The sequence below is a fragment of the Homarus americanus genome, unplaced genomic scaffold, assembly GCF_018991925.1.
Source record: "Homarus americanus isolate GMGI-L3 unplaced genomic scaffold, GMGI_Hamer_2.0 scaffold24523, whole genome shotgun sequence".
Taxonomy (NCBI): Eukaryota; Metazoa; Arthropoda; class Malacostraca; order Decapoda; family Nephropidae; genus Homarus; species Homarus americanus.
In genome coordinates this window covers 2568016-2790808 of record NW_024744357.1, presented here as the reverse complement: position 1 = coordinate 2790808, position 222793 = coordinate 2568016, and the positions used below count along the sequence as shown (strand labels likewise).

The 222793-nt window shown below is 40.0% G+C and overlaps 2 protein-coding genes across 3 annotated transcripts; both read left to right on the top strand.

Annotated features, from left to right (window-relative positions):
- Positions 1-45694: 45694 nt before the first annotated feature.
- Positions 45695-165397, top strand: LOC121877895 (ubiquitin conjugation factor E4 B-like). 2 transcript variants are annotated; one of them, XM_042383841.1, is made up of 26 exons: positions 45695-45802; positions 55410-55499; positions 58407-58509; positions 61860-61951; positions 64634-64741; positions 65763-65910; positions 71026-71150; positions 77802-77883; positions 80972-81102; positions 88331-88489; positions 90668-90871; positions 92896-93084; positions 93293-93413; positions 99350-99495; positions 108352-108447; positions 111849-112111; positions 113684-113801; positions 119561-119675; positions 120345-120471; positions 126506-126590; positions 133542-133651; positions 138160-138305; positions 142259-142386; positions 155040-155214; positions 160002-160148; positions 163278-165397. In XM_042383841.1, the coding sequence occupies exons 1-26, from the start codon at positions 45776-45778 to the stop codon at positions 163343-163345; spliced, it is 3303 nt and encodes a 1100-aa protein (XP_042239775.1). In that variant the 5' UTR covers positions 45695-45775; the 3' UTR covers positions 163346-165397. The 2 variants fall into 2 exon arrangements, with proteins under 2 accessions (XP_042239775.1, XP_042239774.1); XM_042383840.1 differs by having other exon boundaries at positions 58404-58509.
- A 14979-nt stretch (positions 165398-180376) lies between these two features.
- LOC121877699 (CD63 antigen-like) lies at positions 180377-210499 on the top strand. Its single transcript, XM_042383523.1, has 5 exons — positions 180377-180543; positions 194008-194196; positions 198313-198486; positions 201103-201348; positions 210184-210499. The coding sequence occupies exons 1-5, from the start codon at positions 180469-180471 to the stop codon at positions 210247-210249; spliced, it is 750 nt and encodes a 249-aa protein (XP_042239457.1). The 5' UTR covers positions 180377-180468; the 3' UTR covers positions 210250-210499.
- The last annotated feature ends 12294 nt before the right edge of the window (positions 210500-222793 follow it).

The window sequence follows — 222793 nt, the reverse complement described above, 5'->3', positions numbered from 1 at the left end:
CACCAGTATCTCCCCGTCAATACCAGTATCCCACGACAACACCAGTATCCTCCCGTCGACACCAGTATCCTCCCGTCAACACCAGTATCTCCCCGTCAATCCAGTATCTCTCCGTCAACACCAGTATCATCCCGTCAACACCAGTATCCTCCCATCGACACCAGTATCTCTCTGTCAACACCAGTATCTCTCCGTCAACACCAGTATCCCCCGTCAACACCAGTATCCCCCGTCAACACCAGTATCTCCCCGTCAACCCAGAAACCCCTCTAGTTAACTTCCATGTCAATCCCCCCTATCGTACCCCAGAAGATTAGAGGTGGGGGAAGGAAGTTATAGTTCGGAAATTGAAGAAATTTAGGAGGTAAGAGAGGGCGGGCTGACCGCCAAGCTAAGCTAATAGTGTGTTAGGGTTGTGTCATGGGTCAGTTATTGTCTGTCGGTACAGGCACTAGACATCCTACCCTGTCCAATATATGGGTGTTTTAAGGGCCTTATTTCATATTCCGCCGACCCTACTGGCGGATGCTGGTCTAGGGAGGTTGTCTATTGCCTGGCAGTATCGATCGGGGGTGGTAATGGACCTTTTGAGATTTGGTAACTTTTTGGCAACCATGTATGGTTGTTGTCGTTATCTGGTGGGAGTCTTTGAAGGAGTTCTTGCTCTGATCGTTCTATCTTTTGACAGATTCTGCTGGCCAGGGTGTGCAGCTGCTGGTTGATGGCTTTTATTCTCAGGTCTCTATGTATCTCGGCTGTGGTTATGGTGAAGGGGTATCTTTCACCTGTGACGAATCTTAGGGCTTCATTTTGGACCACCTGTTAATTTCTCCAGGTACTTCGAGGAGGGGGATCGGTCTGTAGTTTAGTGGGACGGCGGGGTTCTTTCCTTGTTTTGGTGTTAGGGTAATAATGGCCTCTTTGAATTTAGTTGGACAGTAACCCACGGCCAGGCAAGCATTCATTGTGGTTCTTAGTCTCTCCATGGCCGGGTTGTTTATGTGGCTGAGGATCTCCGTGGTGATGCCTGAATAACCAGGGACTTTATTTTTGGTATTGGAGATGGCTGTGTTGAGTTCTTCCGAGGTGATTGGTTTGGACAGTGGGCTGTCCACTCTCAGATCCTCCCATATGATTTCAGGGGAAGGCTGAGTGCGGTGTGTCTGGCCCCGGAGTTCATCAAGGACGAGCTCCTCGTGGGGACCATCAAATCCCCTATTCTCGTCATTTGTGATTCTGAAGATGTTCCTCCATATGTCTCTGAATATGGGTTCTTTGTCTTGGTCGTCATATATTTTACTTCTTGTGTGGTCAGTTATATATGATGACTCGTTACGGCTGCAACCTTTCAGTCTCTTAACTCGACGCCAAAACTCTCCTGGATCGTTGTATGTATGTGAGAGTTGTTCAACTACTTCGGCCCATTTAAGGTTGCTTTGTTCCAGAGATCTTGTTTTTATTTCCTCCCGTATTCTTCTGTATGTATTGTAGCTTACGATATCCCAACCATGGGTCTCAGCTCTCTGTTGTAGCAATTGGAACTGGTTTGTGAGGGCTATGAGTTCTGGAGTCTGTTGTGGATGTGGGAGAATTCTGTTGCGTTTGAGAGGTGTGGCCTCCTGGTAGGCTGTGCCTATGGCTTCACACCATGTGTTGATTTCTTCTATTTTGTTCACCAGCTAATTGTCTACGGTCTGCAGGATTGTCATGTCCTTGGCCTCAAGTTCGGCTGTAGCTTTTTCGTTGAATAGTTCCCAGTCGGTCTGCTTGGCGATCCTCCGTGGTGGAGCTGGTATAGTTATTGGTGTTGCTGAGATGGTCTTGATTATAGGTAGGTGGTCGCTGGAGGTTACAGGGCCTTGTTCAAAGAGATAGTTGTGGAAGCATCTGCCGTTTGTTATTGCTATATCTGGAGTAGTGGCTGAGTTCCTGCTGTAGAAAGTGGGGAAGTCCGGGCCTATTAGTTGGGCTTTTTTGTCTGTTATGAAGCCAGCGAGGCCTCTTCCAACATTGTTAGTTGTCCTCTTACCATCTAGTAGAGGATGTCTGGCGTTCAAGTCTCCAATGATGTAGGTTGGGTGGTGGTATGATAGGAGTCTGTGGAAGTCCCGTAAGGCAGGTAGTCTCTGTGTGGTGGGAGGTAGGTTGTGGCTATTATGGTTGGTCCTGTGGTCAAGTTGATTTGAACAGCGAGAGTTGTAGAGGTGAAGTCGTCTATGATTCTGTGGTGGACATCTCTTTTTATGGCGATGACCACCCCGTCATTTGGCTCCTCTGATAGATTGGATTTATGGATCCTGTAACTAAATATTTTTAGTTCCTCAGCCACCTTTTGGCCGTGTGAGTTTACGAGTATAATATCTGCGTCAACTTTATTGTATTGGCTGGACAAACTGAATTTATTAGTTCTCCAGTGGAGGGCGTTATGTTGCATTATTTTCACTACCTTACGTAGCGAGTCTATTGTTTCTTGTTTTTGGTTTTGGGGGGATCCCTTGGATTCGTGGTTTGTTCACTGTGCGTCCATTCCTCAATTTTTTTATCATTACAACGGATGACTTTTGGATGCAGTTTGTTAAATCGACCTGTTTTTGTTTAATGGCCTCGTGGATGTCCGCCTCGGAAATGGGGTCGGAGTACTTCCATTTCATCTTGTAATCAATTACTCCTTTAGCGACTTCATCACGTGTACAGTCCTCGTTGATGTGGTCTGGTATGTAGATGCGTAGCTTCAGGTTCTTACCTGATAGATCGCTTGGAGTCTGAGAGACAGGAATCATCTCCGGTGCATTCCTAACCTTCCAGTCAATCCATTCTCCCCCAACCCCAGCCCCGCCCCACCTCACCCGTACCATCCCACCCCACCCCACCCCACCCCACCCTACCGTACCCCACCCCACCCCACCCAGCCCCCCCTCCCCCACCCACCCGCCATCCCACCTACCCCAGCCCACCCCTGCCCACCCCACCATTAACTCCACTATCCTCCTCGTTAACTCGCATCCAATGTCAATATCCATTACTGGTAAACACTGAGTCTCGCCCAGTCAAGTGCAAATAACCAGCGGAGATTATTCATGTCTGCTAAATCTTGTCTCGTCATGAGTGAATGTTTGTTCTTTACTTACGTTCTTTTATTATTATTATTATTATTATTATTATTATTATTATTATTATTGTTGTTGTTTTTATTGTTATTATTATTGTTGTTGTTTTTATTGTTATTATTATTATTATTGTTATTATTATTATTATTGTTATTATTATTATTATTATTATTATTATGGTTGGTGTTATTTGTATATTTTTGTCATCATCTGAAGAGTAGCCCCAATTTCTTTCCCTTAATATTAACCTAACCTAAACTAACCTAACCTTAATATATAATCTAACCTAGCAAAACCTAATCTACAATACATAATACAACCTAAACCTAACCTAACCAAATGTAACCAAACCTAATCTACATTACATAATACAACCTAACCTAACCTAAACGTAACGTAACCTAACCTAATCTAGCCTAACCTAACTCCCCAAGTAGGGTCAGGGTGTTTTAACCATCATGTGAACTATGCTGGGGACGCTATTCTTCAGGTGATCCGGCTTGTGTTATGCTTCACCTTTATTTACAAAGTTTACAATGGAACAGCGGGTCTTGAATGTAACTCAGTGTACAGTACAACTCTTTTACTTTACTCTCGAGTTTACATTATCATCCCCATTATTCATATTCACTAGACAGACAGACAGACAGGCAGACAGACAGACAGACAGACAGACAGACACAGACCTAATATTACACTATACAAGACAACGTAAAAGAGCTGAATACCTTAATAATGATGTACAGTTCAGTTCTATCTACAACAATTCTGACCTCTAGATTGTGACCTTTGACCTACGAGTGACCTTGACCGCAAAATCTTTATCAGGTTCCGATTTTGAAGACTTAAATCTTTCTTTATAAAACTTCAGCGAAAAGTTAAATTACCAAAATGCGCACAATCTTTTTTTTAATATTTTACACACACACACACACACACACACACACACACACACACACACACACACACACACACAGTTTCACGTAAATAAAAAAATAATTGAAATTTACACATTTAATATTAAATAATATTCGCGGTATTAAAAAAATACTATTTTATCTCCGCCACAACGAAAGAAAGTTACCACCTATTTTTTTTTTCGTTATTACTATAGTGGTTCGACGCATCTTTGTGAAGCCTCTGATATGATTCTGTTATAAAGAGTGTCATTGGTGGTGCTAGCAATATGAATCTGTTATCTGTAGTGTGATTGGTGTGGCGTACGATGCTATTTTTGTTACGTACTGTGTGACTGGTGGAGCCTGCAGTGTTATCTGGAGTGTGATTGGTGGGACACGTTATATTGTTTTGTTTGTTGTACTGTGTGATTGGTGAAGCCTGTGGTGTGTTTGTTACCTTCAGTATGATTGGTGGGGCGGAATCTCCTTACGCCATAGAGAATATATATAAAGTATTAAATAATTTTGAAAGTGTTCCCCTATATACAGGACAGTAGGGCTCTAACTTTATGAGTGTATCCCCAGGGACTTGAGCACTGTATCTCCACGCCCCGGGAACCATAAACCAAACGTATTGTACCGTATATACTATTTTGGCTGATCGTTTTATGATAAGTCTTTTTAATATTTAACTACCCTAGGTGAGTTAAATTCATTCCTAAAAATTATTATTCAAGCTTCGCAAAGATTATTACTACTACTAATAATAATAATAGTAATAATAAGCAAACATTACATCAATACACAGCAGTAATAATAATTATACTCTACAGCTCCTACACACCTTAGCACAACACTGACATAAATTCACCCAGCCACTTAGCACTGTTGTGGTCGCTTACACTACAATAACATTAATTTCATTTACCATTAGTTAGCGCCCTCTCACAGTGTTCTCTACCTCGCTTCCTCCAGTCTCTCTCTCTCTCTCCTCATTGCTCTCCTTCCCTCACACCCACACAGTCAACCTCTCCCATGTACCAGAGCTGAAGATGTGTACAACCCTCTGGTAAAACGGACGAATTGGTGTTGTTTCTCACCTGTGCTCTGGGTATGACGGTGGACGAGTATAAAACGGTGGATAAGCTTCTCGTCCACAACAGAGAACACAACTGACGCCTTCTGTTCCTAGATGAACACTTAAACATCTCTACAACAGCTCTTCTGGACCTGCTCCTTACTGACAGGTCTTAAGCCTCCGTGTCTGTTTATATCCAGTCAGCCATGTCCTTCAGCTGACTCACTTGTCTGCACAGCAACAAAAGCTAATTCCCAAACAGCACGCTGGCATTTTACACGCTTGATGTGCCAGAATACATGAGCCCGTCCTGGAGAACGATGATCGAGCGTGACAGCAGTAGACTGTGGCAGTGACGCTTCATGTTAAAACTTGGAGGTAAATCTTTTCATGTTTTGTGTCAGTCATCCATTGTTTATGTCAACTTATTTATATTGTTTAATTATGATGTACGAACGTTGCTCCAATTATTTCCTCATCACCCACAACACCTTCCTCACCACCACCACACCTTCCTCACCACCACACCTTCCTCACCACCACACCTTCCTCACCACCTTCCTCACCATCACAACACCTTCCTCACCACCACAACACCTTTCTCACCACCACACCTTCCTCACCACCACAACACCTTCCTCACCACCACCAAACAATCTTCCCTCACCACCACCACCACACCTTCCCACCACCACCACACCTTCCTCACCACCACAACACCTTCCTCACCACCACCACACCTTCCTCACCACCACCACACCTTCTCACCACCACCCACACCTTTCACCACCACAACACACCTTCCTCACCACCACAACACCTTCCTCACCACCACAACACCTTCCCCACCACCCACCACACCTTCCCCCCACCACACCACACCTTCCCCACCACCACCACACCTCTCCGCACCACCACCACACCTTCCCCCACCACAACCACACCTCTCCCACCACCACCACATCTCTCCCACCACCACCACACCTTCTCACCACCACCACACCTCCTCACCCCCCACCACCACCACACCCTCACCACCACCACACCTCCTCACCACCACCACACCTTCCTCACCACCACACCTTCCTCACCACCACAACCACACCTTCCTCACCACCACCACACCCTTCCGCACCACCACCACACCTCCCCACCACACCACACCTTCCTCAACACCACCACATCTTCCTACCACACCACACCTTTCCTCACCACCACACCTTCTTTCACCACCACCACACCTTCCCCCACCACCACCTCACACCTTCACCTCACCACACTCACCACCACACCTTCCTCACCACCACCACACCTTCCTCACCACCACCACACCTTCCTCACTCCCTCTCCCACGGCAGCTCTCACCCTCCCCCCTCAGTGTTCATGACCTCAACAAATTTTAAAGGCAAAAACAAAAAACAAAAACATATATATCCGGTTCCTGCGGGTAGGGGTGAGGGAGGGGGAGGGAGGGAAGAGAGAGGGGAAGGAGGGAGGGGAGGGGAAGGGAAGGAGGGAGGGAAAGGGAATGGTAGAAGATTGGGAGTGGGGATGGTTATGGGTGATGGAATGGAAGGGGAGTGTGAAGGAAGAGGCAGAGAGGACAAGTAAATACTAGGTTAAGTTAGGTTGGGTTAAGGTGGAGGGAAGGAAGGGATAGGAGTGAGGGGGGGTAAGAAGGAAGAGAGAGGGAGAAGTCTTGAATGAGGGAGGGTGAAGAGTGAAAAGGGAGGAGAGAGAGGAGGCTGAAGGGAGAGAAGGAGGAGAAGAGGTGGAAGAGGAAGAAGAATGGTGAGGAGGAAAGAGATGAAGGTAATCTATGGAGAGAGAGAGAGAGAGAGAGAGAGAGAGAGAGAGAGAGAGAGAGAGAGAGAGAGAGAGAGAGAGAGAGAGAGAGAGAGAGAGAGAGAGAGAGAGTCAATTTACTCCCGTTTCTCACTTAACCTAATAACATGTTAACAAAAATTTCAGCTGGCGATCGACTTTTTTTCCCTCTAAATGTAAAAGATAAATTTCCGTCACTTGGTATCGTGATACTACTTTAGAGGTGATGTTGTTGTCCAGTAACTAAAAGGAACGAACTGCTACTTAACGGAAACGAATACATATGTTAAAAAAGCCACAAAAAAAGCAACACTCAACAAGGACTTTTTATATTACGTCTGTGTTAAATTTTGGCCAAGATTCAGGATACGTCACACACAACTAAAAGATATATACACCTTGCGCTCCTCATCGTATTGTGTATACAGGAAAGAATCCACTCATGGCTGGTCACTGTTGAGGTCTACTATACTACTACTCTACAGTATACATTCCTCTGGTACCCTTTCCACAAATTCATGTTCAATTTCCTATCCCTCAGCACCTCCTATCCCTTAACTCTTATCCCTTACCCCCTAACTGTTACCCCTTATCCCTATCCTTTAACCCCTATTCTTGTCCTTAACCCTACCCCTAATTATACCGCTACCTTTTACCCCTCGCCTTACCCCTGATCCCTACCTTTTACCACTCGCCTTACCCCTGATCCCTACCTTTTACCCTTCGCCTTACCCCTGATCCCTACCTTTTACCCCTCACCTTACCCCTGATCCCTACCTTTACCCACTACCCTTAACCTTATCCCTTACCCCTAACCCTTACCCCTAACCCTTACCCTCACCTTTTAGCCCATGAAAATCTAAAAACCAAATCCTCTTCCTCAGATAAATAAGACTTGAACCATTGCAAAAAATCGCCTTAAGTTACACACAAAATTTCCCCCGTTAATAAAATATGAATCTGGTAAAAGAATTAAGAAAAAATAGAGATGTTTGTATGAGTATAAATTAACTTAAACAATATCTCCCCAAAACATACGTCAGTTAGTGCACCGTAACTCTCCTGTTAAGTAATACCTGTATACGAGTTGCTGGTGACCCTTATTAATTTGGACAGACAGACAACGATCCATTTATATTTATACTACTGCTTGGAGGCCATAACAAGGTATATTGGTTCAGTCTTAAGTAATTAGTTGAAATATCGAGGAAGATGAAAAAAAAAATTGCTTTTTTAGTGATCTCTGACCTTTATGTAATAGTCAAAAAGTTTACAAATCTTTTATTGATAATTTTGTGGATTATAATAAGGTTGAAGGAGTGCTTGTTCTTTGACTCAACATATCACTTGACCCGTTGAGTACGATGACATTGTAATCAACGAGTTTAAGTCACCGTACTCAAGGGGTTAAGTCATCGTACTCGGGAGTAAGTTAGCGTACTCAAGGGGTTAAGTCATCGTACTCGGGAGTAAGTTAGCGTACTCAAGGGGTTAAGTCATCGTACTCAACGGTTAATATTCCATTTTATGGGATTAATCATTGTACTTCAAGCGTTGTCATCGTGATCATGGGATTAAATTAATTATCGAAAATGTAAAAAAAAAAAAACGAGAACGAGTAACGAGGTGAAATAAACTGATCAAGAATTAAAAAGTAACAAACAACTGTTGAGAGTTTATAAGGTGAAAGATGAAGAAATAGAAAGAATAAATGAATGGGAGACAACAAGCTTCTCTCTCTCTCTCTCTCTCTCTCTCTCTCTCTCTCTCTCTTTGATTTTGTTTCTCTCTCTCTTTCTCTAAATGTATATCTTGACCATGGTAGTTTTAATTTTTTTTTGCTTATCTTCAGACTTGCCCCCCACGCGTGTATGGGTGGTGGTAGTGGTGGTGGTGGGGTGATCTGTGTGTCAAGGTGTGAAATAATCGTGTAATAATGGTGAAGTGTCGTACATGTTGAGTGAGATCACCTGTAACAATAAATGAAGATCTATATTAATAATTCATCTCATATTCTATATTATTTATTTACTTTTCTTATTCACTTATTTCTTATTTTTATTTTCCGACTTATTTGATACATCGGTTATTAATTATTTATTTTTTTACGTGTCTTTTTTTTTAATCAGTTCTCAAAATTAACTTCTCACAGCCACGACCAGATACACGTATAAATGTTTTCAAGTCTACAACATAATAGTTCGATCTATAACCTTCATCGCCACTAAGGTCTTTGAGGGAGTGAGATGAGAATTAATACCAATACCCCAAGGTAGACTCCGGGTCTTGATCCACTGTTACCTCCAGTGTAATATTCTTTATATTCTTCGTAAAAGGATAAAATTAAAAATAAAATCTATAATAAGTTTAGAATAAAACCCGTGAAATAAAAAGCACAAAATAACATTTTTTTAATTGGGAGTCAGGCTCAGGCGTGACGTCACACGGGGTAATGGTGAGGAATAACAAGGGGCGACAAGGACCTTCACCAGGGCTGTCAAATGGTGACTTTAAACACCTTTCTTAAAGAGGATCATCCATGGTGTATTTCTGGAAGTTGGAATCGAAAATATGAAATGTTTATAGACAGACAGCCTAAGGAACGATGGACGACCCACCATAACAACAAAACCACATGTGCTAAAACAGTAGTGAGTTAGGCAGCGGTTGTTTTGGTTGACAGCATACATACATAATATTTTACCAGTCACCATTGTAACTGTCGATGATGTTCGTGTTACATTATTAACTACAGGATCGTAGAGCGAACAGCACCACACAAATTAGTACCTGTAAATAATATAATGTGTTATGTATAAATGACAGTTCAAAAACATTGTAATGAATAAAACTAAGGAACATAATTTATATACTGGCTTTACTTTACATAATCTGTCATTTGCCGAATTATGCAAGTCTTTACGTAGTTGTCAAATATCTCCTCTTCATGTGTTTGCGTGTCATTAGTTGTTGCCATCACGGCTACATTAAACAAATCATTGAGGTAGAAAGCACACGGTTGGTCTGGGACGCTGTGGCCAATTGTCATTCTGGGCTGGAACAAATGCGTATTGTTAAAGAACAACTCCCGAAGAAAAGTAATTTCCTAAGTTTCAGGCCTGATATTAGTAGCATTTACTCAGGCGAGAGAAATAAGAAAACATAACCACATTAAAATATATTACGTGTGCTACATAAAACATGGGACCTGGACCTCTGCTGACGTCAGATGAGAGAAAGAGGCAGATAAGATATTTCAGTCTCATCTTTTATAATTGAATAATATTTTTCTGTTTCAAACTCCAGTCGTTACAGATAATTTAATATAATTTTTAAGTACCGTCATCAAAATAATTTTAATCACTTTAAAATTCATAACAAGAGAACTCATTATTGTTATAGGATTTAAACATTGGCCAAATAAATTGTTCCTTGTAGTTTTTGACCAGACTGTACCACTGATTTGTGTCTTTCGAGTTGTTATGCATTTAAGAGAAAAGATTAACAACAACACTGAAAACTTGGGCCTGAATTTAAGTTTAAAATTATGACCAAATTTAACAACAAATACTAACACGAGGCTGCTAGGTGACAGGCGCTGTGCCGGAACTTCTAGTTTTCAATCCAATTTAAAAAAAAAAAGTGTTATGAGTTAATGTTTCTCATGACAATATAGCATAACTATAAGACTGGGAACGTTTGGTCGTCAATTTATAACAGTAACTTTACACTGAAATTATCCTTTAAGTGGTGAATAACAGAGTAAGCTTCTGATATGCATCAGTTAACAGCCACATGTTAAGTGTCGTCAAGTGCAGCTCCTCTAGAAGCTAACTAAATGTAAAGCCAGACTTTTGACGCAGGTAATGGACACACGGGAATCAAACGAATGAACCAACGATCCAAATGCTATAGTCCCTCCCTACACCAGTTGAGCGAAGAGTTAAAAATCTATACAGAATATTCTAAACAGGAGTACAGCTCTGGTATAGGAGAGAAATATAAAGCGACTCGGCTCCAAACATATTTATCTTGAATATTTCTTAATGAACGTTTGTCGACCCAATCTACCTTACCTATTGTATCTATAACTTAATTGGGTAAACGTTTGGAGTCGAAACGTGCGTCATCATCACCACGGGAGGAGAAACTCACTATATAACAACACAAGACATCAACAAAACCTTTTCCCATTATATGAAACAACTGCGACCTGTTATATCACTCCATGGGTACGACCTGTTATATCACTCCATGGGTACGACCTGTTATATCACTCCCTGGGTACGGCCTGTTATATCACTCCATGGGTACGACCTGTTAGTGTCGTCTCTCACATCACAATAATGTGACTCAGATCGATCACCATGGGAGACTGCTGGACCCATATGCTAAGTCACTCTATTTAACCTCTTTATAGACCCGTGTGTTATGACCGTCACAGTACCTTTTAATTGGAACTAAAATGCATAATATTATAGAATTATATAAAGTTTGGTTAGGTTAGTTTTGTGTTGTGTTTTGCTTTGCTTTGCTTTTTTTTTTTTTACTTTGGGGTGTCAAATTATTGTTCCTTAGAAAAACTACTAAACACATATGACATTATTACATTCCAGTATAAAACCTCATAACGTCAATTAAAAGATCATACAAAACAAGTATATGAACACTTTAGAGGACAATGGTGTACTTAGCTATTTAACTCTGGATAAGGCCAGGCGATTTTATTCAGCAGAGATAAACCGTTGTTCTCGAAATGGTTAAGAACACAATGCCAACATCTACTCATATATACATTTGTTTTTATAACTTCAGAACCAAGATGACGTTCAAGATTAAGATTAATCGTGTATCATTAATCTTAAAACCTAAAAAAAATATATATATATATAATCGCATGTGAAACTCATAAATAATTGTAATATTCTGACTTAAATCCGGGTCGTTTTTAGCCCGTGCAACATTACGCTCACGTCACCTTTGTATAGAAATAAAAAGATTTCTAATTTCGCCGCTACTGACAAAACATTCACAATACAATTCCTCTAAAGCGTCGGTAAAGCCTTCAACCTTTCGAGACCATGAGTGTGAGCCTTTGAGTCCGCCCGTCTCAAATGCTTCACACCTCTTCTACATGACTTACAAGACGGTGCTATATTGTCTGCTCGAGAGCGTTCACCGAGGCTCCGGAGCATGTTAATTAAGCTGGTTCAGAAGGATGGTTTCGGGAAGTGTTCAAACGCTCGTTATGCTCGTTCAAAGGATAATACAGGTGCTACTTAAAAGGCTCGTAAAGGATGTTTAATGATGATTCGGTAGCTGTTTCATTTACACGCCAAGTTGGTTAGGAGATTGACTCTAAATTTGTGAATCTCCGCTGCTGATGTGTACTGGAAGCGTAATTCAGACCGCGTCAGAGGATTTGTCAAGACGCTAATTTTTTCTAAGTGGAATTGGTTTCCAGATGACCCAGAAATAGTGTGAGAATGTTCAATACAACAGTGGAGTTCCTATTATCAAGGGGGTTTACAGTGACTCCCGTGTAGGATTACAGGGTCACTCCCATGTTAGTTTACAGAGTGACTCCCATGTTGGTTTACAGAGTGACTCCCATGTTGGTTTACAGAGTGACTCCCATGTTGGTTTACAGAGTGACTCCCATGTTGGTTTACAGAGTCACTCCCATGTTGGTTTACAGAGTGACTCCCATGTTGGTTTACAGGGTCACTCCCATGTAGGTTTACAGAGTGACTCCCATGTAGGTTTACAGGGTCACTCCCATGTTGGTTTACAGGGTCACTCCCATGTAGGTTTACAGGGTCACTCCCATGTAGGTTTACAGAGTGCCTCCCATGTTGGTTTACAGAGTGACTCCCATGTAGGTTTACAGGGTCACTCCCATGTTGGTTTACAGAGTGACTCCCATGTTGGTTTACAGAGTGACTCCCATGTAGGTTTACAGGGTCACTCCCATGTTGATTTACAAGTGGCTCCATGTGGGTTTACAGGTCACTCCCATGTTGGATTTAGGTGACTCCCAGCCAGCCGTTTACAGGGTCACTCCATGTTGATTACAGAGTGACTCCATGTTGGTTTTAGGTGGCTCCCCATGTTGGTTCTACAGAGTGAGCTCCCATGTTGGTTTACAGAGTGACTCCATGTTGGTTCTGAGTGACTCCATGTTGGTTTTACAGAGTGGCTCCCATGTGTGGGTTTTACAGGGTCACTCTCCCATGTTGGATTTACAGAGTGACTCCCATGTGGGTTTAGAGTATTGACTCCCATGTGAGTTTACGGGGTCCTCCCATGTTGTTCTAGGTAACTCATGTTGGTTTACAGGCTGACAGCTCCCATATGCCAGGTTTACAGGTGACTCCCATGTGGGTTTACAGGTCACTCCCATGTTGGTTCTAGAGTGACTCCCAGCCTTGGGTTTGCAAGTGACTCCCCATGTGAGTTTACAGGGGTGCTCCATGTTGGTTACAAGTGACTCCCCATGTTGGTTTACAGAGTGACTCCCATGTAGGTTTACAGAGTGACTCCCGTGTTGGTTTACAGAGTGACTCCCATGTTGGTTTACAGAGTGACTCCCATGTTGGTTTACAGAGTGACTCCCATGTTGGTTTACAGAGTGACTCCCATGTAGGTTTACAGGGTCACTCCCATGTTGGTTTACAGAGTGACTTCCATGTAGGTTTACAGGGTCACTCCCATGTTGGTTTACAGAGTGACTCCCATGTTGGTTTACAGAGTGACTCCCATGTAGGTTTACAGGGTCACTCCCATGTTGGTTTACAGAGTGACTCCCATGTTGGTTTACAGAGTGACTCCCATGTAGGTTTACAGGGTCACTCCCATGTTGGTTTACAGAGTGACTCCCATGTTGGTTTACAGAGTGACTCCCATGTTGGTTTACAGAGTGACTCCCATGTTGGTTTACAGAATACGTTGCCGTTTAATGAAACTAATTTCGTAGTTGCCAGAGAGTTAGAAAAACTAAAAGGATTGAAAAAGACTCAAGAAGGTGATCCGTTTGTCCTGAGGCTTCGATATGATTTCAAAAGATACTTATAGAAGAACAAAATGAGTGGGATCAGGTCATAGGAGAGGAGAGGAAGAGGTCGAGTAGGTATTGACCCAGCGATCTCTCCATCTCTATTATCTTCTCTTGACTTTACATTTCTTTTGTGTTCATTAATAAAAGCTCACGCCTCGATGACTATCCACTGAGTAATGAGTTCGCTATTGATCCTCCTCCTCCTCCTCTGCCCTCGGTTTGTTATTCAGAATTTTTCGGAAACATCCAGAAATTCCTGAATCTAGAAGTGTCGTCATTTAATATGGTTACGTGCACAAGTTTAAATATACGAATATCGTAAATTTTATAACATTGACACTAGTCATGGTAGAATTTAAACTCGATATTTCACTCTTTGTTTTAATATGATGTTGGAAAGTATTTCTTAAGATTTTACGTTGAAGAAAACACCTGGGTGCAGAGATTTTACGTTCCATGCGTCTGTAGGCAAAGTCTCCTCATTTTCTGGTAAAACTGAGAGGTAGACTGGGGCAAACAAAGACAGTGAACTGAACCAGAATGTTATATGAACGTAATCTGGATGGAAATACGAGACGGGTTTGGTCTCTCTCTCTCTCTCTCTCTCTCTCTCTCTCTCTCTCTCTACCTGTACATCTTCATTTTTTTTATTCGGTAATATACGTTCTACCGAATAAACATTTAAAGTAAAAATGGCACCATACTGTAACAAATAATGAATATAATCCAATAGCAGACAACAAGCATAAATGGAAAAAAAATAAGGAAGATAAAGAATAACTTTGTTCTAGGCCTGTTAACTGCTGGGTTAATGAGGCCGGAACATGTATATTATATCGGGTTTTAGTAGCGAAACCCAATTGTCTGTTATCCATTTATTCAGGAACTATCTAGGATACAGTTCCAAGTGTATATCACCGTAACTTATCACTGTAGCTATGAGTGTTAAGAGGAGGACGGAGGCTATGTTAAATAGTCCTGCTTAATACGTCCTGTCGGTGTGAGGGGTTGAGTAACTATGCCGATGAGTAGTGACCTATCGAGGGAGAACGGCTCCCTCGATAGAAGACGGAACCATCCACGATGGCTCTCAATAACGTCTTCCTCTCGTCAAGGATATCAAACTACTGCCCCAAGAGGTGGCCAGAGAGCCGGCTACTTAATGCCTTAGCACAGCACTAAGTGATGCTACTTCCCATGGGCACACCTTATCACGTGCTCTGAACATGCTACCTCATAGCCAGTGGAAAGTTACAGAGGATGATAGAGTATATAAATCAAATGTAATTAACCCATTTATACAATACCTTTGCCAATAAGACAACTTTCCTAATATTTCCTCTGAACAAAAGACAAACACATAAGTTAAGGTGTCACCTCTAAGCATCATTAATTAAATATCCAATGAAATATAATCCTCCAAAACTCCACCTAGTCCTGACACTCACTTAAAGGCCACAAGATAAACCAGACGACATCTTATTATAAAAACCTTAATTTAAAGGAATTTGAAGGCCGGAGTCAGGTTGGTGTTTACCTGAGTTATGGGTCATCTGAAGATTAAGCACCCCAGCTTATTTCATTGAAGATTAACCGATCTAAAGCTAACCTAACCTTATTTAACCTAACCCAGTGTTTCTCAAACTGGGGGCCATGGAAGGCTAGTGTAAGTAGTATATGTTTGGAGGAAATGTGGAAAATCTGATTCAACTTTTATTTGTTACTTTGCCTTGTTATAGGATAATTTTTTTTTTTTTTTTTGTCACTGTGTAATCATAATACCCGTACGGTACAGCTTACACAGTATGGTGCAGCAGCTAGTTTTTCATTTCCAACAGATTCGCTCAGATTGCACTATTCTAGTTCCTATTCAGATGAATTCCTTGATCTCAGAACGATTCTGCTGCCAGAGACTCTACGAAGAAAAATCTCTGACTTCATTCTGGTGCTCAATGTGTCAGTCATATCCAAAAGTTAGTGAGATCGCACTTCGAGTCCTCTTGCCATTTTCTACTACTTATTTAAGTGAATCTGGTTTCTCCACCTTCTTCAAGTAGAGAATAAAAGCCGAAACCTGTTACATGTGGACCCACACATGAGATGTGCTCTATCAGTGACTCAACCTCGAATCAGTCGACTGACAAAGGAAACAATGTCGCCCATCCCATTGAACTGTAACAAAATATGCATTGTGTTTGATGATTGTAAACATTAAAATAAAGGAAGAGAACCAAAACAGTTTATTGTCATCATTATTTGTGAGGGGCTTGGGAGAGAAGTGAAGGGGGCCATGTTGAGAGTTCCTTATGGGGGGATGAAGTGAAAAGGTTTCAGAAACACTGACCTACCCGAACTTAAGGCTGACCTAACAGTTAGGTCAACCTTAAGTATTGGGTTAGGTTTAGCGTTAAGTTAGGTTAGGTCCTAACCTAACTTAACGCTAACCGAACCTAATGCTTACTTGACCTAACCTTATGCTAACAGGTAGTAGGCAGCTGTCAAACAAGGAGGTACTACCGCCTGGGAAGATATTGGAAGCATAATGTGTTGTCTAATGGTAGACCCTGCTGCCATATGGCATCACGAAAATTGTGACCAAGTCCCAGGTTGCTGATCTGACTTTCTGCCTCATTTACACACAATTGCAGAGTCTCAATTGTTTCTCTTACTTGGATAACACAACATACATAATGTATATCGTTTCTCTCTATTGATTTTATTTTATTTTTTATTTATTTATGGTTCGTTATTATTATTATTATTATTATTATTATTATTATTATTATATTTTAATCTTTTATAATTTTTATAATCATTAATTATTATTAATGAGTATATTATAGTTTTATTCTATTTTTATAATTTTTATAATTTTCATTATTTATTATGATTATTATTATTATTATATTATTATTATTATTGTTGTTACTTTTATTGTTATTATTATTATTATTATTATTAATTTTGTTATTATTATTATTATTATTATTATTATTATTATTAATATTATTATTAATATTAATATTTCTGTATTATTATTATTTTTATTGTTATCGTTATTGATTTTGTTATTATTGTTATTATTATTATTATTATTAATAATATTGTTATTATTATTAATATTGTTATTATTATTAATTTTGTTATTTTTATTATTAATTTTTTTATTATTATTATTGATATTATTATTATTATTATTATTATTATTAATAATAATAATATTAATATTAATATTGTTATTAATATTATTATTATTATTATTAATATTGTTATTTTTGTTATTATTATTATTATTATTGTTATTGTTATTATTATTATTGTTGTTGTTGTTGTTGTTGTTGTTATTTTTTTTTTGTATTTTCGTCCCCCGATCTCTGATGTGGGTCAGTGACCTGTGCCCCGTATACAAAAAAAAGATAAATAAATGAAACCCTTAAGATGGTTAATCTCCTGTTGAAATAAGTTGGGGTGTCTAATCTTCAGGTGATCCGAATTATGTGTTGGAAATTTACAGTTTCAGTAATGTAAGAAATTATCTAAGGTTCAAGTGTAGCTAATGTCAGCCCGCCGCCAAAATATAGGTCCCAATGTTTAATAGTTCACCTATTTCACTACGAGGAAATACTGAAGGAATTTAATTAATTTATTTAACCTCTGACCCTAAACTAGTAGTTGGGGATAATTATAATGAAACGGTGAGAGAGTAATTCGGGATATCGAGAACAGAATAAATTAATAAAGAGGGAGTTAAAGGTCGCTCTAGTCTTCCTCCCACCCGGGGGGAGAAGTGAGGGCTGGGGTGCGGGTAGGAGGAGGAAGGAGAAGAGAGTTAGCGACCTCACTTTGGTTCCACAATCCAGGCGATAACCTTAAGATAAATACCAGTAGAAAACATCTTGTAAATGTAGACAAGATACTCGACACAATAGGTCAAGGATTACATTTATTATAAGAACAACAGTTAAATCGGCAACAACAGTTAACGTAAATGACATTGATTAACAATACATAATTAAAATTACGATATCAGCGTTATCGTGGCTATGGTTAGGTTAGGTATCCTCCAAGTTAGCAATGTTCCACTATGTTATCGTCACCCTAAAATAATACCGTCTAATGTACAGTATACGGTCTGCCGCGTACCGTGACACCTTGAACCAGTCACACAAGAGTTCTTAAAGTTGAATTATTTTTTTTCTTGACTGGAGAGGAGAAAATGTCCCGAGGTGAGTTCTCCGTGGACAATAGCAAGCAGACCACAACCTCCATCTCTATGTTGTACTGTAAAAGTCAACTAGATGAAAGTACGAATATTTCTTTATACTTTGACCAGCTTATGAGGGTACAAATTCCTATTTAAAGGTATTCGAGAATTCCGACGTGTTAACAGGTGTAAACAAGGACGCTGTTAACATATTCACCTCACGTTCCACTGTTTGCTGCAGGACTGTGTGGTCACTTTTTGTTCTTGTTTCTTCCTCTTCATTCAGCGCGTGGTGCTCTACTTCTTTCAAGTTTACTGTCTGGGTGTCTGTACTTTAATTACTATGTGTATGGATGTGTATGTTTGCGTATAAGCGTTAGTATGAGTAACTGTGTATGATCTGTGCGTTTGTGTGTCTGTATGTGTGTGTTTATGAGTGGAATTTATCTTGTGTGTGTGTACGTCCACATATCTTGTGTTCGTGTATGTGCATATACGTACAGGGTATGTGTCACTATATATACATGTATCTGAATATACATTGAATGACCTTAAAGAATAATTAGAGTCTTTATTACAACTTCGAGTGAGTGGACTGAAAGGCGAGTGGGCCACCGCTAGTGAGTGGACTGACAGGTGAGTGAGCCACCAGAGTGAGTGGACTGACAGGCGAGTGAGCCACCAGAATGAGTGGACTGATAGGTGAGTGATCCACCAGAGTGAGTGGACTGATAGGTGAGTGATCCACCATAATGAGTGGACTGATAGGTGAGTGAGCCACCAGAGTGAGTGGACTGACAGGTGAGTGAGCCACCAGAGTGGGCAGAGGACGTGGAAGAGCAGGCAGTGAGCCACCATAATGGAGTGGACTGATGGGCGGGTGAGCCACAGAATGGAGTGGACTGACGGGTGAGTCCTGGGGTGGGTAGACTGACAGGTGGTGAGCCACCAGGTGGGCGGAGGACTGACGGGCAGGTGAGCCTGTAATGGGTGTGGACTGATGGGTGGTGGAGCCTGGGTGGGTGGACTGATAGGTGAGTGAGCCACCAGAGTGAGTGGACTGACAGGTGAGTGAGCCACCAGAGTGTGACCCTCAACATTCACACAAGACACTTCCCTGTACCACTGACATTTTAATCTGGTTGGACTGTATGAAGAACCATGACCCACTTCCCCGGGTGTGTCTCTGCCTGGCGCTGTGGCCACTAATACAGGTCAAAGGTCACCTCTAGTGTACAGTAACACAGTAGGTCAAGGTGCACATTTATTATGACAACAACAGCTAACATGACAACAACAGCTAACATGACAACAACAGCTAACGTGATGACAACAGCTAACGTGACGACAACGGCTAACCTGACGACAACAACTAACATGACAACAACAGCTAACATGACAACAACAGCTAACGTGATGACAACAGCTAACGTGACGACAACAACTAACATGACAACAACAGCTAACATGACAACAACAGCTAACATGACAACAACAGCTAACGTGACAACAACAACTAACATGACAACAACAGCTAACATGACAACAACAGCTAACATGACAACAACAGCTAACATGACAACAACAGCTAACGTGATGACAACAGCTAACGTGACGACAACGGCTAACGTGACGACAACAACTAACATGACAACAACAGCTAACATGACAACAACAGCTAACGTGATGACAACAGCTAACGTGATGACAACAGCTAACGTGACGACAACAGCTAACGTGATGACAACAGCTAACGTGACAACAACAGTTAACGTGACAACAACAGCTAACGTGACAATAACAGTTAACGTGTCAACAACAGATAACGTGACAATAACAGTTAACGTGACAACAACAGCTAACGTGACACCAACAGTTAACGTGACAACAACAGAAGTCAACAAGGGGACAACATCTGGTGTTACGTTATACAGGAATCTTAACCTCCGATCTCCGTGTGTGTGTGTGTGTGTGTGTGTGTGACCATCCTCACAGTAATATGGTCTCAAACAGTATACAGGGATGCGGTGGACTAGTGTATATAACGCTCGCCTGCAGTACTGTCCTACCCAGGCACTTCCTGTCGACTTAGCTGTTACTGGGGACCTGGACCTGACTCTCATCGAAGTGAAAGCGATCGTGTTCAGTGTCGACCAGACAGTTTCTTTGTCCACTGAGTGAGGCTTGGTAATCAGTGTTCAGTATACTCACTGTCCCAAAAGGGCAGTGGTATGGATAGTTTACACACACACACACACACACACACACACACACCCACACCCACCCACACACACACACACACACAGTATGTCACGATGAACCAACGTGTCACATCGGTGTTGACCACAGACGATCAAGTATTTACACTAGGCTCCAGAGGACAGACACCGTGGTTACCTTACACCAGTTCACTCTCCTCACAGTCTCTCTTTCCCGCCTTCATCCCCAAGAACAGCATCAACTGTACAATACTACTACTAAATAATAATAATAATAGTGATAAGTAACAATAGTAATAATAATAGTAATAATAATAATAGCAATGATAATAGTAGAAGTAGTAGTAATAATAATAGTAATAATAATAATAGTAATGATAATAGTAGTATTAATAGTAATAATAATAATTTCTACAGTGGGACTTCCGGTGTTTTAATGTGTGATCTTACATAACCTCTTCAGTTATTACTTTAGTTTGGGGGATAATTAACATATTACCTCCATTTACCAATTTAATCGTAGTGACAAAAAAAAATTTTCAGTCGTGCAATTAACAGTATAACATATGTAGGCTCATGGCTCTCAATAAATATAATCAGTCTAGTGAGTTTCATATGAATTTGGGTACAACTTATGTGCTGTTATGCAACTGTGAGTGATAGTTATATTGTCTTATAATGCTCTTCTCTATGCTGTTTCATTTAGATAGATATTTATTCAGCAAAATCGTCATACAACTTCACATTGATTCAACATAGACAGCGTCGGTATACAAACTATGGTAAACAGTCGATTCCACCAAAATAAAATAGTAATTTATAACCTAGAATACAATTATCTGTTGAAGTGTTGGTAATATCGTCTTTTGAACACCTAAAGTGTTGGTAATATCGTCTTTTGAACACCTAAAGTGTTGGTAATATCGTTCTTTGAACACCTAAGCCGTTGGGAATAATGTACTCTTGAACATCTGATAAAGTGTTGGAAATACTGCACTCGTGATCAACACATTAAGTGATCCAAATAATGTTGTTTGTTGTCTTTGTATTTATTCACATCGCCCCGTGCTATGTTGGCAGGCAATAACAGTCAGCTGGCTCAGCGCAGTGAGTGAAAATGTACACGAAAAATCAAGTTCCTCAGCTTATTTGCTCTTCTCAACCCGTCAGTCACCAAAGTCCTCTGACGAAGAAAACAAAACGTTAAGTGATTTACATTTTTGCTCCGAACTGCTTCATAAATCCCCAAAATGAACACAAGAAGAAGATTTATATGGTCGCCAAGAACACTCACTGGACATGGAAATTTATGGTAGCAAGAACGTGAGCGCTAACCCACCCGGGATGAATGGACCGGCGCGCATGTACCCTCCGTCTTCCGTGGTACTGAATATCGAATATATTCCTCCAACCAAGGCGCTTGCAGATACATTTTCCTATGACTCCATGAATTTCTAACGCAGAATTTATAGCCAGGGGTGGAAATACCTCGAGGGGGTTCATCAAGAACATAAGAATGGAGGAAACTGCAGCGGGCCTATTGGCCCATACTGGGCAGTCCCGTTTACACCCAACCCCATTTGCTCATATATCCACCCAACCCATGTTTGAAGCTATCCAGCGTATTCGAGTTATTGATGATGTTTAGTAACTTGTTCCACTCGTCCACTACTCTATTTCCAAACCATTGTTTACCTATTTCGCGCCTAAATCTAAATTTGTCAAATTTAAAATCATTGTTACGAGCTCGCTCCTGGTTGGATAGTTTGAGTACCTCTATAACAGTGGTTCCCAAACTGGGGGCCATGGCCCCCCAGCAAAATTTAGGGGGCCATAAGCTGAGGCTATGTACACATAAAAATCCCAAGCCCCACCACACTAGAACAGCCAGTCAGCAGCTGAGCCAGCCAGAGATATGGATTGGGAGAGGGGGGCCATGGATAAGGATCATATATGAAAAGTGGGTAATGATCAGAAAAAGTTTGGGAACCACTGCTTTATAATGTCCCCTTTGTCTAGCCGACTTCCATTTATACACCTCTATCATATCGCCCCTCACTCTACGTCTCTCGAGGGAGTGCAAATTAAGATGCTTTAACCTGTCTCTGTACTCAAGGTTCCTAATGCCCTGGATTAGTCGTGTTGCTCGTACACTAAGCTATCATCCACACCAACAAAGTCTCTCTAAACTTAAAGAAAACGGACTCGAGTTCTTTCGATGTATCCGCCACCAGTAAAGAGTGCCCGTACTTCGCTATATGTCTTTAAAACATATTTTATGAACAACTCTTCAAGACTGAGCTAAGATATTTAAAAAAAAAATCTAATGTATTCTGGACTCATTTTTCCTTAACCAATCTTATGGTGTGATCGTTTGTAATAATCTTAGATATTATAATTTAGAACACGTGAACATTTAGGGAGGTAACATAATATACTGTATATACGTGTTGTGCGGCAGCTGCGCGAGTAGTTCTGGAACATGAGTGACTGTTGTCCGACACCCACCATTTTACCGGCGCGCGTGCTCAAGTGAACTCTACATTTGATCAAATTTAAAGGTGCCCTACCACTATCGCTACCACTACCACTATCGCTACCACTATCGCTACCACCACCACTATCGCTACCACCACCACTATCGCTACTACTACAGCTACCTTGACCACTATCGCTACTACTACAGCTACCTTGACCACTACCACTAACCCAACCTAACCAAACCTAACCTATCCTACCCTAACCTAACCTAACCTAGCCTAACCTAACCCAACCTAACCTAACCTATCCTATCCTAACCTAACCTAACCTATCCTAACCTAACCTAACCTAACCTAGCCTAACCTTATTCCCCCAAATAGTTTTCGCGTGTTTAATCTTAGGTGAAATAAACTGGGGTGGAGACTCTTCGGGTGATTCCCAGTAGTACATTCTTAAACACCAAAATACACACGTGATGTCGAAAGCTGGTGGCTCGTGGCGAAACACCTTTAAGATAATAATGTAAAGAATAAGTGCCAGTGGGGTCTCGTTCTGCTTGGTAGTTGATAAAAGCCTAAAAAAATGCCCAATATGTTGATGTCAATAATTGGTTAAACGAAAAATACAAATAGCACTTTCAAATTACTGAATCCGTTTTTTCTTTTTTCATTCTCATTAGTCACTGACATACGGTATATTTTAGCCATGATCCATATTTGGCTAAAAACTCACCCAAAGGTAACCTAACCCTCACGAGTTACTCTTTAAGACGAGACGGTAATTAATGTTGTCTGGCTTTGACCTGTAGATGATAACCATTACCTTACGTTGAGGTTCTGTCCTGTAAACAATAAATGTTAATTTGAACTCCAGAAATACAAGGACTGCACCTGTACTCCCATGAGTCTTCACAACAGACTATTTCGTTTACTAACATTTTTCATAATAATTTAAATTTGATACAAAACACTATTTGCATATTCAACAGCTGTAAAAAAGAATCACTCAACTGGAATGGCAGAAAAAAAATATTGATTTGGCCGGAATGTATTGAGCTAATTGCGGAAATAAACTCGTGAATTCGGAAAGGAGGGAACAAACTGAAGTAAACTGAAGTTATATATATATATATATATATATATATATATATATATATATATATATATATATATATATATATATATATATATATATATATATATATATATATATATATATATATATATATATATATAAAAGAATGTCTCACAGGGACACATTCAGATGAGGTGTGGCCCTGCCCTACCCTACCGTTTGCTATGTGACTCAGAAAACTCGTCCGGGTCGGAAATATCCCAGTGGACTACCCTACCCTAGTTTGGTGACAAAAACCTGAGATTTTAACATAATGAAACTATTGTAAAATATTTTGCATTTTCGTGACCGTACGTCTCACTGTGGGCGACTGACCTTGACTAGGTTATGTCAGATTAAGACAATTGCGGTAGTAGGTAGTAGGTAGCTACCAAACAGGGCGGTACTACCGCCTGGGAAGATATTGGAAGCATAATGTGTTGTCTAATGGTAGACCCTGCTGCCATATGGCATCACGAAAATTGTGACCAAGTCCCAGGTTGCTGATCTGACTGTCTCATTTACACACAATTGCAGGGTCTCAATTTTTTCTCTTTCCATTGACAACACAACATACAGTATATCGTTTCTCACTCTCGATCTTTTTTGTTTCTTTTTTTTTATTTCTTTATTATTATTATTATTATTTTTATTATAATTGTTTTTATTGTTATTATTATTGTTATTATTATTATTATTATTATTATTATTATTATTATTATTATTATTATTATTATTATTATTATTATTATTACATTTTCGCCCCCAGGCCCCAATGTGGATCAGTGACCTATGCCCGGGTGGGCTAATCCCAGTAAAAAAAAATTAAAAAATAAAAATAATAGTTTGCTTTTAGTCATTTGGTCAGGCTCATAGTTACGCCACTTTATGTTTGTTATATTATATTAGGTTATGATTAAGATAGGAACGTCCACCAGGATACAGTTCCTGGAAGCATATGTTGTTATACGTTCGCCATCATTTTGTGTGGCTCCACCCTTGGCTCCACCACTAACTACAAGGGACGCGCCGGTGTTGTGGTGCAGCGGGCAGTCTGCTGCACGCGACGCACTGCCACAAAGCGCACCAAACGAATCGTTGCTCGATCCTAAAAAAATTCGTGCCTTTAATAATTTATATCCAAGACTTATGAATCGATTTAATCACATATATCAGAGAGAATTACAGAGGATAGCTTAGTGGTGCAGAGAATAAAAACTTTCCTGCTGGTTCAGTAAGGCGCTGTGTACACCTGCAGAATGTGACTCACTATTAAGACAGGAATATTAAAGAAGGATTTAATAATTTTCTTAAAAAATAATGACACAACTGAATATTGTACAGACTCACGGACGAGGCAGTAGTTCGGCGAGGTGAGCTACCAGCTTGATGTAAGTACAGTACAGTACTGTACGGAGTTGACACATTCTTCAATAGTGTTGTAAGGGCTGCCTGGGGACAACGATACGCCCTCGTGTGAACTGTCGTGTTGCTCGCTTAAGGTTTATGTACCTCTATTTATTCCTCTTTTGAACATTTCTGAGGTTATCGTAACACTTGAACCTCTTCACTTTTATACATGAGACTTGATCTGTCAATCAATCTAATTAAGCTTTGCTTTTTGCCCCGACTTTGTATTCACTGCCTTCATTGTTTGTTTTATGTGTACGGTATATTATGAAAATATGTATAATAGCTGGAGAACTTTGTCCTTTTAGGTTCTGATCTGTGAATGGGACAACTGGCCGCCGCCATCTGGCCGCAGCCCAACTGGCCGCGGGAAACTCGCCGCGGCCGACTGGCCGCCGCGGACTGGGGGTAAACTGCAAACGCCTATTTTTGCGCTCTCAGGTTAGGTTAGGTTAGGTTAGGTTAGGTTAGGTTAGGTTAGGTTGTCAACAAAAAGTTCCATATGGCGGCCAGTCGGCCGCGGCGAGTTTCCCGCGGCCAGTTGGGCTGCGGCCAGCGGCGGCCAGTTGTCCTAGACCCTCATCTGTGGATGGAAAAAGTGATGTTCCGAAACGTCAGATAATTGAATTAAACAACTCAACACCCAGCGCAATGTTTGATTTCCCTGGCGTCATGAATCCCAGGTTCGATTCCTCGCTAGTGAAATTGTGTTTGTATATATTGACATCTACTTCTTATGGACTGTCGTATATATATATATACTCGCCTATATATATATATATATATATTTCGTGTGTAATAAAACACGCGGACTACCATACAATCAACACCTCATCCCGCCGATTCAGACCCCGGCCCTGGCCTATGACTGTGACCGGGAACGCTAACCGCTGGACCACCAGGATACTAATGATCCTAGACTTTGTTGCTATATTTCACACAAAGCCTGTTCAACGAACGACTTTTGTGTGTCTCTTTAAAAGTCTAAAATTTTAGTATCCTGGTGATCAGTGCTTCAATCTAATCTACCCAATAAACCAATCTAACGGAGACCAAATTGAAACACAAAAGTACTAAAATGAATATGACACAATGAGGTTCAGAGTACACTACTGAATATTAGTGATTTTAGAGACGCACCTTTCCTCCCCCACCTCCCTACTTCGGCTCCCGTCAAACGCCAACTGCTTTTGGTTTAACTCTTGAACCTACAAATCCTCAGTTTTTGTGGTTGACTCGAATACTATACATTGGATGACATTCAGCTTCTTTACTATACATTTTCTTGCTGGTATCAAGTCTGGGCAGTAGAGCCTTATGGGGGTGTGTTGATGTAAGTATGCTGAGGTTCCTACCTGTATTTGTCATGCCATCTGGAGAAACACAATGATGAGTGGGTTGGGGGTTATGGGTGAGTGGGGTAGGAGTTGGCATGGTCAGTGAGTGGGTCGCAGGGTCCTCACGCCCTTGAACGTATAGTATAAGGTGCTGCTCGAACAAAAACGTTCCTGATCTGACATAGTGATCGTGCCATGGTTTGTACTTCATCCCCCTTCTCTCTGGAAAACATTTCCAGCTGCCGCTAAGTATTACAATACCTAGGAGGTCTTGTAAATGATGTACAGTAACTGAAGTCAGTGTAAATGTCACACAGAAAATAGGAGTGTCAGGTAGAACATATGTAATATTAGATAGTAAGAGAACAATAGGTAAGAGACACGGCAAATGTTGATGAGAAGATAGCAGATACATAGAACAATGTAGACAAATCACGTACCTCTGGCATGTCGTCCGGGACTTTGCCCATCCATGAGAGCGACAGGATGGAACAGTCGCTCCGAGCATTGGACGTCGATTCCGGGTGCAGATGCATGGAAATAACTCCTGCCACGCCCGCCGCGGCAGATCCTACACCCGCACCCGCACCGGGAGACGGTGGGAGCAGCCTGACGATCAAGCCCACCCGAGTGAAACACTCGGGATGGTAGCAAGAGCGCTCTAAGAGGTGATGGATGGCTCCATGTTGGAACGGCGGGCAAGGTAAGGCGGTGGTGCCCTCATGAGAAGGTTCATGTCACCGTAGATGCGGGATGTAGGGCAACACGACGGGTTTGTTTCACCGTGGTCTGAAGTGTACGGTAATGCACACTGTAGATCCTTGGGACTAAACTCTCCACAGTGTTCTTTTATTTAATATTAAAAAGTGTTCTTGGTCGAGCATTATTCTACAATATCAGTCTGACTTAGTAGTGATAGCAAATAAAATTTTATTTAGTGTACACTCAAATTTGTTATATATCAAATATGAATTAAAAATCGGTAAAGTTCCACAAACAACTTAAACAAATTAATGAAAGAAGTTTTACTAAAGGCCGCTTACCCCAAGGTGAACCTCTCATAATAAAGGAGTTTTTGTGTTGGTGTTCTTACTTTAACCGGAGCTCAGCTTTTTACGCACGCTAAGAGAATCTTTATGTGTAGCATTTATTCTAAGTAAGTACAGCATCCTGTTACAGGGTTTCTCTTATACATAAACAATCCTCGATATTTAAACTCATAAAAACCGAAGAAAGTCATAAGTGTACAACTCGTGGAGAAAAAAATGAACACATACGCGCGCCTCAACACCTCGAGCTGTGGCGACGACGAGAACTAAAGTTTGTAAACAACCACGGCAGTGAGGGCGTTACCGTCGCTCATGTCGTGTTAAGCCTCTGTCGTCCTTCTACCAGCACATTCCTGAACAACACCACGATAGAATGAAGGTCGGTGTTCAACCTAAAGCTCATTATGTGAGTGTCGTCAGTGACCCAAGTATAAAGTCTGCTAATTGTAAAGCCTAGTTAAATACTGTTTAAAGTTACTAAGTTACTCCCTTATATATATATATATATATATATATATATATATATATATATATATATATATATATATATATATATATATATATATATATATATATATATACACACTAGCGGAATCGCCGCCCTCCGGGCGGCTATTTCGCTAGGCCACGGTAGGACGCCACCTTCCGGGAGGCTCCACATTGTCTCACTGTAGTGCATTAAGGTAGACCACATTTTTGGTTTTGCCATTAGCAGCAAGTATGTACAGATTTTTGCCAGTTCCCACTCTGGAGCATCCAACATAGAACTGTCCATGAGAGAAGCAAGGAAACACCAGGTTTAGGCCAACCATCTTTAGGGACTGTCCCTGGCTTTTGTAGATGGTCATGGCAAAGCTCACTTTAACCGGGAACTGAAGTCGCTTGAACTCAAATGGCAGGTCAGTGGTGATGAGAGGTATCCTTGGTATAAAAACGTCCTCTCCTTTAGCTTTTCCTGTCAGTATTGTAGCTTCCAGTACATGTGGCATCATGTTCTTCTTGTGAGCGACTCGTCTCTCATTTTGAGTATGATGTCTCGTTTCTCAAACTCTTGACCGACAATCAGGATGGCTACTTCATCAACTACAGGAGCATTGAATCTTCTTTCATGTTCCCCTTAGGGGTCGTGTCTGATTTGATCCTGACTTTGTACTCGTCAGAAGGCATGTTTTCCAGGGCATTTTTAAATGACTGTACATACGTGTTGCGCTCATGCAGCATTTCTTGGATAGATTGGACAATGTCATGTCTGACACCTTGAATATTGCCACACCTGATAGCACTCTGCTTTTCATGATCTCCCACGAAGTAGATTTGGAGGAACTTTGCCTGCTCACCTTCCAGTGGTAAGAGGGATCCTGCTTTGTGATAGACTTGATCCTGGACTTTGAATGTGGGCATGTATCCGTGCTTACGAACTACTCTGGTAGCTCCAAAGGATATCATCTGGAAGCATGAATTGTACTTCAGTACATTTTCCAAGAAGTATTTTCCAAATTTGGCAGCCATACTTTCCCATGAGAGCAGCACAGTCCAGCAGATTCTCCTTTATACTTCTTTGCACCGCAGTGTTCACATTTCTTATCCATGTTGCCAATGACAACAGAGGGATACTTTTCATATTCTATCTCATTGTCATAGTTAAATGCTGCTCTTACAAGTGGATGCCACTGTGTATTCTTTCTTAGAATTTTGGATCCCGCAGCTCTCTGTCTATTAGCATTCAAACGAATTTCATGCGCTTGATCATTTTCTAGAGAAGGCCTTTCTGCTGTTTGCTATCTGTCAGCATTAAGACGGGATTCCCTTTCCTGGTCTGTTTCCTGTAACCGACTGTCCGCTGTTCGCTCCGGGCGGCTCATCCGCTAGGCCACGGTAGGACGCCACCCTCCGGGAGGCTCTACATTGTCTCACTGTTCAGTCCCCAAAACTTCTTCTTCCATCAATAGTTCATTAACGGTGTATGTAAGTTCCACTACAAAGGTACAGCAAAGTATATTTTTTTAGCATTAAACTGATATTATTTTATTGTCTAATCATCACTACATATAACATCATCCATCATCACTACATATAACACCATCCATCATCACTACATATAACACCATCCATCATCACTACATATAACACCACCCATCATCACTACATATAACACCATCCATCATCACTACATATAACACCATCCATCATCACTACATATAACATCATCCATCATCACTACATATAACACCATCCATCATCATCACTACATATAACACCATCCATCATCACTACAGATCGGTAAAGTAGTTTCCGAGATTCTCGTGCGGACACACATACACACAAACACACACACAGACATACTTCTTTGTTATATATATATATATATATATATATATATATATATATATATATATATATATATATATATATATATATATATATTACCAGTTGTCTAATATTTATAGTAATTCGTTCTTGATATCTTAGATGTACTGAAATAGAAAAATTCAACAGAAAAGTTATCCTAGAAATTCTTTCCGCGACATGTTCGACAAAACTGTGCTGATTACTTGTGTGTTACGTTGTCAATCAGGAGAGTAGAAGTGGATCCCATACTGCCCGTTAAGGTCTCTCATAACGTATAAGACTTTACGAAGAACAATCACATAAATTCTGGTCTTCAGTAGTGATGGAGGCTAACACTGGCTTTGTATAGCGACCTTAACTATGTGAACACCAACATGGACATGTAAACTGAACATACCGTAATTTATTTGTTGTTTAAGAAAACTAGTTTATATTTTTTTTGTCTTGCCGTATCATTTTGTAATGTTAATTGTTGTTCCATTCACGTCATCATTATATACTTAGTCGTTAGGCAAATAGAACAATAGCTGTTGTCAGTGTCCCAGCAGCTAAGTGTCATCATAGCTGCCCCGGGTGTTATCTCCCTATACAACCACCATAATTTACCATGAATCGAGACAATAAAGTTAATTTAACACTAAATATTAATGTTATAAGATAATCAAGACGAGCCGAGTATAAGTGAGTCCAGCTGACTACTTGACTTCGTTGGTTATTGAATGTTCAGCTGACTACAAGTTGACTTTATTATTATTAATCTGAAAGTGCGTCTGATGAACGTGTTGTTATATTATATTATAAGAGATGATTATTCTTTGCTTATATGTTAATTAGTAGTGTAACATTGACAAGTGTGATAATGAAGAGTGAATTATGTTAACTCACTTTCTTCTAAAGCGTTAAATTTAAATCTGATTTTTCTCTTCATGTTATGAGCGTCATTAATAAACTTATTACCTAACGCGATCAACTGATGGCAAGAGTCATAAATCACGCTGTGTTGGTTGAATGATTATGTGGCTAATAAGTTATATCATTAATCATGTAATTTACAATACCCGTTCAAAATTATACCAAGAATAATAATTATAGTTGTATAATAAATAAATAAGAATGTAAAGGTTTTGTAAGTCTCGGTGACGAGTCTCTATACTCCAAGAAACTATACAGTAGTCAGGTGAATCTTGTCTGGTCACCATGTGGAGCGTCTTAGGGTGCGGTGTGGGCCATCATGTTAATGTCACTCCTGTCACCTTTCATGTATTTATCAGTATGTCGTGAACAGTTGCCACCCGTCACCCCTGGTAGTTTTATCTCCCTGACATTCCAGAAGATCAAAGTATGTGTTTTCTCCAAGTAGACATATTGTCAGCTCTTTCACCTCCAAAAATGGGAAATTATCCTAATCGATTTGCTGGGTGATTCTGTACCGAAGATGATTATTTTAGTAAGACTCGCATCACCCTCTCATGGGAAACCTGATGTGCTAAATAACGTCTTTGTTATTTTAATTTATTATAACTCCGTTAATAATTATGTTGGAGAAACGGAAACAAAATATGAAGGAAAAAACTTTGTATCAATCTGAACTTTGTATTTGCTTGCATACAGCCTGGAACGCGTCACGTATTTCACATGTTTTCATTTTAAACGAATCCTGGTCGATATAGAACTATCCAACATATATAAATAATAAATAATATAATATACACGAGTGCGGACAGGGCTACCAGCTGGTAGTTTCCTCATGATAGTTTTGGTAACGAGAGTAAATGGCACCTGGGTTCACCTGCTAGTACATCCATGTGGAGGTGAAAGTCGGGATCCAGACTTCTACTAACCTCCATTTCATTGGCCTTGACCAAGGTCCTGCTGGTGTCCGTACCCGTCCCTGTCTCTTATAAACTTGTAAATAATATTTTTTTTTGGTCATTAACTGCATACCTTGTGTATGTTTGTGTAAACCGAAACTATCCGTCTACAATGCACACAGTACGTTCTCATACGTACCGTTCTTATTAACAATATCCGACTTGCATAACAACATGTACAGCACATGGGAACGTTTGTTTTTTACGCCTGTGTGTATCGCCTTACACATACACACACGTGATGAGTGCACATTCCTCATGTAGTTTCTACACATCTTTATGCACGAAACCATCACATGTACACACCTAAGCGTACATTCTGGTGCATGTATGTATGTCATGTGTACAATATATATCCGTTAATGGACAAGTCCCGGCCCGTGTGTACTACCTCCCGGCCCTCTTGTGAGACGTAAACAAAAACCAGCTCGTCTCAATCACTGACCTTTATACCTATCTTGATGACTCACAAGTGTGTGTGTGTGTGTGTGTGTGTGTGTGTGTGTGTGTGCTTTAGCTAATGTCAATGATTATGGATATAGTTACATTTATAGTTGTCAATGTATATGCATGCGAATGTGTGCAGTTTTAAATACACTAATGTTGACGTTTATATATATATATATATATATATATATATATATATATATATATATATATATATATATATATATATATATATATATATATATATATGTGTGTGCAAGTAAATCACTGTAGGTGCGCGTGATCCAAGTATATGCTGATAACCACAAGAAAATACGAAGTTCCCAAGCGTGTAGAAATATATATTAAGATACGTATGTATATAAGTAAGTATGTTGGTGTGTCGACATGCGTGAAGGCGATCTAAGCTCCTCTGTTGTCATGAATACCAAAGCGAATAATGCAAAATAACAGTCGTGGTGGTGGCAACACTTGACGCACGTACAAGTACTACATTGGTGGTATTGTCGCCCTGGTATATTATTTATTTCTTGCAAACATGAAAACATTCATTATTTCTTTGTTGATCCAGAAAAGGAAAATTTTGGATAACATTCCCGCTGTAGTTTTACAGAAAGTTCCATTTTCCAAAGGCCACTGTTAAGCACTTGCCTCTCTTCGTTATCCGTATTACCACAATAGGTAATTTTATAATTATCATCTGTATCTGGCACATTCAATTACGAAAGAACTATTGTGTAGTAGCTGTACAAGATCAGAGAAACATTTTATTAATCCACTAACTTGTTATTCTTCAAATTAGGGCACAATTCTTCGTTTCTAAGCCACAAACTGATTCACAGGCCAGGCCGATTTTCTCGCAGCGACATTCACCGCTTGAATGTAAAAAAAAACACCAGGAACTAATCAATAAAATTTCATCCGATTAGATTGAAGCACTCTCTCACTTTCGGTATCACTATCGTATGGTGTCACTTTCACTCTAGGTAGGAGTGCGTGTGAGCTCTCACGCTCCACGTCGAGCCACTAGTGCACTGAGTCCTACGTACCACACCAACTCACTTCGATCAATAGACAGCCTAGCGCAGGTCCCAAGGAGAGACGGGCGAAAGGGGCCAGTTGCTCTTATATCATCTTATTTTCACGTGATTCAGGCAAGATTCAGATATGCTGACAGTCGCTCAAGATTCAGAAATTCATTTTGTTAGTTTTGCGTTGGTCGTTTATCGTTTATAACGTACACGCTAAGAGTTTTTTGTGAATTTAGCCATCAGTGACTGAGATGTTCTCAGCTTAGTCCCGGTAAATGGACTTGAACCTCACATGCGCCGCCTTGAGAAGTTTGAAGGCAACGTATCGTTTACCTTTACTGACACTCGTAGCCTAGACACAGGGTGGTGGTTTCCTGCGGTGCTTGTCTTCATTAATTGCAGCTAGAAGTTGGTCTTTGCATTACTAATGCCTTGAAAATAGTTATATATCCTATCTTATTATTGTCTTCTTTAAATTTAACCTATACACGTGGTACTAAACAGGAATATGAAACTCGAGTAGTGATTGAACGATTTACAAACATGTACACCAGTCATACAATGTGGTTACCAGACCGAAACATACACAGTACTGCTTTACACAAGCTAACATCACAATTATAATAAAGTACTAAATATTCTGTCAATTATAGAATCCAACACTATCTCTTAAATAATAATGTTGGGTAGTTGTAGACAATCGAATCTGTTTTACCACGGAGAGAGGGTTCACACCCTCCGTGTGTATGCGCTTTAGGTACCTATTCCTGGCACAGCAGACGACACCCGTTGATACTGTCGTCTGCTGCTCAACCTCACTCGTGCGCGCCAAAAAGATTCGTGTGCAGCGCCAAATTTAAAATTTGCAATTCTTTTCCTGCATTATTTTTTGTTTCATTTATTGTTAAAGTGATATTAAGAATACTTTAGAAATATTAATGCTAGAATAAACGACACCAAACAATACAACGAGGAACAAGTCTTGCGTCATGCGGGTGGGATCTCGTCGTAATATTGATTTGATTACACACCTGAATAATGAGGAGGTAAAGACGGGGGTGAGGTATAACAATACGAGAACCCAACCAACGCCACCACGCCCACTGGCACCTCCACACCATAAAGATACGCCGACTTAGTGAACGAAGTTATAGGCACTGTTGTTCTTGTAAAATATATTGCCCTGTACTTGTGTTTGTACTATACTGTACAACTACTCTTGATTCCGAAGTATTTATGGACATGATAATGTATCAGTCCACTGCTTCGGGTTTACGAATCTCGGGGTTCGTGGCTCAGTAGGAGAGGTGAACAGACTTTAGTAGGTGACTGTACAGTACCTGCATTATAGTTTTTCAATGTCACTGGTAAGTTGTTTGGCAAGAGAAGATCCGTATTTATCATAAGTAGGACCAAAAGACACCAGGAATAAAGTACTCCACTCCTGCTGTCCAATAGTCTACACCCGTGTGTGTTTGTGTGTGTGCGCGCGGGCATATTTGTTCTCGTAAAGTAAATTGCTGTAAATTAGGTTATAGGTGGATGTAAACCGCAAGGGTCTAGTTATTATCGTGTTCAGCTGCTGAGAATGGAGGAGGGCCGGAATCATTATTAAGATCAAAGACGTTACCGAGAACAAATTTCGGCTTAAAAGTCATGTACACTGATACTGTCACGTTCCTTGATAAGAGAGATGAGTTTGAAACATTACTGAAGGTACATCAACCCGATATAGTAGGTGTTGAAGAACTGTTGTACAAGAACAGGAGAATCGACCCGTAGGAATGTGAGTTCAGTATAGACGGATAAGACTCATTTACAAACCTTTGTCAAGCAACTTGCAAGAGGGGTGTGGTTATCTATGCTAGGCAAGACCTTAGAGCCAGTCAGGTGAAGGTACAGGGAGAGGATGTTTTTGAAGAATCAAAGAAGTGTAAAATTTAATTAAAGAGGAGAGACTTGCTTATTGTCGGGTGTATCTACAGATCCCCAAACTGTAACTTATTAAGCAAAAGAAACTTAAGAGCCTTAGAAAACGCAACGGTGCTCAATTCTAGCTACCTTCTTGTCATGGAGGACTTTAACTATGGCGACATCTACTGGATAAATGAAGCCACGCCAAATGACCTGAATTACCCCGCTACTCTTTTTGTTGAAACTCTGAGAGACAATTTTCTATTCCAACATGTTAAAGATCCGACTCATTACAGAGGGGAGCAAACACCCAAGCCACTAGGCTTCATCATAACAAACGAGGAAGGTATGGTTGCTAAGCCGGAACACCTAACCCCTGATGGCACCAGTCACCACGTAACGTTGTCCTTCATTTTGAACTGTTAATTGGTTCATGACAAAACCAGGCCAAGGTTAAAATATTACAAGGGTAATTACGATGGGATGGGGGAGGAGATGAGGGGTATCCACTGGTCTGACTCACTAAGGCATAAGAACGCAGACACTATGCTGAATATCATAACTAGTAAAGTGAACCATTTGATCAAGACCAAGACCAAACTCAGTGCCTCCGGGAATACAAGGAGACCCCTACACTTGAACCAATCGGCAGTCAACAAAGTTAAGAAGAAAACCCAGAAATTAGAGACGTGGGTTAGGTCAAACGATAAGCAGGACAGGAGGATGTATGCAAGAGCCAGGAATCAAGCAAAGTCAGAGTATAGAAGGGTTGGAAAAGAGTTCCAGAGGCTGATTGCAAGTGAGGTCAAGTCAAACCCAAAGGCGTTTTACCGCTACGCAAAGTCGAAATTAAAAACGCGAGTAGGAGTATCGGACCTGAGGCTTGAAGATGGTAGTTACGCACATTCTGACCAAGATAAAGCTGGAGCATTGAACAGCTTCTTTTCCTCGGTGTTTACAAAGGAGGATGCGAACAATCTTCTCAGGTTTGAGGGCAGACAGTTCGACACAGCCTGATCCACAGTGTGTTCTCAGAAGTGTTTATAAGAAATAAATTGTCAAAACTAAAGGTCCATAAGAGTCCAGGCCCTGACATGGTGCATCCCAGAGTGCTAAGAGAGTTGAGCAACGAGCTTGCCGAGCCCCTGAAGATCCTGTTCTGTAAATGTTTGGATGAGCAAAAGGTCCCCAGTGATTTTAAAATGGCTTATGTGAGTCCTATTTTCAAGAAGGGCGATCGTCACTCCACGAATAATTATAGACCAGTGAGCCTGACCAGCACAGTATGTAAAGTACTTGAGAGCATTATAAGCAATGCCATGATGGAACATCTACTACGAAACAACTTTGTAAAGGATTGCCAACACTGTTTTATGCCGGGGCGCTCCTGCTTAACACAATTACTCAAGGTACTGGATGCTTGAACCCAAATTCTGTAACAGGGTGGCAATATCGACAATGTATACCTAGATTTTGCGAAGGTTATCGACAGCGTACCTCATGAAAGGCTAAAAATTAAACTGGAAGGGTACGGGATTCGGGGAAGTGTCCTAGCGTGGATCGGAAATTTTCTCTATGATCGCAAGCAGTGTGTGGTAATTAATGACAAGAAATCGTCTTGTGTACCCGTGAGAAGCGGGGTATCACAGGACAGTGTATTGGGCCCGCTGTTGTTTGTTTGCTTCATAAATGGCATGCCAGAAGCTGTACATTCCTCGAAAAATGTTTGTTGTCGATGTCAAGTTATTTGGGGAAATTAAGAACCAAGCAGACTGCGAAGAGCTGCAGAAAGATTTCTGTGAGCTACAGGAATGGTCGAAGAAATGGCGCCCAAGATTCAATGTCACGAAGTGAAAAGCCCCGTCTGCACTATCAGTTCCCACCTGTGGTGTTCGAGCATGATAACAGTGAATACCCGGAAAATGAACGTGTAGACGCGAGCAACCGAAGCACCATCCCTGAACAAGGTAGTTCATGAGAGAGCGATATATTCGTGCGTGGGCACCTGACACCTTCGGCTACAGCAGTGTGCCAGACGGCAGAAAAGGTCTAGGTTTCACCAGACATTTTAGCTCTATGCCAGATGTTTCGAGTTATGGGTATAGTGGGGTATCATCAGAATGTTCAACCTTATCGAGAAAATGGCCTAAAATTCTCCCGGATTTACCCCGCTATACCTATATTACTGGCTATGATGTGGTACATGATATTGTGGGGTTCAGGTTGTTTGGTTCACACTCAGGATGGGATGGAGAAAGGAAACTCACAATGTGCTCTCTATATACATGTTGTATTGGATGTACAATGCAGCTTGGTGCTGGGAAGGCAGCATGGTTACAAGCGTGATGTAGAGAGAGCTGGTTGGTGAGGACGCTCAGAGAAGGACAGCTTGTGGGTCGCCATGCTCGCCGGCGGGAGAGAGGACCGCCAGGAAGGCGGAGGAGGAGCGAGGGCCGCCAGGCAGCGGCGGAGGAGGAGGTGTTGCTGGCTGCGGCTGTAGGTAGAAAGAGACAGGTCACCACGAGGTCAGGTCTTAAATAGCGGGGGTAGGCGTGGCTTAGTAGTTGACCCCCGCTCCGTGATGTATGGCGGCGCTGGTTGACCTAGACCACGAGGCATACACTGGGGAATTGGTGGGGTCGGCTACTCAGCGACAAACAGCGTTTGTAGGGGAGAAATCCACTACAATATACATGCATAGTCATATGTTCCTGTGATGTATTATTGTTCACCTCGTTAATTGTTGCAGCGATCTACGCATCCACATCAGATCACATTTTGTTTATTTATCATTGACAATCCATATAATTATTTCTTTGACAGTTCAGCTGTACTGACCATAGTCGGACATTTTAGTTAACGTAAAATCAGACGATTCATGTTACCCTCAGTAGTCCGTAAAACATGTAGCTATGCCTTCATTATTGAGTCCCCCATCTGAGGCGCCCGTTTTCTCACCGTTTCAGTACACCTGCCTACTCCGCTTTCTCTCGGGTAGTGCCGAGACTCTAGTATTCCTTAGTATATCATGTCATGTTGAGAGATTTGAAATTGAAAGATAATACCGATGTTGTACAGTAAGTTAGATATGTCTGATTACAGATGAAACATTCAAGATCCTGGTAAATTTTTACTTTAGGACATGAGTCCCTAGCGGTTGACCAATATGTTTTTCCAGTGTATTTTAGTGTTTTAAACAAATCTGACCTTCATTTTCGGTGTAAATTGCTCGTTTTTGCCCCCCCCCCCTCCCTCCCACCCAATCAATAACAGGGAAGAGCCTGCGAAATCGGAGTTTTTGGGTGGGGGGAGAAAACGAAAACGAGTCATCTGACCCAACAAACCCTAACCGCGATGGAACACCTACTACGAAACAACCTTGTAAAGGATTGCCAACACGGTTTTATGCCGGGGCGCTCCTGCTTAACACAATTGCTCAAGGTATTGGATATTTGGACCCATATTCTGGAACGGGGTGGTAATGTCGACAATATTTACCTAGATTTTGCCAAGGCTCTTGACAGTGTACCCCACGAAAGGCTGAAAATCGAAGTGGAAGGGTACGGAATTCGGGGAAATGTCCTAGCGTGGATAGAAGACTTTCTACATGACCGCAAGCAGTGTATGATGGTTGATGGCGCGAAATCATCATCCGTACCTGTCGCAAGCGGGGTGTCACAAGGCAGAGTATTGGGCCCGCCGTTGTTTGTTTGTTTCATAAATGACGTGCCTGACGTTGTACACTCCTCCATACAAGTGTTTGCTGATGGCGCCAATTTGTTTCGGGAAATCAAAAACCAAGCGGAGTGTGAAGAGCTGCAGAAGGACCTATGTGGGCTACAGGAATGGTCGAAGAAATGGCTGCTGAGATTCAATGTCACGAAGTGTAAGAGGATGCACCTGGGGCGTACCAACGGTAAGGAGGCGTATCATATGTCCCAACGGGATGATGAAACTGCACTAGTTGAGACTGTATATGAGAAGGACCTAGGTGTGTATATTGACAATGAACTGAAGTTCTCGGGCCATTGCGAGAGGAAGGTAAATCAGGCAAATAAATTATTGGGTCTTATAAAAAGGTCGTTCAGATATCTAGACGGTCTGTCCCTCGTAACGATCTTCAGGAGAGAAGTGCTTCCCCATCTGGAGTACTGTCACCCCATCTGGTCCCGAGATATGCTAGGGACTGTCAGTTGGTTGAAAATGTTCAAAGGAGGGCCACCAGACTGGTGCCTGCACCTCGGCACCTCAGCTACCCTGAGAGATTGGAGCGCCTGAACATGCCTAGCTTATACTATAGACGGGCAAGGGGGGACCTAGTTGAGGTGTATAAGCATCTCAGAGGGCACTACTCAGTTGAGTGTCCTTACTTGGAACTGCCGGACGCTCGCCCCACAAGGGGTCACAGCTCAAGATTGAAGAAGCCGCAAGTCCAGAAAACTGTGAGGGCAAACTTTTTCGGAGTGAGGGTTGTGAACTCTTGGAACAATCTACCAGAGAGTGTTGTGACGGCACCGAGTGTGAGCTCTTTCAAGACAAGACTTGACCAACACTGGAGCGGGTTCAGGTACATTCAGGAGCCGGTGCATGCCCAGTATTTGTCAACAGTGCGTGACAGAGACGTGACCGATCGCCCGGGCGGCTAACGAGCCGATCAGTGGCGAAGAGGATAAAAGTAAAATAATGAAATAAACACTAAGAAAGGTAAAATATAGAAGATAAAGTAGTAAGCATACTGAAATAATGACTTAGAAAAATTTATACTAAATAATAAACTAAGAAAATTAAAGGTTATATAAGGCAAATAACATAGAAAAATATATAAAGACAGAAAATATAACTAAAGAAAGTAAGAAAGTGACAGAAGTAATAATATAATAACAGAAAAGAGAAATAGAAGTAATAAAAAATTATAGAAAAGAAAATATCTCCTCTTACACATAAATATGAATCAATTAAAGATAAAGATAAAAAAATAAAAATTTTCCCCCTTACACAGCGGCACACATTACATTTGCAGCATATTGTACTGACAGTAACGCAAGAAAATGTAGTATGACTTCTAAAAAGATATGTCCGAGTCCTTATTTCTTTATCATAGGCTTATTTGCCAATTCCACGACGTACACGTATATATATATATATATATATATATATATATATATATATATATATATATATATATAACTTTTTTTTCTATTCCTCCTTTCTGTCTTATTATATTATTTTTTGTTTTATATATTTTTCTATTTATATTATCACTATTTTCTGTGTAAATATCTATCTTTTTTAACCTTCTTTAATTGTCTTAGTTATACAGTATTGTTTCCTTTTAAGTATTTTTCTATGTCTTTGTTTCAGTATACTTATTACTTTGTAGTGGACTTCTCCCCTACAACTGCGTAGCCGCAGCCACCAGCTGCTACCATCTTCCCTAGCAACCAAACTGGCGGCGTCACCAGATGCTGCCGTATCCTAGCAACCGAGCCAAAGACCGGTTACTTCTCGGGTTTTCCCAACATGACTCATAGATGACTCACGGCTGCTGGGTATATAAGCTCTGTCTCTCCATTGAGATTCATTCTGGCCATTCTTCTTGAACAAGCAACACCTCCTCCTCCGCCTGCCTGGCGGTCCTCGCTACCGCCGGCGAGCATGGCGACCCACCAGCTGTCCTTCTCTGAGCGTCCTCACCAACCAGCTCTCTCATTCTGGCCCATCTTCCTGAACACGCAACACCTCCTCCAGCAAGCTCCACGCTGTCCAGCTTTCATTCAACCAGGAGGCCAGCAACAGGCAACATCTTCTCTAACGAAGCTCCTGCACATCTACCTCCTTCAACAAGCTACTCACCGAACGTCTCCACTGAGCAGCTCCTCACCACACTGCACCTCCAGCACCAGACTGTCTATCATATAACTTATATTATACAAGAAAACCACCTTAGAGTTTCCATCCATCCTGAGTGCTAGACCACATTATACCACGAATTCCCACAAGGTCATTGATATCCAGACGGTCCGTCCCTCGTAACGTTCTTCAAGAGTGAAGTGCTTCCCCATCTGGAGTACTGTCACCCCGTCTGGTCCCCGAGATATGCTAGAGACTGTCAGTTGGTTGAAAATATTCAAAGGAGGGCCACCAGACTGGTGCCTGCACTTCGGCACCTCAGCTACCCTGAGAGATTGGAGCGCCTGAACTTGCCTAGCTTATGTAAATAAATAAGTAAATACCATTGCAATACACATAATTGCCAACTAGACATAATCCTGAAAGCTCTGTCCTCTTGTTCAACCTTATTACAGCACAACCCAGGTTGTGCTGCTCCCCAATTATACTTATGTATTTAAATTCCACTCTAATTTATATGTATATGTGTGTGTGTATATGTGTGTGTTTATATATATATATATATATATATATATATATATATATATATATATATATATATATATATATATATATATATATATATATATATATATATATATATATATATATATATATATATGTATATAGGTATGTGTATATGTATATATAATAAATAAAAAAAAAAAAAAAAAAAAAATAAATAAATAAAAAAATATAAGTAATAAATAATAAAATAAATAAATATTGAAGTGATAACCGTGGTAACACTATGAGATGTACTTATTACTACCATGCTGTTGTACTTTTCCAGATGATACTAAATGTTTCATAATACTTCCTTGAGATAAATGTATAGCATATATCAGGTGCCTCAAAGAGAGCTCAGGTTCTCAACTGGCTCAGCCATGTTAATATTGTTATTTTTATCCACTCTGTATCTGTGTTTTTCTGGCTAAATAAACTGTTACAATTCAATTCAATTCAATTACAATTCAATACTACAGACGTTCAAGGGGTGACCTAGTTGAGGTGTATAAGCATCTCAGGGGGCACTACTCAGTTGAGTGTCCTTACTTGGAGCTGGCAGACGCTCGCCCCACAAGGGGTCACAGCTCAAGATTGAAGAAGCCTCAAGTCCAGAAAACTGTGAGGGCAAACTTTTTCGGAGTGAGAGTTGTGAACTCTTGGAACAATCTACCAGAGAGTGTTGTGACGGCACCGAGTGTGAGCTCTTTCAAGACAAGACTTGACCAACACTGGAGCGGGTTCAGGTACATTCAGGAGCCGGTGCATGCACAGTATTTGCCAACAGTGCGTGACAGAGACGTGACTGATCGCCCGGGCGGCTAACGAGCTGATCTTTTGGTGAAGAGGATAAAAGAAAAGGAAAAGTAATCAGAGACGTGACCGATCGTCCAAGCGGCTAACGAGCTGATCAGTGGTGAAGAGGATAATAAAAGTAAGTATAAAAAGTAAACTTACCACCCAGCCCTCATTATTCTAATGTCCTCTCATTCTACGTACCTATTTGCATTTTGTGCTTGTTCATTCCTAATCTTTATTTTTTTGTGTTTAATGTCCAAGGGTTTGTTTTGCTCGGACAGTACAGTACTTGCTAGCTTTCGGTGACACATTGACTACTCGCACTGGAGTGAATGCGCTTGAACCTTTAGGTGACCAGTGGCGGCTCGTGAAAAATAAAATGGAGGGACTGCAAGCCTCACACAACAGTAGGATACACAAATTTGACCTACCTCAGGTATGAGTTGTAGTTGATGTCCACGAATTCCCAGGGCATGGTAGTAGTGTTGGTGGTAGAAGGTGGTGATGAACCAGTATTAATTGAAAATAAAGTCGGCGTGTCTGCATTCTTTACTTCTTCCTTGATCTTATTTTTGCAAATTTCCAACATAGATTCTAAAAGTTCATTCTGTATTGATTTAGATGTTCCTTTAAAAACTGTAGCGGTCTTTAAATGAGCATCTAAGCTAGAATCCAGTTCACAAGCAAAATCAACTAATCCATGAAATACTCCCGGATTCTTAGAGCTCATTGTTTCATCATGTCCTCTAAGAGGGAGTTCAAATTTTCCACAAAATTTTACACAGTTTATGATTTTGGATAACACATCTCTGTTTTTTTTCACCTGTTCATTGTGTTTTGCAACTGAGAGCTTGTATGCTGTGTCAATCTGAGCTGCAATGTTCACTTTACCCAGCAACAATAAATTAATCATGTTATTCATATGTTTGGCTGACTGCTCATGTTTCACTATTTTCTGTGGCAAATGCCTCAAGTCAGTCACACCACTTTTCGTCCATGCCGAGTCTCCACCAAACAATAAGCAGAATAAAGTATTTGCCTCGTCACAACCACAGAGCCATAAACACTCATGTTAAACTGGCCTGTATATTCTTTGTTCCTGCTTGTACTGTTCTGTTCAATGGATAAAACTGGTGTAGGTCTTCCTCTTGCTTTGATTTCAATCTTTTCATTTAATGTCAGCTGGGAAAAGTTGATGTTTTGCAAATACTTCACTCTATTTTCCATCGTCAAAGGGTAATTAAAGAAAGCACGATTTAACCACACCGTCCACACGCAATGTAAACACCAGACTGAGCTGCTTCAAGTGTGGCAGACATGAATCGTACAGCATTGACACCAACTATGAAAGTAACATAAATTTTGGTCTGATTTTAATGAAAATTCACTTAGCAACGTATTGAAAATAATTAAATAACATATAAAATGATATATTTGTTGGTAGTGTATTATTCAGCTGTCTCTCTCTAAAGGAATCATACGCCTAGCAGTGAGTGTCTGGGGGGACTGCAGGAGCCGCCACTGACGATGACTCAACAGGAACTCCCAGGAATCATGTATTGTATCTGTTCATGGTTGTTCAAGGGCAAAATATGATATCAGTGAGAATTAATGTCCCAAACCTCTCCTCACAAGAAGGTTAATAAATAGGGAGTAGAAAAAGTTGGGAATGAAATCTGGGGTGTACTAGATTGAGTTGTACTTGATGGGAGAACATAGGCCTATATTATACTCGCACCAGAAACATTAATGAAATTGTATATTAATGGTCTGCTCCTAATAGGTTAATATACACAAGTGTGGAAAAAATTTATCCAAGCATTAAATCAGTGTGTCTGCCCCAATTTACGTGTTATCCTACGAGGGACGACTAGATAATCCCTTGGCAGATCAGGTTGAGGTATAGTCACACTAGCGTAGCTAGGGGGGGCGGGGGGGGCGGTCCGCCCCGGGCGGCACTTTTGGGGGGCGGCACTTTTGGGTCTGCTCATCACCCATATCTGCAGCTACTGGAGACGTTAATCCATCCCTTTGTATCGGCGGCAAGTTAATCCCCCGCCACACACACAACCTGTAACAACTTCAAACAAGTACGCCAGTGAGCTCATGTGGTGTGGGTCAGGTGTTAGGTCAGACACGACGAGGATTAACTTGCCGCCCATACAAAGGGCAGATGCTGAATTGAGGAGAGAAATGTTTTCTTCGCTGGACAGAGTGATCCAAGAAATAACTTTGAGATTTCAACAGCTTCATGAACTTGCTGAGAAATATGCCTTCCTTACCCCATTGAATCTTTTGGATGATAAATATGAGTGTCAAATAGATCACGATCACGACGACATTGATGAAGAGGAGTTCCTCGTTGAGAGAAAAAGACTTCACCATTTTGTTGCTGTTGCTGCTATAACTATTAAAGACAGAATACAGACGTGGAAAGAAGGCCCCCTTGAACTTTTGCAGTTTATTCAAAAGTATAACCTTGGGAACTCGGTTCCAAATATAGTAATAATGCTGAGGATTTTCGAAACTAAAACTGATCAAGAATTACTTAAGATCTACTATGAGCACCTTGCGGTTGAGAAATCTTGCCATACTGTCTATAGAGCGACAATTGACAGATGAAACAGTTTTTGACAATGTCATTGAAGAAGTTGTCGTTTTTGCTTTTTGTTTAACTGTTACTTATAAAGTTTAAGTATGTTTGGGGTGTATTTTTTGTGGGGGCACGGGGGGGCGGCAAACTCAAGGGCCACCCCGGGCGGCACACACTCTAGCTACGCCACTGCGTATAGAAATAAGAACTAAACATTTCTATACATTCAAGTACGAATCATTACATGTACTTTTAAATTTTACTTCCACAAAAGAATAAGTAACTTAAGTGAGTATAATCCATAAATGAAAATATTTACCCAAATTTAAATACCCCCGCGCCTCTTGACATTATAAAAAAAAAACAAATATAAAAGCCATATTTTAAAACATATTCAGTGTATTATTAATTTTATTTGAAACCCACAATATTAAGTTTATCCCAAAAACCTATAAAAAACTAGGTATTGATTGACATAGAGCGCTTATTGATACTCATTTGTCGTTAACAGCTGTGCGTGACGTCACCGAACAACAGAGTCTCACAACACAGGGTGACTGAGGTGCGTCTCCCCTGACCTGTATCACCCCCAGCTGGCATGGCAGACCAGATCAACCAGGATGAGGTACTGTATTACCTTCTTGTGAATACCCACGAGGAGAAATTGTGTAATAAATATTCATATATGTTATTGGGTAGAAGCCAAATATTATGACGATGCAGAATGTGGCCCCCAAGTGCTTTGTTCTTGTGTTAATAAGTAACTAGTATTAAAGTGGTCTGGAATGTGATAACTATAAGATATAATAGAAATATGTTTAGTATATGTGTTTTCAAATGATTTAAGAATATCATTTACAGTCTTGAATAATTTATGTTGTATATTTAGGTTAATAAGTGTACTCTTAATTAAAATATTTTGAGGCACAACATAGTCAGGTATGAAAGCCACTATCACAAACACTTACACAAGTTCTATATGAAATGGGTAATATTTCACCTGATGGCCACAGCTGAGAGAAATAGTCCATGGGCTGCAAGTCAGTGCACCAGTGGCCCAAGTCTGGTTGGGTAAAAGGGCTTTGAATTAAAAGGAAATATGGGGTAAAATACTCAGAAGAACACCAAATAAATCTTTGAAACCCCTATAAAATGGTTTACAATCGAGGGGGTCAGAAGCGCTATACATGTAGAATAATTTTATTTTATTATTTTTATCTTTCTCCGGTAATTATTCCTTTTAGCACAGCCTTGAAGTTCTTCACGAGATGGTTGAGTTCTGATGTGTTTGGATGTGTTTTGGTTAAATCTGACTTTCTTTTCCATGGGAAATGCAAGTCACCCTTGATCAAAAACGGCTATTTTCCATAAAAAACGATGGTGAGATCTGAGCGAAATAAAGTAAATCCAAATACATCAGAAACCAAACATCTAGACCTCTAATTTTCACTAATTTAACCTACCTTAACCTAACCTCACCTAACCCCTGCGGAGGCAGGCAGTGCGTGACACACCTCACGGCTCGCTGTGGGACAGGAAATGGCGGGTGGAGATTTATTGATCTAATTTCTTAGGCATTTCTCACTTGTGCGATTTTTTTTTAAAGAAGCAAGTTTCCAAGAGGCTTCAAGGGTTGAGGAATGTATATGTGAGGTAGAAATTGACTAAAAGTAAGTGCTTCTATGTGAGTTGAAGATGTACTAAACCGAACAATAACCCTTTCTCCCTCTGTATAAACAGGTGTTGGCAACTTGTAACTATTTACCCTCCTTTTATATAGTGTAGTTTAGGTTAGGTTAGGGCAATGTACAAAATATTAAAATCTGCTGAAAAAAACCTACAACCAGAAAGTGAAGTGAAACCTATGACTCAGTGTAAATAAGCATAGAGGAGGTATCTTAGGGTATTCTTTGTATGATTTGATGGTAAAGGTTTTTTCTTTTTAAGGCAAAGGTGAAGGAGACAGTTAGCAGTAGAAATTATGTATACTAAGAGGAAATATTTTTTCTTTTATATAATTTTTATTTTCTGTCTTTCTGTTTCTCTCTTTTCTGTAATTATATTATTTTAACTTCTATATTTTCTTTGTTTATGTTTTCTAAGTTTACAGTATATATATTTTCTATGTTATTTCTGTCTTATAGAACCTTTAATTTTCTTAGTTATATTATTTAATATATTTTTCTAAGTCTTTATTTCAGTATGCTTACTACTTCATTTTCTATACAGTATTTTACTTTTCTTGCTTGGTGTTTATTTCTTTCAATGTCAGTACAGTGATATCTCCGTTGGCCGGAACAATTGGTGCAGAGCACTTCCGGGAATGACATATTTCCAGGTAACGAGACGACTCTCGATGCAAGAAAAAAAATCCCTCATCCCCGGAATTTTCCGGGTAACGGAAAAATTTTATTGAAATTTCCAGAAAATGAGCTCGATTTTTATCTCTCAAACCTGGAAAAAGTCCCCAATCCCCGGGATTTTCCGGGTGCTGGGAAAATTTGCTCGAAATTTTTCGGAAAATGTGCCCCTTGGAAAATCTCAATTCAAGCTATCGGAGAGTTCCGGGTTTGAGGGATTCCGGCTAATGGAGATATTACTGTATTTTTTCTAATATTATTTTCTTATTTCTTTCAATATTTTTAGTTATACAGTGATCCCTCGGTTAACGAAATTTCGGTTAACGAACTGCCTTCCATAAGAATCTTCAATTCGGTTAACGAACAAATATTCGGTTTACGAATTTCTTACGAACCGACCTCAACATGTTTTCGCTTGCACTGGCCGGGCAACCAGCTTTAGTATTAGTCCGCCAATACATTAATCGGTTCTAGGGCTTAAATTCCTTACTATTTTAGTAAATATCAAGAAGTTTATACTATTCAATAATTTTAAAAGTTAAATATTCAATTTTTTAGTCATTTTAACAATTATTGAACATAATTGAAGGTAAAGTGACTAGTTTAATGCGCGGCATCCAGCCTCTTAACACAGCAAACAGGCGTTAGTCTCTCTCTGTTTTCACTGGAGGTAACATCTTGCTTGAGACTCTCTTCAACTAAACGCTTTTTCTGTGTTTCCAAGCAAATTATTGGTCATTTTGAAATATATTTTACATATTGACAATATATAATGCAGTGCAGTGTTGATTTAAAGAAAATAATCTTGAAATACCAAGAGAACTAAAATTTTATGGGTGAAATGGTGCCATGGGGTGACTTCTCTTCCACCCCAATGCCTTCTCTTCTTCCTTCTCCTCCACCCCCATTCTAATTCCCATCATCATCATCATCATCATCCAGGAGCCTTCTACATACACACCTCAAAGTAAGTGAACTTTTCTACCATTTTTGTTGAATTTAGGAAATTTTCGGTGAGCTGGAACCAATTACCCAAAAACCCATTGAAACAATGGTTTCGGTTAACGAACTTTTCGGTTAACGAACAACCTGCTGGAACGGATTGAGTTCGTTAACCGAGGGACCACTGTATTCTATACTGTACAATGGATTAACCTGGGAAAACCATATTATTCTTTAACAACACTTATTAGTATAAATATTATACCTTCATGGTAGACTGCCACCACCCAGGCTTTTATTAAAATATAACTTGTATAATTAAGGTAGTGTGGTAGGCAAGCTTTTAGGCACCTGTGTTACAGTGTTTATTTTCTGAGAAGCAATTGTTAGAAGGGAAGGAGTGGTGATACCCACAGTTTACTAAATCAATATTTATTAAAATCAAAGTGAATAAGATGACAATTTAAACATACTCAGACAAGAATGGACCACTAGTTCTTACTGTAGAATTAACAAAATTGATCTTCGATTAGCATTCAACATTTAATACCTCCTTAAGGGCACTATATTATTTCTCTGACAATAAAGGTGGTAATTTTACACGCTAGCTAAATAGCACAGACGTTAAGACATTAATTGTAACATCATGTTATTTCTGAATGAACAACATGGAACATGTACCAGCTCTCAGTTGGGAGTACACATTGAGGGTTTACGCACAGCACATACTGTATAACAAACTAATACTGGTGATAACCATATTTATGGCTTCAATACCCAACTGGGACAATTATATTTCTGCTAATTATCCCCACTCATATACAAGAGCACTAATTTGCACATATGATTGAGATTAGTATACCAGGGTTACTCGCTGGTGTTTACTACAACAACTGAAGCATGCTACAGGTAGTTCTGCTATAACGCGATAATTGTGTTCTTGTAAAATATCGTGTTATAGAAAATCGCGTAATAGAAATAACAGGGCTTATGGAGAAAATAGGGTTAGGTGCAGATTACTCGAAATCGAAAAAATTTAGTAGTTAGCCTAACACAAAGGATAGCACAGTCTAAATAAATGTTACATTCATATCTAATAATGAAATCATACAGTAAATGTAACACTTTACCTTGAAAAAATATGAATGTACCTTGATGGGGGAGAAGGGTGATTTTGAGGTTGATAAAATCGAGCTTCTCTTCAAGTGTTATATCCTTTCTTTTACGATCATCACCGGGAATTCTATCACCAGAACGCTTCTTGTTGATATTCTTCTTTACCATATTCACAGTTAATACCACAAAATTGGAGAAATAGTAAGCAAAAATCCCGTTATAGCAAACAAGCGTTCGCGTTATACAAATATCGTTCCTAATTCATAAATCGTGTGAGAGCAAATTCGCGTTATCAAAACACGCGTTATAGCAGAACTCACTGTATTAGCGTCTGTTGGACTCTGACGCACGGCTAGAGAGCTCATACTCCCGGGTGTAGCTCCCAGGGCGCCTTACCCTCTCTGAAGTTAATCTTGCTGAATTAGAGACCTCCTACCTTGGACATCTAACCGGTAGGAAGCTACAACACACTGTGCCTGAGATACGATGGGGGGAGCGTCACAAAAGTTGATATAAAAGTATGAACTCAATTACACACAATCATACGTCTGGCATCAACACAGACGATATTTATGTTACGTTAATTTTTACTTGACACATGAGAATTTCACTGTTAAACACCAACACTGATATTCACAAAATTCGACCGAGTTAAATTTACTTGATATGTCGGGCGTGAGGCAATAGTTACTTACCTGAGATTCGATGGGGAGGCGTCACAACGTGTTGCTCTCCCTCATGCACGCATTTATATACTAGGCTAACTGGCAACTCAGGCATGCCAAATGGGCAAGTCACGCATTGACATACACTTCAATTAAATCGGTTGCTGTACTTTTGGCTATGAAAATCAGTGTCATAAGTCAGATAAATTTCTTACATCTGTTGTTACAATCTAATCAGCGTTTGAGCTTGCCAGGCAATAGTGAAATGGACGTCTAACACAAACTGATAACGTCTTTCTTATGACCTCATCAAAATACAGACCAGGGCCTACTGAGAGCTTGCCGTTAGATCTTGGAGATAATAAGACTGACATATTCCTTTCAGAATATTAATTACTTTCTAAGACATAAAACTGAAAATAATTTCATTTCAACCATCAGATTCTCTGATGGTTGGGAATCAAAATGATCTAACTTAGAAACTCAGGGCATCCCTTAGGACGATGCTAGGGATTCATCACTTCTACTGGCAGACTACTGTAACGCATTTGACAATTTTACTAACAGTAACTACAGTTGAAGCTTTCAACATCACTCACAAGGGCTCTTGAATGTTTCATCTGTAATCAGACATATCTAATTCAATGGAACACAGGTGTGTGATCTCTCTCAATTTCAAATCTCTGAACACTATATGAGGTATTAAGAAATATCAGTCTCTGAGGTACCTGAGAGAAAACAGAGGATTCGGGCGTACTGAAATGGTTAGAAAACGGACGCCTCAACTGGGGGACTCAATAAAGAAGTTACAGCTACATGTTTTATGGGCTATGGAGCATAATATAAGTCGTCTCATTTTACGTTAACTATCATGCACGACTGTGGTCAGTACACTTGCACTAAGCAAGGTTTCTTGTTGGACCACCGAGTACTGTTTTCTCCCTTGAAGACCGTTGCCTTGCATTTCTGCTGCCTCCGAGGTGTTCATCCTGGTCCCAGTCTACAGATCTATGGTCACCGTGTGCGGTGTGTCAAAGAGACCCTCTTCCTGGGTATTATTTTCGACGACAGGCTTACGTGGCAGCCTCAAACAGTAATACAGTATTTTCTCAGTCTGTTGAACTAATTCAGGCCACCCTTCTCCGTTGAATCAAAATTTCTGGTAAATAAAATTTCCGTTATTTTTGCTCAATTTAGCAAACTAGTTCACTAAATCGAGCGTGAATCTGTTAAATTCCATGCCAAATGCGCTGCTTGGCGAGTGGGGTTTGTTTACATCCGCTCGGTCTGTGTCTTGCTGCCACCTCGTGTGTTGTTCACTGCTACCTCTCAGTCTACATCTTTGTCAACTAACTACTGCGCTTAGACATCATGCTGAAAGTCTCTCTTTAGTATCAGAAAGGAAGTGGTGAAGGGGAGAAAGTCAAAAGAGTGTGGCTATCAATTGGAAAAATTTTTGGAAATTATTGAAAATTTTGAAAACAAACACTGAACCCCTTAATTTAAAGTAAGCCATGAATAATTTTTCTATGTACATATCATGTGTCTGAGGTGTCTCTGTAGGTGTGAGCGTATTAATGGAATTAATCTTGATTTAGCCAACTAGTTCACTAAATTGAGTGAAAAATAATGGAAAAAATTAATTCGGTTAAATTGAGAGTACAGTATATCGAATCTCTGTTGGCCGGAAGCCCTCTTAATCGGAAAATAGTTCCCAATGCTGGAGTTTTCTGGAAAATTTCGGCATTGGGGAAAAATTTTCCGGGGGTCCATTTATTTGAAAATTTCCAAGAAATTTTTCCTGTTACAGGGTATCTGGAAGTTTCCAGGGAGGGGGAGACTTTTCCTGGGTTTGAGAGATGAAAATCAGGAGCATTTTTCTGAAATTCCGAGAAAATTTTTCCCGTACCCGGAAAATTCCAGGGCATTTTTCCGCCTTTGAGAGAGGAGTCTCGTTACCCGGAAATCTCTCGTTGCCGGAAGTGTTCAGCACTAATTGTTCCGGCCAATTTACGGGGATTAGGTTCTCAAAATGGCCGTGAATCCGCGAATTATATTTGTTGACGGGGGGGGGTGTTATATTTTACTTGTGTACAAAGAAATGTATATTCCATTTATATGTTTGCCCTTAGGACAATTATTTATTTATTTATTTTACCTGTATTGTATACGTGTGTGTATGTGTGTGTGTGTGTGTGTGTGAAGACACACACATACAAATACATAATAATGGGAAAATCCTCTCACAATTAATCAGAATTTGTTTTTGTTTTTTAATTTTGAGTCTACCGTCACGTCTACTCCGTGCTCTATTAATAACAAAGCATGGACTGGACTTGAGGGTAGACTCGACATTTAAAAAAAATTTTGATTATTTGTGAGAGGATTTTTCCATTATTATTTATTTCTACACACACACACACACACACACACACACACACATAATACTGTACAGGTAAAGGAAATTACTGTCTCGAGAACGAATGGCTCCCTGTCCTGGCCACGAAAATGCCAGCAACTTTAAAACTACCCTTGGACATTCTTGGGTACCGTACATCCAGGGTGTCATCCACGAATAATAGAGAACCGCAAAATATAAATCCGCAAATTATCCGGGCATACTGTATCACTGTATTCATTATCTCAGAGTCTTGCCATTGTACTCTCAAATTATTGAGTCTTGGGTCACACATCGTGGAGTACCAACTCGAGTTAGCAACACAGATGGGATGGTGTCGAAGTAAACAAACTCCTCTCATCCACTTTGCTTTGGGTGCCTGAAGATATCGGGGACTGTTGCGCTGCTGGGAGACTGCTTTGGCCCACCTTTGCATTGGCCACATGCAGCTGACTCGTAGTTTTATAAGGGAGAGGGTGCCCCCTCCCTATTGTGATGACTGCTTGGTCCCATTGACTGTTTGACACCTGGTGGAGTGCCCCAGTCTCAGAGATCTTGTCATAAGGACCTCTCCAGGTGCCAGGGAGAAGGGTCTTACCGTCTCACTTTGGTGCTAGGGGAAGGAGCGGCTAGCGTGGGAGGGGACATCCTTCCTTCGTGGAGGAAGCCGACCTTCTGCACAAGCTTTGAGTTTTATATATTAACGTTTAAATTGTTTTATGACCGTTTAATGCTGTTTACTATCTTTTTTTTTTACTTGGCATTAGTATCTGTTTTTGCCTTCTATGCTTTTAGTTTAATTCGGCAGTATATGACCTAAGCTGTTGCATTGCCAAGGATTTTTTATTTTTTTGCCAGGATTAGCCCACCAGGGCTCAGGTCATTAACCCACATCAGGGCCTGGGGACAAAAATACAATAATGATGAAAATAATTTATGATAATTAGTAAAAAATAATAAAAAATATAACAATTTAAATAAAAATATAATAATACTAATACTAAAGAACCATCAATAATTACAAAAAATATAAAAAAAAGGTCAATGGTGCAAAATGATATATGTATGTTGTGTTGTCAAAGTAAGAGAAACAATTGAAACCCTGCAATTGTGTGTGAATAAGACAAAGTCAGATCAGCAACCTGGGGCTTGGTAACAATTTTTGTGATGCCATATAGCAGCAGGGTCTACCATGAGACAATACATTATGCTTCCAGGCAGTAGTACCTCCCTGTTTGATAGCTGCCTACTACATCAATCAATCCAGTAAAATGTTGGAGCAAATACGTTCAAACTAATGTTTCTTAATATGATGCAAAATACAGTAACTCTAATTTTAATAGTTTTTGAGTTACTGATAAAAAATAGGGAAGATGGTCAGCCTTGGCCGCTGAATGAATTTTTTTCTTGCAAGAATTTTGTCAAAAGTAGTAATGATTGTTGTGGTATCAATTTTGCAAAATTAGAAACAAGTTCTTTAAGGTTGTGTTTTCTGCAATTTCCTGTTCTGTTGACATTCTGGCCAGTCCAACATGCCTCTATTGCAGTGTTGAAGAACAGAAATACTGTAAGCTTTGATAAATTTGAGCTTTGAAACGCTATGCTCCTCACTCACACCAGACTGTTGGTAGAGTCAAGAGAATGCAGAGAGAAATGAGAATGTTGGGACCAATCTGTCAGTTTATATTCATCTACAAAACTGAAGTACAGTACTGTACATCTTATGACCTGTGGCCCTATGAAAGTCACCGTACAATATCCTGCAAGTCACTGCACATATTTCCAGTATCAATATCTTTAGAATATCTGTGTTGCAAAGCTGACTAGTTTCATACAATGTTTCATAGTCTGTTTTGATGTCTTATTTTATAAACTGTGGCTATTGTAGAGGAAACCAAATGTTAATCGACAAGTTCAATTCACTTGTCAGTAAGGAGTCTCTCTCACAACTGAAGAGACTTGCTGACAACAAACATATTATACAGTGCTGTACTGTATATGCTTGAGCCATGACACCATGTTGTTGTGTTTGTGCTGATGACTTAGACACTTCTCTGTGTACAGTCCAATGGCAGGTTACGGTAACTCTTATCACACTTGCAGGTGATGTGCCAATTGTCAAAGCCATTAATGAGCATTGACCCCTTTTGACCATTAGGGAGTGGGAGGGGTGGTAACTTTAATCACAAGAAACTTGGACAGGTTCAGTTAATGACAGATCAAGCTAAATCAGTCACCAATCTCAAAGAATACTTAATTATGAATATCTTCAAGATCTGCCCTATTGTGTCTTATTTGAAGACTTGTTAGTCCTTAGTCCCTCAGTCTGCTTGGATAATTGAGGTGATATACTTCAGGAATCATGTTAGTCACTCCGTGTTGCACCTTCTAGGGATGCTAAGTCTTTCTGGAGGTAGAGTTTCCATGCCTGTCCCGGGCTTGGTAAGCTTGGCTGTCTCCACACGTTTTCAGGATGCCTTTACCAATCTTCCTATATCTTGCATCTTTCCAGGGACTACAGTTTTTAATTTCATTCATCATTCCCTTCTGTGCCTTCCTTTGACCCATTAATATCTCTACCATTATCCCCTCATTCCTAATACACTACAGTAATTTCATATTTCTCTTCTATAGATTTCTGGTATTTATGTCATTGCTCTAGGGTTCCCTCTATTGGGATGATTACTTTTATTGCTCAACTGTGTAATCCTGTCAATTTATGTATAGACTGATACATTCTTTTTCCTTCAGATTAGAAAGAAGCGGTTGGCACGCCTTGGGGCAGGTTCCAGCAACAGCAATAATGGGGACACTTCCCAAATACTTGTTCCGCAGTCCCCGGTAAGAGTGAATTTACGGTAGTTGCTCCTTAATCTTTAGGCACTTCACCAAAGGGAGTTTGATATTTTCTGTCGCTTACCTCTCTTTTCCCAGTTGTGTGGAGAATAGGTAAAGAAAAGAGAAATAAAAAAATACAGTACAGTAGGGTCAGGATATATCGCAAGATAGGGTCCAACTGTGTTCGCTATATACTAAATCGCGATATATAATTACATGTAATCAATGGGGAAAATAGAGTTAGGTTCTGGGGGCCTAAAAAAGTGACTAAACTTGACTTAACCAGTTCATTTTCTTATTAACTAAAGCACCAATGAACACTAGACTCAGGAACAACGGGCTATTTCAATATCAAGGAACACCAGACTCGGCAGCTGACACACCATCCTGGAAACACCAGACTCGGCAGCTGACGCACCATCCTGGGAACACCAGACTCGGCAGCTGACGCACCATCCTGGGACCTCGGCAGCTGACGCACCATCCTGGGAACACCAGACTCGGCAGCTGACGCACCATCCTGGGAACACCAGACTCGGCAGCTGACGCACCATCCTGGGAACACCAGATTCGGCAGCTGACGCACCATCCTGGGAACACCAGATTCGGCAGCAGACGCACCATCCTGGGAACACCAGACTCGGCAGCAGACGCACCATCCTGGGAACACCAGACTCGGCAGCTGACGCACCATCCTGGGAACACCAGACTCGGCAGCTGACGCACCATCCCGGGAACACCAGATTCGGCAGCAGACGCCACACTGCCACCCTCACTTGACAATCCCACACCTACATAAACGAACACCAATAAATTAGTTATAGTATTAAATAATTTCCATTAAGCTTTCCATTATCCTCACTTTACTTTTCATGTCACTAGCAACCCATTTACACTCACCTTAGAAGTCGTAATCTGTGGCAGAGTCGGCTGCTTTTTTGTCACTCACTCAGAAAGACTGAGCGGGCGAGCGTGAATGCTTGAGTGAGCAGCCACGGTGGCGCCTCTGGTGAGCAAATAACGCATTTGTTTGCCATGGTGGTGCATTTGAAATATTTCCTGCCCGATTTCCCTCGTGAAATAAACAAATTTTTTCGCTATACCGGTATATAGGAAATTTTCGATAATTTTGGTAGCCGCGAAAAAAATATCGTCATATAATGTCGCAATATATCCCGACCCTACTGTACAGGTATATATACATGGAAAATGGTATAGGAGACTCATGTTAGAAAAGTGTTGAAAGTGACAAGAAAAGGCTGAAAATGTACAACACTTCAGTATTATTAAGATATTATGTACAGTATAATGTAAATTTATTTAGATAAATTTATTTTACATGCCAAAATTATTAAGATATAATTTACAACACTTAAAATTAGGATTAGATGTATATCAAATAAATGTTGAAATGAGAAATTGATGAAATCTGTTAATTAACTATTTAAAGAGTTCAGAGAACTAGAAAAGTAACATTGTTAAATGGTATGAATGTGAAAGTAGAGAGAAAGATTAAAGCAAGTAGGAAGATGAGGAGTTTTAGGCAGTTTTTTGTAATGAAGTTTGTTCCCTGCAAACATTTTATCTTTCATCTAAGTACACATACATACAGTATAAAAGGAGAATTAGAAAGCATGTGTAAGGTACAATAATAACAATAGACTATTTGTAGCAGGATCAGATCCCTACCTTTAGTTTGCATTACTTAAAACAAAAAAGAGGTGAGTTTACATGCCATAAAAAAATACTGTGGAGAAAAAACCAGGCTGCATTTATGGATTTTCAGATGAGATGTTTGAGTGATCAAATGGCATTATGAGTAGGTGATAAATATTTATAGAGCTACAGGAAATGAAATTGATGCAGTAAAGGCATTGTGTATACAGTGTACACTAGAGGAATAAGGCCTGCTTTAGACAAAATGGAGGATTAAATGAGAGCTTTAAGTTGAAAGTAAGAGTGAGGCAGGGATGTGTGATATCTCTGTGGGTGCTGAACTTATTTATGGATGGAGTGGGAAGGGAAATGATGGCTGGGGTGACTGAGGGAAGTGTGAATTTGGAGCTGGAAGATGGAGTGTGTTCACTGGCAACATGTCTCTGCGAAGATATAATGCTTTTTGTGAAAAGTGAATTGTGTGATAAAAGTATATTGCAAGTAAATTATTTGGAAAAAAGAATATGGAGTAATATGATGGATTTTGGTGACTCATATTGAGCTCATAATTTGAGTAGTAAATGAAATTGTAAATTTATGATAAAGAATGAGTCACTGGATAATGATAAAGATTTCAACTCTTTGGAAGTGATGTTTGTTTAGAATAGTGTGATGGAAAGTGAAACTAGGCTGAGAACAATGGATAGAAGGCAGGTGAATAGGAAGTATCATTAAAGTAGAAAATGTAAACCTGGTCTTGGGATGGAGCAGAATGTTCTTCACTTCAAGCCACATAGAGTAGATGAGTTATATGAAGTTACCAGAATGGAAGGGGTAAGAAATGTTGAAGCGTATGAAGCATTTGGAATGGTTGAGAAAGCACAGGGTGTAAATTGTGCAGTCGTGGTATGGGTTGACCGAGATGGTATGGACTTGTGGGAAGGATTCAAGAGTAAAGATGGTATGGCAGGTGTGTTGGGTAAATGGGGAATGTCTACACCATAGTTGAGAAAGGTGAAACAATACATTAAGGGGAAAATGGGGGGAAGGGATAAGGGGAATAGGAAGACTGAAGATGTGCTGGGATAGGGCAGCCTGAAGGCTTTTTTGTAAGTTAGCCAGGGGGTGAGACATCATCAATAAGAGGAATGCACAGCATACCCAAATTATTATAAAGATACAGTGTACAAGACACCAAAGTTGTTAAAAAGATGTACAGTAAGTTTAACAAGAGTGGGTGGGTCTCTCCAGCAGAGTCTTCAGTTGTCCACGTCTCCACCGGCATCTGCTCTTCTGCCTTCACCCTCCAAGAGGCAGCCACCACCCTCACCACTAGATATTACACCATGTAAGAAAGGTAGGCCAAATATTGTGATTAGTCCAAGAACTGGTGTAGTAAATAGAGTCTGTAGTCACCATTTTTATTTATTTTTTGTAGATCGGAAGAAAGGAATAGTGACTTTTAAATTATCTTTGGCAAATTTACAATTTCTCTTCATCTGTTAATCATCCTTGTTTTACTGTTTTGTTGTTCTTGTCTGTCAACTCCTCCTCCCATATATAGATACAGTATCTCAAGAATGCACCAATAAATTATCTTCTGTTATTGTTTGCTTTGTGATTGTTTAGGAAAGTTAAATATAACAAAGTGCCCTTTGAAGGGTGAAATAACTAGCTACCAATTAATATACATTCAAGTTTATCCCTCCTAATACTGTACAATGATGTGATGTCACGGTTTTCAGTATGATTAGCTCAAATAGCGGCATCTGGCAATTACATCTTAAGGGTGGTAGAGAGTCTGATTTTCCAGCATAACCAGATCCCTTAAGATTCATTACCAAATTGAGTGTTTCTTTTCCCATTTTTTTTACATACAGTAAAATATTTTTTTTTTCTTAAGGAAAATAACCTTATAGCTTACCTTTATATAACTGAAGTGTAGATAAAATTGTTTAGACTGAATCGGCAACAAAATCATCACCAAATTCACTTCTTTTGATCATATATGTTAACTGAATTTTTTCAGTGTTAATACAGTACCAAATAATTTCCATTTAATACCAAATGGATATTTCCTTGCCACATTTGCACAAATTTGGTAATGAAAAACACCAGTGTGGGGTGGGACCTTTGGAGCCTAGAGAGTCGGAATGACTAGTCGGCTGGAGCCACTGGGAGATTTTTTTTTTTTTTTTTTTATACGGGCATTAGCTCACCCAGGCATGGGGAGCGAAAATATAATAATAATAATAATAATAATAATAAACTAATAATAATAAAGAACCAAAAATAAAAAAAAGATCAAGAGTGAGAAATGATATACAGTACAGTACTGTATGTATTTTGTGTTGGCAAAGTAAGAGAAACAATTGAGACCCTTCAATTGTGTTTAAATGAAGTGAGTCAGATCAGCAACCTTTGACTTGGTCACAATTTTCGTGATGCCATATGGCAGCAGGGTCTATCATTAGACAACACATTAGGCTTCCAATATCTTCCCAGGTGGTAGTACCTCCCTGTTTGGTAGCTGCCTACTACCTACAGGGTGATACCAAAAATCTTGCTGCCTAACCTTTTATAGCATTTCTTCTTAGTTTTCCAGGTAAACAGCTTTCAGAAGGGTAGTAAAAGAGCTATACACTGTATCACAGTCCCATCTTTGAAAAAAAGGAGATTTGTGCAGAAAAAAAGATAACCAAGCTGATATGATATAATAACACAAGCCGCCAATAAAACACTTTCTTCTAGGTGTAGAATATTCTGCCTATGAGTTATTTCATAGAAGTTGTTTTACTTTAAAAACAATAAAAAAGATGTTTGTTGCTTTAAAATTATTAATTGATTACCATAATGTTTCATAGAAGTTTAGCCAAGTTTGACTTTCTTCCTGAAATATAGCCTTAGGTAGTGTGTCGCCAGGGATGTAATTACCACAATCAATCAGTCAATCATAAGATTATCAACTGAATATTTTAAAATGTTTAAAGAAATATTTACAATTATATTTACATATATTGCGATACTTTTTCTGACAACTTCGACACTAATTTCATTATTTATAAACACCTTTTATCAAATTATAACACGTTGAGTCTGAACTATGGCTTCCTGGACTACAGTTGTTCAGACTCGAGGTGACTTACTGTATGTTGTGAGCGAATGACTTAATGGTGGCCTGTGCTGTCACACGATGTACCCAATCATGCTGCCATCAATTGAGGTCAGGGGAAACTGCTTTTGCATCAGCTGATTGACTGTCTCCAGTTAATATTTACTTATTAAATCTTTATAGACTTATTTAGTGAAATATACAGTACTAAAAATATTTAATGCTTCACCAAGAAATGAAGCATTAAAGATATATATTACTGTTTCTACCCTTGATGTCACACACAGCCTCAAGTTAAGAAGCCTGAAAATTATCAGAGTTCTGAGCTGTTGTGTAGTAATAATCTACCAGAGAATGTGTTACAGTAAGAGTTATGAACTGTTGTACAATAATAACCTACCAGAGAATGTGTTACAGTAAGAGTTGTGAACTGTTGTACAATAATAACCTACCATAGAATGTTGTTACAGTAAGAGTTGGTAATTGTTGTAATAATGTGCATTAGCACAAATTGTAGTAATGTAGTATGGTTGCCAAATGAAGGCCCATTGCACCTATAATGTTGAAAGTGCATTCCCTTTTTCAAAACATTCAATCACTTTCATTTTTACTGAAATAGATTATCCATGTCTCGTTACTTTTTGGTCCTCGAGCATTTATGTTGATGAAGGTTAATAAAAAAAATCAAGAAACAACCGAGAATAGCCTGTTACTACAGTATGTGTGTGACCCAGGCAACTAGCCAACGGTTGGTGTGATGAAGCCCGACATATTGTGGCTCGTGTTAAACTTTGAATGTTTTTGTGCTAAGTAAACTGTTTCCCTAATTGGTTCCTCATGCTAATTCAAATTTTCTGTTGTATGACCTTGTTTTAGGTGGGGATTACCCGAAGGTTTTCTCTCCAGGCTTAGTTATAAATTTAGTTACAGGGGGTCCCTGACGTATGAATGTCCGACTTACAAACGCCCTCTGATACCAACGAGGTTAAACTTTAAATTTACACTATTTTATTTATCTGATGACTTAGTTTTACTTTCGTTTACTGTATTTTGTAATTTGTTTCTTCTTTTGTCTTTAAATAAGGGATTTTAGATGTATGTAAGGATTTAGACTGTGATATTGTGGGATTTTAAACATTGTTTTGAAAGTACAGTATGCACATAGCATGTGTTCCGACTTACGTACGTCCTCAGGAATGGAACCCGTTTGTAACCTGGGGACCCCCTGAATAAATTTGCATTATGGGTCATTCCCTCACATCCAGTTGATCCTATGTTCAGGTGGTCTGGATAGTCTCCTTTCTTGGAACTAAATTCAGAATGCCAGATTATTCAGAAATTAGATGACTGACAGTGCATGCTGATTAAGCAGGCACAGCTCTAATGAGACCTCCTGCCTCCAGAAGGCAAATGTTGCACCATGTTCCCCTCATGTAGAGTGGATGGTGTGATGGGGAGGGAATGACTTGTTTTGTGAAAGCAACTTGGCTACTCTCTGTTGGAAAATTTCAGAATTAGTTTTCCATTTTTCTACATTGACTAAAATTTTTACTTGCAAAAGCTATTGTATTCTAATTTTGTTGATTTTGTTACAGGTATTGAGCCCATGGAGGTGGACAGCAAAGATGAGCTTACTGCAGATATAGAGAATAGTTCTCACTATCGTAGTGATAATAAAAGGCACAGGGTAAGGAGCTTCTTAGTGTTCTATAAAACAATTAGCATCTAACTCTTTTGGAGTAAGCACCAATTATGAGGTTGAGTTCTACTTAAACATTGGCCAACGTCTCTAGGGATGATGTCCAATATAGATGGATGCTTCGTGTTCCCTGCATTCTAGTTTTCTGTACAATAGGACCTCAGATATCCAGAATGCATGGGGAATTAAGTTTGCCGAATAATATTTTTTTCCTGGTGCTTGAGTTAATCTTATAAGTGTGCATCTCAATCTCAAGATCATCATCATAGTAAATATTATAAAAGGAATAAAAGGACATTTAGTATATTATAAAAGGAATAAAAACACATAGTATATTATAAAAGGACATAGTAAATATATTATAAAAGGGCATGCTGGGTGGATGAGATGATTGTGTTTACACTGGCACAAACATTCATGTAATGGTGGCACCCAGTGTGTTTAGCCAGCATAGAGGATGGAACCACGGGTGAAGCGGTACCAAATTCAAACCTATTTTCTTGATTTTTTAAATGTGATTGGACAAGGCTTACTGGAAATTGACTCCGCCAAAAATATGCTCGTTGCTTGAGAGTTCTGGATAATTAAATGCTGGATATCTGAGGTTATACTGTATATATGGGTGGTTTAGAGAATTCTTACATGCCACTTAAGGGTTAACAGAGTGACTGTTAAGGAAAGTGCAGATATAGACAAAAGTTTGCAACCCACTGCATTCCTTTGGTAAAAAATCCCTTTATTATTCTTATGATAAAAGATCAATTCCTCTAATTAACTCTCTTGGAATCGTCTGAAATTTATTTAATAAGCTCGTCACTCGCTCTGCAGAATGACTAGAAATTGTGGGAAGATATTGTTTTCCCAAGCGCTATTTGTGGCTAAGATACAGTATTTATTTAAATGCTGCTGCCTTATGTAAAAAGGGCTGGGAAATCATTTGAAACCCTCAAAAATAATTTAAAATAATAAATCAAAGCCATTTTGTCGAGTATAATTGAAAAATGAGAGTTTACTGTTGATTCCACTTTGTGCTGTACACATAGCATTACATCAGTCAGTATAAAATGCACATGGCAAGAAAGAGTAAATCATGAGGAAGACAATAATTTAAACAAATAACGGAGTTCCCGACTAAAACATAAAAGTGAGTGGTGGTGAGGTGCGCAGTTGCTGAAATGTTTATATAAAAAATTTTTTGCTGTTTTATTTTTTATTTTATACAGTATATTTTTTTAATCTTTTGAAAGCACAGTACAGCAATATCTCTGTTCACCGGAATCCCCCTTAACCAGAACTCTCCAATAGCCGGAATTAAAATATTCTTGGCTCCAAAAGCCGAAATTTTCTTGAAAAGTCCGGCTTTGGGAACGATTTTCTGAGGGGCACATTTTCTGGAAAATTCCGAGACATTTTTCCTAGTACCCAGAAAATTCTGAGATGGGGGATTTTTTATTTCTTTTTCGAGTTTGAGAGATGAAAATCAGGCTTTTTTTCCAGAAATTCCGAGAAAATTTTTCTGGTACCCAGAAAATTCTGGGGATGCAGGATTTTTTTCCCGCTTTGAGAGATGAAAGCATCATTCCGGAAAATTCTAAGAAAAATTCTGGGGATTGGGGATTACATTCCAGGTTTGAGAGATGAAGTTATGTGCAAATCTTGAACTAACAGAAAATTCCAGGGATGGGGGATTTTTTCCGGCTTTGAGAGAGTCGTCTCGTTACCCAGAAATCAATCATTCCCGGAAGTGCTCTGCACCAATTGTTCCGGATAAAGGAGATTTCACTGTATTTTTTATGATGGATTATTACTGTACACACACAGTACTAAGGAAGAGAAATATACCAGTAGAAGTTTCTGTGACATAAATTGAAATTTTGGCAATAATTTTTACACTTACCACTCAGACGAGGTAGGCCCTGGCTTATGCACGACAATGGCGATGCTATAATGAATCGTATCAAATAAGCACAATAGTCATTATAATTCACCATACCCATGTCATGCCTCTACTGCACAATCACCTGTTATTTTTCCAAGCTTGGCCTATACTGTACATTACGACATGCTTTTGTTTGGTACATGTGACTATTTTGCGTAGTCATTTCACCAACGTCTCATAAATTAAAATATATTTCACCGTTTTATTATAAATATTTCAATACACATCACTTTATCACCTGATACAAATAAATATCGAGGTTGTAACTGATAAATATTTGGAGATAATGTCGACTTGGCCACGTGGCTATTGCACCAATGTCTCAAAAATTAAAAAATATTTCAATATTTCATTATAACTATTTCAATACACACTTACCTCTCGCTTACTGAGCCAGGCACAAAACTAATTTGTCTGGAGGCTGCATGATCTACCGCACATAGAAGGGTTGCCACCGAGCCTTAAAACTTAATTCCATGCAGGAGAGTGGTGTTAAAATTTGAAGTAATTCAACAAAGAGCTTTTAGAGAAAGTGAACTACCGTATACGCCATGGTGGCATGTCTGATTTTGAGGCAAAAGTTTCATTTACGTTAAATCAAAATATCACTTATGAGAGTGATCCCGAGTGTGTGAATGTAATAATTCTGCCAATAATGTATGGGGTACTCTGCGTATTATTTATAATTCTAGTTCTCTCGTTTAATGAATTTGTATTTATTTGATTTACAGAGTGTAAGTACAAGTGAGGTGACTGAGGAGATGATGTGGGCAACACTATCCAATCTTCTTCATTGTTCATGGCAAGGTGTTGATAATATCTGTTCAGTCACTGTTCAGGTAAGGTTTGTGAATTATTACAGTAGGTCTTGGCAATGTTTAGGTAATGAATTTGGGGAACTAAGGATTGAATAAGACCGCCGAACCCCCTATATGGGCATATTTCGGTAAAATACACTTAAAAAACACTTGTCATCTTATAAATTGGTTAATCAATATAAGAAAAATACCAGAAGAATGTACATACAGTACATTCAACTTTCCTTGTAGCATAGTTGGAGAGTTGTCTGGATTGTTAAAGAGCAATATGAAGTGATGAAAGATGTTTAGTTTGAAGCTGCTGCACACAGCCCACAGTGAACAGGAAGTGATGTTGATATACAACACACACTTTTTACCTGAAGGCACTTTTATATCATATTTCTATTTTATAGCTGCTACAAAACACAGTAGGAATATTCTGGCAGCATAAAACTTATTACTATTTTCAAATATACAGTAAAACCTCACAAAGGTGGACTAATTGGGGGGAAGGGGTGTCTGGGATAAGAGGTTGTCCACCTTAGAGCAAATTTTTCCCCAAAATGAGTACAACACCAATGTATCCAATTTTTTCTTAAAGAAATACATGTTTTTTAATCAAAATGAATGAAAAAAAGTAATGTTCAAGAAAGAATGTAAATTTTACTGCTTGTGAAAGTTAAAGTCATGAATGGTAAATTCAGTAAAGGTGATTGAATTATTGTTTTGATATTTTGTGTCCTACAGACCTGCTGCACAGGACATTGGCTCATTAAAGCTTTCTTTACTTAATATGCCATCTCAAATTTCTGCATACTTCTGTGATGCTGTTTTGTCAAACTCAGTGTTTACTTCTGATACTGAAATGAGCTTTTAGTCATTTGTTAATAATCCATTCTCTTTAGCTATATGATTAACCCACCTCAGTATTGTTTTTGCTCATAAGATTAAAGTATCATCATAAATGTAAAATTTAATGATCATTCGTATTAAGTAATGTGTTCTTTGGCCATTTATTTTGTCATTAATTATAGATAGTACTGTATATCTTCCCTAACAGGTAACACCTGGTGCAAAAATGAATGAAGTAATATCACAGGTGTTGATGGACATTACATTACAAATATGTGCTGGTGAGGTGTTGGATGGGTTAGTGGACCCCAACATTAACCTTTCACAGTCACCAGAACTCAGTGCATCGCCTACAGGTAATGCTTTATGTCTTGATGTAGAGGGTAAAAGGAATGAGAGAAGGTAACTTAGATTTTGGTTTAAGATTTTATGTAAAGGGGCTTTAAGGATTCAAAGAAGTTTGTACTGTACTGTACTGTATATATGTTTTGTAGATTTTGAAAATAATTTAAGACAAAACAAAGCAACATGGATTTTTGGGGGAATATGGGCACCAATATGTAATATATGTATGTATTAATATTCCAAGAAATCTTTACTGGCATTATGGTTGGACAGGGAGTTAAGTGATATCTCAACATTATGTGATATCTATTCAGAGCATTCACCCTAAGTCAGGCAGCTCTTGTAATACTGAGCAACTTACCAGGGGTCCTTAAGTCTATCAGATATATAAATTTGCATGAATTCAGTGGTTATCTTGGGGAACAGTGGGGAGTATCTGGTTGGAGATTCAACTATGCAGTTCATTTACTCAGATCACACCCTAATTACGTGGGAAGATTATAATCTAAGCCTCAGGTCACTGCCAATTTCAGGACTTCACTCAAGGGAGGAGGGTTAGAATTAAGGTCCTTTGCTTGTCTCCATGGCCCTAAAATGAAATTTATGAGAGACCTAAACCAGCTCAGCAGAAATGGAAGGTGGTAAACATATGCTTAGAAAACATCTAGCAAGCATAATCCCCAAAGGGCTGTATGTGTTCTAGAGCCAAACATACAGTACTCATATGCTCTCTGGTTTGAGAACCAAGTACTCTCCTGTATATCGCCAAAGCGGAAGTGAAGTTTCTCGATCGTGTGCACTGACTGCACACTTAAGTTTGTGATATCATTAAATTTAATGATTGAATGACAATGTGTCCTCTGAAAGGCAATATAAATTGATAAGTGATCCATAGTCCAGGCAGACTTGCCTAGTATACTATGGATGAGACAGATGGAGCTACTTTGATTTAATTGATTAATAAGACCCAGGTACAGGTACTCCTCGACCACCCGGACATACAACCCCCTCGGTCGGACCAAAATTTTTTCAAATTACGTATTTTCGAGTCCCGATGTTAGTGATTGCACCTTGTACTGACAAAATTTTCGTTTGTAATTCACTTTAAAATGTCTGGCAAGCTTAAAAGTGAGAGTTTTGTGGTGCTGAGAAGAAAAAGAGACACCCATTTTAGATTTTCTATGCATTTTTGCATTTTTGACTTGCGACCAATTCGACTTACGACCCGGATTTGGGTCCCCAACCCCATCATAAGTCGGGGACTGCCCTTATGATAAAACTTGAAACTGTGATACATGCAAGACAACTATCCCTGAAGTGCTAGAAATAGGTGGACACTTAACTTGTACTGTACATAGGGGGTAAATAAAGCAGGTGTGACTGTACTTGTTGCTTCTCAGCTTGGATCTAGATGGATGGTGAATTAGTCCTGGAGTAGTGGTGGATGTATCTGGGTAAAGGTCAACTTTTGCATCTAATGTCCCTCCTTTGAGGCCAGTGGATATAATGGGGAGGTATGGGTGAAAAGGAAATCAGACTCCAGCTGCTAAGGGGTTGAGGCAGGATGAACTATACCATGTATATTCCCTGTACATCATTTTTAAAAAGGGATGCAAATTGGAGTCCTTGAAACATATAAGTTAAATAATTTTTTGTCTGAAGCAGCTTGGATGTTTGGGAGAAAACTGTATTTCTTGCCTTGCACAGCACTGTAATCTTCCCGTTAGCTGGAATCTCCGGTTGGAACTTTCCAATAACCAGAAAATTTTTTGAGTATTCCGGGAAATTCCAGGAAAACTCTCTCCATTCTGGGCATGGGAACGAGTTTCCAAGGATTAAATCATGTGCATTTTCTGGAAAAATTCTGAGAAAATCTCTTCGTTTTAGGAATAGGAAAAAATTTGCCGAGAGTTCCAAGAGATTGCATCATGCTCAGGCACGTCCCCACATGCTGGGCACATGGGTGGGCTAGCTGCTTGGGTAGGTAGGGTTGTGGACCTACACGCTTAGTTCATATTCTATTCTGCTACCATTGTACAACGTTGTTCCCTCACTCTGCTGTTTTTGCATACAATTTGTGTTGTGCAGTACTGTACATTACTGAATTAGGACACAATTGGCCAAGAATACACAGTTAAAGAAGTGTTAAGACATAAAAAGTGATTACAGTAAGGTGTAATCTACTGTACTACAGTAAAGCCTCAAATAATGACGGTAATGTGTCCTCCAATATTGCAGTGTAAGGTGAATCATCGTAGTATTGTGAGTCATTAATTACCATTAAAATAAAGCAATAATAATTAGATGCGTTCCCCAGTGTGACCTTTTTTTATCTTTTGTGTGGCTTTTTACCCTCTTTTCCTCCCAAACAATAAAATTAATGAAAAATGCAAACTATAATCTTTAAATAATGTTTATGAATGCACTTTATACAGTATAAATCAATAATAATGTCAGTTATCCATCTGAAACTGAAGAAAATAACACCCTGGTTGTTGTAGTAGTAAAATTAATGTAAACAAATATGTATGATTTAATTAATGTTATTTAATGTACAGTAAAGGTAACCACTGATGTTAAAGAAAAAAAAAGCGAGATTGATAGTGGAACGCCAACGTACAGTATATGTGCGCCCTCGAGGGAACCGCGTCATTTATCTTGTTAAGAATATCTATAAAAGATTCATTATTGCTTATTACTGAATATGTATTTGATTGAATTGATGTTTATATATGCAAAATGAACAATGCAATTCATTAATAATATGTTGAATATGAAAACACACATGACGAGACGAGTCGGCATTGTTTTCGTTAATGTTTACAACACCAGTGACGATGATTCTACATTAGAAACTGGAATAAAATTATTGTAAAAAAAGAATGTGTGTGTTTTAAGTACAGGTAATGTTATTTAATGTTAATAAATGGAACAATAGAAGTAGCTAACCATTAATGGTAAAGAAAAAACGAAAAGGATTGGGAACACCAACTTAGGTAAGTGCGTACATGTGAAAACATCACCATTTCTCTACATAAGAATATGAAAGCAACACTTATTACTGTTCATATATGTTTTAAATAATACTTACTAATGTAAAACCAAAATTCTACTCACCGATGGTGGTAAAGTCTAAAACATAGGACAGCCAATGAATGTTGTTGTGTGAGTGTTTACTTCGTCATCAGGTTCAAATCTGGCTGAAGCTGTAGCTTTCCATAAAGATGTCATAGCTGTTGCTGAAACTGATTCTGAACCCGAAGCTGCTTATGATGCTGAATTTGATGGTGTAACTGAAGTTGATGGTTTAGGCCTTTGAATAATAAAGCTGTCGAACGAACCTTGCACAGCTGCTTTTTTTTCTCATACATCTTTATGTAGAGGTCATATGCATTTTTCATGTCCCAGTTAATTTTAATGCTTCGTTCTGTTAATGGATCCACTTCAGAAAATATGTTCATTGCTTGCTCCATATAATATCCACAAACCTCTCACCCTTTTCACATCGTTTTAACACATCTAGTTTCTCAGCTAAGCTATAAACTTTCTTTTAACTTTTGAACCAGCACTACCATCACTTGTTCTCTTGCTCATGTTGAATAGGGACGCAACAATGCTGTATGAAACCTGAGAATTTTTTCTACTTTTCCTGTTCGGATGCATGAAAACAAAAGGACCGCCATCTGCGACTGTTTATACTAGTGATGCTGGCGTCCCCACTCACAAGCCCGGCATCCTCCGTGCGCAGGGTTTTTTTTTTTTTTTTTGTGCATATCAGGATTTAGTTATTATTTTTATGAAAATGTAATATTATTTATTTTTTTATTCTATTTTCGTCGTAAATACGAAGAAAATAATGGCATAAATTGAATTGTGTTAAATATGAATCGTTGTTAGTAGAACCGTCGTTATTGGAGGCTTTCCTGTACTGTGCATTCAGTAAGTGTGAAAGTTCTGTACATACATTACTGAACATAGCAGAGTGTATGCCAACTGTGTGTAGAGGTGTATGTATAGTTTACAGTGCTGCATGTACAGTAGCTAAAACAATTATCTGTGCAGGAGGGGGTCGATATGCTCCCAAATTTTACGTGTGACTAGTGACGCCCCTCGTATACCAAAATTTATCGTCCGTGGTCTCGTATTATTTCCCACAGAGTATGCACAGATAGTTGTTTTAGCTACTGTACAATCCCTCCATCATGGAAGGAGAGGAGAGTGACAGTAGATGGTACAGGAAAAAGACAGGCCATCCTGTATCATCATATCACTGTTTGGCTTGCCTGCATCACAAGCCCAAAATGACAGCATCTGCTGGGGAGTACAGTATCATGTACTGTATATAGTAGTGTATTTTGTTTATTTACAATATATTGTATGTGTACAGTGGCGTTTGTGTAAATAAATACAGGTTTGTGTCTGTCCATGCTAGATGCGAAGTTTAGACTCATGGAAAACTCCTTAGTACAGGGTGGAAAATTCCACCGTTTCAGCTGTCATACAGCTCTGTTCACTCCCAGCATCCACAAATGACCTCCATTTGGTGACCCGTATCATATAGATTTTTTTTTAATATATATTTATTTGAACAAACTTTTAGATAAACTATTTGGGATTATTTAAGTAGAAAAATTATATTTCTAACTCGATTAGAACTGATTTTATAGACTGGTATATTTTTGTTTACTTTTGTCATAAAAAATTGAATTTGTATTGTTGAAATATTTATTTAAGGATCATTTATTGTAAAAGTCTTGTAGATAATTTGTTCAGATCATTATGCTGCTACAAAATTAATCTCTCGACCACAATTAGAGCAGATGCTGTAGATATAAATTTATATGTACACTTTTTTGATAGCCTAAAATATTTTCACTGGTGACCGCAGCCAAAATGTTATGGGCGAATGTTTGATCGTGTGAGATGCGTCGTTTAGACTCGGAAAACTTTCCCAAGTACGTCCTCAGAAAAATTCCAAGGACGAGAAAATTTTTCTTAATACTGTACAGTACAGTACCTGGAAATCTCTCATTCCCGGAAGAGCTCCTCGCCAATTATTGCAGCTAATGGGGATATCACTTGTACAGTTCTGTACTGCTGAAATTACATTTTATTTTATTTTTCAGGTAGTAGCAGTACAACAGATTTATCAGAATTAACAAAACCCAGCCAAAGACCAGAAGCCACAGCTCTCCTGTATCTTCTGCAAACTTATGCACGTGCTAACAATGAAGAGAAATCTCATCCTAAGGTAGGTTATAGAATTGCTAATTTTGTATATACAGCTTGCCCTTCAAATTTGTGAATGTTTATTTTGTGGACCTCGATTATTCACGGATGACACCCTGGATGTACCCAAGAATGTCTAAGGGTAGTTTTAAAGTTGCTGGCATTTTTGCGGCCGGGACAAGGAGCCATTCATTCTACAGACAGTAAATTCCTCTACCTGTTTTGTGTGTGTGTGTGCGTGCGTAGGTAAAAGAAATAATTGTCCTAAGGGCAAACACATAAAGGGAATATACATTTCTTTGTACATGAGTAAGAATGTAACCCCCCCGTTAGCAAATTTTATTCACGATTTGGCGATTCACGGCCATTTTGAGAACCTAACCCCTGCGAATTTGAAGAGCATGCTGTATGTATTTATATTTATTAAATTTACAAGGATAAGGGAGAAATGGAATATTCACCCTGAAGTCCCCTATTCAAATATAAAATGGGTTTTTAACCCATCCTTGATCCGTAACAGATTTATGTCCATGATTGGTCTTCTGTGAGCTGCCTATAATGTAGATACACTATATGAGTTTGTATTTTAAAGTTCCCGTGGCATTTGAAATGGCTCAGAATGATTAATATAGGCAAAATATGACACGGCATCCTCTTGAGATGTGGCATGGGTGTGAGGCCTCCCCTTTTTGTAGGCCTCGGTATCATTTTCACAATGCCAAAGCGTTCACCTTACAAAATGATTCCCTAATTTCATAATATCTTTTTTCAGCCATCACCTGAAAAAAAATGTGGTGAATACACACAGAGTGATAGTGACGATGGCAGTGACCAATATCATGATGTAACAAATGAGGTTTTCTTTCCTTTTCTATTATTTATTGCTATTTCTCTTTATTCTTTTCTTAATTCTGTTATGCCTTTTACTTAATCTTAATTATTTTCTATTCTTTGTTCCTTATACTGAAGAGAGGGAGGAGAGGTGAGTGCAGGAGGGGGATGGCAGAAGGAGGATAGTGGTTTGCACCCCCCTTTGTAGTCAAGCCCCACACTGAGGGGAAAGGAGGAGGCCTACAGTCACTACCCACTACATAGCATGAAAGCATTTATGATACAGTTTTTATACCATCAGGTTCATACTCAGTGGGTTGATTGACTGATTAATTTGGGTAATTACATCCCCGGCGACGCAGCAGCTTAGGTCATGTGTCACCGAATTAAAATAAAGGGCTTGAAAGACTAAAATAAAATAATGCAAGTTAATACACAATAAATATCATAGAACTTTCATAAAAACCATTTAAATGTTATCAAATAAAACTCAAAACTTATGTAGAAGGCCGGCTTCTTTCACAAAGGAAAGGACGACCCTTCCCATTGTACCCAAAGAGAGACGGTAAGACTCGTCTCCACTGGGAGAGGTGCTTACAATGAAGTTCTCTGAGACTGGGGCACTCCACCAGGAGGTTTTTCAACAGTCAGTGGGACCAGGCAGTCATCACAATGGGGAGGGGCACCCTCTCCATTAAAAAAAACATGTCGGCCATGTGTGGCCAATGTAGAGGTGGGCCAAAGCAGTCTCCTGGCAGTGACAGTCCCTGATATCCCCAGGCACCCTATGCAGGGTGGATGTTGCAGAGCTCGTTTGCTCGTACGGCATCCCACTTGCATTTCCGACTCGAGCAGATGACGTGTTTATTACTGATTTCATGTCAGAGGCAGGTTGAGGGGAATGATGTGCCACAGGGCGAGAAGCAGCTGCCTTCGCCACAGCATCAGTACGCTCGTTCCTCCTCTTTCCCATATGGGCCAGGAGCTGCTTTCTTGGCCACCGGATGAATACCCAGGTATACTTCCCTGGGGTCACCATTGTCTTTATCTCTGGCATTGACCTCCCCTTGTTGGGGGTGGGGGAGTGAAGTAATTTAGAGTGTGTATGGAAGAAACAAATTCAAATAACTAGCTAGATACTTCCCCTTGCGACCCTGCATCCATACCTGGACCTTCTTCTAGATAATGAATTGCTACATTGCAGCCCTATCAGGTTGGCAAAAGTGGCTCTGGGTCCTGACAAATACCCAAGTATAAGAGCCACAGGAAGCCCACTGGCATGCTCCATGATGCTTCTACCCGCAAGATCTTACCAGGTGTGTTCAAGCATGTTTATTTTGCAAAATATCTGGTTCTCCATACCATGGAAGGCAAGCCTGTAATGGACCTGGACATTTTTGATGTTCACAAGTCAATAGTAACAATTTGTGTTAACTGTGGTAAGGCCCATGAGGGTCAGAAATGTCTGTGTCTGGGCTGCTGTTTTCACTGTAGTGAGGTGCCCCCAGCCTTTTCTTGTGAATGTGACTGGTTTTGAATCGAGAAAGAGATACTAAAGATCCGCTTGAGAGACAAAGTGAGCTTTGCTGAAGCCAGAAGCACAGCACTAAAATATGTCTCAAGGCATGGGAATTCCTATGCACAGGTTCTATCCTGACACAAGGCTTGAACTGTTGCTGTGACACCACCTCAAGAATTATCTCTACCTGTAATGAATTCAGCTCCCACACCTGACTCTATGCCACCAATCCTCAGTCCTCAGACTTCTCTCGTAGTGTCTGAGATCGACATGGATGAGGCAGGCACATCTGCAATTCCTCTTCTTTCCTTCACCTGCCATCCTGATGCTCCAAAAAATGTCAGCAAAATGCTACCAAAGGTCCTCAGAGTCTCTGGAGGTAGACGATCCTCCGTCCAAGGCCTCGATGGTGGAATCGTCAAACTGTTGCGAAGGAAGAGAGACTTCTTGCTAAATTCAGAACCCAATTCTGAGTCCTAGACACTCCAACAGATGTCAGCTCATGCTGGCACTTCCTCCCCAGAGATGCCAACTGATTCTCTTTTGGACGCCTTTGATGAAGAGGCTCCAGATAAAATTGAGCTGGTACTGAGACTCCTGGCACAGGGGTCACCTCTATGAATCTTCCATCTGGGGAGCCATCTCCAGGGGTTAACTCTAGTGTGGGTCCATTGAATGGGTCTATATCTGGGTTGTCTGTAGAAACAAAGGCTCATGCCCACACAAGTTGTCCCCCCCCCTTAACAGGGGAACTGGAGGAGGTGCATGTCTTGGTACACACTCGGTGCATCCTCCAGGCTCCAACACCCAAACTTAAGACTAAGCCTAAATGCCAGTTGGGGGCCGCACACTTGCGTTTCCCTACTTAGATCCCCAATAATCATGGCTACCAAAGTCCGATGGAATTGTTGAGGCTTATGAGCCAATTGGGAGGAGCTCTATTTGCTGCTGAGCAAATTCTCCGGTATATGCATTTGTCTCCAGGAGACAATGTCAGGAGCCTATGATCATGCCCCTCCCAAAGGCTTTATATTCTCTTCAAAATCCAGACCAAACGCATTCCGATCTACAGATCTATGGTCAGCTTGTGCGGTGTGTCACAGAGACCCGCTTCCTGGGTATTATTTTTGACAACCGGGTTACGTGGCAGCCACATATTCGTTAATTCAAAGAGTCTTGCCAGTGTACTCTCAAGTTATTGAGAGACTTGGGGCACACGCCGTGGGGTGTTGACTGCGGAACTCGGCTACACTTTTACCACCTGTTAGTTAGACCCAAACTGGATTATGGGTGTGAGGTGTATTCATTGCACTGAACTCTATTTATCATGCTGGGGTGCGCCTGGTGACCAGTGCCTTTAGGTCCTCACCAATCCCTAAGTCTACTGTTGGATGCTGATGAGCCTTCAACACCAGTATCTCCAGGTCCAGTGCTGTTTTTGCCTACATCACCTTCCGCAGTCTGTAACCAACACCACACACAGCAGCCAACCTGTAGGCTTCTGGGTAAGGGAGGTTATGTGTCTTCTTTGTCTTCCTCCTATTCAGTTATGCCCTATGCTGTTCCCTAGTGCTGCTCAGTGGATTCTCCCTAAAGTTTGTCAGTACAGTACAGGTATTTTAACAAAAGGAAGGTCTTACTCCCTCCCTGTGTTGTTCCTTTTCTTTTTTTAGAACATGCCTTCTCTCACAGAGGCACCACCCTTGTTTACACCGACGGCTCTAAGTCGGATGCAGGGGTGGGTTTTGGGGTGGTCTTTCCCGATTTCTGTCTGGACGGTAGTCTCCCCATTATGGCATCCATTTTTATGACAGAGCTTTTGGGTATATTACTTGCTCTTAAGATTTGTTTTTACCCAACCTCATAGCGATTTTACAATTTCTAGCAATTCTCGTAGTGCTCTCCAGGCCTTACCTCGTGTCTTACCGCCTCATCCACTAGCTATAGATATTTTACAGTGGCTGTTGCTCATCTAATGTTGGGGCCGGAAAGCCAGTTTTTGCCGGATTCCAGTCCATGTGGGAGAAAAGGGGAATGAGCGTGCTGATGCTGTGGCGAAAGCAGCTGCTGCTCTCACTGTGGCACATCATTCCCCTCATCCTGCCTCTGATATAAAGCCAGTAATAAGAGCTGCCATCTGCTCGAGTTGGCAATGCAGGTGAGATGCTGTTGGAGCAAACAAACTCCATTACAACCATCCTGCATTGATCACCCAGGGATATCAAGGAATGTTGTGCCGCCGGGAGACTGCTTTGGCCTGCCTCCATATCAGCCACTCACGACTGACTCGTGGTTTTATAATGGACAGGGCACCCCTTCCCCATTGTGATGATCGCCTGGTCAACTCACAAGAATATCTCAGGAAACTCAACAAAAGAAACAATTGTCATGTTCTAACACCAATTATTTATATCAAACAAATCCAATTCATGTTAAGACTAAATTTTTGGTAGGGGTGATCGATCGGTTAAGGCACGTAAGACGATGCTTTATGAAACAAACCACCGCTAGATCCACTATATGTAACAAATGAGGTTTTCTTTCCCTTTATTTCTATTATTTCTCACAACAGTCTCTCTCCGACTTACGGCGACCCGGACTCACGACGGTCATTGTCGTTATATTATATTAAAATATTTTACATTATTTTCGAGTTCATACGTTTGGTCATAATGTCTAACGACGCCTTACGACAACTTCGTCCGGCACGCTTCCGCATGTGTATGGGCATCCACGTTGTATCCCGCTCAGTGGAGGAGAGACTGTACTGTATTTCTCTTATTTTTAAATTTTTTTCTGTAATTCCTTTTTCTTAATCATAACTCTTCCCTTCTTTGTTCTTTGTACTAGAGAGAGGGAGAGGAGGTGAGTGAGGAAGGCATGTGTCTGAGGGAGGGTTAGCCCCCCCCCCCCTCTTGTGGTCAACCAAAATGAAATAATAATAATTCCTTTAAAACCAGCTAATAATGTAAGTTTGTATACCGCGTGCAAGGGGGATGAGCTGCCATAATTATTGCTATGATAAACATTAAAATCGATACATAACATATCTTGAAAGACAATAGCACATACTTTATGTACAAAAAATAGCTCATTCCACGCTCAAACCATCGTCTGGATGATGCGACCCACTTCAGCCGGGCAGTCAACCAGCTGACTCATAGACGTGTGGCTGCCACTCTACACCGTGTGTATGCCATGACGTCATATCGTGAAGGAGCACAGCCGCGCAGTTATTGCCCACCACCTCCACACACATACACGCCCATGTTCTTAATTTTTCTTAATTTCTAAACCAGATTAAATTATTGTAGTGATTTTCCACAACTTTCATAGTTTCATTACAAGTAGCACTATACACCTAGACCCCGACTTACGACTATGTGGACTTACGACCGTCGGGACTTACGACCGCCTCAGATATAGATAAAAAAATTTTTTTTTTTTTTTTTTTTTTTTTTTTAAATGACACACGCATTTTCTATACCGAAACGTTTCCAGTTAATGTAGTCTCCATGTATAATTAGAAAATTATGGGGGCCCCATGTGCATTCAGCTGACTACATTAAAGGTTAAGTGCTCAGTCACACTGTATCCATTCATCATTATTCATTACTTTTACTGTACTGTATTTCATTGTAGATTTTTTTTTTATCTATGTCGGACTTACGACCATGTTGGACTTACGACCTGGATTTGGGTCCCTAACCCCGTCGTAAGTCGGGGTCTAGGTGTACAAGGCTGACGAGTCAGCAACATAGTTTATAGCCAAGGCCTTGGCTATAATCACCTCCACACACGTTCACTTCTAACACCTACACACACATTCTCTTCATTTTTCTTATTTTATAGTTTTATATTATATTTTCATTATTTCTAAGACACAAATTTGAGAGGTCAACCTGATGAGAAATATAACAAAAAAGTTATCAAGATCATATTATTTATTGTTCTATATACCTGTGTATTTTTTTATTATTTTAATTTTAAGACAAAATAATGGAAGCGAGACTCGATGGGGCTTGTTTTACGAGGAATGAGGATATGAGTTGTGACACTGCTGTTGGTACCTGTCCTTGTCCATGTAACTCCTAAACACAGGTGTCCTCAGATGGCCAAATTTCTTCCAGTAATCATAAAGAACTGGTTTATGGGCATGGGGAATAAATTTGGTGAGCACCTTGTGCACGTACTGGTGATGCTCTCGTACCCAGTAATATAAGAGTTTGAAGCTAAATGTGAATGTAGCACCTGAGACTGAGAGTGTGACAAGGTATAAGAAGTATGATTAAGTGTATATTTATCCCTTATTATCACTTACAGAGAAGCAGCTCCCCTCCCATGTTGACGTTACTGGTGGAAGTACGGCGTCAGTGTGTTGCTCACTCCAGTTTGCTTCTCTCAGGTGGGTGACCCAAGATTGCATTAATTGTATACAGTAGAAGAACTGCAGAGTTGTAAAGTAACTTAATAAATTTACTTGAGTACTGTACTCAAGTAACATTTTTGGGTATTTACTTTTTAAAAAATACTATTTTTTTTTATACTTTTATTTAAGTAACTTACGTATCTCACATATTATAGAAATTAACACAACTCTTTACCTTAACTCTGACAAGATAAACTCATACACTCACTGTATTATGTCAGCGTGTTACCAAATTATACTTTATATAACCAAAAAAATCTGATATTGTGAAAATTTATCTGGTCTAAAAATACTTTTCTCATATAGTACAGTATCAGGGGTAGAAATTCACCATTTTTTCATAGTCGCCAGTGGGACTAATAGATTTGAAAATTTACTAGTCCTTATAAATTTTTACTGGCCCTTAAACAATTTGTCAAGAAACATTAAACATTGGCACTTACCGGGTTTATACAAAGTTCTATTTACTGTGTGACATTTATTTACTAGTAGAAACCATGTTAAATCATAAACCAACACCGGAATAATCACATATTAACTCAATTCATTGCATGGAGCACATATTTGCTGTGTGATATTTATTTAGTAGTAGAAATCATAAACCAACACTGTAATAGCTAAATTAATTGCATGGAGCACATATTTGCTGTGTGATATTTATTTAGTAGTAGAAATCTTAAACCAACACTGTAATAACTAAATTAATTGCATGGAGCACATATTTGCTGTGTGATATTTATTTAGTAGTAGAAATTGTAAACCAACACTAGAATAATCACATATTAACTAAATTAATTTGCATGGAGCACAGATTTTTCATTGCATTTGAACAAGCATTTCCTGTACATACTCCTCGTTCAACTCATTGCTGTCGTCCAGATCTTCCACTGTGCTGCAGCCAGCAGTGTGAGTGTAGCCATCCACACGGCTGGCCCCAGTTGTTAGGAATCTGGCAATGGCTTTGTCCGGATTGAAGTTGCCAACACTCTCTGTTTGCAACTAAACCATCATGGGATCCGTCAGGTGGTCATCAGTGAGAGGACTGCACCAGTCTGGCTTAATGAGTTTAACCTGGCTAAAACTACGTTTAGCATCAGCCGAACTAGCTTGAATGGAAAGCAGTAGGTCAACCAGATGGAGAAATGAGGCACACCGTTCTCCGTATGATTGGTTGATTTTTTGCCAAGACAGTCTTGAAATAAGTGATGTCTTCCTCTTGTAAATGTAACTTTTGAGCACAGTCCATTCATCCTCTACCAAAGTAGGATTCACCTCTGCCTCCATCAGTGTTTTCTCAAGAGCCTGGGCCAACGCTTGCACGGCGCTATCCCCGAAATCTTCATTCCCACTGTACTCTGCAGGCCACAATTTGAAATTTAGAATCCATGCGTTCTGGAGAATCGTACTGGCCATGTCAATAAATCTTTTGTTTAGACTTGAAATCAGTGGTGTCAGCATATCACGCCTTGCAGTCTTGAAAGTGTTGCTTCTACCACTCGGCTTCTTTCCTTGGTCGTGTCACCTTCTATAATCCTTCTCAGGCTGGGTCCTGGCCAAGTCAAATATTTGTTAAGTACATCAACTGCAGTCTGAATTTCATTCACGATAGCAGAAATATTGGTTTAACTATGCTGGAACAGCTCTGATAAGCCCCCAAGGCACCGCACCACATCCAGTAGGAGGTGAAGGTACTGGACTATGTCAACACAAGGAGCAGGTAGTTCTTAGCTTTTCTGGATGAATCCTTGTGGTACACAGGATCATCAGGGTTCTGTATCTGCTGCATGTGGAGTACAACAGCCTTGTAACTCTTCAGTAGATGCTCCAATGCCTGCAGCATATGCCAGAGCCACCTTGTACCACCCACACGTGTTGGAACCAGAAATGGCACCTGACATATGTCATGAGCATGCTTCAACATGCTCCTGTTGAGAGAACTTTTTCATAGAACAGGTATATGCCTAGCAGCAGTAAGTCAACCTTTTTGGCTAGTGGAACATCCTTTACTGCATCCTTGTAAGCAATTTCAATTTTATGTGCAGTGCAATGGATGCCTTCCAACTCCGGTTTCTCTAGATCTGTTCTCAATCGAGCTACTAAACCATTTCTGCACCCATTCATAATGCTGACTCCATCTGTACCAATGCCAACTAGCTTCTGCTTCCAAGTTTCGCCATCGCATGAATTCATCGTAGAGCAAACACATTTCTTGATAGATACAGCATCACCTCTCTCAATATTTTTTACAGCAACAAAGTTTACCTAGCATTAATAGTGTATTCTCTATATGAAGCTCTTATACACATTGAGTGTGGCTTACCACTGTCATCGGTCCACTCACCCATCGGGCGATCCCAGACCAGCAAAATTGTAAAATCTTGTCACCCTTATGATATTTTGGTCACCTCGGGCGACCGGGCATATGTGAATTTCTACCCCTGCAGTATACCGAACAGAGTTCAGTACAGTATTGGATAAATTTTTAAGATTTGTTTTATACTGAAAACTTTCCTATACTAGACCGAACTTGCTGCTCACCAAGGATATCGGTATAGAGAGATAATAGTGTGCAGGTACAGTACATTTATTTTACCTTATTCCTCATTGGAGTTGATAACTGTTGGGAATTAATTTTCAGAGTTGGTAACACCGTTCATAGCATCAGCTGTTGTGTTGGTGGGCACGACCAAGACACGTTGGTGTGAATCTGGTGTCTTGCTATAAATAGTGTCTCAGGCTTTTTTACCAAAAAATTGGGGATCGAACTATATATGAAACCTGCTTATACACAAGTACAGGTATACTGTATACGGTCATTGAATTTTACACAAAGATTTTGTAGCATATTCAATCCCATGTTGACTGTGTGATACCCTGTATCATTATTCTGCTATAAAAAGACCTGTAAGTTTTATTACTTTTATATCCACTTTGTTTAGTCTAAGTGTATAATTGTAACCTACTTTAGTACTTAAAACATTAGAATTGACCCTTTTCAGACTTTGTGTTATGTACAGAATTTATTTTTATTAAGTTTGAAATTTGAATTTTGTGTAATTTACAGGTTATCTAACAAAGTGTGCAGTTCCTGCCCCATCCCTGCTACTCCATCCCCTGCTAACAGAGTCTCTGCCACGTGGGTTCTTGTGTGATCTTATACATCACACCTCAGAAAGTCAAGCTGTATTTACCAAGGTATGGTGTTCCTTGCTGTTGTTAGTGGGATTTAAATTCAGTACTGTACTGTACAGTAAGCTTTATCATCATTATTATCTGGCTTAACACCATCTGTGTGATGGCTTCTTGTAATTGGGGACAACTTATTAGGGTCCCCTTGAGCTCTTTGGCTGGGCTTCTAGGGTTTGTCAAACTTGGTGCTTAATGGACGAGTAGTCGGTCGGAATTTTTTCGTAAGATGGCAGGTTAATGGTTAAATATATCGCTTAAATTCACTATGGTAATAATATTTTTTCATAAATTGCGCCAAAAAGTGTAAAAAATGGAAGGGTTAAAGTTGCTAAAAGGTCACGTGACTGCGAAAAGCCCTGTGATTGGTTGTGATGTCACAGACTGGCTCGAGCCACCGAGAAGGAGCCTGGAGGCAGCCAGCTGTGGTGTATGTGTTGTTACCAGCAGAAATACAGGACTTGTGGCCATAGACAATGTTCAAGGAAAGGACAGAGAGTCGTCGGTGCGTCGTGCCAATGTGCAAGAGTACCGACAAATCCTCACCAGGCAAAATATTCATCACATTACCGAAAGATAAGAAGATAAGAAAGAGATGGTGGTTTGCTGCTCGATGACATTTCCCCATGTTGTGAAGATCATTTTGATGTGAGTACAGTGACCCCTCTGTTAACGAACTCAATCCATTCCAGAAGGTCGTTCGTTAACCGAAAAGTTCGTTAACCGAAACCATTGTTTCAATGGGTTTTTGGGTAATTGGTTCCAGCTCACCGAAAATTTCTTAAATTCAACAAAAATGGTAGAAAAGTTCACTTACTTTGAGGTGTGTATGTAGAAGGCTCCTGGATGATGATGATGATGATGGGAATTAGAATGAGGGTGGAGGAGAAGGAAGAAGAGAAGGCATTGGGGTGGAAGAGAAGTCAGCCCATGGCACCATTTCACCTATAAAACTTTAGCTCTCTTGGTGTAATTCAAGATTATTTTCTTTAAATCAACACTGCACTGCATTATATATTGTCAATATGTAAAATATATTTCAAAAGGACCAATAATTTGCTTGGAAACACAGAAAAAAAGCGTTTAGTTGAAGAGAGTCTCAAGCAAGATGTTACCTCCAGTGAAAACAGAGAGAGACTAACTCCTGTTTGCTGTGTTAAGAGGCTGGATGCCGCGCATTAAACTAGTCACTTTACCTTCAATTATGTTCAATAATTGTTAAAATGACTAAAAAATTGAATATTAAACTTTTAAAATTATTGAATAGTATAAACTTCTTGATATTTACTAAAATAGTAAGGAATTTAAGCCCTAGAACCGATTAATGTATTGGCGGACTGATACTAAAGCTGGTTGCCCGGTCAGTGCAAGCGAAAACATGTTGAGGTCGGTTCGTAAGAACTTCGTTAACCGAATTTTTTTCGTTAACCGAATTGAAGATCCTTATGGAAGGCAGTTCGTTAATCGAAATTTCGTTAACCAAGGTGTTCGTTAAACGAGGGGTCACTGTATTAAGTTGATATACACAGGCATACCTTATTTTTAGGTTAAAATAAATTACTGCTCAAGCATCATCGTGTGTATTTACTTGCTGGCTGCCAAAATGATGCAAAAGACCGATAACTCGAACATGGAAGTTTTCACCACTGTTCTCTATTTCATGTCTGGAAAATATAAGTTTTTGTCATTAATGTCAATATTTAATGTTGTAGAAGGACTACGGTAGGAATGACCATGGCCAGGGGATGGGCTTGAGATGATCACATGGCACATGTAATTTAACATACAGTACTTCATAGCTGGTTGGCGGAGTTCTTGATAATACTCTACTACCATAAAGACATCTACTTTTGGTAAATTTCTTTCATCTGCCTTGATGAACCCTGGATGAACATTATCGTTGTCCAACCTTCTCGGCTGATCGGCTCTGTAAATAAATATTATTAGATAATTATTTGTGCTTTACTGTGCAACGCAGTAATACTATTTTGAATACAGCATATAAATACAGTATAACGTCGATATAACACGAAATAGGTTCCAAGAGAGGTCGCTTTAAACCGAATTCGCACTAAATCGAAGTGTTGTTTCAATGGAATAATTTAGTTTGGTACTTGAGAGAAACACAAAATACTAAAAAAACTGAGTCTACCCAGATGCACCTCAGTCCATCTCCTAGAATAAACAAAACATTGTTTTTTGTAGTCCTATGTTAAAACAAACACTCATAAATCAACACAGCTAAAATTATGGTGTGTGAAATGGTCTGTTTACTGGCTGGGAAGATGGGGGGGGGAGGGTGGGAGGTGATATGTTTGACAGTTGATGCCAAGGTCTAGTGCTTATTTATTTATCTGTCCTTAAGAGTGACTAAGTTTTTCTCTTATAAAATGTCAATGAACTGACCTGGGGGAATATAATTAACATTGCTGGAATTCTTATAAGATTGTGATTAGTTTAAATATGTACATGCTATAGTTTGCATTAGACATACAAATTTTAGTTCTAATTAATTTTATTACAAAGGGCTACATTTTTCATGTATTGTGCAAAATACATGACGTTTATATTCAAATTATTCGCTGTTTTGCAAGGATTCTAGCAATGTAATTTATATTCTCCTAACTTTAGTTTGTGATATTATATAAGATAAAAACTGTAAGCCTATAACCACCAAACCCTGGCTGGGAAGATGGGGGAGAGGGAGGGAGGGGGTGGAGGGGAGGTGACAGTGACTTGTTTGACAGTTGGGGCCGAAGGTCTATTGAAGTATTTATTTGTTTATTTATGTCCTTTAGATTGAGTTTTTGTTTTTTGTTTATAAAATGTCAGAAGTGACCGGGGAGAATATAATTTACATTGCTGGAATTCTTATAAGATGGTGATTAATTTGAATATAATCATGCTATAGTTTGCACTAGACAAAAGTTTTAGTAATCATTTAGTACATTATTTTGAGTACATGTACAGTACAGCTTTGCCCAGAGAAACATTGGGCGCGAAATTTAAAATATGATGCGCCAGATTGACTCGCACAAAATAGGAAAGATTCGCTTTAAATTAAAATATTGTTCTTAATTATGGGTGTTGCTTTAAATCGATAATCTTAAATAAAATCTCTTTAATCGACATTTTACTGTATTGTTAATTACATCAACTAATTCAATGGATATTAGCTGCCCATACTGCAAATTTCATTGTACAGTATAAACATTACAAACAATATTGGTATTATTTTGGTTTTGGTCATCTGGGGAACCTTACAATTCTAACTATGGGATTAAGTACTTTAAACAAAAAGTCACATTATATCTACAGGATTTCTGTCGCAAAACATTTTTCGATCGCATAAGAAAATACAGGTCATAGGTTAGCTTAGGTTAGGTTAGGGTATGATGAGTTATATTATAAGTTATAAGATTAGCTTAACTTACACAGGTAAGGGGGAGGGGGGGGGGAAACTCGAAACTAGTGAGTTCCGATAGAAATGAAGGTCTAAATCATTCATAACACAACGCAAGCCATCAGAAACATAGTCTGCATGTCTTAAGTACAGGGATGACCAAAAGTTAAAATTTACCCATTGTAGCCTACCTCGAATCTATACATCAAAATACTTATGGTATTTAAAGTAAAGATTTACTCATTAATTTATATAAATGATGATATATCCCAGTGGTTCATCAGTGAATCATTAAAACAATAACAGCACTATGTTGTCATGTTAACCTACCATCAGGCATTCTCAAAACAAAGTCCAGACAATGTCATGACTTCTAAATTTACTCGTATCTCCATCTAGTACTGATATACTCTGTAAATGCACTGAAAAAAAAAGAGAAAGTCTACCAGGTAAGAATACATGACAGCTGAGCTGGTATGAACATGGAAGTTTTTTTATGTCCATAAGAACATAAGAATGGAGGAAATTGCATGGGCCTATTGGCCCATACTGGGCAGTCCCATTTACACCCAACCCCTATTGCTCATATTGTATATCCATCCAACCTACGTTTGAAGCAGCTCTTCACGACACATTTCTTCACTTACGAAATGTCCATGACTTTGGCTATAAAAAAAAAACCTTAAAACTTTCCTCAATGTGGCATTTGGGGTCAAAAGAGGCCATCCTTTGTACTACCTCCGACTGCAGCGGTGAGTTTGTTGGAGAGCGTCGTCTGCAGGGAAGGTGGTGATGTCATTGCAAATGGCGGCCCTGTTTCTAGAGAAATAAACTTATCTTGACTATTATAGCAGGACTTTAAGCTTTTATTACAAATTATATATACCGTATCACTACGAATATGGCAGAGTGTATTTCTTGTGTTTACCCAGAACCGTCAACTCGTCCATTTTTATCTTATGATTACAAAAGAACGAAGCAAATTGAAAAAAGTTTAGTAATGTGCCTGAGAACAATATCTGAGGTGAATAGGATGCCAGTACAGATATTAATGAAGGAAAGCCTTATGTAAGCTAGGAAGGCTTTGACCAAGAGCCAACAAGAATTTGCTATAGTGAAGACAACAATAAGAGATGGCATACCTCATCCCCAGTTGTGTTTTTGTCACTGGAGTGGAAAACCTCCACAGTTATGATTTAATTTGACTGTTTACTCACATTTTTATTTTATGAACTGACACGGGTCCTACAAAGAATCTCTTAATGAAATTTTGAGAGTTTTAGTCGACTCATTTTAAATGATCTTTACTTATCAAGGTAAATTTTTTATATGGCACCCTGAGTGGTCTCTACTGTTAATTTCTTTAGTTGCCCTCCCTTCCCTCCCCAGTGGGAGCTGCCTTGCCGCGGTGAGTCCCAGTGATCCGGTGAGCTGTTCCAGAGGGTGCTTGGGCCCCCCTTCCCTTCCTCCTCAGTGGGAGGGGAAGGGTTTCCCTAAATGGGTGGGTCACTAGGGAGGGGCCACACAAAATGGCTCCTATCCTGCTGCTGGTTTTGACACCAGACCGGCAGCATCTTCCCCCGCCCAGACCGCCGGGGCTAGAATACTCGCCCACATTTTTACCATGTGTGGTGGCCCATAATGCTGGGAGACGGTAGTCCCAATGGTTGAGCGACACTGCGCTCTGCAACTCGCAACACGCTTATTTGATCCCCTATTCCAGCTAGATGGGCGACTTGGTTGGGCCTGATCAAATCAATCAGCTGGTCACAATGTGGCTACCGGTAGGGGGCCTGGCACTCCTATGGTCTAGGAACTGTCATCCTGGTCCCCTGGGGTCACCAGGGTCTTATCTCTGGCATTGACCTTCCTTTGTCGGGCTCTGTGGTTGGAGAGTGACACTGATTATCAGCTCGTCAGAGCCAAAATCTCACTTCACATCGCCCCAAAACGGTGAAAACAACAAGCCTCCAGAAGAGGTTTTAACACTATGCATCTGGAGGATCCAGCGGTAGCACATGCTTTCAGAGAGCAGCTCGAATATAGGCTGATAAATAACCCGGCAACAAACAACCCAAATCCCAGTGCCGAATGGGGTATTCTCAACGCTGTCATGACAAAAACCTGCAGAAAAACTCTCAGCCAGATCGAAAGAATGCACCAGGACTGGTTTGATGAAAATGACTTTAATTGACTGGCAGAACAACCCTCAGTTTTGGATCAAAGCTGATACCTCCTACAAGAAGAAAGCGGCGGCCCAGCGGGATTTTGCAATCTAAAGAACGAATGGTTTAAAAATAAAGCATGTGAAACTCAAAACTTGCAGATCACCACAACATGTGTGAATTTTTCAGTTCCACTAAAACATTTTATGGGCCAGTCACTCATGGTGCAGCCCCCCTTCGCTCATCTGATGGTAACTCTTTAATTAAAGACGAAAAAGGCATCCTTCAGCGCTGGAAAGAGCACTACCATTCGCTGCTCAACCGAAACACTGATGTAGATGTCCTGACTACCCAGCAGGTCCCTCAGCACCCAGAACTGACACACCTCAGCTATCCTCCATCCCTGGATGAGGTAGCTACTGCCATCAAACAGATGAAAAATAACAAAGCCCCAGGGCCTTATGGAATCCCAGCCGAGGTGTATAATGCAGGGGGACCTCTGCTTACCAGCTGTCTCCACTCTCTCCTGGAGAATATATGGGAAAAGGACGAAATCCCCCAAGCTCTTAAAGATACCTCCATTGTTAATATTTATAAGAACAAGGGAGACTAGTCAGACTGGCAACTACCATGGGATCTCGCTGCTGTATGTAGGTGGCAAGATTACCTCCCGAATCCTCCTAAACATACTCCTTCTTGAGGCAGAAAACTTCCTTCCAGAATCTCAATGCGGCTTTTGATCATCACGTGGCACCACTCACATGATTTTTGCTGCCCGCCAGATGCAGTAAAATGCAGAGAACAGCGTTGTGACCTGTACATGGCCTTCATTGACCTTACGAAGGCCTTCGACTCGGTCAACAGGGAAGCTCTCTGGCGGACCCTCAGCTGTTTTAGCTGCCCACCAAAATTCATCACCATTGTGAGACAACTCCACAATGGCATGAATGGCAGTGTCTTGTACAATGGCACCCAGCCTGAGTTCTTCCCCATCCAAACGGGGGTTAAACAAGGGTGTGTACTGGCACCAATTCTCTTTTCCATTTTCTTGGCTGCCTTCCCTACTCATGCCAGTGCCAATTTAGCCAGCGGGGTGGACATCGAGTACCGGATGAAGGGTCTTTTCAACATAAGATGACTCCAGGCAAGAACAAAGGTGTCGGCAGCTTCCATTACTGAACTTCAGTATGCAGACGACCTCACCCTTGTCGTTCACACTGAATGCGACTTTAGGAGATCCTGAACACCTACGCAGATGGGTATGCACACTTCGGCCTTAAGGTGAATGTACGTAAGACTCGGATTCTCTTTCAGCCTCTTGAGTCACCTCAGAGCTCACCAACGAAGGTAACATCCTTAATAACTCGTATCATTGTATCATAGCTAGATGATCATCATGCTCGATTCTGAGTGATAGTAAATTGGTGTTAGTGGTAGTTATATTTGGATGATTTTTGTAAAGAAGGACCACCAAAACAAAATATTGTACATCCAAAAACACTGTTTACAGTACGCTGTATGATTGGGTGTGTATTGCTGCTCTTGGGGTGGGGCCACCTTATGTCCCGTGAGACAGTGCTTGTAAGTGAGAAACAAGGTGTAGAACTAATTGTTACTTATGAGTTTTGTAAGGATAGATTTTCTTATAGTGATGTTTCCATCCCTCTAGGTATTTGGACCACTTCTACAGGGTTTAAGTTCAGCCATGAGAAGCTGTAGCGTCACGTCCCGCACATACACCAGAGTCTTTGAATCACTGGATATGCTCACAGAGATTAAGGTCATCAACTCCTCATCCCGACCAATCTGCAGTCTAATGGTCTCCATGGTGAGTTGTGTTATGGTGATGGTAATACTCAGTAAGACTGTTATCAGTCACCTGCATAATGTTTTAACCCATTAAGCATCACTGCTGTTTGAAGATAGTAGGACAGCATTGTCACTGCAGCATCACCACTGTTTATAAATGCTGCTCTATTTATGAATTCCCTTGTTCACTAATGACATCTTATAGCCTAAATAAGTGAAAACAGGACCAGTGGCAACTCTCCCTGGCAGGTGTGGGTGTGTGGTGGGGGGGGGACAGAGCTGGCCTCCCTGCCCTATCCCATATTTATCCCTCCCTTGTTCATTGACACAGACACACTAGCATACCACACAACATATTTATATCATATCTAACTAACAAAAAAAATCATATTGTATCAGTGATGTGAAGTAGAATGTGAAAAGGGACTAATGGATTAATGACAACAAATATTGCTGTCTTGGGTGTGTTGGGGTGAGGGACAGAGCTGTGTGTAGGCCTGCCACACCACAGATTTAGAGCAAGTCAGTCAGAAATGATAAGAAAGTCCACAGTACCAGCTGCACAATGTTTACTGCTACAAACATAGTCATTTTCATTCTGGTCAATATCATAACCAGAGACATTTACTGTTAATACAAAAAAAGCGTAAATATATTTCTAATAAAGTAAATGGTAATTCAGTTGAGTCAGTTATAGATGAGTTTTCTCCAGATAGATTTCCAATGTATGTATGTGTGCAATTTTATGCTTACATGTAGGCTATGTATGAGTCGGACCTTTATCTAACCTGACCCAGTTGCCTAGCCTCCCTGCCTTATCTCATATTTATTCCTCCCTCGTTCACTGTCTCCTTGACACACAAAACTATCATGACACACTACGTAGCTTAGAGGTCTCAACAACTTTTATTCAAGTGTGTTTGCATTACCATATATTTCTTTTGTCTCAAACTTACAAAGAACTTGGTATTGTTTTGGTGACGTAAGGCAGTGTGGTTATTTTTTTTATCAAGTTTTTACATAAATAATTTGTTATATTTTCTTGAGAAGTCAAATAAACCAATAGAAATAAATATAATTAATGTAATCAGGTGGAAAATGACAAAGGTAATCTAATTTATTGAAAGAAAACTAAAATATAGTATTGTTTATGTTCACCCAGGCAGGCCAGACAGTTGGAGACGCAGTGTTGCTGTCACGTGGTCCTTGTTATTCTATATAAAAACATTCGTCATGACAAAATGAATTAGTAAAGCCTTATATTTTTTATTTATTACATTGTTGTCCAGGACTGTGTTGAGTTTGTGAGAAATGAGAGGAAAGAAATAAAATGTTTATGAATGCAAAATAGAGACAAATTATTTTACATTCCTATTTGGCCCAATTGCCTGAGAGACCTGGGGAAAATGGCTGAGACACCCGGTCACATGTAGTGGATGTTTACATGCCCAGAGTGCAAAGTTATGCAATTTGTTTTTGTCTTGACAACAAAATATTCAATTTAAATCCCCCCCCCCCCTAAAGGTCTTGGTGGATGCTTTGTGAGTTGAAAGTTTTCTTTATTCTTCTCTCCATCACCGAAATAGCACGTTTATCTGTTGTTTCAGTTTACTATTTCAGTAAAAAATAAATAAATAAAAATGTTAACCCTTAGGGCCCGGGTGACGTTACAGAACGTCCGCCTATTTTCCTTTTTTTTTTTTTTTTTTGAAAAGTTGATTTTTTTCTATTTAACCCGCTGGGGAGGTACTGCCAGCAGCACCCTAACCTGGGGCTTAAGGGTTAATAATATAGGTAATTCAATTTGATCATGTTTGTTATCCATGAAAATAATTTTCACTCCATTGAACACAGATATCATATGACAAAAAAACTCCAGCCTGTCTTTTGAACATAAAATGACTGCATGTCTTTGTGTGAAATTGCTTTTTCATACACCCTTGGTATTAATGTAGATGTGCAGTAGGCTATAGTACTCACTGTGTTTCAGGATATGAAGTATCAATCTGTGATCTGTGGACAATTGTCATGATGAGGAAAAATTTTACATATTTCTTACTGTCTGAATGGTTGACTGAGTATCCAAGGGTTGGGGTAGTCTGTGAATAATATAAAATGTTTTGAGTGTTAGCAATAACCATAATAATAGCTGACAGTTTAGTATGCAGAATTTAAAAATTTTGGCCCTGTTTTTCAGAGTAACTGGTGTCCAAAAAGTGAATCTCAAACAGTTGGTCGGGAGATTCTCTTTGCCACTCTCCTTGGACCATTCCTCGGGCTCTCACTTTTTGCAGAGGATGATCCCCGTGTGGTGGACAAATTTGTTAAACATCAGAGCAATGGCCGAACAGTACCTGATGGCTTGCAGGATCTAGCGAGAGAACTAGATCACATGCGCACTGTAAGTAACTATTGATCTGCATTGCTTTATCATAAATTATCATAGTAAGTACAGTAAAGGTATTTTAAAGTTAAATAATAAACACTTCCCTAAAATGAAGTGGTTTCTCTTTGTTATTGTACATGAAGGAAGGTGATATATGAGTCTGTGTGTGTGTATATGCAAAGTATCTGAAATACTATGTGGTAACAGAGTTTTTTGAATCTTGATTGGTGGGTTTTCTGTTGACCAAGGGAGGACTGGAGTAATTTTAAAAGGCAGTAGGTCACAGTTGTGTTGTTGATGTGAACTAGTGCTTAGATGATCTCCTGTCCTAGGCGATTGCGGCCAACGCATCACCAAAAACCAAATAGTGTACATTATTAATGGAAACATTACTTTACATTTATCTGATACAGTATTAGTATTGGATAAAGTTTTTATTGTTGAGGTAAACATTGGTGGTAAAGCCAGGTGGCCTTCTGTATAACACTAGCCTTTTTTGTGTCATCGGTGTAGTTAATGATATTTTCTCTTTCACACCAAATTATTTCAAGTGGATGAGATTAGATGCAAAGGTTGTCCCAAAAGGCCCTCAAGAGCTGAAGCTGTCCAGCTATCACTTAATCCTTATTTACGGGGTCCCCTCTGAGCTGAAGAAAATCGTTTGGCGTTAGCCATATAAAATATTAAAAGTGGCGTCTCCATAGCGAAGGGGTTCGTGCACTAATGCTACAGCCCTCCCACCATTTATCGGCCTGTATAGATTTATAAGTTACATTGAAATCCAGGGATTACATTTTCAGGTACAATTGGAGTTGGAGTGTCAAATTGTTATACATTTATATAAGGAAACAAAGGCAAACAACAGTAATGTTAAGAATGTATGAATTAATGGTGCCAGGCAGTAACAGAGGCACTGTTGAACTTGCTGCTAATCTCTTGGTTATCTTTAGTTTATCATGAGTACTTAAACTAACATGCTTTATTTTCCTTATACTTTACCTAGATGCCATTGTAACAGCTTAAGGGACACAGTTGCCCGAGGAGGTGGGAAACATAAACAGAGTTGACGATTGTTTGTGGGAATATTATTTCATTCACTCTAGTAATGATACAATGTTTCTTATTATGTTATCATAGGTAAATGCTTGGTTAATATACAGTAATTTGTTTATCACTACACTAGTACTGTACTTTTGGTGTTTTTTATATAATTTATTATTCGGCGGAAAATTCAGTCAATCGACTTTTCTGGACAGGTGGTCCCTTCTTTTAGTCCGGATCTTCGAGGATTCACTGTATACAGGTTCTGTATACAGGATATAGGTATTCCAAGTCCGAAAATATCCCAAATCCTCTACACCATAGGCCCCAAGCATTTCGGATTAAGATTACCCAACGTGTATTGGAATTAGTTAATTTTACCTCCACTCCTCCCTGTCAAGCGCTATAGTGCGGTGTCCTTCAGGACTCATTTTTCTTAAAACTCAGGTTGAAGCACGACGACCCTCTTCAACGGAAGAGTATGTTTAAAACTCTGATCCCGGAGAAGGAGGCGCGGATGGAAGTACCTCCCCCAGCTATATGCTCTTACACTCACTGCATCGTTTCTTTTTCCCCAAGCCAAGCGCGTTAAGTTAAATGCGCTTAAGCTGCGATACGACTGCATGTATTTCAGTAGGAAATATGGGGTATGTGACCACAGTCCTATAATAAACACCAAGAAACTCCTTTAAGGCACCACTTTTTCTCACTTCAACACGAATTCCATCATTTCAAAACACACTTTAATGAATTATAACTCATCTTGAGTCTGAACAAATGCTTCATGGGCTGCAGTTGTTCAGTGTTGGCGATGGAGCAATAGATGTCGGGTTGTGAATCATGGGTGATCTGTGTAGGAACTGCTGGCCAGTTCTATGCATTTGTGTGTTTGTATATGTGTACACATGTGTGCATAAGTATGTATTCACTGATAGTTTTTAAGTATCCAAGGTGAAAGTTTGAAGTTAAAGCTCAAAATCCAAATTTTTATATTTCAGACAATACTCCACAAACTCTTCCACAGTATTTTGGTAAATACAAATTCCCGGGAACCGGTTCTGTTATATCTCGCCAAAGTTATCCGCTACAATGAGCGCCGTGCACAGATCCACGTGGAGGAACGCCTGGTAGCTGGAGATGGACCCATGATTAATTTGCTTTCTGTGCTCCAACAACTTTGTTTTAAGGTGAGATATATTGAAACATGGAACTTTACTTCAAGATCAACATTTAAAAAAAATAAAAAAATTCATTAAATAACATGAAAGCAATATGGTTTTATTCGTCTTCAAAAATCTTAGTGATAATGCAGCCTATGTAGAATGTTTATGATTTTGGGAAAGGAGGTAGGTTGAAGAAAATAGTTTGGTTTACAGTACTGTATTCTGTTTGCAGGTAAAACTAGATAAGGTGGATCCTTACTACATGGTCCACCCGGACTCTCTGGTGGACGTATCAAAAGACTCCCGCCTGACCTTAACCCAAGACGAGGTGGAGGAATGGGTAAAAAAGCTACGTAAGTGGATGATCTGTACAGTATTTGATTCCAGTAGCGTAACTTGTTTCTTGACACACATTTCAGGATCTTGTATGACTCTTATGCCTGACTTGGTTGACTCAAATCCCACAAAAATGATGGCTGAATTTACCTGAATAATTAGCTAAGAATTCATTTCCACCACATCCATACATCAGTTACGAACTGTTGTTTCATCTGACAATTAAACAGTTTCAACCAGCCACTTGTTGAGAAGTAAGTTCAATTCCTCACCGTATAAAGTACTTCATACGAGATTTCACTACAGCCCTGCAATGTTTTGTTTATCAAACTGCACGGGTGTTGACAGTTACCTAATGCCCCAGTTTGAGGTTTGTTGACATTATGATATGTGGGATCACACAACAAGGAACACCCTATGCTTCACAGACACCCCCATTTCATGTTGTTGAGTTTTTTGTGTCTTAAGATGTTGTAGCTGGTGTAACATGAAAATATAAGTTTTGTGTTAACTTGGTTGTCACTTTCTTACATCCTAAAAAAGAGTCTCTTTTATTTCTCAGCATGCTTACAAACAGAGTTAACTGCTACCATAGAGAAAGTCCAGCACCACGGGATGTAGCTTGTGAAGGAGAAAATTGAGAGTGGAATAGGGATGTACCGATGTATTGGTATCAGTATCGGCCAATTTTTATTTCTTTAATTTTCCTCTCTGGCAGCCCAAACTATCCATTTCCATTATTACACATATGGCAGATCTTACTGTGAGTCAACTGCTCTGGAATGCAACAACCAGTCGTATTTTCTCTCACATAAATTAAATATTTTGGGTCAATAAATGTGTTCTTTCTTAGTTCAATATACAATATTAATAAAAAATGTCCACACTCATTGGAACAGCACATATTTAAAAAAAAAATTGCTATTACAAACTACTGCCCTGAAGCCCCCAACCTCCCGGTGTTTGATGAAAACAAATGGAACCTTTTAGGAAAGCTCTCTACTCTAGTGATAATTTCCACAAGACCACTGTTCAGGTGAGTCAAAGATCATGCACTGTTTCAGAGATAATCCCTAAAGCATCAGCAGATGCTCGGTTTTCTGGGTTAGGCAGTACTTCTCACTGCCATCAAGGTAGAACATATTTCATAGGTATCTTGATGACAACAATCCAATACTGGCAACATGTCTTGATCCAAGATACAAAGATACCAACAAAGAGTGACATCAGCTGTCTTGAGAAGAGGAAGCAAGATATATAAGAAGAGTGTCAGTGCACATTCCAGTGAAACTAAACTGCAGAACCTAGAGTGTCTTGTGCAGTTTGATGACTTTAGTGACTTGGATTTTGATAAGTGCTGAGACCAGCTAGTGAGAGAAGGCAACAGTCTATAGAACTAAAATTAATTCCAAGGAGTTCTTTTAAGATTAAAAAAAAAAGTGTGTAACCACTTTAACTGTCAAGAGCTGAAGTGGACAGATACCAGACATTACAGTTGCAAGCACATGATGGAACCTTTTGATTGGTAGAACACCAATAATAACATACTCCCAACATTAAGTCTTCTTGCTAACAAGCATCTATCCTCTCCACCTTCATTAGTGGAAAGTGAATGATTATTCAACATTGGTGTATACATTCCACTTGGAAGTTATCTTAATGCTCACGCCGGTGAAATACTCATGTTTTTAAACTACAATTTTATTACTGAATACAATTATTGTATGCAACACAAGTTCTTATAACTGTTTGATTGAAACATTTAATTCCATTCTAAGCTTTTGTGTTGAAAGGTAATAGAAAATGTACCTGTGTATTTTATTATAAGCTTTTGTAGTTCAAATACTGGTAGTCTACTACAGGGTATATTGCCAACCTGTGGTGTAATGGTCAGCATGCTCTTCTCCCAAGCAAGCAGACCCAGGTTCAATCTCCGGGCAGGTTGAAACTATGGGCAAGGTTCTATACGTCATTTGCCTCTGTTTACCCAGCAGCAATTGGGGACCTGGATGTTAATCGATTTGCGGATCGTATTCCAGGATAATGGTTAGCCAGTGCAGTTGGCGAGTTGTCCGGTCTTCTCGGACTATTTCTTGACATAAGAACATAAGAAAATAAGGAGTCTGCAATAGGCCGGTTGGCCTGTGCATGGCAGCTCCTGTCGAGAGTTACTACCACTCTCTATCATCCATGAATCTATCCAGCCTCCCTTTGAAACTTTCCAGCGTTCCAGCACTTACTACAAAGTTGCTAAGCTTGTTTCACTCGTCCACCACCCTATTTGTAAACCAGTTCCTTCCTACCTCCCTCCTAAACCTAAACTTATTCAACTTGAATCCGTTGTTCCGAGTCCTATCCTGCTCGGATATTATAAGAACTTTATCTATGTCACCTTTATTGATTCCTTTCACCCACTTGAATACTTCTATCATATCTCCCCGCACTCTTTGTCTTTCTAGGGAATGCAAGTTTAGTTTCTTTAACCTATCCTGATATGGAAGTTTTCTAAGTCCCGGAATCATTTTCGTCATTCTTCGTTGCACCGACTCTAGTGAATTGATATCCATTCTATAATAAGGGCACCAGAACTGAACCGCATAATCGAGGTACGGCCTGACTAGCGCAAGATATAGTTGCAATAAGACCTCTGCACTCTTATTACTTACACTTCTAGATATAAAACCCAATACTCTGTTTGCCTTATTTCGAACATTAACCCCTAGGTCTCTTTTACAAGTCGACTTCTCTAGGTTGATGTTATTAAGGCTGTATACATTGACAGTATTTGTTCTTCCAATATTAAGTACGCTGCACTTGCTGGTGTTGAATTTCATTTGCCATTTTTCAGACCACCCCTGCATTTTCATGAGTCACGTCCATATTAATTCGCTAGAGTACACCCAACACTATACAGGCACAGTTCCAGAAGCTCTCAGTACATGCGGGAGCGTGTTAACTCAGGGTGTGGTTGTTGTGTTGGCGACAGCTTCTAGACCTTAAACAAATTCATGCCTAGGTGGCTCTTGGGCCGGCCATCCTCGGTACAAGAGGGGCAACCATTATTTATTTGTATATTGTTTTCAATAATTACGTACTTTAAATGAAATATTTTATTATAAGCTTTTCTAATTCAAATCCTGGTATTCTATTATATTGATTTCAATAATTAGTTTAAATGGGATGAGATTAGAAAATATCATTTTTATTTTTTTTTCTTCAAAACTTTGCACAATTCATCCTTATGTAAGTTAGTAGAGTAGTAAGGCTACTACTGTCTGTGTTTTAGCTGTATCTCTGTGTCTCGGTTCTCTACATGTGGTTTAAAAAATAAAAACTGCTTATAAATTATATTTAGATTGATATAAATTTCAAAGATCAGAGCTAATGGTACAAGTTTGGCTAACTTGGCTTTGGCATATTTTATTTAAATACTCTGAAAAACTGGAATATTGATTGTTACAGTGGGGTATGCTATAATGAATCTAATTGGTTCTAGAACCTTTTTCGTTATAGCATTCGTTCGTTATAGGATTAATCCGTTCCAGGCCACCAAATACAACCACTTAACACTGAAAAATATAATATAAAATTGTAAAAAAGTGCATAAATATGCATCGAAACCCCTGAAATAAAGAATATCATAATATTAGTAAAAAAAAAAAAAAAAAAAATTAAATAATGTTCGTTGTAGGAGTTTCGTTCGTTATAGCATTCTCAATTTTATAGGTAAAACCGTTCGTTATAGGAATATTCGTAGTAGGATCCGTTCGTTATAGCATACCCCACTGTACATAGTTAGTTATATCAGAAGTGGAAATTCACACTTAGTCATATATATACAGTGGAAATTTTGGAACTAGTTTGTTCATCAATAAATTGGGAAGAATTTTGCCATTTGTGTACAGTATTATTTATACCTACGTAACATGGCACCACATGTGTATTTATTCAATTTCAAATTAAATTTGCTAAGGAAATAATAAAAAATAAATCAAATTATTTTCACTTTTTGCAAAGGAGATCCAAGAGAGTCTTACTGCCTAAGGCCTGGATAGCACAGCGAGAATCTCTAGAATTTGTAAAATTGCTTGAGGGTAAGTAAAATTCCCAAAAGCTGTGCTGTAAAAATAGATGCCATAATACGGGGACTACCATCCTGACAGAAGTCAGGAAAAACTACCCCAAAACTCTCCCCTGCATCTAACTTAGACCTGTCAGTGTAAACAGGGATAGTCCCTCTGTGAGAGAAGGCATGTTCTAAAAAAAGAAAAGGAACAACACAGGGAGGGAGTAAGACCTTCCTTTTGTTAAAATACCTGTACTGTACTGACAAACTTCAGGAAGAATCCACGGAGCAGCACTAGGGAACCGCATAGGGCTTAACTGAACAGGAGGAAGACAAAGACACATAACCTCCCTTACCCAGAAGCCTACAGGTCGTGGGAGGCTTGGCTGCTGTGTGTGGTGTGGGGGACACAGTCTCATCAACTACCCAAGTGTTGGTTACAGATTGCGGAAGGTGATGTAGGCAAAAACAGCACTGGACCTGGAGATACTGGTGTTGAAGGCTCATCAGCATCCAGCAGTAGACTTAGGGATTGGTGAGGACCTAAAGGCACAGTGACTGCTATGCATCACAAGACCTTTTTGCAGACTGTTCCAGTACAGAGTTACGTGACATGCACTGACGGCAATAATGATGACGAAAGTGAAGATGAAAATAATGAAAGTGAGTCTAATGGTAACACAAACAGTGACACTAATGTATCACAACAAGAACATACAGACTGTGAGGAGGTAGAAGTGGACAGTGACGAGACATGCATTGACCTTGATAGTGAAGAAAGTGAGCCTGACCCAACGAATGCTAGTGAAAGTGAGCCTATAACTTAGTCTTATAAAGAAATTGAACTGTTACTGGCATCAATAATCAATGATTTAGTTGACGAAGAATCTGTGTGGCGATTTTTAGAGCGTGCAGAGAAAGACTTTGATCAGTACGTGATTGATTATGACGAGGCCATTTAAGTTATATGCTCTCCTCAGGATTTACGTAACTTCAAGTTGCTACGATCTTCAGGGATAATAAAATGAGGAAACTAAACAAAGTAGGATTGTAATACTATTATTAAAATACTGTTTTTCCCAAAGATTATGCAAACTTTCTCCGCCTTTGAATTCGTATGTTAATTGCAGTACGTTGGGGGGAGGGGAGAGGTTAATGGTGGGGGTATGAGTGTAGTGGTGTTTCCTTATTATTATTATACTTAACAATATTATAAATCTTTGGCTAATAATAGGGACAGAAAGATAAATACTGATAGGGAAATGAGTTTTTTATTATTTAATTTTTGGGGGTTTATGGGGGGGGGGAGACGTGTGCTGTTTTTGGTGATCATTAACTTGTTTTACAGTATTAGCCCACAATAATAAGAAAATTTTGGAGAAAAGCATGATTATTGTTGGTCTGAAGATCAAACAACTGTACATCACTGGTAGTTATTCTCATTCATCTTGCGATAAAATAATAACTATTCACAGTACTAACTTCCAGTTTTCACAGTTCGCTAGGAGAGGGATTGAGCTGCACGATAAAAAGAGAACCCTCTAGCATAAAAAACAACAAAGTTACGGTTGTTTGAAATTCGAAAAACTTTAAACGAGTTTTTCTCGGCTTCACCCCCTTCTAATGCAGAGTGTCTCAAATGTCATGGGTATAATGGCCTGAGGGTGTAGAGCTCAGACTTTACTTTACCAAACAATAACAAGAACTGACTACAAGCTTAATATTTATTTTATTATCAGCGGTCTTGGTGGAATTTTAGGAAATTTACGGCTCAGTGAGTTTATAGAATGTACCTGTATTATTTTTAAAGTGAAGTCACAGTAGATATTTCTGATTTTACTCATCATTCTTTCTATAAATAACTTTCTTATTTTCTTCTTACCACAGGTTCAGGAGAGAATTTTACATTCCAGGAAGTAAATTTTCACAGTCAGTGTTGGTTCCTGACCCTCCATGCGCATCATCTTGGAGTGCTGCCAGTTATGCGCAAATATACCCGCCGGATCCGAGCCATCCGTGACCTCCAAAAGATGGTAGGTGGTTTCTTAATATCGTGTTGCAGGTCCTGGGTACTGTACGTGTGAGCTCCCCAAAAATGGTAGGTGTTCTCTTTACTCCTTATGTAAAGGACAGGACAGCTCCAACACCTTGTTGGAATGCAAGGTTGTTGTAACCTGTAGAAGGCAGTAGATGAATACTACAATAAATACTAAGTAGGATGTCCTATGATTTTTATTTGGATCTGATGTCCAATATGGCCCTTATTGTTGCCATCTTGTTTCTGTTATATCTGAGTTAAAACTCATTTTTTTTTGCTTTAATATAGAAAATATTAGTTGATTACAATGAAACAGTGTATACACTTGCATAAATACCTTGAACAGCTTATTACATAGCGAGTGAGTCATGTACTGTTTACTGATCAGGCAGTCTGGCTCATCATTGGCTAAGATTCTAATTATCCTGAAAGTTTTAATAAGCAGTGGATTATTGTGAATATTAGTGTGTACATTTGTTTACACAACTCATTACAAAATTAGTGAGATTCATGCAATCTAGTTCCTGGTTTGCTAAAATGTTAAATACATTAAAACCTTATTAAACTGCAAACTTTCACGAAACTTACTATGTACACTCGCACCAAAAAGTATCGGTGCAGGGTGAGATCGACGAGTTCCGAAACGATACGTATACACTGTGATATGTTGGGAAGGTTGGTAAGTGTATCCTCATAACCCCCGCCCCGCTCCACTAGGTGTTGCCATATGGCTGACAATCAGGGCTGCCAACATACAGCTGGAACAACTCGCCTTTCCCAATACCTATCGTCACTGGTCTCAAATTGTTCACACTACAGTATGCACCGATGCTTTTTGTTGTGAGTGTACATTTGTATAGATGTCATAAACAGCTGATAAAATGTGGGTGAGATTCATGCATGTTGATTAGGCAATGTGACTCTTGATTGGAAAGAATTGTAAGCACTCTGGAGGCCTATTAAGTTTTAGATTTCAATGAAACTTGGTGTTCACATTTGCTTAGATGCTTGGAAAGGCTTATGCCATAAAGAACAAGATTTATGCATACCGGTACTTGTTATGCATTATGACTCCTCATTCACTGAAAACTTAAGCTCAGTGGAAACCTCATTGAGAAGCGGATTTTCATATAACTTCACTTACGAGTTCTTCTCATGAACCACACTTGATTCTTTGCTTTTGTTTGTTTCCAGTATGCAACATGGCCGATCTGGCAGCCATCTTGGATTTAAGGTACCAAAGTAAAAGTCAATGAATTTCAGTGGAACTTTGGGCATACTGTAGATTTGCTGTGATACCTTGAAAAGCTATTTCATGAGATTCAGTATTAACTTCAAAGACCAATGTGCATGATAATTTTACTATCTCTGGTCCAATTTTGAGCACATTTTACATGATGACTGCTTATGTGATGATAATCACTGTATACATATATCATATGGTTTCTGCATTCTGAATGGTTGACACTGATACTTGACTATTCACTTGACTATTATTCGATTTAGCAATATAAAATTTTTAACATCCTTTCTTGTTTAACATTAGATCAGAATTCGGTTTAGCGATGTTCGACTCACTATGATGGGGGGAAAACCGGGGATGGGGTGGCCTGTGAAATAGCATGTTGCCTTTCTTACATGTATTGAAATTATTAAAGTTGTGGAAAAACCATTACAGTACTCTAATGTGGCTTAAAATATAACACAGTAAGTCCTCGCCTAACGTTGTCCGAGTTAACGATGTTTTGTTATTAGGTCAAAACTATTTCTATCCCAACCAACAAAAAATAAAACATGTAATTTGTTTTTATGTTTTGCAGCCAAGCTTTCTGTGCTTTGGTTTATTCTTGTGCTTTATACAATTACCAAAACTTTGTTTAATGTGTTATACCTTAAAAAAAAAAAAAAAATTATGTGCTGTGCAGCATATACATTAACTAAAGTTGGGCTTTCCCCTTTCTGATGCTTGATTATCTAAAGCTTAGTTTCAAGCATCATAGGTTTGTGGGGTCTCTTGGTGATGGTGGGAGTAGCAGAAGAATCGCTACTATGCTTGGTTACTATTATATACAGATTCACGAAAGGATGACACGAATACCGACGAGTAAAGAGGGAACACTGCACTCGCACCGAACACTGATCAAATGTGGGAGGGTGGGAGTGTGCCTTGAGTAAAAGTGCATTACTGTGCGTCTGCAGAGAAAAATGGCTGCTCCAGGGTTGTTATGATTTAAATCAAATGATTTAAATCACACGATTTAAATCAGAGTAAAAAAATCATGATTTAAATCAAAATGATTTTTTTACTAATAACTGTTTTCTCTTTTTATTCTACATGATTGAAAAGTATATGCAATGCAGCAGGCTAATAACATCAAGATGATTAAAATGCTAAGACCAGGATATGTTCCACCAAATAGACATCAAATTGGAGGGTCTCTTTTGGATCAAGCCTACGATTCAGTGATTAAGAATTATTCAGAAGAACTTAGTGGGAAAACAGTTTGCATGGCCATGGATGGATGGAGTAATGTCCGTAATGAGCCTATAGTATGTATAACTTTAACAGCGGACAACCGTATTTATCTTGTTGACTCTATAGACACAGAATCAAGACACACAGCTGAATATCTGTTGAAATTAGCTGAATGTGCTACAAAAAAGTGTGAAGACAAATTTGGATGCACAGTAAGAAGCTGTGCAACAGATAATGCTGCTAATATGGCAAAAATGAGAAGTGAATTCGGACATGATTAATCCATTATAACACATGGTTGCTCTGCACACCTGTTAAATTTGCTTTCACAAGACCTGCAAATCAAGAACATTAAGGAGCACATTACTGAAATCATTAAGTACTTCAGAAATCATCACATTCCAGGATCTTTGTATAGAAGAGCAGGAGGAACAATGCTAGTAATGCCATCAGGCACACGATGGAACACACTGACAGATTCTATTGAATCTTATTTAAAGAACTGGGAGACCCTTGTCAAAGTGTGCGAAGAAAGTAGTGAAGACATTGATAAGAAAATTGAAAGGAAAGTTAATGATAAGGCATTGAAAAGAACTGCAGAAGACTATTTAGAGAGACTTAAGCCTATTGCTGTGGCATTGTACTGTGTCCAGAGAGAACATACCCTATTAAGTGATGCTGTAGAAATCTGGGTTAAACTGAAAACTGATATTAAGGAGTATTTAACAGATAAGAAGGATATGGATAATTTTGAAAAAAGTATCAAAGTAGCATTGACACCTGCCCATTTTCTAGCTAATGTGATAGATCCAAGGTATCAGGGCAGACATCTGACTCCTGAGCAGCGAGACATTGCAGAACAGTATGTGTGCGAGTCTCTTCCACATTTCCTTTCAACATTAATGTCCTTCCATGGAAGAAGTGCACCATTTAAAGAGGTCTATTTTGGTAAAGATGTTGCAAAATCTCTCTCACCCCTTGCTTGGTGGCAGTATTTTGCCAATGATACGACAGAAAATGTAATGGATGTTCCTAGGCAATTATTTACAGCTGTTGCATCATCAGCAAAGGTTGAGAGAATTTTTTCCACATGGATTTGTACACTCAAAGGTAAAAAATCGCCTAGGACAGGAAAAGGCATCTAAGCTTGTCACAGTATACGTATAAGCATTTCAATGTTCAACTAAGCTACTTTAAATGTTTTGAACTATTTTTGTTGTTTACAGAATGAGAACATTGTGTTGACTTGAAGTTATTACCGGTAATTCTTAAACTTGTTACTAGTATTATTTTTTTTACAAAATGAGATTATTATTCTGTTGACTTGAAGAAGTTAAGTTATTAATTTTTGAAACACTGTAATCCTATAAGAGCATTTATGTTAAATTTCATTATTACGTTTGGATTTGTGCACTCAAATACTGAAATGTAAGATATGTTACCAGTTTTCTTTAATTTTACAAAAAGAATATTATTGTTAAAATCCATTGGTACATCTACTGCATAAATATCTTAATGCCAATTTTCTGTTTATTATCATGAATAAACTTTGGTTGAAAAATACTGTTTATATGGTTGAAAAATACTATTTTAATGCAATTAGTAAAAAAAAATTGAAAAAATCGATTTAAATAAAAAAAATCCGATTTAAATCAAATAAATCGATTGTTTTTTTTGTTTTTTTTTAAATCACGATTTTTTCCAACCCTGGCTCCAGCTCACTCCTAGGCTGCACCTGGCGCACAATTTGAATTATTGATCGGGCCAACATTTGGATAAACGAATATCACCTTCGGATAGCAAAATGAGATACAGTGAAATCCCCGTTAGCCGGAACAATTGGTGCAGAGCACTTCAGGGAGTGAGAGATTTCCGGGTAACGAGACGACTCAAAGCCGGAAAAATATCCCTCATCCCCGGAATTCTCCGGGTAACAAAATTTTTCTCAGAATTTCCAGAAAATGCACCTGATTTTCATCTCTCAAACCTGGAAAAAAAATCCCCCCTCCCCGGAATTTTCCGGGCAACGGAGAAATGTTCTTGGAAGTTCCAGAAATTGCCCATTACATCATCTCTCGAACCCGGAAAAATATCCCCCATCCCCGGAATTTTCCAGGTATCAGGAAAATTTCCTCCGAATTTTCCAGAAAATGTGCCCCTCGGAAAATCATTCCCAAAGTCGGAATTTTCCGGAAAATTCAGGCTTTGGGAACAATTTTCCGAGAAAATTTCAATTCCGGCTAACGGAGATATTACTGTACAAGAATAGAGTACTGTATTAGGATAATCATTCAGATAGCGAGAGATACCTGTAGTGTACTGCTTCCACAGTGCTTGTAATAGGCTTCTTGCTGCTGTAACCAAGTTGGGCTCTTATCATAATGGATTAGCCTACTTTCAAAATCACTGATCATTCTTACACCCTCATTCATAAAATGGGATTTTAGGATTAATCCCCTATATTTAACCAAAGGACATTTTATCAAAGCCTTGATAAGTTGACTCATGTACGAACATTATAGTGTATTGACTGATTAAGTGTTCACTACCAGTATTTGCAGTCATCACCCTCATCATATATTCATCCCTCTCATTCCATGAATTTGGATTTTGCAAACTTTGTTAACTGAATTTATGATGTAAATATACAGTGTTGAGTTACACAAAAGTTTAGGCTTTGTCTTTTACCTAAGAAGTGATGACAAGAGAACAAGGGCTGGCTACACACACACAGTTTTGCTTTCATTTTAACTATGAAGTACATAATTGCACAGTTATACCTGAACTTTGCCTTTGCATCCACACACTACAGTTCACTGGTCAGTTATATATGAAGTACAGCATGATAAGCATAAAGAAGTGCTCCTGGCTATTGTAGCTGTATCTTGTTCTTTAAAACAGAAAAGAGAAAGTAGATGAAGGAGAATGTGTCATAAAAACTAGCTTTTACAGAGAAAGTGATTGTCTCGTTTGAATTTACTAAAGTAAATTGAGTTAAGAGACCGGTGATTGGGGTACAATTACCTTAATATGAAGGAAGAAAACTGTCTGTATCTATTACCCTTAGTTTTTCCTTTGATTGAAAGAAGGGATACCTGCATGTGAGGATCCCTTACTCTCCTACGTGGTTTTAGGCATAGATTGGCGTCTGCTAAGGTAAGGAACACCCAGGTTTAGGGTATATATCTACATCCTTGAAAATTTTTAAATTCTTGCAAATCTCAATGGGCCTTAGAGTAATAAATAAACATCTTGAGTTGTGTGCCATCCACCTCAGCAGGCAATCATGTGACTAGGCTTCGTGTTTCTTGGCAACGAGCCAGTACCTTTGCTTGTCCCACTCTGTGAGAATGTTGTCACATTGTGCAGTCAGTGACGCCGATATGAACTCTATTTTCTTTGATGAGGATGTTCCTCATTATACTGATGAGCCAATGGGAATGGACTACAATTTGAGTGATTCTGATCATGTTGATGACCCTGATTACCCAGATGGTGAAAAGGAGAGAGAGTGATGTGGATGACCCTGACCCCATGCACCCAACTCCATCACCAAGTGCAGGCTCAAGTGGACATGTCGATTCAGATGAAGCAAATGTCAGTGATCCTCAATGAGACCCTTCACAAACAGGACCTTTTCATGGGTGGCCCTTATGGTTGTATTCACCTGTGCACCAGAAAAGGAAACAAGTGAAAAGTAGGCCACCCAGGGGTAATGGGAGACTAGAGTGTCTGTCTCCCGCTTTCACAGCTCCAGTCCAGACAGGCATATGCCCCCCCCTTCCTACAGGGAGAGCCTGCCAATGCTGAACCTCCCTGTATTCTTCCTTGGCAACCCCCATGTCTCTTCCCAGTCCCGCCACACCGCTGCCTGTTTCACCGCGCACGTCGACCGCACCACCCCTCAGGACATCAACAAACACGTGCCCTTGATCGCCGCAGACAAGAACGAGGCTACAGTCGCCGCTCTGATACCAGAGTGCCGGTTGAAGACTGGCTGTGGATTAGTGGTGATGTGATAGTTGTTTTGGTATCACATTAATTGTTTTAATTAAATTCTGGAACTGTTTAAGTGGCAGGGTTTGATGTAAACACTTGGCATTTTTCTTTTATTATCTAATCAGCTATATACACAGATATAATCTGAGAGAATAAATTTTGAATTTTCTCCTGGGAAGTGTTGTGAATAACACCGATTTAACACTTGAGTTAAGTGTCTGGCTTCCCTGTCCAGTGATAGTAGTCTACTGCCTTCTCTGGGTGCCAGAGAGCGAGCCAGTTGTTTGCTAAATCTGCTGACCTGCGCTCGACATTTGAGAGAGTTGCAAGCCAAGTTATCTATCGTGAATAACATGTTGATTCACTTGGTAAATAACTTGGTGAATAAGTTGGTGTTATTCATTTAGGTGAATATTTATATAAAGCACATGTGCTGTTATAGTGATACTTTTGTAACGTCTTTCCACAACTTTGACAACACTTTGCAGACTGACTTGGTGAATAATGACAGCAGAGAAGTAATTTTTTTCCTGCTCTTCTTTATTTTCAACCTCATTCAGTACCTAGAGGACCAGACTAACACATACTATATCTTTTTGTTGGCTGGCATGATGCTGTTGCCCCACTCTCGTCAACACCAATGGATGTTTGTGAAATGTAGTCATTCCTTGCTTTGGTGGTGATGATGGGGTTAGTGAAAAAGAACAGTTACAGGGACTATTGGACAACTGATCCCCTGTATGCCACACCTATCTTCAGCCAGGTAATGTCAGTGAATCACTTTACAAACATTCTACAATCCCTACATTTCTTTGACAACAAAGAAAGATTTCTTACAGGGAACACTTACAAAATGAAAAAAAATCATTGTGTTTGATTACTTGAGGGCCAAGTTCAATGAGTCCTTTTACCCCTTCCAGAAGACCTGCATTGATGAGAGTTTAGTGCTGTGGTGAGGCAATTTATCCTTCAGTCAGTACATACCTTCAAAGTGGCATCTTTTTGGTCTTAAGTTATTCATCCTGTGCTATTATGAAACTGGCTGTATTCAAGATATGTTGCTGTACAGGCCCTCTTCAGTTGTCTGGGAAGATTGTACAGATGTTATTCGAACCTAACCTGGATAAGGGGCACATTCTTTATTTGGATAATTGGTATTCCAGCCCAAGGCTCATTCAGTACCTGCACCAGCACATGACAGGTGTGTGTGTGTGTGGCACTGTCAGGAAAAACAGGAAGTGCATGCCTAAACTGCAGTCTCCCAGTGTTGATGTCCTCCATCAGCAAACTCGGAACATTCTGGCTGTGTGCTAGAGGGCCAAAGAGAAGTGTGATGTCTGTCTGCTCACCACCATCCACGAGCACAAGACGTTCCTCACCCACGTCTACCCCAAGACCAGTATGATGCTCTACAAGCCACGCTGTGTCCCTGACTACACCTCCAACATGCATCTGGTTGACAAGTCTGACAGCATGATCTCCAGTATAGATTGTGCACATAAGACCATGAAAGGGTGCAAAAAAGATTCTTCCATCATTTGGACATCGCCCTTCTAAACGCACACATTCTGTATCGAGTGTAAGACAGGTAAAAACTTAACACTCCACGAATTTTCATTGATTGTGGTAAGGCAGCTTTTGGAGACAAGTGTAGCATGATTTTAGACATCATTACTGTATTTAACTTTTCCATAAAAAAAACAGAAATTAACTTTTTGGTAACCAGAGAGGGGATCTTGGTTTTTTAAATGGAAACCACATAGGAGTTTACAGCTACTGTGAGGTTTCTCACAACAGGAAAAACCTACTGTATAGTGATGTGAAAGAGTGAAATACTGTACTCTACAGTAATGTCAAGGAGTCAGTGTCATTATGAGGGTCACTGCCTGATCAGACTTTCTAGATTCTGTTTGTTTCTTCAAGTCTTTTGGATCTGCTCTTTGCAAGTTGTTAATTTTTTCATCACTGTTTCTCGTCCTGCCTCAGGATCTACCTGTACAGTATGTACAGTATGCTGACAATTTTCTTTGCTCTTTATATCTATAAACACTGTTCTCTTCAATACAGTTCAATAAATTCTTTTATAAAAGCCTTTGAATGATTTCTGAAATATAACATTGTTACGAGTGTGACTTGCCACCACGGAGATTACATATAAACTGGAAAAAAAATTTCACTTGCTTCTATACATTCTGTATTAATCATTCAGCTTTGAAATTTTTAGTTAAATTTTGTCACCAACAGATATCACACGGGTCAAAATTTTGAACTGCATAGGTTTAACTGTGAACTTTTGGCGTACACAGTTGAAAATGAGTGTAAAATTGAGTGTGTGTGTGTACCTGGCTTAAGGCTGATGTGATGCTTTATTTACAGGTTGAGGAGATAGAGAGCACTGAATCTCAGTGGGGAAGCTTACCTGTAGCAGCCAGACAAAGGGAACTACTCAAGAAGTGGAAAATGCAGCTGAAGGTAACCATAAGCCTAACACTGTTGCCACCACTCCTACCACCACCCCTACCACACCACCACCACTGTGTTACCACCCACTCCTATCACCACCACTGTGTTACCACCACCCTACCACCATTACTGTGTTACCACCACCCCTACCACCACCACTGTGTTACCACCACCACTGTGTTACCACCACCACTGTGTTACCACCACCCTACCACCATTACTGTGTTACCACCACCCCTACCACCATTACTGTGTTACCACCACCACTGTGTTACCACCACCCCTACCACCACCACCGTGTTACCACCACCCCCTACCACCACCACTGTGTTGCCACCACCCCTACCACCATTACTGTGTTACCACCACCCCTACCCACCATTACTGTGCTACCACCACCCCTACCACCACCACTGTGTTACCACCACCCTACCACCACCACTGTGTTACCACCACCCCCACCACACCACGGTTGCCACCACCCCTACCACCATTACTGTGTTACCACCACCCCTACCACCATTACTGTGTTACCACCACCCCTACCACCACCACTGTGTTACCACCCACTCCTACCACCACCACTGTGTTACTCTCACCACTGTGTTACCACCACCCTACCACCACCACTGTGTTACCACCAACCCCTACCACCATTACTGTGTTACCACCACCCCTACCACCATTACTGTGTTACCACCACCCCTACCACCACCACTGTGTTACCACCACTCCTACACCATTACTGTCCACCACCACTGTGTACACCACCCCTACCACCACCACTGTGTTACCAACCACCCCTACCACCATTACTGTGTTACCACCACCCCTACCACCATTACTGTGTGTTACCACCACCCCCTACCACCATTACTGTGTTACCACCACTCCTACCACCCACCACTGTGTTACCACCCACTCCTACCACCATTACTGTGTACCACCACCCCTACCACCATTACTGTGTTACCACCATTACTGTGTTACCACCACCCCTACCACCATTACTGTGTTACCACCACCTCTACCACCACCACTGTGTTACCACCACTCCTACCACCACCACTGTGTTACCACCCACTCCTACCACCATTACTGTGTTACCACCACCCTACCACCATTACTGTGTTACCACCAATTCCCTACCACACCACCTCACTGTGTTACCACCACCCCTACCACCACCACTGTGTTACCACCACCCCCACCACCATTACTGTGTTACCACCCAATTCCCTACCACCCACCACTGTGTTACCACCACCCCTACCACCCATACTGTGTTACCACCACCCCTACCACCACATTACTGTGTGCCACCACCCCTACCACACATTACTGTGTTACCACCACTCCCTACCACCCACCACTGTGTTACCCCACCCCTACCACCATTACTGTGTTACCACCACTCCTACCACCACCCACTGTGTGTTACCACCCACCCTTCCACCACCCCTACCACCATTACTGTGTTACCACCACCCCTACCACCATTACTGTGTTACCACCACTCCCTACCACCACCACTGTGTTACCCACCACCCCTACCACCATTACTGTACCACCACCCCACCATCATTACTGTGTTACCACCACCCCTACCACCATTACTGTGTTACCACCACTCCTACCACCATTACTGTGTTACCACCACCCCCACCACCACATTACTACTGTGTTACCACCACCCTCACCACCACTGTGTTCCACCACCACTGTGTTGCCACCACTGTGTTACCCACCACCTACCACCACACTGTGTGCCCTCCTACCACCACCACTGTGTTACCACACCACCCCTACCACCACCACTGTGTTACCCACTACCACCATTACTGTGTTACCCACCACCACCATTACTTGTTTACCCACCACTACCACCATACTGTGTTACCACCACTCCTACCACCACCACATGTTACCACCACCCCTACCACCATTACTGTGTTACCAACACCCCTACACCATTACGTGTTGCCACCTACCACCTACCTGATTGACCACCCTCCTACCACCATTACTGTGTTACCACCACCCCTACCACCATTACTGTGTTACCACCACCACCACCACTGTGTTCCCACCACCCGTTGCCACCACTGCCACCACTACACCACTGTGTTGCCACACTCCTACCACCACTGTGTTACCACCACCCCTACCACCACCACTGTACCACCACCCCTACCACCATTGCTGTTACCACCACACCACATTACTGTGTTACCACCACCCCCACCATTACTGCCTCCCTACCACTGTATTCCCACCACCCCTACCACCATTCACTGTTACCACCATTACTGTGTTCCACCACCCCTACCACCATTACTGTGTTACCACCACTCCTACCACCATTACTGTGTTACCACCCACCACCCTACCACCATTACTGTGTTACCACCACTGTGTTGCCACCACCACTGTGTTGCCCACCACTGTGTTGCCACCACCTACCACACCACTGTGTTGCCACACTCCTACCACCATCCTGTGTTGCCACCTACCACCACCACTGTGTTGCCACTCTACCACCACCACTGTGTTACCACCCTCCTACCACCACCACTGTGTGCCACCACTCCTACCACCACCACTGTGTTACCACCACTCTTACCACCACCACTGTGTTACCACCCTCCTACCACCACCACTGTGTTGCCACCACTCCTACCACCACCACTGTGTTGCCACCACCCCTACCACCATCACTCTGTTGCTACCACTACTACCACCACCACCACTGTGTTACCACCACCACTGTGTTGCCACCACTCCTACCACCATCACTGTGTTGCCACCACCCCTACCACCACCACTGTGTTGTCACCACCCCTACCACCATTACTGTTGCTACCACTACTACCACCATCACTGTGTTGCCACCATTCTACCACCATCACTGTGTTGCCACCATTCTACCACCATCACAGTGTTCCCTGTTACCACCACCACTACTACCACCATCACAGTGTTACCACCACAGTGTTGGCACCACTACTACCACCATCACAGTGATGCCACCACTACTACCACCATGATAGTTGGGCCACCACTATTACCACCACCAGTGTTACCCCTATAGAATGTCTGCCAACAATGTATAATGTTTCTGCTTTTCCCACAGTTGTGTGTGTATGTTGTATGGAATTGCACTACACTATATTGTATATAATTGCTGCTTGTATGTCTGAGGAAGTCCTTAATATGACTTTGCTATCTCCACAAAATTAATTGTATTTTGACAATACTGTTCTGTATGCAGTGTTCTCATTGTTTTGTTTTTTTGTCACATTTCAGTAAAAAATATAAATCCTATTCTGATACCCTCAGTTTCTTATCATTTGCATATTGATGTGATAATTTGAGGACAGGATGATAATTAACTTATTTTACTGATGCAGAAACTCAACAAATCAAAATTGTGTGCTGATGCTGGACTCTTGGATGAAAACTTGTTGGAAAGATGTATACATTTTTATGCCGGAGTGGCTCAGATAATCTTGCGAGCATTAACTGGGGGACCAACCACCTTAGCTCCTTTAGGAGTATCACTTGCCGACACTGCCACAATACTGCCTCTTCCACCTGATTTGCCGGAGCTGTTTGCTGCGCTCCCTGAATGGTACCTGGATGACATGGCCGAATTTCTACTCTTCACACTACAGTAAGTAATGTTTAACCAGTATTTTTAAAGGATCCAATTGGATCAAAAGATGCATGATTCTTGTCGATACACCACACAATTATAGCATGTGGGAGGTCCCTGCCTTTTCTGTTGAAACTCCATTTTGCAGAAGCTCTGTATTAGCATTGGTCCTTTGGGGATGGCCCTTCAGAGAAATCAGGGTTGGCTGATTTAAACTAAAGTTTAAACCATGGGAACTTCGTGTTTTCTTCTTTCCTTGTGGTTATCAGCATATACCTGGATCACGAAGTTCCCAAGCGCTTCGTAATTCACATCTTCAGGGGTGAGTACAGACTAAGGAGAAGTACATAACAAGGTATATATATACAGAGGAGGGTGAGATCAAGTCCACAATGGTCAGGTTATTAGGTAGTGACCCTACTAATCTTCAAAAAGCACCGCAGCAGTCGGTAGTCAGGTCAGAGGGTAAGATGACCCAACTTTCTCACCTGGTTACAAATCTTCTTAATTACAAAATTTTCCAGTTTGTACATAGCATTATTCAAATTCATGTTGACTGATTCGGTATGTTTAATGAGACTGGATTCTATAATGTTCCTTCTGTCAATTGAATTACAAGGTAATATTGAGGAGGCATTATCCCAGTCAATGCAATGCTTATTATCCCTCAAATGAACAAACAGAGCATTGGATTCCTGGCCTGTCCTAACACTATATTTATGTTGTTTAAGTCTAGTTACAAGATCTTTACCTGTCTGGCCTAAGTAAAACATATTACATTCCTTGCAAGGAACCTTATAAATGCAGCCACCTGTATTGTTGGGGGAGCTCTTGATTAACATTTGTTTAACAGTGCATGAGTTTTTAAATGCCACATTGACGTTCCATGTTTTTTAGTTGTAAAGGAATTTGAGTCTGAAGCAAGATGTTACCTCCACTGAAAAGACACAGAGACTGATTCCTGTATGGTGTGTTGACAGGCTGTTAGGCGCTTAAAAACTAGTTTCCCTGTACTTAAATTATGTTAAATAATTGTTAAAATTACTAAAAAATTTAATATAAGACTTTTAAAATTATTGAATAGTACAAACTTCTTGATATTTACGAAAATAAAAGGAATTTAAGCCCTAGAACCAATTACTGTATTGGCGGACTATCACGACAGCTAGTGTGAAGCTGCATGTTGAGGGGCGCTCGTAAGGAATTCGTTAATCGAGGGAATGCTCGTTAACCGAAGTTACGAATCTTATGGAAGGTAATTCGTTAACCGAGGCGCTCGTTAACTGAGGATCACTGTATAGCATAATAGAGAGTTATAAACTTGGTTAAAAATATGGTACTTACTAAAACCAACATAATACTAGTAGTATGTTTTAAACAGTGGTTTTTGTCAACCTTGAGAGATATATATATGAAGATTTGGATATACTGTACAAACATAGAAACCTTTGTCCAAAATGACCTTGATTAATGATAAAAATATACTGTATTACAGTATAATTAAAGATTTGATCCCATCTTTTCATGAATGGAGCATTGGTGCAAATGCTGTACTTGTAGAATTATTATAAAAGTTTCTTGTACCAACAGGTATGTTCCCAAAGTGCCCCTCAAACACCTGGAAGATCCCATCATTACTATGGCCATTGTTCTCCTGTGCTCCCCTTCACACATCAAGAACCCCTACCTCACAGCTAAACTAGTTGAGGTGAGTTGTTCATACATGGCAGTTTTCTCTCAGACGGTAGACATAGTCAAGTATTGTAATGTATTGTTCTAAAATTTTATTGTTGTATATTTGTAGAGTGTCAAGATATTGTAGTGGATTGGGCAACCTATTTTTCTTTGTAAAAAAGTCTTCACTTCACTTCTGTTACCACTCATGTTGAGCAGCCATCTTACAGCTGACTCTGTGTTTTGGGCAGTTCACTGGTTCCATTAACATAAAATAGAGCACTAATTTCAAGAACCTTTTTTCATCAGAAAATTCCAATACTTTTTCTTTAATGCAGTATTGTACTCAGGCATTTTTGCATAGCAAAAAGTATTTACTATTGATCTCAGAATATCTCCTAATTTCAAGTGTACATGGCTTCAAAATGTCTTCTTTTCTTCTTTTTATCCTCTTCACCACTGATCATTTCGTTAGCCGCTTGGGTGATCGGCCATCTTCTCTGTAACGCACTGTTGGCAAGTACTGGGCATGCACCGGCTCCTGAATGTACCTGAACCCGCTCCAGTGTTGGTCAAGTCTTGTCTTAGAAGAGCTCACACTCGGTACCGTCCTGCTTACTTTCTGGCAGATTGTTCCAAGAGTTCACAACCCTCCTCCAAAAAGTTTGCCCTCTCACAGTTTTCTGGACTTGCGGCTTCTTCAATCTTGAGCTGTAACCCCTTGTGGGAGGCGAGGCATCCGCCAGCTCAAGTAGGACACTTTCGACTGAGTAGTGCCCCTTGAGATGCTTTACACCTCAATTAGGCCACCTCTTGCCCGTCTGTAGTATAAAGCTAGGCAAGTTCAGGCGCTCCAATCTCTCCAGGATAGCTGAGGTGCCGAGTGCAGGCACCAGTCTGGTGTCCCTCCTTTTGAACATTTTCAACCAACTGACAATCCTAGCATATCTAGAGAGGACAGGCGGGGTGACAGTACTCCAGATGGGGAAGCACTTCACTCTTGAAGATCATTACGAGGACGGACCGTCTAGATATGAACGACCTTTTAAGACAATAATTTATTTGCCTGATTTACCTTCTTCGCAATGGCCGAGAACTTCAGCTCATTGTCAACATACACACCTAGGTCCTTCTCATTCCAGTCTCAAATAGTGCAGTTTCTTCGTCCGTTGGGACATATGATCACGCCTCTTTACCGTTGAGTACGCCCCAGTGTATCCTCTTACACTTAGTGACATTGAATCTCAGCCGCCATTTCTTGACCATTCACAAAGCCCCAGAGATCCTTCTGCAGCTCTTCACAGTCAGCTTGGTTTCTTGATTTCCCGAAATAACTTGGCATCATGTTAACCATTTGTATGGAGGTGTACAAAAGTCAGGCATGTCATTTATAAGAACAAACAAACAACAGGGCCCAATACACTGTCCTGTGGTACCCGCTTGTAACAGGTATGGATGATGATTTCGTACCCATTAATCACCATGCACTGCTTGCAGTCATGTAGAAAGTCTCTTATCCACGCTAGGACATTTTCCCAAATTCCGTACTTCAGTTTGATTTTCAGCCTTTAAGAGTAGGTACAGTGTCGAAAGCCTTGGCAAAATCTAGGTAAAATATTGTGATGTTACCACCCGTTCAGAATATGGGTCCAAATATCTAATACCTTGAGCAATTGTGTTAGGAGTGACCCAGCATAAAACCGTGTTGGCAATCCTCTACAAGGTTGTTTAAGTAGTAGATGTTCCATTGCGGCATCTCTGATAATACTCTCAAGTACTTTACATACTATGTTAGTGGGTGTGATCGCCCTTCTTGAAGGTAGGACTCACATAAGCCACTTTCAATTCACTGGGGACCTTTTGTTCATCCAGGCATTTTACAACCAGGATCTTCAGGGCTCGGCAAGCTCGTTGAACAACTCTCTTAGCACTCTAGGATGCACCATGTCAGGGCGGGACTCTTATGGACCTTTAGCCTGGACAGTTTATTTCTAATACCCTCTTCTGTAGACACAATGTAGGTCAGTGCTGTGTCGAACCGTCTCTCCTCAAACGCGCAGGAAGGTTAATTGCATCCTCTCTTGTGAACACAGAGAAAAGCTGTTCAATGCCTCAGCTTTATCCTGAATTAGGAATCTGCGTAACTACCATCTTCAAGCCCCTCAGGTCTGATAGTCCTACTCTCATTTTAATTTCGACTTTTGCATAAGCGGTAAAACACTTTAGGTTTGAGAAGCTTGACCTCGCTTAACCAGCCTCTAAAACTCCTTTCAGCCCTTCTACACTCTATCTTTGCTTGGTTTCTGGCTCTTGCATGCATCCTCTGTCTGTTCATTGTTTGACCCAACCCACGTCTTGAATTTCTGGGTTTTCTTCTTAACCTTGTGTCGGCCGCGCATGGTTCATGTGTAGGGATCCTAAATGATTCTAGGGCATTGGGTTTGGTCTTGGGTATATGTTGTCGATCAAAATGGGTCACTTTACAAGTTATGATATTCAGCGTAGTGTCTGCGTTCTTGTGCCTTAATGGAGTGGTAGTTGATACCTCTCATCTCTTCCCTCATCTCGTTGTAATTTCCCTTGTAATATTTGCACCTTGGCCTGGCCTTATCCTCAACTAGGTAGCAGTTAAATCTGAATGACAACACTATATGGTGACTGGTGCCAACTGGGGCAAGATGTTCCCAGTTTGGCCACCATACCACCTCCTCGTTTGTTATGATGAGGTCCTAGTATGGCTTGGGTGTTTGCTCCCCTCTGTAATGTGTCAGGTCTCTAACATGTTGGAACAGAAAATTATCTCTCAGAGTTTTCTACAAAAGAGTAGCAGGGGTTGTTCAGTCATTTTAGGTGAAACTTCGTTTCTCCAGTCGATAATAAGCCATAGTTAAAGTCCCCATGATAAGGAGGTGGCTAGGGTTGAGCATCACTGCATTGTCTATTAAGGCTCTTAAGTTCCTTTGATTTAGTGGGCCACAGTTGGGGAATCTGTGGGCTACCCAGCAATACTAAGTAAGTCCCCTCCTTTTAATTTAATTTTCGCTTGGACTCTTAAAAACATCTCTCCTGTACCTACATACAACCTCTAAGGTCTTGCCTAAGCGTAGATAACCACCCTCTGGGATTTCTTGAGAAGGTTAAGTAAATGAGTCATATCCAGCAATGCTAGACTCATTCCTAAAGGTTGATTCTCCTGTTCTTGTACAACAATTCTAGCTCCTACAATATCTGGTTGGTGTGCCTTCAGTAGTGTTTGAAACTCTCTCTTATCAAGGAGCGTGTCAGTATTAGTGTACACATGACATTCAAATAAATTTGTTCTCATTAACGTCTCTGCTCTTAGTCGTAACTCCATTTCCCCATTCTCAGTAGCTGCAGCATTTGCTAAGTACACTGTATTTTGCAGGGTGTGGTTAGAAATATCTTTGTTTACACGGGCTCGCCTCCTCCTGTCTGGTGGCGGAGCTGGTGCCACCTCCGGGTGGGGGTAGGCGGGTGGAGGTGCTGCTGCCCCTGGCCTGTGTCGGCACACTTGCTCACTACCCTCCCCTGAATATAACCCATGTACACCCGTCCCGACCCTCCTTGACTCCTCCCTCTTCTGCTTCAAGCCTGGGAGGCTTCTTGTGCTGTTCCTCTGCATTACCGTGGAATCTGGGTGAATAGATACACCCGAGATGCCTCGCTCCTTGCTAAGTTTTTTGCCTGTCAGATAACCTCCATTTCCTCCGCTCACTAGTGTGATCCTGAGGCGAGGCTTATCCCCCTGCTTTTCCCAGCCTCCTCACATCCTGAGGGTTGATGGCATCTCAGAACCTCTGTACAAATATTTTGAAACTGCAAAAAAAAAAAGTTGTGTGAGCTCGCTATGCTGCCATGTTCCCCACCCACAATTTCTTGAACCCCCTTTTGATATTCTTGGATCGCCCTTGTTATGGGGCAGTTGGTCGCCACGGCCTCTACAAGTAAGTCTGAGCTACCCCTTTACCAGCATTGTATACTTTGCACAATGGACTTTTGAGTTGCCTCTGTTGTGTTACATGAGTTTATTAGTGAGTTTCCTCTTACAACACAAGCTAATGAGGAGAATGCATTAAAGTGATTGTTTGAATTTTATGTAAAAAGAGAGACAGCAGGTTCCTTAGGCTTGATAGCCCATTAGGGGCAGTGTAAATACAGCTTTCTCAATACAGTACTAAGCCTTCTGTACATCATGGCTAGACTCCATTCTACTGCCTCTAAAGTTAATCACCCACTCTGCAGCTGGGTTGAAAGGGGGTGCCCTACTCAGAGGCCAATTACAGGACTTGCTAGTGACTGTTGGGTAAGAAGGTGAGTACTGTATTCACCTTGCTGCTGCATCCCACAGCTTCTGTTAATTTTAGGAAGAGATTGTGAATTTTTCCTGATGGTTGTGAATGGATATGCAAAGATAAACTTCCATCTGTTGAAGATACGGTATGTTGTGTTTAGGAAAGAAAAGATGACTGCAAAGAGGTCATCAAGTGGAAGTGACCGCAGTAGTGCAAAAAGAAGCCGCAAAGGCATTACATTGGATATAAAACTTGATGTTTTAAGAAGGTATATCATAAATTATTTAATGTACTGTATTGTATGTGTTTATAAATGTTTATTTTCATTCATAAAAGTGCTTGAGTTACTTTTTGGGCGAAAAAAATTCCTTGGGAAGGCATCTCGGTTTAATGGAAGTCAATGGGAAATAGGTTTTTGCATTCGGAATTTCTGTCTGGTCAATTTTCAGGGGCCTTAACCCTTCCATATCACGGGTATGCCTGTACAACCTTTTTCTTCTATATTTTTAATTTCCTTGTTCTTATTTTTTTGCCCCCTACGCCCCGTTGTGGGTCGTTGAACCTGTGCCCAGGTGGGCTAATTCCGTAAAAAAAATAAATAAAATAAATAAATAAATAACCGAGAGGATGATGATGAGAAAGGAAGGAGCTCTGCTGTTTGTTTGTGCAATATCTGCTACTTTTTTTTTTTAAATATTATTTATGATATTTAGTGTTTATTACAGTAGTTTGGAACAGCTTATGCAAATTTTTTAGTCTTTGGTACCAAACTAATTTTATCAATTTAAATCAATTAAACAATAATTTGCAATATAAATTTCATGATGTCTTCTGGTACCTAACCTTTGAGCTCAGATATCACCAGTTCCTGTGATGAATATTGAAACAAAAACTAGAGTCTGTCACACCTATGCTCTTCAGAGTATAGCTGCTGGCAAAAAAAAAATAATAATAATTCAAATATGAAAATTTTGCATCATTTTAATTCAGTCCTATGCATACAAAATGTTGATGGAGCTACTTTTTTTTTTTTTTTTTTTTTTTTGGGCACTCCCTACATCCTTGTGTAGGTGAAGCACAAGCGTTCTAGCGCCCAACAGGAAGCATGCTAAGTTTATGCTTGCCTTTATGTATCATGAGTTAAGGCGTGAAAGTCTGAAGAGTCAAGGGCGTAGAAGCCTGAAGAGTCAATGGTTTATGTCTTCAAGTTATTGGAAGCTCCAACAACTTGTCCTGAATCACAATTCGCAACTTTCGATTTACAGGTACCTACTTTACTGCTAGGTGAACAGGGACAAATGGGGGCTAGGAAGTATGTCAAACAACTTCCACCGGCCGGGAATCATATCCAGCGACATCCCCTCTGCGAAGGCAAGAGCGGTGCCCTCTACCACCAGCACCCCCGTGATGGAGCTACATTATAATTGGATATTTTACCTGGCAGATTCTGTTGCATAATAATTTAATTTTTATCTGGCAGATGCTGTTTATGTTGACACCATCAGTGCAGCAACATGTGGACACCTTACACCAACGTATACTTCATCATCCATTGGCTGTACATCTCCCAGTTGCCCTCATGAAGTTCTACACAAGTGAGCTTTTATTTGATGTTTGTCATTTGTTAGAGGACTTGAGTAAACAATTCCTGAGAAAGGGAAGAATCTGATTTTGGCATTTATGGACCTATAAAGAAATACTACATGATACAGTAAATTGAAAAGTTAACTGGGAAGTATAGGGTAAATGGGGTGGGTGGATGTGTGCTTTTTCACCCCTTTATATATTTTCTTGGCAGGTTTGAAGATTTTATGATTAATGAAAGTACAGTAGTCTGTTTATCAGTAATGTACATATTTTAAGAAATGGGGAATTAAAAAAAAAAAACTTATGAAAAGAACAACACTTGCTTACTGAATACTGTACAGTAGTCTAATAAGATTTGCTATAGGCCTACTGAGAACTAAGACACTTGAGTATGTAAGTAGGTTGTGGCTGATTGGGTGTGGCTGCATTCGTCAGGTTGTTGTTTCTCTCATGTACAATACTTGGATCATAGAATATATGGTCACTGTTCAAACCATAATGTGTAGGTCTGCGTCGTGTGTTTTATTTTCAGTGAGGTGATACTCCTATACCTTATGATGGTAGCCATTGAGTTATGTCACCTGTCAGTTCCTTAAACAAATTATATTTTATTTGCTTTTGTTATATTTTATTTTAATATTGTTCACCTATAATAATTTGCCTGGTATCTCTCACAGTGGTGGAGTCAACAGGAGCAAGCAGTGAATTTTATGATAAATTTACGATACGTTACCATATTAGTGTGATATTCAAGAGCCTGTGGGAAGACAGACGTCATCGAGAAGCTCTTATAACTGAATCCAAGTAAGTGGGTCTTCCTGATATTGGGATTTGATTTTCTTTTATACAGTCAAGATTTGCTTTGTTTTATCAAATTTGTGACTGAATCAGTGTATTGGGCAACTCTTGTACCTGTCATCAAGTTTGGGGTTTCACTTTTTTTTTTTTTACGGGATTAGCCCACCCAGGCACAGGTCACTGACCCTGGCAGGGCCTGGGGAATGTAATAATATCAATAAAGAACCATATAGAAATACAAAATGAAAAAAAAGATTAAGAGTGAGAAACAATATATATGTATGTTGTGCTGTCAGTGGTAAGAGAAACAATTGAGACCCTGCAATTGTGTGTAAATAAGGCAGAAAGTCAGACGAGCAACCTGGGACTTGGCCACAATTTTCGTGACGCCATATGGCAGCAGGGTCTACCAGTAGACAATACGTTATGCTTCCAATATCTTCCCAGGCAGTAGTACCTCCCTGTTTGGTAGCTGCCTACTACCTACACATACTACCTACAGTTAGGTTCCCAGGAACCCTCCACATGTAAAACTAGAAAGCTAGAGATAGGACCTCTGAAACTGTAATCCTACCTAAATGTAATTAAGATAGGTACATAATTTTTCTGTATCATGATGTTACTCTTGATAGAGGGTCCTCCTCTAAGGGTGTGACCCTGACAGAAGAGCCTCCAGGCTGTCCTATCACTACATACCTCCTGTGCCCTTTATATATACCTCTTGTATCTTTCCTTGTTCTGTTCTTAAATAATTGTTCCTCCTTTCCCTTCCAAGATGCAAGGAATGACCCTCTACTCAATGCACTTGCTTCACTGTTGTCTCCTCGTGGATTCTTCTCAGTTGTCCTTAACATATGTGGGCCTTCCTTACCCATACCACCACCCCATGATTACACCTGCCTGCTCTGCCACTCCAGACACCTCAGTAACCTCAGATGTAACTTTTGGGGAACTCATTGCATCAGTTCAAAATTTTAGATCTTATATTTCATTGTTATAAGTTAAGATATTGATATTGAAACAGTTTATTTAACCAGAAAAACACAGATACAGAGTGGATAATAATAACAATATTAACATGGCTGAGCCAGTTGAGAACCTGAGCTCTCTTGAAGGCACCTGATACAGTATACTATACAGTCAGCCCTTAACATACGCGGGGGTTAGGTAACAGAGATACCCGTGAATGTTAAAAATCCGTGTAATATTGCTGCCCCCCCCCCCCTAAAAAATCCCTGGCCCCCCATGTCCTTATTTACCGTATATACCTGTGTGTAGTTCGAGTTTTTAAGACCAAATTATTTGGCAAAAATTGGGGGTCGACCTCTAAACGGGTAATAGTTTCGTTAGGTTGAAAAATATTTACCAGTAACTACCAGTAAACAATGGAAACGACGCACCAACGCACCATCAGCTGTGAGTGTCGGTACAGTCGCCAGGGCAGATCTCTTGCGTCATCATAGCAACCCCAAAGTAGCCAATCCATGGTATGGTATGCACAGGACGATGTAAAACATAAAGTATTCATTTTTTAAAGTTTACTTATAGATACTGTACATAAATTTTTGTTCATTACATTTGAAACATCAATCTTTGTTAATTAAATTTGATACAAAAGAAAACTACGATACCGTATTTTCATTAAAATATTACATCACAAGTATATTTTACCTTAACTGTGACTGAATGAATATATTCTCAGAAATAAATATGGAAATGTAATATTTTGGCTGAAATGACGTACATATTACTGTACAGTGGAAAGTGGGATAAAATTATGAAAACAATGACTTTCGCTTTCTTTCGTTGTTCAAAAGATTTTACCGTAATCGCTTTTCGAATGGTTTTCAGTTAAAAAACTGTTGTACTGTACTCGTACTGTATTACAATAATATTCTATCCTATCATTAGCCTTATAATCCCACAACTGAAAACCATTCGAAAAGCGATTACGGCAACATCTTTTGAACGAAAGAAAGAGAGAGAGTCATTGCTTGCGTCACAATTTTATCCCACTTTCCACTGTAATACGTACATCATTTCAGCAAAAATATTACATTTCTATGTTCTCAGAAATAAATGGTAGTTTTGTTGAAACGTAATGTACAGTATTTAATATTAAAATGCAAAAATAGCTATAAAAACAATTAATACACCCGTAATGTAATGGCTGGCATCTCCACTCGTCCCTGCTCCTGCGTCCAAGGTCACCTCACCACTCCTCCCAACTCGCTCCCTCCGCTCTCTCCTCACCCTCTGCTCCGTCACTACTGCCGACAACAAACACAAATGTTTTGTGAACAACTGCACCTCCACTTCCTATGTACAGTACTTGTACTGAACTCTACTGTGCTGTGCATTTTTACAAACAATAAACATGGCAAGAAAAGCTATTAAAAAAAAGAGATAAGAATTTCACTTTACTGTACCATACCTCTGCTCGGCGACAGGGCGGGGCTCATCGGGCTCATCGTCACTCAATTCCATAACAGGTGGTGAAGTGGGGGCAACTGTGGATTCAGCTGCTTCCTCACTGCCGCCAGCGATTGATGGTGTTGAATCTCTCCTTCGGTAACCAAAGAACATGGTGATGGGGAGTTGTCGTCTCTTTCTTTTCATTTCTTCCATGATGTTTTTGTATGGAACAAAAGCATCATCCATCCCTCGCATGAATTTCAGGGCACGCACCATGGAGGGGTCCATACTATAGGCCAGGTTTTACAGTGCCTCAATCATCCTGGTCATCTCCCCCAACTTCTCCAACGTTATTTCTTGGTGCTCTTCCTCATCCTTTTTCCCTTTCGCTTCCTCTTCCTCTTCCTTGCCTGAGTCTACTAACTCCTGTAGATCCTCCTCGGTCAGCTCAATGTCGTGTTCTTCGATTAACTCCCTAATCTCGTCCTCTGCCATGCCCTGGAAGCCTTCAACAGCCACTTTCCTCGACAGTGCCAGGGTCTTTTTCACCGCCTCTGCAATGGCTTCGTCAGGAGAAAATCCAGTGAAATCTTTCACACATTCAGGCCACAGTGATTTCCAGCAAGCATTCACTGTCTCAGGCTTCACATCCTTGAAAGATTCAGCCACCCAAGATAAGCAGTCGGCAATGTTGAAGTTCTTCTAGTACTGAAGCACATCCAGGTTTTGATCATGGTCTAAGGCTGAGTGCAGTCTGGCCATCACACGTTTACTGTAGTTAGCCTTGAACGTCTTGATAACTCCCTGGTCCATTGGCTGGATAAGTGCAGTGGTGTTGGGTGGAAGGAACAACACCTGTACCTTTTCATGCAGGAAACAATGGTGGAACCAGTTGAGAAACAGGTCGCTCGTTGTCCAGGCCTTCTTATTGTACATCCAGAAAACAGGCAGCAAGCTCATGTCGCGGTGTTTGAATGCACGCGGTTTCTTAGACTTGTATATGAAGCCTGGGCGAATGAGGTGACCCGCAGCATTGCCACAAAATAGCACGGTGCACCTGTCCTTGGCTGCCTTGAATCCTGGTGCACGGCGTTCTTCTTGGGCGATGAAAGTGCACTGTGGCGTCTTTTTCCAGAACGAACCTGTTGGAAAAGAAAATGCTCGTAGTACACTCTGTACTATTATACATACAGTATACGGTATCAAAATTGGTATAAAAATATTACACCACACTGTATGGTAAATCACTACGGAATAAAAATATAAAAGCTACTGTATAAAACTCGGACGCATTTATCCCGTTTTCTCTTACAACACAATACAGTACGTACAGTACAACAGGTATTTGAGCATTTTTAAGGTTAAATGTACAGTAGTAATTTATTGTCTTACCTGTTTCGTCCATATTCCAAACTTGTTCTGGCTTGTAACCCTGCTCCTCGAGTATTGCTTTCAACTCTGCTGGGAAAGTTTTTGCAGCCATGGTGTCTGCTGACGCAGCCTCCCCCAGTCATCTTCACATTCTTCAGGCCAAATCGACGCTTGAAATTGTCAAACCACCCCTTGCTGGCTTGGAAAGGTGTCGGAGGTGTCTCGGGTGTTGGGGTAGCAGCACTGGTACTGGGTACGGGTTCCTTAACTGCAGGCGTGAAGCGTGTGTGTAGAGACTTAGCTTTCTCCCGGATAAGGATAGAGTCCACTACTACACCTTTCCAATGCTGGTCCTCTATCCACAAAAACAAGGCATTCTCCATCTTCACCATTGCCTTCTCCCTCACTTGGCTGACATGCTTAGCACTGCGTGGAGCACTGGCACTTACAGCATCACAGATATCTTTTTCCTTTTTCTTGATGGTACGTACGGTGCTTTCGTTCACGTTGTACAGTCGCCCCACAGCAGCGAACGACATTCCCACCCTTAACTTATACAACAACTCCACCATCTCCTGCAGAGTCATCACTTTCTTCTGGCGCTTAGGGGTGGCTCCAGCTGGTGTCTTTGATGCTCTTTTAGGGGCCATGGTAAATGTGGGTAGCAAGCGTAGCAACTAAAATTTTGATGTCGACACAAGCGTGGTTACAGCGAGACTGAGTGAGAGAGCGGGGTGGCGTGACGCGCTATGCGTGTGTGAGAGGTTGCGGGAGCGGGCGGTGTCCCGTGTTCGATGCCGCGCGCGAGTTGAATGTACTTCAATTACTTCAATGTACAGAATATTCCTCCGGCGGGGCAATCCGCGTATTTGCGAATCCGTGAATGCTAAACCCGCGTATGTGAAGGGCCGACTGTACATTTATCTCAAGGAAGTATTATGTAACATTTAGTATCATCTGTACGGGTCTTCATTATCAACAAGTTTCAATTTCTCCAAATACCTTGTCTGTGATGATGTGTTTAATGAATCAATATACAGTATCCCTTTGTGTTTTCTTTATCACCACCGCCTGGTCTCTTACTGGATAACATTGTAATATTTTGTAAACGAGCTGCAGCAGTAAATAGTCGCGTCGAGTATGGCATGTTGTTGTTGACAGTTGTGACTCTATACTTACAACATGGCGGCGGGCAGAGGATCGCATTGCATTCTGGGAGTATGTGACATCATGCGAAAACTCATAATTGGCAAAGTTCTGCATAGAATCAGGTTGAGATGGTTTGTGCATGTGGAGAGAATGGATGAGACCAATTGGGTCATAAGGTGCGCAAGTCTAAATGGAGAGGAGGAGAGTCAGTGGCAGGCCAAGAATGACATGGGGAGAGGTTGTCAGAAATGACATTTGAGTTAGGAACCTGACAAGAGAGACTAAGAAACCATGTAGCATGGAGAGTTGCCATCAGGTAACGGAAGCTAACCCATGGAAGCATGGAATACAATATGGCCATAAAATGATGATAATGGTATCATGATTTTACTTACAAACACTCTTGGTTCCTGTTTCAGATAATAACCCAAGACTGCTGTACTTAATAGAGGGAGATATCAATGTGAGAACATTTTGAGAAATTTACAAATACAGGGGCCCCCAAACTCGTGGGGGTAAGGATCTCAAAATGGCCACGAATCTCCAAATCCTCGAATAACATTTGTGGACCGAGGGTGGGGGTACATTTTTACTTGTGTACAAATAAATATATATTCCCTTTATGTGTTTGCCCTTAGGACAATTATTTCTTTTACTTGTAATAAAGCACGGACTTGAGGGTAGACTCACATTTTTAATAAATTTGTTTCTGATTATTTGTGAGAGGATTTTCCAATTATTATTTATTTTTATGTGTTTTGAGTGTGTGTGTGTCTACACACACACACACACACACACACACACACACACACACACACACATATTTAAAAAACAGGTAAAGGAAATTACTGTCTCTAGAATGAATGGCTCCCTTTCCCAGCCACAAAAATGCCGGCAACTTTAAAACTACCCACAGACATTCTTGGGTACATCCAGGGTGTTATCCGCGAATAATAGAGGACCACGAAATAAAAATCCTCGAACTTGGGTGGCCCCCAGTTATGTATAAAGTAGAAGTTCTTCAAGAATTAATTCTAATACATTGTTTGCTATTGGAGTATGAATTTTAGTTTATTTACTAATAGCTAAACATCTTTTATTTTAGTACCGGAAAGGAGTTCGTGAAGTTTGTTAACTTACTGATGAATGATACAACCTTCTTGTTGGATGAATCTCTGGATGCCCTCAAGGTAAGTCTATCCTTGACTTCTTTGGGTCCCATTCTACGCAAGTCTCACTTGTCTGGCTCCTGCATTATGTATTAACCATTTTGTTGTGATACTAATTATGAATACTGCATAGGTAAAATTATCAGGAAGACATGTATTATTTCATTCCTTTTTGAATGTGGGTAGTCTACAACAGGCTTGACCAACTTATGACCTGTGGGCCAGAGTTTGGCTCATCAAAGGTGTCTATCATGCTTGCCAGCTGGTAGGCTGGCTGAAACCTTTTTTTTTTTCTGATAAAGCAGCAACATCATAACTTTATTTAACAGTTTTAGAAAGACAAAACATTGGATTTCAGGTTTTTCCCTTATTTATTTATGAGTAATCTTCCCGTTAGCTGGAATAATACCGGTAGGTGCAGAGCGGTTCCCGGTTTGAGAGATATCTGAGTTCTGGATGAATTTTCTCACACATAGTGACTTAACTGCAGTCAGAGTCAAAGAGCTGTAATTTATTTATGCAAACACCACTGTACACATGCAATATACAGTGGTCCCTCGGTTAACGAGCACAATCCGTTCCAGCAGGTTGCTCGTTAACCGAAACCATTGTTTCAATGGGTTTTTGGGTAATTGGTTCCAGCTCACCGAAAATTGCCTAAATTCAACAAAAATGGTAGAAAAGTTCACTTACTTTGAGGTGTGTATGTAGAAGGCTCCTGGATAATGATGATGATGATGATGTGCATTTGAAGTGGGAGGTGGAGGAGGAGAAGAGAAGGAAGTGGAGGTGGAGGAGAAGCATTTTACTTCTTCATGGAAGGTGAGTCACCTTCCATGAAAATGTCAGGAACCTCTGGACTGACAGATTCTCCACCATGAACATCCTCTCTCCTTCTTGAAGTGGAAGGCTGAGGGATAGCATCTTGTTCCCTCTGCCTTTTACTGAAGAAAGTGTCAATTGTGGTCTGTGGGGCATCTGTCCTCCTCACCATTAACTTTTGTTTAAAGAAGGAGACCACTGAGTCCTCAACATGACACAAAGTTAGTTCAGTTTTTCCACTTCTGGGTGCTTTGAAGCCAGTTCCCTGAACTTCTCCCAGTAGTAAATCACATCTTTCAACTGTTTAGCTGACATATGGTCATCACTTTCAATTTCCTCCTCACCACTCTCAGCCTCTACCTGTAACATCTCATCCAGTTGCTTCAAGTCATCAGGAGTAAGTTCCTCCTCATGAGACATCACAAGCTCTTCCACATCCTCCTCCCACTTAAAGGCCCAATGACTGACCGATGGACACAATCTCCTGGTCCAACTCTGTTTCTTCCTCAAATCCCTCAAAATCATGGACTACTGATGGCCACAGTGCTTTCCATGAAGAATTGAGGGATCTAGTGGAGACTTTTTGCCATGATGACACAATCAATTTTACAGCCTCCAGGAAGTTGAATTGTGTCTTCCAGAACTGTTTCAGTGTTAGTTCAGGATCATTGGAAGTTGCCTGATGACACCTCCTAAACATTTTCTTCATGTACAACTTCTTGAAGTTGCTGATCACATTCTGGTCCATTGTCTGTATGATTGATGTAGTGTTTGGAGGCAAAAACAACACTTTCACAAAGTAAAATTGATACTCCAAATTGCTGGCAAGGTCAGGGTCATGACCAGGAGCATTATCCATGAGGAGAAGAGCCTTTAAAGGGAGTTTATTGGTGGTTAGGTAGCTCTTGACAGAAGGGCAAAACACATCAACAGCCCATTCATTAAAGAGCTGTCTTGTCACCCATGCCTTACGGTTGGACTTCCAATAAACTCCAAGCTTTGTTCTTACCACTTTCTGTTGCTTGAACACCCTGGGGTTTTCAGAGTGGTAGACAAGCATAGGCTTCAGTCGGAAATCCCCTGAAGCATTGGCACCAAGCAATAGAGTGAGACGGTCTTTCATGGGTTTATGCCCAGGTAAAGAGGCTTCATCTTTGGTGGTGAATGTTCTTTTGGGCATCTTTTTCCAGAACAGCCCAGTTTCGTCCACATTGAACACTTGCTGTGGAAGATAATTTTCTTCTTCCATCAGTTTTTTAAATTCATCTAAAAACTTTGCTGCCCCTTCTTTATCAGCACTAGCAGCTTCACCATGCCTAACAACATTGGAAATGTCACTTCTTTTCTTAAATTTTTCGAACCAGTCTTTGTTGGCCCGAAAATCTTCAAATTCTGTGCCTGAAGAACCAGGTTGATCTGCCTTTAAATGTTCGTAAATCTCCCTGGCTCTTTCACAAATGAATTCAGTAGAAACTGAATCACCTTTCATCTGTTTTTCCCTAATCCAGATGTTAAGTAACCTCTCAGTTTCTGCGATTAGGGATCTACTTTTAAATACTCTTGTAGATTTGTCTCTCACTTTCACTTCTTTAAATTTGTCTTTCTGTGCAAGAATTGTCGACACAGTTGATGTCGACATGCCATATTCTTTGCTAAGCACATTTGTTCTAATGCCTTGTTCATGTTTTTTTATGATTTCCTGCTTGGTTTGGATTGAAATAGCTTTTCTTGATCTCTTAGGCCCCATGCTGGATTCAAACAATGTCAACACGTGTTTTTCAAAGTTAAACTTGTTGTAAATGAAGAATATTTTCTTTAAAATAACACTGCACTGCGCTATATATTGTCAATATGTAAAATAAATTTCAAAATGACCAATAATTTGCTTGGAAACACAGAAAAAAAGCGTTTGGTTGAAGAGAGTCTCAAGCAAGATGTTACCTCCAGTGAAAACAGAGAGAAACTAACGCCTGTTTGCTGTGTTAAGAGGCTGGATGCCACGTATTAAACTAGTCACTTTACCTTCAATTATGTTCAATAATTGTTAAAATGACTAAAAAATTGAATATTAAACTTTCAAAATTATTGAATAGTATAAACTTTGATATATACTAAAATAGTAAGGAATTTAAGCCCTAGAGCCGATTTATGTATTGGCGGACTAATACTACAGCTGGTTGACCGGCCAGTGCAAGCGAAAACATGTTGAGGTCGGCTCGTAAGAAACTCGTTAACCGAGGGGTTGCTCGTTAACCGAATTTAAGAATCTTATAGGAGGCAGCTCGTTAACCGAAATTTCGTTAACCTGGGCGCTCGTTAACCGAGGGACCACTGTATTGTAAACATTTTACAGGCAGTCCCAGAGTTAAGAACACCTGACATACGAACAGGATCCCAATACATTATATTCATAAAAAAATCTGTTAATTAAAATCCCATTTTTTATAGTAAAGCATCAATAAATCGCACTTTAATGTATCGGAATTCACATTTTTGGGACTCTTGAGGTGCTCTGGTCAACAGAAATACAAAAAAAAATTAAATTAAATAAATAAATAAATAAAAGGGGAAGATTAATATATAAAAAATTATGAAATGAACCAAACTTACTGAATACTGTACAGTGGTCTAATCAGATTTATTATAGGCCTACTGAAAACTAAGATACTTGAGTACTGAATGTAAGCAGGCTGGGGCTGATCAGGTATTGCTGCATTCATCAGGTTTATTTATTTATTGATTCAATATTATCTTCTCATATGATTGGCCTCTTATGGTTTATGGTTCATCATGATTAATATAACATCTTCAGTAATAGAGAAAATATACAATACTGTATGTACTGTAATTCATAATATGACTTCAAAATAAAAGGATACCCCCGGTAAGCTGTATCACAAGGTTATTTACTTATGATACAGTCATGTAAGGGCTTTCAGTAGGCCAGCTTTCAACAGGGGTCACAATATCACACTGTATAATATTTGACGTGAATATACTTCCTAACAACATTATTTACTAACTTTGAGTGATATATGATGACTTAGTTTAGCTACTTGTACACTTAGACAAATGATTTATGAATAAACCAGGACATATGCAGATACATAATACAAGTATTTACACCACAATAATACCTACTAAGTGATGATAAATACACTACAATAGTATTTATTAAGTGGTGATTAATACACTACAATAGTATTTATTAAGTGGTGATAAAGACACTACAATAGTATTTATTAAGTGGTGATAAATATACTACAATAGTATACACAACTCTACTGTACTAATTAACGAAGTGTTGAACACAGACGTTGCGGTAAGTCAATCAGCTGTTTGCCCTTCGTAAACAAATGACTCGTGGTGTTCAGTGTGGAATTCTTTTTTCATGAAAGTTGATTCTTTAGAATAATATTTTATCAACCTGGTACCAAATGAATTTAAATTATATGAGGATTTAGTGAAAATGCATAAAGAAGTGTTAAAGGAATCTTGTGGAAGAGACGGGGAGGGAGCCACCCACCCATACTAACACCTCCCCTCCCCTCTGCCAGCTGCTCACAGATAAACATTCGTCTTCCACATACAATATACTCCTACACTTATTTGTTCTTCTTTTTATCTTTATAGTACTGTACAGTATACAGTTTTCTCTTTATTCATAAGACAAATTCAGTGGTTACTTACCTATAACACTTTACAGTAAATAACAATCATATCGGTGACAACCAGACTTATTATGTCTGATTTTCAACCCAGAGAGTTCTGTTTCATATATTTTTTATTGTTGATGTAATATTCTTTTAATAACCTTGTTATACACTTAAAGACCTTAGTTGTTAAAGTGCACTAGTAACTGATTTTCTTTAAACAGTTTGGATAAGTAGTTTTATCTTCCCATATACTCCCTATTTTGGACTGGGTTCTGCCCCAATTAATCCGATTTATTGAGGTTCTACTGTCCTACCCTCTCTACTGCTTAACATCACTTTATTTACAGTACATGTATCCCCACATCACAGAAACTTGGGTTGTAGAAAATCACCCACACAGAATTTGTAAATTATGGCCACTAACTTCAGGGTATGGCTCATAAATTCTCTCTTTATGGAAATAGGGTAAATTTTCAACATTTTCAACACAAAAATCCTGATATAGAACAAAAGAAAAATATCACAGTAATTATAATTTATTTGTGTTGTTATCTCCCAGTGTGTACTATACGCTTGATCTCTTGACCCCAGCTCTTGGATTAGCAACAACGTATGTAGTACTATCTTAATCAAGACTGTCCAGTGTACAGTACGTATTACCCTTATTCAAGATGAGTGAAAAGAGGCCATCAAGTTCAAGTGAAAGCAGTTGTGCTACAAGAGCACATAAAGGAATTATGTTGGATATAAAACTTGATATTTTACGGAGGTTTGATGCAGAAGAAAAACTTAGCCAGATTGTAAAAACATTAGAGCTTGCTACATCTACTGTGGGTACAATATGTAAGACAAAATTAGGTCAAGTACTCAAGCAGCTACTCTAACTGCCCATATATTGTATTTTCATAGAAGTGATGTGATGCTTAATATGGGACGACTCCTGAGTGTGTGGATCAAAGACCAGACCCAATGTAAAGTGCGGATAAACACAATAATCATTCAAGAGAAGGCAAAAAGTTGACATTATGATTTTTTACAACTTTTATAGTTTTATTAAAAACAACAATAAAAGCAGTGGCTGGGCTGGTGAGTCAGAGATGTAGTTATAGCCCACCATACATACACATTCACTTCTCACACCCATGCTCTTTATTTTTCTTATTTTATAGTTTTTTTATTTCTAAGCCACATTGTTAATATAGAGAATAATTGTTAAAGAAGCCATGATCATAGTCTTTGTCATCATTGTTGTTCTTGATATAAACAATTAGTAGCATTTTAGGTTTTAAGTTGTAGCAGTTATTTAACCCATTGAGTGGTAGGAGTTTCTCTCATCTGAATAAAATTGTCTGGTGTTCGTCAGAATAAAATACCTAAGTGCATCACTACTCCTGACAGGTTTAATTCTACAAAACACCATTGCCATTTTTTATGACTATGGTTACTTAATGGTACTATACTTTGGAACCTCAATGAAAACAAAGTCAGATATTTTTTGGAGAAATAATTTATATGTCCAACTCTGGTTTTATGATAATGTAACATGCTACAGTCACACTTCATGGGCATACTTGTCAAAGGATTTCTTGTCATATCTCTCAAAACTAGGACACTGATATTATTAAGCTTAATGGTTCAACTAAGACTATATGATCCTGACTTTTGTGGGAATGGTCAGCTAATGATGGTCACCTTCCTATATAGGGATGTGGCATCTGAGAGCCTACACTAAATGCTTAATGTCTTTAGAGTTACTTCTTTGATCTTCATATACTAAGCTGTAAATGGATACCCAACTTCATAGTTAGGGAAGTGAAGGTGGCCAAGTGCAGTGCTGGTGACACCGCCCTCTTGAGTACCAAAGGATGCTGTGTCCACATTTTCTCTTAACTGCCCATCAAGCCTATGGGTCCCACTTTTATGTATTACATCCTTAAAAGAAGGTACTGCAAATTCCCATTCTAACAAAATGGATTAGGACTAAACTTCGGGTTAAATTGATTTTTTCAGACATCACTTGTCTACCCACTCAGTCATTTGTGTGCAGTTGTGTCATCTACATTTGGACCTTGTGTCATCTCTGACAGCCACATTGTGTGCTATTTACTCATTGTGGTGATCTGTGGTTTAATGATCAGCATGCTCACATTACAAGCAAGTGGTCTCAGGTTTGATCCCTAGGTAGGGTGATACTATGGGCAAGCTTCTTTGTCATCTGCCTCTGTTTTACCCAGCAGTAATTGGGGACCTGGATGTTATCCAGTTTGCAGATAATGTTCTGGGCAATGGTTAGTCAGTGCACTTGGCAAATTGTCTGGTCTTCTTGGGTTATTCCTTGATGCTGGATTATACAGTACAGCTCACCTAAAACAAATTTATGCCATGGTGGCCCTAGGGCTGGCCAGCTATCCTCACAAGAGGGACAACTATTACTATAAAGTGTTCACACAATCAGTTAACTAGTTTTGAGATTTTCTTGTTGTTTTGTTGGCAGCGTATCCATGAGGTACAAGAGGAGATGGAGAGAGGAACTTGGGCAACACAGACGCGGGAACAGCAACAGCGTCGACAGAGATTACTGGCAACTGATGAGAGGCAGTGCAGGTAAGAACCAAGTTCATCTGTAATTTTATTCCCTGGCTTATAAAGAGGATCACCATCTTCAACATCACCATTTTATGGTCATTTTCTGATGGTCATTATCTGATGGCAGCTCTCCAAGCTGCACAGCCTCTTGCTCTACAACCTCTTTCCATGTCAGTCTTGGCTTACTCCTAACTCTCCTTCCCTCCACTTCAAACTCATGCACCTCTTGACCCAATCCGTCTCATCCATTCTCTCCACCTGCCCAAACCTTCTTAACCTACCTCTGTAAAACCTCACTCATTATCTCAATACTTATCTTTGAACCTCGTGTTAAACATCCATCTCACCATTACCTATGTTTCACTGCCATGCAACATAATGCTTCTTATGCCATTTGCATACACTGTCAATAAAGACAACAGCTCTCAAAGTTTCTTCCAGCTACATCTGACTCACTAAGCAGGCTTGAACATCCCCTTCAGCACTCATCAGCACAATCCGGAGACATATCCCCATTGTCGAATGTATCCAGATTTGCAAAGGCCACTTAATTACCTATACATACAGCATACTTAAAGTCAGCAACACTCTGTAGTCAGTCATTTACACCGTTACACCTCTTGTTCACCCACCTACACTCACTGCACAGGACTTAGCAGTTTTCCACTTTCTACCAAAGGTCCTTCACCCATGCCACTAAACAATAATATTTTTTTCACCACCTTCATTATTATAATCTTTGACTCCATTCAATCCTTCCATTTTTTATTTCTCCATTACATCTTTAATGCTGTCTGCTATCAACACTAAGTTATCAGAATACAACAACTCCCAGGGCACAAATATTGTCTTAAGCACCATGATAACTGAAGGGAGCTAAAGACAGACCCTTGATGGACCCCTACTTTCTCCTCAAACTCCCCATTTACTCTCATAGTGGTTCTCGAGCCTTAATGCAGTACTAGGGCAGGATTCACACCTCAAATTTGACGGAAGCAATCTTTCAGTTTTTATAGTTGCGCTTAGCCCAGATTTCAAAAAGTCTTTGAAATATTTACACCATATCTGTAATCAATAATTAACTAATATTTACTTTGATATATGTATGTTTAGCCAGATATTTCAACCTATATTTTCTCATAGATAAAATAAAGTAAGACTGTATATACCTATAGTTTTATTGATTTACACAATACTATTTTTACAATGCACCTTTGTATGGTATGTATACAAACAGACACTGATTTATACAAACACATGCACACACACATCAACATGAATTAAATATACATAACAAGATAATTACAATGTCATAATTCTTCATGATGTCAGTTAGTTTCATCCTATGAGGATGTGTCTTAGCAAACTTGTTCACAATGTCATCAAGTTCAATGGAATAGTGAACATTCATGAGAACAAGTTCATTAAGACTATTCTGGCCCACCATATTTCTGAGATCGGTTTTGAGCCTCTTCAGTGTTGAGACAGAGCGCTCACACTCGCAGGTTGTGATGGGCATAACAGCCAGCACTGTATGGCAGCTGTCACATTAAGGAAGAGGATGTCACTTGGTATCATGACCAGCAGTTTGGTTTTACCGCCAGAGAGCCAACACAAAATTTTTGAATATACAGGGTGTAACAAAAGTCTGGTAAAGCACATTCGCTTTAATAACACATGAGTGGTTAGGTTCCGAGACACCAGGAAATTGGATTGGTCAACATGGACCTGACTCTAGACTTTTTCTTTTGGAGCCATTTGAAATCACTTGTGTACACCAACTGTCCACGAACAATTAAGTCACTGAAAAACCATATTCAAGTGGAATGTGACAAACTCAGTCTGGATACATTGCGTGCTGTCACTGAAAGTATGAAACATTGTGTTTATAACTGCTTGACACTCCATGGATTACGATTTGAACGTTTAATGAAATGAACTATGATTCTAAACTTTTGTTACACCCTGTACAAAATGAAGTTCAAAAAGCAGACGCTTCACCACCACGAAACAAAATACTGTAGATATTAAAGAAAAAAGTTACACTGTTCCCCTCCTCAGTGGAGTTACAGCAAAGGACTGACACACTCATCACTACAAAAAACTCCTTATATTCAGTACAGATTATGTCACCTCACACACTCACTTCACCTGACCCACAACACCTGAACTCCATCTGGGATTTCCCCTTGACGCATCATCGCACCAGGCGGCGGTCGCCTTGACAATGTCACGTAACACATTCGCAAATTTAGTCTAAATTGTCCTCAGATATAAGTAAACCATACATATCTCTGCCCTATGTGCCAAACCTTCAGTAAGCCGGGATCTCAATGTAAATATTGCCTTCAGATATACAGTACTTCCCTTAATTCTCTGCTGGTAAGAAATAAAATTATCAGTGATTCTAGAGCAGGTGTGTACAGGATTCTTTGTAAGGAATCTTGGTGGCAAATGTGTTACCTGCAGGGTCGGATTAACCATAAAGCTAATAAGGCTGTAGCTTTAAGCCCTCATAATATTAAGACCCTCTAGTTTTGCTTTAATTTGTGTTTCTTAAACTTAAATCTTTGTCACAAGTTTGTAACTTCACAAACTGCTTAAATAAATGCCTTTTGTTATGTTTATTAAGGCTCTACGGTTATTATATACTAGATTAAATACAGTATAGTAACTCCTTTTTATGCAAATAATATATGGTAGTTCATACTATATATGGGCCCTTTCCTCTTATCAGCCTTAGGCTCCTCACAACCTTAACCCAGCCTTGGTTACCTGACATTGTCAAAGGTGCCAGCCACATGATGCCTCAAGGGGGAATCCTAGTTGGAGTTCAGGTGATGTGAGTGTAACCTTACCTGTGACCTTCCCCTACCTCCAGGCCCCGCTCCAATTATCCCATCCCTGGGGACAGTTTGTGAAAATCGCCATTCAGATACAGAAAGTGACATCTATTGTCAAAAGCTGGTGAGCCATGCAGGTCAACACTGACAATGAGATCACATTACTGATAGGTCAACTATTTGACCGATGTATATGATACCTTTGCATCGGTCAGAATTTTTGAGTGATGCTAGTGCATTGGGTGCATTGGCCTGGATCTGGCCCTGAGTGCCATAACCACTTGAACAAGATACTACTTGACTCCTAACTTTCTGATTGCCTACTGCACTACCGAATGTGTTACCCTGGTAAAGGTCTTCTCTAAGTCTACAATTTCAAGAGTACAGCATGCACTCCCTCCCTAGATATATCTCTTGTAGTTGCCAGGCCATAAATATTGCTTCTCTGTTCCCCCTTCTTGGCATGAACTCTCTCTCTCTTGTTAATTTCTGGACCACTGTTTCCACAACTTTTATTACTTGATCAAACAACTTCATGCCCTTGTAGAGATTTTTTATTCAAGTACATCATCTTTTCCCCGGTGAGAAGTTACAATCATGGTCTTCATCCAACCTGTTGGAACAGTACATTCCATCATAGTTATATTAATTAATTTAGTCACCATCATCATACGAGCATTGTCTGACGCATTCAACATTTCAGCAGCTTTTCCAGAGCTATCAGTAGCTTTTCTGTTCTTCATTTTGTCAATTTCTTTCATCAACCATTCTCTTTCAATCCTTGTGTATTGTCCCTGTGCTGGATCTACTGCTTCTTGGATTCTTTATCATTCAAACTCATCATTCATCAGATGATCTTAGTAATTTCTCCAAACATCTTTAATTATGTCATTATCAACAAGCACATTTCTGCAGTAATTACTCATGCACTGCTCAACAACTATGTCCTTGTTTCTACCCACCATTTATCATTCTATACTGTGTACAGTACTGGCTTATTCAGCTTATCCACAAATGCACCCTTTTCACACCTCTCTACTGGCAAATTTCCAGCCCCCCCATCCCTGCCAGAGGGAAGGGAAGCTGCAACACATTCCTTCTCATTTGAAACTGGTTGTACAGAGGGGAAGGAAGGATGGTCATTTATATAATAATTAACAGATCATCCCTAGCAAACACAAGGAGCCCAGTTGAAGGGCTGAAGGACTTCCCAGTAAGTCATCCTGTTTTACAAGAGCTACCTAGTTATGGGCTCTGTCAAGAAAAGGGATCTCAGAATTAGTCATCTATTTAAGACCCCTTTAATACATGTTAAGGAGCAGGGGATGGGCCAGTACTGGATTACTTTCATCCATCACATTTTAGGGTCCATGGTTTGTGTAATTAACTCCTCCCTTATTTTCAGATAGTTTACCTTAAATTTTGCATGAGCTTTTTATATATATTTTAAAAGCATTTTGTAAGAAATTGTAAGGTCATTCTGACGTAGGTCTAGCATTTTTTTATTTGCAAAATTCTCTTTCATGTTTAGGATAGAATATATAAAGCATTAATTGATGCTTTTATAAAGTTGCAGAACATTTCAGCTGAAGCATATGAAACTTAATCTTATGTTAATATTCTCAGTGTGATGTGTCAGTAAATAATTTTTAACCATATCCCAATACTGTGCTGTACCTACAGGTCTTATCTGACTTTAGCAAGGGAGACTGTTGACATGATGCATTACCTAACAAAAGAAGTTACTGCTCCATTCTTGCGGCCAGAGCTGTGTGACAGGCTAGCAGCTATGCTCAACTTTAACCTTGCCCAGCTCTGTGGAGAAAAGTGTAAGTAGAATCATATTCAATCGAGCAGTTGACAGATGATGTACCAATTCCTATTATGTAGTAAAGTAACTCAGTTTGAATCTTCTTCAGATGTTTGGGTTTTCTAGGTTCTCTGGTTTACAGGGTTTGGGTTGTTTCATTAGTTACTGGCACTATACTGTAGTGAGTGAGTATTGGGTGCACAAGTCTTCATGGTTGATGTGATCCATATCAACTGCATTTTGCTAAATTTTTTGTGACTTGTTCCACAAGGATACCTTGTTGGGGAAATTCTTGAATCCTTACATCCTTAAGTATCATCCTGAGCATGGAAAGTTTATTCCCATCGCTCAAAACATCATGATTCTATGTAAGTCTAGGGAGAGTTTATAAGGTAAGTGTTTGTTTCCCAGTTTTATGTGGAAAGCAGACCTCCAATTTTAGGTGTTTGCTGCACAGCACCTATTTTTTGTTTATTTATTTATTTATTTATTTATTTATTTTTTTTTTTTTTTTAATCTTCCCTCTTTGATTGCTGCCTTCTTGTATTAGCCCCTGTCTCATGGCAATAACAATTATATATATTTGGGTTAATACATTTAGTTAATATAATCCAATCATCCCACTGTAATTTTTCATAAGCTGTGTGTTGCCATGTGCTGTTTACGTGAGGGAAAATTCCTCTATCAGTAGGCCGACCTTGAGAATGTAGGGTTAGCCCAACTTCTCCTTCAGAGCTCCCCTCACAGGCACCAGTTCTCACAAGGAGCAGTCCTCACTTGAAGCTCACGAGAATCGGACGGGTGACCTAATTCAGTCAAGCTGAGCCCCCGTCCTTAACTAACACTCACAGCTTAGTGTTAATTACAGTGCATCTACTAATAGATTATGACCAATATAGTTTTATCAATAATGGAGAAAAGACCATTTTGGGTTTGTAACTTAACCCCTCAACTTATTTATATATAAGCCAAGTTAAAGGAACTCTACCCAAAGCTTATATATAAAGGTGGCAGCGCTGGGATAAGTTAGAAACCCTAAATGGTCTTTTCTCTTAATTATGGGTTGCTTCAAGCTGGTCCCAAATTAAAAGTCTGTGCTTCCTCCTGAAAGGCATTTTTCTAACAGAGCCAGTGTGAAATGGACCAAATCTCAACCACCTCCCTGGAATGGCCTTGGAGGCTGGCTAGAGTGAGTGGGTAAACTTGGTTTGCAATACATTAATACCCCGGTTAGCACTACCCCATAGAGCGCTGTTTTGTTATAGCGCTCTTGCTTTCATTTTGGAACTCTATGTGAAAAGAAACCCCATAATACTGTAGTGGTCAAAAGTCAAGAGTCCAAACACTCACAACACACAAAGAGCAGATCTCTTTGTTTTTACATACTCAGCCAATCAGCGTCAAGCCTTTTGTTTATTGTACAGTGCAAATTTGCTGCTTACACTGTGGACACTTTCTTGTTGACTAACTGATTTTTTTATATTAGTGACTGTTTTTTACTCATTATGTCTGGAAAACGGCCTGCAAGCTTTAATGCTGCTAGTGCATCTAAAATACCACGGAAATGTATCTCCTGGGATGTAAAATTAAGTGTTGAGGTGGTGGGAAGCTGGTGAGCATCAGGCGGATGTCGGTGCTGCTTTCAGCTTGGTTACATTGACTGTTGGAACCATTATTAAGAATGCAAACAAGATAAAAGCTTGAGCCATGACAACCATGAGTTTGTTATATTAAGTGTGGGTCTTATTGTTTGACGTGTGTGGTTAAATGAAGCACTATGTGTGGTGGTGGGTTGGAGATCAGCTGCTGATCACCTCCACCTTTCTTCTTTCTCACTCCACATTTTCAAATGCAATGTAGCATGATGCTAATGGATACAATATTACTCATTTATTCTTATATTCAATTTTGTGGGTAGATCTTTGGCTGACTGTACAGTACAGCTTTGCCCTTAGGACAGTGTAGTGTTCCCAAAGAAACATTAGGCGCGAATTTTAAAATATGATGCGCCAGATTGACTCGCGCAAAATAGGAAAGATTTGCTTTGAATTAAAACATTTTCCTTAATTGTAGGTGTCGCTTTAAATCCATAATCTTAAATTGAATCGCTTTAAATCGACGTTCTACTGTATTGTCAAATGAGATGCAATCTGCTTGGGGGAAAAAATAGCAGATGTCATTTCACACTCGTATGGCTTCAGGCAAGCCAAAATCTCTAACCTTTCATTTCAGTGATGGTTATCACAGATTACTACATCACCCTTAACGGCAGGGATGGGGAAACTGTGGCCTTGGGCCATTTTGACCTGCAAAGGTCTCAGGGTGGCCCGTAACCATACTCGAGTTCATTTAGTCCCCCCTGCCCCCTCTCTCTCTTAATGGGAGACTCAGGTGGGGATAGAATTTGTCGATAGAGTTGGACGAAATTTAGAGGATGTATAGAAACTCTGAGTATTATAAGACTAAGTCATAATAACGGAACTGCATTGGGAAGATATTCCAGGGTAGCGGTCTTACCTATTAAATCTGCATAGATTATTATTAACACCTTTGGGGTATTCATACGCAAAATCGCACATGATCTAAATTATCGCTTTAAGGTTTTCATATGCAAATTTGCATAGGAAGTCAAAAATTAAAATGAAATAATTTTATGTTTGTGTGTGAACGTTAGACATGCAAGACGCACATTTGGCAATGTCAACGTGATCTGGCAACTACTGTATATAGACGGCACTCCAAGGTCACCACACCAGTCTCCATTTTTTGCTTAAAGGACCCAGGATATAACGTTGACCCACATTTCCCACGTATTTTCAATCGCCTTGAGTTGATTACTTCTGCATCACAGTGATTTCATTGATTTATAACAATGTTGTGAAAGTTTTGAACCATTTCTTGTGTTGTTGGTGAAGGTGGAGGCCGAGGAAAACGTAAAAAGTTTAAGGCGATAGTGTGGTGCCTCTTGATGTTTCTACCACTGTCCCTGGCCATTCTAGCATAAGTGATCGTTTGTCTGGCCCTTCAACAAGCAGTCCTAGTATGACTCAGTACAATACAGTATGTACAATTATTTTTTGTGCCCTGAGGGAAAAAATTAATAATCTGTACTCAACCTGGTCACGCTCATGAGAATGCAAAGTTTACACTACTATTACCTAGTAAAATATTCATTTTTCAAAATTTTTCTACAATCATTACTTTTTCCTTAATATGTACACTTTATAACGGAATGAGGTTCATATTGCAATCACATGAAATACAAAGGTTTATAGTGATGTATGAACATTTTCATTAAGCATAAAAAAAAATATTATCTACTCGCGCTTGTGTATAAAAATAATTATTTTATCATTATTACTCATATAAAACTGTGAGTAGATAATTTATTTACAAAGCTAATGTAATAATTCCCACCTTATCTCAAAATACAGGGTTGCTATGACTCATTATGTACAATTATCTCTCGTGTGGTGCCATCAAGTGCGGTGAGGTGAGTAACAGGCCAGATCCCGAGCGTCTCATGGGAGAGCGCCGACCAAAACCCAATGGTGTTAACACTGAAAATAATAGGTGGCCCCTGAAGGGCTCTTATACTGTAACTTCAATGTTACCTAAAAATTTTCCCACCCCTGGACTAGGGGATTACTGGGGAAACCTTGAAGAGCTGGGGGGTACAAGTCATGGATCACTTCTCACTGGCTCTAATATTTTTACACAGGTGCTCGCTTACCTGTGACTTAAATTCTAATTCTGCCTCTCTGATTTATTTATGAGAGTCTGCAGGAAATTTATTACCCATTTTCAAGAGAAGCACTCAAGGTTAGTTGCTGCCCTCTTGTAACAGAATCAGTTACTACTTCAAATCAACCCCTCACCTTGGTCTGACTCAAAAGATGTTTTAGAAGACAGCACAAGTGTTGAGAGTAGCAGTAATGTTATGAATTCTGAAATTTTATCTTATCTTTTAAGGTGGCAACTTGAAGGTGAGACAAGCAGATAAGTATGGGTGGGAGCCCCGAAAACTTCTGGAGCAGCTGGTGGACATCTACCTACACTTAGACTCAGATAGGTTTTATGAGTCTATTGCTAATGATGAGGTGAGTGCTAAAGACAAAATTTCATCAGAATATCTTCTAAATTAATCATTTATTTATGTTTTCTTCTTTTTAATTTTTGTGTTATGCTAATCCTGAAGTACCAAAAATACTCTGATGTCATTAGAGGTAAACAGGACACAGGTTCACTCTTACTAGCTTTTGCTCACTATTATGCTGAGTGGTCAAAGGCAAACACAGACCATCCATTTATTTGCTTGGATGTTCCATTCTACAACAAGGACTAAATATGTTGGTTTTGTTTGTCATGCTCTGTATTCATTCATGCTGTCCTTCACCTTCATACTGGACTCCATAAGGATAGCCCTCTTTATGGTGGTATCCTAAAAAGGGAAAACGCTGAAGGATTTGTTGCTTCTGTGCAAGAACACTGATAACTTGGTCCACTTTTGTTGACATTGGCTACCAAAAATACCACATTTATCATTTTATCAGACTCGGTCATACTGTCAAGGACATGCTCGGATCTTGCTCCATTGATATTGGCAGTTTAGTATTTCTTATACTTGTGTGCGTTTACTACTACTGTACTAATACTTATTTTCTTTTTCTTTTTTAATTTGGCCTCCAGCCTCCCCCAATTGCCACACCTTTGCCACCATTTTATTACCTTAAAATTAACTATCCTAATACATAAGTAGCTACCCTAGCTGCATTGAGTTAGTTGAGCCACAGATCTATGCGGCATTCAGTGACTGTTGCCTCAAAGTCGATATCTGCGACTGTTGTCGGCTTTGGGGTCGATGCTCTCATTCCCCTAAGGCAAAGCAATGCAGACCTAAGCAGAAAGAAGGACAGTCGACATCTCAACCAGGCTGTAACATAACTTTTGGGCTGCTGCTTCCATTCAGATAATACCTCCGCAAGTCTGGCATAGAAGCGTCTTGCACTTGGTCCCATCCCTCCAGAGGTTGTGAACATCAGAGGAGTGAAGCTGCCTTGATCAACGTTCTGAATTCTCTTCCCTTATGCCCTTATCTTGTCGTTCTCGTTCCTCCTGTGTGCAGCATCGAGAGCTAGGTTGCGATGACATGCGGCCATGGGATAAAAAATCTTTGTCAAAAAAGGCTCGCGTCCAGAATCCTCGACCACTGACATCCACGCACGCTTCATTGGATGTGTTTGAAGTCCTGTGACGGAGGTTCTCACCGTCCAATGGAAGGAGGGGCGGTTCCACTACTATACTACTACTACTACTTTTTTTTATTATTTTTTTAATAATAAATGGCCTCCAGCCTCCCCCAATACCCATACTTTGGCCACCATTTTATTACCTTAATATTAAATATCCTAATACATAAGTAGCTATCCTAGCTGTGTTGAGTTAGTTGAGCCGCAGATCTATGCGGCATTCAGTGACTGTAGCCTCATAGTCAATATCTGCAACTGTTGTCGGCTTTGGGGCCAATGCTCTTGTTCCCCTGAGGCAGAGCAAAGCCGACCGAAGGAGAGAGAAGGACAGTCGACATCTCATCCAGGCTGTAACATAACTTTTGAGCTGCTGCTTCTGTTCGGACATCACCTCCGTGAGTCTGGCGTAGAAGCATCTTGCACTTGGTCCCATCCCACCAGAGGTTGTGAACACTAGAGGAGTGAAGCTGCCTTGATCAACGTTCTGAATTCTCTTCCCTTATGCCCTTATCTTGTCGTTCTCGTTCCTCCTGTGTGCAGCATTGAGAGCTAAGTTATGGTGACATGCGGCCATGGGATCAAAAATCCTGATGTCGAAGAAGGCTCGCTGTCCCCGCGTCCAGAATCCTCGAGCACTGACGTCAACACGGGCTTCGTTGGATGTGTTTGAAGTCCTGTGACGGAGGTTCTCACCGTCCAATGGATGGAGGGTCGGTTCAACCCTGACATCACGGCATATTTCCTTCAACATATTTGCTGTGAGATGCCTTACTTCGTCATGCCTCATGCATATGAAGCCCCCTTTGTTGCACACCATGGTGTGATCAACGTCATAGGAAGAGCCACACACGCATTGGGAGGACAAACCTTCTATTGGCCTACCGTACCTTAAAGCATTGGCATCTGTAAATTCTTGTTTATTGAGACTGAAACCAGTTGCCCTTATTGGTAACGTAGTTAACCAGTTCGAGACACCCACCTCCTGCACAATAGCTACTTTTCTTTTTCAAATTCTCTGGTGCTTGCAGCAACAGGTGCTGCAACATATCACTTTGGCCGTGCTGTCGTTCTGTCGTAATGGACCTTCGAATCTTGTTTACTTAACTGGTATCCACCTCCCCTGTTGCGTTCTGAGCTATTATGTGGTCCGTGAGGGCTGCTGTCAGCTTAACTGAGTTTTGATGTTCAGTGGCAGCAACCTCCTCTGGAATGGTCAATCCCATTCCTCCCAGTCTCGGTGGTAATGCAAGGAGTGATTTTCCTGCTGGAGTTAAGTGAGGGTGTTTCACTAATTTGGGAATGAAATTGATACTGATAGCTTCTTCCAGAGGGTGGAGGAGGGGTCCGATATCAGCGATAGTGCGCATCAGGTAGTTCCAGCGATGCTTGACTCCATGGGTGAATGCCGCAAAAGCCGCATGTGGCTCTGTGTTAGCAATCTCATACAGAGCTTGGATTTCCCTAACCCGCTCATTCACCTTTCCCCTTACGTACTCGGTCTTGAAGTCCATCGTGCTGATTACTGCGCCTAGGTGTCTTTGGCCATCCTTTGTTATTTTGACCTCACTTCCACCGAACACCTCCATTGCCCGTTCATAATGTTCTGGCTTCACAATGAGGAAGGACTTGCTGGCGTTTGGGGGGTACCCTGTTTGTGGGCCTCGTGATGTTACCAGGTCCCACCAGTTTTTGAAGTCCTCCACTTTTCCTGCTCCTGTAACGTCATCAGCGTACGCCACTTGCTTGACCTCAGTTGTTTCAAATTTTATTATGTGTTGGAGCATGGATAGGCCTATTGCGTACATTGCCATTGCAACAGGGTCCCCCTGCGTTGTTCCCTCAGTTGACTGTATGATGGTATCACCTCTTAGAGCCTTGTTGTTTGCTATATAAAGGTCTGACGGATTCCTATAGGAGTTTTCAACATACATTGCAAAGCTTGGACACTTGATCTTGATGTTGTGCAGTGCGGCCTTGCGGTTAAGTATGTTGAACACATGACGCCACGCATGACGAATCGTTGCCACAGATAGCTGCCCTCATGCCTCCACCAAGAAATCAACGGCCTTCTTCACATTAAACAGTTTCCAGAACTGCTTGACTCGCACTTCATGGTCAGCCAAATCTTGTTCGTGATCCTCGTCCTTGCTCTCACTATCGGTGCCACTCTCTAGGTTCTGCAGTTCATCCTTGGTGTTGGTGAAGTCGTTCAGGAGCCAAAACTTCTTGGCGGAGAAAGCAGCCTTCATGTTGCTAATCAACTCCTGATCCATGGGCTGGATTAACGACGTAGTGTTAGCGGGAAGGAAGACCACTTTTACGTTGGGGTGATGATCCAGCAAAAGGGGCGAGTGTCCTGGTGCGTTAATGAGGAGCAACAAAATGTTGAATGGCATACTATTTTGCACGCAGAATTTCTTGACATCAGGAACGAGACAGTTGTCAAACCAGGTGAGGGACAGACCAGAGAACATTCACGCCTTCCCTGAGGTTAGCCAGTGGACATTTAACTTGCTCATGTCCATATTCTTGTAGGCATGCGGCTTGTGGGCTTTGTGGATCACAGACAACTTCAGCTTAGCAGTGCCGGAGGCATTGGTGGTGAACAGTACTGTGATGCGCTCCTTCTGCATTTTGCTCCCCCGACACATTCTCGCAGACTCGACTACGAAGGTCTTAGATGGCAATTTCTTCCAGTACAACCCTGATTCATCCATATTGAACACTTGGTCGTCGGTGTACTGTCCTTCCTCCATAATTTTCCGTAAAAATGGGGGAAAATTCATGGCGGCAGCCCAGTCGGCACTTGCTCCTTCTCCCACTATCTCAATATTCATGATCTCGTTGCGTCGTTTAAAACCTTGCAGCCACCCAGCGGAAGCAGTGAAGGACTTGGGCTCTGCAACTCCCATTTTTCTTGCTACTGATTTGTGGAGTTCTCGGGCATAGTCCTGCACTGCCAGAGTGTCGACTGCCATGTTCCTTCTTGACTGATGAATAATGTAGCTTACCAACAAACCCTCGGTCTTCAGCAGCACCTTATTGTGGCAATATTTCACCAGCGAGGCACCTACAGGCTTGGTAATGTTCATGTGTTCATTGATTTTGCCGGCATCCTTCTTGATCGTGCGGATCGTCGATTCATTCACTCCATATTGTCTGGCCAGCTCCACCTGCCTGGTGCCTTTTCCTAACTTCTGAACGATCTTGTACTTAACCTCATAGCTTAAGGCGCGTCGCACCTTCTTGGGCTTGGGGCGGCTTGGGCCAGGTAGTTCAGGGCTTCTCAGGGGTGGTGGGGGTCCAGCAGAAACCATTGTGTAAAAAGAAAAAACAAAACCGGTTCCTGGGCACGAGTGAGTATACGCTGGGACAGTGAGACTGGCGCGGCCAAGGTCATCAGCCCTGGTGTCAGGGCAAGCAAGGTTAAATAGACCAATCACAACGCGCGGTGGAGGGGGTGCGTGGGTGGTAAGGATACGTGGCCCAATCACAGTCCGCGACGTCATCGGCACGAGTCTGATGTCAGCGCCTAGCACGTTGCCCGCCGCTTGTCGCGTATATGATGGCATTTACCGCGTAAATAATATTTGCCGCGTCTGGTGAGGAGCCTCGTAAATGGCAAATCGCGTATAAAATATCCGCGTAAACCCAGACTATACTGTATACAGTGGGGTATGCTATAACGAATCTAATTGGTTCTAGAACCTTGTTCGTTATAGCATTCGTTCGTTATAGGATTAATCCGTTCCAGGCCCCCAAATACAACCACTTAACACTGAAAAATATAATATAAAATTGTAAAAATTTAAAAAAAAAAGCATAAATATGCATCTAAACCCCTGAAATAACCAATATCATTAATACTTGTAATAAAAAAACAATAAATTAGTATAAAAAAAAAGAAAAATTATTTAAATAATGTTCGTTGTAGGAGTTTCGTTCGTTATAGCATTCTCAATTTTATAGGTAAAACCGTTCGTTATAGGAATATTCGTAGTAGGATCCGTTCGTTATAGCATACCCCACTGTACAGTATATACGTAAATAAATAAATGAATAATTGAAATCTGAGAAATATCATGGGTATTTTGAAGCCATGTGCACTTGATATTAGGAGATATTCTGAGGTCAATAGTAAATACTTTTTACTATACAAAAATGCCTGAGTACAATACTGCATTAAAGAAAAGGTACTGTAATTTTCTGATGAAAGGGGGGGGGGCGGTTCCGGACCCACAGGACTCCCCCTGGATATACTTTACATAACTTTCTTCATTTACTTTTACTAGGTTACATGTACACACCCTCCTACATACACATTTTGAAAAGAAACAATTGTCATAAGGGCAAACACACCCAGCAGGAGTTTGCTGGCTCAGTGGGGGACCGGGAGGAGGGTGCAGAGTGTGTGGGGGGAGGCATTGCTAGGGAGTCGGCGGGGGCAGCGTCCCTATTGGTCTGAGTTGCTATGGCAAAGCAGGGAGTGTATGCAAAAGGTGATTGTGTTAAACTTTCATTAGGCTTTTATTTACTGGTTTTAGCTGCATTTTTTTCCATCTAAATTGTATGCAAATGATGTTTGAAGTAGCACAACTGTTAAATGACATAAACAAGAGAGGTAGTATGGTTTATGAATGGTGTAAAAGTATCTGTTGATTGGATTTGTGAACTCCATGTATTTAGCGCCATTCACTTGCCATTAATGAAAACATATTATGCTTGTGGTTTTCTCCCACTCGGAAGGTAAATTGTTGCAAGAAGGATAATCACCTGACTTAATTGTTTCTTAGGTCTTGTTTAAAGTATGGTTTATAGTGTGTATCACCTAGCTACTTCATATTTATTTTTTTTATATAAGTATGGCAGATGCACTTAATCCTAGGGAAGGATTTACATAAGGAAGATAGAATTTGAAGGCATATGTCAAATTGCTATATTGTAAAGTTAATACATTGTCCTTTTCTTCACAGTGGTATTGTCTGTCATAGAATATGGTTGAGGCTGGTTCAGTCAGTGCTACAGAGTTCTTTGTTACAATATTAAAAGTGTATACTGTATATGTTGCTAAATGTAATGCCACTATTGTGAGGTTCATTGTGGGAACCTTCAGAAATCCAAGCAGTATTATTCATTTTGGAAGCATACATAAATTTTATTAAGATGGTGAATCTTGAGGGAGGGAGGATTTTACCATCAATGGTAATGAATTTCTTTAATTAGAATTTTCAGTTGCTGTACAAAGATTTGCTGCTTACAAGGGTGCAACAGCCTACCCTTTAAAGGAAGAATTTGCTAATGATCTTTCAAGGTTTTCCATCCCCCATGCCCCCATTGCTCCTTTGAGTTGGTATTCATGTTTTTAGACTCCTTAGTGGCAGAGTTATATTATACAGGTACTACCATGAAAGCAACATTATTCTTAATTTAGCATCGGGTGTCAGAGCTATGAACGTTGAGGTTTGGCAACTGTCTTCTGGACTTTCACTATCTTGAAACAGTTTCCATCTGAGTTAAAAGAAATTATGAAAAAACAGAGTCCTATTGTTAGACCAGAACAACTACAGTCTTTGGCATGGAAATTGAGTGGAGGATTTCATCACTCTTTGTTCTGTTAAAGTGATTCAAAGCTATAATCAGTTAACAAACAGGTATGTACATCCTTGATTATTAACCCTATGTCTAAGTATGGTGCCTCAAAAGCTTACAACTCCATTATATTAGTGAAAACCAATAAATTCACTCAGCTAGGTTGCATCCATCATTCTAATGACCTTCAGGGAGTGGTGTCTTCCTTGGGCTTCCTCTGTGGGGTCTCAATGAAATCCATCCTCAAGATAGGAGAATGGGCATCACCAAAGGTGTTCATCATTAGATATCTGGATGAATCTACTTCACCACTGGACTGCATGGTGCTTGGGGGTGCTATGAGGTTAGTTCTTTGCTTTGATTCTTGGGATTAAAGGTGAAAGTTTTGCTATTGCTTGGAGTTCATGTCTCCATCCTCTCATTGGTACTAGCTGACTTGAGCTTAATTGAGTTGCCCAGACTACTGCATCAGTTATATTTGAGGGATGTATCCTGAAATTACATATTATAACTAGTATGGATCAAGTGACTCAGATCCTGCCTTCCTCAGTGGGGATGTAGCAGCAGAATGGGAACTGAGGCTGACTTGAACCTGAAGCTTGTTTTGTATCGTGCATGGTGTTGCAGGACTTATGTGTAGTGGCATGACAGCATAGACTGACAGTTCTCAGCTTTGACAACTGGTGCTTCCTTGCCTCCCCCTATTTGTAGGGGCTGAAGTTTAGGTGGGAGAGATCCTATCTCTAGTTTTATAGCTTTGCTGTAATTCTGGATTATGGTTCAGTCATACAGGTGTAGCATTTCTGGGAACCCTAGGGGTCAACCTGTAAACTTGTAGATGCAAGTACATGATAACATGAGTCACCAAATCTATCCTCATAATAGAATGAGATATCAGGATCATTCCATCATTTCCCTGGCAGTATGTCTGATAGGGAATTTGTTTGATATGCTGGAGAATGTTATGTCCCATATTTTGTTTCACTTACAATTAAGTGAGTTTTCCCAGTGCAGGAATGCTTTGGGTCAAATTTATCCATTTCCTTATCTATCAGAATGCTTCAAATGTTCTTGAAAGCGCTTCAGCAGTTTTGATGTACCATCCTACTTTAATTGCCTAGGGTTTCTCCTCTTGCTTCAGCTTTGCCCACATCCTGATTTACTTCATTGATTGTTTCTTGAGTTAATAGAGTGGAGGAGAACATGGTCTGTCATCCAGGTTCTCAGTTTATAAGTTAAAGTATGGTACTGCAAGTTATCCTTATTACCTATTGTGATGTAAGGATGACATTTATGGATGTGATGGGATCCAAACATTGACTTTCTTGATTTTCATTGTGGGTGATAGCTACAGAGTTTCCCATTCCTCACATAAATTTACTGTGTTCAACAGTTAAATGCAGCTATATTTTTTACTATTCATGTCACCCTCTCCAACCCCATCCTCCTCCCTCCAGGGTAAGAAATAAATATGATTATTAGGCAAATAGTGATTTTATGTTTCCAGTAAGGAAAAACAGATTACTGTGGTAATTATAATCTTTACATTTCTGAAATAAATATATACAGTGACATCTCTGTTAGCCGGAATAATTGGTACAGAGCACTTCTGGGAATGAGAGATTTCCGGGTAACGAGACAACTCTCAAAGTCAGAAAAAATCCCTCGTCCCCAGAATTTTCCGGGTAACGGAGGAATGTTCTCAGAAGTTCCAGAAATTGCTCATTACATCATCTCTCAAACCTGGAAAAATATCCCCCATCCCCGAAATTTTATGGGTACCAGAAAAATTTTATCGGAATTTCAAGAAAATGCGCCTGATTTTCATCTCTCAAACCCGGAAGTTCCATTAGGTCAATTATTTTTGGGAGGCGGGGCAGCATGCGGTGAGTGATGCATTGCGCCCAGCCACGTGGCTTGAGGGAGTATCGGTACGCTTTACCCTCACCGTGATCAAGTAAACGCTTTTTTTTTTTGTCCTCATCATGGTTCCCAAACACAAACCTGATGCAAGTGATAGTACTGTAGTGCATCCAAGAAAAGAAAACAATTACAATAGAAATGAAAGTTGATGTAATTAAACGTTGTGATGAAGGAGATAAACCCTCAGTCATTGTTAAAGAATTGGGCTTCAGTCGGTCAACGGTTTGAACAATTTTGAGAGACAGAAAATTCTTGAACATGTAAAAGGATCTACACCAATGCACTCAACTGTGATAACAAAACAAAGAAGTGGATTATTAACTGAAATGGAAAGATTGTTAGCGATATGGGTGGAAGATCAAAGTCAATGGCGTCTACCCTTGAGTCAGGAAAAAGTGAGAAGCTTGCACGCTGACTTGAAGGCTAAACGTGGTGGTGAAAGTAATGGGGAAGATTTTGTTATTCGTAGGGGCTGGTTTAACCAGTTCAATGCAAGGGCAAACTTACATAACATTAAAGTGCAAGGCGAAGCAGCCAGTGCTGATGAAGTTTCGGCAAGTGAATTTCCTGCTGCTTTAGCTAAAATAATTGAAGAAGGAGGTTATTGTGCTGAGCAAGTTCTTAATATTGATGAGACTGGTTTATTTGGGAAAAGGATGCCTGAATACACGTACCTTTCAAAACATGAAAAAAAACAGCACCAGACATAAAGCTGCCAAGGAGAGGCTGACCTTACTGCTGGGGGACAATGCTGCTGTGGATGACAAACTAAATCCTTTGCTTGTCTACCAGTCAGAAGATCCTAGAGCATTGATGGGTGTTTTGAAGGCAGCACTTCCAGTGATCTGGAAATATGATAAGAAGGCTTGGGTGACATTGGCCCTTTTTGAAGACTTATGCTGATGATTCTACTCTTCACTCTTCTTCACATTTTTTCCTTCCCCCTAATTCTCAAACTAGATCTGTTTCTAGAGCTGATATCATTTCATTTATCAATGCGGATCTGTGCAGCATCTCCGAATGGGGAGGTAGAAACTTGGTTAAATTCAATAGTAATAAGACTCAGTTTCCAAATTAGATGATCTCCCACCAATCACATTCCAGGATGCATTATTCTGCCACACATCCACAACATTGCTAAAGCTGCCTCTCGAAAGCTGGGAATGCTGTACAGATGCTGTAGCTACTTTACTCCTGAGCGGTTGCTTCAAATTTATATGGGATTCATTCGTTCTAACTTGGAATACTGCTCTCATATCTGAGGTGGCTCTTCTTATGTTCAACTGTTAGATAGGGTGGAATCAAAGGCATATTTCGTCTTATTGACTCTCCTCCTTTAGTTGATAATCTTTCCTCCCTTTCTCTTTGCCACAATTTTGCAAGGCCGAGGGCTCATCTTGCTTGCGGCGCCCACAGTTTCTCTGTGGCTGTCGGTCACACTAGAATAACCGGTTATAGTACATCCTTCTTTCCCCACACAGCCAAACTGTGGAATACTCTGCCTTCTTTTGTGTTTCCATACTCATACAATCTGTCTCACTTCAAAAAGAAGGTTTTCCAGCATCTTTGTGGGGTAGATTAATATAATCTTTTTCTTTTCTATTTTTAATTTTTTTTACTCTTATATTTTTGCCCCCTCAGCCCCGTTGTGGGTCGATGACCTGTGCCCGGTTGGGCTATTCTCCATGGGAAAAAAAAATCATTTTCAGTTTTAGGTGATATTCATCCAAACATTAAGGTTGTGTACCTACCTCCAAATGCAACATCTGTTTTACAACTGATAGACCAGGGAGTTACTGCTTCATTTAAAGAATATTACCTGAGAAGGACATTTGCTCAAGCTATCAGGGCTACAGAACAAAAAGAGGGTAGAACTTTAAAAGAACTTTGTCTAATGGTAGATCCTGCTGCCATATGGCATCACGAAAATTGTGACCAAGTCCCAGGTTGCTCATCTAACTTTCTGCCTCATTTACACACAATTGCAGGTCTCAATTGTTTCTCTTACTTTGACAACAGAACATACATATATTGTTCACACTCATGATCTATTCTTTTTTCATTTTTGTATTTCTTTGTTTCTTTATTATTATTATTATTATTATTATTATTATTATTATTATTATTGCAGTGTTGTTATTATTATTGTTATCATTATTATTATATTTTTATTTTTGTATTTATTATAAATTTTACTTATCTGAATTATTATTATTATTATTATTATTATTATTATTATTATTATTATTATTATAATATTATTATTATTATAATATTATTATTATTATTATTACCGTATATGGCGGCGTACAAGTCGACCTTTGAAGCCAAATATTTTGTGTCCAAAGTTAGGGGATCGACTTATACGATGGGTATAAAATGATGACCTCTAAACTCATGACCGTAAGTGAGAGTATTACAACCTTCATATTTACCTTTAATATAATTGATCTATTTCTATTATGGATGAAATAAAGTTTTTCTCAGTAGTTTTATTTGAACACCTTTTGTTATTGATGGCTGTGTTTGGACTGTGGTGGAATGAGCTGGAAGTCAACTGAGTTCAGTGTTGTTGGGTCAGTCACTAATGACGTTGTGTGTGACGTCATGTATAGAGTGGCTTGTTTGACTGTTTACCTGTTTATGTATGTGTTTTGATGGTTGACTTGGTCCTTCACAACACTTGACAGCTGCTGGAGTTGGGGAGTCGACTTATACGATTGGTATACCTCTATTACATTTTCACCCTCCAGGCCCCGATGTGGGTCAGTGACCTGTGCCCGGGTGGGTTAATCCCCGTAAAAGAAAAAAAAATACATACATATATACATACAAATAGTAATATCTTCGTTAGCCAGAATCCCTCTTAACCGGAACTCTCTGATCGCCAGAATAGAAATTTTCTCCGAAAGTTGTTCCCAAAGCCGGAATTTTTTGGTAAATTCCGGCTTTAGGAATGATTTTTCAAGGAGCACATTTTCTGGAAAAGTCCAAGAAAATGTTCCCATTACCGGGAAAATTCTGGGGATGGGGGAGCTTTTTTCTGGGTTTGAGAGATGAAAATCAGGTGCATTTTCCATAAATCCCGAGAAAATTTTTCCAGTTCCTGGAAAATTCCGGGGAGGTTGGATATTTTTCTGGATTTAAGAGATGAAGTAATGCGCAATTTCTGGAACTTCTGAGAACATTTTTCCGTTAACCGGAAATATATCATTCCCAGAAGTGCTCTGCACCAATTGTTCCGGCTAATGGGGATATCACTGTATTCTACTCTTTTAAAATGATGAGGTTTAGAAATTAAGAAAATTTAATAGAGATCTATAAAATAAGAAAACTGAAGAGCAATGAAACTATAAAAGTTGTGAAAAAATCTTTACCTTACTCTAATGGGGATTAGAAAGTATGTAAAATATAATATAAAACTATAAAAAAATTTAAATAAAGGGCATACCGTATGTAGGAAGTAAAGGGGTTATGGGGTGGGTTTTTCTTCATTTTTTGACAATTATGGCTTCCTGTAGCTTCTGGCAGGTGAGCATAACGGTTTGTGGTCTTCGCGGGGAATTGTGTACAAGAAGTTGAAAGAATTTAAAATCATGGGATTGCTAACTAGGTGCACTGCTTAAGTTGTTTTTTACAATGAAATAGAAATGTCAATATCGTTGAAGATGTGTGTGGTTTGTAAAATATGTGCACTACACTTGATGGACTGTTGCACGGCCATTCAAGCACGCAGCTTAGAGGGAACATTTCCTACCATCCCAACACTCCAAGAGCTAATTATGCCATGGCTGAGCAGTGGGGTAGCTTTCTCGTGACTCCTAATGTAGATACACTATTAGAAATTCCACTGTCCTGTACTGTACAGTATTTAGTAATTTGAAGCTAAGGAAGCATAGTACAGTATGACAAACAATATTTTTAGGATTTTCAGTTTGCAGGTTTTTTATTATTATTATTATACTGAACAGCACTTTTTTCTTTTTTTTCAGCGATCCTTCAAGATAGAGTTATTTGAAACAGCAGCGTCCAAATTAGAGCGAGCTGTCATAAAGTGTACTTCAGAAGTAGCCAAATTTCAATCCATAGGACAAAAGGCTTTTAATGTCCAACAAGCCAACAAGAAAAAGGATGAGGATTATAGTGATGCACCTGAACACTTTATGGGTAAGTAGTGTGTGATATATATATATATACTGTATACAGTTAACAAACGGTTCAATTAACAAAATTTCGGTTAACGAATTAGCTCCCATAAGGATTTTCAGTTCGATTAACGAACAAACCTTCGATTAACGAACAAACCTTCGATTAACGAAATCCTTACGAAAAACACGTTTTATTGTGCGCATCAGCTGATCGGCTAGTCCGTCAATACAGTAATTGGTTCTGTTTACATTTGTTTCCAGTGAAGTAAATATCAAGAAAGTTGGTCTCTTGAATATTTCTGCATTTTTTTTATTAAAATTATTGGTCATTCTGAAATTTAGTTAACATATTGATAATATAGACAGTACAGGGAACAGTTTTTGTGCGCCCATCAGCTGATTGAATCACCCAACAATGCTTCTCAGTTTAACTTTGTTTACAGTGGAGTGAACAACGATTTTGTTGGTCTCTTGAATATTTTTGCATTTTTACATTAAAATTATTGGTTATTCTGAAATTTAGTTAACATATTGATAATATACAGTGCAGAAATTATTATGAAACATAAAGAAGTCATTAGAACCAATGCACTCTGTAAAGAATATGGCATGTCATAATCGACTGCCACTACAATCAGCTGTTTGATATGTAAACAAAGCTGCCGGTAATATAACACACACCTCAAAGTAAGTTAAAATACAGTATTCTATTATTTTTTATTTTTTATTGTACAGTATACTGTACAGTACAGTACAGTACAGTACTGTATTTAGTTTATATTTAATGTTTTGTTAATTCTATCACTGGTATACAGTACTTTGTATGTACTTTTTTCTGTGAGTTGGAACCAATTACCCAATACTGTATTCCATTGAAATAATAGATTCAGTTAACAAAGTTTTCGGGTAACAAACGACTGAAACGAATTGTGGTCCCTCGGTTAACGAACACAATTCGTTTCACAGTCGTTTGTTAACCGAAAACTTTGTTAACTGAATCTATTTTTTCAATGGAATATTGGGTAATTGGTTCCAACTCACAGAAAAAGTACATACAAAGTAAAGCCAAAAAACACAAAGTCAGAACACTCCTAAAAATCCCCTAATTCCCCCTTAAATCAATATATATATATATATATATATATATATATATATATATATATATATATATATATATATATACATATATATATATATATATATATATATATATATATATATATATATATATATATATATATATATATATATATATATATATATATATATATATATATATATATATATATATATATATATATTAGAACTCTTAAATCACTGCTGTTATGTGATACAGGTGATTAATTTTTTCTCTCGTGCAAAATATATGACGTTTATATTCAAATTATTCGCTGTCTTGCAAGGATTCTAGCAATGCAAATTATTTTCTCCTAACTTTAGTCTGTGCTATGATATAAGATAAAAACTTTAAGCCTATACAACCACCCAACCCTGGCTGGGAAGATGGGGGAGAGGGAGGGAGAGGGTGGAGGGGAGGGAGGGAGGTGACAGTGACATGTTTGACAGTTGGCGCCGAAGGTCTAGTGAAGTATTGATTTGTTTATTTATGTCCTTTAGATTGAGTTTTTGTTTGTTTGCTTATAAAATGTCACACAAGTGACTGGGGAGAATATAATTTACATTGCTGGAATTCTTATAAGATAGTGATTAATTTGAATATAAACTTGCTATAGTTTGCACGAGACAAAAATCTTAGTAATCATTTAGTACATTTGCCCTTAGGACAGTGTGTGCGTGTAAATGAGTAAAAATAAATTAATAAAGTTACATATATCGAGCCAAAAATATTAATTGAAAAACTTTATGTAGACAGAGCTTGGATGGCTAAATTTTAGATTGACCAATAATTTTAATATAAAAAATGCAAAAATATTCAAGAACACAACTCTTGATACTTACTCCACTGGAAACGAATGTAAACATAGAACTGATTACTGTATTGGCGGACTAGCAGATCAGCTGATGCGCACAACAAAGCGTGCTTCTCCTAAGGCTTTCGTTAATCAAGTTTTGTTCGTTAATCGAACTGAAAATCCTTATTGGAGCTAATTCGTTAACCAAATTTTTTTTAATTGAACCATTCGTTAATCGAGGGACCACTGTATATATATTGTATTTGATTTTTATATTTCTAAAAATAGGATATGGCACCTAGGTGCCTTTGCATGGTTCCCTGATCTTCTATAAGGTGGAGTTGGAGGTACTCAAAACATTTAGGGCACTAAGTAATTTCAGAGAATGTGTTATCGTGCAAAAGCAGTAACTTATAACCAACTAGTTGTGTTGTCAGTTAAGCTAAACAGGGTCTCAGAATCAAGAGCATCACTCTATAATCTCAGGTATTTAGACGTTTTCAAGTTATTAGATGGAAAAGTAAAATTATATACAGTAGCTATGCTGAATAATAACCAAAACTGTGGAGTACAAGAAAACTGAATCAGGTTACAATAAAATGATTGAATAGATATTTGTTAAAATGATCAAGATATAATTCTGACTGAGATTAAAGGGAAAGTAAAGATTAAAAGTGACACCAAAATATCACTTGGCTAGTTGTTAGCAATACTGACCTTGACCTGAGACCTTGTGCCAAAAGTTGAGCTCAGACACATTCTGCATCTTGCCTAGGTTGGGTGAGTACAGTACTAGATGAAAGAAAGAATGTGCAGATATTGGCTAAACTGAAAATAATCCTGATGAATATTTTTAATAAAAGTTTTGTGAATTGGTCTTGACTCCTGCTATATAGGGCAAAAATTACTCATTTATCTTTAAGTAGTAATGACTTTGCCCGTGACCCTTTTTCCTAGGTCTCTAGTGTCTGCCATCGTTGACTTATTACCATAATTGTTAGTACAGTCCACCTCCAGTAAGGGGAGTTGTGTAAGGAGTCTGCTTTGCACTTTTGGAAGGGATTGATGGAAGTACACTGGAAGTCTATTGGAGTACTGTAATATCTCCGTTAGCTGGAATCCCTCAAACCCGGAAATCTCCGATAGCCGGAATTGAAACTTACATGGAAAATCATTCCCAAAGCCAGAATTTCCCAAACATTTCCGGCTTTAGGAACAAATTTTCCGAGGTTGAAAATCGAGATAATATTCTGAAAATGTCTTGAATAAAGGTGAAAGTTAAAGTATTTTTCGGGGTGACCTGACCTGTTCTGACTCAATGTCAAGTAGAGGTAGTGTGGGAGATTAGTGGTCTCATATTACTGACCATCTGATGGAATGTCAAGTCACCCTCTCTTGGGTGGGGGATTAGTGGGTCTCATGACCTGAAGATGTCTTGAATAAACACGAAAGCTAAAGTATTTTTAGGGAGATTGTGATAAGTATAAGTATAAATGAGCAAAGTTGTATCCCTTCAACATTACATTACATAACATTTTAAAATATGGAGTGAGAAAGCAGAAAGGTGTGGGTGATTAGAGAGATGGAGTGCTAACATGCACCAGTGTTGCCAAGCAATAAGCTCAACAGCTGATCTTTTAATTTGCCTCCATGCAGTCACACAACCAGACCCTCACTGGATGCTTAATTCCCATATGTATATGTGTGTGTTCGTGCGTGTGTGTTTGCTTGCTTGCTTGCTTGCTTGCTTGTTTGTTTTCCCAAACTGGGAATTGAGAGGATTTTCCCAGAATTCCAAGCAAGTTTCAATTCCGGCTATTGGAGAGTTCCAACTAAGAAGGATTCCGGCTATAAGGAGATGTTACCTTAAAGTTATGAGGATGGACAATTACAATGGGACTGATGATGGATGTGACTTACTTGACCTTAACTGCGTATCCACATCATATCCATTAAACATCCATATTAAACTTCCACTAAACATCCACATCATTTCCACTAAACATCCACATTACAGTATATCCACTAAACATCCACATTATCTCCACTAAACATCCACATTATCTCCACTAAACATCCTCATTACAGTATATCCATTAAACATCCACATTATCTCCACTAAACATCCGCATTACAGTATATCCACTAAACATCCACATCATCTCCACTGAACATCCACATAATTTCCACTAAACATCCACATCATCTCCACTGAACATCCACATCATCTCCACTGCACATCCACATCATCTCCACTAAACATCCACATCATCTCCACTGAACATCCACATCATCTCCACTGAACATCCACATCATATCTACTAAACATCCACATCATATCCACTTCAGATTCACTTCATCTCCACTACACGCCCACATAATCTTCTGGTTGATAGGATAGACTTTAGTATTTTGGAGTGAGTTCAATTGGGCCTATCAGTCCTCTCAGATTTTGTACTGTATTCATAATGTTAGATATAGTAGTTATTTGACTTTTGGGATTTAGTGACTATTTTTATACCTTTAAATGTTCTAAAAGCTTATGATGATTATAGAATAATTTTTCAGTTTAATTGGATGAATGTCTTTCCAGCTTAACCATTATTTTGGATGACTACGGACTAAATGAATTTATGAAGTAAACATTGATAAATTAGTCATACAGTTTTTCATCTTTTCTAGTATACAGGGTACTGTCTCCCTTCACCCTTCCCACTCCTTTGATTGATTCTTCTCTTTCCACATTTCTTCTAACTCTTCCCATCCATTCCTCTTCATGATGCTTCTTACTGTACTCTTCTTATCACCACATGATAAATTTAATATTGTGTAAAGATCTTTTTTTAATATTGCCAAACATAGTTTGTGTAGTCTTATAAGATTTCCTTTTCAGATCCTTTGATGCAAACGTTAATGGAGGATCCTGTAGAGCTTCCATCTGGTGTAGTAATGGACAGACCCACAATTGTCAGACATTTACTCAATGACCCCACCGATCCTTTCACTCGCCAGCCTCTCACAGAAGAGCAACTCCTGCCAGGTTAGTATAAATTTATTACTTACTCCTTGAGACCGGTGAAACTCGATCAGGTTTAACATAATGGGGTGAAACTCGATCAGGTTTAACATAATGGTATTCATACATTTTCCTGCTATACAGTGATCCCTCGGTTAACGAAATTTCGGTTAACGAATTACCTTCCATAAGATTCTTCACTTCGGTTAACGAGCAATCCCTCGATTAACGAATTCCTTGCGAGCGCCCCTCAACATGTTTTCGCTTGCCCACCAGGTGTAGTATTAGTCTGCCAATACAGTAATCGGTTCTAGGGCTTAAATTCCTTACCATTTTAGTAAATATCAAGAAGGTTGTACTATTCAATCATTTTAAAAGTTTTATATTAAATTTTTTAGTCATATTAACAATTATTGAACATAATTGAAGTACAGGAAACTAGTCTTATGCGCGCCAAACAGCCACTCAACACACCAAGCTTGGCGTCAGTTTGTTTACATGTTCGGAGGAAGGAACATCTTGTTTGAGACTCTTCAACATAAATGCTTTTTTTTTCTGTGTTTCCAGTCAAATTATTGGTCATTTTGAAACATATTTTACATATTGATAATATATATAGCGCAATGCAGTGTTGATTTAAAGAAAATAATCTTGAATTACACTAAGTGAACTAAAATTTTATGGGTGAAATGGCGGCATGGGGTGACTTCTCTTCCACCCCAATGCCTTCTCTTCTCCCTTCTCCTCCACCCCCATTCTAATTCCCATCATCAACCAGGAGCCTTCTACATGCACACCTCAAAGTAAGTGTACTTTACTGCATTTATTTTTCGTTTGTATGTAATTTTCGGTGAGCTGGAAACCAATTACCCAAAAACCCATTGAAACAACCTTCCGGAACGAATTGTGCTCATTAACCAAGGGACCACTGTATACCAGTTCTGCAATTGCCAGCTGCCTCTTAATGTTTGGATGATGTCTGCCAGGGTTCATTGGTGGGACCTGAGGTGCTTCCAAAGGGGAGGGTCATGTGTTGGTGTGAGTTGTTCCTAGTCCTACCCCTGGTGTTGTTTCTCCAGTGTTAAACTGTCAACAAATTTCTGCTTTAGGCCATAAAATGCTTAATCTATTGTGTACTGTCTACTTTTTTCCAGGGTGAGCACCTTCCTCATTCTCTTCCCTGCACTTTTTGAGGAACTTGATGAGGCTATGCTAATGTCTTTCTTACTTTGAAGGGAACATTCCAAATTTGTCATAGATATCATCCAAAGGCAATGCTGGGGACAACCTTTACATTGGTTTGACTGAAGTCAACTGGATAAAAAAAAATGTGATAGTTGGCTCTCAAACTTATGGATTTTGCATAAATAAATGAATAAATGGAATTTCAAGACTATCTGGCAAGTTGCCAGGATCAGTACAGTATGGTATTTGGACAATTAATTGTCTTCGGACAATTGTCCAGATACCATACTGTACTGATCCTGGCAACTTGCCAGATAATCTGGAAATTCCATATATTCAATTTATTTTTGCTTCTCTCATTTGCGGTGAAGGTGGGTTGGAGGGATTAGTAATCTTGTATTACTGACCTGATGCATTGTCAGGTCACCCATTGTTGGGGTGGGGGTATTAGTGGGTCTCAAGAATGTTTGTTGATGTCTTGAATAAAGACAGAAGTAATTACAGTACACTGTACCCTCATTAATTCTTTTTTTTTTTCTTTTTTTTTTAATAAACATTATAAATTCAGAATGAGTATGAATGAAATATATGAATCAAATATAAGTTATATTAAGATGTAAAACTATGTTTGGGTGTGTCGGTGATGGGTGGCGGAGGAGGGAGGGGGGAATGACAACTCACCACCTCCTGCTCGGCAGCCCACAATCCCTTTATAACGACGGCATGCAATTTCACAATAATTCCTATATTATTTAGGTTCATTTGGTGCCAGGTTAATAAAACATCGAAAAATAATTAAATTTCACCCAAAAAATCCAACACTGAATCCCAGACGAGTTATTGCAGTCTCTTGTTTACAGCACAGAGCAGTATCATTCCCTCTCTCCCTAACAATGTTGCCAGCACTCACCATCTCTCAAGCACCAGATTATTTTATAATTCAAGTAACCCAGAGCACATTTTGTTTGTTGAATTAACCTAAATAAACAAAATTAATGCTATCCTGCTACCCGCTCTACCCATGGCTTTCCGTGTAAGCTAGAACTGTATTCACCGCATAAGCGATAACCTCGCACGCGAGACCCATCTGAAATGAGACGCTACTGTATATTTTCTTTATTTCTAAGCCACATTAAAGTATTTTAATGATTTTTCAACAACTTTTTTAGTTTCATTACAAGTAATAAAAAGCACAGTGGCTGGGCTGGCGAGTCAACAACGCAGTAGCCCACCACCATCTCCATTCACGTTCAGTTCCCACACTTATTCACCCATGCTCTTCGTTTTTCTTATTTTATAGTTTATATTATATTTTCTGAGCCACGTCGTTTATATTGAGTGGAATAAGTATTAAAGAAGTCCACTTTTCTAACACATGAACTTGTTGGGTCAGCCTGTACTACTGTGCATTGTAGAATTTATTGGGGGATCTTAAGAGTGAGTTTCAACTACTGTAACCGGAAAACCTTTTTATCCAGCACTTCTCAATCCCCATTGGTGCCGGATAACTGGGATTCTACTTTATTACTCTCCCTATTAATCCCCCTCCCCTTCTTTGAGGTTTCTCTGTCCATTGATGCACCACACACACACACACACACACAAGTGGGAGAGATACATACAGTAGGTGGGAGATATTTAATATAAATAGAAAGGTATAGTCAGTGTGAAAAATTAAGCTGTGGTTGGTTCATGTATCATATTCATAGAAATCGACAGTTTTGTCTCATGTGGCAAATCTTTTAGAATGCGAGAATGAGTTGTGACTTCTATATTGCGGTGGTGTCAACATGAAGGTTTGGTGATCAAGTCAATTTCTTGTGAGACTCATCAGTGGCCACCTTTTTCAGTTTATTGATCAGTTAACTTTTTTCTGTAAAGTTCAAAGGAAACTCAGGAATAGAATCTTTTCAGTGTTGGGCATTTAAAGTAAATAATAGAAACTCATCTTACATTTTTCTCTTGCAGCTGAAGCACTGAAGAAGGAGATCAGTGACTGGATTGCAGCTAAAAGTAACCCAAAGAGTGCATCTTGAGGGCAGGATGACGATAGCTGGACTTGCTGTACGTGTTGTGGTGTCCAGGCCAGCTGACCATTCATCACCTTAGTTAATGGGTGTGTTCTCAGTGGTAGACTGTTGTGTGTGGATGTAAGGTGCACATCACAGAAAGTTGAAGCATGGCTACTCCTGCCTCTAAAGGGCTAAGTAGACTGTAAGTGTAAGACTGCTTGCCTTCCATCAATTTAGAAAGGTTCATTTTCATTCTGGCTTAAAATGGATGAGAATATGCAGCAGGGTGTTATTGATAATGTATATTGTCACTCATTGAATTTCACTGACACATTACTAATTATTATGTCAATAGAAAAATCTAGTTGTTATTACAATTAAGTAAAAAAAAATTTGGTTCTTTTTAGGAAAGTTGCAAAAATACAAAAAAAAACATTAGTGTAATTTTGTATACAGGTATTTCCATAAATTTTCTTAATTATTTTCACAATCTGTATTAAAGTATGGCAGCATATGTTATTAACTGATCAGAGGCTGGAAAAAATCTGAGTTTGGAATGAAGGAATGAGGACCAGCACTGGGACGCTTTCATGTGTATTCATTGCTATTCCTCATCTCCATCAAGTCCATTGCAAAACTCTTTTTTTTAAGTTTTGAGTGATATTCAATTCACATTTGTGTTAATTATGAATAATAAGTTTATTAATTTACAAAGTATGTAGTAATGTATTCTTGTGATGAGGGTAACTGACACATGGGCCTTATTTCATCCAAAAAATGTTGGTTAGCAATAGCCATCCTCATGTCTGATGTGTTCATAACCTCAGCTTGAGTGTGTGTGCCCAGGTGGAGACCTTGACACAATTATGGCCTTACACTGTCTGGGATTATGCAAGTTGACTTTTTCTTGCAAATTTGTAACTGTACTTCATCTGAGCATACACACTTATTTATGGCCTACTGTATGTGCATGAATTGTGTGACAGATAGTCATATGAGAAGGATTTCTAAAAATTTCAGTCACAGATATTTGACTCCAGCAGTGAGGTGTATGAGGGGAGTAATTATAAGCAGTGTGTCCATAACTTCATTGAATAGTCAAGCATTGCTCACCTGGTTGGGTTAACTCACTTGTGACCCCATGTTTGTGGGGTGGTCAGGGACACCCCCATTTTTATTTTATTTGTTCTTTGTACATTAAATCTTTTTCATTTGACAGGCGAATTCTGATCCTTCTTCATATACATAAGAAATAACTATTTGTAAACATAGTGACCAAATTTAAATTTTTTTATAATTTTTACAGTCTCACCCATGGGGAAACAGCCTTTAGGTCAAGGACTTGACCAGTTTGGGGTTCAGCTCAACTTAGGGATAAATACCTAGAGGACCATGTAGATCTATGGTAGGATCAGTGTGGACCTTCCATGGAACTCGGTTGTATGTGTGCAGAAACTATTAACAGCATGTAAACGTTGTGGAGATAATGGTCAAGGTGCTAAGATATACTTTAAATGGTGAACTTTCTGTATACAGTACTCAGTTACCTTAACATAAACAAAATCATTGTAGCTTGATCTGTAAAATATCACTAAAAATTTATGAATGAATTAGAAAATATTTTGTATATGTGAATTCTTATCTTTTCCTCGAGTGAAAACCCCTTGTCAAAAGTGGAATGCAACATATACTTAAACAAAAATTAAATATTGTTGAGGATGACTATCATAGTCAAAGACCAGTCTAACTTTTTTATTCACAAAATTGGGTTAGTAAGATAAACGGTGATGGTTAGTGAAATCATCCTAGTCCTTAGATCCGTGCTGGTTGTGCAGCCGTACTGTTCTGCAGATGTGTGCTGGTGTGCATAAGGTTGGGCATTCAGCCATCCTAGTATTTGGATCCCCAGACTTGCCAATTCCCTGCCCTGTAGTTTCCTGCATCAGTTGCAAGAAAGTTGGTGTAAGAAATTTTACCTTGTAGCTTTATTTTCTGCCAACTTGTTGTAAAATGAAGGATTTGAACTTTGTTTAAATTAGTATGTATGACTAAAAATTTAATAAATTCTTTAGTATATTATGTGTTTATTTGGAGAGCATATACATCATATTATATTGGATTGTCATTATATATATACCAGTACTTTATTAAACATTTTCTATCTGTTATGTTATATATGTGGAGTGACAGTTCCCTGGTAAAAAGGATTAATGTTATTAAGGCCCTATACATAAAACAATGACAGCAAATAAAGTCTGATCACAGGAGAGAACTCTTGTCTTTTGGATTGCCAAATGTGCACCTGCATAACATAAGTGATATCCCCTTCATCCGGAACAATTGGTACAGAGCACTTCCGCGGATGAGAGATTTCCGGCTAACCAGACGACTTTCTCATGCCTGGAAAAATTCCTTATCCCCGCAATCTTTTCTGGTTCCTGGGAAAAGTTTCCGGGTGTCTAAACTAGACATCTTGCACAAACAGAAACTAACCCACTTCCCCAGAAGGTTTCTGGGTGCTGGGGATGTTTTCCTGAGTCTAAACTACTGGAGTCCGTAAATGCAGTTCTAATTAAGTTAGAAACTCCATTTCTTTACTATAATAATCCAGAATAGTATATCTTAATTTTTTTTTTTTTTCAAATAAGTACCTGTACATGTTAATTTTAAAATTTAAAATTGTATGACACGGCCAAAGACTGGTATTTTCCACTCCCATGGAGATGTGGAGGATTGGTGGGTCTCATATTATTGACCTTCTGATGGAAAGTCAGGTCACCCTTTCTTGGGTGTGGGATTAGTAGGTCTCATAACCTGAAGATATCTTGAATAAACACGAAACCTAAAGTATTTTTTAGGGAGATTGTGATAAGTATAAGTATAAATGAGCAAAGTTGTATCCCATCAACTTTATGTTATATAACATTTTAAAATATGGAGTGAGAAAGCAGAAAGGTGTGGGTGATTCCAGAGATTTATCGGTAACATGCACCGGTGTTATCAAGCGCTCCTCAACAGCTGATATTTAACTCGCTACTAAGCAGTCAAACACAGCAAATTTGTCATACAATAAGACTCACTCCTCATGCTTGCTGTCTTAATTCCCATGTTGGAGTGTGGGGGGGGGGCTGTTGGAGAGTGTGCGTGTGATGTTGGTGAGTAATAATAATAAATAACGGTTTATTGAAAGAGCATGGCAGCCGGAAGACTGAAAATATACAGTTACATTATTGGGGAATGGGTCTCTCAATTGACAAATAATATACCTGTACAAGTAACATAAGTGATACAAATATGATATATAGAATAACAAGGTGGGGAGGTTATACTCCAAGGCATTTCAACATAGTAAGAGTGCAAAAAGGTAAGATTGATTGGGAGTGAATATACTGGTTGATTACGAGTTGTTGATAATTAATTTTTACAATAGCTGGCACTGGACTGTTCTTATAGCGATCAATAAGTGCTCGTGTGGGCTGGATGCAGTTGTGGTGTCGAACAGCATTTTGCAGACAAGGGATATCAGGTGGTAGTAGGAGCCGGTGTCGAGGATGATGCAGAAGCTTCTCACCACATTTGCAGATGAGGTCGTGGTGATGGTCAGAAAGAGCCGAGAGGGTCAGTGTGTTGAACGCTTCTTGATATGTGGAGTAGAAAGGGAAGAGAATAATCATACATGCCCTCTTTTGCACTTTTTCAAGGTGTTTATGTTGTGTGGCATAAAGGGAGGAAGACCAGGCAGGGGAGGCATAGGTGAGCTTGGGAAGTATGAATGTTGAGTAAACACTGAGGAGGTCGGGCGCAGGAACTCCAAGGAACTTGAGTCGGCGGAAGAGGTGGAGACGGAAACTGGAGGATTTGACAATTTCACTGACGTGTGTTTTCCAATTTAGTTTGTTATCTCTAGTGATGCCAAAGAGCTTAGTGGAGTCTACAACCTGGAGTGTGTTGGGGCCTAAAGTAATGGAAGGGGGTGGTACAACATCGGAGGAGAGGTGACATGCATAACCATGGTCTTGGTATGGTTGATGGTGACGTGGTTGTTGGTGGCCCAATTTGGAGACTGTTCAGTAAATACTAGAGGCCGTAGTTGGTAGCTTGGCACCGATCCAATGGGAGTCGCCCCAATACTCACATAGAGAAGCTCTTTAGGCATCATTGATAAGCATAATGGAAGCTACTACGTCCTATCCTTGGTGCCTTAGAGGCCAGGTGAATGACTGAGTGGATACAGCCTCAAGTTACATATTTGCTCCGTCACCAAGCAGTTCAGTATTGTATAAAGACTTCTTCAAAAACCGGACTCATAGCCTTTGTTGATCAAAATTCAGGTTCACATCAGGTCCCGCGCCTTCGGTGAAGCCAATTAAGGCGCACAGCCACAGATAACGCTTTCTTCCTTTTCCAGATGTAGTATATATAGTCGAAAGCTGACAAAATAATAAAAGCGATTAGTGAGGAAGCTTTTCATACTGCCAAATTGTTGAGGCTCGCAAGCACCTAATATCAGCATAAAACCCCAGCCAAGCACAAAACGTTCAAAGATTGCTGCGCATTGAGGTGATTGCAAATGGGCTCGAGCTCCATTTAAGGATTGTGGCTGGTTGACTTGGGCACTGGTGACACTGCACAGGTCTTCCAGAAGCTGGGCATCTTGCCGGCTGAGAGAAGCACTGACATGGAGCAAGGATTTTAGAGAGTTCCAGGAGAACCCCTGTAGAGTTTCACTGGTAAGCCAACGGGGGTGGTGGAGCGCCAAACTTCAGCTCCATCTCCAGACGTTTTGCTACTTCCAAACCTTCTTCCCAAACCAAGTCAGTGGAAAAGCGAGGCTGGCAGGTAAGCAGGGACTCCTGTGGCAAACCGGGAGCCGCCCGTACAATAAGCCCTAAAATGGTCGCTCGACTAGCCACGCCACCATTAAAGTGAGATGGCAAAGGAAAGGAGGTGTCCTATTGTTTAACACAGAGTTCTTAAGCCTACCACAACCACTTAATGCTGCTTGGTATGCTTAAGGTGTTGCAACTTCATAGTAGTGGACCTTTGAAGTGCATATTTCACGATAATTTGCTGCAAAGCGGACCCTAGCCGTTGTGGTCATTAAGATAAAAGCGCCGACCTCTGCCGCCTAAGTCTTTTGATCCAGGTGATCCAGGGCAAGTCAGCTGGTGTGATCTCACAGGCTTCCGGGAAAAAGTGGTAGTGCTTGCATACATGTACTGCAATGTAACCCTTTGAAAATCCACGCTACATCACACCGCAACTTCAGTCCAGGAGGTGAATCCATCCACCGCCCAAGACATTACTGAATCCAGCAACGCCTGTGGTGGCCATGACAGGCCTCTACTTGACTGGTAGTGGCATCTGACAAGAGCACTGATAGTGTGCTAAACCCTAAAGGAGGCATTGCCAGACGGCCGGTACCTGGCCCGCTGGCCAAAGCATAAGGTCATCGGCGCATTTCTAATCAGTGGGGAAGTTCACAACCCCGTGACAGCAGCTGGCCCTGGAATTAGTGGTGCCGCGCTTCGCCGAAGTACCAACTCGAAAAGTGGATTGATAAGAGTTTCTTTGCGGGTGAGCGCATGCGGCACACACGCGCCGAGTAGCAGAAAGTGGCACGATGGCCTGGCAATATCCACCCAGCTCCCGGATCAGCTGGGACCGAACATCCCCGGTGCATGACCGGCGAATTACCCCGGCAGAGAAAATTTCCGCGCCCACGTGAACGAAGGCATAAAGAGTTGATATCCTCAATATGGTACGCTTCAGGAACAATTTGCCAAGCTCTCACTACATCGCAACCATGTTGCCAGCCCACCGACCGACTGTAGCCTCCAGCCTGTCAAATTTATTAGCTGGCGAAGTGACGCCGGAGCAGTAAGAGGAAAACCCACATATCCGCGTGAACTTCAGTGTATTGGTACGGTCCGTCGAAAGTAGTGTATGTGGTGATGATGTGGTAAATGTGTTTTGTGTGTGTGTATGATGGGGTGAGATGTAGAGCAACCGAGCAGGAGGAGGGCCGCACATCAGTTTCCTCTCCTCTCACCAAGCTTAAATAATTGCATAGGAGAAGAATTTGATACCATAATTATCCTTAGAAATTCTCTGATATATTTCCAACAAGATATCCTTAACCAAATATTTTGATATGATACAATGACAAATCTACCTTACTATATAAATTAAGAAATAAAGATAACATTGTCAACAAAAACAGCTCTAATTTGTTAGACAACATTTTTTTATAAAAATAACCCCAATACTTTATCTAAAAATTTGCCAAACAAAATATACAGTATTGCCCTGTATGAAAAGATGTAATACAGCCATGTTTCAGCAAAGGAAAGACTGCGTGGTACTTTCCCAAGAGCTTAATACAGCTAACCATTTGATCGCAGAAATATATACCAACACCAAACCCAGTGCCGGAATACAAGGAACCCTACTTACGAACCAATGTGGAAGTTTAACAAAGCAAGAAGAAAACCCAGAAATTCAAGGCGTGGTGAGGTCAAACGATGAGCAGGACTGGGGATGTTGCGATATCCCAACCAACTCAAAGTTAGAGGAGAAGGGCATGCAGAGAGTTCCAGCAGGTTATGCGAGTCTCAATCCAAACCACGCTTAACGCTATGCAAAGTCGAAATTAAACGCCGAAAGTACGCAGTATCAGACCTGAGGCTTGAAGATGGTAGTTACACCGTACGCAACCCAGAGTGTTAAGAAAGTTGTGCAACGAGCTTGCTGCATCCCTAAAGATCCTGTTCTGTAAATGCCTGAGGAACGAATCCCCAGTGAATGGAAACTGGCTTATGAGTCCTATCTTCAAGAAGGCCATTTCCATCCAACAACAACTATAGACCGGTGAGCTCTGACCTGTAACAGCACAATTTGTATTATATAAATATTTACCCAAATGTATATTACCCATATATTCACAGAGCTCATTCATCCATGAGAATGAATCACTGGTAGTTGACATTTCCTCTGGGGAACAGGCTGGAATGCTGCTTGGTCAGCACAGTTCAACAACAACAACCTGACCGGTATCCTGTATGGCCTCAGCCTGACAACCCTCTCCCGGTGAGAGAGAGACTATCATATCACCCGTTACCCAGTGAACATATCACTGGCAGTCTCTATGTAAGTGTACTATGACATTTCCCTGAGCACAATATACTCTCAACTGAACTCTAGTACCTGAAAACTATATTTTTCTACTGAGAGAGAGGCTGATAAATATAAGAAAGAAAGGATGTGTAGCACTATTAGGGGCAGCAGCTGACCAGTTCGTACCACCCCTGAAGATGTGAATTACAATCAAAGCGCTTGGGGAACTTCGTGTTTCTTCTTCCTTGTGGTTATTATACCTAGACCATGCACCTACAGTGATTTCATTTTTACTTATATATACTGTATATATATATATATATATATATATATATATATATATATATATATATATATATATATATATATATATATATATATATTATATATATATATATATATATATATATATATATATATATATATATATATTATACATATATATATATATACATATATACTACTTTTATTACTTTTAATAACTAATATATATTTAATCTTCATCTCCAACTCACATAAATAAATATTTTTTTGCATTACTCTCTATGAGTGTAAAACGAGAGTCTTTATAAAGTGAGTGAAGCGCATAAATAGTCCCATATATGGACCCTCTTCCAAAATTTTTGGGTATCAAACAGGAAATTAGTGACCAGACTCTGGGTACCAGTCTTCTAATAATTCACAGGCAAAACCCGATATGAAAGAGGAACAGGAATTGCCAATGCCAAATAGAGTTAACATCGAATTCTTTAGCTACTTCAGAGAAAATTTCATTGATTCTCAATTTGAGGATTTATCCAGCAGAAACCAGCTCAGGTAACATTACCCATTGCTTCACCCGTTACTAATGCTAGTGCTTTAACTTGTAGTGGATTAACCCACAAACCACAACAAAATGGCAACAGGTGGTTTCTACCAAACCCACCGCCCACAACGCTGGTCAAATGGTAAGGCTGTGGGTGTGAGATTGTTTGTGTTCACGACTCAGATGTGGGGTGGAGAAGAAATCACACAATGTGCTCTCTGTATACATGTTGTATTGATGTACAATGCAGCTGTGCTGGAGCGCAGCATGGTTACAAGCGCGATGAGAGGCTTGCTGGGTGAGGATGCCTGAAGAAGGACCAGCTTAGGGTCGCCATGCTCCGGCGGATTTGGTGACCGCGGCGAGGAGGAGGAAGAGGTGCATGGCTGGTTGGTGCAGGTGAAAGTATTGCGGTCGCCAACGAGGTTAAGGTTTTAAAAAGCGTGTAAGCGGGCCTTAGTAGTTGATCCCCACTCGCGGATATATGGCGGCGCTAGCTGACCTAGGACCAGGCATACACTAATCACGGTCGTAGCTACTCAGCCACAAACAGCCAGGTAAATCTGACTACAATACTTCCCTCTCCAGGCGGTGAGACTTGCTTCTGCCCGCGGTTGCAGACATGTGAGGCAGAACGCGCGAGACAACGCAACAGCGATGAGCCGGTCGCCGGATACAACTGTCTAGATACACAATATCTGTGGAGTAAAGAGGGAGAAAAGGTGTGAGGCGATGAATGTTGTGCCTCACTGCGGTACAGAGTCGTCAGATGCGCCTGCTGGGGTGGCCCGGGCCTGAGCAGGCCGCCAGCAGAAGCGAGGCCGTGACAGCAGCTGGGTCCACAGCAGCAGGGTTCAGGACATAAGCAGGAGTACCTGAGGGAGAAAGAGGGGTGGTGGGCCACACTAGGAACAGCCACAGGAGAGCGCAAGGGTACTGCTGGGCTCGGCGTCTGAGGCAGGACGGTGTGTTGGTCCGCGTCAGGATCAGGGGCGGGGTTTGCGGGCCGGGTCAAGGCCTGAGGCAGGATGGGTGTGTTGGGGTCGGAAGAGGAGCGACTGCCTGCTTAGAGTAGCAGAGCTGCTTTAGGGTGTCTAACCCAGGTGTAGAGACAGTAGTTGCAGAGCCGATGAGAGCTGCTTCTGGATAAGCCAGTCTTCCATGTTGCTTGAAGACTGGAGCGTGATCAGCCTCCTCCATCCTGTGTGGCGCGACCGGGAGTCACCATTTAGGGGTTTTTGGGATGTTTGGTTCACACTCAGGATGGGGTGGAGAAAGGAAACTCACAATGTGCTCTCTGTATACATGTTGTATTGGATGTACAATGCAGCTTGGTGCTGGGAAGGCAGCATGGTTACAAGCGTGATGTAGAGAGAGCTGGTTGGTGAGGATGCTCAGAGAAGGACCAGCTTGTGGGTCGCCATGCTCGCCGGCGGGAGCGAGGACCGCCAGGCAGGCGGAGGAGGAGGAGGTGTTGTTGGCTGGTTGGTGTAGGTAGAGAGAGACAAGTCACCACGAGGCCAGGTCTTAAATAGCGGGGGTAGGCGTGGCTTAGTAGTTGACCCCCGCTCCGTGATGTATGGCGGTGCTGGTTGACCTAGACCACGAGGCATACACTGGGGAATTGGTGGGGTCGGCTACTCAGCGACAAACAGCGTTTGTAGGGGAGAAATTCACTACAAGGCTACTTCTAAATAACATTAAGGTACAAGAGTTTACAAGCGAGGATCCTGATTATACTAGTTCAGCATTTTTGCGTAAATGCGAAGATGTAATGAGAAATAACGATGTCACCAATGACGTAGATAAAATTTCATACGTCCTAAGCCTTATCAAAACCGGTAGTCTGGCAGCTAGAGGTAACTATGCTTCAGCCATTGACGAAGAAATGGATGATTATCCAACATTTAGGGAGCAATTCATTTCTTTTTTTTTGATTGGGCTCCAAAGGAGGTCCACTTTCTTGGATTTTTAAGATGGCAGAGAGCACAGGTGACACTGCTTGCACATGAAGCACAAGAAGCCCAAACTTGTGCGGGTCTCACTAAGATAGATGTCAGGTCTTACATGAATTCCTCAGATTGGTCCGATAAAAATGACAACATGTCTAAGGTAAATTTCTACAGAATTATTGAATTTCAACAGTTTATCTTGTCATCAAATGAACCCTTATGCAAGAAAGCCCAAAACAAAGAATTTAAAAAAGGGACGAAGCTTATACATTATGTAGAAGCAATTGCAGAACCCAAGGAAAATGTTCCTCGGGCATTGTCAATGGCACCAGTCACCAGCTTTAAGGGACAATCACAGTCTGTCACGGGAACCAAACACAAAAAAATACATTTCTGCAAAGTCTGCAAATGTAGGGGACATACCACAGAAAAATGATGGTTTGCAGGACTAGCAGATAAGTCCCCAGCCAGCCAGAGGCAGGATCGAAGGAAAGAGTCCTTGCAGGACTGTAGTGGATTCCTCCCCTACAAACGCTGTTTGCCGCTGAGTAGCCGACCCCGCGAATTCCCCAGTGTATGCCTCGTGGTCTAGGTCAACCAGCACCGCCTTACATGACGGAGGTCAACTATTAAGCCACGCCTACCTCCGCTATATAAGACCTGACCTCGTGGTGACCTACCTCTCTTTTCTACCTACACCAACCAGCAAGCAACACCTCCTCCTCCTGCCTGCCGGCCCTCGCTCCCGTCGGCGAGCATGGCGACCCACAAGCTGGTCCTCCTCTGAGCATCCTCACCAACCAGCTCTCTCTACATCACGCTTGTAACCACTCTGCCACTTCCCAGCACCAAGCTGCACTGTACATCCAATACAATATGTATACAGAGAGCACATTGTGAGCTTCCTTTCTCCATCCCATCCTGAGTGTGAACCAAATAACCCGTACCCCACAGGACCTAAGGATTTCAGATAGCCCTGCTAAACCAAAATCTACAAAGGGACATTACACAGGAAGTAAAATGTCTCCAAACACTAAAGGCACTCCGAATAAATGGTGTATAGTACATCAGTCTCCATACCACAACACAGAAGATTATAGAAATGTACAGCGTATGCGTCAAGAAATGGAAAATCGAAGGGAAACAACTATACAGCCTTCGGGGAAGAGGAGCGCGTTCAGCAACACGATCTAGGATAGCAACAACTGTTCAAGAAAACAACGCTTCCATCACCGGCTCATTAATTGCCGAGTTAAACAAAGTGGAAGTGTTGACTGTACCAGCGAGGATAGGTAACAATCAGTTATCCCTAGATATAGATACGGGGGCCTGTGCCAATGTTATCTCATTAAAGTTGTTCAATGAACTCCAGCGGCGATATCCTCCAAATAAGTGGCCAATAAGACCTACAGACATTCCTCTGTCCGGTGTGTCAGGAATCCAATTTGACATAGCGGGGATGATAACACTACCACTTCGTTTTTCTAGGTCCAGTAAAGCGTTTTTGGCGGATTTCTACATAGTTAAGGCATTTTCTTTGCCAGCGGACGGGGTTTACTTGGTCTGACCACTCTAAGGCAGAACAACATTAACGTTCAGCCATGAGATCAAACAATCACGCATAATTGTAAAACATATCACGCAATGCAAACTTCACATCCATTGCTTACTTCGGGTGTTCGTATAATAACTGCCTCGACAGGCGCGGGGGAGTCTTTGACACAGCAGCAATTAGTTACGGAGTCACTCTCTGAAACTCCACCTAGTGGCTCAAAGGACATTTCAGATGAAAGCAGCCAGAACTGGACTCTTTACGCCTGCTGTGTTAACTGGTGTACAACGGTTACATAGCCAGGAACTAACTAGAGTCACAGTACGTTTGCCAAATGTGAGTGAAGGAACAGATGTTGTTTGTCTAAGTGAAAGCTCACGAGTGAAAGGTTTGTCACTTGAGTCTACCTTAAGCACTGTTAGAATAGGATGTCTCACAGATTTCCTCGTTCTCAATAGAACTGGGGGACCCATAACCTTAAGAAAGGGATGTTGTTTAGGTCATTTCCTTGTTTATGACAAAGCGGTTGTCGAAGAGCCATTAGAATTACCAATAGGTAGTGTAACAGGGTAAATCGGACGAAAAATCACATAATTTAAATAATGTAGCGTTGATAGCGCCACACGTGAAAGTAGTCGATCATCCTCGAGGCAAAAGTGATCTTTTAGAATTACTCGCCGAATTCAAGGAAATTGTAGTGGACGTCTCCCCTACAAACTGCGTAGCTGCATCCCACCTGCGACGCCTTCCTTAGCAACCAAACGAGCGGCGTCACCAGATGCGCCGCCGTATCCTAGCAACCGAGCCAAAGACCGGTTACTTCTCGGGTTTTCCCAACATGACTCATAGAGGACTCACGGCTGCTGGGTATATAAGCTCTGTCTCTCCATTGAGATTCATTCTCGCCTCACTTCTACAACACGCAACACCTCCTCCTCCGCTGCTGCCTGGCGGCCCTCGCCTCTCCTCCGCCTGCCTGGCGGTCCTCGCTCCCGCCAGCGAGCATGGCGACCCACCAGCTGTCCTTCTCTGAGCTTCCTCACCAACCAGCTTTCTCATTCTGGTCTCTCTTCTTGAACAAGCAACACCTCCTCCAGCAAGCTCCACGCTGTCAGCATTCATTCAACCAGGAGGCCAGCAACAGGCAACATCTTCTCTAACGAAGCTCCTGCACATCTACCTCCTTCAACACGCTACTCACCGAACGTCTCTACTGAGCAGCTCCTCACCACACGGCACCTCCAGCACCAGACTGTCTATCATATAACTTATATTATACAAGAAAACCACCTTAGAGTTTCCATCCATCCTGAGTGCTAGACAACATTATACCACGAACTCCTACAAATGGTGACTCCCGGAGATTAGCACTCACACAGGATGGAGGAGACACTGATCACGCTCCCAGTCTTCAAGCAGCATAGAAGAATGGCTTATCCACACAGAAGCAGCTCTGTTACTCTAAGCAGACACCAGCTCCTCTTCCTGCCCCAAGCACCACATCCTGACGACCCCAGCACACCCGTCCTGCCTCAGACGCCGACCCCGGCCCAGCAGTAACCCCTGCCACCCCTGACGCGGCCTCTGTTCCTGAGTGCGGACCCACACACCCCTCTTTTCTCCCTCAGGTACTCCCTGCTAATGTCCTGCACCCTGCTGCTGTCGTGGACCCAGCTGCTGTCACGAGCCCTAATCCGCTTCTGCTGACGCAGCCCCTGCTCCTGACCCAGGCCCACACACCCCAGCAGGCGCATCTGACGACCCTGTACCTGTCGTGAGGGAAGCACAACATTCATCGCCTCCACACACCCTTTTTCTCCCTTCTCCCACAGATAGTGTGTATCTAGACAGTTGTATTTCAGCGATCGGCTCATTCACGCCATCGCCGTTGTCTCACATGAGGCATGCACCGCCCGGTCTGCCTCACATGTGCTAAGCAACTCTACAGACAACAAGTCTCCTACACCGCCTGGAGGGAAGGGGGAGTATTGTAGTGGACTTCTCCCCTACAACTGCGTAGCTGCATCCCACCTGCGACGCCTTCCTTAGCAACCAAACGAGCGGCGTCACCAGATGCGCCGCCGTATCCTAGCAACCGAGCAAAAGACCTGTTACTTCTCGGGTTTTCCCAACATGAATCATAGAGGACTCACGGCTGCTGGGTATATAAGCTCTGTCTCTCCATTGAGATTCATTCTAGCCTCTCTTCTACAACACGCAACACCTCCTCCTCCGCTGCCTGGCGGCTCTCGCCTCTCCTCCGCCTGCCTGGCGGTCTTCGCTCCCGCCAGCGAGCATGGCGACCCACCAGCTTTCCTTCTCTGAGCTTCCTCACCAACCAGCTCTCATTCTGGTCTCTCTTCTTGAACAAGCAACACCTCCAGCAAGCTCCACGCCGTCAGCATTCATTCAACCAGGAGGCCAGCAACAGGCAACATCTTCTCTAATGAAGCTCCTGCACATCTACCTCCTTCAACACGCTACTCACCGAACGTCTCTATTGAGCAGCTCCTCACCACACGGCACCTCCAGCACCAGACTGTCTATCATATAACTTATATTATACAAGAAAACCACATTAGAGTTTCCATCCATCCTGAGTGCTAGACAACATTATACCACGTAACCCTACAAAATTATAGCATTACCTGGAGAACCCCTAGGTAAAACAATGTTGACAAATCATCATATTCCACTCAAACCGGAAGCTAACCCAATCTACATCCCAGCATATAGGCTACCCCACAGCAGAAGAGTGGTAGTCCAGCAAATAGTACAAGACATGGTGGACCAAAAGGTGATCCAACCTTCCTCGTCACCATGGAACTCACCTTTATTTTTAGTTCTCAAGAAAGATGGAGGATGGAGACCAGTCATAGATTTTCGACGAGTCAACCAGACAGGTTCCCAATGCCTGTCCTAACTGACTTACTACCATGCCTGATGTATAAAGTGAAGTAGTAATGTGTTACAGGGGGTAATAACCGCCCATCAGGCATTATTTCTCAGTGTCCTTGGTTCTCCCATCAACTCAGGTCCCACGCAGTCGGAGTACCTTGCTGGGCGTCGTCCATTATCCCTGTGACCGTCCCACCATGTGAGATGATGACTACCCGCTATGCTATTCCACTGTGAACCTGTGGATTCCCAGCATACCACCCCAAATGAGTAGGAATAAATAAGGAAATGCTGAGAAACTCCGCAGTCCTCACTTGGAGCGACCTATAATGCCAGGCGTAGAAACAGTACTGGTATGTCTCTTGGTGAAACCCTAGTCTCTACCCACCGAGGGCGGTGTGCGAACGAGGTGCCTGATATGTTTACCTAGAAATTACAAGGAGTCCCATATTTGCAGGTGTGGAGTATAACAGGTGTGGTGAGCTGGTGCTACAGGGAGGTGAGATGGTGTTACTATGTATGATGACCTAAGGTGCTATATTCCATACAGGTGGAGCAGTCTGTCGTGTGGAGTGTTATTGTAAGAAGGGTAACCAAAATCATCGTTGCTCTTCTGAGGAAGGCCAACTCATTTGTATTTTACCGGAATGCAGTATGTTTTATAAGGAATACATCAGATAAGACATGCTATGGTTTCACCCTTCTTTTCCCTTATCGATCTGGTCAATGAAAAACCTAACCCAATGCCAAGTCCACTCTGCCCGCTACCTAACGAGCTACTGCCCAGGGGGGTCTGGTGGCAGCGACACCTTAGAAATTAAGAATAGAGTTAAGTTATCCCCTTAGACTTAGTGACCCCAGAATCTGGCAGTATACCAGAGACTAAGAAACCACCTAGAGTATGAAGATAAATACAACAATAGACAACACGGCTTCAGGAAAAACCGAGGCACCAACACTGCAATAGCCTTAATATACGAATCCATCGCAAATGCAGCCAGCAACAGAAACCAATGTAACATAGTACTTAGAGATGTCAGCAAAGCCTTCGACAAAGTATGGCATGAAGGGCTCAAATACAAGATCATTCAACTCACCATACCACCCAACATCACGGCTCTCTGCAATTTCCTTGACAACAGACAATGCAAACTCACCATCGACAACTACATAGGTCAAAACTTCACCCTCTACAGTAGAGTATCCCATGGCAGCAACATATCACCAACACTATGCACCATATATACAGCTGACATGCCCAAACCAAGAAACTCGGAGTACATTGCATATGCAGACGACGTAACCCAAATTATACAATACCCAGGGACAGAGTGAGGGTTGTAAACTCTTGGAACAATCTACCAGAGAGTGTTGTGACGGCACCGAGTGTGAGCACTTTCAAGACAAGACTTGACCAACACTGGAGCTGGTTCAGGTACATTCAGAAGCCGGTGCATGCCCAGTACTTGCCAACAGTGCATAACAGAGACGTGACCGATCGCCCGGGCGGCTAGGGAGCCGATCAGTGGTGAAGAGGATAAAAGCACTTGTAAATACACCAGCCATTAACATTTAAACATTGTTTAATTCGAAACAAAAAATCTACTCCCAGTTCAATTTACAACAACTGGCTTAAATAATGTATACAAAACTGATTATTGGTTGAGAGGAAAATTAGACTGACTGTTGGAGTTGAACATGGAGAGTGAAGGAAGTTAGTGAGAGGTCAAGATGTGACCTGACCTGGGCTGAAACTGACCAGGTGTAATTTCTCCCTGTATGGCGAATTATTTTTCTTTTGGATTCTTTAGTGTTGTTGTGTAGTCTCTATTTTTTCACCGACAGCAGGTAAAACATATATCATGTGTGGGGAACAGGTTGTTTGGTTCACACTCAGGATGGGATGGAGAAAGGAAACTCACAATGTGCTCTCTGTATACATGTTGTATTGGATGTACAATGCAGCTTGGTGCTGGGAAGGCAGCATGGTTACAAGTGTGATGTAGAGAGAGCTGGTTGGTGAGGGTGCTCAGAGGAGGACAGCTTGTGGGTCGCCATGCTCGCCGGCGGGAGCGAGGGCCGCCAGGCAGGAGGAGGAGGAGGAGGTGTTGCTGGCTGGTTGGTGTAGGTAGAAAAGAGAGGGGTCACCACGAATGCTTTCATCGATCGCATCTCCTTAATCGTCATTCAGGGAATATAAAAGAACTAAGATTTTGGATCAGCTCCGCCATTCATGATGAATAAATAGGAACCCAAAATGTTGGCATTAAATCAATATTTTATGAAACCATATGTTTACTGACTACTTTTACACTTTTTTTTAAGTGTAAAAATAGTCAGCAAACTTGTAGTGTCAGTGTCAATAATTGTCCGAAAATATTTATAAACAGCTTTACTGATAGTAGCATTACCAACTATATTAATATAAATAAGCGTTAAATGACAATAAGGGGATGTGTATAATATTTTCCTATTACTGGCAGCCATAAGGGAAATGTCATCATACTGTGGCAACCTTCTGAATCATGTGATCATGACTGTCTGAATCATCAACACAGACGTACGAAGTTTTGCACTATCCTTAAAAATAGACAATATGTTCGATTGATTTATATGCATAGAAGAAACTATTACAAAATAAGAATGTATAACTTGTAAAAAAATAATAAATTCTTAAACTATATTATATTTGGTTAATTAAGGCAGAGTGTACGAGAGTGGTGAAAAGTTTGCGACTGAGGGAGAGTGACCGAGTGACGCAGTGCTGACCGAGGAGAGGAGTAACTACAGTGTTCATACAGAGTTTAAGAACAAATTTACGAAAATGGCGAATCATAATCTTGGTTGTGGCCCTCTTACAGTCAAATACATGGTGTTTCTCTTCAACTTCATATTTTTCGTGAGTATTTATGATAGTTACGTGCTAAAACCTTATTTTGATATATATATATATATACTAGGTTCTTTTTCAGTGGGTACGGCAGTATGTTTTAAATGGCTGTGGTATATTATTTTTAATTATGTGTTAGAAGAAGTGTTTGATATTCTCCAGTGGTTATGTGTCTTTCAGCAGTTATGTGTCTTTTATTCGCCTTGGGTTACCTGTTGATCACGTGGTGTTCTAGAGCCTTCAAGGTCTCGTGTCACACAAAGGTTCACTACAGTACTGTCCCTTTTGTTAGTATTTAATAGAGAGCTTTTAATTCCTATGTTCAGTGATTTAATAGATTTTTAATTTATATCGGATAATTTTCTTGACTATTAAGCTATAGTCAGTTGGTCTTTCACTTAAACAGAAAAATAAAATTATTGCAGGAACACGAAAAATTTGGGTAAATTTTTACAAGTTGCCCATAATGGTTTTTGACATGAAACTTAGGTTTTGTCGATGTGTTTTGAACGATTCTGACTTATTTCGGCATTGTTTTACATTCACACAACTATAGAATCTTAAGAATTTCATCTTTGCAATCAGTAGTCTAGACAATTCTAAGACACTTTTCGTCTATGACATTTCCCACGCAAATGACTTGTATATACCCGGGGGTAGGGGGTCCAAAGAGGTGAGATGAGGTTAGGTTAGATAATTTTTAGGTAATTTGCGAGGGAAACGTCATAGAAGAAAAGTGGGTATTATTTTTGTCTAAATTATTGAGAGCTCTTAAGATTCTATGGTTGTGTGAAAGTAAAATTTTGCCTTCCTTTCTATTGTAAATGATTCGTAGTTTTTTTCAAGTTGCCCATAATGTCCCACAATATTTTGGGGTCCAGTACTAGGTGTATCTCATTTCTAACAACTTAGTAACGTTTCCGCTGCTAATGACTCGTTTTCGAGAAAATCACATAAATTTGTTTGATTATTGGCAGCTTGTAAAAATTTTCCGTATTATTGCATTCAATTGCCCCACAACATTTGGCATTGTTTTTAATATACGCATCATGTAGTTTAGACATTCTTAAAAAAATTTCTTGCTTAATATTGACGACTGACCCGCGGAGGTGTTATTTGTTTTGCTTTTTTTTTCTTACTCTATTTTCATCGGTCGCCTAGACGGGCACAACTTCATCTCGGCTGTAATGCGGTGGTGACAATCCTAGGATGTAAACAGCCAATCATATTGATGTATTTCAAAACACTCTGCTGCCCGATGCTCAGTGTATGTTTATAAACTGTTAGGTACGGGTGGCTGCTTTCATGTCCCCCAGAAAGTAAAATTCCATATCATTGTAAGTTCTTTGTTTAATATACTGTACTGGGGTCCTGGCTAGGAAGTTAGGCTAGGTTGGTGAGGTCTTCTAACAACTCTTCTGCTTGTTTTTCATATCAACTAAGGTGAGATTAAATTTAGCAATAACCAATTTTTAACACAATATCAAGTGTCCATTATAAAAAAAATTATAAACGTTTTCTGTGAAAAATTGGCTACGGGTCAGTTGTCAATAAAGTGGCTGGGGCCACGGGTCTGGTTAGGTTAGGTTTTTCTGGTGGTTTTTGATGTGTTCTGACCTCACTAGGGGAAAGGTCACGGCAGGGTTAGCTCCGGAGGGATAATTATCAGATATGGCCAGTGCTATGTGCGGTCTTGGGTATGAGAGTTTGTTGACCAAACTGGAGTGGTCTATTGAAGAATTGGCGAGGGCCAAGTTAGAAATTGAGAGGGCCACGTTGGAGAACCTGAAATTAAGGACAGAGCTGGCGAAGTTAAAAGGAGAGGCTGGACGAGTAAAGCCAGTGTCTGACGAAAAATCAAGCGAGTGGAAAATTGTGAGTAGTGGGAAGACAAAGCTGGTGGTGAAGAAGCACACGAAGGATACGACAACAACGACAACAACAGCTAAGTGTACCAACCCGTTCAGTCCCTTGATAGACGAATTGGACGTTAGTACAGTCAGGGGCAGGGATGACAAGGAAGGTATAAAACTTTAATTGTTGGTGACTCACAGGTAAGGTACATGGACAGGGCCTTTTGTGGTAAAAACAAAAATAGGATGAGGGTGTGTTTGCCAGGAGCTGGGGTGGGGGATATAATTGACAGGATGGACAATATCTTGTCTGGTAATGGGAACAAACCCATTATCTGCCTCAGTGCAGGAGGCAATGATATTGGCCGGTGTAGGAGCGAGGAACTTCTTGATAAGTTCAAGGCAGCCATAGATCGTATTAGGACTAAGGGAGGGATCCCTATCATATGCGGTGTCCTGCCTAGAAGGGGAGTTGGCAGTGAATGTTTGTCAAGGGCAGTTGGTGTCAACGGCCGTCTTGACAGATATTGCAAGTCAATATCAGTCCCATTCATTGACAACTGGGACAACTGGCAGAAGGGACCTTTATGCTAGGGATGGGGTGCACCTGTCTAGGGATGGAGTAGCAACCCTGGCTGGGACTCTAGAGGGGGCAGTTCAAAAGATATCGAAGTCTTTAAACTGCTAAGAGAACATATGGGCACGGGGGTGGAGGAGACTGCAGTGGGAGCGGGTAAACAAGGCGAAAGATTACAGGGAAATAGTGTTAGGAATGATGACAAAACTAAATTAGACAGAGGGAGTTTAAAACTAAACGCGGTAAGGGGAGGACTCAGAACACGACTAACTTAAATGTATACTACGCTAACATTAGAAGTATGAGAAACAAAATGGATGATATTACGGCCTTGGTATGTACCGAAGAAATCGATATAATTGCATTCACTGAAACATGGATCAACCTGAACCGCATTGAATTACCAGTGAATACAAATTGCGGGTTACAAACTGTTTCCATACCGATAGGCAGACCAGGAAAGGAGGTGGGTACCAATCTATGTTAGGGATAATCTGAAGTGTGAAATAAATAAAGGAAATAATACTTGAGAAAGGAATACGAAACAATTTGGATAGAATTAGCGTGATTAGGAAAAATTAATCACAGGAAGTGGTAATATATAGACCCCCAATCTTGATGGCGTCAATGGCTGACTTATCTGGAATGTAAATCTCATGGGGCTTCCATACAACAAAGTCTGTATAGTAAGCGATAACCTTGGCCAAATAGATTGGACTGACCTTACGGGTAACTCAGAATCAGGATTTTCACCGAGTCAGGACTGTGACTGCAAAATTAAACATATAACCCGAACCCTGCGGGGTAATAATATACTGGATTTGGTTCTGTCAGACAGAAAGCCTCATTAGCAATGTCGAGGTAGAGAGCGAACTTGCAAACAGCGATCACACAGAAATTAATCCCAGTTAGATTTTTCAGGGCAGGCGCCAAGGAAAATTCCACTAAATTACCAGATTTCAGAAGAACCGAAGCTTTTGACAGGTTTAAAGAGGCAGCTGAGAGAGAGAGGGTGGTTGGCGCTGGCCGTGAACCTGACAGATGCCATCGACCTGATATGAGATCTGACCATACAAAAACTCAGATCGTATCAACAATGACCCTAAATGGATAAATAATTATTTAAAGAACATCATTGGCCAAAGGAAGGCTATAGGTAGAAGGATAAATGTATAAATTCACCTCGACTATTAAGTAGGGTATTAGCGTAGCAGGGGGTTAAAACCGTAGATAAGGAGAGCAAAGAGGAATAATGAGGTAAGGATAACAAGGGAGGCGAAGACAAACCCCAAAGGATTCTACCAAATGTATCAAACTAAAACACGAGAAAAGATTGGACCAATACGGTCAGACTCCGGCGAGCTCACTGATAACGACGGAGAAATGAGCAATAATTTGAGTAAATATTTTTCAACAGTTTTCACCACCGAAAATTTAAACATGATACCCGAGGCACCGACTCTATTCAGAGATAGTGAAGAAAACAAATTAAGTGAGATTGTAGTGACTAGTAACGATGTTAGTAAGCAAATAGACAAACTAAAGCCTAATAAGTCACCTGGTCCCGATGAGATATTTGCCAGAGTATTAAAGGAATGTAAGGAAGAGCTTAGTATGCCCTTAGCAAAGTTGTTTAACATGTCCTTAAAAACAGGTGTAGTACCAGAATCCTGGAGGATAGCGAATGTAATACCGATTTTCAAGAAGGAGGATAGATCACTATCCTCTAACTACCGCCCAATCAGTCTAACATCAATAGTAGGCAAATTACTGGAAGCAATCATTTCAAACTCTATTCGAAACCACCTGGAGAAGCACAGATTGATCAATGATTCCCAGCATGGCTTCACAAGCGGATTCTTGCTAACTAATCTATTAACATTCTTTTCATCAGTTTTCGAATCGGTGGACGAGGGGCACAATTATGATGTGGTATATCTCGACTTTAGCAAAGCCTTTGACAGAGTCCCCTACAAAGACTAATTAGAAAGGTAGAAGTCATATCAAAGGTACATCCTTAAATGGATTAGGGCGTGGTTACAGGACAGGAAACAGCGAGTGAGCATTAACGGCACTAAGTCCCATTGGAGCAACGTCACAAGTGGAGTTCCCAAGGCTCAGTACTTGGACCATTATTATTTATTATATACATAAACGACATAGATATCGGCATAGACAGCAACATAAGTAAATTTGCTGATGACACTAAAATAGGACGTGTTATTAAATCTGACGAGGACTCGGCAAAACTACAGGAAGATCTAAACAAATTTTTCGAATGGTCTGAAAAATGGCAGATGAAATTCAACGTCGACAAATGTAAAGTACTCAGTATAGGAGATGTAAACAGGGAAACCAGATACCAGATGAACAACGATGCCATAGAGAAATCCGACTGCGAGAGAGATTTAGGAGTAATGATAAGTAGGAACCTTAAGCCAAGTAAACAAAGTGTTTTTGCTCGTAACAAGGCTAATAAAGTACTTGGGTTCATACAAAGGAGTGTTAGTTACAAGACTAGCGAGGTCATCCTAAAACTGTATCTTGCTCTTGTGAGACCACACCTGGATTACGCAGTTCAGTTCTGGTCACCGTATTACAGAATGGATATAGAATCCTTGGAAAGAATTCAGAGGAGAATGACAAGACTAATCCCGGGCATTAGGAACCTTGAGTATAGAGACAGGTTAAAGCATCTTAATTTGCACTCCCTCGAGAGACGTAGAGCGAGGGGCGACCTGATAGAGGTGTATAAGTGGAAGGCAGGGCTAAACAAAGGGACATTACAAAGGTACTCAAATTATCCAACCAGGAGCTTAACTCGTAACAATGGTTTTAAATTAGACAAATTTAGATTTAGGCGTGAAATCGGTAAACACTGGTTTGGAAACAGAGTAGTGGATGAATGGAACAAGTTACCAAATATCATCATTAACTCGAATACGTTGAATTGCTTCAAACATAGGTTGGATGCTCATATGAGCAATAGGGGTTGGGTGTAAACGGGACTGCCCAGTATGGGCCAATAGGCCCGCTGCAGTTTCCTCCATTCTTATGTTCTTATGTTCATTTCCGTCAGACAAAACGAGATTATTTTCTTCTGTGACACTTTTCTTGCATAAGAACATAAGGAGTCTGCAATAGGCCGGGTGGCCTGTGCATGGCAGCTCCAGTCGAGAGTTACTACCACTCTATCATCCATGAATCTATCTAGCCTCCCTTTAAAACTTTCCAGCGTTCCAGCACTTACTACAAAGTTGCTAAGCTTGTTCCACTCCACCACCCTATTTGTGAACCGGTTCCTTCCTATCTCCCTCCTAAACCTAAACTTATCCAACTTAAATCCGTTGCGACAAGTCCTATCCTGCTCGGATATTATAAGAACTTTATCTATATCCCCTTTATTGATTCCTTTCACCCACTTAAATACTTCTATCATATCTGCCCGCACTCTTCGTCTTTCTAGGGAATGCAAGTTTAGTTTCTTTAACCTATCTTGATATGTTAGGTTTCTAAGTCCTGGAATCATTTTTGCCATTCTTCGCTGCATCGACTCCAGTGAATTGATATCCATGCCTGTAACTGCGATATCATGAGTTGAAAATAAGAAAATTACTGTACTAGAAAATTTCTAGCTTAGATTATTTAATAATCGAAGTAGTTATTGTATTTGTTGCCATTGACTTAATCTTGTGATTTTTTCTTTGCTAACAATAGGTTAGACAATTCTAAGGCACTTTTCTTCTGTGATATTTCCCTCACAAATGACCTAGAACAGATATTTAATATGTTGGTGGGGTCTAGAGGGAATCACCCCCTGGTTAGGAAGTTAGATAAGGTTAGGTCGGTTTGGTTGGTTAGGATAACTTAGTAATACATGGTTAACATCACAAGATTTGGTTGGTGGCAACAAATGCAATACAATAATAGTTATTCTTGTAGTTTTGGGGTTCTCAACTCCCAATATCTTGGTTATGAGTAAAAACCACCGAAAGTGTCATACATGAAAATTGTCTTGTTTTTTTGGTTTGAATTTATCATTAGCAATATAAAAAAAAATTCCAACATCGAATTATGTTTACTATAAATTGACCAAAATTCCCAAGATTCCATAGGTGCTGACACTTGACATATTAGGGATTCATATACCAGACCTGGTCAGTTTATAAACATAAACTAAAAGCAACATGTAGTCTGTATTGTATAAAGAGTGGTTCACTTCAGTGTAGCTGAACGTGACATATATACTGTACGTATATATAATATACAGTATGGCAGTACTTTGGTTATCATGGCTCGCAGGATTGCTAGTGAAGCTGTGGCAAGACACTGACACTACTGAGTTTATACTTCAGTGTATTGTATAAGCTACCGGTAGGTGGAAAGAAAGGTAATTGTTGATGACATACCTTTTGCATATTTTTCATCGAAAATTATTTTAAAAATGCCTCACTTTCACTATCTTTTGCATCAGACACTGTCGTAGTTTGAGCAAATGTGTTACAATGGGGTTATAGGTATTTCTAAATTAAACTTATCCTAACCTATGGTGATAAGAAGCACAGCAGCCAAAGTTTTGTTAGAAGACCGCTCCAACCTAATCTAAGAAACCTACCTAACTTTATGCCCCAGCATATTAAACATACTGTATAGCACTTACTTAGATATGGTGTAATTTTAGGTTTTTTGTGGACATGGAGAAAATGCTTGGACCGAGCGTCTCGTAAACATACACTTAGCGGAAGGCAAAATCGAGCCGAGGGGCTTAATTATCTACCAAATGAAGCATTTGCCCAAGAAATCAATATCTTGTATGAACTTCATGGTGAAAATATAATAAAATATCCATAAAAACAATTAGCTGTGACAGGTATGTCATCAATATTAACCAAAAGAAGTTCCTTAATCCTTATCCCCAATGTCCTAGTGCGAGAACAATACTTTGCTTGAAAGTTATACGATACTGCTTTTATAAAATGAATATACAATTGGCATTCCCAGATAGTGTAACCTTGGTAGAGTTCACATTACATGTACTATACATTTATGATTGTTGCAAATTATTTGAAACCGAATAAAGCAGTTTGTCATTGGCAGGAGTCCTGTGTAATGTCTGTTATAAAAATCTTAAACACCAGGAAGTGTCCTAGTGTAGTATACATAGCTAGGTGGAACTGTAAGAGCTGGGAAGCCTACTAACATTTATATAATCTCTTAATATGGCTTCCAAGGGTTGACACAGATGTTGGAACTCTTGGTTTATGTCTTTTGAAGCAGTGGTTTGTACCCTGTTCATAGTGAGGGTGTTCTGATGTAATAATTTAAGATTGTGAAAGATATGATAGCCATGTAAAAATTTGTGATAAGTGCTATCACCATATTTTTATTGGATTTGTATCATGGCATATGACTACAGCCTTTTAATCTATAGTATGATATAGTTGCTTAATTTACAAACCCTGTGTTCAAGGATATGAGTACTGTACACATCATAAATTGTAGATTTTTTTTTTAGTTAAATAACAAATTTATTGACAAAGCTTGGAGTACAGTTTGCCTATGTATGTCCACTGAAAATAAGACACATACAGTTTATTGCATTTTGAGTTTTCATTTAGTAATCGGATGAAAGTACTGTACAGTGAACCCTCGAAGATCTGGACTAAAAGGGGGGACCACCTGTCCAAAAAAGCTGGTTGTCCATATCTTCCAGCAAATGTACTAAATGTTTAAAAAGATAAATTTAATATAAAAAGAAACAAAAATACAGTACAGAATATTAAAGAAATTTATCGGTTTATATAGGAAAAACTTTTGTGTTTATTTCCCTCCTGTAGCCACAGTTTTCTTAAATAATATATACAGTACCATGAAATGTAAGGATTAAATAAAAATAATACCAACAAATAAGTTACAAAAAAATACTGTACTGCCAAATCAGTAAATAAAAGCCAAGTGAAAGACTATCACGGTCGCTGCTTCACCATAGTAACGGAGACCAGGTGGGATGTTGGATCCCTAGCAACGCTCCCCACCCTCTAAACTCTGCGCTCTCCTGCCTCCTCACTGAGCCAGCTAACTCATGTGCAAAGAAATGTATATTCCCTTTACCTGTTTGTCCTTAATACAATTATTTCATTTACTTTTTTTCACAGTATGTATGTACGATAGTGTGTGCATGTAACTATGTAAAAATACTTGAAAATACTAGTTGAAAAACAACCTTAACACCGTACAGCTTGGCCCAGTAGCCTGGTGGTTACAGAGACGAGTCTAACCTGGCTACAATGCCATGATCATTCACTATAAAGCACTATTATATCAGTAAATACTAATAATACAGTAATAGTAAATCTAGTGAAATATGGCAGGGGGCAAGGAGAGTTACAACAGCACTGCAGCAGACAACGCTCAACTAGCAGTCACTGCCAGGCGTATGATCGAAATATGTATGGCAGAAGTACTGTACATTTCTTGTACCTAGTCTAATTTTAAAAAGGTGACGGGCACATTGATAAACAAATTATATAATCCATGCATTTACCTGCGATTACATAATAAGAAACATTGTACAGTATCATTACTAGAGTGAATTAGATAATATTCCCACAAACAACAATTGACATCTCTGTTTGTTTCCCACCTCCTCGGGCACCTGTGTCCCGCACCCTGACATCTTAGTTACACGGGCCTAAGATGATCTTTGCTCTGTTTTGGGAATGCTTCTTAGGGAGGCTTCTTAACCCACAGAACCCCAAATTTTTCTTCCAAATATTCCAAAATCCGTATTTACCAGGTTCGAATCTTTGAGGTTTCATTGTGTCAGTAACATCTCCATTGGCCGGAATTGAAATTTGCGAAGAATTTTTCCTGAAAATTTCTCTTTATTCTGGGTTTGGGAACAATTTTTTGATGTAAAAAATCGGTGCATTTTCTGAAAAATTCCAGAATATCTCTTCAATTTTGTTCCTGGTCTGGGAGTTAATTCCAAGGATGAATTTATGCATAATGCAAAAATTTTTCTGGATAACGGGAATGGGAATGTTCAACTGCAAATTTCATGATTTTCTTAATTAAGCCTATAAAATAAGATTATAAACCTTTAAAACAAAGAAAAATTATCAATATTTCATTTTCTTAATACACTCTCACCAAAAACTTCTCGAACGCTATGAGCACTATGCAATCTGAAAAATTAACAAAGAATCTGAAACCATTCTAAGATGACAAGTCCCATTCAGCTCATTCTCACATCCATTGTGCTCAGGTGTTCAAGAATTTTTTTGTTGAGTGTGTACACTCAACAAAAGCAGATAAAATATGTAGCTTGAGTTATGGTATATGTTGGTAGCACTGCTTTCTAGAGTTGCCAGTTGTCACCTAGTAATCTCCCCATTACTAAGACCCAGTCCATGAAGTGTGAGGATTAATGCGCATGTTCTCTGTGAGGGCGGCATCAGTTCCTCTCCCGGTACCATAGGAGGGGTGGTTCTTAATCTCTCTCTGGGGTGTTGGGGAGGAGTCATGATGCCGGGGGGTGGGGGTGAGACTGTTTTGGGAGGAGATTGGCCTCCTCTCTCTTTTGGAGGTTTCTTAATTCTTGTCATTTCCTTTTGGGTTGTTTTTCTTTCTATTTTTTCCGTCATTTTGATTTTAGTTTATCATTAATTTTCTCCAGCACTGAATGAGGTGCTCAGTGGAACACAAGAGGTCTGTGCAAAAATCATGTTTGGAGATAAACAAAGGATAGATAATTTTATTTGGTTTTAAGTCCAGTACTGTACAGTGCAAAATCTTGTGTCATTAAAGTCTGAATAGTCATTAGGTCATGTTTATTTTAGAAGGTCACTGAAAAACAACCAGTAAGTGATTAATAACCATCAATATTTATTCAACAAATGTTAATGTAATAATCACCAGCCCAGGATAGGTGTATGGGGGGGGCTAGTACTCCAGCATCTCCTCCACTACACTTGCTGTGTCTTTGTCTCTCTATGATAACCCCATGATATAGCTTGTAGATGGACAGAATGTAATTCATGAGGACTGCAATGTCTTTGAGAGCTCGACAGTTTTTGTATACTTTGGTGGTAAATCAATGGATAGGAGGTCAAACAACCGAGATTCATAATGTTGGCCCCTCCCCTTCTGTAACTTCACCTTTATGTTGTTACTGTGGTAGGCAATTCTGAATAGCATACCCCTGCTTGTAGTCAGAGGATTAGGTGAAGACTTTGCATCACTAAACTTGATCCCCAGCTCTTGCCACTTTGTAATGGCCTGCTGCATCACAATCAGATCTTTAAAGTTGTCACTCTTCATCTTGATTACATTGAAGGGACAAGTTTTATGACATGCCTTAATGTGTGTGCACTACTGGTCCGTGTTGTAGATGTTCTTAAGGTGTTTCTCCATGTGGCTAAGTGTCTGTTAGGGAAGGTATGAGTGGCCAGGGATCATGAAGATGGGTTTGACCTCCTTGAAGCAGTTTGAGTGAATGAGGTGGATGCAGGTGAGCACAAAGTTGATGATTTTATTTGGCCCAGCACAGTTATCACTAAAGATCACCACATTTTCCACCTCTGGAGGCACTTGGGTGTGTTAACATAGTGGAGGACACAACTATCTCATTAGACCCCTCCTGGCCGTCGACTCATCTCGGGCGTACATGTTAGCCTTGCCCATCTTCACATTATGTGCACCAAAGTTGTCAGTAATATCTCCGTTTGCCGGAATCCCTTAAACCCAGAACTCTCCGAAAGCCGGAATTGAAATTTTCCGGAAAATTCCGGCTTTGGGAACGATTGTCCGGAAAATTTTCCCGATACCTGGGGAGGTTTTTTTCCGGGTTTGAGCGATGAAAATCAGGCACATTTTTTGAAATTCCGATGAAATTTTTCCGTTACCTGGAAAATTCTGGAGAATTCCGGGATGAGAGATATTTTTACCGGCTTTGCGAGAGTCGTCTCATTACCCGGAAATCTCTCATTCCCGGAAGTGTTCTGCACCAATTGTTCCGGCTAACAGGGATATCACTGTACAGTATGTCCAAAGATTGCATTTGTAATATTGGAGCCCAGAGTAGATGCAAGGGGTTAGGAGTGCTTGTTGAAGTTTGGTGGCGATAATACCTACAGTGTCATCATTGTTTGTACAGTAACCCCGGCTCTAGTGCACAGCTTTTTCCCACCTTTCAACTTCATTATTTTCGCTGCATCCTCACGTTGTCTCTGATAATAGCAGGGGTCTGGAAAAAACTATGGTTCCCCCTCCCAAGGCTGCACACACACCCTCACATTCGGGGCTCTCATTGGCTGAGCAAATGATGCCACATCTTTGCATGCCTGTGATTGTTAATGCTCTTTGGTGTATACATCTGTATTTTGCTGAGACCGCGACCTTCTTGTGCCTCGTCTAACCTGTGGAAAATGCCTGAACTTCTATTTATTAAATAAGTTTGTCTCTCTTTCAAAGACGTATCTCCTTTCTCAACCTAGCTAATGTTAGAGAGACTCACCTGGACATGATGTCAAGACAAGAATCTCATTTCTCCACGATTGGTTGATATGCTAGTTTTCCACCGAGCTGCTCACATTCGTTACATTTAAGGTAGCACACTTCGTCTGATGAATTTCTGTGCTACATTGTGTTAAATAGTATTGGCAATGTCTTTGTTCTGTGGATATTACTAGCAGTTACCTCCAGTTAACCTCCAATTTTTATCATGTGGCATAATAAAGAGGTTTCATAATGTGTTATCTTCTCTACAGCAACTCTTCCCCCACGTGGAAAATTATATGGCTTACTATGTTAGTAATTTCTTTAATTTTCTTACTGGATGAGGTCTTGTATTATTTTACACAAGTCGCTGCATCTCGCATCTAAAATTCCTATTTGGCAACTTATTAACTAGGGTGGCATATACTCTTACAATAGCTATATGAATGATACAACATAGTACAGTATATAATACTGTGACATTGTATGGTTTTTGTACAGGTATTCATGTTAATTTCTCTGTATTAACTATACGTGTTATACAGATGACATCGTATTGGTTACACAATGCATCACATAATCAGAAGTACCAACCTTACCAAATGAACACGGCCTCAGTTAGTGATCGTTGCAAAGGCCGTCAGACCCCAGGGTGTATAAGTTTTTGTTGTTGACTGTTCTGTACAGTAAAGAGTCGTCTCCCTCAAATATTCACTTCGATTACAGTATTGTGTATGCAGGTTGAGGGAGTCGGCTAAGATATGGTGCAAGTGTAGAAAATAGATACGTCACAGCACAGTATCACTCTCCTGTTTCTTATACTGCATTAGTGTAACTGTACTTTTCTCACCCCTCCCCCCTCTCAAAGGATTATCGGGACTCCCATAATCCACCCCTGGTTTACACTGGTGAGAGGAATAAACAGAATACAGTAGTCCTGCACTGAAGTATAAATATACTGTATTTTGTTAATTTGAATTCCTTTGTATGTTTTACTATATTTTACATAAAGTATACTGTACTGTATTTGATTTTAGATTTCAGATGCAGACAGAAACCTAGGAAGATTTATATTTAGAAAATTGATAAACTGTACCGTATTATGTTTGGTAATTATAGGTATAATTAGTTGAGTGAAGTACTGTACTGTATTTTGTATTTATCACTGTACAGGTAGGGCCTATAGCTATACAGTACCAGATCTCGTTTTACTGTGAAATAGGATTACTTGTAAGTTTCATGTACTGTACTGTAGTTGACTTTAGTTTTTGTGAAAATGCAATATAATCGCTGTACATAATTGTTTATTATTAAGTACAGGAATATGGGATTAGAGAATTTGATTTTCTTCCTTAAAGAATATTGACGTGCTCTTGTTCAGATTAGGATAAAATACCTGTGTATAACCTATACTGTATTTGGTTAAAATGGTTCAGATTGGTGTGATCCTTGTATTTTACAGGTTTGGGATGTGGTTATTTGTTTTATTAATATTTTGAATGTTATTGTTAATTTAATTTCTCATGGCCATATTTTTCTTTACAGTTGTCGGGGTTGGCTTTGATTGTGATTGGGGGCATAGCCCAAGGTTTCTTCAGCTCATACATAGAGTTCTTCAATGGAAAGTATGAGACACCAGCCATTGGCATTATCATCCTGGGAGGAATCATTCTCGTCATCTCCTTCTTTGGCTGCTGTGGAGCAAAGAAGGAAAATGTTTTCATGCTCAGGATTGTAAGTTAATTTTGTTGCTTTGTATTTTCCCATGTCATTTGGCTTAGTTTCTTGCATACAATATTACAGTAGTGATGTTCAACTTAGTACTCTACCTGGTATTAGTTTCATTTACATGAAAATAAACCACTTGTGTTGACTTACATTGTAGTTATGTTTGATGAAATTGTGTAAACAAAAGGGAGACACTGATGAGGCATAAATAGGCCTACATGGATACCTTGTGGGGAACTATACCTTGGCCCATAAGCCCCACCCCTCGTCTATAGCTACTAATAGCCGATTGGTTCCCCTGAGCATTCTACCTCCCCCCGGACTGTGCGTATTTATATCGACCTTTTTATGATAAATGTTTAAATTTTTCAAACATCTTTGAAGTGCTAATGCATTGAAATCACTTGCATTTTGATAGTTCAGATATTTAACAGTTACAGATAATAATGGGCCTGCTTACCAATTATGAACACATTTAGTTTGAATTTTCTATGAATCAATCGGCTATTAGTATAGAAGAGGGGCGTGGCTTGTGGGCCAGGTTAGTATGGAAATACTATAGTATGTTTTTGTTTAATGCAGAGGAGCTCGTGCTATCTGTACAGCATCATAGTTAGTGCTAAAGTTAACCTTTAGTATGTATATTCCATTCAAAACAGTAAACACACTCTTACTAATGTAAACTGGGGCATTGATCTGTTTTGGGAGTAAACTGTCAACTTAAGTTTATGGCCATCCTGGTTCACACTAATCCTGTACATGTTCCAGTTCTCATACATCATACCGGTATGCATGATGTAATAACACTTAGTTTCATACCAGAAGATAGGTCACTGACCTGTTTTTGTGTACAAAGGGTTCTATGGTGCGTTTTGAATAAATGAAGCCAAACATGGTAGAGTTAGGGGTTACTTAGGATTAGAAGTAAAGGAAATTTCAGGGTCATGGGGTTAAAGTTGTTGGGGATAAGAAATAAAACATAATTTTTAAAACTAAAAATAAAATACTGTACTTTTATTTCGTAATCGATAACCTTCACCCTATCTTGTGTGGTTCCATTTATACAGAATAATCTGTACATTAATGCAACTTGCTACAATCGCTAAGCTTCATTTGCATGATCATGATGTTGAAATTAATAACCCAACTTTCTGGGGAAATGTTGGTCACCTTGTTTTATATGTGATTGGTTCTACATGAAAGTAATATACTATTCATTGGAGTTCATGAGCATAATTTTGTGTAAATCACACAAAATATTTCCAATTAAAAAAATTGGGTTAAATGTCTTCGAGTCAGGCTGGGAAGTTTTTTGTGGATATACTTGTCAAGGCTGGTAACTTCTGAAGGTTACTTCCCCTGATAATTCATGGAAATTTAGTAGCATTGATTTTCCTTGGTGTGGCTTTCTGGAAGTAGTTTAAGTAATTTTGGACACACTTGATATACTGTATTTCCTTCTCTTTGTCCAATCCTCAGCCTTTGCTACCAAATAGTAGTAGGAGGTAAATTTGAGCCAGACTGATGTATTGTTTCCCTTTCTATCGTCTAATGCAGTGATTTTCAACCTTTTTCATCTCAACACAGTGAGCCAGGCACTAAAATGGTCGAGGCACACCATCAGTATTTAAGGATAGATTTGATCATTTAAAAGAAAATGAATGATAAGAATGTGTTCATAATTAAAAAATAATAATAATAATTTATTAATTTTATTTCCAAAAGTATATTATTGATCATGGTTTTCAAAATAATTTGAAAGTTTTGTGCATATTTGTTATTACTACACATTGAAACAAGATGTCATTGAAAAAGATGCCATTCATTAAAAAATAATACGAAACTTTCAGATATACAGTAGACAGTGGTTCTCAACCTTGTTTGCCCCATGCACCCCTTTCACCATATGTCAGAATGTCATTCCCCCTCCTTTCCAAGATTGTCTGCCTCAAAAAGTGCATTCCAAATAATATGCATATAATACTGAAAATCCTTTATTTTTTCCATATTAGTACATATACATTTACAATTTTACATGGATTATTTTTATAGTGGAGTTTTACAAATTAAATGCCAATTGAAAATGTTGATGGATTTATAAAACTTGAATAAAAGTAAAATAGTTTTTTTATTTATAATGAATTACTTAACAGACCAAACTGAAGCATAATGCAATAAACAAAAAGTTCAATAGAATACCAGGATATTGTAAATTTGTAATTAATTTTATTCAGATGAAGATTACAGTCAATGAGAAACCTGTGATTGTTTTTTCTTCGCCAATTCTGGGATACGCGGAGGAGTGCTTGAAAGGGCACAACGCAGGTCATTTTCTACCTCTAATCTACTACGTTGCTTCGTTTTAATTTGCAACAGAGTTGAAAAGCCTGACTCACAAAGATATGTCGACACAAACGGAAGCAATGCACGGATAGCTCTTTCTGCCACTTTTGGGTAGGAATCACACATCAAGGGCCAAAATTCTGTGATTGATTTCTCATCGAAGATATCTCTTGCTCCAGAATCAGTTTTCCCCCCCCCTGAAAACCTGAATTCCCCCCCTAGGGGGAATTCCCCCCTGGTTGAGAACCCCTGCAGTAGATTGTATTCAAATACAAACACGAGTAAAAATAAAAGGCCTTTGTTTACATAAAAATATCAGTGGGAAACCTGTGCTTGGTGTTGTTCCTTGTCCGAGGTTGAGTGGTTGACTGGCAAACCCTCAAGTCCTCCTCCAGTGTTTGAAGCTGCGACCTGTTTTTGCTTTTCATTGTGTTCATGGCAGAGAAGCCAGCTTCACACAGATATGATGTTGAGAAAGGAACAAGTGCTTCAATTGTCTTCTTTGTAATGATAGGGTATTCCTCTCGAAGGGACAACCAGAAAGAGTTTAATGCGCTCCATAAAAGTACCAGTAATATCAAAACGTATCCAAATGCTATTTAAAATCCCGCGGCACACCTACGGATGCTTCGCGGCACATTGGTTGAAAATCGCTGATCTAATGTATTTATTAAATGACATTTATTGAGTTGCTTTGCATACCATACAAGGCTGCTGATTCAGTGACTTGGGCCTAAAATCGTCTCTCCCACTGTCTATCCTTATTTCATAGTAAATTCTGTAGGATAAAAAATAGTATGATTGCCCAGGGCTCATGAACCTTAAAAACAAATGTGACTGGCTGTATGAACCTTCTCGGCCTTCTTTGAATCGCCTTTTGGGGTTGCCATTTCCTGCTGGCCAGTCACCAAGTCTCACATATAGTATTTAAGTATCCAAACCACACAAAATAATTTGTCACTGACTTGCTATTTCTTATTTTTTTTCACAACATGGTAGTCCACAAAACAGCTATCGTTAGCGATCTTCATAGTAAGCACCTCAAGCTGGCCTACACAAGCTTTGAATTTTATCTATTAATGTGTTTTTTATTTATACAAAAGTTCTGTTAAATGTTAATAATTTTTTTACCCTGCATTATTTGATTTTAGTCTTTTAAGCCTTTATTTTAATTTGGAGACACGTGACCTAACCTGTTGTCACCAGGGATGTAATTACCACAATCAATCAATCAATTCTCACCTGTTTAAAAAATAATTTACCTGCTGTTTGCAGATTTAGTTTTACATGATAAAATCATTAGTTTTCTTGTACAGTACAAGATATTCTAATGATATTTAATTAGTATGCCTCAGAAAAATCTCAAAATATAATTTTAAGGAAAATATCATGTTATGTTTTATGTCCAACTGGCCTTTAAATAATGCATCATTCCAGTGTCACAAAATTTCATGCATATGATTAAGTAATAACATGTTGGTACCTCCCTTAAAGAAAGCACATGGTGAAACTTATTTAGACAAACTTTGCTGCTTGTAGATAATTCTTTTATTACCTGTGAAATTTTCAGTTAGTAGCAGGAAACTGATGTTCAAGTTCACCATGCTGAGACTGTACCATTTCTATTTATAGTTTAATGAACACTAGAATTTTCAAGAATGTTTTTTGCTGATCTACAAGGGTGCTTTAATGAAAACACTTTTACTGTGAAATTTAGCTTGAACATGTAAGCAGATTTATTTTAACATCTAAATTTGTGCTCAAACTCTTCCTGAACAGTTTGGTTTCCTGATGGTTATTGTCCTTTTACTGGAATGTGCTGCTGCCATTACTGTGCTTGTCATGAAGACGGACATTAAAAATCTGGTGAAACGTAACATGAATGAAACTATGGACAAATACGGTGACCCCAAAAACCTGGTGACAACGACTTGGGATGACCTGCAGGAAAAGGTGAGTAGGTGTTAAATTTTTTTGTCTACTAAAGGTCTTGAAGTGTAAAGTGAAAGCGGTATCCATAAACCTGACTGCCAGTTGATAGTGAGGATACACCATACTATAAGTTAAACCTTGGTTACTACAGTTGCATAAGGAGGCAGCTTGAGCAGCACACAGGGTTATTTGACTTAAATGGAAAATAAATAATTCTCAGTTTAAATGAGTTTTGTTTTTATATGCCTGTGAAAGGCCTTGAAAGTCGTAGATACAGTCTGGCCCGATGTTATTCCAAACCCCACGATTGTTCTCCATGGCGTCCATGATGTTGAAATTTTTCCAGAAGTTCCTAACTAGGTTTATCCTTCCCATCAATTGCTTTAGTGAGTTTTTTAAAAGTGCACTTTAGATAATATACCTTGAAGTTTGCCAACACACCTTGACTCATTGTGCTCGTTCTTGGGAATATACTCCACTTGCACTCAATTAAAAAGATCATTCGAGTTCACTGGATGGCTTGGTGCATTTTCTAAGAGGAGTAACACTTTGTTGGATATATTACACCTGTCACTATACCTTTCAACAGCAAGGCAAAAATAATTGGTGAACCAGTATTGAAAAGGGCTCATAGTTATTCAAGTCTTGTTTGAATGCCAAATCACAGGTAGATTAGGCTTGATGTAGCCCTTGAAAGCTCTTAGATTTTTGGGGTAATACACGAGTAAGGGACTTTAATTTCATATCGCCAGCAGCATTTCCTCCCAGAAGAAGCGTTAGAAAATCTTTTGAAGCTTTAAATCCTGGTGCTGACTTTTGTTCCTTTGTCCTAGCAGGCATGTACTTTAAATAAAGTCCAGCTTCATCCACATTATACACCACTTGTTCTGGTGTGTCGCTTCCTTAATCAATAATTTTATTCAGCTCGTCAGGATATTTATGTGTCTTCTATATCGGCATTTCTTAAACCTTTCGAACCAACCTTTACTAGCCTGAAAAGGCATTTGCACCTTCCTCCTCTTGCAAATCATTTTATAAACTTTTTGCCTTCTCTTGAATGATTATTGTGTTTACCCGTACTTTACATTGGGTCTGGTCTTTGATCCACACACTCAGGAGTCGTCCCATATTAAGCATCACATCACTTCTATGAAAATACAATATATGGGCAGTTAGAGTAGCTGCTTGAGTACTTGACCTAATTTTGTCTTGCATATTGTACCCACAGTAGATGTAGCAAGCTCTAATGTTTTTACAATCTGGCTAAGTTTTTCTCTGCATCAAATCTCCGTAAAATATCAAGTTTTATATCCAACATAATTCCTTTATGGGCTCTTGTAGCACAACTGCTTTCACTTGAACTTGATGGCCTCTTTTCACTCATCTTGAATAAGGGTAATACGTACTGTACACTGGACAGTCTTGAATAAGATACATAAGTCTTAAATCCAAGAGCTGGGTTCAAGAGATCAAGTGCATACACTGAGAGATAATTGCAGTACCAAACACCCAAATTTAGTGCTGAGAATTTACAAATTTCATGTGGGCAAATTTTCTCAACCCGAGTTTCCGTATTACCTGTATTAGTTTCAGAAGAGTGGACAGTATGCCTACTGTAGGCTCAACTTGTCAGCATTTGCTGGGGAGTACATTAGTAATATACATTTTGTTTTACAATACAGTATATTGTTGTTGTACAGAGGTGTTTGCATAAATAAATACAGCTCTGCGACATGCATCATATACACTTGGGGTGGGGGGGGAGGGTCCTAGTGCTGCATGGAAAATTCCACTGTATTACCTGTGACATATAGCTCCAGTCATACCTCACTTGCCTTCATCTTATATATACAGTATATATATTTTTTTTTTACAAACTTTTAGATAAACTATTCAGGGTTATTTTGGTAAACAAATGGTATTCCTAACTTGATTAAAACTGATTTTATAGATAAACTATTTAGGATTATGTTTTGTAAAGAATGGTGTTTCAAACTTGACCTGCTTTATAGACTAGTATCAACATTTCTTTTTCTTTTTTCATAAAAGAATCGAGTTTCCCGTCTTTTTATTGTGCAAAAATATTTTGTTTAAGGATCATTTATTGGAACAGTTTTGTAGAGAATTTATTCAGAATCATCATGGTACCAAATTCATCTCTTAACACTATTAGAACAGATGCTGTGAATGAAAGTTTATACATGTTTTCTCTAGCCTTAAATATTTTTGCTCGTGACTGCGGTGTGAATGTCATAGGGAGAGTGATTGTCCGTGAGAGATGAGATGATGAGCTGCATAGTTTAAACTCTTGGAACCTTTCCTCGGTGCCAAGAAACATTCCGGAGATATGTCTCCGTTCGAGATGCGTAGTTTTGACTCTTGAAACTTTTCTCAGTGCAATACTGTACAATGCCCAGAAAAATTCCGGCAATGTTGGATTTTTTTGGGGTTTGAGAAAGTCTTCTTGTTACCTGGAAATTTCTCATCCCTGGAAGAGCTCTGTACTAACTGTTTTGTCTAATAGGGATATTGCTGTACGGCATATTTAATTTTTTTTCTCCAATAAGGTTAAACAAATGAATCTGCGTTACTTTAATATTGAACTTCTTGTATAAATTTATTTTTATACTCCAACAGTACTTCTGCTGTGGAACAGAGGACTACATGGACTGGAATGGAACCACTTATGGCATGAATGTGTCTGGCGTACCAGATACCTGCTGTAAGAATATTGTGGGGGGCTGTGGTTATAAAGTGTTTGACAGTCCAAGTAAGATTCCCACCACCATCTACACCACTGGCTGTTTCCAAGCTTTGTCTGATTCAGCTCATGCCAAGTTAGGAGCAGTCATTGGAGGCATAGTTATTCTAGTTTTGTTGCAGGTAAGTCATTTAAAGTATCATATTTTTAGGTGAAATTAAAAAGAAATAATTAGTGTTTTCGGTTTGCAAATGTTATAAAAAAAATCCTGAATGTTGCACCCATGTACTTTTTACCATTTTCAGTTTAGTTGGGTTTGAATATCCCAATGTGGTATCCAATGTTTATAAATGGAGCAATGTGTGGAATAGAGTACTGGTGGTGTAAAGTACATTTATACAATTATTAGTGGTTAGTTCTTGTTATTCACAAATGGATAATCCCCTGCAAAGAATGAATAGTATTGAAGTAAGTGTAGGACCAATTAGAATGCTTAAAGATGGGCAGCCAATATAATCTTTGCTTAGAGAGGAACTGATGTGGATGATGGCTTTATGATTGGAAGGGTAGATCAGGTTAGTGATTATTGTCTGGAAGAATTTGTGCCCTTGCATCCCAATGTTAGTGAGACTACAAGCGAGACTGACAAGGGACGCCACTGTGACTAGTGGCGGGAAATGCAGACTGGGTCCATTTTAGCAGTGGGGGAGTAAACACTGCATTCGGACTGAGAGGAATTTGCCTCATCCGTGAACCATTTTGGAGGGGGGGGGGATCACTAGGCTCAAGATGTTTTGGTCATTAAGTTCATGCTCAGGAATTTTATGAAAGTACAGTAGGGTCAGGATATATTGCGAGATAGGGTCCAACGATGTTCGCTATATATAATTACATGTAATCAATGAGGGAAGATCGGGTTAGGTGCTGGAGACCAAAAAAGGTGACTAAACTTGACTTAACCAGTTCATTTTCTTACTAACTAAAGCACCAATGAACACTAGACTCGGGAACAACGGGCTATTTCAATATCAAGGAACACCAGACTCGGCAGCTGACGCACCATCCTGGAAACACAAGACTCGGCAGCTGACGCACCATCCTGGGAACACCAGACTCGGCAGCTGACGCACCATCCTGGAAACACCAGACTCGGCAGCTGACGCACCATCCCGGGAACACCAGACTCGGCAGCTGACGCACCATCCTGGGAACACCAGACTCGGCAGCTGACGCACCATCCTGGACCATCCTGGGAACACCAGACTCGCAGCTGACGCCGGGAACACCAGACTCGGCAGCTGACGCACCATCCTGCACCAGACAGCTGAACCAACACCAGACTCGCAGCTGACGCAGAACACCAGACTCGGCAGCTGACGACCATCCCGAACACCAGACTCGGCAGCTGACACCATCCAACACCAGACTCGCAGCTCGAAACACCAGACTCGCACGCACCATCCTGAAACACCAGACTCGCAGCTGACGCACATCCCACCAGACTCGCAGCTGACGCAGAACACCAGACTCGCAGCTGACGCACCATCCGGGAACACCAGACTCGGCAGCTGAAGCACCATCCTGGAAACACCAGACTCGGCAGCTGACGCACCATCCTGGGAACACCAGACTCGGCAGCTGACGCACCATCCTGGGAACACCAGACTCGGCAGCTGACGCACCATCCTGGGAACACCAGACTCGGCAGCTGACGCACCATCCTGGGAACACCAGACTCTGCAGCAGATGCCACACTGCCACCCTCACTTGACAATCCCACACCTACATAAACGAACACCAAAAATATTAGTTACAGTATTAAATAATTTCCATTAAGCTTTCCATTATCCTCACTTCACTTTTCACGTCACTAGCAACCCATTTACACTCACCTTAGAAGTCGTAATCTGTGGCAGAGTCGGCTGCTTTCTCGTCACTCACTCAAAGACTGAGCGGGCGAGCATGAATGCTTGAGTGATCAGCTACGGTGGCGCCTCTGGTGAGCAAATCACGCATTTGTTTGCCATGGCGGTAAATTTGAGATACTTCCTGCCCGATTCCCAACGGGGAAAAAAAAAAAATTTGCTATAGGAAAATTTTTACAATTTTGGTAGCCGTGATATAAAAAACTCGTTATATAAAGTCGCTGTATATCCCGACCCTACTGTATTGTTATGCCGAGGCATAATTTAGTATTATAAGTTTTGTGAACTAGGTGTTTTGATTATTTTCTATTACATGCAGCAGTTATTTTGACAAGTTTTGGGAGAATTTTTGTATATACGGGTATTGATGTATTACCTATGTAAGAATTTTCTAGAATTTATTGTATCAGTTTTGTTATTTACTTCTTAATGTAAGCCTCGATCAGAGTAGAACGTTCTAGAACTTGTTAGATGTGTCTGGATGGTGCTAGGATGTTCTGGGGGGGCATCTGATGAGGTACAGTCTATAAACATCCACAAGCAGCCTCGGAAGTTAGTCGATCATTTGTGCTCAGAGTGTGAAGTACAAGCCTAGTGACAACTAAAGATAATTGTTGTGCAAGTATTGTGGAATTGTCATGAGCCATATAAAGTGAAAAGACTAAGACTACAGTAAGTATTAAGGAATTGCACACTGGTAGTGTGCTGACTATACATTTTCAAAGTGAGAATCCCAGTTGTGAAGACATACCCTGTGAGCAGATTTGTGGAGATCTAGTGATTCTTAAAGACGACCACAGCTCACAAGTGTGTTTCTGTGACCTGGTGGAAATCTACCAGCCTGTTGCTTGTCTGTACACTGATATCGATCGCCGGGAAATTACCGGAGACGTGGGACAGCCAGTGGTAATTCGACGACACTTGTGATATATCTACTGCTTCTGTATACACGACCTCACAGCTGGTAACCAGCAGCGGAAGCTGGAAAGTGGCCAAAGATGTTCTTGACAGTATGCTTAGGGTATGGAATAAGACCGTGCACAGTGATGGGAATGGCATATGAAAATTAAACAAGCCTTTTGCAATAAGAGCACATGCAAGGTACTAGAGGCCATGGACTATGGATGTACCGAACCAAAAATTTTGTCGATACTGTTACTCCGATACTGTACTTAAAGTTAGCCGATTCTTTTCCAATACCGATACTAATAGAAAATTATAATTAATTTAGCTAAAAATAATTAGCAAGCTTAATGACGGCTAACTATACGTATGAGATAATATTGGTCGAGTCGCTAGAAACCTTAATTTTATTCGTATTGTAAAATGCATGAATAAATGTGATTGCAATTCTCAAAACCCCCTCCCGCACTCTCCATCACACGCATTGCTACCATCACTTCTTGCCCTTGAGCGAGCAGTAAACAAATGTCAACTGTCGTGGGGTGGAGATGGGTGGGATGTCGACGTCGCATTCTGGAAAATATCACAAAAACTGGTTTTTAGAAATAAATGGCTTTTTGTACAATCCAGAATGCAACGTCTAGCTTTGACTACCCGAGCAGGAGGTGGAGAGGGATGTGACATTGCGTATAAGGCTCTGCTAGTTTAGGTCCAGATAATTATAAACTTGGGAATATTTTCCAAGGGTAAAATGTTAATTTACATATCCCAATTAGGATATTCACTTTATTCTGATGAGAAAGAAGGTCCTGGTTGTGGAGATTAACTAGGTAGGGGAGAGGACCCCAGCACCACCACATGTGAAGCATCTTTCAGAGATAGATGAAGATACTGGTAGCTGTTTTGAAAGGTTTTTGAAGATTCCCTCTTCTTTAATCTGACTGAGGCTCATATGCTGCAGAAAGACCACAGACCCTGCATATTTCTTGGTGTCATGTGCCAAAATTTTTTTGCCAGGGTCTGCTTGACTCCGAGAAAAATATTTTGTCATTTGACTCGGAGACAATTTCTTACCATCCTGTGATGAAAATACATAGGGGCCTCAATTAGGGAATCTGGTTAGCCATTCTTGAATATTCCTAACTGGGCACAATATATGAGGAACCCTTGTCTCATCCATTAGCAGTTTTATCCTGATAGGTGGAGCTTGAAAATCCTTCCTTTCATTTTTTCGTAGAATCTCCGTAGGAAAAAGGGTGACATCTTCCTCAGAAAATACCAATAATGATGGATTATTGGAAATTGAAATCGGCTGTTGCTATTGCTAGAAGGAAGGCTGCCTTCTGGAGCAATATATCCCGGTTCAGATTTATATTGTAATTAGGCCCGATAAGAAATTTAGTAACTTTATCTAGAGACCAAGGTGGGATTCTCTTAGGCCGAGGGGGTCTCTGATTGAAAAAGGATGATCTGAGCATTTGATAAATTCTTGGGTTCAAAGTAATATTAAAACCCCAAGCCAGAGGGTCAACCAGTGCTGATTTATAAGATGCAATTGTAGCTCCTTGAAGGCCTTTAACTCTTAACAGAAATTCTAAAAATTCTAACACCACTGTTTCCGACAATATGATTGGAGTCGTTAACTTGATAAATTTCTGAAAAAGTTTCAAGTTTTCTCATATTGCATAGAAGTTTGGGGTCTATGACCTGCTATCACTTGGTTAACTATATTGGAATTACCCAACAATGTATTTAAACATCTTTTGAGAAACTCCAAGCGTGAAGTGCCAAGGATATCTCGAACCGAGGGTGCAGTACCTGGTCTAGATATATTTTCTAATCTTATCCCATTTAAACTAATTATTGAAAGCAATATAAGCATTTCTAATTCAAATACTGGTAGTATTTGAATTAGAAATGCTTATAATAAAATACACAGGTACATTTTTAGGACCTTTCAACACAAAAGCTTAGAGAGGAATTATATGTTTCAAACAAACAGAAGAATGTGAGTTGCATACAATAATTGTATTCAGTCATAAAGTTGTAAGAAAAATTATATATTGTCCCTCTAGAAACTTCCGTGGCGCCTCAGTGACGAGGGAATAAGGGGAAAGTTTATTTTTTTGGGGGCGTCTGGCGCTCGTGACCACTACGCACTTTGGGGTCTTTTTCCGCTTGCCTTTGTGTCCGAGTTGGCCAATAAGGCATATTTACTGATCATAATACTTATTTCCTGTAAATAATTCATTTAGAATTTATTTTATTTGCATTACTTTTCATAAAAAGTGCTTGGCAACACACCCAGTCTGTTGCCAGACTGTCTGGCTGTCTTTGTGTTTGGGAGAGCAAGTAAGTCATATAAATAATTATCAGAATAATAATTCCACAGATAAATACATTTATAACATAATGATACCATTATCATCTAGTAATACTACCTAGTAATACTACATTGCATTACAACTACACTACTTTTAGTTATATTACTTTGATACAACATGATAAAATGGATAAACATTGAAAAATAAACAACAACAACAAGAAGGAATTTGCCAAGAAGCTTCCCTCTGAACGCTCGTAGGGCGCCGAGGTGGTGGTGATGTTGGTGATACCCTAACGTTTAGCTAGCTGTCTGCCAGCGCTCATGGGTAGTAACGAGTGAATGCATACAGCTGTGTTCCTTTTACACAAATATGACACTTTGTACCATACATATACACTTAGTACACCACTATTTACAAGCACATGCCACATTGTTTTAGAATGTTTTCTTAGAGTGGTACTCCATAATGTAATGTTTACAGAGACCAATGTCACGCTCATTACACCATGTCATCACATCCGCACGCTTAGCTGGGTGCTTTGTGGTGTTCTTGTAGACATAACACCGCCTTTGCACCTTGCGACCTCTTGGAAGAGTTGGGAGGTCGTCAAGGTAGTGACGAACAACCCAGTCACGTGCAAGGAGTCTGTCAGGTAGGCCTGCTTGGCTGTGACGTCTTGGTACAGCTGCCATAATGTTGCCATACTTCTCGAGGAGTTGTGTTATAACTTGCTTCTGAAAAACCCCGAGAGAGGGTTTTTTTCCCCGGTTTTTACTCGGTACATGTTGTACGCATTCGGGATGGTGATGTCCATGAAGTGTAGGAACATTTTCTTGTACCAATTAACACATTTCCGTACGCACTCAATTGCGCCAACCTGCATGTCACTCTTGTTCACGAGCCGCATGTTGACATTGTAGTCCACAACAATGTTTAGTTTTTTCATGACCTCTCCTGTGATTCAGTCCCCTTTTCCACTGTCCACCATTTCGCCTTTGTGAACTGTTGACAGCATCTGCACAGTACGTTCATCATGCCAGTATATTGCAAGCATCTTGTCTGTTTGCTTCAGCTGGATCTCTCCTCATGCAGGTCTACCAGTAAACACGGGCCAGTGTTTCCCGTTCTTACGTACTGTCCCACAAGAACCGGTGTCGTGTTCAAGTAGGAACTTGGCCAGGGCAGGAGAGGTATAATAATTGTCAGTGTAGAGGACGTGATTACCTCCAAAGTAGCGGTCCATAAGTTTCCTGTCAACAGTGCCTTGTATATGTCTGTCACTTGCTTTGTCTCTGGACATGAATTGTGCAAGCAATGGAGTTACTGTGATGTCATCAGGAGATATCCAGTACTCCTGAAGTACAGCACATGTTTTTTCACATGTGCCATCAGCATCAGTAATGCAAAATCACATACAGTTCGGAAACACCGACATCACTCCATTGATGCATGTGTGACGGGGGTCCAGGGCCTGGGTGAGCATCACAAGTGTACTGATAAAATTTGTCTCGGTACACAGTAAGTCCATGATTGCACCATCAAAGAAAGCACAAAAATAGTCCATCTCACGTGATTCCTCTGTACAAGGAAGATTGGGAGTAATTCCACCTGATGATCGTCTAAAATCAGGTATGTCGGGCTGAAAATTACTGCAATCAGACCAAACAAAGGTATCCATTGTTGAGCCGTGAGCGCACAGCGGGGATACGCCGTCCTTGCTGGGTTTCGCTGCCAGCGTCATGCTCATCCTCACTTGTCTCTATTAACATCGTCTAACTCGATGCTATCCTCAGGATCACTAGTCACATAATTACTGCCTTCCTCACCACTTTTACTAGATTTGCACACTACAGCACTCACATCAAATAGTTCTGTCCTTATCTGGCTATCATCCAACCCACGGCGGCGACACTTGATTGGAGTGGAAGATGAGGGGCGACTCATGACGACGGGAATGGTTACTGACTGTGCTGAGCCTACCCACGCTCCCCTATGTATGCCAGGACAGACAAATAGTCATGCTGGAACCTGCTAACCCGCTATGGGCATTCAAACTGGCGGGAAAAGCTGCGTGTTCTGGAACATCACCTGGGGTGTGCCGGTCCGGCGTTCCGGAGCGTCAACCGGGGCGTAAGGGTTAAAAACATGTGTTTCACCGGCGTGAGCATTAAGACGACTTCCACGTGGAATGTATACACCAATGTTAAATAATCTTTCACCTTCCACTGGTGAAGGTGGAGAGGATAGATGCTTGTTAGCAAGGAGACTTAATGTTGGTAGTATGTTCTTATTGGTGTTCTACCAATCAAAAGGTTCCATCATGTGCTTGCAACTGTAATGTCTGGTATCTGTTAATTTCAGCTCTTGACAGTTAAAGTGGTTACACACTTTTTTTACTTTTCAAAGAATTCTTCGGAATTAATTTTGGTTCTGTAGACTGTGAATGATCACTATTGCCCTCTCTCACTAGCTGGTCTAAGCATTTATCAAAATCCAAGTCACTAAAGTCATCAAACTGCACAAGACACTCTAGGTTCTGCACTTCAGTTTCACTGGAATGTGCACTGACACACTTCTTATATATCTTGCTTCCTCTTCTCAAGACAGCTGATGTCACTCTTTGTTGGTATCTTTGTATCTTGGATCAAGACATGTTGCCAGTATTGGATTGTTGTCATCAAGATACCTATGAAATATGTTCTACCTTGATGGCAGTGAGAAGTACTGCCTAACCCAGAAAACTAATCATCTGCTGATGCTTTAGGGATTATCTCTGAAACAGTGCATGATCTTTGACTCACCTGAACAGTGGTCTTGTGGAAATTATCACTAGAGTAGAGAGCTTTCTTAAAAGGTTCCATTTGTTTTCATCAAACACCAGGAGGTTGGGGGCTTCAAGGCAGTTGAATTGAGACAGTTTATTTAGCCAGAAAAACACAGATACAGAGTGGATAATAATAACAACAATATTAACATGGCTGAGCCAGTTGAGAACCTGAGCTCTCTTTGAGGCACCTGATATATACTATACATTTATCTCAAGAAAGTATTATGTAAAATTTAGTATCATCTGGAATAGTACAATAGCATGGTAGTAATAAGTACATCTCATAGTGTTACCACGGTTATCACTTCAATATTTATTTATTTTATTTGTTAATTATTTTTTATATTATTTATTTTTATTATTTTGTTTATTTATTTATTTATTTATTTACACATATATACACATACATATATGTGCTGTTCCTATGAGTTTTGATTTTTCTCGATTTACCCCCACGTGGGGGGTACTGCCAGCGGTACCCTAACCCTTTTACTGTACTGACTTTTACTTTTATCCTCTTCACCACTGATTGGCTCGTTAGCCACTTGGGCGATCAGTTACGTCTCTGTTATGCACTGTTGGCAAGTACTGGGCATGCACCGACTCGAAAAAGTTTGCCCTCACAGTTTTCTGGACCTGCAGCTTAAAGGTTAATTTATGTTAGAGAAAATACGACTGGTTGTTGCATTCCAGAGCAGTTGACTCGCAGTAAGATCTGCCATATGTGTAATAATGGAAATGGATAGTTTGGGCTGCCAGAGAGGAAAATTAAAGAAATAACATTATGAAAGTGTTGGCTGAAAATTGGCCAATACCGATACCATTACTGTACTCCAAAAATAGGCCAATGCCACCGATACTGATACTTGATACAATGTAAGTATTTTAACCAAACCTCGAGAATAAGTAGAATTTCTTCGCCTTCTCCACCCAGTCTCAGATCATTATATTATTGAAAGATAAGCATACCCCCTGTACTTCATAAATTGTCGGAAGAATTTTCTGCAATTTAATTAAAAAAAATATTATTTACAGATTGTTGGCATCTGGATGTCGTGTTGGCTCATTCAAGCTGTGAAGGAGCGGTATGAGGTCTTGTAAATTGCCACTGCAATTTGGCACATGGTTGGATATCTTGATGTTAAAGACGTGTGAATAATTGCAGTGGTGGTTGGTCACAAGCCTCCATAATGGTAATATGATGTTTGCTCTAACAACTTTCTTAGAACAGTAGACTTGTGAAGGATTGGAAAATATAGACTTTAAAAAAAGATTGAATTTGTGATGATAATGATGGGTTCAAGGAATTATAAAATGTAACTATTGTACCTGTATTAAAAATTTAATTTGATTATTACCTACTGATTTTCATCTCTACATGTGATTACATATGATTATATGATCATTCTGCATAACAGGAAATCTACTGTTAGTGAAATTATGAATCTGAAATTTGGTTTTTGTACAAAATTTTATTTCAAAAAATATTTCTTAGGTTAACTTTTGTAGTAATAAAGACTTATGGTACAGTATTATAGATAAGATAGCAGGAGACAGTTGTACTGTCCCCTTCACTAGTGCATTAACAGGGGCTTGCCAAGTTTTGTGTGGTGTGGCAGCCCTGTGTTTGTTTACATTCAAGAGAAGGAAACACAACAGTAAACATATTATGGAATCAAATTAAAACTATTAAAACAAATGCCTCCAAATATAATGATTTATGGAATGTTTATATGACGAGACCCTGTAAACGCACTAGAGAAGAGGACTGTACAGTCTGATGGCCTCTGCAACGATCACTGACTGAAGCCATGTTAATTTGGTATACAGTAGAAGTCCAAAAATCCGGACTGCTTGGGGATTGGGTCGGTCCGGATTTTCGGATATTCCGGATTCTCAGGCAGTACTTTTAAAATTCAAATTTAAGGAGGAATAAAGAAGAGATGAAAAGGTACATTTTGATAGTTTATTCATTAGCAAATATAGCATGCTTCATTTATCAAAACGAGCAGTTTTATAGAAAAAGCTGTGAATTCTAGAATTTTATTCTTTGCCTTTTTTATATTATAAATTGTAGACTTAACAATGTCGTATGTTTCCATTAGAACAGTATTGCTCACACCACGTTCTAGTTTCTTAATTATTTCAAGTTTGTCACTCATTTTCAACTTGTTGTTCTTTCTCTTCACACAACGAAGTTTATCTACTTTAGGAGCCATTATTATGGGCTTGTACAGTACTCTGTAAATGGAAAGAGTAGGACTCAAAATTACATACATTGTCAGTTTGATTGCTCGTTTTAAAGTGGCGACCGCGTGGTCGCTTGTTGTCGCTGTACATGTGTGGCGCTCATGCATGCGCACATACACACAAAAGCCAGCTAAATTAAAAAAAGTGAGTTTTCAAAGAGTCCGGATTCTCGGGTGGTTTGGATTTCTGGCATCCGGATTCTTGGACTTTTACTGTACAGTAGTTGGTATTTCTGGTTGTGTGATGCATTTTTTAACCAGTATGGTGTATTTTTTATATCACATGTAGCTATACTGAGAAATTAACCGGAATCACCTGCGTAAATGAGTGTTGTTCAGAATTCTTGGTCCAATATGTCATATTGTATAACCCCATGAAGGTGCAGAATTGTTTTTGACTGTACCTCTCATCAGAATTATGTATTGAAGAAAAATCTTGTTTTTGATCTGATATACATTTAAACTATATAATCATGTACTCAAAGTATATACTGTCTTAGGATATTACTGTATGTGAAGTAGCCATTGGCAAGATTCTGTATTCAATCATTATTCAATAAAGACAGCTTGTTTGTTAAGGTATTTAATTGCCTAAGTATTAATTTTGACCAAGCAGAGAAATATATATAGGAAATTTTTTTTAAGGCTTGGTTATGGTATTTGACAGGGTACCACATGGGGTATAGCAGTGGGTAGTGAGCAAGTTAAAGGTTGAGTGTCTTGTATGAATGGTTGTGTGGCTTTGGAGCTTTTTTTTTTTGACATGGGGATTACCCCACCCGGGCACAGGTCACTGACCCACATGGGGCCTGGGGGGCGAAAATTTAATAAGAATAATTCATAGTAAATAAAATTTACAATGGAAATATAAAATGAAAAATTAAATAATAATTCATAGTAAATAAAATTTATAATAAATACAAAATTAAAAATAAAATATTAACTAACACGAATAAAAATAATGAAATACAAAAATGGAAAAGAAAACTCAATAGTGAGGAATGATATATTTATATTGTGATGTCAGAGTAAGAAATAGAGACCCTGCAATTGTGTGTAAATGAGGCAGAAAGTCAGATCAGCAACCTGGGACTTGGTCACAATTTTCGTGATGCCATATGGCAGCAGGGTCTACCATTAGACAACACATTATGCTTCCAATATCTTCCCAGGCGGTAGTACCTCCCTGTTTGATAGCTGCCTACTCCTATTGGCCATTTCTCCAAAATTTTGGTAAAGTTTATGTAAATACAAAATGCTTAATAAAAGCTCCAAATCAACTTGTGCACTTGTTAACCAGCGCCTTGGTTAACGAGTTACCTTCCATAAGATTCTTAATTTCGGTTAACAAGCAATCCCTTGATTAAGGAGTTTCTTACGAGCCGACCTCAACATGTTTTCGCTAGCATTTGGCGGTCCACCAGCTGTAGTACAGGCATCCCCCGCGTTACGGAAGGGTTCCGTTCCCGGAAAATTGACTGTATCATGAAATTCCGAAACGCGAAACCTATTTTCCCATTGACTTCCATTATAAAACTGGAGATGCGTTCCTAAGGAATTTTTTCGGCCCCAAAAAAGTAATTCAAGCACTTTTATTAATGAAAATAAACATTTATAAACACACAATACAGTACATTAAATAATTTACAGTTGTACCCCACTTAACGCGGTCAATAGAACCCAGAGGGTCCTGCGTTAAGTGAACAACAGAACATATGGGATTAATTCCAATAGAAACCAGCCCGACCCCCAAACTCCACTTTTTGACGACACATAACTATGTTGTAGTAAAAATTTTATCTTAACTTTATGATGGCATGAAAAAACAAGTAATATAGAAGAGGTTAGGTTAGGAAAAATAAAGGTTACGTTAGAGAAACTGAAAGTTAGGTGGAACACTTATGGTAGCAGAAGAGATGGGTCGGCATACGGGGATGGAGGCTGGTTCCGAGGCAGAGGGCAGATTACTGGCCCTCAGGTGAATCACCATCACTGTCACTTACAGTTGTCAGGGCTTCCCTGACAAATCCCTCAAAGTCAACTTCACTGTCACTATCACTGGCTTGGGCTGGCTGTGGTGGGTTGCGGGCGAAGAACTCGGTTATGCTTTTTTGACGGCTGGTGTTTATGTTGTCTTGGTACACCGTGATGTACGGCTCCATAGCCTGCACCAGCCGGGTATGGAAGACTTCATAGCGGTCATCGTCATTGTCGCGGGAAAGGACGGACTTCATTTTCTCTGCAAACTCTATGGCACACTTAATATCACTATGACTTAAACTGTGTTCTTCGGAGAATGACGCACCTTTGGTCCTCCTCTTCACTGACGTGTTCTTCTTCCAACATCTCGTCGGCAGTCACTTCAGGATCTCTGATCACCTCCAGGATGTCTTCGTTGGTGGTCTCGGAGAAGCCTTCAGCTGTAATATTGAGCGCAGCTTCTCTGGCAAGGTCCACTGCTACTGCAACAGTCTGAACCTCACCAGTCACAGGTTCACTCCTCCTCTCACCTGGTATGCCATGCAACACATGTCTCCATGCGTGACGAATCGTAGCAATAGTCAGCAGATCCCATGCCTCCACCAAGAAGTCTACAGCTTGTTTAACGTTAAACTTCTTCCAAAATTGTTTGACGAGAAGTTCTTGAGTCACCACCTCTTGTTCCTTGTCCTCGTCGCTTTTGCTCTCGCTGTCGGTGTCACCCAGCTTACGCAACTCATCCTTGGTGTTGGTAGAGTCGTTCAGGAGCTTGAACTTCTTTGCAGAGTACGCAGCTTTCACATTGCAGATCAACTCCTGGTCCATGGGCTGGATTAATGACGTAGTGTTGGGAGGAAGGAAGACCACTTTTACGTTGGGGTGACGATCCATAAGTAGGGGCGAGTGTCCAGGTGCGTTGTCAAGGAGCAACAAAATATTGAATGAAACATTCTGTTGCTCGCAGAATTTCTTCACGTCGGGAACAAAACAGTTGTCAAACCAGAAGAGGGACAGAGAAGAGGACATCCACGCCTTACGTGCGGTTAGCCAGTGGACATTAAGCTTGTTCATGTCCATATTCTTGTAGGCGTGCGGCTTGCGGGCTGTGTGAATCACCGATAACTTTGGTTTACAGGTACCGGAGGCATTGGTGGTAAACAGGACGGTGATGCGTTCCTTCTGCAACTTCCGACCCCTTACCTTGCTGGCAGACTGGACAACGAAGGTCTTGGAAGGTAGCTTTTTCCAGAAAAGACCAGATTCGTCCATGTTAAACACCTGGTCGTCAGTGTACTGTCTTTCCTCCATAATCTCACGTAAGAACGGAGGAAAATCTCTAGCCGCCACACGGTCAGCACTCGCTTCCTCACCACCAATGTTGATGTTGGTGATCTTGTTCCTCTTCTTAAACCTATGCAGCCAACCAGAGGAAGCATTGAAGGGTTTGGGCTCTGCAATTCCCAGCTTACGTGACACTGCTGCGTATAGCTCACGTGCGTACTCCTGCACTGAGCGCGTGTCCACCGCCATGTTGCGTCGCGCCTGACGAACCAAATAACTCACCAGCAAATTTTCCACTTTTGCCAGCACCCTGTTCTGGCAATACCTGATAGATGAAGCACCTGCAGACTTTGTGATTTTCATGTGCTCTTTGATCTTGGCTGCATCCTTCTTGATCGTGCGAATCGTAGATTCGTTGACGCCATGCTGGCGCGCGAGATCAACTTGCCGTGTTCCTTTCTCCAAATCTTGAACAATTTGGTACTTCACCTCGTAGCTTAAGGAACGTCGTGTCTTCTTTGGCTTAGTGCCGCTGGGTCCAGGTAAGGAAAGGTCTCTCTCTGGTGGCGGTGGTGGTCCGGCGGAAGCCATTTTACGAAACAATGGATGCGCGTTTACACGGTGTGGCCTTGAGGGATGAAACTGCCGCGGCTAGGTCAAGCATCGTCTTTCCTCCCTCCCTCCCCGGGGTGGTCACGTCATAATAGTTTAAGCCAATTACAGCTAGCAGCAGAGGGGGGTAGGGATGCATGGCCAATCACAGTCCGATACGTCATATGACGTCAGTGATAACGCAACAAAGACACACACTGCGCAACCTTACCGCGCCGCTTGCCCAAGCGGAGGGAGGAGGAGGGAGAGGCGATGAGCGCAGGCAGGCAGGCGGGCGGGTGGCGTGTGGGGCAAATCTAAAAATAGCGTCTCGAGCCGGACACTCACCGCGTATATGTGGAAAAAATCCGTGTTAAGTGAAAGTTCAGCTCTGGCAAGGCACCGCGTATACGGTAAAACGCGCTAAGTGAAACCGCGTTAGGCAGGGTAATACTGTATGATATACCTTCTTCAAACACCAATTTAGGGCTTAATATTGCATAATATTGCATTATACAGCTATGTGTATGTTTATTCGAGTGCCCTGTCATAGGAGTCAGTTTTCTCTCACTTCAGCACTCCCGAGTCGTCCGTTTTCTCTTAATCGTGCACCAGAGACTATTATTTTTTTAGTAGTGACACAGAATTTGATATTGCAACTGGAGTTGCATTTGTTGAGGCAACTTAGGTATGTCTGATTACAGTTGGAATATTCAAGATCCATTGTGAGTGATGTTTAAAGCTTCAACTGTCTTTATGGTTGGTAAAACTTGTCAAGTCTGTCAGTCTGAATGGCATGTGTGAGGCCTTGCGTTTGTTAAAATTTACCACAATTTCCGTAAGGGCGGATTTACGGGTCGTAACGCGAAATTATTGGTCATAATTTACAAATTCCGTAAGAGCGAAATTCCATAACGCGGGGGATGCCTGTATTACTATTATTATTATTATAAATATTATTATTATTATTATTATTATTATTATAATTATTATTATTATCATCATTATTTGGGGTTTTAGGCCGTGAGACATGAGTTAATGTTCGACTGATGACTCGCTCTTTGCTCATGAAGAATATCAAAATCATTAAATATTAATTTATTTTTCTTTCTAGGGTGTGTAGATGGAAGGAAGGGTGTGTGGATTGGAGGTAGTGTATGTGGATGGTGAGGTAGGGTGTGTGGATGGGAGGAGGGGGTGGGTGGATGGAAGGGAGAGTGTGTGGATGCGGGGAAGGGTTTATTTATTTTAGATAGTTTGGCTCTCTGAGGCTGGCTTGAAATTTACGGCTGACTAGCTGAAGTGAACGGTTGGCTGGCTGAGGTGAATGGCTGGCTGGCCAAGAATCCCCACCAAACAGATCCTCAATGCCAGACAGGCTGTATGTCGTCATTGGCAAGAACTGGCTCCAGAATGTATCTGCACCAGTGCCAGTGTTGGTCAAGTCTGGTCTTGAATGAACTCACTCTAGGTGCTGTCACACTCTCTGGCAGTGTGTGCCAAGAGTTTACAAACTCGGAAAAAGTTTGCCTTGACAATTTTCCGAACTTGTGGCTTCTTCAACCATAAGCTGTGACCACCCGCCCCGCTAGGCTAGTGGGACACGTCCCCCAGCTCCAGGTATGAACCCTCGACTGAGTAATGCCCTCTGAGTTGTTTATAAACTTCAATTAAGTTGCCCCTTGACTACCTGTATTATACAGTAAGTCAGGCAATTCCTGTAGGGGGAGGGATATAAAATTTGCCTCACTTGAGAGTATGATAAAAACAAACAAATATGAAAAGCACTATGAGTGTATTGTATGTGGAGATTAAAGATTCACATGGTATACTGTGTGTGTAAACTGAGAATATGAACAAGTACTGTGTGTACTTGTACTGTACTATCGTGCACCAAAGTCGTGTCCATTACCCAGCCACAGTGAGGGTTCGAATTGCCTTGAGTCTGAAGTTTCGAAACAGCTGGGGAAATGCTATGGTCGGCCAAGAGATGTCACCCACTGTAATGTGTGTGGGGAGGGGGGATGAGAGGCAGGTTTATTTATTATTTATACCACCATAATTTCAAGCTGCCTTTTTAACTACATTTTGTCTTACAGTTGTTGTTTCTTTATGGTTAAGAATTCATGGAACAGGTGCAGTGCCCTGGGTGCTTATTGCCGCTCAGGTCACAATGATACTTTAAAGAATGGCATATATTAAGGATAAAAGTGAAATATGCAAGGATCAGGGTGAAGGGCCTTGGTCAGCTAGTTTTACTCAGCGACCACGTCACAATTTTGTTGTTATTCCGACAAAGAGATTATGATAATATTTATTTATATTCCACCCATCCTTTGCTTAATAAATATTTGTGATAATATGCAATATTATATAATTATATACTTATGTTAAAAAGAGTGGAGTGAAAAAGTCATCAGTATTGTAAAATAGTATTCAGACTTAATCTAGGTGACTGTTCCAATTCTTCCAAGTTCCAGTGTTTAAACACCCCACCACAATATGCAAGCTTCATATATTTTGGAGTGTGCTCAGTTACCTTTAATATTGTGTCCTGAACATCATGAGCATTTCAATGATGGTAGCAACTGCAACTATATAATTATATTGTGTTATAAGACAACACATTCCACGACGTGTCATACAGATCATTGTATACCACACAATACATAATTTGTGGCTGTTAAGTTACTTTGTTATGAATTTTCATGCGATATAGTTTAAGACATCATTAAGGACATGGATTGAAGATAACACTGTAGGTGAGTTAATATATGTTAATTGTATATACAAACAATACTAAAATCCAAACAATACACCAATACACACATCTTAGTATTTGGTCCATTCACCCATTGCATTCAGGACTTCATCAAGGCGATTAGAGATGGAGTCGACCAGCTTCAGGCACACCCCTGGTCGTCGACGTATACTCTCCCACACATAGTAAACTTTGGCCTCTATTGCTGCACAGGTTCGCTGCTCCCCAATATCCCAATCACGTTTCATCATGGCCCAAATATGTTCAATCGGATTAATGTCACATCCTAGTGTTGGCCAGTCGATGACCTCAATTTCAGGGTGATCCTGGAGGTAGTCCTTCACTATGTTGCTGGTATGAATGGGACTGTTGTCATGAACCAGCCTAATAGTGTGGGGGGCTGGAACTGCCATAGGAATTAGCACTTGCTCCAGGATGTCTACACACTGCTCACCAGTAAAACGGCCATTGATCTTGACCAGTTCACCTGGCCCATGTGCCCACATCCACCCCGGAATGTCAAGGAGCATTATAGAGCCCAGTGTTCGGGGTTAATTCCAAGTATTCAGGGGCATAACATAATATTTTGAAATGTACTTAGATTTTTCCCCAAAAAATAACGTCACCTACAATGAAGATTTACAAGTCAACCATGGGTGTCACATGTCACACACAGGTAGAGATAGCATAGCTCACCCACCTCCTATGGTCCAGATACAGTACTTGCTCACAAATTTAGGATTTTTCAAATTGGTGGGGACATGGTTATACTATTAGCACTGGCTCATAGCCAATACTTTGTCACACATTACCTCTTTAATGGGGATTTAAACCTGGGTTTGAGATGCTAGTACAGTACAATATGTATTGTGTGATACTCAAAGGTATTCAGTTGTAATTTATGGTATCCTCAGTGTTCAAAGGCAATAATATTATAAGTATTATGCCAATGTTATTATTATTAATATTATTGCCATAACTAAAACTATTATTAACCCTTTCATTACAGAGATGTCATTTTCAATGCTTTATTTGGTTAAGATGTCAAGAAGATAATCATAGATCAAATTTACTATGAAGGATAATGACACAATCTATACTGTATGGGCAGACTCTTGTATATAATTTCCTCTTCCATGAAAGTTGTCAATGCAAAACTAGCTATCAACGTCCTTCTTCCTTCACAAATCCACAATGTAAGGCATTCAGAAATCTCAAATTATTTTTCTTAGTAGTATTTATATTACATCTTGATGCAGGAATAAAATACAGGGTACTGTAATTTAATTCGGTATTCCATTGGTAACCTTTAGTAATATATAAAAAAATAGAGGATTATACTTTCAAAGGTTCTCAAGTTTAATTTTCCTCATAAGAACTGTACCGTATATAAAAATGCATCTGACTAACACATTGTTACACCACAAACACAAAGTAAAAAATGGAAGTGATGTTGCAGCGAGACTCTACCTTAATAAGATGTATTTTCTTATCCTCAGTAAGCAAATTAATGTAAGAACCTTTGAAAGACTTTGAGTGAATTTCATTATTCCACACCTTGAATAATGACCCACAAGGGGTACTCAGCTGTTATTGTAAGGAAACAATTCATGGGTTTGTAGCTGGCATGATGTGTGTGTGTGTGAGAGAAGACAACTATAGTGATTCTATGGGCCTCATAATCAGTGTCATGTTAAATTTGAACTCTAGAATTTAACCTTAATAATAAAAAGATGTTGAAACAATGTTGTCATGCCAGTCAATATGGCTCAACACTGAAGTTGCATAATGCGTCCACTAAGTGTACAAGTCTCAAAAACGCACAAAATAAAAGACCTGAATTCTCCATGATTCGTACAGTACACAGTCCCATAACTGGAGATACAATTAGTAATTTAGGCTGTGGGTTACAGACAGTGTCCAGAATGGCATCGAAAATGACCCGAGATTCAACACATTATCCATAGACACATTCCCCTCTCCCTATAGATATTGGTAAAAAAATATAATGTACGAATCTTTGAGGATCCATGGAAAAAGGTCTTTATGGCATTACGATAAGAAAAATACACCACTCTAGCACAGTACGACCAAAACACAGTACAGTATGTTCACAATTTGACACATAAAATTCATACAACAACCACAATTATGTAAGGCAGTGCTTGAACTATTATAACACTACTGGTGCAAGTTTGGACATCTGACAGTAACAATAATGACCATCTGATAACTAATGACTGGATATTTCACTTAAATATTTTTAACACCTTTGATCACATGCATTTGTTTATACAGTAAGTGCCATAAGAAAATAATGCCACCTAAGTATCAGAGGTCTACATAGTGACTGGAATAAGAAGAGGTAGCCACTCCAACACACGTATAAAGATTGGTTTGACGGTCATCTACGACGTAATATAGCCATCGACGATGTCATACTGATCAGTTTGTTGGACACTGTAAATCGGGAACGTCTGCTGCCGGTATCTAACGTGCTCATCGACACAGCCAAGACCATTTTCATCTCGTCTTTCCAGACAAAAAGTGCTGGTGCCCTTCTGTACATTGTTGAAATTAGTCAAAGATTCATATTATAAATTTAGTAAAATAACAATGAAATTCAGCTTAACTAATATAATTACTCTTAAAATATCTGCACAATATATAATAAAGTAGGCTACAGATTTTGAAGGTACGGGAACACTGCACAGAAGACATGTTTTCTGATGTTTGTTTTACTGCTTTCCAAAGGTGATATTGTACTGTATTCATTTTCTGTGGAAATGAGTTTTAACCCAACCTAACCATAATGAATAATAAATAAATTATAAATTCTGTAATATCTAAATAAATAACTATACTGTATAATTAAGTGAATTAGGATCAATCTGTTTCTCCCTTTCCATTAAGTATGGAAATTCAGCACAATGTGGCCTCTCAATTAATAATTGCCATAACCATTTTCTTCTCTTAGCTGACCCCCCATTTGTTTAACTTTCAACCCCCTGTCTGAACCAAGGATTTTAAATCTCCTTGGCCTGAATGGACCACAGTTTTCATGACGTCATCGATGGCTATACTATGACAGAGACGTCCATCAAAATGGGCTAGTGTGAACCAGGTTAAAATAGTGACTGGAATAAGAACAGTATATAATGGAACTCGATCTCTCTTTTTCCATTTTTGCACATATCTGAAGATAGAAAGAAAGAGGTAGGGAGTCAATAGGAATGAGATTAAATGGGATAAATACACTACTGGTACAAATAAAGAATGACGCCAATCCTGTACTGTAGTTCTGAGGTTAGCTTTGAAAATTCCAAGTTTGCCAATTTTTCTGCCTATTATCAATACCAAAAATTGCTAAATATTACTCCAAGATCCATAAATGATGCAGGCAAGTGTTAACCGTCTCGTGTGCATTTTTCAGGCACCACAAAGACCTACAACAATAACAAGAAATTTTTTAGAAAAGTTTATTGCCCAATTTTTTATATGGCATTGGGTCTCCTTCCCTATTGTAACTCTATACATAATGATCCCTGCAGTTCTCATGAGATAGATATCTAGAAATACTGGTAGACTAAACTCAAATTTCTCTTTGTAGTGAGCCACCAAAAAAAAAAGTATGAAATCAACTTTATAATAAGTTCTGATAATGAAGGTGTTATAATAATTGTACTGGTTTTACTTACATCCTGCAAACACAAGGAATAACATTCACTGGCAAGTTATCTAAGGAACACAAGATGTCTTCATATATTTCCAAACCAAACTACAAAGGAACCAGATAATTTTTTTTACCGTAATTAGTATTTATAGTTATATAATGGTAACATTATATATATATATGCACGACAACAGTTCTAATATGATATGAAAATATTGATTCATGTAACAAAATATATAACAATATTATGTTTAAGATAAACGTCAACATTTCATATAAAGTCTACAGTGTTCTTCTTTCATGAATATCACAACAAAAACATTCTTAACAATACATGTATGTACAGTACTTTAATAATATGATCATCATAACATAAAGCTCTGTATCTTAGGCCCAGTGTAAGGTTACGGTATAGTACTGTATAAATTTTAACATGGGATTATAGCTGGACACCAAATGGCCCCCTGGACCAAATTATCCCCAACATAACCTAACTTGGGGTCTATTAGAAATGAGGCCATTTGGACTAGGCCCCATTCTTAATGTTCAGGTTACAATACAGTGTTTCAGGACTGGGAGGCCACTTGATGCAGCATGGGATAACAATCATGTGACAATATTCAAAGAACTTGTAAATTGTACCTGACTTACAAGGTGGTAATATAAATGTACTGCATAATAGAATATGAAAATTAACTACAATATAAAGTAGGGTATATGAATTTCTATATTGGCACAATTATTGATGACTCTAGCTGTATGCATTCAGCAACACACTTCAAAATGTTGCAATAAAAGACGGATATAATATTTTAATGCAATTTGTTACAAAGGAAAGTTTATGGGATGGGTCATAAAGAATACATCTACTCATGGTGGTCCCAGTGAAATATGAAGTAAAGGTATTTACTTTTTACTTTCATCCTCTTCACCACTGATCGGCTCGTTAGCCGCTTGGGCGAACATGTACTGTATACAGTACCAGTGCCACTTGAGTCTTTCAGCTATTACACTTTAGTTTCACCTTGTCTCCCTCCATCACTTAATATGATTCAAAATATTCTATTACCCCCCCCCCCCCTTGTATTGATTCTTTAGCAGGCTGATGCT

Excerpts from the sequence above, each read along its gene's own strand:
- LOC121877895 (XM_042383840.1), top strand. The coding sequence starts at position 45,776 with ATGGCAGACCAGATCAACCAGGATGAG. Across the intron at positions 61,952-64,633 it reads GTGATAATAAAAGGCACAGG|AGTGTAAGTACAAGTGAGGT; the intron begins GTAAGGAGCTTC and ends TTTGATTTACAG. Across the intron at positions 160,149-163,277 it reads AGAAGAGCAACTCCTGCCAG|CTGAAGCACTGAAGAAGGAG; the intron begins GTTAGTATAAAT and ends TTTCTCTTGCAG.
- LOC121877699 (XM_042383523.1), top strand. The coding sequence starts at position 180,469 with ATGGCGAATCATAATCTTGGTTGTGGCCCTCTTACAGTCAAATACATG. Across the intron at positions 198,487-201,102 it reads GGGATGACCTGCAGGAAAAG|TACTTCTGCTGTGGAACAGA; the intron begins GTGAGTAGGTGT and ends ATACTCCAACAG. Across the intron at positions 201,349-210,183 it reads TTATTCTAGTTTTGTTGCAG|ATTGTTGGCATCTGGATGTC; the intron begins GTAAGTCATTTA and ends TATTATTTACAG.